Source organism: Microtus pennsylvanicus, chromosome 1 (genome assembly GCF_037038515.1).
Source record: "Microtus pennsylvanicus isolate mMicPen1 chromosome 1, mMicPen1.hap1, whole genome shotgun sequence".
NCBI classification, from domain to species: Eukaryota; Metazoa; Chordata; class Mammalia; order Rodentia; family Cricetidae; genus Microtus; species Microtus pennsylvanicus.
The window spans coordinates 158,190,564-158,478,921 of record NC_134579.1 but is presented as its reverse complement, the minus strand read 5'-3'; the positions used below and the strand labels follow the sequence as shown (position 1 = coordinate 158,478,921).

At 37.1% G+C, this 288,358-nt stretch overlaps 1 non-coding gene and 2 pseudogenes across 1 annotated transcript; all 3 read right to left on the bottom strand.

Annotated features, from left to right (window-relative positions):
- Positions 1-52,953: 52,953 nt before the first annotated feature.
- On the bottom strand, positions 52,954-54,534 carry LOC142842479 (glyceraldehyde-3-phosphate dehydrogenase-like; annotated as a pseudogene).
- Positions 54,535-76,443: 21,909 nt separating this feature from the next.
- Positions 76,444-212,695, bottom strand: LOC142842478 (small ribosomal subunit protein uS19 pseudogene; annotated as a pseudogene).
- Positions 212,696-232,622: 19,927 nt separating this feature from the next.
- Positions 232,623-232,810, bottom strand: LOC142842881 (U2 spliceosomal RNA). The gene has a single exon (XR_012909528.1). It is a non-coding gene; the product is annotated as a U2 spliceosomal RNA (small nuclear RNA).
- Between the last annotated feature and the right edge of the window lie 55,548 nt (positions 232,811-288,358).

Genomic DNA, 288,358 nt, shown 5'->3' with positions numbered 1-288,358 from the left:
CACACACACACACACACACACACACACACACGTGTGTGTGTGTATAGATATTTGTTTATGATGTTATACTCTGGACTTTTTGAAGGTCTACCACCCTTTTTTATAAATATCCACTTTAACTTGACTTGTTTCTTGCCTGTTTTTCTTAACTAATATTATTCTGTCTATGCCTTAACTCTGCTTTTTTCCCATTCTCTTACTTCTTTAAATTTATTTATTTATTTATTTAATCTATATTAGTGCTCTATCTGCATGTACTATTTTATTCCAGAAGAGGGCATCAGAGCCTACTACAGGGGGTTGTGAACCACCACAAAGTTGCTGGAAATTGAATTCAGGACCTCTGGAAGAGCAGCCACTGCTTTTAACTGCTGAGCCATCTCTGTAATCTACTTCTTTAAATGTTACTCTTCCTCTGTGGATTGCTGTGTAGCTGGGTGGCTGGCCCCTGATGCCCTTTTTCTTCTCTGGCTGTTCTTCAGAACCCCTTCTCCCAGTTTTCTCCTTCTATATATTCTCTCTACCTACCAGCCCTGCCTTTCCTTTCTCCTGCCTCACCATTGGTTGGTTCTTCAGATCCTTATTAGACCATCAGGTGTTCAAAACAGACAAAGTGTCACAGCTTAACAGAGTTAAACAAATGCAATATAAACACCTTAAAATAACATTTTCAACATTGATTATATATATTGAATATGTATGTAGTGAATATACATATATTCTATGTATAATATGTAATTTTGAGTAAAAATATAACAATGTGTTTCCCTGTGCCTTTTTAAACCATCCTTAGTATTATTTATCCTTTTTTTCCCTTTGTGTTGCCACAATCCTGCCCATAAACACAATCTTGGTGTGGGAGGTTCTTCTGCTTACATGTTGATTTTGTTGGTTAATGAATAAAAAAAACTGCCTTGGCCTGATAGGGTAGAACTTAGGTAGGCAGGGAAGACTAAGCTGAATGCTGGGAGGACTAAGGTGAGGAGGGAGACACCATAGAGCTGCCACGGGAGATAGATGTGCCAGAACTTTGATGGTAGGCCACGTCCTCGTGATACTATGCAGATTAATCGAAATGGGTTAAATTAAGATGTAAGAGTTAGTCAATAAGAAGTTAGAGCTAATGGGCACAGTGTTTTAATTAATACAGTATCTGTGTGATTATTTTGGGTCTAATCTAGCCAGGTGGCTGGGAACCAACAAGCTCTTTCTTGTTGATCTCCTAGCCTCAAGATACAGTTCTGAATTAAGCTCATATTAACTGCTAAGAACACAGACCAAGATTCATTCATGGAAAACATTCATGGAAAAAATGTGATGTGTGAAGTGCTCATTTACATTTCTAATTTAGTTGAGATGTCTACTGACTTCAGGAAGTCTTGTCCACTGTACTATTTGTTCTTAATACAGGGATTTTGTATGAAGAGAGCAATTTAGTGGCAGGCTTGTTCAATTCAATTGGATTTACTTATTTTGAATCCATTATAATGAAAAGGGATTCTATAGCCATTGAGAAATAGAATTACAGATTGTTCTAAGCTTTTTGAACTATAGACACAGCCAGTGAGTTCTCCGAGGTCTCCCCAAACTGTCTGAGTCTACCAATTTCCATGTTTCTATTTTTTCTTGTTCCTTTTATTTATTTATTTATTTATTTATTTATTTATTTATTTATTTTTTTGGCAAACAATGTTGACACTTAAACTGTGTAAAAGTTACACTACTTGTACTCTCCTTAGATACAAGCAAAGGTTATCTCATTATACCTTAAAATGCAAGTTTGAATGATTTGAGGCATACTCAAGCAAATGGTCAAAAATAGGTAGTAAAGATCAAAAAGCACTTGGCAACTGGAGGAAGTTGCATTATCAAAACTGTCACAGTATGGCAAGTTCAGAGGTTCTAACATCCAAAATAAAATTAATAGTTGAAGCATGCCTGTTTAGGTATACCACAATGAAGGAAACCTAGAGGAGAGCAATGGTGGTATAATCAAGACAAAACAGGTTACCTGTGATAATCCTATTCAGAAATTACTCAGTTTAGGTCCCTGATCCTAGGAATGCCGTGATTACCAGCCTGCTGACAGTACTTTGTAAGAGAACAGAGCACATTTTCTTGATAAATATGTACAATAGCAAAAGCTTTTCAATATGCACCCTGCATTGTTGTGGAACAATAGTTTTACCCTATAAAGATTTGTTTCTTGTACCTGTTTAATAGAATGTTGATTGGTCAGTAGCTAGGCAGGAAGTATAGGTGAGGTGACCAGGCAGGAAGTAGGGTGGGACAATGAGAGCAGGAGAATTCTGGGAAGAGGAAAGATTCAGTCTGTGACTGTCAACCAGACACAGAGCAAGCAAGATGAGAAGCCTCGCTTATGAAAGGTATGAAGCCACATGGGTAACACAAGCAAGGATTATGGCTAATATAAATTATAGGAGTTAACAAGAAAAGCCTGAGCTAATAGGTCAACCTGTTTATGATTAATGTAGACCTCTGTGTGATTCTTTGGGATTGAATGACTGTAAGACCAGGCAGGACTGACACCTCAGCCAGCACTGCATGTATATAGAATATTGTGTCTTAACATATTGCTTAAAGTATTTAAAACATTATGGAATAAATTTAGAGGGATGTCACAAAGTTTATACAAAAATAATTAAAATACTATTTTTAAATTAAAGAGTTAAACTCTGCAGTACTATTTACAATAAGAATTCTATATGGGTTTATATATTTTTAAAATGTATTCTCTCATATATTGCATCCCTATTACAAAAATGAGTTTGTATAATTTAAAAATATTTTAGATTTATTTATTTGTGTTTATGAGCATTTCACTTCTACGTATGTATAGTTGATGTAGAGGTCAGAAGAGGACACCCACCCCCCAGGAACTGGAATTATAAAGGGTTGTGATAGACCATGTGGGAACCAAACATGCATTTAACCCTTGAACTCCAGTTCCAAGTTTTTTATCATTTTTTTGAAGTATGGCTTAAACTTTGTTATTCAGCTATTTGAATCTGGTTTTATATTTATTTTATTTTAATACCAAGCTTTATTTGATACCATAGTTGAGAAAGTAACTCGAAGCATAGAGCTTCAAATAAAAGGTATCTTGCTGCTTATTCTTGCTAACGCATAACATTGCTCATCTTCAAATCTATCAATTAAACAATGTTTGTTGAAATTCACATAATAAATATCCATCTTCACAATACATTGTGCCAGCAAATGGGAGGGTCCTTTTATTTTTGACAAATGGGTTTCAAAATTCACTGAATTAATATAGTTTGCAGATTTCAAATACGTGAAGATACTTTATGATTTTTTTTTATTTTGTGGGTACATGGGGTTTGGTATTGAGGGGAGATATTTTATATAAGGTGTCAATTTCAGCCTTAAAGTTACACAGCAGTGGAAGGTTTTTTAAATAATTCATTTTTGAAAATGATTCTACTTACTGAGTTTTTCTTAGATGAGATTTACTTTCTCACTTTTTGTTTAGGTGTTCCATTTTTGAGAGGGAAATACTCAATTAATTATCATAGCATAATGTTGAAAATCTTTTTATTGATGATGAAGATATTTAGCAAATTCAAAATGTTTATCTCTTATAAATAAAAATGTGTACCTTTTAAATTTAACAACCATTCCAAAATGTCTTACCACAGGATAAATGGCAAACATCCACTGGAAGCAGGATTCCAAGGATATTCCATCACTCCCCAAAACATATATTTAAATGAAAATATTTTAGATTATATTTTTAGAAACAATTACCTCATGGCAATAAATGGCATGCGAACTACTTTCGTCAAGCAGTTTTGAGATATCAAAATCATGTAAGAGTGGCACTCCAACTTGTCTACGTCAAGACACTTCCCTTTCCCATCAGATTGCTTCAAAGTCACCTTTACCTTCTGATATGCCCATGAATTTGGATCCAGTGTTAATTCATATGGTTATTAGCAAAGCTTATCTTTATATATGAAAATATTCTGAAGATAAACTCCGATTATATTTTCTTTGCTCTCATTATGTACTGATTAATGCCTCATACAACAGGGAACATGGGCATTCCAAAACTACTGTAGCGTGCAAAATAGGCATTATTCTGTACAATCATTTTAGAGACCTGAGCAGAGGAACTGGAGAATAAAACCAAGGAGAACATATGAACAATGCTTCACCCAGGTTTTGAAGTGTAAAGAGTGCATAGCCTCCCGCATACACCAGACCAAGTCTATGACAGAAGTAAAAACTGGAAAAACCATCCTTATAGGAATTTAGAAGTCAATGAAGAAAGCAGACACCTCAGTTTGGCCTGTGGGTCAAACAACCTTACCATCCCCTCAAACCAGAGGGTTTTCTAAAGTTGACCACAAAATCATGATCTCGTTTCCTGAGAAGGATTTGGAAGGGAAAAGTGCACAATGGCCTGAACCATTTCCATTTTTCCAAATTCAACCCATAAATGAATGAAATCCTCACCATTCTCTCTCAGTAGTGAGTCTTTCTGGTCATTTCTTTCCTTTTCTTTAAGAATGAACATGCCCACTATGAGTTAAATGAATATATTCCACAAAGTACAAAACCTCCTAAGTGTGAAACTGAATATTCAAACAAAAAATTCTAAATCAACCCACACCACCATTGTCAACAACAAAAAACATAGCTAAACTAAAACTCCGAAAAAACAAATCCACGCTAATGGTAACTAGTGGGTTCAGAGAGAAGAGAATACATTCAGACAATTTCAAAGAAATTGGTTTTCAATTCCTAGCTTGGGTGGATATAGCTGTTCCACCCACAACCAGCTGTGCACACAGAAAACCTAGTGCCTATATTGGGTGGCACCTGGTCTGCCTAGAAAGTTTGAGGAACGGTTCTATTTCTGGCCATCGCAAAGCTCCCCAAGCACTCCTCCACAACATGCAATTTAAGAAGCAGCACTTTTGCTGGACCTCCTGTCTTCTCTTCATTCCTATTATATACTCTAAAGCTTCCATTAGAAACTCAAAGATTTCTCTTTAACTCCCACTTTTTTCTTTGCAAAAAACTAAATAAAACATGGATAGACAGACAGACACATACACAAGGGAGAGAGTATGTGTGTTTGTGTATGTGTATCTCTGATTTTCTCAGCCTGGAATAACTATTTCTAGAGAATGAATAGGATTTTCTAAAGTACTAAAGAGAAAGCCTCTTCCCCTTAGATGTCACTCCCTCACCCCCAGATTCCCAGTAGTATCCATTCCTGCTTTCTTCAGCCAGACAATTCTTCATCAAAAATGAAGCTTGGAGTCACTCCTTTCTACTGCAACAATGGGTGATTGTGTTGCATGGCATGAGTATTATTTAACAAATGAGATATTTAATCCCTAGAATTCTGACATGGATATAATGTTTGTTAAGCATCCTATGAAAGAAAAACATTGGAGATACTGCATTAAATTCTAGAATAAAAAGGAGAAATAAGTTCTTATATAAATACACAAAATTTAAAATAATATATTTTGGTTTTCTTTTCCTTTTACAAATATTCATGTAATATAGATTGATCATATCCAGTAATTCCTAACTGATTCTGGATGGTCTTTCTGTACTCTGTGAATATGTGTTGCTCTCATTGTTGATAAATAAAGATACTTTGGCTTACAGAAAGGCAAGATAGAGCAAGATGGGAAATAAAAACAGAGATACAGGAGAAGAATGGTGGAATCTGGGAGATGCCAGCCAGCCACTAAAGAAGCAAGACATATAGAAAATGAGGTAACAAGCTATGAATCATGTGGCAAAGCATAGATAATAATATTTGTTCATTTATACATAAAAACTAGCTAGTAATTAGCCTGAACCATTGGCCAAAATTTATAATTAATATAAGCCTCTGATTATTTGGGAAATAGCGGGAGAAAGAGAAACATTCATTTACACCTACTTCTCTCCAAAACTTCCTGGTGACCCCATCCTCTCTTGTTCCCACTTTCATGTTCTTATTTTTCTTGAAATATTTTTATATTTAAAATAGTTTAATGGATGAGTTTAAAATATTTTTATTTTAGATAGAATTCTGCACCATCTGGCCTTGGGCTTTTTTTTTAATGAAAAATTTCTGCCTCCTCCCCGCCTCCCTTTTCCCTCCCCCTCCCCCCACTCCCACCCTCCACTCCCTTCCCCCTCCCTCTCCAGTCCAAAGAGCACTCAGGGTTCCCTGCCCTGTGGGAAGTCCAAGGTCCTCCCCCCTCCATCCAGGTCTAGGAAGATGAGTATCCAAACAGGCTAGGCTCCCACAAAGCCAGTACATACAGTAGGATCAAAACCCAGTGCCACTGTCCTTGTTTGTTTGTTTATTTATTGCTATTACTGATAATCCTGATCTAAATTAGTGTGGGTCATATGCACATGGGTGTATGCCATCCTCTGGGCCATGTTCCCAAGGTTAAGTGACTCTCCCTTCATCAGTAACCATCAAGTTCCATAAAGCCTTAAGTACTTGAGAGGTCCTCCCCTCTATGTGCTAGAATTTCAATTGCTCAGTCTTGTGCAGGTAATGTGTAGGCTACCACAGATGCTTTGAGGTCATGTATATAACAGCTATGGCATGCACTGAGGGAAGCATTTGTACCTATCAGTTATTAAATTTTTTCTGCCATATCTTTCTGGAAGTTCCTTGAGCTTTGGATACTCTAGAGTAGCAGTCCTCAAACTTTAGTAGTAAAATTATGGTAGCTATGAAATAATTCTATGGTTGGGAAAATGGATTGCAGAATTAGGAAGGCTGAGAACCACTACTCTAGAGGCACCCAAAATGACAACGGTTGTTGCTATTGATCTTAGTGACCCTTAGTAACTAGGTAGTAAGACCCTTTTGTGGAAAAACACTCAATTTGCATGCAGGATATAGAGAAATCAATATCTTGCTGCAAACCTTCTCCCTGCTTGCTAGCTTACATACTATCAGAATGTGCAATATAGGTTGCTGAGAAAGAAAAGATATCAACTGTCTTGTCCAGCACTGGACTCTACATGCTCCCATATCAACCTGCTGGCAAATTGTACCACTGATATAATCATGGAATGGGAGTTATTAGTCATAACCAACCACTTTTTGATTGGGTGTGAGGCTTTCTCTACTGAAGGGATTTTGTGCCTGGTAGTATAACAGGACTAAAAGCCCATGACGTGTGCTGTTGTAGGCCCTGGAGTAGGACACCCACTCATTGCTGTTGTCTTACTAGACAGTCATGTTGTCAAACTGTATTCTAAATATTTGTGTTTAAATAACTAAATGTTTGTGCTGTTCACAACCTTGATTAGAGATGCTTATTGCAGTTGGCAGTGGTTAGTACAGAGACTCATGACTGGTCAAAGTGTTAAGTATATATAATTTGAGAGACTCTCTGACCAACAAAATTCATTGCCTGGCACTAATATTTTCATTTAAAACCCCATGCTTTTTTAGGAGTAGCATTGTCTACCCATAGAAAGTATTTCTGCTCCAACTACTCCTTTTTTTTATTTTATTTTTTAAAATATTTATTTATTATATATAAAAATATAGATCGACGACAGATAGATAGATAGATAGATAGATAGATAGATAGATGATAGATAGATAGATAGATGATATATTGATAGATGACAGATGATAGATAGATAGATAGATAGATGATAGATAGATAGATAGATAGATAGATAGATAGATAGATAGATAGATAGATAGATACATAGATACATAGATAGATACATAGATAGATACATAGATAGATACATAGATAGATAGATGATATATTGATAGATGACAGATAGATGATAGATAGATAGATAGATCGATAGATAGATAGATAGATAGATAGATAGATAGATAGATAGATAATATATGGATAGATAGATGAGCGATAAATGACAGGTAGGTAGGTAGGTAGACAGATAGATAGATAGATAGATAGATAGATAGATAGATAGATAGATAGATAGATAGATAGATAGATATGATATGATATATGGTTAGATAGATGAGAAATAAATGACAGGGAGAGAGAGAGAGAGAGAGAGAGAGAGAGAGAGAGAGAGAGAGAGAGAGAGAGAGAGAGAAAGAGGATATAATGGGTTTTTAATGAACTTTCAAACGTAAATTGCCATAAGGATTCTTCATGTATCACATTAATTTTGGCTGAGCACCCCTTACTGTCTCCTGTCCCCAAACCTCTATCATGTCATAAACTCTGAGCATGCTACCCCATCTCCTTTCATGTCAATTGTATTCTAGTGGTCCCTCTCATTAGATTTCTTTCTCGGCTTGAAATGTCATAGGTTTCTAAAAGTTTTGCCATGCATCCTCCCTTTTGGCAAAGTCTTCTGCCAACACTTTATTATCTGCTTTGTACCCAAAGATGTGGGTCTTGAGTGTCAGAAGTAAATATACACTTACTGTTTCATAATCTCTTCATGTTATTCCTTTCTACTCTGAAACATAAGAAAATACATGGTTTGTGAGAACAAACAACCTCTCTTCTAGGTTATGCAAAAACTATTATTCTGAAAGCAAAACCCAAGGTATTTCAGGGCCAACCTACCACTTCCTGTTGATGAATCACAACAAAAAGTTAATTGAGGATACCAATTAGCCAGTGTTGGTTTAGTTAGTCAAAATTACTATTTTCTGCAAGGCTTATGAAGCACCAATAGAAACTACTTAAACTATTGGATAGTTGGGCAGGGTCTTCCTGATTTTCACAAGTGGGCAGGCAAATAATTTAAGTATAAATCAAGGGCCAGCTAGTGCTTGGAGCTACCAGGAAGCTGCTGGTAATATTCCACCAACTGTAAGGAGAAAAATCAGAAGGGGCTTATGTAAAACTGTTTCCAGATGCTTCAAATGCTTGAAAATATATCTCATTTTATTAATATATAGCCAAGAAAAACCAAAAAAGAATCTCAGCAGCAGCTCAACACATAATAGTAGTCTCCTCCAATAAACTCCCAGATGTCCTTGTTTCATCACAGCTGGACAGCTGCATAAAGAACTGTAAGCAAATTTTTGGGCACACTGGTGGGTAAAGTGTGAGTCTGTTCTTGCTACTGCTGTCTTGATATATCAATGACAAGGATTCTTCCTTGCTCTGTCATCCTCAGAAAAGCTTTCTACTTAAACAGTTAGGAAGAAGTGCAGAGACCTACAAACAGACAATATACAGAGTGAGAGACATTTGAACCCTCAGCCCCAAAATGAAAGTCTCCATGATTTTCCTCTCCTCACTACTCAAGGAACCCTGCAGAAAAGGAGATAGGAAGAGTGCAAGGGCCAGAGGAGATATAGGATATCAAGAAAACAAACCCACCTAAATCAACATAAGCAATGCTCATATGACTACACAGAGACTGAGGAATCATGCACAGGGCCTTCCCACCCTGGTCTACCTGAGGTCCTTTGAGTATATATTGTGGCTTCCAGTTTAGTGATTTTATGGAATTCCTGAGTGTATGAATGAGTAAGTCTCTGTTTCTAGTGCCTTCTTTTACATAGTTTTCCTTCTGTTTGTTCATTCTGTCCCTATTGAGAAGCACTAATTTTTGTTTCTTCTTCCTCTTCTTCTTCTTCTTCTTCTTCTTCTTCTTCTTCTTCTTCTTCTTCTTCTTCTTCTTCTTCTTCTTCATCATCATCATATTATTATTATTATTATTATTATTATCCCATGGAAACATGTTTGTTTTCTAATGAGACACAGAAAGAGAATGAATTCAAACAGGAGCAGAGGTAGGGAGGAACTAGAAGGAGTAAAAGAACAGGAAACCATAATTAGAATATTTTATGTGAGAAAAATATCTATCTTCAATAAAAGGGGAAGAAGTAATATAGAGAAAAAGGCTTCTTTGTGCCCCACTGGTGAGGATGAGGTACTTGAGCAGACTTTAAAATAAACATTTATCATCCATGGCAGCACCCAGAAATGGTGTCAAGCACTGAGGTACAATGGAGATAGAATAAAAAGCACTTAACAGGAGCACAGCCCCTAACATCAGGGAAAACAATTCAAGCCAGAAAATCTACAAAGATGAACTAAAAACTGATAAGAGCAGAAGCAATCACATACTTATTCTGCAGAAGCAAACGAGGAAGATACTGGAATCTTAAAACATTATTTCTAAGTAATGTATGACCAAAGGAAGGAAATAGTGTGCATCTGAAATTAGAAAGTACTTAGATCACAATGATAATATACTTAAAACATGGGCTAAATATTGGCTAGCAGTCTTTGGTGCTTAGAAAGAAAACCTAAACAATAAAATTGAGGCAAAGGATATACCTATGTAGTTAAAAATGGATTGATCTCAAGGAAGTCTAATGAATAAAATAAATAACCAAACATTAAAGAATGAGCCTCTTAATTGGTTATCCAATTCCAAATGATAAGCCCTTAAATCATATACATACTAATAACACTAAACAGACTTAGCAGGTTGTATTTATATATTTATGCATTTATGCATATGTGTAATAATAACATATCAAGAAAATTAGGCTATGAATTTGAGAGAGACTGGAATGTGTCGGATGGAGGAAAGCAAGTGGAGAAAATAATAGAATTATATTTTAATTTAGAATAATATATACATGTATAACAGAACTAGAATAAAGGCAGGTCAGCCTATGTTCTCCCTGCTTAAAAAGATAAAATAGAATTAGCAAAGAAAAATATTGTTCTTTATAAAACATCTAAGAAAATAAATGAATTATATTACAAAACCAATCAAAGAAAATATTAGCAATAAGTCATATATGCAGATAAAACAGACGTGTAACTATATAACTTATATTAAAGAATGTGATTAGTCACTGTGTAATAAATATAAGATGGTTTTAAACTGTAAAGTTTTTTTAAAAAAATACTATAACTAAACCAAAATGAAGGGAGAAACATGAATAAAACTAATCTTTAAAAATAAATCAGTCATCAAAAATATTCCAGTTTTATGTCTGAGATAAACAGAAACCAGATTTCCCCATCTCCTGAACCACTGAGGAAATGAGATGGAGTGTGCTGAAGGAAGGCATTCCAGCCACTAAAGTCAGCTCTGTGCTTGATGTGACACATTGCTGAGTTCCCTAGGCACAGGCCAAAGAGGGGAAACTCAATCACAGTGCAGAGCTGGGAGGCCATGTCTGGGTGCTTAGACAGTTGACAGGAAGAAGAGAGAATTCTACATAGGCATCATCCCCAGGAAGCTTTATGGATAACTATGGAATATACAACTGAGTAGTGGTCATGGGTGTAAAGAACTAAGCAAGCCTCTGATATAACGTAGGGAGGGGAAACTTTCTAAGCAGATAAAAGAGGACTCATAAAAGAAAGCAGACACAAGTGGATTATTCATGAATTTTTACATGTATTTACATGTAAAAATGTATGAGAGCAACAGTAACGACAAGAGAAGTATACATGCAATGCTGCTGTGTCATTATATTGTACATCATCAAAAGGCATATGCTTCCTTAGTTATGTCATATTTCCACAGATACATAAACTCAAGGTCCTATAAATAATATAAGAAATGATGTTTATTAAATATATTTGTATCAAACAATATTGAGAGATAGAGTGTTATTCTTCCTTTGTCAAGAATAGCAATCACACATATGCCTTACTATGAAGCAAGCATAGGTTCCTGCCAGGCTTTGTAACTCAGGTTTTGAATCCCAGAACTTGGGAAAGAAAGACAGATAAATTTTTCTGAGATTAAGACCAGCATGGTTTACATAGTGAGTTCTAAATCATACACGGCTATAGAGTAAGATATCCAACTCATAAATGACCTAAGAAAAGAAAAACAGTAACACCCTCTAAAGTTCAGTATTTTTCCACTATAGTATAAACCTTTGACCATCATGCCTTCACCTGGTCCCTTTCTTGCTCATATGAGCCCCTGAAGGTCAAGAAAGCTGACACAAACACAAGAAGCTCATTTTTCTCTTTGTATTATGAGTTACAAATCCCTTTTCCTATAACCTAGGACTTTTGTGCCTCTTTATAACTTATGCGGGCTGGCAACATAATTATTTATTAGCTTCTAGGTAAAGTAGAATTCAAAACTTGGCAAAGAACACTTGAAATGATAACTATTGCTTGGTGTGTGTGTGGGGGGGGGGGGGCGTCCTCTTGCTTCTGCACCATTTGCCAAAAGAAGCTGTAGCATAGACATTGGTGTAGAAAAGAATTTTCTCCAAATCTTGCCTTGAGAAAAAATAGAAGAGAGACTAAACCTTTGGCATGTGACACTTACTGTTCTCTCATCCCCAAATATGATATCACATCATACCTACTTGGATATGTTTGCCACTCTAGATGGCATCATGAATCTGGCAAAGCAGAAGTCTGAACAACAGTCAACTTTACTCATATCATCAATTTAAAGAAAGTTGCCTGAGTAAAGTGGACAAAGACAAACCATATGTGGCAAAAAAAAAAAATGTTTTTCTACAGAGGCACATGAATAACAACAACTGAAATGAATTCCTATTTTGTATGCCTGGGAGGAACACACAAACCATTTCCAAGGACAATTCCATGTTCTGAAGAAAATGAGGTCACAAAACTCATGTCTTATTTATTTTCTTATATATTTATCTCAAGCACTCAGAATTCCCCTCACACAACTCCATTCTTGGACTATGTTCTGACAGGATAGCTCTCATCTTAGAAGTGAAGGGTAATTGAGACCAAGACATCCAGAGGTCAATCAGCAATATCTTCAGAGAATATTACCAACAAGTAAAGGAGTAAGTTTTCAGGACTAAAATAAAGTCATAGCTGAGCATGGAGTCTTTCACTGCAACCTCTCCTTAGAAGCTAAAGCAGAAGTTTCTAAGCTTAGGGCCAGCCAGAGCTTCACCGCAAGACCCTGCCTCAAAATTAACACTGAAAATAGTTACTTTGCTAACTTTTACAAAGGTAAGTAAAAGCAAGAGGTTGTAGAAAAATGATTCTCACACATAGCTATCTTATACTTCCTAAATGTGGTCTCACCTTGGTTCCTACTTATATTTTGCTTATGGTATATATTTTAGATACAGGAATATTTCAGGAAGTTTCATACCAAATCCCTGAAGATTGAGGTCTAAAAACAAACATAGAGTGTGGAATTAACCTATTCTTTCCTGACAAGAATGAAACTATTATAAAGATAAGCCCTGTGCCACTCCCTTTAGACGGCAAGTTATTGAGAAAATGGACCCCAGGGATTGAAGCTTCCTCAGAAATCTCACAGTGGAAGGTAAATACCATGATTGTAGGGGTGGAGGAAGCCCTAAATGAGTGAGATCTTTAATGAATGCATGCAGCAGGTATTGACTTAGCTACATCAAGAACCATACTCACAGATCCATTGTTATATGGAAGATCTTCTCTGCAATGTGGCTCAAAGGCATGGCAGATCCTTCTTCTGGGCCATGTGCAGATGCTGATAACAAGTGCAGAAAATGTTCACCATAGCTTTTTTCTCTCCCTCCCCTGGATACTTATGGCCTGAAGTTTGCTTTTCCTACAGAGACTGTTCCTATAAAGATTAGCCAGACATTTCTTGATCAGCTGTATATCATAAACCCTCCCTCTTTTTTTATCTGCATGTAATAATTATACAACCTTGTATAGTTGTTTTCAATAACCCCCATGACCCTGTTTAGCTATCTAACAAACATACTGAATTTCTGGCATGCTGTTATTTCTCCATCAAGAAGCCTAGTCCACCCAATCCTACCTCTTGTGTCTACGTACCTGTCATTTCCTCATCTCACCTATTGTGTCAAGGTATCTGTCACATAAGGATTCCTTTGCCTCCCTAATTAATTCCAACCCTGGAGCCATGCAAAGACATGACACTTGCTACCAGTCAGAGGAGGAGATTTGGAAAGAGATTTCAAACAGTTTTGAAAACTTGTCAAACCACTTTGCAGACAGACAAGAGGTTAGAAAACATTGGAAGAATGATGGTTGAAGCGAAACCATGACAAAGAATGCCAAGCTATGCATACTTCTTATTCTTTATCTAAACCTAAACCTCAGGCCAAGATCCCAAAGATGAACTTGGTGTAGAGGTGGCCTACTGGTCATCTTTATTTGTTCTGCTTGTCATCACTGCCTCTGAATAAATCCCCACTCTCTCTGCTTTTCATTATTACTTAACTCTTTACATGGCCTATTGGGGATTGATGATAAGCTACGCAGAGTTTAACAGACTTGGCAGAACCCAAGATTGTGCTCAAAGTCCAGTAGCATAACTAACTGTGATAAGCTAAAATGATTCAGGCAAATCCTAAAATAATAATGATTTATCGGTAATAAAATGATTTAAAGTTAATAAATAGAGCTAAAAGTAAATCAAACAAATAATTTAAATGAATAAAACAAGACAAAGGAAAAAGAAAAGTAGAACAAAGACATGAGGTAAATAATTAACACAGAAATTTAAGCCTATAAATGGTTATGTTTTATTTATTCAGTTATTTTTGGAGGGGGGCTGTAGGGTATGCATGTTCCACAATGAAGATATGTACTTCAGAGGACAATTTCCTGGAGTAAATTTTCTCTAGTAATAAGGATTCTTGGAATTAAACCCAGATCATTTGTCTTAGAAAAAAGCACCTCTACCTGTTGGTTCAACTCATTTGCTCAAATAACTTTTTCACATGTTGGCTAAACAAGCCAATTTAAACTTAGACCTTCCCAATTTGAAAATTGTAAGACACAATTTTGTTAGAGGGATCCGCTTGCTGGTTCCCAGCCATCCAGCTAGTATAGACTTGAAATAATCACACAGAAACTGTATTAATTAAATCACTGCTTGGCCAATTAGCTCTAGCTTCTTATTGGCTAACTCTTATTTCTTAATTTAACCTATATCCATTAGTCTGTGCATCACCATGAGATCATGGCCTACCAGCAAAATTTCAGAAGATCTGTGTCTGGCGGTAGCTCCATGGTGTCTCTCTAACTCTGCCTTCCTCCTCCCATACTATAGGTCAAGCCAGTTCTTTATTCATTAACCAATAAAAGCAACACATAGACAGAAGGACCTCCCACACCACAGCTCTATGCTGTTATAAAAGAAGCATATAAATATGCAAGCAACTTATTAATACAGGATGAGAAAAATTATGCTGCATAATCATTAATCAAAACCAATTGGAGCAGTTAGATATAGTAGATGTTGAACCAAGAATATAACCTATCATAGAAGGTCAGTTCATTCTAGTTAGTGTTTAGATTTGTCATAAAGAAATCATAACCTTATATGTTTATGAACTCAATGACAAAGATTTGATACACAGAAAACAGAAACTCACTTAATAAAAGCAAGGAAACATCCTTATTTTTGTTTGTTCATTAGTAGTACTTCTGCAAAATTGAACAGATGAAAATCAATAAAGACATAAAAGTCTGGAAAGGTAATATCAATCAATAACATCTAATTGACATATATGGAACATGTCACTCAGTAACTATATTCATCTTTTTTCAAATGTACATAGAATATTTAACAAAATGGACATTCTGGAACAGAAAAAAAAATCTTGATGGTTTTAAAAGAGCAAAGTCTACAAAGTTGCCTTTATGGCCACAATGGAATTTGAAAAATCTACAACAGAAGAATATCTAAGAAACTCCCAAATATTTAGACATAAAATAGTACATTTATAAATAGCCCCAAATTGAAAAAGAAATGAAAAAAATCAATGTACTTTAACTCAAAGAGAGTTAAAACAAAGTTTTCTCTAGAGAAGTCTATATCAGAGTTGAAAATGCAGAATAGTGATTTTTGCTTCTTCTGTAGAAATAAAGAAGAGCAAATTATATGCACAGTAGTAGTCTGAAGAGATGGCTCAGAGGTTAAGGGCACTGACTGCTTTTCCAAGGTACCCAGGATTGTTTCTCAGCACCACATAGTGGCTCACAACTGTTTGTTCCAGAGGATCCAGAGTCCTCTTCTGGCCTCCAGAGGCATGGTTTGCACATGGTTCACAAAATTCCATGCATACAAATACCCACAGAAAAAATAAAAAAAAATCTATGGTAAAACTTTAATGTAAAGTTGTGAGAAGGACCTACAAAGAATGAATAGGAATCAGATGACAGCACAGAAAAATCAGTAAAATAGCAAGCTAGCTTCTGAAAATTTTAATAAAATTTAGTTTTTTAAGCTGCCTAACTGCTAACTAAAATAAAAAAGAAATGAAGTATCATTATCATGCATTGCTTAGACATCATCAGAAAAGTTTTTTTTCTGTCATCTGGTGATGGATCGAGATAGAGACAGAGATCCAAATAAAAGCACCTGACTGAGCTCTTAAGATCCAAATGAGGAGCAGAAGGAGGGAGAACATGAGCAAGGAAGTCAGGACCACGAGAGGTGCACCCACCCACTGTGACAGTGGAACTAATCTAATGGGAGCTCACCAAGGCCAGCTGGACTGGGACTGAATAAGCATGGGATGAGACCGGACTCTCTGAACATGGCGGACAATGAATGCTGATGAGAAGCCAAGGACAATGGCACTAGGTTTCAATCCTAATACATGAACTGGCTTTGTGGGAGCCTAGCCTGTTTAGATGCTCACCCTCCTGGACCTGGATAGAAGTGGGAGGACCTTGCACTTCCCTCAGGACAGGGAATCTGAACTGCTCTTCATTCTTGAGAGGGAGGGGGAATAGAGTAGTGGGGGGGAGGAGAAGGGGAGGGGAGTGGGGGGAGAGGGCAATGTGTGGGAGGAGGGGGAGGGAAATGGGAAATGGGGAGGAGGCGGGATTTTTTTTTCAACAACTAAAAAAAAATAAAAATAAAAAGAAGGGTGGACAGTGCCCCTTCCATGGGGGAATAATGAGATTTTAGCGGTTGGGTGGCTCAATTATCTTCAGTGTGATGTAGAACACTACCAAACTTTCTGGAATCTTCCAGCTTCCTGGGATCCATCCCCTTTTAGTAACTCTATCTATTAACAGCTCCATAAGGTCTCAAAGAGTGCCCACTGATGCTGGCAGTTAAATATATTGGAGCAGCTTCGGAGGGGTTGCGAAAAAAAAAAAAGCTTGCTCATCAGGTGTGTGGTGCACTAGGTGAAAAAGCCACAGGACCATTATCAGACCTGAGAGTGAGAGTGAGAGCAGAATGAATTATATGAGATGTACAGCAGGTGAACATGACAGGAGATGTGGTAGGAAGAAGTTGTTTCCTTTAAAACATGGAGAAAGACTTGTGAAGACAGACAGCATAACTGGATGTCAACCTGTAGAAGAATAAAAATAGATCCATATTTATCACCATGAACAAAACTCAAGTACAAATGGATTAAAGACCTCAATATTAATCTGACCACACTGAACTTGATAGAAGAGAAAGTTGGAATGAGTCTGCAACACATGGGCACAGGAGACCACTTCCTGTGAAGAACCAAAGTAGCATAGACAGTAAAACCAACAAGGAATAAATGGGACCTGAAACTGAGAAGCTTCTGTTATGCAAAGGACACTGTCACTAAGACAAAAAGGCATCCTACTGAATGGGAAACGATCTTCACCATTCCCTATCATACAAAGGTCTGATCATCAAATATATAAAGAAATCAAGAAACTAGACATTATAACTCAAATTAATCCAATTAAAAATGGGGTACTGAACTGAACAGAGAATCCTTAACAGAAGAAGTTCAAATGGCCAAATGACACTTAAGGTCATGCACAACCTTTTTAGCAATCAGGGAAATGCAAATCAGAACAACTCTGCGATATCATCTTACACATGTCAGAATGGCTAAAATCAAAATCACCAATGATAGACTATGCTGAAGAGGATGTAAAGTAAGAGGAACACTCATCCCTTGTTGGCGGGAATGCAAATTTGTGCAATCACTTTGGAAATAAGTGTGGCAGTTTCTCAGGAAATTGGGAGTCAACCTACCTCAGAACCCAGCAATTCCACTCTTGGGAATATACCCAAGAGATGCCCAATCATACTACAAAAGCATTTGTCCAGTTATGTTCATTCTAGCACTATTTAATAGCCAGAACTGGGAAACAACCTAAGAGCCTGTCAATAAAGAATGGATAAAGAAAAAAAAAGTTTTTTTCTGCAACAAATCAGAACAAATATAGAAACCCACAGCCATACATTATACAGAAAAAGAGAAACCGTGGAACACTCAGCTATAAAAGAGACATCTCCATCAAACCCCACCCTTCAGAGCTTAGGAAATCCCATAGGAGGAGAAGCAGAAAGAATTCAATAGCCAGAAAGTATAGAGGACATCTAGAAAACAAGGCCCTCTAAATCAACATAAACAAAGCTTATATTAATTCACAGAGACTGAAATGTCATGAACAAGGTCTACATGAGTCTTTATACTCATAATTTATACCTAATATTGCACTAAAAGTCCTAGACAGATCTATCCTATAAAAGATGTTAAAGATCTCCATATTTGAAAGAAGTAAGTGAAGCTATGTTTGTTTGAAGAAGACATGATCTTAAACCCTCAGAACTCTCAACATAGTCAACTGACTTTCAGGACATGAGATCAGCTGTATTTTCACACACTGGTTAATAAACAATTTGAAAATGGAGTTAAGGAAACAATTCCATTTTCCAAGGCATCCAAAATGAGTAAAATATATTGAAATAAATTTAATCAATGAAGTACAAAATCTTTAAAAACTACAAAATGTTTTTAAAGAAATTATTTAATGAAAATTTAAAATATGTAAATAAATGGTTGACAACAGGTTCTTGACTTTGAAATATAAAGAAGTACCATTTCCAAAATTAACTTATCCCACATACCACATCAAGTTATCTACACATTCAAGTAAACCTTACCAAATTTCTAACTGCTTTTTTCATAAATATAGATAAGCTGATTCTAAAATTCCTGTGAATGAAAAAGATCACAAATTGCCAAAATAAAAACAAAAGGAAGAATTAAGTAAAAAATTTCACATTTCCCAAGCAAAAGTCTACAATAATGCAGCAGTAATCAAGGAGTTTGGGGCTATGAGAAGGACAGAAAAATGAAAGGAATGAAAGGCAAAGATTACATCATATAATACAGTATACTGATTTGGGATAATTAAACAGTAGAAAATTTTATTAAGTGTCCTGGATGACTAGCTGCAGAAAGGATGAAGTTAGTTCACTATATCAAATACAAAAAGAAAGTCAAAATGAACTATACAGAAGAGTTCACAGTATACAACCGTCTTGGTTAGTGTTTCTATTGCTATTCTATTCTATACATCATATCACAGTAACTCTCATAAAGGAAAACATTTAGTTGGGGTGGCTTACTTATAGTTCAAAAGTTTAGTGTATCTTCTTTATGGAGGGAAACAAGTCAACAAGTAGTCAGGCATGTTGCTGGAGTTGAGAGTCCTTGTATCTTGATTCCAAGTGAGTAGGAAGTAAACTGAGACACTGGGTTTAGCTTAAGCATATATGAGACCTCAAAACCTGTGTCCATAGTGACACACTTCCTCCAACAAGGTCACATCCACTCCAACCAAGCCACATCTCCTAATAGTGCCACTTCTTTTTGGGGCCATTTTTTTTCAAATCACCACATTCCACTCTTTGGCCCCCAAAAGCTTATACAAAATATCTAATACAAGAATGTATTTAGTTCAACTTCAAAAGTCCCCAAAGTCTGTCATAATCTCAACAATGTTTAAAAACCCAAAGTTCAACAGCTTTTTTGATATTCATCAATCTCTTAACTGTAGTCCCTATAAAATTAAAATAAAAAAGCAGACCATATACTTCTAATATGCAATGGCACAATATGCATCCTATATACATACATATCCAATATGTAGGGAAGGGAGCATAGTGAGGAAATATTGTACCAAAGCAAAACTGATCAGGTGAGCAAACTTCTAAATTCTGCATCTCCATGTCTATTGTCAAAATGTCATTCAGATATCCAACTCCTTCAGCCTTGTCGACTGCAAAATACTTCTTTCTCTTATGTTGGTTCTACTCCCTGTTAACAGTTCACCTTGGCAGGTATCCCACAGCTGTGGCATCTGCAACCACTTGGGGTCTCCAAGGCAATCCTGGAATAAGTTCAACAATTTCACACAATGGCCTCTCTAGGCATCCATCTGCAACACATTCCTGGCCTCAGAGGTTTTCCTTAGTTGTGGAGGGAGGTTATATAATGCCTTTCTTCTATACTTGACACCAAAACCAAAACCAAGAGGCCAAAGGTCCTAGTTCTGCTACTTCCTGGAGCAGGAGCATGGTCTTCTCATTCAATTACATCTTCACCTGATTTCTGGTTTCCATAATTTCCTTCACTGCCTGAGCTTAGTTGTTCTGAAATGTGCTCTGTAGATCAGGCCAGCATCTGTCTTCCAAGTGCCAGGATTAAGTGCAAACATCACCACATCTGGCTCTACGGTTTTCTTTAATTCCTTTTCATAAATTGGAAACTTAGCTGGTTTGGGTCTTGTCCTGAAGTTACCACTCCCTCTCTTCTACTTCTTAATATGCTTGTCTTCTTGAACACAGGATTTAATTCCATTTCACCTCCTGATGAGCCTTTGCTTCTTAAATTGTTCTACATCTTGTATTTTTTTTTGCTCAGCTTATTCTTTTTCATTATAAATCTTCATTAGAGTTACCACACATAGCCAAATGACAAAATATATACTAGACTGTTTTGAGATTTCCTCTGCCAATGGAATTAATCTAAAACTCTTTAGGCTTAGACAGATTTTAGGCTTAAACAAACTCTTCAGACAATAGCAAAAAGTAGCCACATTCTTCCCCAAAAATATCACAAGATGGGGTACCTAAGCCACATACTGAAAACTTCTGGTCCAGGCACCTACAATTCAAATCACACTCAGCACCACTGTCCTCCATGTTTTTACAAGGATTGCCCATTAAGCAGAACTTACAGAGTTCAAGTACTTTTCTAATTCATGGTCCTCGGGTCCATATTCCTTCAAACAAAAGCATGGTCAGACCTTTCATAGGAATACACCAGTTCGTGGTACCAACTTTGGTCTTAGTTATGATTTCTATTGCTGTGCAGAGGTACCATGTCCGCAGAAACTCTCATAAAGGAAAACTTTTAATTGAGGTGGTTCTTTTATAGTTCAGAGATTTAGTCCATTATTGTCAAGGCGAGATGCAAGGCAACATGCAGGCAGACGTGGTACTGTAGGTGAGAGTCCTTGCACCTTGATACAAAGACAACAGGAAGTGAACTGAGACATTGGGTGTGACTTGATTATATATAGGACCTCAAAGTCCATCTCTACAGTGACACACTTTCTCCAACAAGGCCATACTACTCCAACAAAGTCATACCTCCTAATTGAAACATTCCCTTTGAGGGACATTTTCTTTCAAACCACCACAACAACTCAGATAACTTTGTTTCAAAAACCATGGATTATACTCACACCCACAGCTAAAATCAATTCCTGTCTCCAAAAAAATTAATACAGTAATCTTTGAGTACCTCCATGTGTTAGAAGCAATAGCTATCTTTTTGGCTAGTCCTGCACTATATATGGAAAAAAGAAAATTATAACCCTGACTTTTGCTTATGCCAGAGACCTACTACTTGTTAGTGTCAAAAGCTAACAGGATAAGTAATGAATTCTAATTTTATTTAAAAGTCAATATTCTCTGAGTAAGAGTATTCTCAGACTAAAGGCAAACATATCCTCACAATTATCTTTGGTACTAAGAACTGAGTCTTTGGTAGATGATACACCTACTCATTCATTTCTAGTACAAAGAAAATTTGGGTTTAAGTAGATGTAAAATGATTTGTCAAGGTCACCCGTCAAGAATGGTATAAATATAAAAAAATTATAAATTTGTGTCCCTTGTTTGCATTTATGACTCTGGGTCACAAAATTATAAATATGAAAATTTTGTTACTATTAGTTTATACAAAGGACAGTTATATAAGGGATTAGGAAAAGAAGCACCTAGAGATCAATTAATATTTGTAAATATTTATAATCTAATGAAAAGGATACTAAATCTATACCTGATTTTCATTGTAAAGAACTGGCAAAAGATTACTGAACTAAATCAAGCAAGGCAGAGGGAAAACAATATAAATGTTTAGTAGAAATCAAAACAAATTTAAAAGGAATAGAGACAACCCAATGAAATGAATCATTATTTTTTAAAAGAGCTAAGTAAAATATCAATCTTAAGGAACACTAACAAAAACAAGTAGACGTAAATAACTAAAATAAGAAAGGAAAGCAGAAATATTACTAGCATTATACTCAGTAAAAAAAATATACTATAGAATTATTGAGGAAAATCAAAAACCTAGAAGAAAATAACAAATTCTTCAAAACACACACTTTCCTAATTTAAATCAAGAATTAGAAAATCTCAGAAAATAGATAAAATCTGCAAACAGACACCACCAAAAAATGTTAAGCACCAGATGGCACCTGTGCATTACACAAGACATTTAAAGAACAATGAACCCTTCATAAATGCTTCTAAACCTTTGAAATGAGGATTTTTTAATAAGTAATTCTAAGAAGTTATTTTTAATAATGCTAATGCCAAATAATAACTCTAATGCCAAAATCAAATGAAGATACCATCATGAAAGATTAGAAATACTATCTAATGACTGAGTATGTATGCAAAAATGCAACAAAATATTAGTCACTTGAATCAAACAGCATATCACCTGATTATTTACTATAACCAAGTAATAATTCTCTGAAATGCTAGGATGGCTTAATATCTCAAAGTTAATATATTCATCACAGTAAATAAAGGAAATAAAGAGTCACAGAAAATTCATTTGACAAAGTCATGAAACTATTCAAAAATTAGAAAACTAGATTGGGTGCATTAGAAAGCAGTTTCTGAGCTGGCTCCATCTTTTTATTTTTTGTATTGCTTTATTTTAGTTACATATGTACAATGCATACTAACCATTCTCTACCACCACTGCTCATTTATTCTGCTCCATCAAGTGTCTCGTGCATATGCAGGTCTATTTGTTTTGTTTTGTGACCCACTGACTTTAGCTAGGGTCATCTGTGTGATACTAGAGTTGGAACTATTTAGTGGAGCTTTTGGATCTCAGCAGTGGTCACTCAACTAAAAAAAAGTTACACTCTCTCAAAATCAATCAATAGGTTAATGATAAAGGGTAGAGGCCTGTGATCCCTATTCCTTCCATAGTTGGTTATTGATAGGATCACTCTTGTGTTCGTCCACTGCAGGTAACCATGATAGTGAATTAATACTCCTATTGAGTCTAGAAAATAGCGTTTCATAGCCCCTCACAAAATCTTCTGGATCCTACATATTTCTGATCTCCTTTTATTGAATGTTCTCTGAGACCTGAGAGGGTTGTATACATGTCTTGTTCAGGTTTAAACACACAACCATCACTTATTCATCATCTCAGAGAGCCATGAGCACCTAAATTCACTGCTGTTAATTAAAAGGAAGGAAAGACTTCCGTTACAAACTTGGAGCAACTTTTGTATATACGTAAAAGGCAGAATTTTAGGAGGTAGTTTGATGCTCTGTCAATTTAGTTTATCAATAGGAGTAAGTCTTCCACCTAGGCCTACAAGCTCATCAGTCCTTGGTTGCTAGCCAGATTTACAGTACCTGATGTGGGTTCCCCCTCCCCAAAGGTGTGTGCCTCAAATCCAATAAGAGACAGATGATTATTATCTCAACATTCAAAGTGCTCTTGCATAGATAGGTTTATCTTTCCTAGCAAGTTGGCCTTCTGGTTCATAGGGTTCGCAGACGGACAAGGCGAATGATGCATTTTCTCCACCAGCAGCCCACTCATTAGTTTTATAGTTTGAATCCTAGCCATTAGAAAGGAAGTTCCCAGGTACAGCCCATCCTGTTGTAACTAAGATGTATGGTATCTTTTAGAATGTGGTCTTATCATCTATTTTTTTTTTTTTGAATTTTTGAGACAGGGTTTCTCCGTACCTTTTTTGGTTCCTGTCCTGGAACTAGCTCTTGTAGACAAGGCTGGCCTCGACTTCACAGAGATCTGCCTGTCTCTGCCTCCCAAGGACTGACAAGAACTTGTTTGAGGTGCAACTTGGCCCTCTCTGACCCAATTCTGTGAAGGTATCTCATACCTTAAACTAGGAACTATTTAAGCAACCCATTGCTTTTAGAAACCACAACATCTAGTCATGGAGGATAACTCTCTTATAGAGTCTTATCTTTCATCTGGTATAAAACTCAACACTGAATGCATCAAGAACCTCAAGATAAGATGTAGTATTATGAATTTGTTAGAGAAAAATGTAGATTTTATTTCAAAATATAGGTATGGGTAGTAATGTTTTTTGAATAGGACTCTGGCTCGAGGAAAAATAATGGCAACAATTAAGAAATAGAATCTCACAAAATTAAATAATCTCTATACAACAAAACTAACAGTTGATTGAAGATGCAGCACATAGAGTGGAAGAAAATTATTGTCATCTATGTATTGACAGATAAGGTAGTGGAGTATACAGTGAACCAAGAAACTAAATAACAACTGTAGGCAGCCATAAAAGCCTCGAGAGAATGTGTAACGGATATTACAGAGAGAACAGACAAATTACTGAGTGAAAATGTATTGTTGACATGAATACAACCATGTTAAGGCAAAGATCTCAGACCTATGGCAAATTAACAAAGCTTCCCCCGTATGGGTCAGGCTTGGAAGGGCAAAATCTTTTTCAGGTCAAAATACGAATAATTAGGAATTATTGACCAGTGTGTACAAAAAGTAATGACTACTGCTTCGTTTTCACAAACGTTTACATCCTGATACTAATTGCCTACCTAGACCAGCTAACTCTCCTCCCCTGTGTTGCACCTACTATTAAGACTGAGGTTCTAGGCTGTTGTGGTAGTTAGTGCCATTCCATCAGAGGTCACACATCCCGCCTAACTCCAGATTTTCTGTACATGTGTCTGTGTGTCTATTCTTTCTTCATTCCCTAGTTGCTCCTAGTCAGCTTTCAGGACTTAAGCCACATAGTTCACAGTAACCAAGAAAACAAACAACCCATTTACAAAGTGAAACTAAACATACAGTTTTGAAAATAAATAATACAGTTGGCTTAAGAAATACTTTTAAAAGTGTGTAATCTTGTTGTGAAATAACCTTTTTGTACATTGCGAAGATGTGTCATTCTAATCAGTTTAATAAAAAGTTGAATGGTCAGTAGCTAGGCAGCATTTTCAGGCACACAGAATTTTGAGAACAATAGCTGTTTACTTGCCAGACAGAGGAAACATCATGGGAAGTTCAGAATAATGGTAATAAAGCCATGAAATAAAAAGTAGATTGATAGAAATAGGTTAATTTAAGTTCTAAGAGCTAGTTTAAAACAAGCCAAAGCTATCGGTCAAGCTTTTATAATTAACAAGTAGCCTCCATATAGTTATTAGAGAGCTGGCCTATAAAGTCTTTTTAACTATTTAGCTTCCCTTTGTTCTGTAATGAACAGGATTCCTTCCTAGAAAATGATACTGCTCACAATGGGTCAGGTCTTTCAATAATAATCAAATAATAATCAAAGCAATCTGCCAAACACATGCCCACAGACCAACCAACATGATAGATAATCTATCAATTGAGAGTCTCTTCCCAAATGAGGTTCTCTTCTTAAAATCAATCTGAAACCAAGCAGCAAGCTTCAAGTGTTCTGGCCAATTTTCAAAATAGTAGAAGTTACTATCCAAGCCTCTGGAGGAAAAAAGACATTAATGGTTTTACCTATCATGTAGCCTGACACCTACAAAACTGACCTGTCATTCAAGATGTGCCTAATGGTACAATAATGGCATGATTACAGTGGGGATAACTGCTTCCTTTTTGAACCTGAAGTCAGCTTCACAGAAAGGAATTCATGCCTAGGGCTGTTAACTTTGTTAAAAGTCCCTGCTTCTCAAGGTTATAGGGCCTTGTATTGTTATTTTGCTAAATAATTATGTTGCTAAAATACCTTTTAAATATTACTATTTTTTTTCTAGCTCTTGTAGACCAAGCTGGTCTCGAACTCACAGAGATCTGCCTGCCTCTGCCTCCCAAGTGCTGGGATTAAAGGCGTGTGCCACCATCGCCCAGCCTAAATATTATTTTTTATACTTAGATTTGTGTTTGACATTACTTCGGTCCAAGAAGTGTCTTCCTGAATTATGCAGTTGTTAATGGAGAGATTCACAACGCTAAGAATAAGTGACTGTGAATGCCCATCATGGAATGGGACATATGGATTTCCTTCTCACAAACCAGAGAGCACTGAGAAAAGAATTCTGAGACCTAGAGGATAGAGAGGAATGCTGGAAATACTCTCCTCTGTACCTAATAGAGCAGTAACACTCATGGACTCACAATAGCTCTGGCTGTCTTCACAAGACCAGCACAAGATCAAGCCTATTGAGATTTCAGCATAGATGGAGAAGAGGCTCATGAGTTTCTACCCATGCATCTGATAAGGCATTAATATCCCAAATCTATCAAGAACTCAAATAACTCAAAATAAAGAAACCATCCATCTTAAAAATGGAAAAGGGTTTTAATGGACTTTGCAAAATGGCTAACAGGTTTATAAAAACAATAGCAATATCTCTAAGCATGATGGAGTGTAAATCTAAACAAGATAGAACTTCTCATTTTATGATTTTATAGTGCCTATGATAAATATATTTGAAGAGGATATAAAGAATGAAAAAACTTCCTATATCCATGGTAAGAATGTAAAGTGGTTCAACCAGCAAGAAAAAAAATGTTAGAAGTAATCTTTAAAAACACTAAAACTAAAGACACTATATAACATAAATTTCCATTCTTTTTTGGAGACATGCATATACTACAGAATTGGAGGCAGAGATTTCAATAAATATTTATAGTACTCAAAGTGTAGAAAAACACTTATCCATTAGATGGATAAATGGGTAAATTAGTAGTAGCATAAACATTCAATGAAAATATCAGCTATATAAAAATAAAATTTGAAACTTGTCAGAGTGTAAGAGGTCTTTGAAAAAAATGTCCTTAGTTAAATAATTTAAACACAAAAGGATAAATAATGAAAACAAACAGGACTGATAATACTCAGAACCAAAATTAAGCAAATGTATAAACACAGAAAGTAAGATACAAGATATGGAGTTGAATGATACTCTTAATGGTTGCAGAAATTTTTATAAAGATGAATACTAATTTTGTTACATCAATAGTTAATGACTATACCACACTTGAATTTATTTAGTGTTTTGTGATGTAAATTTAACAAATCTAATATTTTGACACCATAAAAGCATTAAGACAACAAACATAAGGCCCTAAAATACTGAAAAAAATCCATAGATAAAATTTTTCTAAGCCACTATATAAATAATTAATGACCTATACACAAACCAAATAAACAAAGTATAAATTACTTAACATAGCTAATTAAAGACTTACTTTGAGTATAGAACTGATGTAATATTTCAAAATACCTAATCTATCAGTACAATAGGTTAAAAAGAAAAATTATACCATATTTTCTTCATCCAGTCATGTGCTGATAGATACTTAGGTTAATTTCTCTTCTTTGTCAGTATGAATAGTAATAAAACTGGCAGGTATCTCCTTGTCAAACCAATTTCCTTCTTTCCATATTTTGGAATATATGTATTACATAATTGTTCTGTTTCTACTTTGGAAGAGCCCCTGCACTGTTTAAAATAATAAATATCCTTATTTACATTTCTACCAACAATATATGTTCTTCTCCTCTTGGATTGCCAGAGTTTGATAAAATTTTTTGCTGATAATATGCATTGCAGTAGATGTGTTGCTTTGCCAATGTGGATTTGATTTTGCACAGCATTTCATTTCATATATTTGTTGGTAATTGCATATGTTTCTTAATTTGCAAAGTAAAATAATAATATGTTCAGATGGATTATGCAATGAATGTGTGCATACAGAAAGATGAAAGAAAAAACAAAAATTAGTTGAATCAGAAACATTATACAACCAATAACCTTATATATTGTTTAGTTAGAAAACGTAGTAGAGTCCCAGATCTGTTTCAGCTCTGCTTCTGAGCAGAAGAGAACTTTAGATCAACCAATTAATTCTATCATCCCTTTTTGAGTTGATATAAATTTTTTAGGCTCCACCAGCTTTCAAACAAAATTATGATTAAGAGATAGAGGGCCAGGAAATAAGGTAATGTTGATTGGTTGTATTAAGTTACAGTGAGATAGAAGCAAGAAATTTTGGTATGGTGTTCCTTAACAACATAGATACAGATAATAGTAACACACTCGACATTTTGTAAAGCAAGAGGAAAGAATTTTAAAACTCTTCAGCAGAAATTATGAATGTTTTAGGAGATAAATGTCTAAATTTTGCAGTATGTTCATACATACACAACGAAGTATATTACACCCATTGATGATCATTTATGATTTCACATATCAGTTAAAATATGTTCTAAATGAAATATTTTGGAAAAATCGGTTTATACTCATGGCATCCTCCTCTCTGATGTCATTAATTTGATGACATATGACATCATAATTTTGTGAGAAAAGAGTGTAGTATACAAAGACAGTCATAGAATCCAGATATGACTCAGTTTCCATAAGTAGAAAGTCACTGAAACTTACAACTCTGATAAGGAATGTAGTGATAGAAACAAATACCACCAACTAGAGAATTATAGATATGACCTCTTTGCCCACATAATAGCTCTGACTAAGGACTTGGCTTAGTCAGACTATTGAAAATTGAGTTTAAATGACAATTTCCCCTCTTTGTTCCCCTGTACTGACATCTGATTCAATTACACTTTTAATTTAATTGGTCCTGAGAAAGTTTTATGCCACAAAGTTAAAAATTTAGTAGAGGTAATAAGTGGGATCCATTTTGGCCATTAACTACCCCCTAAAGGTTTCCATTTGATGCTACCTCTTATTGAAGCTGGGATTAAGGTTGTATAAAATTCTTCTAAGAATAACTTGTAAGATTCTGTTTTTCTCCATTTCTGAAGAAATGTGGTTAAGGTAACACTGACAATGACAGGGAAAATCATTTCTCCCTAATTGCTATCATTATAAGCTTTAAATGAGAAACATGAGTAAGACATCATATTAAAAACAAGATTTTATAAGCTGTTACTTGAGGCTTTCAACCCCTGAGGGGTGCTTAGGCACAGAGTGAGTTTTCAGCAATCATTTAGAATAAAAAGTGCCAAAGCCATCACAAAAAACTGTATGCTAATGTAGAGCATGTACAGGCAGCGAGATGTCTCTGTTATTTCTAGAGTTTTGGACTTCGTGATTGTTAGGTAATATTATATCCTTCTGGAGTCTTTGATGGAGTTGAAGAATGGATAGATAGTTATAGTTTTCCTTAGTTATGATAAAAGATAAAGTAGATATAAATATTGTAACTGTAATTCTTACTTGATAACTGTTTTGTTATATGTAATTTTACTATGTTAAAGTTAAAGCCTTTCTTTTTTGTTTAAACAGAAAAAGGGGAAATGAGAGATGCAGGGCTGGTTCAACATACGAAAATCTATCAATGTAATCCACCATATAAATAAACTTAAAGAAAAAAAAGAATATGGGTATGCTGTGGAATATTAGTTGAAGATGTATTACATTTGTTTATGCTGTGGAATATTTGTTTAATGATGCAAAGATGTGCTGCATTCTTTTACAATGTATTTGTTTAACTCTGTGAAACTGTGTTACTTTGTGTGTCTAAACCACTTGATTGGTCTAATAAAGGCATGAAAGGCCAATAGCTAGGCAGAAGAAAGGGTAGCCATGGCTGGCTTGCAGATAGAATAAATAGGAGGAGAAAGCTGGGAAGAAAAGATCAAAGAGTGAGAAGAAAGGAAAGGAGGAAATCAAGGGTCAGGCACCCAGCTTACACAGCAAGCAACAGAGTAGGAAGTAAAGAAAGTTTTATGGAAAGGTAAAAGCCCAGGGTCAAAAGATAAACAGAATAATTTAAGAAAAGCTGGCTAGAAACAAGCCAAGCTAAGGCCAGACATTTATAAGAAAGAAAAAGTCTCTGGGAGCTGGGAGTTGGGCCCCCAAAAAAGTAAAGACCAAAACCAAAGAGTAAAACAAAACAAAACCCTACATTTGTGTTCTTTGCATATCATTTGACATTTTTGACAAAAGTTAAAGATCGAGGAAATTAACTAGGCAAATTGGTTACTAAGAAGCAACCACAGTTATTAGGCAGGATATGAAAAATTCAGATTTCTCTTACTTGTTATGGCCAAGAGGCAACTTTAATTTCTATTTGAATTATGTAAATGAGGATTAAGAGAGCCAGTATACATAGATAAAATGTTTCAAATACTCAATTTCATAAATAATGTGATCAAACTGGTAACAAACATCTCAAAATTTTTTACAAAGTTGGAAGAAACACATGGGCCAAGTCTGTATTGAATTTTTAGAAAGTATTCTAAATTATGTTTTTAAGACATTTTTCCTTTGTAAGGCACAATAAAGCCTGTTGAGATGTAAATGAATATCCCTGAGGCCTCAGTGCTCTGTTCTTCCTCCAGCTGCATAATCAGTCTCTCATTCTTCACATTGTGAAGTTTTACATGGGAACCAACCATGTCTGCTAAAAGTACACATAGTAAAAGTAGATGGCTGATATTTTGCACATAGACTTTATACTATTTAAAGTTCTGTATAGAATCCTAGCACAGAAATCAACAATGATTCTAAACTAGCTTTGAAGCATCGGAGAACAGCTCATGTATCATTTTTGTTATTTCATCTTCACAAATGAATCTGTAGAGATCATTCTATAAGTCATTTTGATTACTGAGAGCATATTTAAGCACTTGAAGACAACTAATTAATTAGCAAACTCAGTTAAGTTCTGGAAATGTCATATAAAACTTTTCTGTTTTGCTGTAAAGAGCATATGTCAGTTTTACTATGAATCTACTCTTACTTCTGGAATAATTCTAAGAAATTGCTGCCTAGGTAAGGGCATAGTTCTATTGAAGAGCACATGCCTAACATGTTAAAGACATTATGTTAACTTCTATAGTGAGAAAGAAAGGGAAGAATGAGATGGAGGAAGAAAGAGGGAGAGAAAGAAAAAGGAGGGATGAAGGAATATTGTGTAATGATTTTAAACTAACTACATAGGATATCGGGAACATGTCTACTACATACATATGCATTTAAGAAGTAGTGGTCTGGTACAAAAATATTCATTAAAAAATTAACAAGCGGCCACTCCACAAGCCAGGCCACCCATTCGACTCTACAACATACAAGTACCACTCCACACCCCAAACTCATGGAACCCATCATTCTCCACCAACCCAACCATCCCTCCAAATGGTATCAGTGGCCCCAAGGCTCAGGCACCACCTGCATGAATTGGAGGAAGAGGTGAGTGACTGATCTCCTGGCTAGACAGCCTGGATCTCTAGGCCTTAGGCCTTTATTTAGATCCTATGTCCCTACCCCTCTTATCACATCCCTGGCACTCAGTCTGTAAGTAAGATTTCTGCAGGCAGACCCCTCCACCACCCCTGCCATGCACTGAACTCTGCAAACTACAGATTCCACTCATATACCCAAACCCCACAGAACCAATCCCCCATCCTCCCCCTCCACAAACCACCCCTTCAGCATCAGCAGCCCCTGAGGTACAGTTACCACTTGCACTGATTGGAGGAAGATGGGCAGACAGCAATGTAAGAATATATTCAACAACATAAGGAGCAATATGACACCACCAGAACCTAGTGGTTCTATAAGAGGAAGACTTGAACATCCCAACACAGATGAAGGAGAAAAAAATTGCCTTGGAAATAACTTTATTAGTATGATAGAGGCCATTAAAGAGAAAATGGAAAAAAAATTCCTCTAAAGAAATTAAGGAAAGACAAACAAAAAATTGGGAGAAATCAATAAATCCCTTAAAGAAAGTCAAGAAAAAACAATCAAAGAGATGATAAAACAAAAGCTGTTCAAGACTTGAAAATTGAAATGAAGTCAATAAAGAAAACGCAACCTGGTGAAATACGGGAAATGGAAAATCTGGGTAAATAAACAGGAACTATAGACGCAAGCATAACCAACAGAATGCAAGAGATAGAAGAGTGAATATTAGGAGTTGAAGATACAATAGATTCATCATCGGTCAAAGAAAATGTTAAAACCAACAAAATCTTAGCACAAAACATTCAGGAAATATGGGGCACCATGAAAAGACCAAGCCTAAGAACAACAGGGATGCTGCCGTTTTGTCTTGTTGACCATGTCCTTTGTCTTATAGAAGCTTCTCAGTTTCAGGAAGTCCCATTTATTAACTGTTTCTCTTAGTGTCTGTGCTACTGGTGTCATAGTTAGGAAGTAGTCTCCTGTGCCAAGGCATTCAAATGTACTATCCACTTTCTCTTCTATGAGGTTCAGTGTGGCTGGATTTATGTTGAGGTCTTTGATCCATCTGGACTTGAGTTTTATGCATGGTGATAGATAGGGATGTATTTTCATTCTTCTACATGTTGATATCCAGTTATGCCAGCACCATTTGTTAAATATGCTTTCTTTTTTCCATATTACATTTTTTGCTTCTTTTCCAAAAATCAGGTGTTCGTAGGTGTGTAGATTAATATCTGGGTCTTTGATTAAATTCCATTGGTTCTGCTGTCTGTTTTTTATGCCAATACCAGGCTCTTTCAGTACTGTATCTCTGTATTAGAGTTTGAAGTCAGGGATTGTGATACCTCCAGAAGTTCCTTTACTGTGTAGAATTTTTTGGGCTATCCTGGGTTTTTGCCCTTCCATATGATGTTGAGTATTGTTCTTTTGAAGTTTATGAAGAATTTTCTGAAATTCTGATTGGCATTACATTGAATCTGTAGATTCTTTTGGTCAGACTGCCATATTTATTAGGTTAATTCCACCTACCCAAGAGTATGGGATATCTTTCTCTTTTCTGGTGTCCTTTTCAATTTCTTCCTTCAAAGATTTAAAGTTCATGTCATTCAGGTCTTCCTTGTATTTTCTTAGGTGTTATAGGTTTATTTAAATTGTTTATCTGGTCATGATTTAATTTTGGTATGTGGTACCTATCCAAAAATTTTTCATTTTTTTTAGATGTAAAACGAAGGATAACCATGCTAAAATCCACAGTCCCAGAGAAGCTAGCAGCAAGGAAGACTCTATGAGGGATGCATGGATTGCCCTAGGAAGGGGAAATAGATAAGATCTCCTAGGTAACCTGGTGCTAGGAAAATTTCAGGAATCCACAAGGATGAACCCAGATAAGACTTCTAGCAATAGTGGAAAGGCTGCCTGAACTGGCCTTCTCCTGTGATAATATTGATGACTACCTTAATTGTCATCATAGAATCATCCAGTAACTGATGGAAGCAGATCCAGAAATCCACAGTTAAGCACTGGGTCATGCTCCTGGGGTTCAGTCGAAGAGAGGGAGGAGGTATTATTATATGACCAAGGGAATCAAGATCATAAAGGGGAAACCCACAGAGACAACTGACCCAAGCTCATGAGAACTCATGGACTTTGGAAAGACAGCGGAGGAGCATGCATTGGACTGAACTAGAACTTCTGCATGTGGGTGACACTTGTGCGTGTTGGTCTGTTTGTGGGGCCCCTGGTAGTGGGACCAGAATCTATCACCGGTACATGAGCTGGCTTTTTAGAGCCTATTCTCTATGTTAGGATGCCATGCTCAGCCTTTATGTGGAGGGAGGGTCTTGGTCCTGCCACAACTTGATGTGGTAGGCTTTGTTGACTCCCATGGGACACCTAACCTTTTCTGAGTGGAAGGAGGTGGGGGATGTGGTGGTGAGAGCAAGAAGAGGAGAGAGAGGAGGAATTGTGTTTGGTATGTAAAATTAATAAAATAATAAAATAAAATATTAGCAAACTAGATCCCAGAGTAGGAGATCATTTTATGACCAAGAATACTCTTCAAGGGAGCATGGATGTTTCACATATATAAATACATAAATGCAATATACCACATCAACATGATGAAGTAAAATTTACAAATAATTTCATTAAATTCATGAAATATAAAAACAGCATTTAGTAAAATTTAACATTTGTCTTGATAAAAATTATAAATTCAGCACAAAGAAAATGTACTTCACCACTATAAAGACTACATATAATAAAGAAATGTTCAACATCACACTGGGAGCATTCTATTTAATACCTAGAAAAAGACAAGGATTTGTCACATTTATTCAACTTATTACTTGGGGTTAGCATGATGGCTCAGTAAGTGGAAGCACTTTAACTAACCCTGACAACTTCCGTTAGATCCCAGGTGCCCCTTCCCATTTGTCCTTTGTCTCCTAAATGGATCCTGTGACACACATGTTTCTACACATATAAATATGAGCACACAATCACAATCTTAATTACACAAACAATCAATTAACTAATAACATGTAATCATATATAATCCATGTCACTAAAAATCCTAGCCAGAATAAATTCAGCAATAGAAAGAGAGGATTCAAACTATAAAACTAAAAGCCAAATTGTTGCTATTTGTCAGGGACAGGATATTATTACCTATAGAAAACACTGTAGGTAATAGTGTTTGAGTGACTCTACCAAAAGGTTTTACAACTAATAAATAAATTTAACAAAGTTCTAGGACACATACTAAAATCGGTAGCATTATTGAATGTCAAAAGCACACATAAACTTGCACATGCAGATACATCATATAATTAAAAACAAACTAAGTCTTATAATTTAAAATGACAAGGCTAGCATTACAGCAAAATAAAAAGCTTCTGCACACTTGAGATCAGTTCTTTTATTGGTTACGTAATGCGGGGTGATCAGAACTGAAACCATATAGACACAAATACCAATGGACTCAGTAGGCTATATTTATTTATTTTTGCATATATATGTGTGTAAAAAATTTTGTTTCAAAGAGTACAATGATTTGAGAGTAGGGGAATGGAAGGGTTTAAAGGAAGGGGAAAAAAGGACTGGGGAAGGGAAGGAAAAGAACTAACTAAGGCAAGTATATATTAATTAAAATGTTAAAATCTATCTTATAAAAAGGCATCTGAAGATTGAAGCAAAAAACTGAGTGAAAATATTTGCAAGCTATAAGTACGGTACAAGTTGCTACCAAGACTTTAAGAGGAACTACAAATATCCAACAGCAAGACACAAATACCCAAACCAAAAAGAGCAATAGGAACAACTGATATGAAGAAAGAAAAAAGCAACTCAATATCACTAACATTAAACAAGTGCGCTTCAACAGTGCCACCTCCTTGCCATTAGAAAAGCTATTTCCAAAACCATAGATGATAGCAAGTGTCAGGGAGAATTAATGGGATGGGAATCTGGCACACCATTGGTAAGAATAGAAATTAATATACCTTTCACCACCAGCTATGTAAAATAATCTGGGGAATCCCATTACTATGTACACATGCAAAAAAAAAAAACCTACAGTGTTGCAAAGAGACCATCTGTACTGCTTTGTTCATCACAAAGCTACTCATAATAACATTACATGAATGCATGAATAAATTAGTGAATAAATAAGTAAAAGGAAACAAGAGAAGGTACCATATTGATAAAGAAGAAAACTTGATATGCATATTCAATGAAACACTGCTCAGACACAAAGGAATGATATTCTGCTATTTGAGACACCATGGGTGACCATTATGCTCTGTGAATTAGCCGGAAACATGGAAACAAGTAGTAAACTATTTCACTTTCTGCAAACAAACTAAGCTGATCTCAGAGCAGAGAAAGAAGCAGCTTTTAAGATACATATCTGTCAAAAAATAATAGACTGTTTTTAGATGTCAAAAATCATTATTTTGAGAATTCATAGCTGAGTAGTGATTTATGTCATTTCTGCCTCTCTTTCTCCTTTCTGACTCCTCCTATGCCCTCCTTTCTTTCTCCATAGTCACGTGGTTTAACTTTCTATGCCCTCTGCTCTCTCTTTAGAGTACAATCATTATGCAGCCCACACAGGCTTAATTCTTCATTCTCATAAACAGAAACAACAATATAATTTGTGGAGTCTAATACAAATGAAATTAGAAAAAAAAAACTTGTCTGAAATTTCTTGTGTAGTGAGTGACTCGTGAGCTTCAAACCACAGGCATAGCCATTCTCACAATAGGCGCTAGTGCAAATACACAGATTGTATGCCCAGAAAGTCAGCTTGGCTTCCAAGTGCAGAGTGCAGAAGCCTAACATGGTCTTAGTTTTAAGACAAAACAAGCCTCATTCTAGCACAGACAAAAAAAAAAAAAAAAAAAAAAAACACAGAAAATACTCTGCCTCTTTTGAGCTTCACAGATGAATGATTGGGGGTCCTAATAGACATTTCTGGTGTTCAGTATACTGGTTCCTGCTGAAACATTGTGGCCCACAGACTGTCCTGAAGTTTTCAGAAGGTGTTTTCCTTACTGAGGCCTCAATCTCTCTGCAACCTTGCATCAGAAACCTTGATCTGCAGCAGTCAATGCTTGCTGGTCTGAACTGCAAATTATTTTCTTTTTCCAGATAGTTTCTTAGTTTTTTTCTTCTATATATTTCTTTATTTAAAAGGACATTTACTGATGACTGAAATATTTTGTGATTTGATAGAATAAATGTTTGAACTTAAAAATAACAGCAAAATGTGAAATTACTCTCTAATATTTTTTAAGTGTATATATTTAGGGCTTGTGCGTGTAAAGGTGTATGAGTGCCTACCATGGAGCATGGGTGAAGACCAGAAGACAACACACAAAAGCAAGTTCTCTCCTTGCACCATGTGGGTGTTGGAGATCAAGGCCATGTCATCAGGCTTTGTGGCAGGAGACATTGTATGGGTCCTGGGAAAGTCTTTTTGACAATTGTGTCTTAAATGCTCTTCCTTCCTCTGCTCTTTGAGTTTGATTACAGGGATGAGATAATGGACTACCTGTCTTGATGTGTCTGCTAACTCACAGAGTATAATGGTCACCCATGGTGTCTCAAATAGCAGAATTCCATCCTTTTGTGTCTGAGCAGTGTCCCATTGAATATGCGCATCATGTTTCCTCGCTTCTGTTTCAGGTAATCATGGGTGGTTTTATAATGCGTAAAGAAGAGCAGTTAGTCTTTTTGCCTTACTGATTTCAGTTCCTTTGAATATGTACCTTTTTGTGTGTTAATTTAAAAATGTTTAAATTTTTCTCTTTTAAACAGTGGAGTCTTAGCATTTAGCCTTCTCTGGACTGCAAACTCACAGTAATCTGCCTGTCTATGCCTCCTGAGTGTTGAGATCAAAGATGTACTACCATACACGACATTGAATTTTTATACTTTTTTTGTTTATGTAATTATTTCGTTAGTTAGTGTTGAGGCAGGATCTTGCTATGTTTCCCAATTTGGCTGCAAATTTGAAATTCCTCTTCTCATGCCTCCTTATTGCAAGTGTCACGGTGTGTGATGCCATCCACTTTGGGGGGGGGGACTGAATTAAAAGCTCATTATCAATACTTAATTTTTCTCTCTTTGGCTTCACAATTTAATAAAAATTGCTATCAGATTAAAAATTTTAGAACACAAAATTATCCAGGCAAAGTGGCTGAAAAAAAAATCTTTGTAGAACTGTATATTTTAAAGCCAAGTAATAATTGAATCCCTGCAGACAAAACAATATCACTTAGCAGCCTGCACAACGTGAAAGACTAAAAGCTTTTAATTAGACTTTTACTCAATAGGGGAAGAAAAATAATTTAAAAGATGGAGGGCTAATTCTGAATTGTTAGTTTTAACTTTGAACACAATGAAGGAACAATTTGACTAAATTAGTTTGGCTGTGTATTCATTAGCCTTTAATAGAAACGTGAATGCAAACTGACTCCAGGTTATTGTAGTAAGAGCCAGCTTTTTAATTAGTGATTGGCAAAATGTTTATCTGGTTTGTTGTTGGAATGTTGAACCATTTACACAACAGGACTGTTGTAACCCTTTATGCAATCTTAATTGAATCTTTCAGGAGAACATGATTTTATGTAGATAAAATCAAAAAGTATAGTAATAAAATTAGCAATTTATGTCTAACCTGGTACTGAGAAGCAGAAAGTTATGCTACGTGGCTCTATAACATGGATAAATGATTAACAATCAGTGAAGAAACTAGGAGTGTTCAGTTGCTATTAGGCCCCCTGATCATTAATCACAGAAGCTCAAAAATGTGGAATTTTCTGTCACTGTAGCAGAATGTCATTTGGGTTGTGAATTTTGTTTCAACGGTTAGAATATTAGATATTTGTACTCTGAATTTAAAAGTAATGATGTTCTGAGCAACTTAAAGGAACCTTTCATTTACTTGGAAATTGAGATGGATACAATTTGCGGATGGTAAATATGCTTATTAACCTCCCTGAACCTGTTTTATTTTCATATTTAATCTACAAAGTGAGCTTTGCACAGTCATTGTCTCAAGAAAAACCTTGCCACAGGTACACAGAGCATAGAGATGGTCATTGTTGTTGTTGTTATCATTGTATTTTTGCTTCCGGACTGAGGTGCAATTAAGTAATGCCACCATGATTCCTCCACCATGAAGGATCCTATTCCTTAAACTATATTTATTTATTGGATTTTTCGAGACAGGGTTTCTCTGTAGCTTTTTTGGTTCCTGTCCTGGAACTAGCTCTTGTATACCAGGCTGGCCTCAAACTCACAGAGATCCGCCTGCCTCTGCCTCCCAAGTGCTGGGATTAAAGGCGTGCGCCACCACCGCCTGTCTCTCCCATTCCTTAAACTATAGTCCCAAATAAATGCTTCCTTCCCTAAATTTATTCTTGTCAAGTATTTGGGTTACACCAGTAAGAAAAGTAACACACAAGGTGTCGTTCTGCACTCTTTTCTTCCTGTAAGTTTCTAACTCTGTAAAAATAATAAAATCCCATTCATCAGGGCAATTTTAGCTGTATCATAGTGTAAATTCTATATTTTGAATTGGTGTTGTTATATAGGTATTCATTACTATTAAATATTTACTGTGTTTGTCGTAATAAGTGTTTTGTTCTACATTCAGTCTTACTAAACAACAAACTAGCACTTATTATTTGAAATACTCTAGAACCTTTCAGGTACACAGTCTATATGTGTGGTACTCTGGAACCCTTCAGGCACACACACACACACACGTGCTGTGTGTGTGGTATTCTGAAACCCTGTAGGCATACACATATTGTGTGTGTTGTACTTTGGAACCCTTTTGGAAACACACTCTATGTGTGGTACTTCTGGACTAGGGAAACATGATTACAATTAAACTGTAAGTGTGAGACTGAACTGGCAAGCTATTTGAAAGAAGTTAAATTAAGTGAAAAAAAAAATCGGAGCAGCATATCAGTATCTTAGTTCACAGTCATGTCAAGGGAAATAACATGTCCAAATGCTTCACAGTAAGGTATATACATTATTTTAGGAATGAATAATATCCAAAGAACAACAAAATTTTTTTTACAAAATAAAATAAGTGGTAAAATTTACCAACTTACTTTACATTAACATTTTATTTAGGTTTGGCCAATCACTTGTGATGCAGAGGCAGGTGGATTTCTGTGAGTTCATGGTCAGTCTGATCTCTACACAGCAAATCCCAAAATAGACAGAACTACATAGACAGACCCTGCATTTTAAGAAAAAAACAGAAAGGAATAGAAACAGACAAATACATAAATAACATTTCTTTAAGATGAGGACAAATATTATAAGCATCTCTTATATGTTTAAAACATTGTGGAAAAATATATCATAACCAAATCTAACAATATCTAAAAGTGGTTTTGCACCATTAAAAATGCAAAAATTTTTTAAGGAAAGTGAGGTGGCTTCAAAATTTGAAACTCATTCAATTTACTGAAACATGAAAACCAAATCACAGTTGTGAGAAAGCCTTTAACAGAATTTGATATCTGTTAGGAATAAATATGAGCTTCTTCAATCTAATAAGTGATACATACCAATAGAGTTAAAATAAAACTCAGTAGCTAAAGATTAAATCATTTTTCCCTGAAACCAGATACCCAAGGAAAATTATGCATAGAGTGTCTATTCTACATTGTGATGGATACCAGACCGTGAGCCAAAAAAAAGAAAGAAAGAAAGAAAGAAAGAAAGAAAGAAAGAAAGAAAGAAAGAAAAGAAAAGAAAAAAAACAAAGCAAAAGGCAGGGATAGAAAATGAAGATTAAAAAAACAAAGCATGTTTTACTGTGGGTCATAATGAGAAGCAATATCTGTGTGAAATGGTGAATACAATTACAAGAAGGAGGACTAACATGGCTATATAGCTGGGCAAAACAGCTAGTTTTCTCCCTGATTGCCTAAGAGCCTTGCTATACATACCTTTGAACCTCTTGCAAAGACAAAGTATGTGCTGCCTGAAAGATACCACCACTGCTAGCCCTGCTGCTGCAAATACCACAGCCACATGACCTACCCACAGGAATAGCACCAGGAGATTCATAGAGAAACAATTCAGGCTGTGGAAAGAAAACACAGAGAGTGGACTTGAGCAAAGTAGGAAGGAGAGTGCATAGCAGAAACATAACAACGAAGCTTAACATTAGCCAGGCAGCAGATAAAACACTTTCTCCCTACCCAGATGATGCTGGGGTTGAGAGAATCTACAGAGTCCAGCAGAGTGCTCTGTGAAGGTCCTCAGGTGGAAGATTCTACCACAGCCTTCAGAACCTTGGTTCATGGAAAACCCTGCAAGTTCACTAAATAATGCATTAGGGACAGGACTACATCTTCCTGGGAGTGGGGACATGGGATACATGCTAAACGAATTGTGACAGAAAGTAGTCTATGCTCATGTAACGCCTTCTCACCTGAAAAGATACACTGACTTACCATGGGTGAGTCACTGAGACCAGCATCACCCCTCACCCAACCTGTGGAAACTAATAAAAAAGAAAATGTTAAGTGAGCGAATAAATTACTGCCTTATCCCAGGGAGTAGAAATACTAAGGGCAAAATGACTATTTCATACTTCTGGCTGTTTTGATTTTTAACTTATTAATTATTTAGCTTTTCTACATTTTCATTATTGTTTAAAAGTCTACAACATAATTGTTAGGATGCTGTATTTAAACTTTTTATCATCGGTAAAGACTTAAAGAAACGATTCTGTTTCTTTCCTATAATAATACAACAATCTTTTTGTATTTCTTTATCTACAATTGTCCTGTTATTAGGTCTCACATCTCCAACCCATATAAATTTCTTCTCACATACATTTTAACCCCTCCTTCCTCATTTCCCCATTCTCTCTCATTTCATTGTTTAAATACTGATAAAGTTAGCTATAAAAAAATTCTACAAACTATATTTTCCCCAACTAGTATTTTATATCAATGTCTCAGAACCTTATCAAGCACACAATGAAGTTAAAATATTTTCCTACTACAAATCACTGCCAGGACATCTGATAAACCATCAGAAGGAACTGAAGACATCTTTCCTCTAAAAGCAATAAAAAATTATACTTACTAGTGAAGACAGGAGTCCAGGAGAGCTCACATAAAACTAAACACACAAATCATAAGACAAGGAAAAAGGAAAAATTAAAACTGGAAAACACATACATCACAGAAAATGAACAACCAACAAAAAATTCACAAAGTAAGACAATAACCCAAAGTGATACATTCAAAACCTAACAGCTTCCGCCAAACAAACAAACAAAAAAAATTGCACCAAAAACTAAAATTGCTGCAATGTAAGAGAGTGCATTCACAGTCTTACTTTTACAAAGGGTCAGTGACCATTTAGAGAAGTCAAATTAGCAGATGAACAAAGTAAGATCAATTTAAGACAAAAAATAAGGAATTTTCCAAAGAGAACAATACAGTCAGTAACTTGGGGGACAAATAAAAACTCAAAGAAGAAAAATTTGGCAGGAAATTGAAATATCAGAAAAAGAAAGAAACAAATTCTGAAATTGAAGCAATGAAAAGAACTCCCCCCTCAAAAAAGCATAAAGTGTCATCCATACAGAAGAACCAGTGTTAAAAGTGGAAGAAAAAGTCAAGATAACACAATAACACACTTAAACAGTACACTGAATTTTTTTATGGGCTCTGTTTCAGCACCTGCCCTGAGATCTAGCCTCAGTTTTCTCCAATGGTGAATTATAACCTGCAAGCTGACACACATCCTTTCTTCAGCAAGCTGGTTTGGGACAGTGCTTTATCATAGTAACAGAAAAGCAAACTAATACAGACATTGTTACCAGAGAGTGACATTTTCCTGTGACAGGCTTAACCATGCTATTGAGATGATTGTGGGGGCATTTGTAACTTTGCCTGGAAAAACAATACCGTACTCAGAGCTTTATGTGAGATTGTATGGGGGGCCTGGAAAATAATAATGCTGAGAAATTTCATAGGTGACCACTTGGGTTTGGATAATAAATAAGGGAGCTCATTCCTGAGAAAGACTGTTTTTTTTCTGCATGTACATAATAGAAACACTAAACATACTGAACAGATCATATTTATGTATTTATACAAATCTGTCACAGCAAAATTGCACTCTCTCATACAAGGTTTTATATTAATTTGCAGTAACTGAGACAGGGCTAATGAAAAATGCTTCACTTACTGTCTTATTAGACATGGCTTGCTCAACTTTATTTATAATACATCCCAGGCACATCTACCCATGGATGGTACCACCTACAATGGACTGGGCCTTCCCACATCAGTCAACAGTCAAAATATTCCTTACAGTTATGTCCCTAGGCCAATATTATGGAAACAATTCTTTAATGAGATTCCCTTTAACCAAATATGCATAGTTCTTGTCAAGCTGATAAAAACACAGTATAATACTGCTACTCTCAATTTTAGGTTAAGTCTTGAAAACTAGAAAAACATCAAATAAACTTGCAGAATTAAATTACACAATAAGTACACTGGAATTAAAAGTTGTCTTCAGAATAATCTATATCATATATGTGAACACAAATTCTTTCAGTGCTCATGGAACCATGTCTAAAATTGATTATATCATAGGTCCCAAAGCAAACTTTACCAAATGCAAAGTGACTTCAATAATGTCTTTACCTTATCAGGTCAGAGCGAAATAACTAAAAATTAATGTCAAGAAAAATCTCAGAAACCACATAAATATTTAGAGGCTAAATAACAAACATTAGAATGAACAGTGAGTAACTGAAGAAACCAGGGAGAAATATAAAAATTCCTATAATCAAATGAAAATGATAACACAACCTACTTGGGACACAGCCAAGGACATTCTAAAAGAAAAGCTATAGATATAAGTGCTTTTACATTAAAATATCAAATAGTGTGTCTCAAGATTTTACAAAACAAGCAGAAGCCAAGCACAAAGCCCACAAACAGAATGAAATAATAAAGATTTGAGCAAAAATTAGCTAAACAGAAGCTAAGAAAATATATAGACTCAATTAAAAATCTATTGCCTCTTTAAAACAATTAATACACTTGACAAACCCCTAGGTATATTAGTCAAAAGAGAGGGAAATAAACACACAGAAAGACAAAACTAAATTAATAAAATTAAAAATGAGAGTTATACAGCAGAAAACTATGAAATCCAATGATCATCCAGCAATGCTTGAAAACTTACATGCAGGCAGCTACAAAGCTGTAAAGTAACAGGTAAATTCCAAAAGTTATAGAGCCACCAAAATTAAATCCAGACGCTATCAATAATTTAAACAGACCTACAGAAAACAGTGAAGTTGAAGAAGTAATTAAAATCTCCCTACAAATGCCAAGGGCTGTTTATATACACTGCTGAATTTTATTGAATTTTTAAGAAAAATCTAGAACTAGTATTTCTAAAACTGTTCCACCAAATATAAAAACAAAAAAACACAGACAACTCATTCACTGAATCCATTATTACTTTGATACCAAAAGTGGATGACTTTGCAGCAGCAGAAAGAAAGCTACAGACAAATTTCTTAGAGAAACACACACACGAAATGACTTTCCTGTATACATACAAATGAAGCTCATGAACATATTGAGAGAATGTGTTTTAGTAAAGTTGGTTTTATCCTACGGATGCAAGGTTGATTCAACATGTAAATATTAAAAAAAAAAAAACCCATGAGTAGATTTAATAACAAAAATCACATGATCTCTCAGTAGATGAAGAAAAGGCATTTGACAAAGTTCAAAACACCTTCATCATAAAAGTTCTGAGGAAATAAAGAACTGAAAGAAAATAAATGTGGTTTGAATGTAAACGGCCTTCATAAACTCATGGAAATGTTTTTGGAAGGATTAGGTGTGGTCTTGGGAGGTGTGGTCTTGTTGAAGTTGGTGTGTCTTTGGGTGTGGATCTTGAGGTTTCAGAAGCCCCTGCCATTCCCAGTCCATTCTTTCTCTCTGTCCTCTACTTCTGGATAAGGAAAGAAGTTCTCAGCTATTGCTCCCGTGCCATATCTGCTTGCCTATTCCCATGTTCCCACCATGATGCTCTTAGATTCAACTTTTGAAACGGTAGGCCTCCAATAAACCCATTCTTCTATAAGTTTACTTGGTCACTCTATGCTGTTTCGTCACAGCATAAAAATGTAACTAAGTCAATACATTAATATAATATAGGAAGTTTACTACAAACCTATAACCACGATTATACTAAATAGGGAAAAAATGAAGAGTAGTTTCTTTAGACAATAGAATGCGACAAAGTTTCCCATTCCCTTCACAATCAATATAGTGTTCAGATTTGTAAAAAGACAGGTAAAACAAGAGAAAGAAACAAAAGGGATACAGAGAAGAAAGAAAAAAGTCAAATTATTCCTGTTGGCAGATAGCATAATTCCATACTTAAAAGTCTCTATACCCTCCCCAAAAAACATATCTGCTAAACACTTTCAATAAACTTGTTTGAGTTAAAGAGTTCCCTATTTACTGAAAATAATTGCCTAAAAGTATTTCTTCAGGGTCAGAAAACAAAATAGTGAGGCTGTGGTCAAGGTCACCAGACTCTTCTATATTGGCAATATCATCAAAATGCTGCCAGTTTTGAAGGCAGGGAGGGTGCAAGACTGAGGACAGGAATGGAAAGCAATTGAGGCAAGGCAATATGTGGAAGTGACAGAGTCCCTGCAGTAAGGCCACGAGGGGCTACTGTGTGAAGCTGAAGCTTCATCTTCAGTAGATGCCCCAAACTATTGGAGATGCCCACGGTGGGACATTTGATAAGGATAACTGGGCAGTGAGGTAGAGCTGGCCCAGGATAGAATCTCTGTATGCTATAGGTAACAGAGGTTGAGAGGTGAGGCTACCAATCGCATTACAGTCTGGCCAATTACTTTAGCTTACTGCCCCAAAGGTCCCACATGATCACAGGGCCTCCATGTACAAATATGCACATGTGGAGATATGTACATAAACATATAATACCCACATATTGGGATTCCATGTACAAATGTATATACACATGTACAGACACATGCATAAGCATATTAACACATACACTCACATCTAGAATGGTGTGACCTCCAACAATTCCCTTATTGTTTATGATTGTTTTAGCTATTCTGAGCTTTTTTTTAAAAAAAAAAATTGAGGCTGAGAATTGCCTTTTCAAGATCAGTGAAGAATTGTGTTGGAATTATGATGGGGATTGCACTAAATTTGTATATTGCTTTTGGTAGGATGACCATTTTTACTATGTTAATCCGGCTAACCCATGAGCATAAGAGATCTTCCCATTTTCTGATATCTTCTTTAATTTCCTTCTTTCTTTATTTATTTTTTATTAAAAATTTCTGCCTCCTCCCCGCCTCCCATTTCCCTCCCCTCCCCTCACTCCCCTCCCCCTCCCTCTCCAATCCAAAGAGCAGGCAGGGTTCCCTGCCCTGTGGGAAGTCCTAGGTCCTCCCCTCTCTATCCAGGTCTAGGAAGGTAAGCTTCCAAACAGGCTAGGCTCCCACAAAGCCAGTACATGCAGTAGGATCAAAACCCAGTGCCACTGTCCTTGGCTTCTTATCAGCCCTCATTGTCCGCCTTGTTCAGAGAGTCCGGTTTTATCCCATGCTTTTTTAGTCCCAGTCCAGCTGGCCTTGGTGAACTCCCAATAGATCAGCCCCACTGTCTCAGTGGGTGGGTGCACCCCTCGCGGTCGTGACTTCCTTGCTCATGTTCTCCCTCCTTCTGCGCCTCATTTGGACCTTGGGAGCTCAGTCCGGTGCTCCAGTGTGGGTCTCTGTCTCTATCTCCATCCACCGCCAGATGATTTGTTCAACTATGTTCATAGCAGCATTATTTGTAATAGCCAGAACCTGGAAACAACCTAGATGCCCTTCAATGGAAGAATGGATGAAAAAAGTGTGGAATATATACATATTAGAGTACTACTCAGCGGTAAAAAAAAAATAAATGACATTTTGAATTTTGCATGCAAATGGAAATAGAAAACCCTAACCTGAGTGAGGTAACCCAGACCCCAAAAGATGACCATGGGATGTACTCACTCGTAATTGCTTTCTAGGCATAAATAAAGGACAATGACCCTATAATTCGTGATCCTAGAGAAGCTAAATAAGAAGGTGAACCCAAAGGAAAACATATAGTTATCCTCCTGGATATTGGAAGTAGACAAGATTGCGGGGCAAAAATTGGGATCTTGGGGGTGGGGTGGGATGGGGGTAAAGGGAGATGGGGAGAGAAAAGTGAGGAGAGGAGGATGGGGAGAGCTTGGGGGAATGGAATGGTTGAGATAAAGGAAGGGTGGATATGGGAGCAGGGAAGTATATATCTTAATTAAGGGAGCCATTTTAGGGTTGGCAAGAGACTTGGCTCTAGAGGGGTTCACAGGGGTCCAGGGAGATGTCCCCAGCTAGTTCCTTGGGCAGCTGAGGAGAGGGAGCCTGAAATGGCCTGATCTTATAGCCATCCTTTAATTTTCTTCTTAAAACACTTGAAATTTCACCACACAAATCTTTCACTTGCTTGGTTAGATTTACCCCAAAATATTTTGTATTATGCTATGCTATTATGAAAGATGCTGCACCTGCCACTTCTCAAATAATCACTCTGAGACTTAATTGAATTATAAACTGTTTGGCCTATTGCTCAGCTTTATTACTATCTCTTCTAACTTAAATTAGCCCCTAATTCTTATCTATGTTTGACCACATGGCTTGGTACCTTTTCTCAGTAAGACATTCTCATCTTGCTTCCTTTGTTTCAGACTTATGACTATGCCTCTGCCTTTTCTCTTCCCAGAATTCTCCTAGTCTGGTTACCCTGCCTATACTTCATTATTGAGTCTTTATGTAGTTTGGGTATCAGGGAAATTGTGACCTCATAAAATGAATTTGGAAATTTCCTACTTTTCTATTTTAGGGATAATTTGAAAAGTATTGGAATTAAATCTTGTTTGAAGGAATGGTAGAATTCTAATGAATTCTAATGGAAGAATTTTAATGACTGTTTCTATTTCACTGCGGCTTATAGGTCTGTGTAAATTGCTTATCTGATCTTCATTTAACATTGATAAGAGGTATCTATTGAGAAAATTGTTCATTTTTTTTAGATCTTTCACTTTGTTGTAGTACAGGATTTTAAAATATATCCTTATGAGTCTCTGGATTTTTTGGTGTTTATTGTTATGTACCCTTTTTAATTTCTGGTTTTTATAAATTGCATATTACTTCTCATTTTAGTTAATTTGGTTAAGAGTTTATTGATCTTATTGATTTCTTCTTTCTTATTGATTTTTTAAAGGAACAAACTCTTATTTTATTGATCCCAGCCCCAACTTTGATTGTATCTTGTCATCTACTTCTTTTGGGTATGATTATTTTTTTGTTGTTGATGGTGATGTTGGTTTTTCAAAACAGGGCTTCTCTGGAGTTCTGGAGCCTGCCCTAGAACTAGCTTTTGTAGCCCAGGCTGTCCTCCAACTCACAGAGATATGCCTGCCTCTGCCTCCAAAGTGCTGGGATTAAAAGCATGCACCACCATCCAGATGTGATTACTTATTTTTTATGAGATCTCTCCAGTCTTTTGTTTTGTTAGGTTTTTGTTTGCTTATTTGTTTTTATACATACACTAGTACTCTGAACTTGCCTCTCAACACTTCTTTTATTGTATTCCATAAACTTTAGTGTATTGTGTATTGATTTTCATTCATTTCTAAAAGGTCTTTAATTTCATTCTTAATGAATTTATTTATTTTTATTTATTTATTTTTATTAATTTATGTTTCAACGATTTTTGTTCAGTAAGTAATTGTTCAGTTTCCATTACTTTGTAAGTTTTTGGAAGTTTCTGTTGTTGATATCCAGCTTTAATAATGGTGGTCTGACAGGATTCAAGGAATTATTTCAATTTTCTCATATCTACTGAGAATTGTGTTGTGTCTGGGAATGTGGTCAGTTTTGGAGAAAGTTGCATGAGAAGAACATATATTCATTTTTCTTTGGGTGAAATGTTCTGTAAATACCTGTTAATTCCATTTGATTTATGATATCACTTAGCTCCAGGATTTCTCTGTTTAGTTTGCGTCTGTATGACTTATCTATTGGTGAGAATGAGATATTGAACTCTCCCAATCTTAGTCTGCGAGTATCAATATGTGATTCAAACTGTAGTGGTGCTTCTTTTACACATGTGGGTGACCCTGTGTTTGGGGCAGAGATGTTAAGACTTGAAATAACTTCTTGGTCAATTCTCTCACTGGTGAGTATCTAATGTCCTTCTCTATCCCTTCCAGAATATTTTTCTTCACCCCTTTACCCAAAGACAATGTTTATTCTGAATGTTGAGGTGTATTTCTTGGATGCTGTTGAAGGATGGATTCTTTTTTCACATTCATTCCATTAGCCTGTGTCTTTTTTGGGGGGAATTGAAATCACTGATGAAAGATATAGATGACCAATGATATTCAATTCCTTTTACTCTGCTGTTGTTTTGTTGTTGTTGGTGGTGGTGGTAGTCATAAAATATGTGAGGGTGTGTGTCTGTGTGTGCTGGTGTGCTTCCCTTCTTTTGAATTTAGTGGTATGAGATTATTAATTACTTGTGTCTTCTTGATTATAGTTAATTTCCTTAGGTTGGATTTTTCCTTCTAGGACCTTTTATAAGGCTGGATTTCTAGATAAATATTGTTTAAATTTGGTTCGCCATGGCATATCTTATTTTTTTCATCTATGATGATTGAACATTTTATTGGATATAGTAATGTGTTGGTATCTGTGGTTTCTTAGAGTCTGCAGCAATCTGTCAGGACCTTAAGGCTTTGAGAATCTCCATTGAGAAGTCAGGTGTATTTCTGGTACGTGTACCTATGTTACTTGGTCTTTTCAACCCTTGCAGCTTTTACTATTCTTTCTTTTTCTGTACATTTAGTGTTTTAATTATTGCATGATGAAGGGAATTTCTTTTTTCCTCAACTAATGTATTTGTTGTCCTTTATGCTTCTTGTATGATTATAGACATCTCTTCCTTTAGTTTGGGAATTTTTTCTCATATTATTTTGTTTATTTAACATTTTGTTTGTCTGATATATCTATTTCTTCTATCACATTTTAAACACCTGAGATTCTTTTTTCTATCTCTTTTATTCTATGGTAGAAAATTGCCTTTGTTGTTTCTGTATAAATTCCTAAATGTTTTATTTAAAGATTTCCCTAATTTTGAGGGTTTTTTTTATTGATTCTCTTTCTATTTTCAGATCTAAAATCATTTAAATTATTTTTCCTTGTACTGTTTGTGTTTTTCTGTATTTCTTTAAGGAGTTATTCATTTTCTCTTATAGTTATTTATGCTTTTTTGGATTTCTTTAAGGGATTTTTTCATTTCCTTTTTAAGTAACTCTTAATTCATACAAGCTGTTTTCAGGTCTTTTTCTTGTGCTGCAACTATGTTAGAATATTTAGAGTCTGTTGTGGAAGGGTTGCTGGGCTCTAATGCAAACATATTGCTCTGGCTGTTATTTTTTTTCTCTTCTGATTTCTAGGCATCAGGTTTTGGAATAACTATAGTTCTTGGTGTTGGTATCTGGTTTTGTCTTTGTTGGGTGATTATTTTGTTCCCTGTTTTCTGTTTTTCTCTGTATTTTAGGAGAGTGTAATGGCTGCTTATTGCCTCATAGCAATTTTTTTGTGAACATATTTCCTTGATTTTCTCAACTGATGTGCTCCTAGGTAATGCCTATTGGTGTTAGAGGATGGAGTGATGGGATGAGTTGGAGGAAGGAACTTTTGAAAAGGAGTTTTATTTTTATGATCTATTGGAAATGAGGTCAGAGAGTAAAGGGAGACTACAGCAGGTGTTCTGCTACAGATCCCACATTGAGTGCAAGTGATTGGATCTGGGAAAGGAGGAGTGAAAATCTACACTCAGCCTGCCTGGTTACTTGACAGAAGTGACCTTTATGTTAGCAGAGGGTGCTTGCTGATATTGGGGGTTGGCAAAATGCAATAAATGGGTAGAGAGTGCTTAGGAGGGGAAGATATGTGAGATACACAGGAAATGGGGTTGGGATAGGGAAGGATGCCATAGGTGTTCTGTAGAACTAGGGATGAGATTAGGGGATTGGATCTGGGGGTAAAGTTGGAGAAGTGAAGATCTGCGGTCAGCCTACTTGATTCATTGTTTAATTTCAATGCAGCTCTTATGAGGAGACTCAGTGCTGAATTTTAAATATGAGCTATTGAATCAAAAACACTTAGCTTACACTAAACAGCATCTCTCCCCCCCCCCCCACATAATTGCAACATCCAGTATAATGGCAAACTTTAACTAGCACAATATAAGACATTTCCCCAAGATGTCTTTCTTTAGCACCTCTATGAAACATCTGAAATTTATATGGAGATACAGGAAGGACCCTCTTTATTCTCATGGAAAATGGGGCTATATAACCTACTTCCCCCCCCCCCATGTGTGTACATGTGTGTATTAGTTCCTTTTTTATTATATCCCCTGATTCTTGTTAGCACATCTACTGGTTCAGTCACTGTGAAAGTCAGTTTGGAGAATTCTCAAAAAGATAAAAGTAGATCTATGTTGGGGAGTAGTGGTGTTTCACCCATTTAATCCCAGCACTAGGAATGCAGAGACAGGTGAATCTCAAGGCCAGCCTAGTCTACAGAGTGAGTTCCAGGACAGGCAAGGATGTTACACAAAGAAACCCTGTCTTGAGAAAAACCAAAAAGAAAAAAAAAAGAAAGAAAGAAAAAAGTAGATCTACTATATGGTTCAGCTCTTTAACTCCCTGGCATATTTCCTAAGGATTCAACATCTTGTTCCACAGATACTTGCTTGGCCGTATTTATTTCCACTCTATTCATAATAGTTAGGAAATGGAAATAACCCAAATGTCTTTCAACAGATGAATGATAATAAAAAATCATACATGTACACTATGGGATACTATTAAGCTCTTAAGGAAGATGAAATTATACAATTTGCAGGTCTATTGATGGAACAGGAAAATAGAATAATGAGTGAGGTTATTCAGACCCAGATACACAAACACCTCATGGTTTTTTTTGTGTGTGTGTATGTGAATACTAGGTCTCAATCTTTAGATACAAGTATATAGCCTGGAGTAACCACAGGAAATAGAAAAATACCATAGGGTTATGGCACAAAAAAGCTCGGTAAATGTGGTTAGTAGGACACAGGTGTTATGAAAGGGGCATTGGAAAAATTACCAGTGGATCTTAACCCATGAGGAGTTAAGAGGGTACACAAAGGAAAGGGAAGACAGAGGGATAAATAACACTGAGGATGTTTTAAAAATTCTATAAATAATCATATACATACATATATACATACATACATATACACACATATATGTACAAATACATGAAGTTTATATATGGGATGATTATGTTCCCTCCAAGACTACTGAATACAAATTTAGTGAGAGTCATGGGAAATCTCCCATTATTACTGTGGATAGTCCAAGAAATTCCCAAAGCAATATAAGTTCTTGGCATCTGTCTTAGATGCATCCAAGAATTTGAAGAGAAGACTCTATGGTTCACAACATCACATAGTCTGAAAAGAAGTCTTGAAGGAATAGAGCTAGAACAGACTTGAAAGTCTCCTTCCTGAAAATTAACCTTCATAGTATCTAAAGGTGCAGAGCAAGATGCCAAAGGAAAGGAGCAATTACTAAACCTTTTTAGGTATAATGGCTCTGAACTACAACAATGACCAACCAGTCTGACATTTTTATCTTGGGGATAGCCAATAGCTTTCTAATTGAACTTAAGGCCCACTCAAAAATAGATAATTCATGCCTGTTACTGTAAATGTAGTCAAACACCTGCAGTTAGAGAAGTCATGAACCCCACAGAAAAGCCATCCCTATGTTTTTTTCCAAACCAGTGTAATTTCTAACTGTATTCTAAACATGCATCTTTATACCCTCATCAAAGTAGCCTCTTTTGAAGCAGATGAAGACTATTACAGAAATATAAAATTGATCAAAATGCAAGGAACAACTGAACATAAAATGCCCAACCCTACTATTATTTCCTCAATACACCATGTATACCAAAGGCTCAGGAAATATCATGGAAAATGGGCAGATATCATAGCAACCAGAGGACAAGGAATATGCTACTATATTGTATCTTCTAGGTATAACAGGAAATTTGCATGTAAAATATCTCAGAAATGAAACTGCCCAAGCTAGAATTACACAATGAAATACCAGTGATGTGCCAATGTAATTTAATTTAAAAATAATCTAATAGCTGACATAGAATTATTGAATGTATCTGCCTATGCTGTGCAAATAACTACAGTACTGTGTACAGAGATAAATAATAAATCTAAGAGGTCTTTTTTTAGAGGTGCGATGAGCTTTATTGATGGTATTCAAGAGAGTAGGGCTCCCTAAGCCCCCTCCTGCTATTCTGGGGGTCTGGGATGGAAACTGTGAGGGAGATGCTCAGTGTCAAGGGTTAGTTAGGACAGGGACTGCTCAGCAGCCGAGGACCTCTCTCTTGCTTTGTCCTTGCTGGGATGGGTGGTCCAGGGTGGGCTTCTTATTCTTTGGAGGCCATTTAGGCCATGAGGTCTACCACTTTGTTGCTGTAGCCGAATTCATTGTCGTACCAGGAAATGAGCTTTACAAAGTTGTCATTGAGAGCAATGCCAGCCCCAGCATCGAAGGTGGAAGAGTGGGAGTCACTGTTAAAGTCACAGGAGACAACCTGGTCCTCAGTGTAGCCCAGGATGCCCTTTAGTGGGCCTTCGGATGCCTGCTTCACCACCTTCTTGATGTCGTCATACATGGCAGCTTTCTCCAGGCGGCATGTCAGATCGACGACGGACACATTGGGGGTAGGAACGCGGAAGGCCATGCCCGTGAGCTTCCCGCTCAGCTCTGGGATGACTTTGCCCACAGCCTTGGCAACGCCAGTGGACGCAGAGATGATGTTTTGGGCAGGGCCGCGGCCGTCTCGCCACAGCTTCCCAGAGGGGCCATCCACAGTCTTCTGGATGGCCATGATGGCATGGACTGTGGTCATGAGTCCTTCCATGATGCCAAAATTGTCATGGATGACCTTGGCCAAGAGGGCTGAGCAATTGGTGGTGCAGGAAGTGTTGCTGACAATCTTGAGGGAATTGTCATACTTGTCATGGTTCACACCCATCACAAACATGGGGGCATCGGCAGAAGGGGCGGAGATGATGATCCTTTTGGCCCCACCCTTCAAGTGGGCCCCAGCTTTCTCCATGGTGGTGAAGACACCCGTCGACTCCACAGCATACTCGGCGCCCGCATCCCCCCATTTGATGTTGGCGGGATCTCACTCCTGGAATTTGGTGATGACCTTTCCGTTGATGACAAGCTTCCTTTTTTTTTTATTGAGAAAAGGAAGAAAAAAAAAACAAGTTTCCACCTCCTCCCAGCCTCCCATTTCCCTCCCCCTCCTCCCACCCTTCTCCCCCTCCTCCCACCCTTCTCCCCCTTCTCCCACTCCTCTCCCCCTCCCTCTCCAGTCCAAAGAGCAGTCAGGGTTCCCTGCCCTGTGGTAAGTCCTAGGTCCTCCCCCCTCTGTCCATATCTAGGAAGGCGAACATCCAAACTGGCTAGGCTCCCACAAAGCCAGCACATTGCGTAGGATCAAAACCCCATGCCATTGTCCTTGGCTTCTCATCAGCCCTCATTGTTCGCCATGTTCAGAGAGCTTCCTATTCTCAGCCTTAACTGTGCCTTTAAACTTGCCATGGGTGGAGTCATACTGGAACATGTAGACCATGTAGCTGAGGTTGACGAAAGGGTCATTGATGGCAACAACGTCTACTTTGCCAGAAGTGAAGGCAGCCCTGGTAACCAGGCGTCCAATACGGCCAAATCCGTTCACTCCGACCTTCACCATCGTGTCTCTGGAACGAGGCTGGCACTGCACGAAAAGAAGCGGCTGTCTCTAGAACAGGGAGGAGCAGAGAGCCTAAATTTAAGAGTTTTATGTTTTCTTTTTTTTCTTTTTTTTTTATTGAGAAAAAAAAAATTTCCGCCTCCTCCCAGCCTCCCACTCCCCCCCATCCTCTCCCCATCCCCCCACTCCTCTCCCTCTCCCCCCACTCCTCTCCCCCTCCCTCTCAAGTCTGAAGAGCAGTCAGGGTTCCCTGCCCTGTGGAAAGTCCAAAGTCCTCCCCCCTCCATCCTGGTCTAGGAAGGAGAACATCCAGACTGGCTAGGCTCCCACACAGCCAGAACATGAAGTAGGATCAAAACCCAGTGCCATTGTCCTTGGCTTCTCAGCAGCCCTCATTGTCCGCCTTATTCAGAGAGTCCGGTTTTATCCCCTGCTTTTTCAGTCACAGTCCAGCTGGCCTTGGTGAGCTCCCAATAAAACCGCCCCACTGTCTCCGTAGGTGGGTGCACCCCTCTTGGTCCTGACTTCCTTGCTCATCTTCTCCCTCCTTCTGTTCCTCATTGGGACTTTGGGAGCTCAGTCCAGTACTCCAGTGTGGGTCTCTGTCTCTATCTCCATCCATCGCCAGATGAAGGTTCTATGGTGATATGCAAAATATTCATCAGTATGGCTATAGGATAGGATCATTTCAGGTTCCCTATCTTCAGCTGCTCCAGGAACTAACTGGGGACCTCGCCTTGGGCACCTGGAAGCCCCTCTAGGTCCAAGTCTCTTGCCAACCCTAAGATGGCTCCCTTAATTAAGATATGTGCTTCCCTGCTCCCCTATCCAACCTTCCTTTATCCCAATCATCCCGTTGCCCCAAGTTCTCCTCATCCTACCCTTCTCACTTTTCTCTCCCCATCTCCCACTTTATGTTTTCTTTATAAAAAAATGAAATAGCACAAGTTAAAAATTATGTATGTTAAGAACTAATATACTAAATAAAGTATAATTTGGAGCTTTTTTCGTGATCTGATGGGGAACCTCAGACAATCACATTCTGTTTTGGGCGTGTTCCCCTTGGGCCAAAGAAAACGTATAAAACATCCATGTGCGTTTGTCTCCTCCTCTTTGTTTTCCTGCGCACCTGAATCGCTGGAACCCTGGTGTTGTAAGTTCCCCTTCTTCCCTTTATTAAAGCTGAATATTTTATATTAAAGCTAGTCTGGTTAATTCTAAGAGCCGATCGATTACGCCCCTTCAGTGATCTTCTTAGCTCATTGCTTAGACTTCATCAATAACTAGAGAGAGTACATTAGTTCAAGTAAGACAGACCCAGGCTTAAATCCCGCCATCCTTTATTCAGTTTCTTAGAAGATAGTTCTTTGGCATTGTACTTTCTTCTCTTTTGAAGTTGGGAATAAAATAACAATGGGAAAAGTGATGTTTCTCTTCATGAAGGAGAGGAATTATTGATGCTGGGCATATAGTTCAACCTTCACAGAAAAGTATCTTTTAAACTATTGCTTGATCTACAACTTAATGTTAAAGAGGAAGGATGAAAACTTATAGTTCTTCATGGCTAGCTCTGCCAATAAACAAGAGAAAGAATGTGTACCATATCCTCTTCAGTGAGTCTGGGTTGAATGTGAGATGGAAGTGTGGAATCCCTGCAAATAAATACCAAGTTAGATTTGGATCAGATTTCAAAGGCTTTTAATGTCAATATGTGGAAGTTGGAATTCATACAGCAACTAGTGAGTGGAAATAATTCTTGAACAAGAACATGATTGATCAGAGTATTCTTTTAAGAAGAATATTCTGATAATGATGAATAAAGCAACTGGAGCCTGACAAACCAATCATTTTTCAAGTATGCAGTAATTAATTCACTTATTATGAAACCTCAGATCTTGGCCACTACCAACTTCAAGAAGTGTCCTTATTTATGTACTATCACAAAAGAACCTGAAGTGATGCTAGTTAATATGTGACAAAATCTAAATACATTGAGGATTATAAGGCATGTGCCAGTTTCGGAGATGTTAAAGTTTTAACAAAGGTTCATTCTTGTTAGAATTGATGAAATATTCAACAGGACATGCAGTAAAAAGGACAAAGAAAACACAAGTTTTAATAAAATTTAATAACTGCATTGCAAAAGACTAAATTGGAAATGAAATAATCGAACATGCAACAAAGGTTTTTATTATTTTTTTCTTTACTTAAGTTTCAAAATAGTAGAAAATATTCAAAAGAACATGACTCAACTCTAATGTCATGAGAACTTCTGGGTATTGTCAAAGAGTGGGAAATGTGAATTACAGCTGGAAAATATGGTTGTTACTTGACAATGATACTTGAAATCACCTATTTGAGGTAATTGTTCAAATTATAGAGAAATATGTGCTGAGTCCATTACAAGTGTAAAGAAAGAAGACAGTAACATTAGAGATAAAACCGTATTTTTTGGACAATGGAATAAAGAAACCACATGTATAGAAATATAGATATACTATGACTGAGTCACAGTATCTCCAAGGTCAAAAATGAATTTAAAACTCAGGAAAATAAATGAAAAAAGAATAAAAAGAGATAAATAAACTAGTTCTGTTCCAACCAAAGTCAATTAAATGAAGTTAAGATTTTATATTCTGAAAAATATTCTCAAAGAAACACAGTGAACAGATTTTATGTTCTTTTCTTTTTTGAGAATTTTCCAACATTTATGAGAAACACATTTTATTTTAAAAGCTAGAATATAGGTGTTTAGAATCTGCCCCAAATTTATAAAAGCTAATGCATGCAATTTACCAGTAATCTTAAGCAAATCTGAAATATAACTGTCATAATAACTTCTCTAGTTCCCAGTACTGCAGATGGTGGTTAGAATTTTCCAAAGCAAAGTAGCATTCAGAGAAATAAAAACAATGAGCAGAACATTTAATTAGTTAACTAACTAAATAATAATCTGAAACATTTCACAAGTGCTTTCTAATAGGATGCAAATGACTGGTGCATAATTCTTAGGTCAAAGCCCCACTAGTCACAACTTCTTGAAAGGAGCAGAATGTCCTTGGAAGGAAATATTTAAACCCATCAGCTCTCATCTCGGTCTGCATAGCTATTCGAAACAGAACTTTACAACTCCACATATGAATGGACCTGTCTGTTCTCATGTCCACATTTTTCCAACTTCCATCGTGTTTTCCTGAGAAATTCTGAAGATTAATTCTGCTCCAAATCATGTCTGGGAAAAAGAATGGAGGTTAGGGTAAAAATAATTACTTTAGCCAAATAACTCCTCACTGTACACAATAAAAAGAAAATCGGGGAAACTTGGTGCAAAAAGTATAGGTTCAAGAAATAGGGAGAAATTTGGTTGAAGGAAGTTTCTCACAAGGTCCCACCCGGAGATGAGGAAATAGAAGAAATTTATGATGCCTAAGAGAAGGAGAATTAGTCTTGGGACAAGATCACACTAGGTAGTCATCCCTAAGCACACATACATATGAGCTATATGAATTAAATTCAGCATGTCTGTGTGTCTGTGTCTGTGTGTGTGTGTAATTGTATGAATTTGAGGAGTGAGAGAATTGTGAGAAATTAGAACAAAGAGAGGTAAGGGCTGAAATTATGCAAATTTAGTTAAAAATTTCATATTCATATATGAAATTTTCAAAAAATAAAATAAGGATATATACTAATAGCTAAGAATTAACTCTGAGTCAAATTTTCTGGTAGATGTCCTTGATGTATTATTTGACTTTATTCTGTAAAACACAAAGTAGACTGTACACCATTAGTCACATTTGAAACAGCAGTATTTTTATAGCTTTGTCAAGAATCATCATATAAAAATTGGGCTATCTTGCAAGAAAACCCATGTGATAGGTGTTATCATTCATGAAGGTAGGTGAACTGAGACTGGTAGCATGAGGGGCACCCGAGGCCCTGGTGGGTCCCCTTGGCAGAGATGGCAGGTGAGAGACAAATAGATATGCCATACAGAGAGAGCTGGGTGTGTGTGTGGGAGGTTATAGGCTGGGGTATGGAGCTTATTTAGTGGGCTATGGAGGGGGAGGGGGAAGGGAAGGAGGGAAGGAAAGAAGGAGGGGGAGAAAAGAGAGAGGCAGAAACTGCCTCTCCAGAAAAAAAGGAAAAGAGAGAGAGAGAGAGAGAGAGAGAGAGAGAGAGAGAGAGAGAGAGAGAGAGAGCGAGCAGATCCCCTTGCTTCCCCTCCTTGGAAGAGGAGAGGTTGGTAGTGGGTGGTGCTTGTCTCTTAAAGAGACAGGGTACCCAGGTGACAGATCAGGCCCACAGATTACAACAAAAGAAGCAAAATCAGCCCTTATTAAAATCCATTTGAAAGGCCTCTAGCATGTTATCTCTTATATTTTTGGTTCTGAGCCTAGCCTTTAACGGCTGACCCATCTCTCCAGCCCTGTTATAGCTATTTAAATAAGAGACCTGTTCTGTCTACTTATAGGCAGTTGTTATTTAAAGTAGTGTTGTGAAGAGTGGACAATATTTAAATACCAGAATAGACATTTAACATTCATGAACCTACAGAATCCACTTACTTCTCTAGGACTCAGTGTATCAGTCTGTATTCTAGGGAGAAAACATTTGGAATGATTTACATGAAGTTGCAAAAGATAACATAGTTTTGGCCTGCAACGTCATATGTACTGTCTAATCAAGTGTGTGCTTTGGTGATTAAGAAAGAAACACACAGAGCATCTAACACACTTCCTGTCAATACTCTGCCATATCCCCTCAGTTTTTCATGAAAGGTGCCGACTTTTCTCTACATTTTAAGACAAATGAAGACAGCCATAGGATACAAAAACAAAGTGTTGCAAATGATAGTCAGGCAACTTAAGAATTGAATATAAGTATGCATCATCTCATCCAAATAGGGGTTCAGATAAGGATCCAACTGAGCTGCTGATAGAGAACCCCTTCACCATCCCCATTTAAGGTCATGTGTGGTCTACAGACATACATGTTTCTTATAGAGATAATTCCTTGAGATGCAACAAAATTGCTCTGAACTCAAATTTTAAAGGCAAATATGTAAGAGAAACTTTTGCTGTTAATTTAAAATTTAAAATATTACTTAACATAAGTGAAAATTTAGAATGGTATGAAAGTACCAAGCACCATAAACTGTATCAATTTTATAAGATGAGAACACTTATTACAAAATGTACAAAAATGATCCCTAAGCTAGAATTGAAACATTGTATTTGTAATATATATACTAATTTATCTTATGCTACCCTCTCCAGATTCCTTTCTTTTAAACCTATTATTTATATTTCTTTAGAGTCCTTTGGACTTACTTATTCTCCATGAACAATGTATAGTACATACAAATGTATGTGTATTTGAGTGCATATATGTATATGTGAGTGTATGTATGTGTGAGCCTGTATGTATGTTTCTATATGTCTGTTTTGTACATGTGTTTCTACATATTTCCATATTGGGCATGTGTGTGCCTGTGTATATGTACATTTCTATGTGTGTGTATAGATGCATGCATGCATATATGCACATGTTTTTGCATGCACAAAATGTATGTATGTTTCTGTGTGTATATACAGGAACCACTTTCAAAATATTAACATGAATAGCAGGAGACATTCAAGTGTTAGGACCACGTCTACAAAAATGTAGCCATTGGTTAACTTAATTAAAATTCTAGGCTATGATGCCGAAAAGTAACTGAAGTTCAGTCTCAACTACATTCTCTCCTGATTAAAAAAAAAAATACTTATATGTGGTCATTAGTGGCTGATGTATTGGAAGAATCTGGTACAGAAACCAATAAATTATATCCTGTATATTAAGTTAAATATAACATAGTTCAATAATAATCCATTTTGTCTATTCTTAGCTTGACATTGGTATTATTATTTTACTTAAACAGCCCAATGGAAAAGAAATCTCTTCTTCCCTCTCTCTGTTTCCCCTCTCTCTTCCTCCTTCTCTGTATGTATGTTGCTATGTGTCCTTTCTCCCCTTATATTATACATCACTATGTGGACAACTCAGAAATATTTAACTGCAATTGGTACCCACTTCTGATAAAGAGAAAGTGATTGGCTGTGTTTTATTTGCAGTAGCAACATTGCAACCCATTGACTAGAGGAATCACAAAGTGAAATAAGAAAAGATTGTTTAGAGATAGTTGACAATAAAAAAGATACCTGAGTCACTGCTTTGTCTTTAGTTCCAAAGTGAATTGGATAAGATCTATGTAATTCTGGAAGTATTCATCCTTTGCAGAAACTATGCTGCACTTACACCTTAACAAATCTGGTTATGTTCATTCTTCTGATCAAATTTATAAGAATAATACAAAACAATTGCACAATGAATTCTCCTTCTGATATCTCAGCCAATGAAATGTAAAAGTGGCATATGGCGAGAGGCAGACTGCAGATGGCCCAACAACAGCAGTGCACATCTGGCACATAGCTGTTCAATTTTATATTTGCCAACTCACCAGATGACTCTTTCTGGAGAGATTCCCAATAAGAAAAATCCACTTGTCTCCTTTCTCCCACAGGCTCAGTGTTTTTCTTACTCTTCTCACCTTGCACATCTTAAAAACAATTACAGAATCTCAGTCCTTATAACACATATATATATATATATATTTGATCTTACAACATATATATATATATATATATATATATATATATATATATATATATATATGATTTTACAACTTGTGTAACTAACTTAAAGTTTTATCTTTGGAAACTACTTAGTCTATAAAATGAAAGAACATTTGGTGCACTGATTATGTAGGGATGTAGGATAAGAATAACTAATAGAAATTCAGGAATATCACTTTCCCTCCAAAAGCTTTTGGAGTTAGATATTAGAATCAAAATCAAGCTGTCAAGAAATTTTAAATCTTACCCAATTTGACACCAGCAGTCTGATTATAATAGAAATCACTATTTTTTGAAAACCATTTTGTGTGCTAGACTTTTATGTGCTTTGCCATATTTTCTTCCCACTAATAGAGTGACCTTGGAAGCTCAGGCCTACAAAGTGCTACTCTCACCTGGGTCTCAGGGTGATGATGATGCAAGGAGCTTTCTTTCCAACTCACTGCATACACTGACTGAGTAAAATACTTCCTGTTAAGTTCTCAGAGTTGGGAGGTAACTGTATTATTAAGCTATCATTATTGATACAAATTCAAATGTAAATGTCTTGAATATAATCATCTCAATTTAAATGTTGTGATAAAGAGTTATTTGAAAACTAGTAACAAGTAAAACAACCTTATCTATTGCTATCAAGGGATTGGTTTCTTACATAATGACTCTCCTTTCTTCCTCCTTGGCCTCAGAGATGACATTAGACAAACTATAAGACAAAATAATGTAGTGTTAGAATGAAACATTCAATATTTTCATTTTACTGGAAAAACTGAAGCTTAATAGTAGCCACAAATCAGAGAACATGGGAGTCAAGGATGTGTTTCCGATGCCAGAAAACATATATATATATGGAGAGTTTTTCAAATGAGTATTTTGGGAGACAGGGTAATTTTTAAATTCTAATCATTTCTCTCATAATGATAAAAATGAGAGATTGAAGTGGTGGCCTCTTACTGTAACTGACTCACACAGGGTGTGCCCAATTAAAGCTATCTTCTGTGTCTTGCTTTCAGTATGATGAAATGAAAAAAATCTTTCCTTTTCTTCTGCTGCGTTAATTCCCAGTAACAATATCAGCATCACTGTCACTTAAGACTCAGAACAAAAGATCTGTGACAATGCTTAGCCTTTTTCATTTCTCTCTCCACTTGGTCTTTTCAATCCCATGTCTAGGTTTTCCCTCTCCTCTTTGTAATGCTCTGTTCTGTCTCTTTAAAAGACAAGCCACACCCATTCACACCTCCTCCATCTGCTGAGGCAGGCTGATCTTCAGCTTCCAGCCTGAGTTCTTCCCTTTTCTGTCTTAGCTCCCCCCCATCTCTCTCTCTCTCTCTCTCTCTCTCTCTCTCTCTCTCTCTCTCTCTCTCTCTGTCTCCTCTTTCTTCCCCTTCCCTTCCATAATAAATAAAATCCAACCTCATTCTGCATGGCTTGCCTATCCATTTGTCTCTTGCTTGCAGTGTGGTTCCCTGCCCAGGACCAGCCACCCTCAGAGACCTGCAGCCATTTGTCTTTCCTCTTGACCTGCTGCAGCCACTTGGGGAACTGTGCCATCCCTGCCTGGGACTGGCTGCTCTCGGGACGCACTGCCTGCTGCCTGCCACCACATGGCCAACTGTTGTTGCTTAGGGACCTGCAACATTTCTGCTGCTGTAGCTGCCAGGGATCCACAGCATTTTAATTAATCTATTACATTCTCACTATTATTTCTTCAGTTTGAGATCAATATTATGCCACATTTCACTGGGATCTTGCTATAGCCAGTTAATTTTTCCTTGCATTCAGACTTGTCTCTCACCTTCTGGTTACAATGTTAACTTTTATTTGTTTGGTTCTTCTTTTTCACATCATGGTATACCTTAATATATAATTTTGCAATGATATCCTATGTATTAATTGTCTTTTGTTCCTTTATTCATACACACACATCTTAATATTGTGGCAATTTCCATTATTGCACATTGCGATAATAATGTTCAAGCTCTGAGAGAATGAAAAAAGTTGGTGTTATGATTTCAGCCACAATAAGGCTGACACTTCTGGGTTCCAAGGCCATGCATTTGTGGATAAACCCTCAGGCAGAAGTGCCTAATGGCCCCGGGGATTTTAAAGGGCCTTGTGTGACCCACATGCAGTGTGGTTGCATAATCTACCTATGACTAAGCTAAGTCATTGCATGCATGCGAGAGCCCCTGTCATCTGCATATGATGTAGTCATGTCAACCCCCTGTGCACATGCAGTAGGCAGCTTTTAAAAGCTGGATGCTCTCTCTCTCTCTCTCTCTCTCTCTCTCCTCTCTCTCTCTCTCTCCTCTCTCTGCACACTGACTTCCTCAGGCCTGCACATGCCTTATCTAATAAATTCCTAAGTGGGTTTGTTGCATGTTCTGTTTCCTTCTCACTCTTGCCAGGTAATTTCATTGGTGCTGTGACTTGCCCAGGATGTGACCAGTACCCAGCTTTTCTCAGGATCTCCCCCCAAAGATGATGCCCACAAATAAGCAGGAAACAGTATTGAGAATCTGCCACCCCAATTCCTTTAACCTGTTGTGTCTAACCTCCTGCCATTTTATTATAAAAAAGAGATGGGAATCTAATCGTCTGTCCTGTCCCTTTAAGGGACAGGTCCTATCCACCACTGAGGCAGGCAGATCTTCTTTCCCCTTCTGGTCAGAGCTCTTCCTCTCAGTCTCCTCCCAACGAGGTATCTGCTGCTGTGGCTCCTCTCCCCCCCTCTGCTTTTTTCTCATCTCCCCTTCTCCCCTTTTCGCTTCCCCCTCCATAACCCACTAAATAAATATACAACCTCACCCTGATTGGCATGCCTATCCATGTCTCTGTCTCTCACCTACCACGTGGCTCCCTGCCCACTGCCTGCTGCTGCTTAGGGACTTGCGGTGTAGTCTCATGACCTACTGCCCACTGCCACCACTAGAGGACCTGCAACGTTTCTGCTCCTGTGCTTCTCAGGAAACTGCAGCATTTTATTTAAAACATGCATTCTGTATGTAATACATATTGGGCATGTGACTTCTGTAAAGGAACTACCAACAATTTTGGTATCTCTAACACTTTGAGTTTGTTCACTTACATAAAAAAAAACTCTACATGTTTATCTTTAAAAAAATAGTGTTTCCTGATCTAAGAGCCATCTAACTTCATGGTGTCTACTCCTTATTTACCCCTCCTTTTCCTTGTACCTCCAGCAAACCAACATAGACTAATATATGTGTCCCTGTGTTGCCACACAATGGCGTCATTCTAATTCCAAACACTACTCATTTAATGAAGACTTTGATTCATTCTTTGTTTTGTCCATTCTTGAAAATTGTTTCATCTCTTCTCTATTTTTTCACAGTGTTCTGAGTATGACATTTCTTTTTCATTAAAAGAAATATATTTATTTTGACAGACCATGTTTATTTGATTTGTATTACGATTTTAATTATATAATTTCAATTGAATTTCTATATACTATGTTATGATTATGGTTTTCTACTCCCAAACTTCTCTCAGATATTCTATACCTCCCTACCCACCTAAATTTGTTTTCTCTTTCTCTTCCAAAAATCAAAAGAGCAAAAATGTGGAAAACAAAAACAAAATAAAATTAAAAAATGAACCAAAAATCCAAAAACCTTAAAAATGAAAATGAAAACATATAAGCAAAAGACTAATAAAATGAAAAATTGCCTAAGCTAAGCAACATAAAACAGTATGTGTTAGGAACATTGCTATGTCCCCTTAGCAGGTAATAATATTAGTTTTTTTTTCCTTAGGCTCACAGTCTAGCCTGATTTCTTCTGTGATTATAATTTATTTTGAAAATACGGTTACAACTGATTAAACACAGGGTTGTAAAGCCCAGTCACAACTAATATATCTACAACACTGCTCCTGCACCTAAGGAACAGGGATCATTGTGAAAGAGGGAGCAGAGCCAAATGAAGAAGGAGTTTACTATGAGATTGTTTTCTAGAAATGTCATATAAGTTATACCCATTAAGTCATATTAGTTTATTCATAAACTGAACAAGGGCAAGACTAATGCCATGTCATCCTGGAACAGGGAAAGCTTATGAGGAATCACCCCAGACCCCCCCCAAAAAAAACAAAAAAAAACAACCAACAAAAACAAAAAAAAACTACAGGTAGGTAAAGAATCCTGTGAGCAGAAGAAATAATATTCCCCACAGAAAGACATATCAATTAGTTACCTCAATATCAAACAGTCAGTCTTGAAAATATGTATATACAGGTAACATTATATGGACTGTGGAGGTTGTATTTGTGCATTTAGGAACATGCACACACAAACACACACTGTAATTAGCTCTTTAAAAAGAGGTCATTTGTTTGATAGAGTTGTACTTGGTACACAGAGGAAAGTGAAAGGAGGAAAATATATGATTATACTATAATCTCAAAATTTTAAAAAAGCACACTCCACTGAGTAGGTATCTATATTCCAAGTCCCTCTTCTTTTTTTTCCTATGCTGGAGAGGATGTGGAGTAAGGGGAATACTCATCCATTGCTGGTGGGAATGCAAACTTGTGCAACCACTTTGGAAATCAGTGTGGTGGTTTCTCAGGAAACTGGGAGTCAATCTACCTCAGGATCCAGAAATACCACTCTTGGAAATATATTCAAGAGATGCCCAATCATACTACAAAAGCATTTGTTCAACTATGTTCATAGCAGAACTATTTGTAATAGCCAGAACCTAGAAACAACCTACATGCCCCTCAACTGAAAAAATGGATAAAGAAAGTGTGGCACATATACACATTAGAGTACTACTCAGCAATAAAAAACAATGACGTCTTGAATTTTGCATGCAAATGGATGGAAATTGAAAACAGTATCCTGAGTGAGATAAACCAAGTCCCTCTTCTTAGAAGTACACTGGTCATACTGAATCAGGGACAAGTTCAGCAATATTTTTATAATGTGGATATGTCTTTAAATATTATCTGAGAAGACAGTCATGTGGTTAGGACATAAATATATGAGTTTTGGTCACAAGTGAAGAGTTAACTATATCATGAACACATTATTCAAGATTGTTTGGCTCCCTGTGTATTTCTACTTCCTAGCAGAATCTCAAACATGAAACCTAGAGAAAAATCTCAAAGTCTTTTCTTTAAAAAAAATCTATGCAGAAACAAAAGTTGGAAATAGGTCCTTTTTTATAGCAAATGTCTGAGTGAACATTAGTGTACAGGATTGAGTCAATGGCTAATATTCTTTCTCATTCCTCTTTATATGCAGGCAAGGCTTATGAACAGAATCAAGGTGGTTACTGAAGGATCTATTTTCTCTGGAGGTAAACAAGTTTGCTCAAAACTTTTGTGAAGCTAAGGCACATAATAAGAAAATGTGACTACAGAAAAATATAATAATAAATCTTAGATTAATTGTTGATGTCAACATTTTAATAATTTTGATCTATAATCGGAAACTTTTGCTACATGATGTTGTATACAAATGATCCCAAATTCACTAGTGTAAAATTGATAACCATATATTCATCTGCAAATGAATGCACAAATAAAATCTGTAGGTTAAAAATATAAATAATATCACAAATTTGGGTAGATAGGAAAGCAGTAGATCTGAAGGGAGGGAAGGAGGGGAAATGGAAATTGATCAAAATACATAGAATTAATTTTAATACTTTAAATAATTATAAAAGGCAACCCAGACATCTGAGTTCAGTTGGAGATTGCTGAACTACTCTGCGTTAGGTTTCTGTAGTCCTCAGGCTTACTGTCTCCTTGTGGCTGGGATTCAATTCAGCTTCAGGTGTGAGTGGGAAACTTTTCTAATGGTTAAAACAGACCACAATGAAGGCCACATAGAAGATGGGGAGTCACTGCATCTTTAGTAGAAAGAGAAGGAATAACAATGAGACAAAAAGTCATAAATTTGAGGAGAGGTGGCTAAGTGCAGTAATTCATTATAATCCAGTATTGTCAAACAATACACAAGGAAGTTGATCATTCACTAATAAACAATTGTTCCTCCACTTTTCCTCCTCCCCAGTGCAATACTTTATTCCTCTCTTTATCTTTTCCCGTATACAATCCAATATAGATAACACTGTCTACATTAGGCATGCCACTCTGCTCACAGTATTTTAAAGTTCCCTGGTACTTGAAAATCCCTTCTCACTTGACTATAATGATGACAAGGTCTGTAACTATATTATTAATTGCTGTATCTGGAACAGAGAAGTTGATGCATGGTACTTACCAAAAAAAAAAAAATGAGCATTAACATTTAATGAAAAGGAATGATGTCCTTGGCTTAGTGACAAGCTTCTCAGAATTAAGTGATGAGGCTAATCCTGGAAAACCAATGAGAATAATGTGATGCTGGATTCAGAAATTTTGATGGCAGAATATTGCTGGATCATGAAGTGCAAGTAACTTGCACACCACATTTCAGTTAACAAGTCCCTTAAAGGATGAAATATAAAGTTCCTGCATACAAAATGAACACAGTGGCTAAGCCTATTTTAGACCCACCCTTGAGTTCCTTTGGTCTGAAACTAAAACCCTTTTTTCTTCATATTAAAAGATAAGTACTCTTTTAGAGTTACTTATTTTCTGTAAATCACTGAGATGCCCCTCTATATACATATAAATACACATATATGTTAAACTCATTGTAGAGGTCAAAGGAATGTCTAAATTCGCTGCATGCATCTTGGTAATGACAAGAATTTTATCTCAGGTCTATGCCTACAGTGACTAAAAGCCTCAGATACACCTTCCTTGTGCCCATGAACAAGAGAAGCTGTGGTCAGGCAATTTCTATGACTCTGTAAAGGGATGTTAAAAGGCAAGACACCATGCCTAGGTCAGATTTCTAAGTTTCAACGAAAACAGCTAAGACATTGGACCCCTGAAAGGGCATCAGGATTCTGATGAAGGATTCTGGGAATGGAGTATAGCTAGTCTCCAGATTCACCACTGGCTACTCAAATAGGTTAATGAAAGCACAAATTTATTTTAGACCAAATACTAAAGCAATAAAATTATAGTATTTTCCTCCCCCAAAATACCCATAAAGTGTTTGCTTAGAGAAAGTTTTCCATTTGAACTATTTCTGAGGTAGTCAAGTGGCAATGCTAATTAGGTAGCTGAATAAAAGCCAACCTGACTCATTACAGAGCCTTCCAGTTTCATGATCTACTGACCCTCCTGGCCATTTCTCATCTGGGTCAGTGCAGGCCCAGGCACACTAATCCTGGTTCTGAACCTGTGAAACTTAAGTAGAACAAGTTTCTACTTCTGTTTTTCTTGAAAGACCTTGTGGTGATTTCTTTTTACTCAGATCCCTGCTCAAAAGCCATCTGTGTAGACAGGCTCTTTTCCCCTATTCAATAGTTAATAGTTAGTGGTCTCTGTTTTAGGCACCTTTGTTTGTCCATTTGTTTCTTTCTTTAGAGTACTTAGCAGTCTGAAGTTATCTCATTGATATTATCATGCTAAGAAGAATCTTCAGTGAGAACAAGCAATTCATGCTCTTGAATGTATATGTTCATGATCAAACAAATAAACAATAGCAAGGACATCTCCTTGAATAGGAAAATATATGCTGAACTTGAGACTACTATAGGTATCCAAATATGGAAAAGCACCAAATATTTGTATGGAAATGATTCCAATATTTGGTATGGTTTAAATGAGAATAATCATAAACATAGTATAACATATTGGTACTAAATATGAACCTACATATAAAAAGTATATGAATGACCAGATTATGATGCTCATTATAGGAGTTATTCTTTTCATCTTCAAATAACATGGTGAGATATGAAACCATTTTATTGCCATATTATAGGTAATAAAATTGATATAACAATAGCTATGCAATATAGCCAATGAAGTCCTTTGATTTTTTTAAAGTTATAACAACATGTGTCTATATGGTTACATTACAAATTTACTTTTTTTGTTTTTTTGTGTCCTCTTTCCCTCAGGCAAAAGAGGACTTGAAATCCTGAATAGGCCATTTTTCAGCAAGCCATCTCATCTTGGGACATTATGACCTTAAGGACCCTTGAGGACAAAACAGATGTCTTCTTATGGTTCCTAAGCCCTTTACTGTTGGTGGACACTGCTCATTCATTTCTTGGCCACTCAGACCTGAAATAACCACTCTGAAACTAGATTAATTACAACACTGCTTGGCCTATTAGCTCATGCTTCTTATTGACTAGCTTTTATATCTTAAATTAACCCATTTCTATTATTTTATATTTTACCACGAGGTTTATGGCTTACCAGCAAGGTTCCAAGTGATGGCTTGCATCTTTCTCCTCTGGCAGCTACATGGCTTCTCCCTGACTCTGCCATCTTTCTCCCAGCCTTCAGTTTAGTTTTCCTCACCTAGCTCTAGTCTGTGCTATCACAAGCCAAAACAGCTTCTTTATTCATTAATCAATAAAAGGAACACATATACAGAAGAACTTCCCACATCACTTTATTATCCATATTTTGTTTGTTTGTTGGTAATCTTACTTTTAATACCAACTCCTCATCTTCTGTCTTATTATAGATAACTGCACTTCTGAGTCCATATATATCTAGCTAATTGTATTATCTCTTCAGTACATAAAATTAAGTTATCCATACAAAGATTGGAAATGCTTTTCTAGTAGCCAATGTAGACTCACATTGTACTATGAAGATCTGAATATTCCTGTCAGAATTAGTCATAATAAATTGCATCATGGATAATATGCTTTGTTTCCTCCTGCCTATTTTATTAAGACCATTTCAGACAGGAAAACACATTTCTAAAGTAACCTCCAAATCTGATTTTCTGTTTTGGTTCCTATGCACAGCATATGTAGACATTTATAGCCTTGTAGTCTATATAAAGCAAGTGTATTTGTGGTTATAGACCTTGACACTAGATGGGTTCTTTTTATCTTTGCATTACAAAAAAACATAAGTATGATAAAGAAAAACACAGACACATTATCTAACTGAAATGAGAGTTAAACTTAAAATCCATAGTTGCAGTGTTTGGGACAATACTAGAAAACTGAAGATTTTTATGTTTTGGGGGGGTTTGTTGTTGTTGTTGTTCTGTTATTTTTGATACTGTATTCCTAAGAACTGTTATACATGACCTTGGGAGAAAGGACCATAAGGTAGGGTTTCTTTTCAAGATTTTATTTCCAATGTAACTTCCTTTATAATCCTTTTACATTTAAAAAAAACAGAAATGTACCATTTCCTAGTAAAGATCATAAGATTCAGCTCAATTTTTGAAAGTTATTTGAAAATTGGTCAGTTATTCTGATAGAAGGTTAGATAAATATTAACTCCAGTCTATGTACTCTTTCTTTTTACAGCTCTAAATGTGAGCAATTTTTTTACATATTTCAAGTGGTTTCTTTCCTTTATAGTTTTACATATGACTGGTTGAATATAAAATGGCATAAAAATCAAAGTTAAATAAATAATAATCACAGAGGCAAAGCAAAAATAGCTCACACAAATAAAGTTTCATAAGGAGTGGATGTAGTTGCAACTGAGATATGTATTGAAAAACAGTTGCTAAAACCAACGTCTCTCTGGAAATAGGCATCTACATTCTAATCAGATTTGATCTTAATAGGAAATGTCATGCAGGAAATACCCTTGTGTTAAGAGCTATAAGGTCATGGGTCTGGGATTAATCCTATACTAAATCTGAATATCAAACTCCATGAACTTTAGATGAAGCTGGGAAAGACAATTTCAGAACCTGTGAGTAGATAATTTATGATGCACCATGAAATAAAGACTTTCTATACCTGAAAAACACAAAGGGATAAATTTACCGTTGTAAATTACCTTTATATAACAACAAGGTCAGCCTCTGCCCCCAATTACTCAGGTGTAGAAACAGAACATGTAGCAAGAAAATCAACAAAATTGCCAAGTTACGGAAGAAAAATCTGAAAGTGGGCTGATCAAGTAACACTGGTTGTTCCATCCTCTCTTGACGGGTACCAGAAACATTCTGAGACTTATAAAGTCGAGAAATTTGTAGACAAACATTTCAATATTTTCATTCTAAATAATGCCCTGGTCTCTATAAATTTGAGGAAGGTGCAGCATGGAGAGGAAATGAAGTGTGTTTGCACTGTGTACTCAAGTCTTTTTTTTTTGTTTGTTTTTCTCCTGGTGACTTAACAAGACAGGGATTCTGGATATTAAAGTACCTCATGTATCTGGAAATTCTAAGTAGAAGGGAAAGCTTTCACACAAAAGTTCAAAAAGGCAGACCATTTTGCTATATATAGAACATGTCACTTACACTAAAGAATCCAAGACAAAAGATAGAATCATAGACCTGGAAAACTACAGGCCCTGCCTTCACTCCATCTTCATAGCTCACTTTCTATACATATTGGGAGTACAGCCAGGGATCGCGAATCACATCTTCTAAACTCTACATCAGTTGTTTTCAATTGTGTTCCAGCAGCTAGTGTGTTTCCTATTACTTCATTCTATTTTGGAATTTTCAGTGTCATTAGATGCATATAATCAGGATTCCAGGTTGTTTAAATAACTAGCAGGGCTAGTTAGCTACACATTTTGAAGATCACAAGTCAGAGCTCAAATATATCTTTACTCTTCACTTATACACTTGAACTTCTCTTGGACAGATAGAAAAAAATACAGGCCTGAGAAGAGAAACAGGTAATATTACATAAAATACAGTTTTTAACAAGATAAATTATGCATGGGGGAGAGATAATTCTGCTCTTTTTCTCTGTGGAGCTTCTCCTTCATTCACCCCAGATAAGATGGCATTTAGGAGCTGGGGAGTATAGCACTTTCTGGTGAGGTTTATGCAAATCAGATCATAAGAAAAAACAGGAGAGCCTGAGAGGGGCACTTTGTCCTGTATTTGACAGAAACTTGATTTACATTTTATTCCAACTATTCTCTCTCCTTATGGGATAAACAGAATCACAACCATGGATTTAAAACAATGAAAAAGAAGATTGTTTTTGTTTCTCTTCCTTCGGCGTTTAATGGAAAAGATATAATGGCGGTGAAAAAAAAAATGTCCATGAAACTCTTTTGAAGTTTAGCTTAGATTTGACAAAAATGAGAACTGCCTTGGCTGTATCTCATGGGTGACAGTAGCAGCAGTAGCGTGAGACTCACTTGAATGTCATGATCTGTTGGGTCTTTCACTATAAGAGACACAATTAATAGACCAGTCTAATAGGCAAGGAACTGGAGTTTATGGAAATATATTACACTCTCAAAATACTCCAGAGCGAGTAGAGAGCTAATGTGTTAATATAAGTTAACAGACTGCAGTAGATATTTATATAATTTTTTTAACTATAGAAGATTAGTTCAAAGCAAAACAAATAAACAAAACACCCCAGTGTAAGAACTGCTCTGAGGCAGACTTTTACAGATGTATTAAGGATCCAGATCCATTAGTCTTAAAGTGGGAAGACTTATATTGCATATAGAATCTAACCTATTCACACAACCCCCTAACTGTGGATCTAGGGATCATTGACAGAAAAGCCAAAGATAATTCAAATCACTTTGGCTGGCCAGAAGATGGAGGCAATATGAAAAACAATGTGACGTGACTGTCTTTAAGAGTTTTTATGTTCTTTTTTATTAAAAATGGACTATTTTCTTATATAGTGTATCCTTATTACAGTTTTTCCTCCCTCTATTTTGGAAGATCCTCTCCACGTCCCCTAAATCTAGATCCACTCTCTTTCTGTCTCTAATAAGAAAAGAACAAGCTTCAAATCTAAGAGATAACAACAAAACAAAATAGAACATGATAAAAAAAGAAAATCATGTAGAGTTGGATGAGATAAATCAACAGAAGAAAGAAATCCCAAGAGATGGCAAAAGAATCAGAACATTCCTTCTCAGGAGTCCCTTGAAAATTAAACTGGAATCTGAGTTTATGTAAGTTTATATAAGCAGAGGACCTTATAAATACCAAGCCATATAGTCCCTGGTCTTGCTACTTCAGTCTGTGAGTTCATATGAATATTGTTCAGTTGATTTAGAGGATCTTTTTCTTTTGGTGTCTTCCATCAACTCTGACTTTCACACTCATTCTATCTCATCTTCTGTATGGTTCTCTAAGCTCTAAGAGGAAAGATTTGATAGAACAACCTATTTGGAGCCATGCATACCAAGGTCTCTCTTTCTCTTCATAATATCTGGCTAAGGGTCTCTGTATTTGTCCCCATCTATTGCAAGAGGAAGCCTCTCTGATAATGGCTGAATAAGGCTCTGGTCTTTTATTATAGCAGAATGTCATTAGGAGGCATTCTATCACCACATTTAAAAAATATCTCAGTAGTATTTGGTTTCACCTAGGTCTTTGGATTGTCTCACTGTTTGGTCACCAAACAGTGTCAGGTATAAATTTGATCTCGTGGTGTGGGAACCCTTACTCTGGCACATCCCTGACTGACTATAGGTCAAAAGTTGTGTGGCTGGGTTGGTGTACCAATTTCTCCACTGGAAGACTTGCCTGGTCATAGACATGGCCAGTTTGGCTACATATTCATTATTGCTAAGACTTTTATTTGGGATCATGTTTACTTGCTCAGATATGCTCATAGCGCCTTTATTAATAATAGTGAGGACACGGAAATGACTTAGATGCCCCTCAACCAAAGAACGGATAAAGCAAATGTGATACATTTACACGATGCAGAATTACTCAGCTGTTAAAAACTGTAATTGAAATTACATGGCACAAGTGAGAAGGAAACACAGAACATGCAACAAACACTCTTAGGAGTTTATGAGGGGGGGTGCAGGCCTGGTGAAGGTCAGTGTGCAGAGAGAGAAAGAGGTGAAGATGGCGTTTCTAGCTTTTAAAGGCTGCCTAGGGGATGTGGGTGCGTCATACGCAGATGATGGAGCTCACACATGCATGTAAGGGCTCTCACGTCATATGTAGGTGATGCAACCTGCCACACATGGGTCACGTCTCAGGGCTTTTCTGCACATGCGTGGCCCGGGAGCCCAGAAGTATCACCCATATTGTAGCTGAATCATAGCAGTAACATCATGAAATTAGAAAGCAAATGGATGGAACTAGTAAAAAATATCATTCTGAGTGATGGACCCATATATGACATGTACTCGCTCATAAGTGGATGTTAGTTATAAAGTAATGGACAATCATACTACAATATCAGACCAAGAGAGGCTAGGTGACAAGGAGGTCTCAAGAGGGACACTTGGATCTCCCTAGAAAGGGGAAATAAAAAGGTATCATAGGTGGACTGGAGGTGGGTGTGGATGAAAAATAAGGGATCAGGTTGGGATGAGAAGAATACAGAAAAACCCTCTGGAAAGGGGATCATTTCAGGGTCATTTAGAAACCTGATGCAACAATGTTATTTTTTAATAGATAAATAGTACTCCATAGTGTAAATACTCCATACCCTATTTTCTTTATCCATTCTTCTATTGAGGAGTATTTAGGTTGTTTTCAATTTCTGGCTATTATAAATAGAGCAACAAGTAAAATGGTTGAGTAAGTGTCCTAATGGTAAGATGACTCTTTTCTTGGGTACATGCACAAGGGTGGTATAGATATATCTTGAGTTGGATTGATTTCCAAATTTTTGAGTAACTGTCATACTGATTTCTACAGTGGGTGTACAAGTTTGCACTCCTATTAGCAATGTGTGAGTGTTCCCCTTGCTCAACATCCTCTCCAGCAAGAGCTGTTACTTTTGTTATTGATCTTGACAATGCTGAAATGTGTAAGATGGAATCTCAGACTTGTTTTGATTTTTATTTCCTTGATAGATAAGAATTTTGAACAATTCAGTGTTTCTCAGACATTTGAGTTTCTTCTACTTTATTTATTCTACTGAGACTATTCTGTTTAGATCTGCATCCCTTTTTTTAATTGGGTTATTTGTCTTCTTAAGTTATTTATATATTTTGAATATTAGTCCTCTATTAGATGCATAATTGGTAAAAATATTTTTCTATTCTGTATGCTACCACTTTGTCTGATTGACTATGTCCTTTGCCTTACAGAATATTTTCTGCTTGATGAGATACAATTTGTTCATTTTTGATCTAAGTGCTGTGATACTGGTGTTCTGTTCATAAAGTCTTCTCCTATCCAAATGAATTCAAAGTTATCTACCACTTTCTTCTCTTAGGCTCAGTGCATCTGTATTTATGTTGAGCTTCTGTTTTACCAAACCAAAACAAAAAATAAAAGACTACCACAATCAAATTCCCTCCCTACTACTTCCTACACATCTCTCTATACCTTTTCCAGACTCCCTCTTAATCTATGAGGGATAGATATAAAGATATTTACTTTCTGTCAACTAACTGCTGGTTCCACCTCCTGACTGAAAGCTGATTTTATATAATTAAGGTAAATGAAAACTAGGAGTTCACAGTATGGCCAAATATCTCCCAACACTGTTTTTTTCAAATCTGTAAAGAATTGTGTCAGAATTACAATTCTAATTTTATTGAATCTGTAGACTGCTTTTGGTAGAATGAGCATCTTTAGTCTGTGCATTCTACCAGTCCAGAAGCACTGGAGATCTTTCCATTGTCTGATACCTTCTTCAAATTCCTTCTTCAATGACTTGAAGTTTTCATCATACAAGTCTTTCACTGCTTGGTTAGAGTTACCCCAAGATATTTTATATTATTTGAGGCTTTTGTGAAAGATGTTGCTTCTCTGATTGTTTTTCACTCTATTTGTCATTTTTCTGTAGGAGGGCTAATGATTTCAGTGAGTTAATTTTGTATCCAGCCATTCTTGCTGAAAGTGTTTATCAATCATAGGAGCTTTCTGGTAAAATTTTTAGGATAATTCATGTACACAATTATATTATCCTTAACTTAAGATAATTTGATTTTTTCTTTTTCAATTTGTATTCCCTTGATCTTGTTCAGTTGTCTTATTGGTCTAGCAAGAACTTCAAACTTTATTGAATAAATATAGAGAGGATGGACAACATTGTCTTATTTCTGACTTTAGTGGAATTACATTGAGTTTCTCTGCATTTAGGATGATGTTGAATATGTTCAAACTGCCTTTATTATGTTTAGATATTCCACTTATATCCCTTATATCTCTAAGGCTTTTTTAAAATTATGAATTGGTGTTTGATTTTGTGAAAAGCCGTTTATTGCAACTAATGAAATTATCATGTGGATTTTTGTTTGTTTAGACAGTGGATTTATTGATTTTGTATGTTTTTTTTAACTTGAGTCTTTATTGGCCACAGCTACTTGAGGGGGATGAAGCGGGAGGAGTGGGTGGCACTGATGTCAGGCCGGCCGTGCTTCACAGGCTTGTAGGTGATGGAGAACTCGCCCAGGTAGTGGCCAATCATCTCTGACTTGATCTCCACCTGGTTGAAGGTCTTACCATTGTACACGCCCACCATGCTCCCCACCATCTCGAGCAGGACGATTATGTCCCGCAGGTGGGTCTTCACTACCTAGGGCTTCTCCATGGGCGGCGCCTCCTTCTTGGCCTTTCTCAGGCACTTGAGCAGCGAGTGCTGCTTCCTCCGCAGGCCGCGGTTGAGGCATCGCCTCTGCCGGGCACTGTAGAGCTGCATCAGCTGCTCATAGGACATGTCCAGCAGCTGGTCCAGGTCCACGCCGCGGTAGGTGAACTTGCAGAAGGTCCGCTTCTTCTTCTGCTCCACTTCGGCCATCTTGGTGGCGACTCGGAAAAGCCATGGTAATTCTTATAAAGGAAAACATTTAAATGAAATGACTTACCATTTCAGAAGCTTAGTCCATCATCATCTGATGGGACAAGGCAGTGTGCAGGTAGACATTGTGCTAGAGAAGGAGCTGAGAGTTTTACATTTTGATTCTCAGACAACAAAAAGTGAACTGTCCCACTGGATTTGTCTTGAGCATGTATGAGACCTCAAAGCTCACCCACACAGTGATACACTTCTTCTAAACAGGCCATGATTAATCCAATAAGACCACACACCCTAATAGTGCCCCTCTCTATGGGACCATTTTATTTCAAATTACCACAAGTTGTATCTGCATCTCTAGGGTGACACATACTTGATTACAGTAGCTTTATGTTGTTTTCTTGTATTAAGTTTGCAAGTACTTTATTGAGTACTTTTGCATCTATATTCATGAGGGAAATTGGTCTGTAATTCTGTTTCTTTCTTTTGGAAATATTTATGTGGTTTGTTTATTCATTAGGATAATTGTGGCTTCATAAAATGAATTTGAAAATGCTTCTTCTGTTTCTATTTTGTGGGAATTTGAGGAGTATTGGAACTATCTTTTCTTTCAAAGAATGGTAGAATCCCATGTTAAAACTGTCTGCCCCTGTGCTTTTTATGGGGAGGGAGAGAGACTTTTAAGAACTGTTCCTATTTCACTAGGGCTTGTAGTTCTTTAAATGTTTGATTAGTAAAGAAGTGGAATGCTTTAAGCACTGCTTAATGGGGTGGAGCATACTGCTAGGAGACTAGAATACAATGGTGATGATAATGATTTTAAGTGTAAGGAGTTGGCTCAGAGGTTTCAGAGAATTTTAGATGTTGCTGAGAAATGATTTTGTGATATTTTTGTTAAGAGGGTGGCTGTCTTTTGTCCTTGTATGAAAAGTATGCCTGGGGCTAAAGTAAAGAGTTTCAGATTAATTTCATAGGCAGAAGAAATATCAAAACAGCATGGTATGGACTCTGTCACATGGATATTAGTGGCAACTCTAATGAAGATTTACAATGAAGAGGAACAAACTGAGCAAGGAAAAATATTTGAGGAGAAAAGGACACCAGAAAGCAGAATGGAGCTAAATTCTGTGTGTGTTCAAGGAGATAAACAGTCTAAGAAATGGAATAAAGTGAGTGGTTACCTCAGGGCAATATCCCACCCAGCTAAATTTTCAATTTGTGAAAAGGAACTAAAGAGAAGTTTAGAGCTGCATGTGGTAGTGTATGCCTTTAATCCCAACACTGGAAAGAGAGACTGGCAGATTTCTGTGGTGTGGGAGGTCCTTCTGTCTATGTGTTGCTTTTATTGGTTGATAAATAAAGAAACTGCCTTGGCCCGTTGATATGGTAAAATTTAGGTAGGCAGGGAAAACTGGATTGAATGCTGTGAGAAGGAAGGTGGAGAGAGAGACAGCATGGAGCCGCCGATAGAGATGGACATGCTGAAACTTTGCTGGTAGGCCATGACCTCATGGTAATGCACAGATAATGGAAATGGGTTAAATTAACATAGAACAGATTACCCAATAAGAAGTCAGAGCTAATGGACCAAGCAGTGATTTAATTAATACAGCTTCTGTGTCATTATTTTGGTTCTGGGCGGCTGGGATGAACAGGTAATGCTCCTTACAACAAAATGATGCCCAAAGTGAGTTTGAGGCCACTCTGGTCTAAAGAGAACATTTCAGAACAGCCCAACTTTGGCAGTGAAAGGCATAGTGCTGCTGAAGATGTAAGCAAATTAGGAGAGAATGCTTCAGCTCCAGTAAGCAGCAGAACATGGCAGGTTTAGCCTTATGGTTCTGAATTTAGAGTTAAGGATAGAAGAAAAGAGTTATGGAATAAAACTGTTGATTCCAGGTATGTGTCAAGGGTGTCCCTGAGTGGAGGCCTAATAGAGAGGCCATTGAGTGAAGTTGTGCATGTGAAGCCTGGATCACCTTGGAGAACCCAAGATATTAGAGATGCCAGAGTAGTGGGATAACTGCCGAGGACAGCTACTAACAGGGAGTGGAACCAGACCAAGAAAAAGAAGTTTGTTCCACTCAAAGGAATTGGGGGGGGGGAGGTCTAAAAAGTATTTCAATACCAGACATGAACATGCAGAATAGGAGTTTGCCCAGCTGGTTTTCAGTATTGTTTAGATCCAATATTTCCTGTCTATGCTCCTTTTGCACAATTTTTGAAATGGTGATGTATATCCTGTGCCATTATATGTTGGAGGTATGTGATCTGCTTTTTTATTTTAATTTTACAGGGGATTACTGTAATGGTCTGTCCTGTTCCTTAAGAGACAAGCTGTGCCCACACCTCTCCCCCACTGATGCAAGTAGATCTTCCTTCTGCTTCCAGCCTGAGCTCCTTGTTTTCTATCTTTCTCCTGAGGAGGTAACTGCTGCTATGGCTCCTCCCCTCCCCTGCCCCTCTCTCTTTCTCTCTGTTTCTCTTTTTTTCTCTCTCTCTGCCTCTCTCTCCTTGTCCCTTTTTCCCTCCCTCCCCTTTTACCTTCTTTTCCATAACCCACTAAATAAATATGCAACCTCACTCTGCATGGCATGCCTATGCATCTCTGTCTCTCACTCACCACATGGCCATGGCTCCCTGCCTAGGACCTGCTGACCCTCGTGGCCTGCTGCTGTACCCCTTGGGAATCAGCAGCATTTTATCTAAACCATAACAATTACACTTAAAGAAAATGCATGAGTCTCAGAAGAGACTTTGGACTTTGAAACAAGTTTGGGACTGTTATAGACTATGGGAATTTTGAAGTTAGACTCAATGCATTTTGGCATCATGGTTTTGTGATATGATATGGCTTTAGGGCTAAGGAGAGGAATATGTCGGTTTGAACGAAAATAGGCACCCTAGGGAGTGGCATTATTAGGAAATGTGGCCTTGTGAGAATACTTGTCATCATTTTGGAGGAAGTGTGTAACTGTGGAAGCAGGCTTTGAGGTTTCGTTTCTCGAACTTCATTCAGTGAGATAGTCACTCAACTTCTTGTTGCCTTCAAGATGTAGGACTCATAGCTACTCTAGCACCACGTCTGCCTGCATTCTGCCATGCTCCCTATCATGATATTAATAGATTGAATCTCTGAAACTGTAAGCCATCATTTCAATTAAATGTTTTCTTTATAAGAGTTGCTATAGTCACCGCTTTGTAGACCTTGCTATCTCCTGTCACCACTTGTTGCAGCCATGTTCTTCAACATCTAGGCAATGGAGAGCCCTTAGGCCACATCTCCTTTGAGCTATTTGCAGACAAAATTCTAAAAACAGCAAAATACTTTTGCATCTGAGCACTGGAGAGAAGGGATTTGGGTATAAGTGTTTGTTCTTTTACAGAATTATTCCAGGATTCATGTGCCAGGATAGTGATTTCACATGCCATAATGGCACTGGCATCAGATCCAAATCTATGGAGAGAAAAAAAATGAAAGAGAGAACTTTATTCTGAGGCATACAAGTCCCGGCATCTTGTCCAAAGCAAATGCTGGACCAAACACAAATGATTTCCAGTTTTTTACCTGCACTTCTAAGACTAAATGTCTAGATAACAAACTTGTGGTCTTTGGGAAGGTTAAAAAAGTCATAAACATCATGGAAGTCATGGAACATTTTGGGTCCAGAAATAGCAAGAGAAACAAGATCACCATTTCTGACTGTGGACAACTCTAATTCTTTGACTTTCGGGTTTCTTACTCACAAGACCATTCCTTCTGTAGCTCAGAAGAGCACCCCTACACCATCTGCTCCCAATATCCTGTAATCTCTGCTCTCACTGAAGTTCTTTGGGCCCCACATTCTTCTCATTCCCCTCCAAGTCTAACAGGATTGCAGGGTTAATAATATGATTACAAATAAACACTAAGGAAGAAGAAAAAAAGAATTGCATGGTCATGGAGTCTCTTCACAGCAATAAAAACTAAGACAACCTGGACTTCTTCTCTATGGTAACTTGAATGTAATTGGTTCAAATAATCTCACAGGAAGTGATCCTATTAGGAGCAATGACTTGGTTGGAGTGGGTATGGTACCGTTGGAGGACGTTTGTCACTGTGTAGTGGGATATGAAGTTTCCTATGCTCATATACTTCCCAGTGAGTCTGTACACTTCCTTTGCTTGCAATATGTAGGACTCTCAGCTATTTCTGCAGTATCACATCTTTTCTCATGCTGCTATGCTCCCGGCCATTATGATAATGGACTGAACCTCTGAAACTCTAAGCAATGTGCCTCAGTTCAATTTTTCCTTATAAAAGTTGCACGGTCATGGTGTCTTTTCACAGCAATAAAACCCCTAAGTCATTCTCATTTCTCTATTCCCATCATACTTAGAGTCAGTTGTTTCATATTGTTCAAGATTTCTTGATGTTTTGTGTCAGAAGTTTGTTAATTTAATATTTCCTTTGATTACTTTTTCTGTATTTTCAGTGCCTGAGATTATGTTTTTCATTTCTTGTATTCTGTTGGTGAAGCTTGCCTTTGTAGTTCTTGTTCAAATTCCTAAAATTTTCATTTCCAGGATTCCCTCAATTTAGGTCGTCTTTATTGATCCTTTTACCAAATTCAGACCTTAAACGTTCTGGTCATATTCATTTCTTTGCACTCTTCATTTGTGTTTTCTGGATGTCTTTATGGGCTTTCTTCATTTCCTCTTTAAGGACCTCTATCATATTCATAAAGACTGTTTGAAGGTCTTTTTCTTTTTATTTATTTATTAAAGATTTCTGTCTCTTCCCCGCCACCACCTCCCATTTCCCTCCCCCTCCCCCAATCAAGTCCCTCTCCCTGGTCAGCCCAAAGAGCAATCAGGGTTCCCTGCTCTGTGGGAAGTCCAAGGACCACCCACCTCCAGCCTTAAACTCTTAATGATTTATTTAACTTTTATTTTATGTACATTGGTGTGGAACTGCATTTTCAGACAGTTGTGAGCTGCCATGTGGGTGCTGGGAATTGAGCCCGGGTCCTCTGGAAGAACAATCAGTGCTTTTAACCGCTGAGCCATATCTCCAGCCCCCTGAAGGTCTTTTTCTTGTATTTCACCTATGTTAAAATATTCAGTGCCTGTTGCGGTAAGATTGCCAAGCTCTAGTGGAGACATATTGTCATGGCTGTTATTGGTCTTGTTTTTGTGCTAGTATTAAGGTATCTGGGATTGGGAAGATTATAGTTTCAGATGCTTATATATGATTTTGCCTTTTTTGGTTGGGGTTTTCTTCCTAGGCTTCTGTTTTCTCTCTGGAATTTAGGAACATGTGGTGGCTGTGTATTGCCTGGCAGGAATTTTTCTGTGGATCTGGTAGTTGTGCCCACTTAAGGATGCAGTTAAAATGTGTTTCTGAGTATTGGGAACTGACACTTAAGAATAAGGACACACTGGGTGTCTGAAGGCATTCTCAGAAGGGAGGAGAACAGTGTTTAACCACGATCATCTTATTTCATCTCTTTGGAATTTGGGCTGAGAGTAAAGAGAACTAATCCCAGAAGGTATGTCATAAAGCTGGGAATGAGCCTGGGATAGTGGATCTGGAGGAACAGAAGGAGAGTGGAAGATTTTCCATCAAACTACCTGTTTCACTGGCAGGAGTAGCCTTGGAGTTATAAGAAAGTGCCTGCTGGAGTTTGGATTGAGATAAAGCATTGGGTGGGAGGAGGGAGGTTAGGAGAGGAAGGTCTGTGGGTTCTACAAGTGCTTTGGTGGGGGTAGACTAGAACAGGTGTTCTGCAATAGAGCTCTGGATGAGACTGTGGAATTGGAATTGGAGAAATGGAGGAGTGATGAATTTCTTCACTTAGATTATCTGTTTCTCTGGCTGGCTCAGGTAGTATGTTCTTAGGGATTGCCTGCTGGCATTGGAAGCTGGCCTTATGGAATGATTTAGGGGAAGAAAAGTTGAAGGAGAATATCTTTGTGATCAGTAGGAAACGGGGTCAGAGAGAAAAGAGTCAGCTGTAGGAGTTGTGGTATAGACTTGGAGTTGAAACTGGGGAACTGGATCTGGAGAAGCAGAAGAAGAGGTACAATTCTGCAGTTGGCCTACCTGCTTCTTTGACAGGAGTGTTGTTTTAGGAGTTGGGAGTGATCACCCCTCATAGAAAACACACACACACAAAAAAAAAAACAGGTTCCTCAGATCGACAAGCTCAAGCAACTGGATTCTGACAACAATGACCTGAAAAGGGATCTTTGCTTGAAATTTCCAGAGAGGAATTGATTTAGTTATTGCCTTGACTTCAGATTTGTCAGCTAAGTCATGGAGTCTGTATAATTTGTTACAATATTGAGGATCAACAGGCAGTGGTAGTACATGCCTTTAATAGCAGCACTGGGAGAGAGAGGCAGGCAGATCTCTGAGTTTCAGGCCAGCTTTATCCATAGAATGAGTTCCAGGATAGCCAGGGCTACATAGAGAAATTCTGTCTTGAAAACTAACAAGCAACAACAGAAGAGCAGAGATTTACTATATAATCTAACACTGCGCTTAACAATATTTCTTAATTTTAAATACTAAAATATGATTTGAAAGTATAAACAGGCTAGGGTGCAAGGGAGGGAGAAAGGAAACAAGAGAGCAAAGGGAGGTGGATACGATCAAAATACATTTCTATGTGTGTGAACTTGTTAAAATAAAGCTAATTTTTTATATGTTTATATGCTAATATAAAAAGAAATTCTTATGGTATACCTGAAGGGCAAGTTAAGGTTTTACAAAAAACAGAACCAAAACAAACGTATTGCATTATTGTGGTGGTTTCAATAAGAATGGCTCCTATAAATCCATATGTTTGAATGTTTGGTTACTAAGGAATGGCAGAATTTGAAAGGAGTTGAAGATGTGGCTTTGTTAGGGGAAGTGTGTCACTGGAGTTGGGCTTTGAGGTTTCAAAGCCCCACACAAATCCAAGGTCTCTTTCTCTGTCTTTCTGCCTGTTAATCATAATTTAGCTCCCAGTTGGAGCTAAATCATAATTTAGTTCCAATGCCTGACTCCATGCCATCATGATTTCTGCCATAATGATAATGAACTAAGCTTCTGAAACTAAGCAAATCCTCAACTAAATGCTTTCTTTTATAATACCTGGCTTGGTTATGGTGTTTCTCTACAACAAAAGAATCATGACTAAAACATTCATGTTATTTCTATTAAGTCCTTAGGAAGGTCTCAAATATAGTAGTAGAAAAAGAAATCTGGGTGGAGAAGAAGATAAGAACTGGGGAGATGTGATTAAAGGGATCTAAATTAGCAAATATATAAATGAACAGGTTTAGAGAGCTAATATGCAATATGAAGAATAAATGAACCTGCATTATGTCATTAAATAAGTAGATTTTAGCTTTTCTATCTGAAAGGTGAAACTATATGTGATGATGGATATTTTGATCTGCTTCAGTATTGTAACTATTTTACTATCTATATGTATTCTATATCATCATGCACTAGACTCCAGATAAAATAAATTTGTTTAAAAATATTCTATGACACATATTCAAGTCATATTTGTATGATGATAGTGATTTAGGTAGATAGCATAGGAAGATAAAAAATACTTTGAAAGAAAGGAGATGGATTTTTAGAAAGCACAATGGAAAAAGATTAAAGTAAGAAGTCATGACATTTGATTCATCTCTATAAAACAATTTGATTGTTAAGCCTAAGGTTAATAGAAAATTATTAACATCTAACATGTAAAGTAAATGTTTTTAAATAAGTTTCTTAGCTTAAAACAAAGAAAGATGAAATTAATACCATTTTATAAGTCATTGCATGCTAATACAGTTTAGGAGAAACTGTAGATAAGGCTTATGTAAGAACTTGGCTATGTGCTGACTTCACAGTTGAAAGCCTTCATTAGGATTGTATCTCAAAGGATTAGTGATTAACTACATTTTCTTAATTGTGAAAAAAAGAGAACTTCAACTGAACTACAGTAACTACACAGAAGTCATAACTGTCTGACAGGTATCCATCCATGGTTAGGTTAGCAATATCACCTATAAACCATTACATTTCCATAACTAGAAATAATCTGAGCAAAAGCAGGTGTGCTATCTATATCAATGTTAGGTAAGTTGATGACCATGAGGGGCTTTGACACCGGCTTAATTCCATGGTCCCAACAGAAAAACACCCTAACTGCCTAGATCAGAATTTGCCTATAATAGAAAAAAAAATTAAACAGCTACTCTCAGGGTCTAAACCATGGCAACATTTAAAAGACATGGTCATTTGTCAGTATGACACTGGGAGACTTTAAGGAAGCCTAAATATCATCTAGCACATTAGAATTCTGGAAGAGAAAAGTGAAAATCACCCTGCTGCTTAGTGCAACTGAAGGCTAGAAAAATTAGACTTCCTCATGATTAATGTTAGTACTGTCATCTTCCACTCTGTCACCTACTTCTATGGAAACTGAGTTTGCATCATGGGCAGGAAGAAGCAGTTAAAGTAAGCATCAAGGCAAAAACAGAACCGATGTATAAAGCAAGATTGCTTTAACTCTTTCAAAAAAAAACAACCCTCCCCCTCACATATATCTTGTCTCTTTCTGTGCCCGGCTTGATCAGTGAGGATAATTAGACTGAATCTCTGGTGGCAAGGCAGGTGGCAGCTGAATGGCTAGAAAATTACATACTTTGCTTCTCCACTGCCAAAAGTTACACTTTCCTGTTTCGGATTTTTTGTTATTGAAAAAGAAGATTTTTCCCAAAAGAGAAAATTTAGGTAGAGTTTCTTTCAGAAATATTTATAAGTCATCTATTATTATGGAAAGGCAGTCTGTAACTACTGGGTCTTATTGAATGTAATGTTAATACTAAGTAGAGTAGGAAAGAGCACAATGATGTAAATTCACATAAATCATTACAAATACATATAAAATCTAATCATGTTTATCTGTCTCATAAGTTGAAGATGAGATCTTGATCCTTAAACACTCCAGTAGACTCTCATGAATTAATTGAAAATATGAATCCTCTTCTTAGGAAGAATTATATGCAAACATTTATTGTAAAATATTACCACTTATGGAATTCTATAAACATTAGTTTCAAACATTTCTGTTAGGATTTTATACTTGCTGCATTAAACGACTTTAAAACTCTGTAATTATAAGACATAACTGTAACTATAAAGGACAGTCTTTTTTCAAAAGGTACTGAAGCATGTTGCCATATAAATCAAGGAACAACTTCTTTTAATGTAGATTTCAAATAGCAAGGTGTTTGAAATATGGATCAGAGATGCCCACCAGACCTATTCCTTTGTTGTGGTTTGAATGAGAATGGCCCTAATGTGTTCATATGTTTGAATGCTTGGTGTCTGGTTGATAGAACTATTTGGGAAGGATTAGAAAGTGTGGCATTTAGGAGGGTGTGTGTCACTTAGGGTGGGCTTTGAGATTTCAAAATCCCACAGTAGGCCCATTATCCTTCTCTTTTTGCCTCTTGCTTGCACACTGGGTTGAAAGCTCTGTTCTGACAACATGCCAGCTGCCATACTTTCTGCCTTGATAGTCATAGAACAACTTTCTGAAACTGTAAGAAAGCCCCAAGTTAAATGCTTTATTTTATAAGCTATCTCGGTAATGGTGTCTGTCCACAGCAAGAGAACAGAAACTAAAACCCTTTCGACTGAACTACTGGCTACTAATAAAATCTAGGGAAAAAGGAAATCATTGTCTTCCAATGCACACCCACCAATGAGCCTCCAAGGTCCTAATGAATAATTCTAAACTCGTGGTCACATGGATATCCCAGACTAAACTCTATGGGTCAGAAACAGAATAAATATATGAATGTGTGAAAGAAACTAGTAGGGGGAAATTAAAGGGGGCAGAGTAGTGATAAGAGACAATTTGGGAGTGAAAATGATCAGAGTACATATATTCCTGAACAAAACTGTCAAAAAACAAATTTAATAAAGGGTTTTTAAGTGGTTGACAAAGAGTAGCAAATTCTTCTAAGAAAAGGAAAGAGTGGGAGGAGAATTGGACAAGGTTCTAGTGGATGAAGTAAGCAAACAGAGGGGATGGTTGTCTGGACGGAGTCAAAGGAAAGGACAATGGATATATAAAGACACATTGAACACTGAGAAAGTACTCCATAGCTAGAAAAAGAATCTGTTGCAAAGAGCAACAGATGGGCATGTGAAAACTAGAAAGGGTGAGGAGCATTTTCAACACAATTTCAGAAGGAAAAAAGGAGAGTCTGAACAAATGAAGTTGCTGAGAAAGAAACCTTATTTGGTATCCAGATATAAGACTGGGGGCTCTAGAAATGAGTAGCAGAAGATGGCGAGCCACTTCTTGATTCCTCTCAAACATGTAGCATCTTCAAAGGTTGCTAGAATTAATGCCTCCATAAATACTCCTTCATACTGATGACTTACACTTTTTAGTTTTGGAACATCAAACACACTGCCTTGTGCATGCTAGACCAACAGTTTGGCACTGAGGTACACCTTCCGTCCCTTAAAATGTTGTTAGTGCTCTCTTTTCATTCTCTACAGGCATCCTTGCATTGCATGAACACAGACATTTGTATTTGCCTTAAAACCCTTAACTTCTCTTCACAGCCTATAAGCTTGTCTGGTTGTAATTAAGATTCAGTAATCTGTAACCTTTCTGATTCTAGCTTCTGTCTCTCTCTCTCTCTTATATTTGCATTTGTTTCCTGGTATGTCATGGCATGGACATACTAGAAGGAAAACAACTGTCTTGTTAACACAAACTAGATACGTCTCATCCTGTCTGCCTTACCTGTTTCTTTTGCCTTGTTAAGACAACTCTACTTAGTTCTGACAATACCAATTTTACCATTGCTCCACTTTTTATTTAAGTCAATATGACCAAGTTTCATAAATACTTACTTTACAAATATGCCTTAAATCTGGTGCCTTTTTCACATGACTACTACAATTCAGTTTAATATTTATTATCTATCTAAACTCCCCCAATAACAACATTGTTGAACTCATTGCTGCTAGGATGATTCTCCTCCAAACACCTTTTTCAGTGTACAGGTATCAATTTTCAAAACTAAACACATGGGGAGTCATAGTACTCTTTTGCCTGAAAGAATTCATCACTTCCATTCTTCAGCAGCAAGAAATCAAGATTTGCAATCAGAACAAGAGCCTTCAGAACCTTGCACAGCTAATCTTTCCAGGTTGGCCTCCCATTTTCAACAAGACCAGTGCTCTCAAATATAGGCAGTGCTATACTCCCCTAGAGAAAAACTATGCTCCCCAGAGAATGCTGTGCTTGCCTGGATAGTACTGTGCTCTCTAGAGAGTTCTGTGCTCCCCTGGAGAGTGCTGTGCTACCCTAGAGAAAGCTGTGCTCCCCTGGAGAGTTCTGTGCTCGCCTGGAGAGTGGTGCTGTGCTCCCCTAGAGAGCTGCGCTCCCCTAGAGAGAGCTGTGCTCCCAAAAGAGTGCTGTGCTCTACTGGAGGGTACTATGCTACCCCAGAGAGTGCTGTGTTCCTATGGAGATTGCCATGCTTCCCTAGCCTGACAGAGAAAACCATACCCATTTTTTTCACACCTCAAATATCAATTTTTACAATCTTCTGTTCTCTCTAGTAATAGCTGTGATTTCCACCATTGCACTTCTAAAACATTCTCTATTCCCAAATACTCCATTGTCTACTTTAACCCTATCTCTCCCAAGTATTTGGGTGCACAGAGGAAAACTGATGACGTAATTACCTCTACTAATTCTGTCTGTTGTTTCTCATCTCTGAATACACATGTCCAAATTACTACAAATGCTACAATCTCAGATTTCCAATTCAACACAATCTCTGCCTAGCATACACTGACTGTTTTCTCCATTTCACAATCAGATTAAAAAGTCAAAATAGGATATGTATGGACTTGCTGCCAGGTACTTAGAAATAGGAAAGGAATTGCAAGCATACATAATTGGTTTTGTCACATTTTTTAAGGCTGGATGTACAACTATAAAAATCTAAATATAACATGGTGTGCATTTAAAAGTATAAATTTGCATGTATTAAATGTATGATTATTAAAGTTTAATTAAAGCACATTAAGAAAATAATCAAAGCTTGTTGAAAGAAAATGATATTTTTTCCAATAATTGAAAACTATAAACTTAATAAGTATAAACATACTCTGGCTCACAAGAATTAGTCATATATTCTGTTATACTCATAGATCAGTGCCTAGCCCAATAATACTCATAGAGGTTTCCTCCCTCAGCTTATGGGACCCAATGCAGAGACCCACAGCCAAACATTAGACAGAGAGGCCAAATTGGCCTCTATGGGGTTCCTTCCCTGAGAGCAGTGACAATCTTGAGGAAGGGGGGGGGGGAGAATTCTATGAGCCAGAGGATCAAAGACATTAGAAAAACATGGTCCACAGACATCAACTAAGCAGGTCTCCCAAGGGCTCTCAGAGAATGAAGTGGCAATTACAGAGCCTGCATGAGTCTGCACTAGGCTCTCTGCAAATCTGTTATGATAGTTAGCTTGGTGTTTTCACAGAACTCCTAACAGTGAGAGAAGGTGGGTCTCTGACTCTTTCACCCACTCTTGAGTTTCTTTCCTTGTACTGGGTTGTCTTGCCTAGCCTTAATATGAGTTTCTGCCTTGTCTTATTGTAATTTGCTATGCTGTTTTTAGTTGGTATATCTGGGAGGCCTGCTATTTTCTAAAGGGAGAAGGAGGAGAAATGAATCTGGGGGAAAAGGGTAAATCAAGGGAGATGGGAGGAGTAAGGAATAGGAAACTGTGATTAAGATGCATTGTATGAGAGAATAAAAAAGAATTGATCATAACTGAATCAATGTTCATGCTAACAATATGTAAAGAGCATGTAACCCAAGAGAAAGATACAGCGTAGCAGCAAGAAGAAAGATTGTTACAGAAGGCAGCATCTTCACTGAGAAGAAAAGACCACTGATAAAGAAAGAACCTTTTAGTTAGACAAAGACATAGCACTGATCTGGACAGAATGTTTCTACTCTGGAGTTGCATTTAACAAGCTCGCCAACATGCATGCTATCACATATTGTCACTATTCAACAGTAAATCTTATTCTAATCACCCTAATTCCCAACCCAAGTACTTTATACAGATAGACAATCAGGCAGGGCAAGCAATGAGAAATACCAAACTCTTCTAACAGTTATATTTCTCTTTTCAAATTATCTACTTTCTTGTTTTATATGTTGGTTTTTGTGTGTTCTGTTAACATGATTCAACATATCTGTTTGCCATCTTTTTGGAACACAGTTGAGATTAAGTTTCTGCCTCTACAAGAATGATAGCTAGACATGCTATTCACCTCTAACACTATTCTATAGAGTTATACTTTTTCCAAATACAGATTTACCCCAATAAAAATATGAACTACAGAGAAATTGATACTAGTCACAAGAAAACAATTTTCTGGCATAATTAAGATTCATAAAAGCACAGACATTGGGACAAAGTCAAACCACACATCCAAAATAAATAATAAGATTTGGGAGGAGGCTCTGTCCTGCATTTTCAAGTGTGACTTCAAGGAGGAAAAATAAACAAAAGCATGATGAACTACAAAAGGATGAGTCATGGAATCATATACTTAGAATTGCTAATTAGGACATACTTTTAATGGAACAGAAACTAGAATACTGAGTTCAAGGTGAAAGCAGTAGAATTTGGTAATGAAATAATTATTTTAATGTACAAGGAGAGCATGATATAGATTCACACAAATAAAACATTTTTTTCCTCTCATATCTACAAGAAACCAATTCTTGAGTTAAGGAGAACTCTCACGGTTAAAAATACTGGCTGTTTTCCAGAGGACCAGGGTTCAGTTTCCAGCCCCCATCTGTAGCTCTAGGTTCAGGTGAGCTTATGCCCCCTTCTGGGCCTTATGGGCATCCATCATACATGTGATTCATATACATACATAAATGCATTCACACATACATACACATGCAAACAAAATATTTATATGTATGAAGTTAAAAAAATAAAAGCATTCTGATCATGGAACATAGAGGTGACAATGAATAAATTTTAGAAAACAGTAGCCAAAATGACTGATGATAATAAAAAAAAAAAAAGGAAGAGGAAAACAAGGAGGCAGCAAAGGGGAAAGAGGAGGAAGGCTTAGTCATCAATGTCAGTTATATGAAGATTAAAATGTCTCCTCAATTCCTGATTTCCTTATTAAACCAACCTCATGAGGAAAAACTGACCAAAGCTTCAGTGATGACATAGACAATACAACATCAGTGCAGGCACCAAAACTAGCCTCCTTCCAGCACAACCAAGATTATCATCACACCTGCCTTAGTGCTCCAAGTTACAGATTGTGACACCAATTACAGCACTGAAAGGAGACTCTCAAGTCCAATTTCACAAAGTCAAGAAGCTTTCATTTCACTGTAAATTCATGTGGATTCCTCTTACACAGAGAAAATGCTCACTATTTTTGAAATGGAAATGAAAAGAGGATCAGTAACATATACTTGGCAGAGATAATCTAAGTCAGTGCTTAGATTTTCCAGTTTGTCGAGTCAATAATTCTTAGAATATTTTATATTATGATTTTAATATGTAATGGATATAAGCTCAATTATTTGCTCTCTGAAGTGGCTTCTTAAAGCAAGTGATGACTTGAAATTTGAATATTTTAAAGTTTCTAAAGTCAAACTGAAAATTACATATAAGACCACTGAAAATGTAATTTTTTGTTGGACACAGGACCAGGTCAGCAAACAGGCCTTTTTCTACCTTTTATTTCCTCAAAATTAGTAAAATTCTAAGTCCTCTCAACCTCTATGGGGTTGGACAATCATGACAGTAAGTTTTTTAAACTCCAAGGAAGCCGCTCGTAAAGCAAGGCTCTGTGCACTAACACTTTATGGTAGCTGAGTGAACCTCAAGTTTTGGAGCAATTACTTAATATTATACAGAGTTCATGTTTTTATTTAGTACTTCAGAAAGTTAGAAAGGTAAAAAGGGAAGACATGGACATATGTAATGAAGATAAACTATATTTAATTGAATTCTTACAAATGTCAATCAATAAATTGCACACTTAATTTTCAAAACAGAGAAAATTGAAAACTATATGTCAAATAATTGTTAATCTATTTACTTAATTATTTATCCATAAAACATACTTGGGTGAAGTGCCAAAGGGAAAATACCATACATTCACATGTATTACACATACACACATCTGAGTGCGTCAAGGGATTTCATTGACTTCAGAGACACTTTGAAGTAAGAACAGTGTCGATTCTGACAACTTCCCAAACCCTGTCACGATAATTTTTCATGTTTTACTCATTTACAAGTCAGCATTTTAATTTTACTATTAATCTTACTCATCAGTAAATACTTCCAAAAATAAGATTACATTTATTTTCCCTCTGTAAAAAATGTCTGCACTTAAAGCAGAGCAGATGTATTGCCTTCTTTCATTTTTGAATGATAATTCACTCCAACTGCTATTGTGGAGGTTTAACTGGGGCTTGTGTCACCCAAATAAGCTAATCCTTGACTATCAAGGGTGTATAAAATATAAACATAATGCAATTCTAATTTTCCAGAGATAAAATTTTGACTTAAGAGTTCAATAATTTGTGAAAAAGTTAAGTTCCATAAAATGATTGGGTACAATGATGAAATGCTAAATAACATCTGTTTAAATCAATAAAATAGAAAATATTACCAATAAAATATAGTGGTGTCAAGCTGAAGCAACAGGAGTTCTCACATATAATTGATGGGATTATGAAGTACTAAAGAAAATTTTTAAAAAGTTTTAGGGAGTTTATTTTATAGTTAATCTGTGCCTAAACCAGGATCCAGTAACTTCACATTTAGGTATTTATTCATGAGAAACAGAAATATGTGTTCATACAAAGCCTTGGTGAAAATGTTAAAACAGCTTTATTTACAATGATCAAAAAGTGGTAAACAAGCTATATATTTATTATCAGGAAAGGGAATAAGTTATGCATAGTGTAATTATTAAGAAGAACACTGTACCAAAGAAGAAAATGTTAATAATTAAATCCTTCAAACGCTATATTGGATGAAATAAGTCTATATGGAAGCTAATGCCATATATGCCAATTTATATTAAGACCAGGATCAGCCAGGGGTGAAAAGATCATTTTCTCTGGAATAGGAATAAACAAAAGGAGGTCAATGGGAGCTTTTGAGAATATTAAAAAGTATCAAATCTTGAATATGGTGTTGGTTCAATTAGTATGTATTTATTGAAAATTCATTAGAAGGTATATTTAAGATCAATGCATTTTCACTTTATAGATTATATCTCTATTCAGACATTTTGAAATTTTAGTGTAGATTTTGAGTTTACCTCGAATTCAAGAGAAACAATAAGAAAGATGAAAAGACCTAGTGAAAATAGAGAGAAATCTGGGGAAGGAAGAACCTGGGGACCATTCTATATCACAGGAACATTGCACTGGCTAGGTTTGCATCAGCATGGCACAAGATTAAGTCATTAGGTGAAAAGGAAGCTCACTTGAGAAATTGCCACTATCAGACTAGCCTATGAAGAAGATGATCTTTTGACTGATGATTATGTAGGAGGTCCAGATCACTGTGGGTAGTGCCACTCCTATGGTAATGGTTCTGGGTACTATAAGTGAGTAAGTTAAGCGAGACAGAAAGGACAAGTCAGAAAACAGCACTCTTTTAGGAGCTTCCTGCCTCGGGGTTCCCATCTTGAGTTCAAGGCCTGACTTCTCTCAGTGGAGGACTGATAAACTATTTCCTCCCCAACCATCTTTTGGTTACAGTTTATCACAGCAATAGAAACCCTAAGACAGATACAATCCAAATGTGGAACTCTATAATATAGACCATCTACTTCCTATCTTTTAAAGTCAAAATGATTTTTAGCATTTTCATTTTTGAATTTAGTTCCTGACTCTTGGTTCACATAGAATATAACAAGCTTACTCTCTATGACATAGCATGAAAAATACTTCCTTAGAGCCATTATACCTAATTACATGTATCTTATTTAGTGTACTAGTGCCAACTTCTTCTTTCTTTGTATCTACATCAATGAGAATAAGAATTAATCAATAAAGAAATTTTTACTGACATTAAAAGTATATCTGAACAAATATTTTATTTAAGTTCTAGTAGGTCTAAGTATGAGAAATGGAAAATAAGAGTATTACCTTCATAATTCCTATTTTACTGTGCCTAATATACTATAAATATAATTATCTATGGATTAGTTTCATAGACTCTACTAGATTGGTTGATATTATTCTAGAAATGATTTAACAGGGTGAATAACAGACACATCAAAACTCCAACTCTGGAGTGACAACATCATAGACAGAGTACAGAGAGAAGAATGAAATGACAGGATCCACAAAATTTAGTATCTACCCAAGGTGAAAGATGAGGGAAGAAACAAAGATTACTTTCTTAATTTTCAACCCTCAAAATGTAGGAGTAGAATTCTTAGAAAAGGATTTGGCTTAATAAAATTCTTGTTTTCTTTGGGACAAGCTAATTTTACCATGATACATGACTAAATGATACATGATTAATAAAACCTCAGAGTCAGAAATTGGAGTTCAACCTGAAGATCCAAAAAGCAAAACAGTCACTGGCTCTTACCTTGACCTCCGTCTGAAATGGCAATCCTGCCTCCTGGAATCCCTGAAAGAGACTGCATGTCTGAGAGCTGTTTTATAATTATCTGTAACACTGGGATTAAAGGTGTACACTGACATCACTAAAGGCATGTACCACCCAGTTTCTATGGCCACAAGTGTGGCTATTGAGATTAAAGGTATGTGTTACCATAATCTGGTCTATAAGGCTAACCAGTGGAACTGCTTTACTCTCAGATCTTCAAGCAGTCTTTATTTATTAAAATACAGTTAAAATCGACTACACAATAATGTTAAAATACTAACTGGAAATACAGCATAGAAATTGTGTGGTTATTTTAGGGCTAAACTAGATGGGCAGCCAGGAACCAACAAGCAGCCCCCTCCTCTTACACACTGCTTAGTATTTTAAGAAGTGCTCCTGGTAGAAAAGGATTACAGATACACAATAAAGACAGATTCAGACAGCCTTCTGAATGGGTAACAGTGTTGGATAAATGTACATGACCTTAGGAGAGAGAGAAGAAAGAGTACTGACAGAGATTACAGGAGTAAAGATAATGAAATGAATATTTTCAAAATCAAAGAGAGCCATGTAAAAATGGAAAATAAACAGAGAGTTTAAGTTATGTATATTATTGTGTTTTCTTTAAATCTTTTTCTATGAATGAGCTAACTACAGAGAGACATTTCATTCTACAGTCTGCTAAGATAAACCCACATATATATTTTAAAGATATCTTGACTTCAAAATTTGAGTCTAAAGATATGTTACTTTGGAAAAGCGGTTCTGCTTTTGTTTCCATAGAAGATGAGAATCTATGGATTCCTTCCAGGCTAATATGGTTTAATGGAATAAGACCCCCTGAAAAGTCTCCATGTATGCTAAGAATACTTTGCCCAACAATCAACAGGAAGTATTTTAGAGAACTATGCCCAAATTCACAAATATTGTTTATAAATGTTTATTTTCATTTTAAAATTTTCATTATAAATGGTTAATGGTAACAATCAATTTTCAAAAAAGGAATATGATATAGAGATGAATATTTTGTATTGGTATGGATCTTGATATATTGATACAAATTCAAGGTCAGTTTTGTTACATTGTGCATATGTATCTCAGCTCTTAAGGTATTATATTTGTGCAGCTCATTTAATATGTATTATATAATTACAAATTACAGACCAATAGATAGTCATTTATAATAGTCAAACTTGTAGTCAGTTAGGTTTTCTATATATACAGATACATTTTTCAGTTAGATAAATAATCCAATGGGGATGTTCTATCGGGAACTCACCAAGGCCAGCTGGCCTGGGTCTGAAAAAGCATGGGATAAATCCGGACTAGCTGAACATAGAGGACAATGAGGAATACTGAGAACTCAAGAACAATCGCAGTGGGTTTTTGATCCTACTGCACGTACTGGCTTTGGGGGAGCCTAGGCAGTTTGGATGCTCACCTTAGGAGACCTGGATAGAGATGGGCGGTCCTTGGGCTTCCCACAGGTCAGGGAACCCTTTTTGCTCTTCGAGCAGATGAGGGAGGGTGACTTGATTGGGGGAGGGGGAGGGAAATGGGAGGCGGTTGCGGGGAGGAGGCAGAAATCCTTAATAAATAAATAAATTAAAAAAAATAAAATAAAACACATGCAAAAAAATAATCTCTAACACTGAACACTTACAGAATATGGCATTTATAAGGTTTTAAGAACTTAGACTTTTCTTGATAAAGAGGCATGTCTGCTTTTGGTAGCATCATCTATTTGAAGAGGACGATGGGCATTGAAGAGGCTGGAGTTTCCTGGCCATTTGGGCAAGAAACTGCTTTTGCCTGCACTGCTTTGTGGTATGCTGTATGAACTGGAATGCAGGATCCACAGAAAAATGACTGCTGAACTTGTCTAAAGGTAAAACAGTCCTTCAGGGTTTCTGCTTCATGAAAGTATCTGCAGGAAACAGAAGAAAGTGAATGACAAACTTCCAATATAGTCAAAAAAGCTTTTCAAATTTTCTGCTTCATGGAAATGTCTGCCAGATACTATGGACCTGTAGGCTGAAGATGGGTGCCCCAACATTAAAAAAGAACTGGGAATGAATACCCAGGTAGCAAGATATCTCTGTCAGTTCTAAAGTTTTGGATTTTGCTTATGATGCATTTTCTGTTTCCTTAGGTAATATTATATCCTTTTGAGGTCTTTGATGGAGTTGAAGAATAGGTTATCATAATTTTCCTTAGTTATAATAGAGGATAAATTAGATATAACATTTATTATAGGTGTAATTTTTGACTGATACCTGTTTTGTTGTATGTAATTTTACTATGCTAAATTTAAAATCTTTCGTTTTAATTAGACAGAAAAGGGGAGATGATGTGGGATGTTCTTCTGTATATGTGCTGCTCTTATTTGTTAATGAATAAAGCTACTTTGGCCCATAGAAGGGCAGAATATAGCCAGTCTGAAAGAGATAGAGATAGAGAGAGTAGGTGGTTTAAATTAAGAAATAGAAACTAGCCAATAAGAATCCTAAGTTAATAGGCTAACCAGTGTTGAAATTAATATAGTTTCTCTGTGACAATTCAGATATGAGCATCCAGGAAATGAATGAGCAACCTTTGCTTACAGTTTCTATGTGATAATAACAAAATAAAATATAATGTAATAAAATGTAATAAGATAAAACAAGAAATAACACATTGTAATTGAACAAAACACACAAACAGAAGGAAAGGACCCAAGAGAAATTACATACCAATTCATTACACACTCAGAAATCCCATAAAAACACTTAACTAGAAGTTATAATATATGCTGAGAGGCCTTGGTGCAGACTTACACAGGCCGTGTGCATGCTGATTCAGTTTCTGAAAATTGATGTAAGCCTTATTCATAGTTTAGATGGCCTTGTTCTCCTGTTGTCCTCCATCTCCTCTGGCTCTTACAGCTCCTGTTCCACAGGGTTCCCATGGTTGATTTGATAAAGACATCCCATTTAAAACTCCGTGTTCCATAATCTGTTAGTTACTCATAATGTCTTCTTGTGGATCTCTGTATTTCTTCCTATATGCTGTAAAAAAAAAAAGCTTCTGTCATGATGGCTGAGGAAGTTACTGACATTAAGTATAGCAAAATATCATTAGGAGTCATTTTATCAATATTTTTTCTTTTAAAATACTATAAGAACAGTAATATTTAGTTTTACCATAGAACCTGGGCTATATAGTCTCAGGTTCTTGGTTTTCCAAGCTTGGTCAGTTATAAGTTCCATCTTATGGGGCAGGTCTTGAGTCAAATCAGATACTAGTTGAGTACCCTACCAAAGTTGTTCCACCATCCCCCTAACATATCCTATGAACAGGATACCCTTGTAGATCAAAGGATTTATAAATGGCATGCTGTTTATATTTCTTTGTTGGTATCCTATAGAGTTTCTTCCAGTACCAAAGACGTTGGAGAGTAAATATTTAGGTTCTAGGTAGGCACAGCTTGACTTCTCCATATCCAATGAGTTGTATAGGTGTTGTGTTCAGCAATGGGGTATTTCTGTTAGTTTGTGGAGAACAACCTATAGCTTTGGCAACTGCCAAGGTTGTTTGGATTTTCTTATGGGACAACTTTTTGCCAACAACTCAATAAGGTGAAACACAGTCATAGTAATTAATAGAAGCTTCATTTGATGACAAGAGATAACCAGTTGAGACTGTGACTGTCCCATTACTTGGTGATTTGATTTAGATTTCTTTCATATATATATATATATATATATATATATATATATATATATATATATATATATATATATTAGGATATTTCTACTACAATATGTTCCCATACTACCACCTTGCTGTAGGAAGTCTTCCAGCGGGGGTTTCCTGCCCACTATATATGCTGATGTAGAGCTTGCATCTGGCCTCTTTTATGGCTGCTCTTTCTGGTTGCTAGATTCAGTTTCTGTTCTCCACTCAAGCAGAGGATTCTGATTCATGAGTTTACCCCTAAATAAATAACCATCTATTTCTCAATTCTGAGCTAGTGTGGGATTTCTTTTAAGCACCTTTCCATACCACATCTCAAATGATCCTTATTTTTAGCTGCCTCTCCCTGTATTTCCTCCCTTATCACCTTCTCCAGTTGCCCACCCACTTGATACTCCTGTTCCAGGCATCATAATCCCTAATCCATCCTTAACTCTATGTTCTATTACCCTTTCCTAACTCGATCTATCCGTCCCATCTAGTCCCTTACTCTATACCTAACTTCTGTGCTTCTAGGGAATGTAGCTTGGTTATCAATGATTTTGTAGTTAATATATACATGTAAACAAATATTTGTCTTTATGGGTCTAGAATACCTCAATTGAGATTATTTGTTTTCCGGTTCTATCCATTTACCTATGACTTGTGATATTTTTTGGATAGCTCTATTGTATAAATGTACCACATTTAAAATATATGCTTCTGTTGGACAGAACCTAGGTTGTTTAAATTTCTGGCTACTATGAATAGGGCAACAATGAACATAGCTGATCAAGGGTCTATGTGATAGGGTGAATTGTGTTGAATGAGTTTCCTGAACTGCCTGGTTTCTGTCCTCCCACCAGAGGACATTCAGCCCCAAAGAAAAATCACACAGAGAGTCTACATTAGTTATAATCCTTTTATATATTTACTGATTGACCAGTAGCCAGGCAGGAAGTATAGGTGGGAAAACTAGACAGGAATTAGAGGTGAGTCAATGAGAACAGGAGAATTCTGGGAAGGGTGGAAGCCCATTCCTCCCCAGTCCTTTATAAAGAAGAAAGAAGATGTGACCTGCCCCGCTGAAAAAGGTACTGAGCCATGTGGTTAACATATACTAGAATAATGGGCTAATATAAGTTATAAGAGTTAATAAGAAACATGAGCTAATGGGCCAATCAGTTTATAACTAATGTAGACTCTCTGTGTAAATATGTTATTTGTTTTCTTAATATCTAGTTTCTTGAGTTCTTTATATATTCAGGATAGTATCCCTCTATCAGATGTGTACATGGTTAAAAAAATTTTTCTCCTTTCTGTAGGTTTCTAATTTCTTCAAATGAGAGTGTCCATTGTCTTATAGGAGATTTTCAGTTTCATGAAGTTCCATTTACTAATTGTTTATCTTGCTACCTGTGGTAATAATGTTCTATTCAGAAAGTATTTCCTGTGACAATAAATTTAAGTCTATTCCCCACTTTCTCTTCTATTAGGTTTGGTATTGTGTTTTGTGGTCAATTAGGTAAGTACATATCTATTTAACTTCTTCTACATGTAGTCATCCAGTTTGACCAGCACCATTTGTTGAAAATGCTGTCTGTCTTTTTTTCTTGCCTGTTTATCAAAAAACAAAACAACAACAAAAAAAACAGGTGGCCATAAGTATGTAGATTTATGTCTGAGTCTTCAATTTGATTTAATAGGTCCATGCATCTATTTCTGGGTCAATACCATGTTGTTTTATAATTATATATCTGTAGTAGAGTTTGAAATAAGGGGTGCTGATACCCATGAAGTTCTTTTATTGTACGTGATTGTTTTAGCTATCCTAAATTATTAATTTTTATTTTACATACAAATTTGAATATCGTTCTTTCAAGGTCAGTAAACAATTGTGTTGAAATTTTTGATGGGGATTGCACTGAAACTGTACTGTAAGTTGTTTTTGATATGATGTTCATTTTTACTATGTTAAAATAAACTTTTTACTGTTCCATGACCATGGGAGATCTTTCCATTGTCTGATATCTTCTCCTGTTTCTTGATCTTTTTGATGTGTTTTCAGATTTGACTTGCCAGTATTTTATTTTTTTTTTTGCATTGATATTTATGAGGTAAATTGGTCTCTAATCCTCTTTTCTTGTTGGATCTTTGTGTGGTTTGCATATCAGGGTAAGTGTGGCCTCATGAAATGAATTGGGAAATGTTCCTTCTGTTTCAATTTTGTGGACCAATTTGAGGAGTATTAATTCTTCTTTGAAAGTCTGGTAAGAATTCTGCACTGAAATCACTTTATTTGTTGTTGGTGGAAGACTTTTACTGACTGCTTCTATTTCCTTAGGGGTTATAGAGATATTAATTAGTTTATGTGATCTCAATTTAATATATGTATGTGGTATCTATTTAGAAATTTGACCTCTTCTTTTAGATTTTCCAGTTTTGGGAAGAACAGGTTTGTGAAGTATGACTTCATGATTCTCGGGATTTCTTTTTGGTATATTTTATGTCCCAATTTTGTTTCTAATTTTGTTAACTTTGATATTTTCTCTCTGCCTTTTAGTTAGTAGAATTTTCTCAAAGAAGTAATTATCTATTTCTTTGATGCTTTATGTTGTTCTCTTTGTTTCTAGTTTATTATTGATTTTAGTACTCAGTTTGATTGTTTCTACTCCTCTTGGGTATATTTGCTCCTTTTGTGCTATAGCTTTAAGGTGTGCTGTTAAGTCACTAGTATAAGATTTCCCCAAACTCTTTATGCAGGCACTTTGTGTCTCAGCACTGCTTTCATTGTGTCTTCTCAGTACTGCTTTCATTGGCGAGAAGCCCATTTTGTTAGCCTGTATCTTTTTTATTGGTAAATGGAGCCCTTTGATATTGAGAGATTTTAATGACCAGTGATTGTTAATTCATGTTATTCTTGGTGTTATTGATGATGGTGTTAGTGTGTGTGTGTGTATGCGTGCGTGCGTGTGTGTGTGTGTGTGTGTACTTCTCTGCTTTGTCTTTGCTGGGGACTTATTTTCTGATCAAGTCTCTTTGATGTATTCTAAGCTTCTTGTACCTTTATAATCATGTCCTGTTTTAGGTTGGGAAAATTTTCTTCTATGATTTTGTTGAATGTATTTTTTTTGGCCTCTGAGTTGAGATTCTTCTTCTTCAACTCCTTTTATTCTTAGATATGATATTTTCCTGGATGTTTTATTTTATGAATTTTTATATTTAATATGTTTTGGGTTAAGAATTTTTAGATTTAATATTTTCATTACTTGATGAATCTATTTCCTCTATTGTATCTTCAATGCCTGAGATCCTTCTCTCTTTCATCTCTTGTATTCTGTTGGTGATGCTTGCATTTGTAATTCCTGTTCAATTACTCAGATTCTCCATTTTTATAATTTCCTCAGTTTGTGCTTTCCTTATTGCTTCTTTTTCATTTTCATGTCTTGAACCATTTTATTCGCCTGTTTGTTTTTATTGGCTTTAAGGGATTTATTGATTTCCTCTAATTTTTTGTTTCTCTCTTTCTAAATTTCAAAGGATATTTTTCATTTTCTCCTTAAGAACTTCTTCATTGTCATAAAGTTATTTTTAAGGTAGTTTCTTTGATGTAATGTTTATATCTTGCTGTCATAGGATAACTGGGTTCTTGTTGTGCCTTATTGTCCTTTCTATTATTGATTGCGTTTTTATACTGTTATTACAAATTTGGATTTGTGATAAGTATGGGTCTAAATGGTGATTCCTGAGTTGGTCTTTGTTGGATGAGTGTTTTTTTTCTTTTGGTTTTAATTTATTCTCTGATCTTTGTACCTAATTGTCAAAGGTTTCTGATGACTGGCAAGATTTCATGTCCATTATGATGTGTCTGCTGGCATTTGGGGGCCGTGGATCCCAAGATCTGTCCTGGTCTTTAGTAAAACTAAAGTCTTCTTCCAAAGTCATAGAACAGAATATGTTGCCCAGGGGAGAGAGAACAGTCTGTGTTTGTTGGATGGACTTTAAAAAGTATGAATGGGTAGTAGACAGTGTCTTACTTACTAGAACCAGCTTGAGCTGACTTTGGTATGGAGCCCATGGGAGTGGTGTGGTCTGGGGTTGTTGGATGGATTTTAAGGAGTATTTACAGGAGGTGGGTGGGCCAAGATCTTTGTCTTTGGTTCCCTATATCTGTCTTGACCTCTGGTAAAGCTTATGGAGCCATGAGAAAGGGGGAGCATATGATACGCCCTAGAGATCTGGGTTTGGTGAATGGGGCAGCTCAGCTAGGAAGCAGGTCACCCACCTGCTCTTCAGACTGGTCTGCACTCTAGACCTATAGAGTCACCAGAGTTTTAGGAAGGGCTTGCTGCAAGGAAGATGAAGATGTGCTTCAACACTTGAGACATCAAGCCACTGTTTTCTGAGTTAAGCATTTTGAGTTTTAAGCAGGACATGCAGCTACTACACTTAGACTAAGCATCCTGTAGGCAGCTACTTCCTGGGTTTCAGCTCTCTGGCTTTTAGTCAAGGTGGAACAGACCCACTACTGTGGGCCCCTACACCTAGTGCTCTTAGATTTGGTCTTTTCATAGTCCTAGTGTGTTCTAAAATTATCCCTAATTTCCTGAATCCTTTGTGTCAGGATTTTTTTTTTTAGATTTAACATTTTCTTTGGCAAATGACTCATTTCTTCTATTGTGCCTTCAATATCTGAGATTCTCTCTTCCATCTCTTATATTCTATTCGTGGACCTGCCTCTAAGATTCCTTTTTAGTTCCTAAAATTTTCATTCCAGATTTTCCTGAGTTTGGGTTTTATTTATTGATTCTATTTTCACTTTCAAGTCTTAAAATGTTTTAATCATTTCCTTCTACTGTTGGTTGTGTTTTTACAGATTTTTCTGAAGTGATTTATCCATTTATTCTTAAAGGGCCTCTATAATGTTCATAAAGGATAGTTTATAGTCTTTTTTCTTGTTATTCAGTTATATTGCAATATTGGTGGCCTGCTGTGGTAGGGGTTTTGGCTTCTCATGAAGATACATTGTCCTGCTTGTTAGTGATTGTGTTTTGACACTGGCATCTAGGTATCTAGACTTGCGACGACTGTAATTTGAAGTGCTGATATCTCGTCTTTATTTATTGGTGTGTATTTCGGTTTTGGTTTCTGTTGCCCTCTCTAGTTCCAAAAAATAATATGGTGGTTGTATGTTTCCGGGTAGAAGATTCTTCTGGGATTTTGAGAGTTATAGTAACTGGGGCTTTCAGAACAAATATGTTTCTAGACATTGTGACCTGACACTTAAAAGTGGGTATGACCTGGGGTGATGTGGAATTTCCCTCTGTATGCTGTGAATACCATTAATGAATAGAGATACTGCTTTAGATCTACAGCAAGGCAGAACATAGGTTGGTAGAGAAAACTAAACTGAATGCTTCGAGAAAGAAGGGAGGACTCAGAGAGAAGCTATGGAGCCGCCAGAGACAGACACCAGTTGGAATCTTGCTGGTAAGCCACAAGCACATGGCAATACACATATTAATAGAAATTGGTTAAATTAATTTGTAAGAGTTAGCCAGTAAGCAGCTAGAGCTAATGGGCCAAGCAGTGTTTTAAATATTATGTTTTCTGTGTGATTATTTCGGGTCTCAGCATCCAGGAACAAACAAGTGGCCACCTCCAACACTGGGAAAGAGGGATGAGTAGGTTCACAAGAGTGAGGAAAGAAGGGTGTTCTATCAGGATCTCCTTAGTTCCCTGGGAATGGGGGCAGGGAGTGAAAATAGGCCACAGCAGAAGATCTGGGACTGGGGGACTAGATTTTGAAGAGTTGAAATGGAGTTGAAGGTTTGCAGTTTAGCCTACCTTCTTTCCTGGCTGGAGCAGAATAATGTTTCCAGGTTGTTCTTCCTGTAGTTGGAGCCAAGAATAAAGCAATGATTCAGATGAGGGAGTTTAGTAGAAGAAGATATATAGGAGATGAGGCTGGGTTAAGGAGGGTGGTTGCAGCAGGTAGTGTGCTACACAGCTGGGGATAAGGGTTGTTTTTAGTGAGCTGAAGGGGAAGTAAAGATCTGCAGTTGTCTTCCTTCTCTGGCTAGTGTTTGGTTTGTTACTTTTTGAGAGACAATTTCTAACTATATAGTAAGGCCTTGCCTAGATTTTACTATAAAGCTCAGCTCACCTTAATTTCTTTATCCTTCTGCCTTAGCCTTCTGGGTGCTGTGTAGTGATAATTTGTTTGCGTTTTAACAAATAAAGCTTGCCTGAAGATCAGAGTGCAGAGCTAAGCCTCTAGAGCCCAGGCAGTGGTGGCACACACATTTTATCATAGAACTTAGGAGAGGCAGACAAATCTCTGTTAGTTCAAAGCCACCCTGGGCTACGTGAAATTGATCCAGTCTAAAAGAGAAACAGAGTTCAAATAAAGATGATCTTAGCACTTGGGGTCACATGCCTTTAATTCCAGCACAAGTTAAAAGTAGTTTTAGGTGGGAATGTTTTATAGAAGCAATTTCCCAAGCCTCTTCCCAACTCTAGTTTTAGTGTCATCAAGCTGAAAGCCTAAATAATTTATGTTAGCAGAAGTGCTTACAACTCTAAATCAGTTTAACTCGTGCAAAACACAGAGTGAACATTTGTAACCTTTTGTTTTATGAACCACTACCAATTGGTTTCTATGGCAAGCTAGTGTGGCTACTGGGATTAAAGGTGTGTGTCATGTGGTTACTGGGATTAAAGGTGTATGTCTTTGTTGTCTGATCAGTAAGGCTGGCCAGTGTGGCTGTTTTACTTTACCAGGATGTACAATCACCTAAAGGACAAACTTCTGGGAATTCCAGTGAAATATCACTGAGGTGGAAAACCATACCCTGTATATAGGCACACCACTCTGTGGGCTAGGGCTCCACTCTGAGTAAAAAGGAGGAAAGGAGCTAAGAACTGGCTTTCATCTTCCACTTCTTAACCTATAATGTGACCGGCTGCCTCGTGTCTTTGACACTGACTTCCCTGCCGTGATGGACAGCACCCTGGAACTGTGAGGCACAGTGAACCTTCCCTCCATAAGTTGCTTTTGTAAGTGTATTTGCTTTGCAGTGCAAACAAACTTGAAACCTTTTTGTCTTCAGTACTCAAAGTTTTTACTACCCGTGAAACAAAAAGTCAGTTGTTCTTTTTCTTAATTCCCTGACAATCCTATTTTTTTCTGAGTTTGACTATTCCAGAAAGGCACACAATGGATTCAAACAGTGTTTGTCGTTTCTTCCCTAGCTTATTCTCTCAGCATTTGACATCATTAATCATCAGTCGGTAACCTCTGCCAAAATATAGGTTTAGGGATGAATGATAATCTTGTGTGCATGAGCATGGTACCATTTGCACACTCGTGCCTCCATGGACACTCAAGTTGCTTCCACCTTTTGGGCTTGTGAATCATACTATTGTGAATGTGAATGTGCTCAAGAAATTTCAAGTTGCTTTTCCTTATGGGTTATGAATGACATCTATATTGAAAGTTTTTAAAACTATAAACCAATAAATTAAACATTATGATCTTGGCAATAGACTAACACAAGTTTCTACATAAAGTTAAAACAGTCAATTTAGCACTTTTTATCAAGTTCAGCATAAAATACTATGTACTTGCCAAATATATAATTAGTAGGATCTTTTCGAGAATGAAAATAATATGCTTCAATTTTACATACATTATATATGTAAACTTTTTAAATGCTACTGAATTTATTGAATAATTAAAAACTAAACATACATAACACCATTGACTTAAATTTTTTAATGTGTTTCAAGAATATATTTGTTAACTTCGTTATGGTAAAAAAAAACTCACATAATAAATGGTCTGAATTAGTAAAAGTGATGTTAAAAAGTACCCTGTAGGATATTTAAACATCAGAGTCTAACGGTTTTAATAAACTATATGTTGGATGAGAAAAACAACCTAAACATATGGCTACTTCTACAGTTATGTTGTAGCAGATGGTTAATACTATGCTTAAAAACTGAAACAGAATTTCTTAGCATCTTAATACACTGTGTGATCTCATTTACCTGCTCAATGAATGCTACATCTTTCTATAAAAACCATTGCTTATTCTTGGCTGTAAGAGCCAACACCAAAGGAAATTCCAATTAGAAAATCAGGAAGCAAAAAAAACCACAAAAAATTACCCTGACAGTCCCTTACCTGATTTGCTCCTAAGTCTCAAACAAAAGTACAGTAATAATACTCAGTGCACCAACCATGTGACAAGTTTTGCTACACTCTCACCTGTCCAAGCATGTACAACACAAGAAGTTGCTAGTGACAGAATTAATGTTAATTCTTCGAGGCTCTAAATCCAAGGACTGATAATCTCTAGCATAATGAAATACTCAAGAAAATAAATCCAGTACTAGACCATCTCAAATGTTTAGCAGAAATTTACCAAACTGAATATTGTAGTACAGACAGAAAAATGTTTTAAAATTTAGCCATCTGCAGTCCAGATAGTTATCTGTGCATAAAGAGATAATTATTTTTATTGTTACTACACCAAACGCAATCAAGATTTTGCAAAAAAAAAAATAATTACATTATTCAGGTGAAGAATTACCTAGTGAATATAAAGAGGATTACTTACTGAAAAGACAGCCCAGTTTGTCGAGATAAATAACCTGATAAATATGTTTTGTTTGTCATCACTATTTCCAGCAGTTATATTCTAGAGGACCCTGTACTATTACAGGAAATTTAAGATTAGGTTCTTGTGATGATGAGAATTACAACATTTTCAGAAATTATAATACCATTTGCATTCTATAGCCTCCTGTGCCACTCCCCTACTTAACTAGTTACTCAAATCAGGACTGAAACCCTATTCTTTCTTGTGACCTTTCTCTTGTGTAACACATTACAGGTATTTCCCCCTTAATAAAAATAGATTCTTTTCTCATATGAAATATCCTTATTAGAGTTTCTTTTCACTTTGCTCCTCCCAGTTCCTCCCCACCTTCCCTCCCATCCAGACCCACTCCCTTTTTGTCTCTCATTAGAAAAGAACAGGCCCCAAACTATTGGGACCATAGTGGACCACAATCAACCAGGAGCTGCCAGCTGTACTCAGGCCTCAATCAGCAATGGACATAGATGTCATGTCAATGGAGACTGCTCATTTGTTTTCTGACCACCCAGATCCGAATAATCACACAGAAACTATATTAATTACAACATGGTTTGGGCAATGGTTCATGCATATTTCTAGCTAGCTCTTACATCTTGAATTAATCCATTTCTATTAATCTATATATCACTATGAGGCTGTGGCTTATGAGTAAGGATCCAGCATCTTTCTCCTTCAGCAGCTACATGGTGTCTCCTTGACTACACCTATTCTCTCTGTCTCTCTCTTTGTGTCTCTCTGTCTCTGTCTGTCTGTCTGTCTCTCTCTCTCTATATATATATATATATGTGTGTGTGTGTGTGTGTGTGTGTGTGTGTTCAGATTTTTCACCTGCCTTTACTCTGCTAAGTCATTGAACAAAACAGTTTTATTCATCAACAAATAAAGTAACACATATGCAGAAAGACTTCCTACATCATCTCCCATTTTTTGTCTAATTAAAAAGGAAAGTTATGACTTTAACATAGTAAAATTACATATACAAAATAGTTATCAAGAAAAATTATAGATACAATATTTAGTCCATTTACATTTGGCAAATTTAGGAAAATACCATACCAACTATCGTATCTTTGTGAGTCTAAAGATTTACATCTAATTTATCCTTTATCATAACTAAGTGATACTGTAATTATAACCATCTATTCTTCAACTACAATAATGACCCCAGAAGGATATAATATTACCTAAGTAAACACAACATGTGTAGGGTTAAGCAAGCCCCTTTAGGAGGCGGGTTTGCCTCGGGCGAATGTATACTGATAAATCAGGCGCGCTGAAGGTGGCTCGTCCCTTTTCCTGACTCCTGTGCTACGAAGGAACCTCGGTTCTGTAAGTTTATTTAACCATTAAAGCTGTACATATTCTTTAATATCTGCCTTGCATTTATTTACGCCACTACAAACATGCATTGTAAGAAACTTCCAAATTTCTAGAAGTGACAGAGACTACTTGCTGCCTGGACAGTCACCCAAATTTCTTCTATAATGTTGGGACATCCATCTTCAGGCTACTGGTCCATAGTATCTGGCAAACTTTTCCATTAAACAGGAATTTTGAAAGATTGTTTTGTCTATATTGGCCATTAATCAGTCACTTTCTTCTGTGTCCTGTAGAAGGTCTGGCATTTTCCTCTTTTAAGTAGAAATTCTGAATGACCATTCATCTTTTGAAAAGTTCAGCAGTCACTTTCCTGTGGGTTCTTCATGTCCAGTTCATACAGCATACAGTCAAGCAGTCCAGACAAGAGCAGTTTCTTGCCCAAATGGCTAGCCTTGTCTCATTGAAGGAAAATTTCATAACAAGTTTCTTCAGTGCCCATCAACCTCCTTGAAGTAATTGGTGCTGTGAGAGCAGGCATGTCTCACTGTCAAGAAAAGTCTAAGTTCTTAAAACATTTTACATGTCATATTCTGTAGGTCTTTGAAAGGTTTGAAGAATACCTATTCATCTGAAATATATCTCTATTTATCTAGAAAACCTAACATAATGTAAAGTTTCACTATTATAGATGACTATCCATTAATCTATATTTCTTAACAATATATATTACATTGTTAAATGAACTGCACAAATACAATACCTTAAAAATAGCAGAAATACATATATACAGTGTTAGAAAATCAACTCTAAATTTGTATCAATACACCAAGATCCATACCAATGGAAAGTATTCATCTCTATATCATATCTCCTTTTAAATGAAAGCAAACATTTGCAAAAAATCATTTTGGGAATTTGGGCATAGTTTTCTCCAAACTTATTTCTGCTATTTGTTGGGCAAAGCATTTTTAGGGTTCACAGAGACATTTGGGGGTTCTTGTTTCATCAAGCCACATTAGCCTGAAAGAAATCCACATGTTCTCATCTTCTGTGGAAACAAAAGCAGAACCTCTTTTCCAAAATAACGTATCTTTAAACTCTTAATCTTGAAGTCAAGATAACTTTATGTTGGTTTAGTTTAGCAGCTTTACAATGAAATGTCTTGCTGTACTTAGCTCATTCACAGTCAAAAATTCCAAAGAATATACAATAGTATATATAATCCTCTCATTATTATGTATCTATAATCATTTTTTGTCCAGGAGCACCTTTTTCTTTTTTAAATGCTAAGTGGGCATGGCTAGGACCAACTCCATGGCTCTGCCTGTTTGCTCTACCCAGTCAACATGGAGGAGGTATGTTCTCTGCCTCTGCAAGACATGTTCACTACCCCAGCTACCTGGACACAGCGGGTCTATGTTACCATTAAGCAATTTGTAACACGCTATTCACAGACCCCATTTAAGTGCTCTGTAATAGGGTCAGCACAAACCATAGAAGTCAGCTCTGAAAGGAGCCACACAGCTTTTGTTGCTAATGCTAAGTCAGGAAACCTTTCCTTAAAGGAATCATGCCTCTTCTCACTGCCAGGAAAACAGAAATCTCTTTTCTATCTGAAAAAAAAAATTTGGCTACCAAAAAGCTGTGCTTGGCTCCTGGTTTAGGAAGTCCTTCTGTATATGTGCTGCTTTTATTGATTAATCAATATCAATAAAGAAACTGTTTCAGCCAGTGGCTTAGCAGAATAGAGCTAGGCAGGGGAAAACTAAACTGACTGCTGGGAGAAAAAAAGGCAGAGTCAGGAGATGCCATGTAACTGCAAGAGGGGAAAGATGTGAGTTGCCAGCTAGAACCATGCCAGTAGGCCACAAGCCTCATAGTAAAATAAAAATAATATAAATGGGTTAATTTAAGAAATAAGAGTGAGCTAGAAATATGTATAAGCTAATAGGCCAAGCAGTGTTGCAATTAATAGTTTCTATGTGGTTATTTCAGGGTGGAACAGCTGGGAAGAAACAAGCAGCTTCCTACTACAGACTTCCCTTTTTGTGGGTCTAGAAGCTGTCTTTTTGTTCCTAAACTTTTTTATGTCTTATGTGGATCCATGCCCCAGATGGTAGACACCATTTTGTAACTGGAGACAGATGCAGAACCTTGCTGGTAAGCCACAACCACGTGGTGATACACAGATGAAAGGAAATAGGTTAAATTAAGATGTAAGAGGTAGCCAATAAGAAGTTAGAGCTAATGTACCAAGCCGTGATTTAAATAAGATAGTTTCTGTGTGATTATTTGGGGCTGAGCTGCTAAGTGGCTGGGAACTAACCAAGCAGCCTCCTCCCACTACACTAACTTGTGGGTCACAATGAAAGCAGTGCTGAGAGGAAAGTTCATAGCACTAAGTGCCTTCATGAAGAATTTGGAGAAATCCTGTGCCATGACTTAACAGATTAGCTGACAGTTCTAGAACAAAAAAACAATGCAGGCATTCCCTAAAAGGAAGAAATGGCAGGAAATAATCAGTAAAATATAAACAAAGAGAAAATTAGAAAGAATGAATGAAACTAAGAGCTGGTTCTTCAAGAAAATCAACAAGATAGATAAACCCTTATCCAAACAAACTAAAAGAGGGAGTGAAAATACCCAAATCACCAAAATCAGAAATGAAAGGCATGACAACAGACTGTGGGAAAAAGCATAGAAACATTGTATTATACTTCAAAGCCCTGTAGTCTACAAAATTGGAAAATCTATAAGAAATGTACAAATTTCTTGATAAATACCAGTTATGTAAGTTAAATCAATATCAGATAAAGAATTTAAATAGACTGAAAACACCTGTGGAAATAGAAGCAGTCTTTAAAATCCCTATCCTAAGGCCAGATGATTTTATTGCAGAATTCTACCAGACTTTCAAATGAGAGCTAATACCAATGCTGTTCAAATTATTCCACAAAATAGAAACAGAAGGAGCATTGCCGGTTTTTTTCTACGAGGCCACAAACCACACAAAGACAAAAAAAGATAGAATTACAGATCAGTTTTCCTCATGATCATTGATGCAAAAATACCTAATAAGATACTGGAAAGCTGAATCTAAGAACACATCAAAAAAGATCATCCACCGTGGTGAAGACCTAGGAAAACCTTCTTAGCCTCTCAGACTCCATTCTGAATATGCATGTCTATCTACCACCATCTGGTGACAGGGGGTTGAACTTGTTCCAGAAGAAAAGAAAACCACAGAGTGTATTGTGGTGGCAAATTTGAGGAAATACCCCTAGATAGAGTCAATTAGAAGACAAGGCAATAGAATTTAATGAGGTCCAAATGTTTCTGAAGACATCATGTTGGCAGTTCACTGGCTCTTGTAGATATAACAATAGACACAGAGGAAATCAAGACAATCAAAGGGACATACTTTAAAAGCCTTTACTCCACCAAACTGTAAAAATTTAAGGAAGGGGATAATTTTCTATATGGGTACCACTTACCAAAGTTAAATTTAAATCAGATAAACAATTTAAAGCCCCATAAACCCTAGTGAAATAGAAACAGTTATTAAAAGTCTTCAAAAAAAAAAAAGCAAAAAGCCAAGTCTTTTACCAAAACATTCTACTAAATTTTCAAAGAATATCAATAAAAATATTCCTCAAATTATTTCATGGAATAGAAAGAGAAGGAATAATTCATTTTATGTGGTCACAGTCATCCTATGACCGAATGGCATAAGGACCCAAGAAAGAAGAGGATTACAGACCAATTTCCCTTATGAACATAAAAGCAAAAGTATGTAATAAAGCACTTGCAAACCAACTCTTTGTTTCTTTGATTTTTTTGTGCTGTTTCCTCTTTCCATTTTAATGGTTTTGACATTGAGTTTGATTATTCCTTGTTGCCTACTCATTTGGGGTATGATTGCTTCTTTTTGTTCCAGAGTTCATAATAGTCAGAACTTAGAAACAACCTAGATAGAATAGAAGAAAAGAAGAATGGATAAAGAAAACATGGTACATTTATACAATGGAACATCAGTTGGCTGTTTAAAAAATGACATCATAAATTTTGTAGGCAAATTGATGGAACTAGGAAAAAATCATCCTGAATTAGATAACCCAGAAGCAGAAAGGTAGAGTATGCAAAATACGTAAAGGAATTAAGTCTGATTGGTTTTAAAGGTCCAAAAGAGATGCCAATGCCATAAAAAAATTGAAGTATAGATTCAATAGAATACAAATTAAATCATAATAGGGTTTATTTTAGAAATTTGAAAGATAAATTCTAATTATAACTGTTAGGAGATAGATAAGGTAACAACCATTAAGGCCATAGAACAAGCAAGACAACTTTATTAAAAAAAACAAAGTTGTAAGAGTCACTACTAATTTCAAGGATGACTATGAAACCATGACATTCAAGCCAGTATAACTTTGAGTAAGAATAAAGAAACAGTTTAATGAAAGAGAATAAGAGCACCAGAAATAGACGAATACCTGTTTATATAAAGCACAAAACTGATTTTGAACAGTAGTTCAGAGGCAGGCAACTGGGAAATGGATCACCATTTGGCAACAGGGGCCAGATTAAATCAATCCCAGGTACAACATTCTGAGTTTGTCCACAACACCAATTGCTCCAGTAGACACATCTGATTGGCATATACTAAAATGCAAGGTCTAGAACAAACATAAACCATCTTTGTGACTGAGTTACTGCAAATACGGCTTAGCGAAGAGCCTCACAAACCTGATTGAATATTTTCAGGAAGAAAATTTTTACTGTTTGAAGAATGACTTATGAGGCTGCAAAAACAGAAACAAGTCAAGGGGAAAGTATTTAAAAGCCATTTATCGAATAGTAATTTGTATCTATAATATAGAAAGGTCATTAAAAACTAAACGAGGAAATTGCCCATTCTTAAAAATCAGTTATATATTAGAATATACATTAACAAAGATATACAGAGACAAACAAGTATAAGTAAATATGACTAATAATATATGAATTATCTAATCAATTAACTAAAATTAAAAAATATTTATATACCAAGTGCTAGCAGTGTAATGAAGGGAAATCACTCATATAAACTGCTGGTGAAAATGTAAAACAGTAATCACTTTAGAGAATATTTGGAACTTTATTAACTTAAAATTCACCTATTATATGAAATAGTCATTCCATTAAATATTTCCTGAAAAATAGTGAAATCGGGTATTACTACAAAGTCTGTATTTCAACATCCAAAGCAACATTATTTTCAATAATCCTAAATTTGTTATGATCCTATTCAAAAATAAACCAATAGATAACAGGTTGCTTGTGGTATACTTGCATAGTAGAACAAAACTAAAACTAAACTCTCTACTTTTTGGTGTCTTCTTCAATTTCTTTCTTCAAAGATTTAAGGTTCTTCCAGATAGATTCCAAATAGAATAGGAACCCAAAAAGCCAGTGCATGTAGTAGAGACAAATCCCAGTGCCGTTATCATTGGCTTCTCCGTCTGCCCCAATTGTCAGTCACATTCAGAGGGTCCAGTTTGATCCCATGCTCAGTCCCAGTACAGCTGAATTTAGTGAGCTCCCATTAGCTCCTATTTGTCTGCATACTTTTCTAAGCCTGGATGGAGGGGGGAGGGCCTTGGACTTCCCACAGTGCAGAGTACCCTGCCCTCTCTTAGAACTGGAGGGGGGAGGGAAGTAGGAGGAGAGGAGGAAGTGGAAATTTTGATTGGTATTATTTATATAGCAATAAAAAATATGGAAAAGAGAGACTTAAAGTTCTTGTCATACAAGTCTTACACTTGTTAGGTTAGAGTTACTCCATGATATTATATGCTATTTGTGGCTATTATGAAGGGTGTTGTTTCTCTGATTTTATCCCCAGCCCTTTTATCATCTGTGTATAGGAAGGCTACTGAATTTTTTGAATTACTCTTGTATTCTGCTACATTACTGAAAGTATTTATGAGTTGTAGAAGTTCCTTGGTAGACTTTTTGGGGTCGCTTATGTAAACTATCATATCATCAGCAAACAGTGAGAGTTTGACTTCTTTTCCAATTTGTATCCCCTTGATCTCCTTTTGGTGTATTATTATTCTAGTTATGACCTCAAGAACTAAATTGAATAGATAAAAGAAAGTGGACAATCTTGTCTTGTTCCTGATTTCAGTGGAATCGCTGGGAGTTTCTATCCATTTGGTTTGATATTGACTGTTGGCTTGCTGAATATTGCCCTTATTATGTTCCTTGTATCCCTGCTCTCTCCAAGACCTTTATCATGAAGGGATGTTTGTCATAGCCAGAACCTGGAAACAACCTAAATGCCCCTAAACCAAAAACTGGATAATGAAAATGTGGTACATTTTCACAATGGAGTACTACACAGCAGAAAAAAATATCAACATCTTGAGTTTTGCAGGAAAATGGATAGAGCTAGAAAATAATCTTTTGAGTGAGGTAACTCAGACACAGAAAGACAATTACCACATGTACTCACTCATAAGTGGTGTTTAAACATAAAGCAAAGAAAACTAGCCTACAAATCACAACCCCAAATAACTTAGACAACAATGAGGACACTAAGAGAGATTTACATAGATCTAATCTACATGGAAAGGAGAAAAATACAAGATCTCCTGAGTAAATTGTGAGCATGGGACCTTGGGGGATGGTTGAAGGAGGGAGGGAAGAGGCAGGGAGGGGAGCAGTAAAAAAATCTAAAACTAATCTATAGTGACTAAATTCAGAATAGTGGTTTCCTGAAACCAGAAAAAAGACAAGACAGAAAAAAGTGATTACAAATTCTCTGGACATGACATACATTTTTGCTGAGTACATAAATAGGTCAACATAAACCAAATTTTACAATTTAATGATGTGAAGCTATGGTACATAATAAATTAATAAATAATTTTTAAAATATAGCATGATCAAGACACTGGCAATTACCAAAGTAGCACTTTGGCTATAGTTGGGTCTGGAGTTAGGTCTATGCCCAGCCTTTTTAAATTAAGATGAGTGAACTTACTCTTTGGGACAATTATTTTAGCTTAGATTTATATCATTTACTGAAATAAAAATATGTTAAGTGATTTTTAATGTGACACTCTGATATAAAGTTTTAATCATTCAAATTTTTCAGATTATACTAACAAGTTGAGATTTATTGTACTTGGCAGCATACTTTCAAGACTCCCAAAGCTCTCATTATCACTCAGTTTTATTCATGGAAACCACTGGCTGTACTAACAGTAACTACATTCCTGTGCACGCATTGATCTAGTTGTATCTGCTAGTGAGAAACTAGCTTCCTTCACACTAGATCCATCTAAGGCTGGTAAGTTTAGCAAGTTGATATCTACATGCTGAATGGGCACCCTTAGAATGAAGCATTAGTTGTTGTTTATCTGAAATTCAAGTGTAGCTAAGAATGTTTTAGTTTATCTGGCAATGCTTAGTGAGATAAACAGCCCCAGTTCCTTTTCTTTGACAGTTCATATCTTGCAAACATTTTAGTTACTAATCAGATCCCACTTTAGTATGTCAAGCCAACTGGAATTGAATAAAGAAAGCTCTGCACTTCAAAATATTCTAGAGTAGAAAGACGGCCTCTTGTCCTTCAAAATTATCACTAGACTTCAGTGAAATCTGATTAAGTCAGGAACCACTGACAATCAGTTAACAGTGATGGCCTATCTAGTAACCATAACATAATGTATAGGAGACACTCCAGGAAATTCTAGTCTTTACAGTAGATTGACATTATTCCATATGTCTGTTGAGGACATATGTATGCAAATGATCATATAAACTTACTTATGAAGACCAAAATTGTTGAGAATTCAAATATCCATCATGATTCCAACAGGTAATAAAACACAGCATAGTCTCCAAAAGACTGTTAGACTGGAGCTAAAAAGAATAAGATACCATCACTTGGAACAATGTGGATAAGTCTTACTGACATGATACTAAGTGAGAGAAGTCACACACAAGTGAATATATAGATGTGTCCTTTAATGGAAATGAATATCATATTTAAACAATGGTAATCTGCAATGCTAAAAGTTGGACTACGGATACATCTAATAATGGATGATGGATATGTTTGACACCCGACATGGAGAAAACTTCTCATGTGCTAAAAAGTATTCTGTACTATTTTAGGGTGTCAGTTGCACAAACCTATACACATGCAAATATTTGCAAGCTGTAGATGTAATACTAGTGTACTTTAGAAGAAAAGTACAGTATCTCAATATCAAGGACTTTAATACTTTCTAAGGCCACACAACTAGCTACCTACCCTTACTTGTGGAAAAACAACATTCCTTGCTGTCCTCACAACTCTCAAATCTCATCAGTTTTCTCTTTTTAGTGAAACTAACACCACCATAGTAATGATCCTAGAAAATTCCATTTTCAGTGCAAAAGAGAACAATGTATAAAAAAGTAGGAGCCAAAGCTGAGGATTAGAGATTTCCAGGTAAACAGAAAATGAAGAATATTTTAGAATATGTAATTTTAACATTACAATTCTTTTGAATAGCTCTTTGGAACTGCTTGACAAAAGTCAAGCAGGATTTCTTGGTAGGACCATTTTCTTGGGTGGTGTTTGCTAGAGACAAGCAGAGGTACATCTCTTTTAAGAGAAGCTTCCTGATGCAGTGTTAGTGGTAAAAACCTTGTGGCTTTTTTAAGAGACCCTGCTACCAGACACTTAAATAATGTTTATGAGAAGTCAGCAGCATGATTCTCAGTAGTAGCATGGATCTAGAAACTCTGTAGAATTGTGGTAATAAATGTGGCTCCTACCTTACCTAAGTCATAAAGTTAAACTCTTAAGAAGTAAAGGAATGGGGCAGAGCAGCCACCAAAGTGACTGCTTTAATCCTAGTCATTCTACTTAACAGATTAAAGACTTATTTGGTCAGAAAATGATAGATACACAATAAAGACAGATTCAGTAGGAAAAAAAGACCTCTAAACATTTTATGGTGTGTTTAAAAAACATACATAGAATTGGAAGAGAAAAGTGAACAGAAAGAGAAAGTTCTTAAAAAAAATAAAGTAATAATAAAAAAGGCATGTTAAAAATGGAAAATACACAGAATGTCTGGACACTCTATGTTATTATATTATCTTTGAATTGTTTGACTTCTGAGGAAGGAGCAAAAGCTGCTAAAAATATTTGATTATAAATGCTGCTAAATTAAACCAACATATATATTTTTTAAATGTCTTCACTTGAAAATTTAAGTCAAAAGCTATGTTACTTTGGGGAAGAGTTTCAACTTTTATTTCCACAGGAAATAAGAGGCTATGGATTCATTCTGAGTTAAGAAAAATCAGGTTTGTCTCTCTTCCTATCCCATCCAGCTTACATCCAGATCCCCCCACCCTCTGTTTCTCTTCCCCCTCCCTTCCCTGGTGGCAGAGAGCCTCCCTGCTCTGCCTGCTTGGGCGCTGGGTCCTAACCCCAAGCGTAGGGTAAAGGGGAGCTCGGGGGCTCCTTTGTCCCCATAGCCCGCCTGCAGCAAGCAGGGTGGGCCCTTTGTCTGCGAGCGAACCAAGCAGCACGGAGTTTCAATCAGGGCACCTAGTGAGACATCATTGTGGTGAGTGAGGGCTGCGGCACCCGGGAACAGCCCGCCTACACTTCCTGATCAACCTACAGGGCTACACTGCCCGGTACCTCCTCTCTCTTCCTATCCCATCCAGCTTACATCCAGATCCCCCCACCCTCTGTTTCTCTTCCCCCTCCCTTCCCTGGTGGCAGAGAGCCTCCCTGCTCTGCCTGCTTGGGCGCTGGGTCCTAACCCCAAGCGTAGGGTAAAGGGGAGCTCGGGGGCTTCTTTGTCCCCATAGCCCGCCTGCAGCAAGCAGGGTGGGCCCTTTGTCTGCGAGCGAACCAAGCAGCACGGAGTTTCGATCAGGGCACCTAGTGAGACATCATTGTGGTGAGTGAGGGCTGCGGCACCCGGGAACAGCCCGCCTACACATCCTGATCAACCTACAGGGCTACACTGCCCGGTACCTCCTCTCTCTTCCTATCCCATCCAGCTTACATCCAGATCCCCCCACCCTCTGTTTCTCTTCCCCCTCCCTTCCCTGGTGGCAGAGAGCCTCCCTGCTCTGCCTGCTTGGGCGCTGGGTCCTAACCCCAAGCGTAGGGTAAAGGGGAGCTCGGGGGCTTCTTTGTCCCCATAGCCCGCCTGCAGCAAGCAGGGTGGGCCCTTTGTCTGCGAGCGAACCAAGCAGCACGGAGTTTCGATCAGGGCACCTAGTGAGACATCATTGTGGTGAGTGAGGGCTGCGGCACCCGGGAACAGCCCGCCTACACATCCTGATCAACCTACAGGGCTACACTGCCCGGTACCTCCTCTCTCTTCCTATCCCATCCAGCTTACATCCAGATCCCCCTACCCCCTGTCTCCCTCCATCCCTCCCTTCTTGGAGCAGAGTGCCTCCCTGTTCAGCCTGCCTGGGCGCTGGGACTGAACCCGAAGGTGAGTGCAAAGGGGAAGGTGGTAGCTCCTTTGTCTCCATAACCTGCCTGCAGCAAGCAGGGTGGGCCTTTGTTTGCAAGCTAACCAAGCAGCAAGGAGATCGGAACTGGACTCCAGGAGAAACATCACCGGGGAGTGACATCACTTGGAAGGTACATCAGTTGGCAAGAAGACCTGATCCTGTAAAAGAAGATCCATAGGAGAATATTGGAAGGAAGAGATGGGGAGACGCCAATGCAAGAATTCACCCAACAATCTGAAGAACAACACGAAACCACCAGAAGCCAGCGACCTCACAACAGGAGGACATGAACACCTTAATCATGAAGAAGGAGAAAAAACTGACTTCATGACAATGATTGACACCCTTAAACAGCATATAAAAAACGCCCTTATAGAAATGGATGAGAAGTATAACAGAAAGTTCGAGGAATTGAGTAAATCAGTGAATGATACCCTAGGAAAGCAAGGAAAAACAATCAAGCAGATAATGGAAACAGTTCATGACTTGAAAAATGAAATGGAGGCAAAGAAGAAAACACAAACAGAGGGCCGGCTGGACATGGAAAATCTAGGTAAACGAATAGAGACTACAGAAACAAGCATAACCAGCAGAATACAAGAGATAGAAGAAAGAATCTCAGAGTCTGAGGATAACATAGAGAAAATAAACGCACTGATCAAAGAAAACAGCAAGTCCAACAAACTCTCATCACAAAACATTCAGGAAATATGGGACACAATAAAAAGACCAAACCTAAGAATAATTGGAGTAGAAGAAGGAGAAGAAGTGCAGCTCAACGGTCCAGAAAATATACTTAACAAAATTATAGAAGAAAACTTTCCCAACCTGAAGAAGGATGTACCTATGAAGGTTCAAGAGGCATACAGAACCCCAAATAGGCTGGATCAAAAAAAAAACATCCCCCCGCCATATAATAATCAAAACACAAAATATACAGAATAAAGAAAGAATATTAAGAGCCGCAAAGGAAAAAGGCCAACTTACTTATAAAGGTAAACCTATCAGACTTACACCTGACTTCTCTATGGAAACCATGAAAGCCAGAAGGTCCTGGATAGATGTACTGCAAAAACTAAGAGACCATGGATGCAAGCCCAGACTACTATATCCAGCCAAGCTTTCGTTCACCATAAATGGAGAAAACAAAATTTTCCAGGATAAAAACAAATTTAAGCAATACGTAGCCACAAATCCAGCCTTACAGAAAATAATAGAAGGAAAATCACTAACCAAGGAGTCCAACAAAGACCTCAATAACTCAGACATCTAGAGACCCTTCACCAGCGCAACTCAAAGAAGGGAAACACACAAACCCTACTACTTAAAAAGTGACCGGAGTTAACAACCACTGGTCATTAATATCACTTAATGTCAATGGGCTCAACTCACCTATAAAAAGGCACAGGCTAAGAGACTGGATACGAAAACAGGATCCAACATTCTGCTGTCTACAAGAAACACACCTCAGCCACAAAGACAGGCACCTACTCAGAGTAAAGGGCTGGGAAAAGGCTTATCAAGCAAATGGACCTAAGAAACAAGCAGGTGTGGCCATACTAATTTCTAATAAAGTTGACTTCAAACTTAAATCAATCAGAAGAGATGGAAAGGGACATTTTATACTCATAACAGGAAAAATTAATCAGGAAGAAGTCTCAATCCTGAATATCTATGCCCCTAATATAAAAGCACCCACGTATGTAAAAGAAACATTGCTAAAATTCAAGGCAGCCATCAAACCGCACACACTAATAGTAGGAGACTTCAACACTCCTCTTTCACCAATGGACAGGTCAATCAGACAGAAACCTAACAGAGAAATTAGAGAATTAATGGAGGTAATGAAGCAAATGGACTTAACAGACATCTATAGAATATTCCACCCAAATAGGAAAGAATATACCTTTTTCTCTGCAGCTCATGGAACCTTCTCGAAAATTGACCACATACTTGGTAACAAAGCTAACTTGCACAGCTACAAAAAAATATTACTAACCACCTGTGTCTTATCAGACCACCATGGATTAAAGTTAGAATTCAACAACAATGCTACCCCCAGAAAGCCTACAAACTCATGGAAACTGAACAGTCAACTACTGAACCATACCTGGATTAAGGAGGAAATAAAGACAGAAATTAAAGTCTTCCTTGAATTCAATGAAAATAAAGAAACAACATACTCGAACTTATGGGACACTATGAAAGCAGTCCTGAGAGGAAAGTTCATAGCACTAAGTGCCCACTTAACGAAAACAGAGAAAGCACATATTGGAGACTTAACAGCCCACCTGAAAGCTCTAGAAAAAAAAGAAGCAGACTCACCTAGGAGGAGTAGAAGACTGGAAATAATCAAACTGAGGGCTGAAATCAACAAAATAGAAACACAAAAAACAATCCAAAGAATCAATGAATCAAGAAGCTGGTTCCTGGAAAAAATCAACAAGATTGACAAACCCCTATCCAAACTAATCAAACGGCAGAGAGAAAATTTGCAAATTAATAAGATCAGAAATGAAAAGGGGGACATAACCACAAACACAGAGGAAATTCAGAGAGTCATTAGATCTTACTACAAAAGCTTGTATGCCACTAAACTGGAAAATGTAAAAGAAATGGACACTTTCTTAGATAAATACGATTTACCAAAATTAAATCAGGACCAGGTGAACAAGCTAAACAGACCTGTCAGTCGCGAAGAACTAGAAGCTGTTATCAAAAACCTCCCTACCAAAAAAAGCCCAGGGCCAGATGGTTTCAATGCGGAATTCTACCAGAACTTCCAAGAAGACCTAATACCTATACTCCTCAATGTATTCCACAATATAGAAACAGAAGGGTCATTACCAAATTCCTTTTATGAAGCTACAGTTACTCTGATACCAAAACCACACAAAGACTCAACCAGGAAAGAGAATTACAGGCCGATCTCACTCATGAATATCGACGCAAAAATCCTCAACAAAATACTGGCAAACCGAATCCAAGAACACATCCGAAAAATTATCCATTATGATCAAGTAGGCTTCATTCCTGAGATGCAGGGCTGGTTCAACATACGAAAATCTATCAATGTAATCCATCATATAAATAAACTGAAAGAAAAAAACCATATGATCATTTCATTAGATGCTGAAAAAGCATTTGACAAAATTCAACATCCATTTATGTTAAAAGTCTTGGAGAGATTAGGGATACAAGGGTCATACCTAAATATAATAAAAGCTATATACAGCAAGCCGACAGCTAACATCAAATTAAATGGAGAGAAACTCAAAGCCATCCCGCTTAACTCAGGAACGCGACAAGGCTGCCCACTTTCGCCATACCTCTTCAATATAGTGCTGGAAGTTCTAGCAATAGCAATAAGACAGCATAATGGGATCAAGGGGATTCGAATTGGAAATGAAGAAGTTAAACTTTCGTTATTCGCAGATGATATGATAGTGTACATAAGCGACCCCCAAAATTCCACCAAAGAACTTTTACAGCTGATAAACAGCTTTAGTAATGTGGCAGGATACAAGATCAACTCCAAAAAATCAGTCGCCCTCCTATACTCAAAGGATATGAAAGCAGAGAGGGAAATCAGAGAAGCTTCTCCATTCACGATAGCCACAAACAGCATAAAATATCTTGGGGTAAATCTAACCAAGGAAGTGAAAGATCTATTTGACAAGAACTTTAAGGCATTGAAGAAAGAAATTGAAGAGGATACCAAAAAATGGATGGACATCCCTTGCTCTTGGATTGGGAGGATCAACATAGTAAAAATGGCAATTCTACCAAAGGCAATTTATAGATTCAATGCAATCCCCATCAAGATCCCATCAAAATTCTTCACAGACCTGGAGAGGACAATAATCAACTTTATATGGAAAAACAAAAAACCCAGGATAGCCAAAACAATCCTATACAATAAAGGATCTTCTGGAGGCATTACCATCCCTGACTTCAAACTCTATTACAGAGCTACAGTAATGAAAACAGGGTGGTACTGGCATAAAAACAGAGAAGTCGACCAATGGAATCGTATAGAAGACCCGGACTTTATCCCACAAACCTATGAACACCTCATTTTCGATAAAGGAGCTAAAAGTTTACATTGGAAGAAAGAAAGCATCTTCAACAAATGGTGCTGGCACAACTGGATGTCAACCTGTAGAAGAATGAAAATAGACCCATATCTATCACCGTGCACAAAACTCAAGTCCAAATGGATTAAAGACCTCAATATCAGCCCGAAAACACTGAACCTGATAGAAGAGAAAGTGGGCAATACCCTACAACAGATGGGCACAGGCGATCACTTCTTAGGTATAACCCCAGAAGCACAGACATTAAGGGCAACATTGAATAAATGGGACCTACTAAAACTGAGAAGCTTCTGTAAAGCAAAGGACACTGTCACTAAGACACAAAGGCAACCTACTGACTGGGAGAAGATCTTCACCAACCCCGCAACAGACAAAGGTCTGATCTCCAAAATATATAGAGAACTCAAGAAACTAGACTTTAAAATGCTAATTAACCCAATTAAAAAATGGGGCGCTGAACTGAACAGAGAATTCTCAACAGAAGAAGTTCAAATGACCAAAAGACACTTAAGGTCATGCTCAACCTCCTTAGCGATCAGGGAAATGCAAATCAAAACAACTTTGAGATATCATCTTACACCGTAAGATTGGCTAAAGTCAAAAACACCAAGGATAGCCTTTGCTGGAGAGGCTGTGGAGGAAGGGGTACCCTCATCCATTGCTGGTGGGAATGCAATCTTGTGCAACCACTGTGGAAGTCAGTGTTTCGGTTTCTCCGGAAATTCGGGATCAACCTACCCCTGGACCCAGCAATACCACTCTTGGGAATTTACCCAAGAGATGCTCTATCACATGTCAAAAGCATTTGTTCAACTATGTTCATAGCAGTATTATTTGTAATAGCCAGAACCTGGAAACAACCTAGATGCCCTTCAATGGAAGAATGGATGAAGAAAGTATGGAATATATACACACTAGAGTACTACGCTGCGGTAAAAAACAATGACTTCTCGAATTTTGCATGCAAATGGATGGAAATAGAAAACACTATCCTGAGTGAGGTATCCCAGGCCCAAAAAGACGAACATGGGATGTACTCACTCATAATTGGTTTCTAGCCATAAATAGGGTTCACGGAGTCTACAATAGGCGAATCTAAAGAAGCTAAGTAAGAAGGTGAACCCAAGGAAAAACATATAGTTATCCTCTTGGATAAGGGAAGTAGACAAAATTGCCGGGGGGAAAAGTGGGATCTTGGGGGTGGGGTGGGATGGGGGTTAGGGGAGATGGGGAGAGAAAAGGTAGAAGGGAAGGAGGGTGGACTTGGGGAAACAGGAGGATCGGGATAAAGGAAGGTTGGATAGGGGAGCACGGAACCACAATTCTTAGTTAAGGGACCCACTTTAGGGTGGGCAGGAGACTTGACCCTAGAGGGGCTCCCAGGTGCCCAAGCTGAGGTCCCCAGTTAGTTCCCTGGGCAGCTGAGGATAGGGAACCTGAAATGACCCTACCCTAGAGCAATACTGACGAATATATTGCATACCATCCTAGAACTTGCATCTGGCGATGGATGGAGATAGAGACAGAGACCCACACTGGAGCACTGGACTGAGCTCCCAAGGTCCCAATGAGGAGCAGAAGGAGTGAGAACATGAGCAAAGATGTCGGGACCACGAGGAGTGCACCCACCCACTGAGACAGTGGAGATGATCTACTGCGAGCTCACCAAGGCCAGCTGGACTGTTACCAGAAAAAGCATGGGATAAAACTGGACTCTCGGAACATGGCGAACAATGAGGGCTGATGAGACGCCAAGGACAATGGCACGCGGTTTTGATCCTATGCAATGTGCTGGCTTGGTGGGAGCCTAGCCAGTCTGGATGTTCACCTTCCTAGATATGGATGGAGGGGGGAGGACCTAGGACGTACCACAGGGCAGGGAACCCTGACAGCTCTTTGGACTGGAAAGGGAGGGGGAGAGGAGTGGGGGGAAGGGGAGAGGGGTGGGAGGAGGGGGAGAAGAGTGGGAGGAGGGGGAGGGAAATGGGAGGCTGGTGGGAGGAGGTGGAAATTTGTTTTTTTTTTCTTTTCTTTATCCTCCTTTTATCAATAAAAAAATTAAAAAAAAAAAAAAAAAAAAGAAAAATCAGGTTTGAAAAATCTCCAATAAGAACAGATGGCCCGAATGATCCAATGTCTCAGAGCACCTCTGTTGGAGTTTCCTCTGGGTTCTACATTGAGAAAAGACTCAAGGTGACTCATTGTGGTGGCTGGTCCAGCCTCACAGAATACTCCAGTCAGTATTTCACCATAATTCTAAATTTTCTCAGGGTCCCCCAAAGATAACCAGTGCCCTCAATCAGCAGGTAATAGCCTAGCAAACTATGCCCACATTCCCAATGAATGGATTATGGATGTTTGTCTTTGTTTAGAGTGTTGGTTTCAAGTTGCTATGGTATTGGTCAAAGGAAAAAAAAAACTATACAAAAGAGATTAGATTTAGGGTTCTTGTTTTGAAAAGAAAAAGAAAGGAAAATGCTGTGGAATAATGTTGTACACTGTAAAGACTTGTCAATTGTATTGGTTTAATATAATGCTGATTGGTCAGTAGCCAGGCAGGAAAAGTATGGGAAGTGGAAAGGCAGAGATGCAGTTGCAAGCCAGATTCAGAGGAAGCAAGATAAGAGTAACTTACTGAGAAAAGGTACCAAGTCATATGACTAAACCTAAAAAAGCATTATGGGTTAATTTTAGTTATAAGAGCTAGTAAGTAACAAACTTGAGCAATAGAAATAGGCCAAATAGTTTATAATTAATATAAGCCTTTGTGTGTTTATTTGGGACTGAATGGCTGTGAGACTGAGTGGGGAAGAAATTTTGTCTGTAAATACCTAAACTTACCTAAATTGAAACTAAGGAGAGTTTGTAGTAAATATTTTAACTCAAAGCAATAATAGGAAAACAACACAAGGTTAATTGGTAGACTACTAAAATTACACTGTTAACATTTAAATATTTTTAAAAATAGGAGAACAACAATCTTAGACTATACTTTCATTAGAACAAAGCACAAGCTTTTATTTTTTATTTTTTTTAGGATAAACTGATAAACTGATAACATTGTTTATTTATTAGAGAGCAAGGATTAGCAAACCCTCGGGAGACCTTTCCCTGCTCTTCCATAGGTTTCAGTAATGTGTGCTGAAATTATTTCTCTTTTCCTTACGTGGCTAAATAGCTATGTGTAGCCTTTTACTAGGTTCCATTTAGTTCTGTCTTAGTCCATGCAGGTTGCTAAAATAAAATATAAAAAAATTAGAACGGGTCACTGTAAACATAAAATTACTTCTCATAGTTCTAAGGGTTGAGAAGTTCAAGGTGAAAGTGCCACCAGCATTTTTTGTTTGTAACAAAATTTTACTTAAATGGCAGATATCATAAGGGAAAATGCATACAATGTTCTTACTTTAATCCAAAGTATAAAAAATACACATACAAGACTGACATTTAAAAATTCCCTTGTTTTATTGTCTTTGCTAAAAAAACAAAACAAAATGTTACCCTGTTTAATTTCAATTTTTTTCAAACCACTTTTATGATTTTGTTCAAGCTAGGTCATTTTAGTACAGAGGAAAAATATTTTGTAATATAAAGTATATTGGTATCAATGATTTACTTTCAGGGTTTCTGCAAATTAAAATATTTGTAATTATGCATGCTGCAAGTCAATAGCTCAAAGTTTTGTCACATTGTGTAACAACCACAAATATATTCTATTACAGAGAATAAGAGTTGTATAGTGTATACAAAGTGTATTAAAATATCCATTTGAAATTTGATGGCTACTTTTCTTAATGTTCTCCAATACTCACCTTATTGATATTGCATGTCAGGCATCTTTTATAACCCTCTTGCTTCTTTCTAAGACATATCATGTGTCAAACAGTGCCCACCTGTCTCCTTCTCATTTGGAGGTGCCCAATTGTAGTTTAGCTTGCAATAAAAAGAACATAGTTCTTTATGAGAAGCAATAGGGACCACCTACATGAGAAACACATGATTTTTTTAATACCTGTCATCTTGTCTTTTCCCACCTCCATGGTACGTAGGCAGACTAGGTTCATTCAGATGTATTGTCCTCATACACCTCAGGAAAGTCCTTAGAGGAACCCCCACCTTCTTCATAGCATATTTTGTCATTTTCAGTTCACTGATAATTCTCTTCTGATTCATGAAACACTACTGTGCTGCAAGGTGTCAATCAGTAACAGTTCTCAAGAATATTTGCAATGAGACTATGGGGAAAGGTATCATGAAAAGGACATTCTTTCTTCCCATTCTCATTTTGATAAGATAATCAGTGCCTTATTTCAATAATGCAGATATCTGATACTTTTTTTTTTTTTGGTTTTTCGAGACAGGGTTTCTTGTGGCTTTGGAGCCTGTCCTGGAACTAGCTCTGTAGATCAGGCTGGTCTCGAACTCACAGAGATCCGCCTGCCTCTGCCTCCCGAGTGCTGCGATTAAAGGCGTGCGCCACCATCGCCCGGCCTATCTGATACATTTTATGCATCACTGAAGAGTTTTGAGGTTTTAAGATCATCTTCAAATATTTCTTAGATATCACCATGCTAACTCTCACACTCAAGATAATTGTAACTTTATCCAAGCTTTTAAGTCTTCTTCTTTTAAAATTTTACCTAACATTTGGAATGCTTTTGCTGGTTTGCTGTCTTTCTTCAAACATTTATTGTGTGAATGCACACACATCTGTTGACAACTTTCAGTTCTTGAATCCCTCCTTCTACAATTGGTTCTAAAGATAAAATCATGTTGACAAACGTGCACAGCAAGTGTTTTTTACAGGCAGGACTCTCTTTCCCCCTGCTTGTTTTATTGCTTTAGTGACTCCTAAACTCATTTTAAAACAGCCTCCTATTTCTCCCCACACTCATCTAAACCTGACTATATTCCCTGATGCTACTGACCATACTTTTCTGGATGTTTTAGGATGTCAAGTAACACCTGCATCTTGTTTGTTTGTTTTTTTCTCCCTACCCAAAGTATGTGCTGTTCTCTTTCAATGTTTATGTTTTAATAAATATTCTGACCATTTCTATCTGTGCTTGCAAAAATCTCATGATACAATTAAGAGTATAAACAAGGCAAGAAGTCTCAGACGAGTTCCAGAGTATGAATTGCCACTTCAAACTCAGGTAAATCATTGACCCACTGTGGTCTCACTTTTTTTTAATCCATGAGAGGCCTGCTGGGTGCTATCTTATGTAACTTCCAGTACAAAAAATTATGTAATTCCACAATCTAGGGACTCTAGCTTGCTGCTGTCTGTAGTGATATGTCATTTGTATCTTAGTAAATAAATCTCGCCTGAAGAGCAGAGAGTAAAATAGCCCCACTGGTCAATCTTACACACCAGGCAGTGGGGACACCTTTAATCCCAGTAGCCACACTAGTTTGCCATAGGAACCAGGTGGTAGTGGTGTATGCCTTTAATCCCAGCCCTGGAGAGGAATGTAAAACAGGAGTAGACAGCTCTCAGACACAGTCTCATTTCTGAGATTATTGGAGGCAGGATTACCATTTCAGACTGAGGTAGAGGTAAGAGCTAGTGACTGGCTGTTTTGCTTTTCTGACACACAGATTTAAACCTTTTTGTGGGGTTTTATTAATGTGCTACACCTGTTTATCATGAACCTACTTATTTACATGCCTTCTGATCATTTGCCTTCACTTGGTTTTTGAGACTAAAACATATTCAACATTTTTCCTCTCCTTTCCAGTGACAAATTATTCCATATTATAGCACTTGGTATGCTTATTTACTTGGGCCTTATTTATTTTGGTGAATCATTCAGATTTCTATATGTACTTCAGAGAAAATAAAATGTATAGCTTTTAAATGGCCTGCTCTGTTAATTTCAAAACTTATACTTGATATGCTACCCCATTCATAAACATGTGCTCATATATACACACATACAGAAACACATACACATATAGACACACATATATAGACAAATACACACCGAGACACATATATAGATCCACAACGTAAATACAGATACACATACATTTTGCTGCCTTTGAATAGTACTAATGGACATTCACTCTAGCTATTTATGCTTATGAATAAATTCCTTTCTTGGCCAACCTTACTTGTCTCACACACATTTTGAATGAGAATAACACCATGGGTTTATATATTTATATTCTTAGGAAGCAGCACTGTTTGAAAGGATTAGGTACTGTGGCCTTCTTGGAGGAGATGTATGACTGTAGGTGTGTTTTGAAATTGCAGAAGCATAAGCTGGACCCAACGACTCACTCTTTTGCTGCCTATGGATCTCAACTCCTTCTCCAGGACCATGTCTGCATGTATGCTGCCATCCTTCCTACCATGCTGATAATGGACTAAACCTCTGAAACTGTATGTAAATAAGCCCCAAGTAGATGTTTTCCTCTTGGTGTTTCTTCACAGCAATAGAACAATGAGTAAAATATATCATATATAATAATGAAGCTATTCACATATCAGAGCTCTGTTTTCATGATACCATGGGACAATCAATGCATGATGTTCAATACAATGCTGAAACAAACTCTTTAGTAACTGGAAAGCTCTTCTTTCTCATCATTAATATTATTCCAAATGTAACAAAGTTTCTTAAAATGAATCTTCATTCTTCATCCTCCAGCAGGGTATAAATGCAACCTGGTAAAAAAAGAGTTCCATAGATCCCCAGATCTACTTTTAATAACCTCTAGAAGAGTTTTTATTTGAAAAATATCTGGAGATGATAAGGAATTTATTGTCAATACCTGAATCTACACTCCATAAAGAAAAATGAAGAAAGTTTATTATATGATGTGAATGTCAGCTGGGATTCACATCTCCAGTGTGAAAGTACTTTGTCTCTTAGCCAATATAATCAATGCTGCCGCTGTATACATTTTTGTCCTGCAGGAACATCTCCAGGTTTTGTTTCATGCAGAATCACACTTCTTTGTCCACATAGGGTCAACCTTGTCTTTACAAACCAATTCAGTGTGATTCCCTACTTTCTAAAGTCCACTTTCTGCTGTAATGGAAGACAAACCCTGATACTCCTGCTTTTCAGTCCTGTTATTTTTTTGGGACTCCACATTCTATGACTGCTTACTCACCTTATGTTCTGGCTGACTTTTTGACAACTTCACACAAGCTAGATGAGGGAGCCTCAATTGAGAAAATATCTCCATAATATATGTTTGTAGGGCCTTTTCTTGATTACTGCTTGATCAGGATGGCCCAGAATATTGTGAGTATGGCCACCCCTGGGCTGTTGGCCTTCGGTTGTATAAGAAATTAGGCTATTGCTTTACAGAAGCTTCTCAGTCTCAGGAGGTCCCATTTATTCAATGAGGTCCTTAATGTCTGTGCTGCTGGGGTTATACGTAAGAAGTGGTCTCCTGTGCCCATGTGTTGTAGAGTACTTCCCATTTTCTCTTCTATCAGGTTCACTGTGTTCAAACTGATATTGAGGTCTTTAATCCCTTTGGACTTGAGTTTTGTGCATGGTGATAGATATGGATCTATTTTCATTCTTCTACAGGTTGACATCCAGTTTTGCCAGCACAATTTGTTGAAGATGCTCTCTTTTTTCCATTGTATACTTTTAGCTCCTTTATCGAAAATCAGGTGTTCATAGGTTTGTGGGTTAATGTCAGGGTCTTCTATTCGATTCCATTGGTCGACTTCTCTGTTTTTATGCCAATACCAAGCTGTTTTCAATACTGTAGCTCTGTAGTAGAGTTTGAAGTCAGGGATGGTAATGCCTCCAGACGATCCTTTGTTGTATAAGATTGTTTTGAAGGCAACCCACCAACTGGGAGAAGATCTTCACCAACCCCGCAACTGACAAAGGTCTGATCTCCAAAATATATAAAGAACTCAAGAAACTAGACCGTAAAAGGCTAATCAACCCAATTATAAAATGGGGCATTGAGCTGAACAGAGAATTCTCAACAGAAGAACTTCAAATGGCCAAAAGACACTTAAGGTCATGCTCAACTTCCTTAGCGATCAGGGAAATGCAAATCAAGACAACTTTAAGATACCATCTTACACCTGTCAGAATGGCTAAAATCAAAAATACCAATGATAGCCTTTGTTGGAGAGGTTGTGGAGAAAGGGGTACACTCATCCATTGCTGGTGGGAATGCAAACTTGTGCAACCACTTTGGAAGGCAGTATGGCGGTTTCTCAGGAAATTCGGGATCAACTTACCCTTGGACCCAGCAATACCACTCTTGGGAATATACCCAAGAGAGGCCTTATCATACAACAAAAGTATATGCTCTACAATGTTCATAGCAGCATTGTTTGTGATAGCCAGAACCTGGAAACAACCTAGATGCCCTTCAATGGAAGAATGGATGAAGAAAGTATGGAATTTATACATATTAGAGTACTACTCAGCAATAAAAAACAAGGACTTCATGAATTTTGCATACAAATGGATGGAAATAGAAAACACTATCCTGAGTGAGGTAAGCCAGACCCAAAAAGAGGAACATGGGATGTACTCACTCATATTTGGTTTCTAGCCATAAACCAAGGACATTGAGCTTATAATTAGTGATCCTAGAGAAGCTAAATAAGGAGAACCCAAAGAAAAACATATAGGCATCCTCCTGAATATTAACCTTCAGCAAGCGATGAAAGGAGACAGAGACAGAGACCCAAATTGGAGCACAGGACTGAAATCTCAAGGTCCAAATCAGGAGCAGAAGGAGAGAGAGTATGAGCATGGAACTCAGGACCGCGAGGGGTGCACCCACACACTGAAACAATGGGGATGTTCTATTGGGAACTCACCAAGGCCAGCTGGCCTGGGTCTGGAAAAGCCTGGGATAAAACCGGACTCTCTGAACATAGCGGACAATGAGGACTACTGAGAACTCAAGAACAATGGCAATGGGTTTCTGATCCTACTGTACGCACTGGCTTTGTGGGAGCCTAGGCAGGTTGGATGCTCAACTTACTAGACCTGGATGGAGGTGGGGGTTCCCTGGACTTCCCACAGGACAGGGAACCCTGATTGCTTTTCGGGCTGGGGGGAGACTTAATTGGGGGAGGGGGAGGGAAATGGGAGGCGGTGGCGGGGAAGAGACAGAAATCTTTAATAAATAAATAAATTAAAAAAAAAAGAAATTAGGCTAAGCAAGTCATGAGAAGCGAGCCAGTAAGCACCACTCCTCCATAGCCTCTATATCAGATCCTGTTTCTAAGTTCCTGGCATGCTTCAGTTACTGTCCTGACTGACTTCTGTGATGAACAGTATTGTGGAAGCAAAAGCCAAATGAATCCCTTCATCCCCAAGTTATTTTTTGTTGTAATGTTTTATCATAACAATAGAAACCCTAAGATAACTTCTTTGGGATTTATGCTCATGGCCATCCCTGTCAATCATGCATTGCTGATCTCTCTTTCCTATCATGTTATTCAAGCTGCCACTAACGTATTCGAGATTCTACTATCTTTTAAATATAAACATTCTCCCTCAAATCTGAACCTCCTTAGATTCACAAGAAATTTTCTTAAGCACCTGCCCTCTTGGTCTTCCCTTCTCCCCTTCCATTCATTCTTCAGGATTTTTCCACTTTAGAGTCATACTACTCACCAATAGGTCATTATGGCCTTTTTAATGCCATTTCTGCTTTGCTGGACTTTCCTGCCTTGATTTTTGCTAACTGAGCACTTTTAACTTAGCATGCTTTTTACTTTACTTCTCTCCAATCACATATTTATAATTCTCCACCATCTCCCATGTATGACTACCCTCCTTTCTGATGTCTTAAGATATGTCTTAGTCAGTTTGGGCCACTATAGAAACTCACCATAAACAGAAATTTAATTCTCACAATCCTGGATACAAAATTAGGATCAGGTCGTGAACACGATCAGACACTGATGATGTTATTATTTGTCAGTCAGTCAATCTGTTGTAGCTACACATGGATGAAAGGAGTTCTTGGTTCCATTTATAAAGTCATTAAACCTGTTCATAATGGCTCCATTCTCAGGACCTAATTGCCTACCAGTGACCCTCCAAATAACAAACAGAACATAGAAGCTAGTATTTTACCCTATGAACTTAAGGTCAGGGAGAGAGACAAACCTAGGTGATACAACTGGAAAGCTAAGTCCTGAGAAGTTCATTTCTAATCATATGCACCTTCTCTGTGTGTAATGCCTTTAGCTCAACAAATACAATTGCTGGTTTTGAATTATTATAAAATCTTATATCTTACATATCCTGCTTCTACTTGACAACTCTACCTAGATTTCCAATAGGTATCTCATGCTTGGCATGCTATAAATGAGTTTTTTAATACATGGACATCAGTTCTGCAGTCTTTCTGATTTCACTAAATAACACAATCATCCTTTCCCTAGCTCAAAAAACAAAAGAAACTTAAACAAAACAAAGAAAAAGAAGAAAAAACTTTACTTTGGTAAGACTTGCTGTCACTTTATAAAATGAAATGTTTTCAAAATATCCACAACATTCTGTCATGATGAATCCTCTGTCTCTGTGTTTCTCTCTCTCCCTCCCTCCCTCCCTCCCTCTCTCCCTCCCCCCTCTCTTTCTTTCTCTCTCCTCCCTCTTTCTCTCCCCCTTCTTCATGGTTAATGGACATGGTGGATGGAAAAGGGATTAAATCATAAGGTCTAGATGTTCTTACTGTTCTTCAGCTCTAGCTTTTCAAGAAGAAAGTTTTAATGGTTAGGACAAGGATGAAATGTTTAGACCCATGCTATTAAAGGGACACAAACATGAGAAGAACATGAGCTACAACTAGACAAACAAGTTGTCAAATATACTCCTTTTAAGAGCTCACTGGGAGGTATCGATAATATAAAAAATATTATAAATTAGAAATGATCCTATTATTTAAACATATTAATTCAAAAGTGATTTTAAAATACACCAATTCTACTTCATTTGAATATGGTAATTTTGAAGGTTTTTAAAAAGATCAACATCTTTGCCTTTCCAATATGCTGTGGTAATGAGAGTTAAAGTACCCTGTGACAGAAAGTATATTACGTGTGAAGTTGGAACTTAAATCTCATTTACTCCTACATCCTCCTTTCACTCCCCTCTTAATTCTTCATTAGTGCAGCAAACAGTATTTGAGACTGTGCTTTGTAAGCCTTTCATGTGCTAGAGTAACAAGCTGCTGATGCATTAAGTGCATGCCTTGTTTTAGCTCTTTGCTATTATATGCATTTGCAAGTAGCTCTTTGTCCTCCTTTGTTACTATTCCATTTTTCCCCCTTTGGTCATTTCACTCTGTGCAAGAGGCTCCTGATCTATTTGTTTTTCTCAGATTCTTTTCCTACACTTCCTTTACTTGCACCCAAGGGTATAAGTGATGAAGCTCAGCAATGGGCATTTAATTCTCTCTCAGGAACACAGCTCAGAAAGCTTCAGCCATTCGTTTCCTCAGAGTTTTAAAAGTAAAATTTGTCTTTGCTTTTCTCCTTATCAATTTCCTTTCCCTAACAACTGCAGATCATTGCCTATTTCTCTTGCCTCCCAGCTTCAAAAGGATTTTTGTTTAGCTTCTCCTTTCAATACCTTTCTGCCAATCAGAATTTGAAGGCTACCCTACTTCGTGTCTTGTTTTGTTTGTTTGTTTAGATAGGAACTCACTATGCAGTCCTGGCTGGCATGAAACTCATAGAGACCTACCTGCCTCTGCCTCGCAAGTGCTGGAATTGAAGGCCTGTGCCAATGTGCCTAATTCGTGGCCTGTTCTTACTTCAGTGTCATTAAGATGATTTTTGTTGTGTTCAGCAACACTAAACTAAGAACACATTCTCTTCAAGAATTTCTTTGAACTTCCTCTCATTCTACTGTCATTTAGGCTTAGCATATTTCTACTTGAAGTTTCTACCCTATTCTCTTTGACTTTTGATGCATATGCCATAATGGCACCACTGCCACAGCCGCCCTTAATTCTGTTTTGCCCCTCACTTTTATTTTACTTTCTGGAATTCTTTAATTTTGTCTCATTCAGATTAACTAAAAACACAAGCAAAGATCGTGGTCACAATTTCCTAACGTTGAATTCACCTTTCCCCCAGCCCAATCTGAAGCTTGTAAGAAATCCATTATTGCCAAGAATTTTAATTATCTCAAATATGCCTCTTGCTGTTCTTGCCATCAATCTGAGTTTCTCATCAGTGTTCCCTGGTTGAACGATTTTTCTGAGACCCCTGTGTCATCTTCTATTGAAGGTATCTTTACAAGTCTCAGTCCTTGCAGACTAAACAAGCCCTTTCACATTTCCTGGGAAGCCCTTTCTTCAACTTGTCCTGATAAACACAACAGCTAAGTTAGCTGGACTCATTTACCTTCTTTCTCATACCATTGTTGCTTTGTCTTCCAAATACTAACTCAGCTTGTTTGTGCAAGTACACATTTGCAGCTGGCCTGGACAGTGACAGTGGGTTTGTTGAGAGGCATCACTGACCTGTAATTTCCAGTGGCCAGCTCTACTGTAGTCAATCTTCCCTTTTTAAGGAGAAGCCTGAGCATATACTATGTCCTTCCTTCCCTTGACCCTTCCAGTAGCTAAACTACCTGAGCCTTCTGCCTGGAATTGAAGAACACAACTCTTCTAAGGGTTCTAGACCATTTTCTCTCGATACCATTTCTACATTAAGCCTGTTCTGTTTCTTTACTTCTTTGCTCTTTTTTTTTACCTCACATTCAAGGGTAGTCATGCTGTCTCATCATAACTACAAGCCTCCTACACAGGTAAAAGAAGATCCAGAAACTAAATTTAGAAGGAACTTTATTTAACCTATATTTGCTGCAGAATATGTAATTATTTCTAACCTGAAAATTACAGGGGTCTGCTGTGATCTACTGAGGTATGGTATCACAATCATAGAAACTGTCAAACAAAATTAAATAAAATTACTTATAATCTGCACTTAACTCTTAAGAAAACACAAAAGAAATAGTGAAATGCAGTTAAGACTCTACTTAGTGATTACAAATTCTTCACGCAGTTAAGAGCTTCATGAAAACCAAGCTCATCAGTGTGTTTATTTTTTCTCTTCTGTATTTTATTTTTTGTATCAAGGGTTAAATGTAGTAGTACTTCAGCTCACCAGTGAAGCAAATCTTAAGTATATGCTACTTTCCAGTTTTCTATCCTTCATGTTCATGTCAGGACATCATCTGTTCCTGGCCTTCTCTAGAAACTCAAATGCTCCAATCTTGAATAATTGTTTACACAGAACGAAGATGGAGAAAAATTCACTTCTCTCCCATCATCACATCCCCAGACTCTGGACAATGAAGGAAAGCTCAGACACTGACCAAGTATTCACACCTAGTAACTGACCAGGTATTCCCACCCAGTAACTGACCAATTGTTCCCAGCCAGTCACTGACCAAGTATTCCCACTTAGGAACTGAGCAACTACTCCCACCTAGTTTTACCATCAGGGTATGTGTTAATTGATCTTCATTATCAGCTTGATTGTAAATTAAATCACCAGGAAACATCTCTGGATGTGTTTATGCTAGTGTTTATTGAAAGAAAGTTTTAATTGAGGTGAAAAGACAACTCTGAGTATGAGTGCACCATCCCACATGCTGTGGGTTCTAAACTGAATAATAGGGAGTGTTATAAAATATTTGTTTACACTGTGAAGATGTGTCTTTGTCAAGGAATTTTCTGATTGTTTTAATAAAGAACAGAATGGCCAAGAGCTAGCCCCAAAGAGGTTAGTGGGACTTTGGACAGAGAAAGAGACAGAGAGACAGAGACTGGGAGGAGGAATCTAGGCATGCAGATTACACCAGCAGACTCAGAGCAGTCAGATGTGCCACACTAAGAAAAGTTAACAGAGTCTTGTGATAGAACATAGATTAAAAATATATGGGAATTAAGTTATAAGAGCTAGTTGGGAAAAATCCTAAACCAAGGCCAAGCTTTTGTAATGAATAAGTGTCCTATTTTTATTTGTGAGTCAGTGGTCAACTAAAAAGCTAGCTACATTTGGTTCCCAACATGTATCATGTAAATCCACAATAGTGCCTGATAAAACTGAAATAAAAAAGTTCTGAGTAGGCTCAGTGCATGCTGGGTACAGAGGCGCCTCTCTCTTATTAGGCTATGCTACCAAGCACTTTAATAGGGATTATAATCAGCAGGGGATGTGGCATTTGAAGGTGGGAGAGTAGGTAGAAGCACCTATCATAACTGGAGAAATTGCCAGCTCCAGACCAGGGCATGAGGCTCCATTCTCATTGACATGAAGGGGGAAGCTAGTTATTAAATAACTGCTTGGCCCATTAGCTCTATATTTAACTCTTTCATATTAATTTAACCCATTTCTATTAATCTGTTTATTACCACATGGCTGTGACTTACCAGATAAAGTCCCGGCGTCTGTCTCCAGCAGGACTACTTGGTTTCTTTCTAACTCCTTCTTCTTTCTCTCAGCATTTAGTTTAGTTTTCTCTGCTTACCTCTATTACCTGTGCAGGCCCAAGTCAGTTTCTTTATTAACTAATGGTATCTACAGCATACAGAGATAGTCACTAGGCAAGAAACTGCTCTTGCCTCAGCTGCTGATATTATGCTGTCCAAATTGGACAAGCATGGCACAAAACAAAGTGACTGCCAAACTTTGCATGAAAAGATGTAACAATCCTTCAAAATTCCTCCTTCTAAGTATTCTAGGCCTGTAGGCTAAAGATGGATACTCTAGAATTGCAACAGATGGATACTCTAGAATTGCAACAGATGGATACTCTAGAATTGCAACAAAACCTGGGATGACTGTCCAGGTAGCCTGCTGTTTCTGTGATTGCTACAGTTTTGCTTTTTGTTAGTTATGTACTTCCTGTTTATTCAGATAACATTATATTCATCTTAGAACTTTGATGAGATGGAAGACTTGATAGTTATAATTACAGTTTTCTTTGTTACTAAATTCAGAAAAGAATCTTACATAAAATGTGTTAAGTTTATAAGATTGAGAAACATAGAAGCTTAAGTTGTTTGTCTAAGAAGATGTTTTAAGGTCTAAAAAGATTTTTTGGGATGGTAATACAAGTTATGATAAAAAATGGTTTAGGGATAAAACTTTGAACTCAATAAGACATGATAGATAATGCTGTGGTATAATGCTCTTGTACACTGTAAATATTTGTTCCTCATATTGGTTTAATAAAATGCTGATTGGCAAGTAGCCAGGCAGGAAGTATAGGCATGGTGACCAGATGAGGACAGTTCTGGGAAGAGGAAAGGCAGAGATGCAGTCAAATCTAGAAGTAGAAGAAACAAGATGAGAATGCTACACTGAGAAAAGGTACCAAGACACATGGATAAACATAGATAAGAATTATGGGGTAATATAAGTATTAAGAGCTATTTAGTCATAAGCCTGAGCAATAGACAAAACAGTTTGTGGTTAATATAAGTTTCTGTTTGATTATTTGGGACTTAAAGGCTGTTCAACCAGGTGGGACAGAAATTTGTGTCTATAAATAGAGCCCAATATTTGGTAAATACAACCATATAAAACCTGAAGAAACCTTGGAGAAGAATTTTAGACAAAAAAAGAATAGTCAAGTAGAGCTCCTTAAAAGCAGCATTTTCTCATTTGGACTTTGTTTGCTAGAGGAAAGCAGAAGCACAGCTTTTTTAAAAGAGGCTTCCTGACTTAGAGTTAGCAGCAAAAACCTTGTGACTCTTTTAAGAGGTCCTGCTACCAAACACTTAAAATATATTAATGAGCATCCAGCAACATGCTTCTTGGTGGTGGCATGGACTTAGAAACTCTGAAGAATTGTGGCAATAAATGTGGCTCCTGCCAGTACCTACACCATAAGCTAGACTCTGACAGTGGAGTCCACTGCCAAAGCCATACTGCTTAGTATATTAAAGACTCATGTGGTCAAAAAAAATGATAGAAATACACAATAAAGACAGATTCAGTTGAAAAAAAGTCTAAATGACTTACAGTGTGTTTAAAAACATACATAGACTTGGGAGAGAAAAAAATAATACAGAAAGTCCTAAAAAAAGAAAGAGAGTAATTTTTTTAAAAATCCATGTAAGGATGGAAAATACACAGAGAATCTTAATACTATATGTTGTTGCATTGTCTTTGAATTGTTTGACTGCTAAGGGAAAAACAACAGCTGCTAAAAGATATTTGATTATAAATGCTTCTAGATTAAACCAACCTATACATTTAAACAATATTTTTACTTCAAAATTTAAGCCAAAACATGTTATTTTGGTAAAGAGGTTCTATTTTTATTTCCACAGGAAATGAGAGAATGTTGATTCAGTCTGAGTTAAGAAAAATCAGGTTGAATCGAGGAAGAGCTCCTGAAAAATCTCCAAAAGGAGCAGAAGGCCCAAATGATCCAATGTCTTAGAGAACCTCTTTTGGAATTTCCTCTGATAGCTACATTGAGAAGAACTTCAAGGTGATTGGTTCAGCCTCACAGAACACTCTGGTCAATATTTTACCATAATCCAAGATTTTCTCAGTCCCCCCAATGATGACCAGTGCCCCCATTCAGCAAGAACTAGCCTAGAAAACTATGCCCATATTCCCAAACAATGGATTGTTTTTGTTTAGAGTGTTGGTTGCAAGTTGTTATGGATAATGTTCAGAAGAAAAGTTAAAAAAAAAAAAAAGGAGATCAGTTTCAAAGTTCTTGTTTTGAAAAGAAAAAAAAGAGAAATGCTATGGGATATTGCTCATATACACTATAGAGATTTGCCATCCATATTGGTTTAATAAAATGCTTATTGGCCAATATCCAGTCAGGAAATATAGGTGGGGTGATCAGATAAGAATTCTCGGAAGTTGAACACCAGGGATGCAGTTGCAAGCCAGATGTAGAGGCATCAAGATGAGAATGCCTTACTGAGAAAAGGTCCTAAGCCACATGGCTTAACATAGATAAGAATTTTGGGTTAATTTAAATTGTAAGACCTAGTTGGTAGTAAGCCTGGGCAACAGTCAATCAGTTTATAATTACTATACTCCTCTACATGTTTATTTGGGACTAAATGTCTATGGGATGAGATGGGACAAAAACTTCCATCTATAAGATATTATAGTACTTTTCCAAATTTGCCAAATAGAAATGGATTGGACATTGCTAATGTAATTCTTACTTGATAACTGCTCTTATTATATATAGTTTTACTGTGATAGAGTTAAATAATGATCCACATTTTTTATAAAAAGGGGAATATTGCAATGGTTTTTTTTACCCTCTAAAGAAGTGTCTTTCCCAAGGCATCTTCTTATTGGTTTAATAAAGATCCGAATAACCAGGCAGAAAGAGGTTAGCCAGGATTTCCCAAGACACAGAGGACTCTGGGAAGAAAAAAACGAGAGTCATCATCCAGACACAAAAAAGTGACAGGAGGTTCAAGAAAGATGAGAAGATATGACATATGACAGAATATAAATTGATATATATTGATTAATTTAAGTTATAAGAGATAGTTGAGACAAGCCTAAGGAAAGGCCAAACTTTCATTAACAGTAAGTCTCCATGCCATTATTCGTGGGCTGACAGTCCAAAGAGAGTCCATACATTGTTGCTTGTATTTTACTATTTTGAGAGCCTACCACCCAGCTACCAATTAAGTCACACACATGGAGACATGGAGGCATATTCTTTTATTCTTTCTGTTTTTCTCTTTTCTTTCTTTCTTTCTTTCTTTCTTTCTTTCTTTCTTTCTTTCTTTCTTTTTTATGAATGCCTGGTCTTAGCTGGGCTTGTTTCTAGCCAGTTTTTCTTAACTTAAATTGTACTATTTACCTTTTGCTTCTGGACTTTTTCCTTTCTATATTTCTGTATACCTTTCATTACTTCTTTCTCCATGGCTTGCCATTTAGTGGAGTGGCTGATCCCCCTCTCCTTGTTCTCTCTTTCTCCTCCATTTCAGATTTTTCCTTTTATTTAAACTCTCTGCCTACCAGTCCCACCTATCCTTTCTCTTGCCTTGCTATTGGTCATTCAGCTCTTTATTAGACCATCAGGTATTTTAAACAGGCCAAGAATCACAGTTTGACAGAGTTAAACAAATGCAATGTAAATAAAATCAACACATCTTCATGTCGTTAAACAAATGTTCCAGAGCATAAAAAAAAAATGTAACATACCTTAAGAGAATATTCTACAACACCGACAAGAAAGCTTGCTTCAAAAGAGGAGGAAGGCAGAACACCATCTCTGCCTCTGCTTTCTGCCTGCATATGTGGGGTGCTACCATTCATTTCTTCCACAATACACTGTATTTCCCAGAACTGGGAGCCTAATAGGCTCTTCCTCACTTAATTGGCTGATTGTTGGATACTGAGTTACAGAAATGAGAAAAAGAACTAATACAAAGAAAGGAAACCTAAGAATTTAGGGATATGCATTAAATTTTCTTATTAAAGTTAAAATTTATTTTAATTGATTACCTTTAAGAAACTAAACAAAAAAAGTAGAAGAGAAATTTAATGGCTCCTTATTTTATTGTATGATTTGTTTAATGTACCTTGTTACATAAGGGTCTGAAGCTAATAAACTTCAAGTCCCATGGATGTAGTACAGTTCTGGAAGGTAGTAATGAAAGCCCTCTTGTCACTACTGTAGTAACATTAGCAAGTCATTTTCTGTCTTAGTTTGGGTTTCTCAGAAGCACACATTAATTTAAATATTTCAGTACAATGAGATGGCTTAGAACGGGATTTCCAAATACTGGTAGCTGAGTAGAAACAAATGAAAGAAATGTATAACAAATCAGTTATGAACCAAGATATCCTGGTAGACAGCTGGGGCTTAAACTCGTGAAATGAAAGAGAAGTTTGGTTCTAAAGATTAGTAAGGCATGGGATTTAATTTCTATCAAAAGATAAAGAGCATAGTGGCATTTCATATATGCCAGGATGAAGGAGTGATCCACCTGACTTTCCTGCAGGCAGGGAAGCATCTTTCGGGCAGCAAAAGTTTACAACTGAAGAGCCACAAGTTCTATCAATTGGAAAAGAGTTAAGATTTAAGAAAACACTAAACTAAGGCTCTAGGGTGGATGTCTTGCTATTTTCTCCTGGAACAACTCACAATTACTCACATTGTGTGAGAGTCACTCCCTCCTATTACATATTCGCAACTACTTTTTGAAAAATGCAACAGAAGTGTGAGTGGAATAAACTTGAGCGCATCAGTTGAGACTGAAACCAGAAATGGCATGCATTAACTCTGCCCTTTGTCACTTCTTGTGTCTCTTTCTCAAAGCACCCTCAGCTCCTGCTGCTCCGTCTCCAGCCACTTACTTGGCATAGAGACCCACACTCCCATTCCTGAGCTTTCATATTCCTATGTACTATGTCTTGGTCAGGTTGAACTTCTTCAGTGTCCATTCACAATTATCATGAGGTATGAGGAATGGAATCTGGAAAAATTCCATGAATGCTAAATGTTTATCCTTGTATTTATGTGTAACAAAAACTTCCTCTCCTCTTAATAGCCAGGACCAGAATGATAACTTTGAGTGAGAATAACTTGTTTCTTTGGCTGCTTATCTGTGAAATCACAAACTGGCTATGTGCAAACCATAGCTATGATTAAATGAAACACTTATCATATCCATAGGCAGAAGCCTTGCTTCCTGTTTTTGAGATCAGTTGTAATTTGAATTCAACATGTCCTCAAAGACTCATATGTAAAAGGGGTAACCCACAGCTTGGCAGTATAGGTAGTAAAAACTTTAAGACCTAATGTGCTGTGAAGGTAAGTGATGAAGAACTTGTTCTCAGAGGTACTGTAGGATCCTGGTCACTTCCTCTTTCTTCTTGCTGGTCACAAAATGAGCAATCTGCTCTTTCAGGCTCTTCTATTATTTGATTCATTGGCACAGACTCAAGCCAACAGGACCAATGACTATGTTTGAAAACTTCTGAAATCTTGACACAAAATAATTATTTTCTTTTTACATGTTGGTTATATTAGATGTGTTAGAGTATGGCGTGTGACCTATCATCCAGAAATTTTAAAGCTGTGTGCACAGGAACCACAAAAACTAGCAAACTGATACTGATTTATGTAGTTCTTACATGTCTCAGTTCTCTTTCCATCTACAGCATCATATAATGGCTCTCCCTTTTCAAAACTCAGTTACCAAGCTAGTGACACATAGTTAACAAAGTGGTACAGTATATCACAAAGCCAAGTACTTCAGGTATGTACACAATAGTAGAATTAATAGGCCCTCAGACCATGTTTTTGTCATGCTGGTGGCCTCCTTGTACCACACATCACCATGTGAAATTTCATTAGGATAAGTCAGGCACTCCATGGGCTATGATTGTGATTAGGAAGGTACATACATGCTCACATTCACTGGCAGTTTGAAAGTAAGCTAGCGTAAAAATGAAAGAGGCACAGGTGGGCATTGGCAGTATCTACTGCAGAGCATGAATCTCAATTTTCTCATGTATTATTTGGACCAATAAAAATGCATCAGAAATGATTAGTATGTTATTGATATTTTATGGTTATAATGTTTTGTGAAAGAAGCTAAAAAATTTACCTCAACTTCTAGAAAGGAAAATATATCTTAAAATCTTGAGGTTTATTTCATTTTCTATTTTACATAGCTACCTATGGACAATTTAGACCTAAGAAATTAAAATTAGTTCACCTTAAAATATCTATAAATGAACAACAGAAAATTTATTTAATAAATTTCCAAAACATTATTCTTATTTATAACATATCAAACTAGATAAAATTAATTTATTATATAATATAATTAATTGAAACAGAACACAATTGAGAAGTTTAGAGACAGGAGACAAAGATCATGATTCTGCATGTTTGAGTAATATTTTTATCTAATACATTAAATCAAAATAATTTTGTTTGTGATTATGATTTCTTAACAATACCCTTAATTCCAAAGATTGCTAAAAGCAGTCCTTACATTTAAACTACCACTTTTTAAACTTTCAGAATTAATTTTCATATCTCACTTGCATTTTCACTTCCAGTGAAAATCAGCTTTAAGCATTTTACTTTCAGTAAGTACATATCTGTTTCTGATCAAAATACAGTTTTTATTAAGTTGTGTGAATATTGGTTGACATTGTGGGGAGAAAATGCTGGTGCTACCTTTATTGAGGAGGTCACAGTGTAAAGTCAAGTCAAGTAGAAAGAAAAAGACTACTCGGAAAAGGTGTGACAGGAACGTGAGTCTCCTCTGAAACTCTAAGAGCAAAAAGGACATCCATCTGCAGGGAGAGAACACTTTTGGAGTCCCGTTGTTTGAAGAGGGACAGCAGAGGTCTACTTGCACATGAGTGGTGTGAAATTGCAGAACTCTCTCTCAGAAGAATAAGAGTGTCCTTTGCCTTTGACAGATTGGTTTATAGTTAATTCCATCTTTGAAAGAATTGTTCTTCCTCTTTTCTAGCATAGACAGTTTCCAGTTCTATAAATTTTCCATATTTGTCTTTTTATCATTATGGCCAACTATAATCATTTTAATTAAATATGCATGCAAATATATATATGTGTGTGAGTGTATTGTTTTAAGCAAATTTTAGTAATTTTATACCAAGTCAGTATAAAATCTAATTGTACACTCTGAAGGCTGTTTAACTATGTACCTCTAACTAAGAAATGCCTAGTATATTGTCTCTCCCAGTGCCAACAACGTAAAAGTGAACACAAAACTGGAGACACATCTGAAGTCCAACTGAACATACCTCAAACCTCAAAGCAGTAAGAAAAATAATGGGCAAAGTCACACTTGGATAAAACATGTAGGAAGATCCTTCATGTCCCTTTCAAAGGGCAATGATGAAAAGGAAAAAGTCATTAGTGACAACAAACACCTGTCACAAGGCTTAAGGTTTGACAAACCAGGACTTATGACTCTACCAGCATTCAAGATTAATGTTCTTTTTTATTTTTTTGCTCACATGGAGAACTTTGGGCATGATCTGTTTTTCTGTCATACTCTCATGCTCTGCCCATAAACAAAGATATTTTTTTCTCATCACCATTAGAAAAGGCTATTCCATATTCCTGTCTTCACATTCAAAAAAAATGTTACTTAAAGGGAAACTGACCTTAGGTATCTCACTACAGACACACACACACACAAGTACACACTCAAAGAGAGAGAGAGATTGCATGCACAATATGTTTACATTCTTAATTACTTCACTTATAAATGCCTTTTTCCTATTACCAGAGATGTAATAGGAAAATAAATATGCTTTTATTCATATTCCAGAGAAAATACTTAGAAAGCAGTGTTTCAGAGTAAATGGCACTTTGAGGAGTGTCTATGTTAAAGTACTTTGTTTTTTTTCTACTCATATTTCCAGCCACTTTGGAGGACACCGTGCTGAGTAAATGAAGACATGCATTGATAAACACTTCATAATCTCATTTGTATGTGGAATCTCAGAAACCTGAGCTTGTCAATGCCAAGAGTGTATTTTACATTTTGATAGGACATTGTAATTAACTCACTTCCAAACAAATATGAACACAATAGATAGCTGTCTTTCTGCTATACGTATAACAAGAAGGGAGTGTGAATTCTTCAGACTCTTTACTTTCCAGTAATAATTTCAGAGGACCCTGTTGTCTCAGTTTGCATGCCCAGTATGCAAAGTTCCATAACTACTTACTGACTATAGGGACAGAAGCAATGTATTTGTCTATCGTGTTACTAGAATGCAAAATTCATTTGTTATGGAAGCTGACACTAGTCTTACAAATACAGTCTCAAGCACAGCATGCTCCTAAGATAACTCCATTTGTCCAATCTTACTCGTCTCAGCACACAGAGCATCAACCACTGTACTTCGAAGGCAAAACCTTGGTGTTACCAATAGCAACTTGCATTTATAAAGTTCAGAACAACTAATGGCAACTCCTTGCCTAAATCCCTGCATCTGTTTGTCAGTGAACTGAGATAAAATTCCAAATTTCTTACTGTTATCCTACTCTGACTATGAAACACTCTTGTTGCTGCAGACTTAATCCTTACAGCCCAACTCTCCTGGCTGCCTTTCAGCTCATAGACACCAAACTTCTTCTTCTTGGCCCAAACTCTGAATTCCCATTTTTTTGATCTGGTTAATTCAGGACTCAATTCAAATACTTGTTTAGTATGGTATTTACAACCTCACTGTATGACTCAGGCCCCTATTTCTCTCTCATTATTTTTCCTCTATAATAGCTTTTATTTAATTTTGCCAGTTTTCACATGCATACAATGAATGTAATCACACTTATATCTTATGACTCTTTCTTGCCCTCTTCTGCTTTGTTTTTTTTACTTATTTGTAGTGGTGAGGATTGAACCCAGGGTCTTGTGTATTTATGGGCACTCAGTTGCTGAGCTGTATCATAGTCCTATAGTACTTACTATATTTAGAAATACTTATGTATTTTCCTTCTCTAACTCAATGCCTAAGCATCTGCTAAGCAGCTTTCCATACAAGTAGCAGGAGACAAAGGTAGTATACATACAGCAACATTCATTATTAAAACATTGTCATGGGGCTGGAGAGATGGATCAGTGGTTAAGAGCATTGTCTGCTCTTCCAAAGGTCCTGAGTTCAATTCCCAGCAACCACATGGTGGCTCACAACCATCTGCAATGAGGTCTGGTGCCCTCTTCTGGCCTGCAGACATACACACAGACAGAATATTGTAAGCATAATAAATAAATAAATATTAAAAAAATAAAACATTGTCATGTATTTCTTTTATCTTATCCTGTTTCTATTTATACTTACATTGGTTTTTAATATACTTCATGTAATATTAGAATACTATATGCATGTGATTTATAAATCAACGCATATATGTCAGCTGGACATGCTAGCATACACCTGTGATTCTAGCACTAGAAGGTAGAAGCAAAGGGATTAGAAATTCAAGGTCAGCCCCAGCTACATAGCAAATTTGAAGTCAGCCTTGGCTACATGAAACCCAGTCTTGAAAAGTCTACAAAGTATACAGACAAATATGGTAAATTTTCAAACATATTTAATAACGGTGTTAAGCAAATAAAGATTTAAACTACTATAATAAATTGAAAAAACCCTGCACAGTAAAAAGGATGATGTCTGGCTCTAATCCATGTATGGGTCTTTTTACATTCCTCAACAAATACTTATTTAGCAGTTGAATGACTAATAAGCATAGGCAATTCACTGTCCTTAATTAGTTGAAATTATTTTATGTATGCAAGAGTAACTAAAACTATATTTATAAAAACAAATTAGTCTAGGCTTGCATTACTAGACAAAAATCAATTCATATATAATAGCATCTATTTGCATATAAACAATGTTATAAAGAGTTCTAAAATTATGTTGTCTCTTTTAAACGGCCTCCTCCATCTTCTTTAAGCTATTCATCAATTCAGTGAAAACTTTCCAGATAATGCAAAAAGAAATGTCAGCCAGCAAACAATCACAAATTCCAAATTAAGTAGAATCTGAATTAAAAAGGGCTTCATCTTATCTGCAAACCAACAAAAATCACTTACAACGTTTAAGGTCACTAATTTCATTTTTAATGATAAATTTGACTTTTAAGCAAATTTATTTTCATCAGTGATTCTCAAAGCTTGATGGTACATCATAGCTTGGAAGTTATTAAAATAATAATTGTTATTAAAAGTAGTAGTTTTACTATAGTAGACATTTTGATAATCTTCAGATTGTAGTTGCTTTCTTGTTACCATTATTCAATCCTTCCTAGACAGATTAAAAATAGAAATCCATTTTCCTACTTCGAATAAAATATTTCATATACAATAAATAAGATACAATATTTTATTTAAACAAATTCTAATTTTCTATCCTACTGACATTTTTTTCATTTCCTCACTTCTTTATAAACAGTAAAAAAATGTCACATCCTTCAGTAAGAAGCTATTAGAAGAAACTGAGAGAAGCTTAGAGGCCACCAATCTCTGTTATCTCCCGTTCATTTCTTGGCAAACAGAGCAGGTAGGACAAGATGAGGAATAAAATTCAGTAGCTGGAAGCAGTTACTAGTAAGAGCCAGTCAAAAGTCAGTGTTTGATCACACATTTATACAAAATGTTATAAATTTAGGAGGAAACAGGCTTCACACCCATCTCCATGTAGTTCAAGGACGAATATGGAAAAGAGATTTTATACCTGTGAACATGTGAATTTACCCTTGAAAATATATTAAATGATAAAATTTCAAAGCATAGGTATTTTAGTCATACTTTAGCCACAAATTAATATCTTAATAAGCAACAAATAAAAATACATTAACTTTAACAATACCAATTCAGTTCTGTATTTCCAAACTGGATAAGGGTGAGCAAAAGCCTCACACTTCACTAACTGGAACACATGAGGCCTGTGTGACTCCTGCCAGCCTTGAGCTCTGCGCTCTTGAATCTTTTGTGGCTATTCTACATTTAAAACAAAACAAAACAAAGCAAAAAAGCACACACACACACAAACAGTTATGCAGGACAAGGTAGAGAATGACCATTAAAAAAAGTTAAAATTTAAGATTTTATTGCATGTGTAAATACTGAGATCCTTATTGTTGTGAAAATTTAAGTTTTTATTACCTGTATAAATACTGAGATCCTTATTGTAACGCACACCTAGAACATTAAGACTTTATATGTAAACATTATACGAAGAACAAAAAAATGTAGATGGTGCAATCAAAATTTACATAGAATATGCATATATATGTATTAGTTTACACACACATAACATAGTCAACTGCAGTCAGGACAGTTCAAACTAAAATGATTTCTTAATACCACAGAGTTAAAATATCTGAAAAATCCAACATATTCTTAATATGCACATATTCCAGGCCAAAATAGCATTTTTAGTTGTGTGTGTACCAATTTATTTAACATAATATAAAGAGCAGTATCTGTTCAGTTTCTCTTGTTAAATATACTAATTATCTTTTATTCCGGCTTCCAGAACAATTATCAGTTCACATCTAGAGGACAAATGAGAGCACAGTTTAATAATTACCGTCAGCCTAGAAAGTGTCACATAGTAATTCACCCAGGAGATGCTCAGAAGGAAGGCATGCTTCTGTTTTTCTTTCTACTTTCATTTTAGTGAATATTCTTAATAATATTATTATTATAGAAAGCAGAGTATATGCTTACACAAAAATGCAGAGAAACTGGTACTGGTGGTACAGGCTTGAATTTCAACCTCTGAGGCTTAGGTAGAAAGATCCCAAGTTCAAGACCAGCATAGAAAGTCTTTAAGGGTCCTGTCTCAGAAAGTATAAAAAAGGGCTAGGGTCACATTTAGTGGTAGACAACTTACCTCACATGCAAGAGGATTTGTTAATCAGCACCACATACAGACAAATAATAGACATACTGACAAATTATTTCTAAATACTAGAAATTAGCCTTCTGAGGGAGAGGCTGGCAGGTCATATTTAGGTGCACTTTTACTGTAGTGATTATTTACTTGCCTAATAGCATTATAGGATTATTTTGGTTCTTCAGCTTTTTCTAGAGATTTTATTACCCTTTAATTCAGTTTTCTCATGGTTTACACATTGTTACATGCTTGAAACTTTCATTCCAGACCACAGGAATATAGCCAAGTATTGTGCCAAAATAGGTCATGTGCTGGCTTTTGACTAGAGCATATAAATTTCATATTTCTAGCATATTACAATCTAATAGGTGTGTTATTTACAGTCCCTGTTGTGGTTTCAATATGTAATGTGGCCTACAAGGCCATGTATCAAATGCCTATTCCCAGAAGGTGATCCTTTTCTCATGGGCTTAGGAAGTGGAAGCTGTTTTGGCAGAGAGAAATCACTCAGATGAGCCTCTGCTTCTCTGCTTCCAAGTACTGGACCAAGTATTTTAACAAATATCTCCATCACAGATTTCTGCTGTCTTTAGCACAATAATTGAACCAAAAACTCTAAACCCAAGTAAGTCTTTTCCTCTTAAATTGTTCCTGTGAGGTATCTTTTGCCATAGAAAGAAACTTTATACCCTTACACAACACACACACACACAAAGTCCCTAAACATGCTAGGGAGCATCTGAGCTCAGTCACCCACATAAATGTTCCTTTCTTGGTATAATTAATAAAGAAAGTGATTGCTGAAAGCTAAAAGTCAGGAGTTTTGTAAAAACAAAAATGGAAGATGTCATGCCAATGGAACTTTCTGGGATGAAAAATTTCTTCCTTTTATGCACAATGCACACTATCACTTCTTTGAGAAGCAGAGTCAATCCTCCCCAACCTTGACACTGCTTTGCCAATGAAGTTTATGTGAAATTCTAACACCCCTGTAACCCGTTTCAGCAATGTTCATGGCATCTTTACTAGGGGATAGCTGTATTTCACTTACCCATTCGAACTCCTCATTTGTTATAATTTTACCATGGGATTATAGCAATCCCAATACAACTTTGGGTTCCATTTCTACATTGAAACTCTATATAGGTAGCCCCCATCACCAACTGTCTAATCAAGAATGCCTGCATGCCTTGCTATAGGTTTTACCTCAAAACACATATTTCACCATGGATTTGGGGAGATGACTTGTCATTTAACCTCGTAAATTAACCTCGATCAGCTTCAAGCATTTTAGCTTCACTGTTTTCATCTCCCTTACATTTTGTAAGGGTCAAGGCTTTGTTTTAAAGTCGACTTTGGTTTAAGGGGTGGTAGCAGTTTTGCTCTTCTGTCCAGACTGTGAAAACCCTTTCCACATCAGCAACAGGGTACCTCACTTATTTGTCTATGGGCTCATTGTAGTAGCCCTTTTAATTTCTTTTAAAACATGACTTTTTAATTTACAAATATATAACTGTTTATCACAAAGCCTATCTCAGCTTTCAACATCCCTTCCTCACTATGCTTAATTATTTAGTTTTTATTTAATCTAAAGGGCATGGGGCTCTTTTACTTGAACAATTCAGGGCCACTGCAGGGTTACTATTTAACATACTTTCAAAAGCATTGTTCCTGAGGCAATAGGGAGGCTGACCAGGTAACTGGTCAGCGAAGTATCTAAAACACACACAACATTTATCAGTTAAGTTCACTATCTTATACTGACACCATTAAATGGCACCTTACAAATGATTACAATAGTAACATGAGAGATTATATGTCACAGATCATCATGCAAAATAATGAAGTTTGAAATATTGAGAGAAATTCAAAACAGTGACATGAACACAAAAAAGTGAGATCATGTTATTAGGCAAATGGCACTAGTCATTTTGCTTGAATCAAAACTACCATTTACCTTCAACTCTTAAAAAAATATCTACATGAAGTGGTGTGGGAGGTCCTTCTGTCTATGCACATCTTTCATTGGTTAATGAATAAAGAAACTGCCCTGGACTATTGATAGGGCAGATCTTAGGTAGGCAGGAAAGACAGAACTGAATGCTGGGAGGAAGAAAGGCAGAGTCAGAAGGAATGCCATGGAACCACCAGAGACAGACGGTGGGAATTTTACCCTGTAAGCCACTGCCGTGTGGCAATGTACAGATTAATAGAAATGAGTTAAATTAATATAAGAGTTAGCCAATCAGAAGCTAGAGCTAATGGGCCAAGCAGTGATTTAATTAATGCAGTTTCTGTGTGATTATTTGGGGTATAAGATAGCCGGGCAGCCAGGATGAACAAGCAGGCCCTCCTCCTACAATGAAACACACATAAGCAGAATGTAATAACAGTGACTTATAAATAGTTTTAAGTGAGTAAAGGCAAGAGACAAAATTCTATTCTACTGACAAGTCAAGTGAGTCACAAGTCTGAGCTTCTCTGGCTTACACAATTCTTTCAGCTGATGCTAGTTGCAGTGTTAATGATGACTGTGATGATGATTTGGCAACTTAGAAAGCCCCCAGGTCTAAGTTTTATGAGGCTTCCTATGAGACACAAAACCAAGAGTGAACACTCTGAGACTAGGAAGTTTGGGAGTACAGACAATCAATACTGAGGAATTCAGCTTAAGAAAACAGAAAACACAGGACTCCTCACACTGTAAAAAGCTCTAGTGCCAGGTTGAAACATAAAATGGCAGAAGAGACAATGCATAGAGGATTTTAGTCAATATGGTATTGAAAGTATATAAAAAGAAACTTCTCCGTAAAAAGAGCTTAGTGTGTGTAAAGTACTAAATGAGATCAAGTAGACACCTAGGACTAGTGCAGAATAGAGTTATTTTTTTTCAGGCAGTTCTTCACAGCCAATTGCTTAGATCTTCATCAGATTCATTTCTTATACCTCCTTTTACTTTAGAAATGCCTTAAGGTGACAGTATCTGCAAAACAGAAAAGCACATAAAAATTTAAATAGAAAAGTAAGAGGAAAAATGAATACTAAAACGGGGGAGGTTAATTTTTTAAATACATGCTTTAAAATGTTATCTATTAGCTGGACAAGGACTATAAATTTCAACTTCCTAGCATCCAGCCAAGTACAAACAGGAGCATTAGTTATACTTAACTGGTATTGTATATACTATAAAACTTGTTTCTAGGAAGAAATACAAATAAGTACTTGTTTGTGATTCTCTTTGGGGATTTCTCCATAAGTTCTCTCAGAGAACGAATTATTACTCTAGACAACGGTCTTATAATGTGTATGGCAATATATATCATTGTCTTGCTCCATGCAAGACCTTTCCCACATGTCTTAATATGGCTATGTCATAGGGCAGCTAATACAAAATCAATAGAGAAAGGGACAATAAAATTCAATCTGCATGAGAACTCCCCTAATGTACTGGGTTTGTTGTTAAGGCCCATAGAAATGGTTCTACTCCAATTTGAAATAAGGCCAGAGAGTTTGAGCCTTTTATTGACTCTACAAGGTCAAACAACAGGATGTTTGGCCTAAGGTAAAATTGCTGTAAATATTGCCTAGATATTGTGACATTTGGCCTAAGGCATTAACTTAGACCATAATTAATAGATGTTTTTAGTATTAAAAAAGTAATCATTCTTGTGTCATGATAAAAAACAGTCTTTTGCCCTCCCCTTTGGCTGGGTATGTAAATGGCTATAAAAAATAAACTCAGGGTGGATTCAGTATTCACTGGAAAGCCCTCCCAACTCTATCTTCAGTCTCTGGTCTACTTTTTCCTCAACACACACTCCACACCTCAGGAATGTATGGACATTTCATCCCATCCTGAGACTACTTAAAGGAGAACAAAAACCATATTTTAATCATTTTTTTCTTCCTTTTCTTTCACAAGAGTTTGGGGAATAATGAGTAAGACTTTCTTGAATGTCCCACGAGTGCAGAAGTATTTTAATTGTGAACAAACTGAAACTCCTAATAATTATATGCAAACTTCGATAAGTACTTTGTTGGATCACAGTCTAAGAATGAAATTGTGTGAGAATTCCGAGTGTTCATGATAAAATAAGACATGAGTCTTGTGACCTCTGTTTATGCAGAACAGTGAATTGTCTTGGAATGCGTTTTTGTGTTTCTCCCAGGTGTAGTGGAAAGAAGTGCATTTCCTTAGCTATTGCTTTTCATATGCCTCTTGAAAAACATGCTTTTGCCACATTTGGCTGGTCCTTGTGATTGCACACTTTACTCAGGTGACTTAATCCACAGTTTATAAAATGTCTGGTGCTCAATATAAAGTTGGCAATTGCATGAGACATTAACATACCTCACTTTAGGTCCTGCTCTCCCAGTTTCACTCTGCCCACTAAATCAGTAAACAAAGTGGCACCAGGGACCCGAAGTTGACTGTGGGATTAGAGAGTAGGGACCCTCACATAAGTAGATGAGTGAGCATAGTGGGTCAGAAATCAGAGAAGGCTTTGCCTTATGTTGAGCATGTTTATCATTTCTTAAAGAAGGGTGGAATACATGTGTCAAAATCACAATCACTAGATTGCTTGTAGGGTGAAAAAGGCCATTGAAAAATAATCCTGCCCCTGGCTAGATCCTGGATATGGACCAAGAATAAACATCCTGACCTTGACTTGACCTGAGGATGAGGGTTTGAAATCTCACCAATACCTGAGTTTGCCCCACACACAGCCTGCATAATCCTACCAAACCCTAAACACAAAATCCCACTAATCCCTTTGTTTGCTCCAGAATCGGACCAAAAAAAAAACTCACCAATCCAAAGACACCCTGGAAAGCTACCCCCTTTCCCAAGAAACCCTATATATACTCTGTACCCTGTTCAGTTTGCTACTGCTTCTCACCACAGAGACAGCCACTGTACTGGATTTTTCCTTCCCAATAAATCTCTGGAGTGGGGTGTGTTGTGCCCTGTGTGACTTTCTCCAGAGCAGAGCCTAGCAACAGCAATTTAAGCAAAACAGAACTGTAACACTTTTGCCAAAAGCTTTCCCCAAGAGGAACAAGGTTTTATACTCCAGGGGGCTTGAGGGGAGCTCTAACAGTTTTTCTAGGGAAACCCTCCCCTAGGGAAGCAGAGTTGTTACTTTTACATTAGGGAAACTTTTCTCTTCAGCAGAGCTAATCATAAACTGCTCTGCTTGCAGTGACTCTGTGGTATTCCGTGGCTCCCGAATGCCAGGATAACTTTCTATCCAAGCTGTAATGTTTATATTGCTTGCAAGTTGTTTATGATTATAATCCCTGGTTTCCAGACGATGGAACTTTGGAAGAAGAAGTATAGGGTATAATGTAAAACAACACTGAATAGGAAGAGCCACATTGAATTTGGGTCACTTGGACATTAATTCAAACTGTTATTAAAATACTGAAAGAAGATAAGAAGGATATTAATCATGACAAAGAGATGGATAATTCCTTGACTAAATATAAACTGGTGATCAAACTTTAGAACTGATAAAACAGTCATAAAAGGATTTTTCTTGTGCAGGCAGAATCAAAAGTGAAAATATGCTACCTAAGCTCCATTACTGAAGCCTCTTTTAAATATGTATCCTCTATTGCCTGAAGATGACCCTGAAGTGTCGGGTGAGGAATATGATCATCTAATCTTGAGTTCTCTCCAATTTTTGATGAGGATTTAAGAGAGCCTTTGAAAATTCTAACTTTACAGCCTAGACAAGCTAAGACACAGCTTCAAAAAGTTAAAAGGAATGTGTTTACCAATTCTTCCCCAATGTCAGGAGTTCCAGCCTGATTTCAGCAAAATCAAAATGTTTATTTACTGTTAAGGTTCGAGAGAAGCCTCCAAAGAAGACCAACAGCCATATATGTAGTAAAAAGAGCACTTTATTAACTGAAACGTTGAAGTGGCACTTGGTGACCCTCAAAGTAGGTCACAAGCTCCTTTTAAAAGGAGTTAGGGGGATTCCAGGTAGGAGGAATTAATCTGGGGCTTAATGGTAGGAGGTCCTAGTGGTTAGGGACTTTCCAGCATCAGGGTAGAGAAAGCTATCTTTAGTTATCAGGAGATTGTGATTGCCTGCTGAGCAAGCAAAGGGGCTTTGGGAACCTGCTGAGTCAGCAGAAGGGGTCCTGGGGTGCCTGCTGAGTTAGCAGAAGGCTATGGGACACCTGCTGATTGGTTGTTCCTAAGTTGTGGTTTTCCTTGAAACTGTCTGTTTAGCTCTGTTCCATTTTAATGAATCAAAACTAAGGCCTAGTCTCTATTAGGACTACTACGAGAGCCTGTCTGAGCTTTAGTCTGCCCACCCTCCATGTCCTTTCAACTATTATAGTAGCATGTGTGCACATGAGAAAAGACTTACTTTACCATTACCACTTTTTATAATATATATCCTATGATTATTCAAGATTCTCTAGAGCAGTGCTTCTCAATCTTCTTGATGCTGTGACCTTTCCTCATGTGTAGTGACCCCCAACCATAAAATTATTTTTTGCTGCTACTTTACAAGTATGATTTGGCTACTGTTATGAAAAGTAATGTAAATATCTGTATTTTCTGATGTTCTTGTGACCCCTGTGGTCATGACCCACAGGTTGAACATCACTGCTTAGAGGAACAGAACTATTGAGGGAGCTGTGGGCTGCATTCCTGCCACCCAGTTCCCGGCCACCTGGCTAGCTTATGCCCCGAAATAACAACACACAAATTGTATTCTTTTAAACACTGTTTGGCCCATTAGTTCTAGCCTCTTAATGGCTAATTCTCACAATCTTGCCTAACCCATATTTAGTAATCTGTGTAGCACCAGTCTTACTGGGAAAGATTCAGCATGTCTGACCTGGCGGCTGGCTGCATCGCATCTTCCCTGGAGAGGAGTGTGTGTCTGCCTCACTTCCTCTTCCTTCCAGCATTTTGTTCTGTTTACTCTGCCGACCTAATTTTCTGTCCTATCAGGGCCAAGGCAGTTTCTTTATTTAACCAATGACCTTCCTTCACAGAATCAAGAGAAAGGAATGTGTTTTTAAAGAAGGTGTATTAGTTTGATTTTAAGAAATACTATCACAGTGGTTCAACCATGCCTGTTTTTACACAGGCTGAAAACCTCAAACTGTGCAGTGTATAAACCTGGATGCCTCAACAGTATCAGTCTGGCACTGAAAGCATTAAGGAGAGCTGAGTTCCTTCTGTCTACACTGAAAGCTCAATGAAAGTGGACACTAATATCTGCAAAGGAGTAATAGGAGCAGCAGTGGCAAGCAAAGTTGACCAACTTTTAGCAATAACCAAAGGTGTAATAGGAGGCCACTTCACACATAAACCATATTATTTGCAAAACGGTTTGGCCGATAGTTTAAGTGTATTTCTAGCTAACTCGTATCTTAAATTAACCCATCTCCATTAATCTGTATATCATCACAAGGCTGTGACCTACCAGGTAAAGTTGCTGCATCTGTCTCCAGTGGGGCTACATCAATTCTTCTTGACTCTGCCTCCTTTCTCCCAGCATTCAGTTTAGTTTTCCACACCTAGCTCTGCTCTACCCTATCACAGGCCCAAAACAGCTTTTTTATTAACCAATGGTATTCACAGCATACAGAGGGGAAGCCCACATCACTTCCCATTTTCTGTTTAAATGTAAAGAAAGGTTTTAACTTTAACATAGTAAAATTACATGTAACAAAACAGTTATCAAGTAAGAATTAGTTACAATATTTATATCTACTTTATCTTTTGTCATAATTAAGGAAAACTATAACTATTACTACATATCCTTCAATTCCATCAAAGACTCCAGAAGGATGTAATATTACCTAAGTAAACAGGAAGTGCATTATGAGCAAATTCCAAAATTCTAGAATTGACAGACACATCTCACTACGTGGACAGTCACCCAAAATTCCTCTCTATCATAGGGACATCCAATCTTTAGCCCACAAGCCCATACTATCCAGCAGACTTTACTATGAAATAGGAAATTTCAAAGACAATTCCACTTATATTGGCAGTTTGTCAGTCACTTTCTTCTGTGTCTTACAGAATGCCTAGTGACTCTTTCATGAAGCAGGAACCCTGAAGGACCATCTCACTTTTAGACAAGTTCAGCAGTCAAGTCTCTGTGGGTCCTGCATGTCCAGTTCATACAGCATAGCATCAAGCAGCCCAGAAAAGAGAAGCTTCTTGCTCAAATGGCTAGCAAACTCCATGAGGAGACTCTTTGATGCCCGTCATCTTCTTGAAGTTGATTGGTGTTGCTAGAAGCAGATGTGTCTCATTGTCAATAAAAGTCTTAAGCTCTTAAATCATTTAAATGCCATATTCTGAAGGTCTCTGAAAGATTTGAAGAATACCTATCTAACTGAAATATATCTCTATATATGTAGAAAACCTAACTTATGTCTATAAACTTGATTACTATAGATGACTCTCTATTAATTTGCATTGCTTAATTATAAATTACATTTTTAAATGAACTGGACAAATGAAATACCTTAATCAATATCAGAAATCAAAATATATATATATATATATATATATATATATATATATATATATATATATATATTTCTGATATTGATTAAGGTATAACAAAAATTGACCTTAAATTTGTAGCAATAAACCAAGATCCATACTAATGCAAATCTCTATAACATATCACCCTTTAAATGAAAAAAAAATTACAAACACTATTTAGGAATATGGGCATAGTTCTCTCCAAACTGCTTTCTGCTTTTTGTTGGGTGAAGTAATTTTTGGTAGTGTTTACAGCAGCCTTTTGGAGAGTCTTGGTCCATCAAACCATGCTAGTCTGCAAGGATTCCACAGGTTCTCATTTTCTGTGGAAACAAAAGAAGAACCGCTTTTCCAAAGCAACATATCCTTAGACCCAAAATTAGACAAGATACCTTTAAAGTATATATGTTGGTCACTTAGCTCCTTCACAATCAAAAAATTCAAAGAAAGCACAGTAAAATGCATAATCCAAACTTTGTGTATTTATGTGACTTAGTTTTCTTACTCTATTACTTTTTACTCCTTTAATCTATGATGGTCTGTAGTCTGTCTCTTTAAAGACTTTTTTTTATAAACCATTTACTTCTTTTTCTAACTATACTCATTTTCTCTCCCAAGGCTATGTACATTTATCCAAAACTCTGACCCATTTAGATGTCTTTTTTTTATCAAAATTTGTCTTTATTGCATGTCTGTAATCCTTTTCTGACCAGAAGTGCTTCTTAAAAAGTTAAGCAGCATTACTATGGCTAAGGCCACTTTGCCTTTTGGCTCCACCCAGTCCAGCATGTTGGAGGTCTGTTCATTGCTTCTGAGAGCCATTCTCTGCAAGCCAAATACAGGGTTGGGGCACAGCAAGTCTATGTTGCCAATAAGCAAGTTGTAACACTCTGCTCACAAACCCTATTTAAATGCTCCATAGCTGGACCTCTACAAAGAGTCAGAGTGCTGGCAGCATGGCCTAAGAAGCTGCCAGTTTCAAAACCATGTGGCATTTTTTTCTGCTACCACTTAATCAGAAAGACCTCTCCTAAAGGAGCTGCAGTGGGCCACCAGCAAGCAAAGCTAATTCAGAAAAAAAAATGTGGCTAAACTTTGTTTTTTACTGTCTAGAATTCCTTTTTAAGCCCTCTCGGGTTTTATGTGGATTTAGCTAGCACATGTTCCGTGCCAATTTGTAGTAGGAGGCCAATTGTTTGTTCACTCATCCCCAAAATAATCACACAGAAACCATTTTATTTGCAATCTATTTAGCCAATACCTTATGCGTATTTTTGGCTTACTCTTATCTTAAATTAACCCATCTCCGTTAATCTGCATATCACCACAAGGCTGTGGCTTACAGGATAAAATTCCAGTGCCTGTCTCTGGCAGGGCTACATGGCTTCTCCTTGACTCCACCTTTTTTTCCCCAGCCTTCAGTTTAGTTTTCCCCATCTTGCTCTGCTCTACCGTATCTCAGGCCCAAAATAGCTTCTTTATTAACCAATGGTATTCAGAGCGTACAGAGGGGAATCCCACATCATGAAGGCAAGTGAACAAGCAGGCAAAAATCAGAAAGCTTTCCCTTTAACACCCTTTTATCTGTGCTGCCAGTGGAGGGGGATGCCATATTTAAGAGGGTCTTCCCACCACAGTTAGCCTGATAGAGGATGCCCAGACAATTTACAATTAAAATGAGCAAGCATACATAGTAAAACTAAATATTGTAATTAAATATATATTACCTTAAAATTTTATGCTAATATGAATATTAGTAATTGTATTCATGAGAAAAGAAGATTTCTGTAATTATGATTGAATTAAAATTTTTGTATTTTGTTCAAGATACCAAACTAAATTCAGCTGTTTTCATTTACTTATGCTCAATAACAAAAAATCAAAATGTTAGCTTTCTTGAGCACTAAATAAAAATGTATTATCTATGATATAATATATATAAATAACAAGCAAACTATATAGATGCATATATGTATACATATATGTATATTTATTTGTGCTTATCCTGGGGCATAAATTAACCCACGATATCCTTGGGATAGTGATAATATGTTTCCTCTCACATCTTTAGCTAAAATTAGATAAGGATAAATATTCCTGAGACAGATGGAGAACAGAGGCCTGAGGCTTTAGGAAAGACCTTGGGAAAGCTCTTGTGAGTCTTCAAGAAGACTCCTATTCCTTGAATTAGAAATATTTGAGTGTTTCCAATATGTCTGACAACACTCCTAGAGTCATTATGGTGTCAATACCAAATAACTAAAATATACCTTCATGGACTTTAAGACGGCTTGTCAAAATGTTGCATGACTGGGAGACAGGTAAAAGAGGAAATGAAAAGTTGAAGATTGTTATGAGTTGTGGAATTCCAGAATCAAATAAGTTAGTGGAGTGTACCTAGACACTCAAAATATCCATGAGAATTATGGTAGGAGTCCTGACTTATGGCAGGAGTCATTCCTCACTTGGGGTGCAAAAACGAGATCCACTTCATAGGCACAAAAGATCACATCATTTTAAAAGCCAACAAGTCCTTCCCTCTGATGGAGGAAGGTCATTGGCTAATAAAGGAACTGCCTTGGCCCATTTTATTGGTTAGAACATAGGTAGGTGGAGTAAACAGAACAGAACACTGGGGGAAGAGGAAGTGAGCTCAGACTCCACAGCTCTCCTCTCGGGAGCAGACGCCTCAGAGAGATGCCATGCCCCAGCTCCAACCCAGGATGGACTTAGGCTAGAATCTTCCTGGTAAGACCGGTGCTCACAGATTATTAGAGATGGGTTGATCGGGATATCAGAATTAGCCAATAAGGGCTAAAGCTAAAGGGCCAAGCAGTGTTTAAAAGAATACAGTTTGTGTGTTGTTATTTCAGGGCATAAGCTAGCTGAGCAGGCGGCCGGGGTGCTGGGAACACAGCCCCGTCGCCCTTATTACTACAAATGGTGCCCAATGTGATGGATTAAATCCACTTAAAAACCTGAGAAGGCTTAAAAATAAGGGAGAGATAGTTTAACACAGATTTTTGGTGTTTGTTGATGACATGCTGTAGAGAGATTTCCTGATTTGGCAACAGCAGCAGAAAAAAACGCCGTGTCAATTTAAAGAGCAGCTTCTTGGGGCTGTGCTGCCAGCATGAACTCTGGCTTTAAAACATTTCAATGGATTTTATGGGACTGGATGTTTATGTTCCTGCTTGGGATCGAAAGGAGAGTGCTCTGAGACCATGACTATAACTCAGAGCTCCCCGCCTGCTCCTGGGCAGAAGGCAGAATCAGGCTTAGGCAGGAGGAAGAGCATGGCGGATTCCTGCCGCCATACAGAGACGTGTTTTCAGACTGTGCAGTGCTCTGCGTGTCAGATTTGGATGTAACTTGGATGAAAAGAATTTCTGTGCTGCACGCTCAGTCTCAGAATTAAATTGCTGAGTGCCGCTCCTACCTGGTGGCTCCAGAGCTAGCACAAAATGGTACGTCCTCCATTTTGAAATTTTCCTGACTCAGCAGCAGGAACAAACTTGTATTGTTTTAAAATGCCTGCTTTCTGGGCCATCCTGCCAGGACAAACTCTGACTGTTGGAGGCAGGAGGGCCAGCAACAGAGAGAGGACTTGAGTGTTGTCTGTTGCAGCTTGTTTGATGGCAAGGGCATTGAAACACTAGACTTGTGGCACTGAACATGGCTACAGCCAGTACCTCAGCCATGAGGCTGAAAAGTTAAGGAATGGGCTGGATCCAGCCGTCAAATCCATGCCTTTAGTCCTACTGAGATTGCTTGGTAAATTAAAGACTCATGTGGTCAGAAAAAGAGAGATAAACAGTAAAGAGAGATTCAAAGACAGAGAAAATTTCTGAATGGTTTAAAGTGTGTTAAAAATATATGCAGACTGAAAGTTGAAGTTCTTAAAGCAAAAAACAAAAAAAAAGGAAGAGAGTTGTTGTGTGTGGTAGTACACACCTTTAATCCCAACACTTGGGAGGCAGAGGGAGATAGACCTCTGTGACTTCAAGGTGTGGTAGCACACGCCTTTAATCCCAGTGCCTAAAAGGCAGAGACAAACAGATCTCTGTGAGTTCAAGGTGTAGTAGCAAACACCTTTAATCCCAATGCCTGGGAGGCAGAGACAGGCGGATCTCTGAGAGTTCAAAGACAGCCTGGTCTACAGAGTTATTCCAGGTCAAAGATATATACGCTCAAAAAGCAAAACATTAACATAGGAATGTCACAGCTTAGATTCTTAAGCGCCTAGTGATTTAAAGGCACAAATCAAAAGTGCTCCTGGATAGTAAAAAATTGCAGATTCACAATAGGACAGATTCAGACCATTAAATGAGTCACACTATTGGATGAATGTACATAGGCTGGGAGAGAGAAGAAAAATAATATAGAGAATAAGGTTAATGGTTTAAAAAAAAAGGTAAAGTCTTTAAAGAGAGTACAGATAGTTAAGAGATTAAAAGAAATAAAGAAAAATAAGCCACGTAAAAATGGAAAATTCACAGAGAGTCTGGATTATGTACATTGTGTTTTCTTTAAAATTTTTGACTGTGAAGGAGCTAAGTACAGAGAGACATTTCATTATATGGGCTGCCAAGTGGAACCAAAACGGATATCATGAGGGTATGATTTCAGAATTTGGATCTAAGGATATGATGCTTTGGAGAGGGTCTTCTTTTGTTTTCACAGAGGACCAGACCCTGTGGACTGCATCTATCCCGATATGGTATGATAGACCACGACCTCCCGAAAGGTTCCTGTGAACGCCCTCAAAAAATTACTTCACTCAACTGCCAACTGAGATAAACCTGGCACACAGGTTACACCCTAAATGATCTGATTAACAGCGCCCCCATTCAGCAGGAAGCAGTTTGGAGAGAAATAACTGTGCCCATGTTCCCAAATATGGTTTATAAACGTTCTTTTACATTTAAAGGGGGATATGATATAGGTATGAATAATTTGCATTAGTATAGATTTTGCTTTATTGATAGAGATTTAAGGTCAATTTTGTTATATGTATAAGTGTTTCTGATTTTGTTTAAGGTATTGTGATTGTATAGTTCATTTAAATATGTACTGTATAATTAAGAAATATAGGTTGTTAGTGGATAATCATCGATAATAGTAAAGCTTGTAGTCATGTTAGTTAGATTTTCTAGATATATAGAGATATATTTTAGATAGACATTCTTCATGTCTTTCAAAGATTACAGAATAGGACATTTAATGTTTTAATAACTGAGGACTTTTCATGACAATGAGACACTCTGCTCCTGGCAGCACCAATCTACTTCAAGAGGAAGATGGGCATCGAAGAGGCTTGTTATGGAGTTTGATAGCCATTTGGGCAAGAAACTGCTCTTGCCTGGACTATTGCATAAACTGGACACAGAGAACCCGCAGAGAGAGGACTACTGAACTTGCCTAAGGTGAGATGATCTTTCGGGGTTCCTGATTCATGAAAGAGTCTGCGAGACATTCTGCAGGACACAACAGATAGTGACTGAACTGACTTTGAATTTTCCTGCTTTATGGAAATGTCTGCTGGATACCATGGGCCTGAAGGCTGAAGATGGATGCCCCAACGGTACAGAGGAACTTTGGGTGACTGTCCAGGCAGTGAGATGTCTCTGTCATTTCTAGAGTTTTAAAAGTTGCTTTTTTCTTGTTTGCTTATGTAGTATTGTATCTTTCTGGAGTCTTTGATGGAGTTAAGAATAGTTAGTTATAGTTTTCCTTAGTTATGATAAAGATTATTGTAATTTTTACTTGATAACTGTTTTGTTATATGTAATTTTGCTATGTTAAAGTTAAAGCCTTCCTTTTTTTTGTTTAAACCGAAAAAGGGGAAATGATGGAGGAAGGTCATTGGCTAATAAAGGAACTGCCTTGGCCCATTTTATTGGCTAGAACATAGGCGGGTGGAGTAAACAGAACAGAACGCTGGGAGGAAAAGGAAGTGAGCTCAGACTCCACAGCTCTCCTCTCCGGACCAGATGCCTCAGAGATACGCCATGCCCCAGCTCCGACCCAGGATGGACTTAGGCTAGAATCTTCCTGGTAAGACCGGTGCTCACAGATTCTGATCTGGATATCAGAATTAGCCAGTAAGGGCTAAAGCTAAAGGGCCAAGCAGTGTTTAAATGAATACAGTGTCCGTGTAATTATTTCTGGTAAAGCTAGCCATGGGGGTGGCCAGGTGCCGGGGACGCAGTCCCGCCGCTCCTATTACTACATCCCTCTCCACCAGAGAGTTGGTGCCAACATACTTTTTTTGGTATTTTGTTGACAGCCTATCAGTGGATAAACTAAGGAATGTGCTACGTCTACTGCTACATACAATGTTCCCACTCCCTCCCTGTCCTTTCCCTGTTTTTGGTATTTGAGCTGAGAACATCTCCTTGCCCTCAGTGTATAAAACCAACTGTATTTCGCTTGTCCCTTTGTCTTCAAGCAATATAAATTAGCCTGGTACCCCAATAAACAAGATGACCCAGATGCAGACTCCTGGTTCTTTGTTCCTACTTACTCACAGCCATGGAACACCTTAACCTGGATTCTCCCCTGTCTCCTAATACTTCCTGTACTCCATGCATGGAGTCTTGGGGACATCATCAATGAGTTTCAAACACAGAGCATCTGCCAGTGGTTCAGTGATGGGGTTGAAAATTCATCAGCTGAGTGAATCTGGAGAGCTCACTCTGAATTGGTAGAGAAATAGATTCTCTACCAAATTGTATATTATAGTGTTTATAGTGTTAGTCACAACTCTTAAGGAATCAATTATGAGTTTATGGAATTAATGCTTTTCTCTTACAGCAGATCTGGAACATGTGAACGTCTCCAAATCCCCATATTCTTACTCCAGGTCTCCTAGTCTTGGAACAACTTGTGATGTGTACCAAGTTTATATCAGCAGAATCCCAGGCATAATAGTGGCCACTGGTTTTTTAACTAATTTTTATTTGCTTACAATTAAGTTTCATTATGATTTTTTAAAACAAAGATCCCTATGGTTTATTCCCTGTCACTGGCTTCCTCATACCTTTCTGTCCCTAATAGATTCCTTTGCATGTTCATGGAGACTACTCTGTTTTCTTGACAAAATGATTGATATTGTGCACACCTAAGAAGGAAGCTCGCTGTGGTGCACACATTTCAGACTCTGGACCCCTATGCATGTTGTCATGTCTATTGCTGTCTTTTCACCCAGTCCTATCTGGTGAATTTCTGCGTGTCTTCTATTCCTATCAGAGTTAAATATCACATTTATCCTCTGCACCTGCTGAGCATCTCTGCAGATAGATGTCCTCCTTCTGTCGATTGCTTGTTGCTCATTAGAAAAACCTGCTTCGGAACACACCTTAACCCACCTTTCCACACCAGGGAGACTTCTCAGAGAAACACCAAGGGGCATGTATAATTTTACAAATGGCAAGCTAGTTTTTATAAAAAGAAAATTTTATTACCTATTATACTTTCTGAAACAGCTTATTAAATGTTTTGAATACACAAACCAATGAATGACAAAGAAAATCAGTCTGCCTTTATCCTTACTAATTGTATGTCTTTATTATATTCATTAAATGATACTGTTGTAAGTTTGTATATATGCATATATGTATGTATATTCTTCATAATATTTTACTACCATTGTGATATTACTATTCCCTAACCTATGATATTCTACAGTTTGAATTTAAATAGTTTTTTAATAGACACAGCAAATTTGTATGCTGAATACATTTTATTAAAAAGTGTTTTGACCTGGAATTCACATTTCCTTTTTGTGGTCAATGATAACTAGACTAAGATGTCCTAAATTAAATCTTACAAGACTCCAAATTGATTGAAGCAAGCTTATGAGGTTGTTTAAAATTCTGACTGCTTTTAATTTTCCCATATAATTACAACAAGAAAATGGAAGAAGCACTTTTATCCACTGTTAGGCAGGCATGAACTTTCAACCCTGAAAGTTCATAATTTTCATAAGTGCCAAATGGATGTTACTAGTCATCCACCACTGTCGTAGGTTATAGAGCAATTAAGACCTTTCCAAGTGTTCATAATGATCATTTTTTCATGGGAATACTATTGCAAGAAACAAATGACATTCTGATATGTTTAAGTCATTTTAATGATTTGATTGAATCACATTAATCATTAGAAGAAAAAATATGCAGGGCATTAAATGACCCAGCCGTGACAAGCTCAAAAGATGCCCAAGTCTCAGTTTACCCTAAGGCAATACCTGGTTTCAAGAAAGAACACAATCAGAAACCACCCAGGCACCACCCTAGAACAGACCATCCAAAGAAAATTTCTAAAGTTCCAACCATTGTTGCTCCTCCACTCTGAGCCTGCAATACAGTAACAAGGAAAAGAAAACAAAGCAGAACAGCCAAAAACAATTGGACTTGGTTTATATGAACATTCTATAATTTAAGATTTACAAAAGTGTGGCTGGAGAGATGGCTCAGCATTTAAGAGCACTGACTGCTCTTCCAGAGGTCCTGAGTTCAACTCCCAGCAATCACATGATTGTCCACAGCCATCTATAATGAGATCTTGTGCCCCCTTCTGGCAGGCAGGCATACATAGAAGGAATGCTATATATATAATAAATAACTCTTTTAAAAAAGATTTATAAAAGCCTAGCAGTGGTGGTGCCACAGGCCTTTATTCCCAGCACTCAGGAAGCTGAGTGAGGTGAATATCTGTGAGTTTGAGACTAGCTGGTTTATAAGAGCTAGTTCCAGGACAGGCTCCAAAGCTACAGAAAAATCCTATCTCAAAATAGGTAAGTAAGTAAGTAAATAAACAAACAAATAAAAAAATTATAAATTTATTTTGCCAGATATGGCTTCAAATCTGGTTATATAAAAGGTTAAATGACCCTATCCTATAGCAATACTGACGAATATCTTGCATATCACCATAGAACCTTCATCTGGTGATGGATGGAGATAGAGACAGAGACCCACACTGGAGCACTGGACTGAGCTCCCAAGGTCCCAGTGAGGAGCAGAAGGAGGGAGAACATAAGCAAAGAAGTCGGGACCACGAGGGGTGCACCCACCCACTGAGACAGTGCAGCTGAGCTATTGGGAGCTCAACAAGGCCAACTGGACTGTAACTGAAAAAGCATGGGATAAAGCCGGACTCTTTGAACATGGCGAACAATGAAGGCTGATGAGAAGCCAAGGACAATGGCACGGGGTTTTGATCCTACTTAATGTGCAGGCTTTGTGGGAGCCTAGCCAGTTTGGATGTTCACCTTCCTAGATCTGGACGGAGGGGGTGGGGGCTAGGACTTACCACAGGGCAGGAAACCCTGACTGCTCTTAAGACTGGAGAGGGAGGGAGAGAAGAGTGGAGGGAGGGGGAGAAGGGTGGGAGGAAGAGGAGAAGGGTGGGAGGAGGGGGAGGGAAATGGGAGGCTGGGAGGAGGCAGAAACTTGTTTTTTTTCCTTTTCTCAATGAAAAAAATAAAATAAAAAATAAAAAAAGGTTAGAACTATTAACACTGAAAATTAATAATTAAAATCTATATATGGGCAATTTTAAAGAAATCATATAACATAAATCCAATTTGGATTGCCACCAGTTTTCAGTCAGTCACATGACTGGTTGCCATTTTGCTGGAGTTAAAAAAAAGTATGTCACAGGATTTCACCACCATCATGATTGGAGATGATCATATAAAATGGGCCTGACTAGATAGTCTCCAAGATAATTTTGTCTCCAAGATAATTTTGATTGAGAAAGATTTTATATAATAATTCATGTCCTGACCTAAAAATAAGTTTTATAAAAAATAATATTTAAAATATTAAAGTTGTACCTCATTGATTTTATACTCAAGAGTTTACCTTGCTCTGCCAGTTAAACTTTATAATTTAAAAGTCACCCTGGTGATAATGTTTTTAAAGACATGAGGGGATCCTAGGGAATAGCTGAGGTTTGCAAATGTATGGCAGAACTAGAGTTCCAAAGAGTGTAGAGTTACAAGGATGAACCATAACTGGTATGGTAGGTCCTTCTGTCTATGTGTTGTTTTTATTGGTTAATAAGTAAAGAACTGGCTTGACCTTAAGCATGGGAGGAGGGCAGAGTCATAGAGAAGCCATGTAACTCCTGGAGACAGACCTGAGAACTTTAGCAGGTAAGTCACAGCCACATGGCGATACACAGATTAATAGAAATGGGTTAAATTAATACGTAAGAGTTAGACAATAAGAAGCTAGAGCTAAGGAGCCAAGCAATGTTTTAATTAATATAGTTTCTGTGTGGTTATTTTGGTTCTGGGCAGCCGGGAAAAACAAGTGGCTCTCCTCCAACATGCAACAGTTCTAGAAATGCCAGTACCAGATGATAATCACCAGAAGCACTAGCTACAATAAAATGAGACAGACTAAACTCTAAAAGGCAAGCTATATATATGCTGTTGAAAGTAGGGACAAAGAGAAATCCAAGCCTCTTACAAAGAGAGGGGGGTAAGGGGTGAGAAAGGTACTTTATTTTTGATATTGCAGGGAGACATATAAGAGATTAATTTAAAAAATGTTTTTTAATATTTAAATTTATAAGGCTATGGGACATTTGTGCTTAAAAATGTTTTATATTGTTAATATTTGGGCTTAAAAGAAGGCTAATAACTAGGTCATAGCCATAAACACCAAATGCTAGCCAGAAACTGTGATGTTCATTTCTTATGATGTAGCAAGACAATAACCTAAGCAGTCTGACAAAGGGTTTAGAGCAGTTTCTTAGACCATTGAGTCTTGACCCTTTGTAGGTTACAACACCTTTTTACAGGGGTAGCCTATGACCACCTGCATGACAGATGTTTGTATTATGATTTATGATAATGACAAAACTGCAGCTGTAAAATAGCAATATGAAAATTTTGTTTGTGATGGGGGGGTCACCAAAACAAGGAAACTATATTAAAAGGTCAAAGCTGTTAACCTATTGTGGAATGTTAAGAAACACAAATTAATAACTATCCTTAGAAATGGTCAAGTTCATTAATTATAGCCATGCTAAGTGATACTGATATAATTAAATACAGGGATAAAATTTACTTAGGCCCCAATATGTGATTTTAAAATTTAATCGTAAAGCAAGAAACAAAGTTAAATATTCAGATATACCTGGACAGCCTTCAAATACTTCAGAGATCAGCAGAATACTGCATTTAAAATGTTTATTAAAAGCTTATTTTATCAGACAGACACTCCCAGATCCTGAGAGTGACTCAAGGTCTCCTAAGAAGATGCCACCACTTGGATTTGACAATGCTGACTATTGGGCAAGATGCCCCAATCCAACATCTGCTGCCAGGACCCAGCTCAAACTATGGACAAGCAACAGGACACTGGAGAATAGATCACACCTCTTTTGCCTAGACAAAATAAGGTCTTTCTTACCCATGTTCCTCCACTGAAAAGACTGTCACCTTATGGGCCTGCTGAAGACTGCTATTCTGATATTTCTGCCTTCAAAGCTATGGAGACCTGGGTATGGCTAACTGGGTATGAACTGGTCCCTGTCATTTTTAGTAGATCTGGAAGCTGCTTGGTCTACACTCAGGTATAATTTATCCTTCTTGGATCTCTGATAGTATTGATGGCTGGGCTAGCTATAACTTTGTCAGGTTAGCAGTAGGCAACCAGGTTCTTTAAAGCCAGATTTTTAGTTCATTTTATATGCAAAATCAAGCCTTGATATGGGTCTTTAAAAAAGGGTCTAATGATATAAAAGCTTATAAACTTTGAGGGCACCAAAATGATTTGCACTGTAAATGCAAGTTATAAAATGCAAATAAATACCTTGAGATATAAAACATGTTTTATATTGATTTCCTCTTCTATGTTCAGAGTTTAGCATTTAATAGAGTTCTGATAAAACTAGTAAAGCAGTGACTACTGATTGCTCAGTCAAATGTGCAAGATTTTGGATTTATTTTGGTTACCAAATAAATATAAACTTAAAGTGCTTCTTATCAGGCCAAAGATATCGCTGTACAATCTATACATGGATCTCAGAATAAAAGAAAAATGCACATGCTTCTAACCCAAATCTGTAGTTTTGGCTAGAACTCAAATATATGAGTCTATTTCTGCTGTTTTACAGATACCAATTACCTGCTTTTTACAATATAGATTTCAGTACACATTGGTGATACTAACATATTTAAAACTTTTGTGTCTTTTCTAAAATAAAAATTCATATAGGCTTCAGAAAAAAAAATTGCATCCATTTCTCACAGGTCAAAAGATTCCAGATGAGTACAACTTTGTCAGGAGCCATTTCAGGCTTCTCCTTTCTCACAGGGCCTTGAAGTAAAAACTTTGAGACAGAAAACTTAAAGTTAACCAAAACATTACATGCTAACCTTGGAGACTCAAGCTCTGGAAAGCACCACAGAGTGTCTTCATGGCTTGCTGCTTATCACTAACAGCAGGTGTTCTAGCCACGACCTTGCAACTGCCCAGCTTAGCTGCCTAGCTGCTGAATCCCTTCCCCCTTCCTCCTTCCCCAGTTCCTCCTGCCAGAGTTCCTCACTGAGGAGTATATAAGACAAAAAGCTTGCTTCAATAAATGAAGACCTTGAGAAATTGAGAACAGAATTCTGTTTGGCTTGCTTGGTCTTCTTCCCCTCTCTGGCCCCTGATCTTTCAGATAGTGCCCCTTCAGACCCTGGAATAACTGGACCTGCTGGGCAAATTACACAACCTAAGATTTCCCCATCTGTCTATTCCAGAGGATGATAATTTCTTTCCTTTAGTCTTGGCACTCCTTCCCTTCCCACTTACTAAGACTATGGACCTGAAAGTTTCAAATGTAATATTTTCCTTTAAGTTCATAAATTTTAACTTCTGTTCTAAGTTTAAATATGTCTCAACAGGTTTCTACTTGGCTAACTACAATCTGTTCCAAATGATAACAAGCCCTGGACTTGATAAAAGTTTATGTAGACCATTGTGGTCTAGGTAAATGTTCCTTGTTTCTTCAGTGCAGCCAGCAAACTAAATGCTTCTGATAAATGCCCCATTGATGATTCAGGTGTTTGTGGGCTTTCTGGAATTAGTCTTGCTGTTGACTTCTAATTTTAAACCATGATGATCTGATAAGATACATGAGATTATTGCAATTTTTTTGTATTTGTTGAGGTTTGATTTGTTGCCAAGTATGTGGTCAATTTTTGAGAAGGTTCCATGAGGTGCTGAGAAGAAGGTATATTCTTTTCTGTTTGGATGGAATATTCAATATATATCTAAGGTCCATTTGAGTCATAACATCTGTTAGCTCCTTTATTGATTTTATTGATTTTAGGTTGAATTCTATTTTGTTAGATATTAGGATAGCTACATCCACTTGTTTCTTATGTCCATTTGACTGGAATATTTTCCCAACCCTTTACTCTTAGACAATGTCTGTCTTTGAGGTTGAGATATGTTTCTTGTATGTAGTAGAAGGATGGATTCTGGCTTTGTACCCAACCTGTTAGCCTGTGTCTTTTTATAGGTGAGTTTAGTCATTTATATTAAGTGATTGCTATCACCTGTGACTTTAGTCGTTGGTGATGTTAATTTGTGCATTTTTCCCTTCTTTGGGATTTGCTGCTATGAGACCATCAATTGTCTGTGTTTTCATTGGTGCAGTCAATTTCCTTGGGTTCGAGTTTTCCTTCTAGTATTGTGTAGGGCTTGGTTTGTGGCTAGGTATTGGTTAAATCTGGTTTTGTCATGTAATATCTTGTATTGTTCTATGGTGGTTGAAAGTTTTGCTGGGTATGTAATCTGGACTGGCATCCATGGTCTCTTACTGTCTGCATAACACTTCATCAAGACCTTCTAGCTTTCTTTGTCTCCAATGAAAAGTCAGATGTATTTCTGATAGGTCTGCCTTTATATGTTACTTGGCTTTTTTCTTTTGCAGCTCATAATATTCTTTCTTTACTCTGTGTGTTTAGTGTTTTGATTATTATGTGGCAAGGGAACTTTTTTTTGTTCCAGTCTATTTGGTGTTCTGTAACTTTCTTGTATCTTTATAGGCATATCTTTCTTTACATTGGGAAAGTTTTCTTCTATGATTTTGTTAAATATATTTTCTGTGTTTTAGAGTTTAACTCTTTTTCCCTCTTTACCTATTATTCTAAGATTTGGCTTTTTCATGGTGTCCCATATTCCATGTATATTTTGGGTTAAGCTCTTTTTAGATTTAATGTTTTCTTTGACTGATGAGTCTATTTATTCTATTGTATCTTCAGGGCTTGAGATTCTCTCTTCCATCTCTTGTTTTCTGCTGTTCATGCTTGCATTTGTGGCTCCTGATCATTTTCTCACGATTTCTGTTTCTATAATTCTTTCAGCTTGTGTTTTCTTTATTGTTTCTATTTCAGTTTTCAAGTCTTGAATAGTTTCTTTCATATTTCATTGTTTTTTCTTGGTTTTCTTTAAGGGATTTACTGATGTCTTCCAATCTTTTGTTTATCTTTTCCTCCATTTCTTTGGGGGAATTTTTTTTTTCTCTTTAAGAGTTTCAAACATTCTCCTGAAGTTATTTTTTAGGTCATTTTCATCTGCTTCATCTGTCTTTGGTTGTTCAAGTCTTGCTGTTGTAGGGTCTTTAGGTTTTACTGTTGTTTTTTGCTCTTTGTGGCACCATATGTGTTCTCACCTTTTCTCCTCATATTTTTCTCTAATAGTTGTGGTTGTGGCTGTCTGTGATTCTGTTGATTAATCTTCTAGGTTCCAGTGAATCCAAGGCTCAGATGGTTGTTCCTCATGGTACAGTCAGTGCCATAGTTGTAGTTACCTCATTGGTCACTCTGTGTTCCTGGAGATTTCTCAGCACTCCTGGCCTTTGCCCTGCTCCTTTGGAGTTTGCTGTCTCATGCCTGCTCTGGCCGAGTTTTTCTGCTCAGACATGTTTCATTAAATGGTTCTGGTCTGGATCCGTTCCTGCAGAGGTGTTTAATTTGGGGTTGATCTTGCAAAGGTCTCTGGCTCCGGTCTACTTCCTTGGAGTTTCCAGGCTCGGGTGTGCCCAGACCTGTAAAGGACCTGGCTCAGGCTTACTCCCTTGGGATCCCAGACCAATGCCTGGACTCACAGAGGTCATAGCTAAGGCCTGTTCCCTCTGAGGTTCCAGACTCACACCTGGACTTGTAAAAGGAGCTGGGAGCTGCGTTCCTGCCACCTGGCTCCCGGCTGCCTGGCTAGCTTATGCTCTGAAATAATAACACACAAATTGTATTAATTTAAACTCTGCCTGGCCCATTAGCTCTAGCCTCTTACTGGTTATTTCTTAGATCTTGGTTAACCCATTTCTCTTAATGTGTGTAGCACCACAAAGTGGTGTCTTATCAGGAAAGATTCAGCATGTCTGACCTGCGTCCACCTTGGGCCGGAGCTTCATGGCGTTTGCCCTGGAGAAGCACACATGGCTCTGCCTAACTTCCCTTCTTCCCAGCATTCTGTCCTGTTTAATCCACCCACCTGTGTTCTAACCTATCATGCCAAGCAGTTTCTTTATTAATTAACCAATGAAATGAACAGATTGATATATGACACTCCCACATCATGGACTGGCATAGATCTCTGGTTCCTGCCTCCTCTCTAAGAGGTACCAGATTCATGCCCAGACCCTCAGGGGTCCTGGCTTAGGACTATTCTTTTCAAGGTCACAGATTAATGTTCAGACCCTCAGCAGTCTCTGGCTCTGGTTCACTTGCTCAGCAGTTACTCCCCTGTACCTATTCTGGTGGAGTTTGCTGTCTCAGGACTGCTCTGTACCAGTTCGCTGGCTCAGTCCTGATCCACCAGTGTCCTGGAAGGAATGGGCTCTCAGATCCCACTCCCATGGTTTTTCCTGGGTGTTTATTTTTAATGTAGATTGCTAAACTATTTTGAAGAAGAGAAGAAAATAGAAAATCCTCCACAAGTAACATTTAATATTTGTAATGATCATGTGAAAAATTTTAAATTTCTAATGACTATGTTTCAAATTTATCACTTTAAAATGGCATTTATGGTAGATTAAAAATATATATCATACTAGAAGTTGGGATAAGCTGTGTGGCTGCTCATTGTAGACATTTGTAATATTCTTAAAGATAAAATTAATATCACTATACACCTACGAACATCAAAACCTGAAACAAAATCTTACAAAGTTTTGGGTTCTTATACTTTCTGCTTTATTTTGTTTCCATGTGTGAAAAGAAAGAGGTCTAAAATGAAGATGTCATTCTGTTCAGCTGAGGAAAGATTTCAAAGAATTGGTATTTTACTAGTGTTCTTAAAAACTGACATTTATTCTGTCTTTCCAATTCATTCCATAAACAGTTTCTGCAAAAAATACCACGTTTCAGGATGGCACATCACACTAATAAATAAAAATAACACTGCATAATTTCTCCTCTCCAACATCCTTAGGCACCAAGAATACTGTACAATGTGGTTTTAAAAAGAAATAACTGTCTGACAGGTAGAAGAACTTTTAAATATATAAAAGCATTATTTCATTGTCATGTTTAAAAATTTGGAGCTTATTGACTCTCTTTAAAGTGAGAGCAGCATAGGAAAGGCAAAGGCCGACAGCTGGGATCACATGCCACATTTACTTGGATGAATGAAACATGAATTGCAGACAAAAGACATGGCTTCTACTTCTACTCACAGATGCAACTATGAAATACATTGTGTTTTAAACTGGTGATCTTCCTTTCTTTCCTAAGGTGAGGGGTTGTGGGATATTTGTACATTCTATGAAGCTCTATTACTGTGAGTGGTTTCATAAAGAGCAGAATGGCCCACAGCTAGGCAGGAGGAGTAGGCAAGACTTCTGGGCAAAGAGAATGGAAGTGGGAGATGAATCTAGTTGTGCAGGAGACACCAATGAGACATGGAGAAAGTTGAACATACAGAATCAAAAAAGGTAAAAAAAAAAGCCACAAGGCAAATGTAGATTTATATATTGGGTTAAGTTATAAGAGCCAGTGGGACAAGCCTAAGCTAAACCTAAGAAGTCATTATTTGTGAGATGATGGCCAACAACAAGGCTTGCTACTGTGAGGGTTTCTAAGTATTAAGCTATAAATAATGAAAAAAAAAAGATTTAAATCCAATGTTGTCTGAATTCTGCTGTTCAAAACATTGTTTAAAAGCTGCAAGTAGGGATAAAGTAATCAGAATCTCTCCTACTAAAAACATTCTTTAAATACTTTACAAGCATTTTCCCAAAATAGAAACATTGCTGACTGAAAATAAATCCTGAGAGATCAGTCATCCATCTGCCCATGAAAATGAGCCATGAGATCTTCTGTTTTAATAGGTGCCTTATGAGCCAGAAACTGAACATGTTGCTTTGGAAATGTAAAGTGTCTAGATTTGTTTATGGAATGTTGTTTCTATTTGTCTTTAACAAGATTGATTCTATACAGAGAACTTTTTACAAAGCCAATTAGAGTAAAATTTTGGCACTTTCATTACCTAAACGCACACATCCATAAATGACAGCATTGTATCTATTTGGAAATAAAGACAAAACTTTAAACACATTTTTTTCTTTCATTCATCTCTCTAAACACAGCACATTATCTGAGTGATCTAGTAATTACATAGGACACCTACTCTAGGTGGTTCAATTAGCTTATGAACTTTTCATATTAATGAAACAAATCAAACTCATAGATAAACCAAAATAGTTTATAGCACCCACTGTTACTATCTCCAGCTCCAAAGTCCATTAAATATTTTTTGAAAAGTATAATTCTGTCACTTCATATAAGAAAGCACATATAGCAACTGAGAATATATTCCTAGAGCCGGACTGCCCCAGAGATTGATTTCCAGCCTCATTGTTGTATTACCCTGTGACCTGGAGTAAGTTGCCTCATCTGCCTGCGACTTTGTTTCTTTGAACAGAGAACTAGAGACACCAGTAACAACCATTAGTGAGGCTGTGGAAATGAACTGCTTGATGCACATGAAATGACAGAAGGAGGGTCCAGCACATAAGTAGCAGCCAGTACAGCTGACACCAACATAATGGCATACTACAACCTAATTTCTAAACAAAATTACAAAATCTCAAGGGAAAGATTGAACCAAAATATTTAAAGGACCGGTATTTGCTGTTAGAATATATCATGGAGAAAAATACATCTACAACTTGTGTTTAATTATTTCTTCTATTTTTCATATTATACTTAGATCATCTGTAGTTGCTTCTGCTTGAAGATTAACAAAAGGATTTTAACAGCAAGAAGGGATGAAAGTAACCACATAAATTCTCTTTTAAACATGATTTAACTGGCAACTATAAAGCACTAAATAATGAGAAGCTATGAGAGAATTCAAAGACTGCACTCAATGTAAATCTGTACTAAGCAATGAGCCAAACCTGTAATGTCCCCTCAGCGGCTTCAGAGAGCAGAACCTTAGGAGTGAAATGACAGCTTCCTCCATAATGAACTACCTTTCAGAAAGAAAGGCTGTACAGACTCCAGGCCAAGGGATTCAGCTGCCAAACATTGTAGGTAATCTCCAACACCACAGCAATTGAGAAAAAGTCTCACAAGAAATGCCTTAGCACAGTTAGTTGAAAGAGAGTGAAAATTCATAGTATTTAACAGATATTATACTGAGCTCCAACCTTTTCTTTCAAATATTAGCTTTAAATGTACATATTTGTTAGCTTCATGTTGCATAATATTTAATGGTGTCCATAAAATCTATTTTCCATCCTCTTTCTAAGCCCATCTATAATATACCATAAAGTGTGTTCTGTAGCTTATATCTGTTTCTTTAACAACTATCCACCCCTACTTCTGGTGACCCACTTGCAGCATTTGCAAACTTAATATGTAAGATCTGGAAGTTAAGAACCTTGGGTCTAGTAGTAGAGGTGGTTACCTGTTCTGTTGGAAAACATTAATATTTCTATTGAATTAAACCACATGAAGACTGCATGATCATTTGTGTTTGTCATGTCATTGGGAAAGTAGGGATAAATAAAAACAAATTATAGGAGTTAAGAGAACCCTGTTTACAAGGCAGGTTGAGCTTATAACTGGGCGATGAGTGTTTATAAACGTCAAGAATTCACAGGACTCTCTTCTTGTTGACTTGTGCAGGACAATCGTGAGTAGATAAACATCTGCCTTGTTCCAATAAAGCTAGTGCAATTAAGGATGCTGATACCTTATTGAGAACAATTCTTCCAGTTAAAATACCTTGAAAAACACACCTTCAAATATGTTAGAAGCATTAACATCACCAGAGGGGATTGCCATTGACTTAGAGACTTACCTGTCCGAAGGTTGTATGTGGCTGTCATCTTAAAGAAAGAGCTATTGCCTGATAGGGTGCCCTTCCTTTCTCAGGGATAAGATGAAGGACTTATTTCTTAAAATCTGGAAGTCCCACACTGAGGTATGTAAGTGGGTGCATCTGAAAGGTGCAAGAAGTGGCTTATAATAGAAACAACTTGTGTCTTCCCAGATTTGCATAGCCCTATCTGCTTTGTGGTCCCTCTATTGCTGAGAAAACCTTGGAAACACCTTACTTTAGAGCACTATCAGCTACATGCTGCTCCCAGTATCAGGCTGGGCTATGCTTCAGACTCTAAGCCAAGATTGTCCTTTTTTCATCCCTCCCAGTCTTGAAGTTTATTGCTTTTACTCTTTTAACTCTTTATTCTTTGATCTTTTGGAAGACCACCACCCAGCCCCCAAACAAATACAAGGGGGGCTTATCCTTACTTATACATGCCTGATCTTAGCCTGGCTTAATTCTAGCCAGCTTTGCTTAATTATCCCTCTACCTTTTCCTCTGGGCTTTTTCCTTTTCATATTTCTGTATGCATTTTCTTGCAGCATACTCCATGGTTGCTGTAAAGTGGTGTGGCTAGGTGACTGGTCGCTGAAGTCCTCATGCTTCTTTTCTTGTCCCATCTCTATTTTCCCCAGATCTCTTCTATTTACTTTCTCTGCCTGCCTACCCCACCCATCCTTTCTTCTGCCTTGCTGTTGGTCATTCAGCAAGTTATTTTACCAATCAGGTAGTTTAGACAGCAAAGTAGCACAGCTTCACAACATTAAACAAATGCAACATAAAAGAATACAATTCATCTTTACATCATTAAAACACATGTTCCACAGAATAAACAAATGTAACATATCAATTAATATTCTACAACACAATCTCAGTGAAATGCCATGCTGCATGTATTCAATGGATTCCTAAGGGGTTGTTTAAATGGGAAAAGTGACAAGTCCCAGAAGTATGAGACTGTGGTGAGAGATAATATCCCCCCATCTATCTCATATTCTAATAGACTGTTCAAAGTGGGCTAGTTCTCTGAACCTACTTTAATTCCATGGTGAAATACAAGCAGTTGCTCTTCTTTGTTGTAGCCATGCCAGTTTAATAATGAGCCACCTTATAGTCACTGTTCCTCCTTCTCTGCTTCTTCCTTTTCCCTCATTATTGACTGTATCCTAATAAGGCATTGCCTGTGAGTTTTGCTTCTGGCTGTTTCCAGAAAGTTCTGGATAAGACTAACTATTTTGAATCAGTCTTTTCAGAAGTTCTTTGTAAACTGAACTCCAATCCATGGTTTTAGCTAAGGATAGCAGGAAGGGATTACACCACCACCTCAAGATTCGACTTCAATAGTCACATTTTGAACCAGCAATAAAATGAAATGCTAGTGCTCATCCAATACTCTGTCCTGTCATAACTCGCAGGTAAGCATTCCACCAAAGTTCTGCCTATGTGTACTTGAAAGTCTCTTTCCTCCAGCTATTTACTTCACTAAGCATCTTTTCATAACTTTTGAATTGATGTGTTGTTTAAGGTAGAAATATTTGCACACTTTAGGAAAGCTCTGATGGCATATTGCTACAATAAAATACACTTTAAAATATTACTCTCTATAAAACAGAGATTTAGAAGGAAGCAGTTGCTCTTAAAATTTGCTGAGCAGGATTACATGTAGGAACAGGATGCTTAATGGTTTTTCAAATACAACTCTATCTAAAATGAAGATATGAAATTTATGTTTTGGGAACAAAACCAAAAATGTATAAAAGATATTGAAATTCTGTTCTGTCACCTTTAGATCACAGGGTAGAGAAGAGGTCACATTTCAGAAAAAGAAAATTAATCCATTAGCACAAAAGATTGACATATAATATCAGATTGTAAATTGCTAATTTATAAGAAGAGTTCTGAAGGTTTTGTTGCCATTGGCTCAGTTGAAACTTGCAGATATATTTAGTTATTAAATATAATGTCACTGACATACTGTAAATTAAGTTGGCTTTTAGTAACAAGATGCCCAGTGGATGTCAAGAGACTAAGTAGGCTCTAAAAGAGATGATTGCAGACATTCAGTCTTCACTTGCAGTCAAGGTGGCCAAGCAGCAGGAGCTTGTCATACATGGATTGTTACAGCTAAGCAGAGGAAATCAATCCACAGTGGCACAGAATCCAAAAAAGGATCATATTAACTTCTGATTTTAAAAATTCATTCTGTTTTTTTAAGTCGTCTTCTTTAAGATATGTCAAAAATTTAGGAAATGTTTTCCTTAAATAGATCTCAACACAACAAAAGGAAATGCACAATAGAAGTCTCAGCACAGAGGTGGTGATGTCTTACCAGTAACAAATTACAGAACTAAGACAGAGGGAGCAGATGTCTGTTGCCTCAGGGAAGGAACACCACATCCATCTTGGTTTTCTCTTTGGAAAGTTGAGTGGGTTATGCAACATGCTCTCCTCCTCAGGTCTGACAAACTGTCTTTGAGAAAGTCATCAAAGCTCTGAGACCATCAATTTTCCTTTTCACTTTGGCCTCCAATTAACTGTTCTCAATGGAATCTGAGGTATATCATAGATTTTTTTGTTTGTCTGTTTGTTTGTTTGTTTTGGTTCTTTGAGACAAGGTTTCTCTGTCTAACAGTCCTACCTGTTTTGGAACTCACTTTGTAGACCAGGCTAGCCTCAAACATAGATCTTTCTTCCTCTGCCTCCCAAGTGCTGGGGTTTAGAGACCTGTGCCACCACTGCCTAGCTGAGATGTTTACTGAATGAATAAATGACTGTCCATCTCTACAGTAATAATACAAAGTAATAAAAAGGGTAAATAAGCATGATAGATGAATACAAAAAAGTTAGCACACAATATTATTCTGTCTAGTCACCACATACTGCTCAAAAGTAGTACAATTCAAGATAGTACCTGTGTTCTATCTATGCCTCTACCATTCAAATTTTATAAGATCCCTAACAGATACCTAACTGATGATGACAAGAAAATGGTTCTTTGTATTATTATTAAATTACTGCTGAAACATAACATTGTTTCTTAAAATGCTTCATTATCTTCTGAAAGATTGCTATGGTAGACTAGTATACCCACCCCTTACCTATGTCTCCCTCCTACTCCATATATCACTGATGAATCCAGAACTTCCTCCTTTGTCCCTGTCTTATCTATATGCAGCTCAATTTGACCCCTAAATCAGAGACATGCCTCTGCACATTCACATTTGCTTTATTTACTTGTTCAGCTCACCAATTCATTGCACTCATTTGATTGTGGAATAGCTTGTGGATGTATTCTAGACACAGTTTATGTTTATAATTAAGAAAAATACTTGCTTGAATATCAATCTGTTGAGATAAATCTTTCTCATCTACCACAAAATGTATTCAGTGGCTATTTGTTTTGCAAGTTTTTATGTCCCTGAAGACCAATACAAAAGAAAACACAGGGTAAGTCATTATTTAAAGTACTGCCACACTTTAAATTGAGTGTTTAAGTGACCTTGTGATTTCTGTTTTCTCTAAGTAACCTTACACTGAGTCTATTGTTTAAAGTACCAGCAAGGGATTTGCAGGGATAACAGCATAAAGAACTACTGACACTGCTAGGCACTCCCTAAAAAGAATCCTTAAAGCAATTGTGCCTCTCCAAGGAAAACATGTCAATCAGCACATAAAGGAGTATCTCGACTCCCCTTCTCCCCTGCTTCTAAGCTCTGAACTGGTCAACATGAATTTATATCTAATCCTTCAGACTCAAAATAATCACAAAGAACTATATTATTTCAAACACTGCTTGGCCAATACCTTAAGCATATATCTAACTAGCTCCTACATCTTAAATGAACACATTTCTATTATTTTATATTTTACCATGAGGCTTATGACCTACCAGCAAAGTTCCAGCACATCTGACTGTAGTGGTGGCTACATGGATTTTCCCTAACTCTGCCTTCTTTCTCCCAGCATTCAGTTTAGAATTCCCTGCATAGCTCTATTCTGCCCTATCACAGGCCAAAGCAGTTTCTTTATTCATTAAACAATAAAAGCAACACATATACAGAAGGACTTCCCACATCATCTCCACTTTTCTATGTAAATAAAAAGGAAGATTTAACTTTAACATAGTAAAACTGCATTTAAAAAAAGCAGGTATCAAGCAAGAATTATAGTTACAATTTATATCTACTTTATCTTTTATCATAACTAAGGAAAACTAAAACTACCTATTCTTCAACTTTATAAAAGACTTCAGAAGGATGTAATAATACTAAGTTAACAGGAAGTATAGTGTAAGCAACTTCCAAAACTCTAGAATTGGCAGAAACATTTCATTGCCTGGACAGTCACCCAAAGTTCTTCTGTAACATGGGGGTACCCATGTTTAGCCTACTGGACCATAACATCCAGCAGACTTTTCATAAAGCAGGAAATTTCAAAGATAATTCTACCTATATTGGCAGTTTGTCAGTCACTTTCTTCTGTGTCCTGCAGAATGTCTGGTAGACTCTTTCATGAAGCAGGAAACATCTCACTTTCTTATAAATTCAGCATTTAGTTTTCTGTGGGCTCAGCATGTCCAGTTCATACAGCATAACATCAAGCAATCTAGCCAAGAGCAGTATTTTGCTCAAATGACTAGCAAACTCCATAAGGGGGCTCTTAGATGCCCAGCATCCTCTTGAAGTAATTGGTGCTGTCAGAAGCAAATATATCGCCTTGTCATGAAATGTCCTTAATTCTTAAAACATTTTAAATACCATATTCTGTTAGTCTTTGAAAAATTTGAAGAATATCTTTCCATCTTAAATATATCTCTCTACATCTAGAAAACCTAATATGACTACAAGCTTAACTATTATAGATGATTATCTATTAACCTGTATTTCTTCATTATATATTACATTTTTAAATGAGCTGCACAAAATATAATACCTTAAGCAAAGCAGAAATACACATATAACAAAATTGTCCTTAAATTTGTATCAATAGACCAAGATTCATGCCAATGCAAAGCATTCATCAATATAGCATATCCTTCTATAATGTAAAAAACATTCATAAATACTATTTGGGAACTTGGAAATAGTTCTATCCAAGCTGCTTCCTGATTTTTGTTGGGTGAAGTAATTTTGGGGGGTTTAGAAAGACCTTTTGAGTGGGTTTTGTTCCATCAAACTACATTAGTCTGGAAGGAATCTACAGGTTCCCATACTCTGTGGAAACAAAAGCAGAACCTCTTTTTCAAAGCAGCAAATCCTTACCCAAGTTTTGAAGTCAAGATACCTTTAAAATATATATTGTGGTTTATCTTAGTAGCCCATACAATGAAATGTCTCTTTATACTTAGCTCCTTCATAGTCAAAAAAAAAGTAAAGAAAACACAATAGTATACATAATCCAGACTCTCTGTGTATATTCCATCTTTATGTGACTTATTTTTCTTTATTCCTTTAATATATAACTGTCTGTACTCTGTCTCTTTAAAGACTTTGTTTTATTTTTTTCAAAACTGTTTCCTTTTAAAACTGTCTATACTCATTTTCTTCTCGCTCCCAAGCCTATGTACAATTATCCAACACCATGACCAATTTAGGGATCTTTTATCTGAATCTTTCTTTATTGAGTATCTATAACAATTTTCTGACCAGGAGCACTTTTAAAATGGTAAGCAGCTTGGTGGCAGTGGCCCTGGAGCTGACTTGCCTCTCTTAGGCTTTTAATATGGCAGAGGTAGATCACTGCAAGCTCGGGAACTGTTGGGTGGGAGTTGTCCTCACCACCTCAACTCTGGGTTGCACAGTGCAGCATATAAACCCGTTTTATCTGAGTAAATGATAATGTGTCATTGTGCGTCCTGAAAATATCTGTGTATGGCAGTGGGAATCTGCTAAGATCTCTTGCCTGTGCTTTCCTTGCAGACCTGATCCTGCCACCTGCTGAGCTTCAGGCAAGGTCTCAGCTACTTTCTAAGCATCCAGACCTAAGTGGGTGCCAGGCATCAACTCTCAAAAAGAGCCAGAGCCGTTCATGTAACTAGCACAAATGAGGAAGCCTTCCGTTAAGGAAATCTTGCAGTTCTTGCCAATAAAGCGGAGTCAGGAAACCTCTTAAAGGAGTCACGTCTCTGCTTGCTCCCAGCAAATAGAGCAAGAAGCTGTCTTAAATTGTTTCTGTGTGTGTGTCTATAATTCCTTCCCAAATGCTCTCAGGTTTTAAGTAGACTTAGTTGGCCATGTTGGTGCCAATTTGTTGGCAGAGGGTGTTAGTTCATTCCCAGCTTCTCAGACCCAAAATAATCACACAGAACATATATTATTTAAAAGCCGATAGCTTAAGCATATATCTAGCTAGCTCTTACATCTTAAAATTATCCCATTTCTATTATTTTGTATTTTACCAAGAGGTTCATGACCTACTGGCAAGGTTCAAGCTTACCTGTCTCCAGTGGCAGCTATATGGCTTATGCCTGACTCCACGTTCTTTCTCCCAGTATTCAGTTTAGTACCTGCCTAGCTCCATTCTGCCCTAATACAGCTTCTTTATTCATTGACCAATAAAAGCAACACATATACAGAAGGGATCCCCACATCATAATTCTGTAACTCTTATTTCTGACCATGCCTGCTCTCCTGTTAATGGGTCTAATGCTGTGTTTTAGAAAAACACTTTCATAAGAAAGGTTCTTTTATTTTGACCTATTGCCAGAATCCTAGATGAGTACATTCACCTAGTTTATCTCTATAATCAGTAAGAAAAGAATTCATATGTGTCTGTGTATTTAGTTGTCATTGAATGTTTCATACAAAAGCACACATCATGTGTAATTCAGACTTCTTTTTCATTTTATGAGCTTTATTATTATATTTTATTTTTATTTTTGAGATCAAATAAATTACATTTCTCCCTTCCCTTTTCTCCCTCCAAACCCTTCCGTATAATATCCCTTTCAATTTTCCTTCAAGTTCATGACATTTTGTTATTAATTGTTATTGTATTATATATACACATATATGCAATATATATATTTTATGCTCTATAAATATATTATTCTTAAATATCACCTACTCAGTCAATAAAATATTACTTCTATATACTTGTATGTATGTTTTTAGGGCTGACCATTTGGCACTGGTCAAGCAACTTGTGATATCTTCCTATGGATATAAAACATCCTCACATCTAAAGCTATAGGTACATTTAGGAAGAGTGAACAAAAAAAAATGTAAGAGCCAGAGAATACGGGAGTTTTCTTTGTGATTGTGTCTCTTAGTAATGTCAGAAGCTATAGTCATGACTCACCAACATGAATGTCCAAAGTCCAAATGTGAGCTGAAGAAGAATGAAATATAGTGGATATGCCAAAATGGATGGGGAGAACCTCACAAGGCCACAACCCTAACAACAGACCTTCTTAATGTTGACATTTATCTCTCCAATAGTTTCCTCTCAAATTTAGCCAGTGTTCTTACTGAAGCACCACTACTATAAAACATGTGGACACATCTTTCAACATCCCAGCCTACTTCACTGATTTTAGATTACCAGACATCAGCTTACCAGTGCCCCTGACAATAGGCAACCATCCTCTCTTAGCTTTATCCTGTTCCTAACATTCCCCTTGCTTCATTTATACAAGCCCAGCCTCTTTGCTCTATTGACACCTGTTTACATCTTCACGGAAAAACTTTCACCAAAGTGAATTTCCAATTCCAGTAAAGTCATTATGAAATCAATCTCGATTACATAGTGCAGGCCATTGTTGATCAATCATAAAATCTGCATAATTATGAGGAAATAACTTCCAGGAGAGACCTCTGTAGGAATTTCTCTATATTCTCTCCATTAAATGGTTCTATATTCTGGCTTCAGTCTTCAGTCTTTCAGAGTGTGAGAAGCTCACTTTACTGGTTATTTTTTTTAATTTTTGTTTTTATTTTATTTGAATTGGTTTTTTTGTCTGAATGTATGTCTATGTGAAGCTGTCAGATCTTGGAATTACAGACAGTTGTAAGATGTCAGGTGGGTGCTGAATTTGAAAACAGGTCCACTGTAAGAAGAACCAATGGTCTTAACTGCCGAGTCATCTACCCAGCCCCTTTACTGGTCATTTTTATGCCAACTGGATACAAGTTAGAGTCAATAAAGAGGAAGGAGACTCAATTGAGAAAACAATCAGGCTGTAGGAAAGCCAGAAGGGCATTTTCTTAATTAGTGACTGATGTGGAAGGGGCCAGCCCATTGTTGGTGATGCCACCCCTGCAATGGTGGCCTTGGGTTTCAAAAGAAATCAGATTGAGTGGACGCACCCCTCACGGTCCTGACTTCCTTGCTCATGTTCTCCCTCCTTCTGCCCTTCATATGGACCTTGGGATCTCAGTCCAGTGCTCCAATGTGGGTCTCTGTTTCTATCTCCATCCATTGCCAGATGAAGGTTCTATGGTGATATGCAAGATATTCATCACTGTAGCTATAGGATAGGGCCAGTTCAGGCACCCTATCCTCTGCTGCCCAAGGAACAAGCTGGGGACATCTCCTTGGACACCTGGGAACCCATCCAGAGTCAAGTCTCTTGCCAACCTTAAAATGGCTCCCTTAATTAAGATATCTACTTCCCTGCTCCCTCATCCACCCCTCCTCCATCCCAACCATCACATTCCCTCAAGCTTTCCCCATCCTCCCCATCTCCCTTCTTTCTTCCCATCTCCCCTTATCCCCACCCTACCCCCAGCCCCGGGCTTCCAACCCCTGTCTGTAAAATCTTGTCCACTTCCAATATCCAGGAGGATAACTATATGTTATTCTTTGGGACCATGAGGGGTAAGTCCACCCACTGAGACAGCGGGAATGATCTAATGGGAGATCGCCAAGACAGGTTGGACTGGAACTGATGGAGCATGTGATCAAACTGTGATGGAGGAAGGTCATTGGTTAAATAAAAAGAAACTGCTTGGCCCTCATTGGTTAGAAGATAGGTGGGAGAAGTAAACAGAACAGAATGCTGGGAGGAAGAGGAAGTGAGCTCAGACTCCACAGCTCTTCTCTTGGGAGCAGACGCCTCAGAGAGATGCCATCCTCCCAGCTCCCAGGCAGACGCACATGATGAAGCTCCGACCCAGGATGGACATAGGCTAGAATCTTCCCGGTAAGCGCACCTAGGGGGGCTACACAGATGATTAGAAATGGGCTAAATTAATATGTGAGAATTAGCCTAGAAGAGGATAGATAGAAATGGGCCAAGCAGTGATTAAAAGAATACAGCGTTTGTGCAATTATTTCAGGTAAAGCTAGCCATGCAGGCAGTGGGGTGCTGGGGATGCAGCCCCGCCGCCCTTATTACTACAAAACTGGACTCTCTGAATGTGGCTGATGGTGGAGGCTGATGGAGAAGCCAAGGAAAATGGCGCTGGGTTTTGATTCTACTGCATGGACGGACTTTGTGGGAGCCTAGTCTGTTTGGATGCTCACCTTCCTGGACCTGGGGGGAGCAGGGAGGACCTTGGACTTCCTATAAAGTAGGGAACCCTGACTGCTCCTTGGACTAGAGATGGAGGGAGAGGAGGAGTGAAGGGAGGAGAGGGAAGTGGGAGGAGGGAAGGAGGTGGAAATTTTCAATAAAAAATAAATTAATTAAAAACAAAAAACAAAAAAAAACAAAGAAAGGAAATCAGATTGAGAAAGACATGAATGAATCAGGAAGCAGCATTTATCTACAACATCTGCATCAGATCTTCTATTCAGGTTCCTGCCTTGAGGTTCTACCCTGACTTCTGTAGGTGATGGACTGTGATCTGAGGATTGTAAGCTGAAATACACTTTATTCCTCTCTGAACTACTTGTGTTCATGGTGTTTTATAACAGTAAATGACCCCTAACTGAGATACCCACATAACTAAATTCCCCACAAAACACAGGTGAATGACAGTCTCTTCTATGTGTGACATCATCAGATCTATCAAGTATTCCATTAACCACATGTCAATGCAAAACAACTCAATGAAATAGGTAAAACATTATCCCAGGGTGGACATCAGTTGAAGTAATCTCATTAAACTATTTTTTTTCTTGGAAAACATGTTTTTAATTATTTGAGTGTAAATTAATAAGAAACAAATGCTTCACATTTGGTTTTTTTATTTAGTTCCCTGACCTGTGGGAAGTCCAAGGACCACCCACCTCCATCCAGGTCTAGTAAGGTGAGCATCCAAACTGCCTAGGCTCCCCTAAAGCCAGTACGTGCAGTAGGATCAAAAACCCATTGCCATTGTTCTTGAGTTCTCAGTAGTCCTCATATTCCTCTATGTTCAGCAAGTCCGGTTTTATCCCACGCTTTTTCAGACCCAGGCCAGCTGGCCTTAGTGGGCTCCCGATAGAACATCCCCATTGATGGAAATAGAAAACACTATCCTGAGTGAGGTAAGCCAGACCCAAAAAGAGGAACATGGGATGTACTCACTCATATTTGGTTTCTAGCCATAAATAAAGGACATTGAGCCTATAATTCGTTATCCTAGAGAAGCTAAATAAGAAGGTGAATCCAAAGACAAACATATAGGCATCCTCCTGAATATTAACCTTCATCAGGCGATGAAAGGAGACAGAGACAGAGACGCACATTAGAGCACCGGACTGAAATCTCAAGGTCCAAATCAGGAGCAGAAGGAGAGAGAGCACGCGCAAGGAACTCAGGACCGCGAGGGGTGCACTCATTAAACTATTGATTGACCTCTAAAATTATTTCAAAAAAGCAAAGTGTGCAATGAAATTAAACAAAATCTGGAAATATTATTTATCTATTTATATGTTACTAACTGATCAAATATGCTCTTTAACTAAAAAACAACTTTTCAGATTTGGCCTTTATATCATAGATCACCTAGTATTTCTCATTATAAAAATAGGGATAGAAAGAACTAAAAACTTTGATTGGTCAAAGTGATTAAAAGAGAATAAAATGCCCCAGTCTAAGAAGTAATAATTATAAAAGTAATAGTGAGTAAAACTGAAATTAAAATTCATTTTTAAAATAGACACATTATCAATTTTAAATTTTGTAAAAAGAAATATATAACCCATTGGTTTTCACACCAGCCCTGGAATGAAGATTCCATGGCCTTGTAATTGTCCCTCCTGAGTGGAAAGTATGCTACCCCTGAGAGGTCCTATTCTAAAGCCACTCTTCCACAAAGTTTCATACAATGGTGGGAACTAAAATTGTCCTTCCTCAATTGTGTCTGACACAGAAGGAAATGTCTACTGCTAATTAAAAATAATGTTGTGATAAAGAACAGAATGGAACATTCATTTAATCAAATTCCTCAAGCCATTTATAGACATAAAGAATAGGAAACGACCTGTTAAAGGAAGGTGTAATCCATAAATCCAGATCATAAACTCCCAAACTGTGGGACTTTCTTAAACATATTTTCACAGGATATTTTTAATATTCTGAAAACAATTACAGAATAGAAGTTACTGAAAAAGTTTAACAGCCTGATGTAATGAGTGAATCTTGTTTTGTTCATTTTTCCAACACAGCTGAAGACATATTTTTCAGATAATTAGATGGAAGTTGAATATAGACTGTCTATTAAATGATATTAAAGAATGGTAGTTCATTAGTTAGGTGTTACAGTGAGATGACAGTTTTGTAAAAAAAAAAAAAAAAATTCTTTTCAGCCAAAGATACACATTAAGTGAAATAGCATGGGAGTTTCTGTAAAGTACTTAAGGAAGAAAGGAAGGGAGGGATAGGATTTGAAATAAAATGAACAAAGCAGCAGTAATTGTGGCTACTTACAGTTCTGAAGTGGTTCATTTAACATTGTCTCCTTCTGTGTTTCTTTGAAATTTTACATTAAAAAGTTTTAAAATGATTAAAGATTACAGAGGAAAGAAAGCTTTGGACATCTTGATATCTAGTGGTGAATAAGAGCCCTGTGGAGAGAGAAGAATTATTAAATGTTTTTTCAGTTAACTACTAGATTAAAATTAAGGGTCAAGAACAAACAAGCATGCCTTACAACACTGTGTGATCCATCCCAACTAAGAGACCTAGGTAACTCTTAATTGTGAAAGGAACAAGAGACATGATTTGAAATGAAAATTTAAACATTTTTTTTTTGTGAATGATATTAATATTTACATGAGAGGAAGGGTAGAAAATGAAGGAAGAAAAGGGAAGAACTAAAGGATGAGAAGGAAGGAAAGAGGGAAAGCACAATTGGGGCATTAATTACACATAAAACAAAATTTTGAATGAGATAATGCAGGAATATCTGGTAAACAATATAAATAAATAGCCCTTCTGTTTTAAAAAGTACACATTAATAGTATGAGGATGATAGCTATCTCTGACTAATCAGTACGGTTTTCTGATCGAATCAGAATTCTAGTTCAATTTTGATTTAATCGATAATCATACTATCAATTTTTGTGGGAGAATAAAATTATATAAATGACATTATTTGTGGTACCAGGAGTTTAAAGAATATGATTGGGTCTCTTAGAAAAGTCAATGAAATCAGAATGAATTTGCTATGAGATAATCTGCAGCTTTGTACTGTGGATAGCACTGTTAGTCTAGAATGGTCCTAAACTCACTGCAACACCCTGAAGTACTGGGATTAGATGTGTAAACCACCACACTCTGTAGTAATGGGATTATAGTAAACTACTACTCCTAGCTATTCCATGACCCCCTGAAACAAGAATATGTTGTATGCACAATATGGGAGGTCCAAATGCACAGTGCTGGTAGAAAAGGTAAGAAACAATGAGATCTATAGCTCAGTGTTACATGATGCAATCACTATTTTGATGAATGTATATTGAACTTGTGCAAATAAATGGCTACACTCTGAACACCATGATATTTGTCTAGTGTAAACATAGAGTGAAAATGGGTACTAGGGAGAGAAAGCACAAAGGAGACAGAGAGCTACAGGGAGAGACAGAAAGAAAGAACAGAAGATTATGTATAAATCAAACATGGTAATCAGTTGAAGAATAGCTGCCCAATTGACTCAGCCCATTACATCTGAGTCCTATTAAAAGTTGGTAACTAAGAGGGAAACAGTGATTAATCTGTGGAAGTTCTGTTTTTGATTGACTATAGATTTAGTGACATAAAATTACATTTTTCTCCATGGATAAAATAATTCTTCCTGGATCTATATTATATTAGTCTTCCAACTCAAAAACTAAGATATGACAAGTAGGATATTAAAAGAGCACATATGCATTAGTTTGTGATATCTGCTGGTCAGCTGTTTGAATAGAGATTACTCTGTCCTCTGCTCAGGATTAAACAATGTTAGAGCCTAGTTTTCAACATGACTGCATTCTCATCTGGAGACAGGACTGAAGAATTCACTTCTTGGCTCATTTTCATTTTGATAGAATTAATCCTGTGTGATTTTAAGACTGAGGATTGTATTTTCTTTGAGGGACTATGGACTAAAGCCAGACTTTAATGTATATAAACACATGCTCAACCACTGACCTATATTTGCAGTCCCCCTATTTTCCTGGCAGATATCAGACAGAGAGACTGCATGTACACACACACACACACACACACACACACACACATACACATGCACACATGCACATACAATTATAATGTAATGGACAACATTCCACCACCTTTGTCATACCCTAGTCATAAAATCGAAATCAAATCTTCTACCTACACTCAGGGTAAGGACATAAACAAGGGAGCTTTTTGATGTGAATCTGCATAAAATATTTATATTATCCTACTTCCATGAAGGCTATGTATTAGCTTTCCGATTTTAGAATCAAACTCTAGAGTTAACAATAGTTGTTACATTGTTGGAAATAGCAAGAGAGATAGGAACGCTAAAAGAAATATTTTAAATAGATAAATAAGCAAATAGTGTATAATTTATAGTCATACAAGTAACCACTGACTCCTCCTCTGCAAAAGACATAACATCAAAAATTAAGTATCAATTTTGTAACATAAAATGTAACATTGCTTGATGAAAATTCCTGGAAAAGTAAGAACCAGGATATATCAGTGTTTGCTTATGGGACAAGACTGATAGCAAAGAGCAGGGAAAAAAATAACTTTTTGATTTTTATTTAAAATTTTCTGTTATAATTCATTTGTTTTTACTATAGTATAATTTGAATATTACTTTTAACCTTGTATAAAAAGGAAGCCATATTAGTAATTTGGTGACAATATTTATATCTTTGGATATGTTGGATGAAAACAAAGGTTATATGTATCTCCATTATTTTGAATATAAAATATCCTCCACAACTTCTCATGTTTGAACATTTGGTTCCCATTAGGGGAGCTGTTTGGGGGTGAGTTTGTGAATACTTTGGATGTGGTTTCTACCTTACGTAAGTACTTCACTGGGAACAAACTTTGAAGATGATTTCTGCTTGTAGGTCTAGCTTGAACTCTGCTTCCTCATATGTCAAGGTACAAGAAGCTATCCATAGCTCTACCACCAGAGATCAAACAACTTCAGCTATCATTCAATCCTTACCATATAGGCTGAACCCTCTAGCACTGGGAGTCAAAAGAAATCCTTCCTGGCTACAGGAGCTTCTGTCAATTTGTGGTCAAGGAAACTAATATAATCACCTTCATGTTTATAGCCATCAAAATTAAATAAAAAACTGGATCAGCAAATTGATTTTAGGTAGATCCATGATAAAACATTGGTTTTTTTTTTAATGTAAGCACATTCTGCCATTCCTGTAGAACATGTGTATTCCTTAGTTAGGGTTGTTATTTCTGTGAAGAGACACCATGATCATGACAATTCTTATAAAAGAAAACATTTAATTGGGACTGGCTTACAGTTCAGAGGTTTAGTTCATTATTGTCATGGCAGGAAGCATGACAGCATTCAGACATGGTGCTGGAGAAATAGTTGAGATCTAGATCAGTAGGCAGTAGGAAGAGAGTGATACACTGGTCCTGGCTTGAGAAGCTGAGACCTCAAAGCCCACCCCTAGTGACACACTTCCTCTAACAAAGCCACACCTACTCCAACAAGGCCACATTGCTGTTGAAGGAAGGACCACTTGTTCATCCTGGCCGCCCAGAACCAAAGTAATCACACAGAAACTTATTTAAGTCACTCCTTGGCCCATTAACTCTAGCTTCTTATTTGTTAACTCTTACATCTTAATTTAACCCATCTCCATTAATCTATGAATCACAGGGTCGTGGCCTACCAGTGAACTTTTATCACATCTATCTCTGGTGGCAGCCCCATAGCTTCTCCCTACCTCCTTCTTTCTCCCAGCATTCAGTTTAGTTTTCCCAGCCTACCTCTATGCTACCCTATTAACAGGTCAAGGAAGTTACTTTATTAACCAAGGGAATTTACAGCATACAGAGGGGAATCCCACATCATATTGCCTAATAATGTCACTCACTATGGGCCTATAGGAGGCATTTTCATTCAAACCGCAAATTCTACTCCCTAGCCCTACAGTCTTGTAGTCATATCACAATACAAAATATATTCAGCCCAACTTCAAAAATCCCCAGAGTCTATAACAATCTCAAATTTGTTTAAAAGACCAAAGTCTCTTCCAAGACTCTCAGTCTCTTAACTGTAACCCCCTATAATTGAAAACAAAATAAAAAATTAGACCACATACTTTCCAGATACAATGACACAGGATATACATTATTGCTCCAAAAGTGAGGAAAGGGAGCATAGTGAGGAAATACTGGACCAAAGTAAGACCTAAACTAGCTGGGCAGGCTCCAAACTATGCATCTCCATGTCTAATGACAAAGTACTCCAGGTCTCCAATTCCTTTCAGCATTATTGACTGCAACAAACTGCTTACTGTTCCACTCCCTGTTAACAGCTCCCCTTGGCAGGTATCCCACACTCTGGTATCTCCAACATCTTGAAGTTCTTCAAGGCAATCCTTCATTCAATGGCTTTTCAGAGGCTCCATACAGGAACACCCCCAGCACAAGCCTGGCTTTTCTTAGTCATGAAAATAGATTGCATAACCCTTTCTTGAATCCTTGATTCTAAAGTCAAAACCACGTGGCCAAAATTGTCAAGTTCTACTACTTGCTGGGTCTAAACCATGGCTCCTTTGTTCAAATACATTTTTACCAGCTTTCTGTTTTCAATGGTTTCCTTCACAGTCTGTTTGGTTGTCTTGAAATTCAATCTGTGGATTAAGTTGGTCTGAAACTCAGAGATCTACAACCTCTGCCTTCTGTGCTCTGAGATTAAAGGTGTACACCACCAGTCTTACCCTGAGCTTTTCTTTAATTTATCTTAATTTTTCTATAATTCCTCTTCACAAATTTGAAGCTTTGATAGATGAGGTATCTCTTTGAGGACACCTTTATTCCACTTGGCACCAGGTTCTTTTATAATCTGTTTTATATTTCTTTTTCTTCTCCAACTGTATGTTTTGTATTTTTTTCTTGTTCAGCTCATTCTTTTTCACTGTGGCTCTGAGTAAGACTGGCCACTTTTAGCCACACAACACAGTCACTGCTAGGTTGTTTGAAAATACCCTCTTCCAAATTTGTTAATCTAAAACTCTTCAATTTAGCCTCAGCAGATTATTTTAGATGAGGGCAGAAAGGAGCCACATTCTCACCAAACATTACAAGAATGATCTGTAGGCCACATAATAGTATTCTTCTACTCTGAAACCCCTTGAACTGGCACCCACAGTTCAAACAATCCTCTCCACTACTCTTTCCATGATCCTATTAGTATGCCTATTAAGATCCGATTAAAGTGTCCAGTTGCTTTTCTCGTACAAAGTCCCAAAGTGTTCCATATTCCTCCAAACAAAAGCATGGTCCAGCCTATCACAGCAGTACCCCAGACCCTGGTATCAACTTCTCTCTTAGTTAGGGTTTTTATTGCTGTGAAGTGACACCATGACCATGGCAATTCTTAAAAATGAAAGCGTTTAATTGGGACTGGCCTACATTTCAGAAGTTTTGTTCATTATTGTCATGGCAGGAAGCATGGCAACATGCAGGCAGGCATGGTGCTGAGATCTAGACCACCAGGCGGAAATAAGAAAGTGAGACACTAAGCCTGGCTTGAGCATCTGAGACCTTAGTGACACACTTCATCCAACAAGGTCACACCACCTAACAGTGCCACTCCCAATGGGCCTATGGGAGCAGTGTGTGTGTGTGTGTGTGTGTGTGTGTGTGTGTGTGTGTGTGTGTGTGTTACTGAAAGGAAGACAAATAGATTTCTGAGTTTCAGTTTAGGATCTGCCAGCAGTGTGCTTTGGTCAATTCATTAACTGAACTTTACTTTCCTCATGTATCACTCATTGTTAGACACAGGAATGTGGTTTTCAACTCTTTTAAGTATCATATATTTATGTTTCAAATGAAATTTTGCAGTATTAAATTTATCTAAAGATCAAAATAAAAGAAAAATAAACCACACTGCATTTCTCTTGCGAAAAAGGTCACGGTGAACACTTCAGGCTCTTCTCAGCCCTGATGTACCGTTTGAGATGAGAAGTTTTTGGTATACATACATACATGTAAGCCACTACTAGAATCTGACTAAAGGGCTCTGACACAGGCCAAAGTTGCACTAATAAGCCCCAGGGAGATGTTCATTAGCTTGTTCACCTCCTTAAGGAAAGTTCATTGATGATAACAATTCTCTTTCTAATGATTGGATTTTTACTTTCCTACCCTCAACTAAGTTTTTTTGGGTTTTTTTTTTGTTGTTGTTGTTTGTTTGTTTGTTTTTGTAACCTACTGACAATGAGACCAAACAGGAAGAACCCTACTGGATACAAAATTAACAGCTAAATTGCTGACAGAAACAATCCTAATCTGTGTTACTTTATCAGTGCACAGCCTCTGGGTTTGATGAACTGGATTCAAGGTTCAATCTTGCCACCGACTAGTTAAATGGTTCTGGTATTTAACTTCATCTCTGTGAGTACCAGGTTTCTCATCTGTAAAATGGGAATAATGGAAGTGGCTGCCTTCCAGGTTGTTGTGAAGGTTGTGATCCTATATCAGCACTCAGCATGGTGCCAATCTTCAGAAGCCTTAGTCAGTAGAAAAGCATAAAGGTAGTTTAAAAATTGCATATAAAATTTTAGCTCTATTATGAAATTATCTATCGCTACAGAATTATATACACTCGTTGGTAGACCTAAAGTAAACTTATTACTCATAGAGAAAGAGCAGAAAGGGTTGGGCAGCAGATTGCAGCAACAGCTTCCACCAGGGCCTTAGTATTTATAGCTAATTAGACAGTGTCAAATCACTGAGTTATCCAGTGTGTTGCCAGAATGGATGGTTTCTTCTAATGTGTCTTTGTGAGATCAGGTTATAAATAAAATACAGAGCAAGAACAGATTTTTTTTCAAAGTTATAATTAATTAAGTCTTTCCTGAAACGTTGATTGCAACTCCTTAGCTTTTTTTGTCATTTTTTTCTTACAAAATTCTATCAGATTAAGAAAAAATGTATATGTAGTTTGAAAACTGAAAGAGCAGATCACAGCAAGTTCAAAGCTCTCTTTAATACACCTTGGCACAGTGTCTAAACAGGAAAGGGAGGGAGGGAGGGAGGGAGGGAGGGAGGGAGGGAGGGAGGAAGGAAGGAAGGAAGGAAGGAAGGAAGGAAGGAAGGAAGGAAGGAAGGGGAGAGAGGAACAGAGTGAAAGAGGGAGAAAGGGAAAGGAAACATATACCATATTGTTTTTCTTTTTTTGTTGTTTTTTGGTTTTGGCTTTGGTTTTTTAGGTTTGTTGTTATTGTTGTTTGTAGAGACAGGGTTTCTCTGTAGCTTTAGAGCCTGTCCTGGAACTAGCTCTTGTAGACCAGGCTGGTCTTGAACTCACAGAGATCCGCCTGCCTCTACCTCCCAAGTGCAAGGATTAAAGGCATGTGCCACCGCCGCCCGGCAGAAACATACCACATTTTATAGACATCCTTAAACCAGTATTAGCATTCTGTCTTTTATAATCAAACTATTCACTAATTCACCACACATAAATTATAGCAAAATAATTTTTCAAGTATATTACGCTAGGTGAGTTTTAGACCTGAGCAGAGTTATTAGAAACATAACTAGGAATATTCTGGCCATATCTGAGGCCTTACAAAGCAATGCTCTTCCATGATACTGTGTGTGGTTTACCATGAGGCAGTCAAGGAAGTCAATGGCTTGGGCTTGGGCATGAAACAACTCTGGGGATAACATTGTGTGAAGTTAAACTATCACAAGGTTTTTTCACTTAAGTATAGAATAACATTAATGTTTCAGACAACCAAGCATACTTTCAGAAAAGCTTACTTGTGAATAAACAGCTAATTGAGAAACTAATAAAAAATTTAATTGTATTAGAATTTGAAACAAACAACAATAAAATAACTCTAAAATTTTGCTGTATGGCTATTGACTAAACGTCACACATATTTTTTAAACACATGATGGATTTATTAGGACTGCATGTGGCAGAGGGTATCATTGCAGGTAAGAGGGAAATTTACTAAGCCTTACTGGGTTTCCCAGACAGTAACCAATGAAAGGGTATCACCCACATATTCAATAAAGTGCTTTATTTTCCATGCCCAAGAAGCCATGTACATCATGCTGTATTCTTTAGATTAAAAGCCATGTAAGTTTACCCTCCCAAATTTTAGTCCTAATAAATCATGTGAGCTTGGGCAAAACATGGAGGCTTCCTCACTTAGATAGTCTTTTAATAAAGAAATTGCCACATCAAATTTTAAAATAAGCTAAGAAGATTTTATGTTTGCTCTAAATTGTGATAGCAACAAAATAAGTAAGCTGCCAAAGAGAGGACATGTGTATTGCAAACACAGTGAGCATCTTTCCTGTAAGAAGCAAACCTGGATTTCAGTGTATTTTGAGTCATGAATTAACATTTAGGCAGCTATGAAGCCTTGAACTGATCAGAATCATTTCTACTCTAAAGAATAGCTCTTTTGTAATTGTAGGATATTTCTTTTGATTCCCCCAAATCTCGGTATCCTATACATTATAAGCATTGAGTAAATGCTTGTGGAACAAAATAAAACCCTACCTAAAGAGAAAACGCAGCAAAGGGGGTAGTTTCTTCTCATGAAATTCTTCTACCCACTTAGTATACTTCTGTCTCTTGTGCTGATGCCCAGTGTCCATCACACCAGAGCAGTGTGCACTTGTCTTTAGTTCTCAGCCTGGAAACCCCCTACTGTCCAGCCACCTGCTTCCTGATAGAGTTAAGCAGCATGTACCTCCCATACCAGATGGCTCCCTTCTCCCGCCTTTGCTTGGCAAGAATTTACAAACATATTTCTGCATGTCCAGTCTGAGATGCATCCAAGAGGCCAGGCTCTGTGTGGGCATCAGAGACAGCCCACAAAGGCCAAATGAATCTTGGAGAGCTGAACTTCTATACTGTAGGATGGTTTCTTTTGTTTATACTATAGGTTTTTTTTTTTTGTCTGTTTCTTTGTTTATATTGTTGTAGGAGGCTGCTTGTTGGTTCCTGGTTGCTCCGCAGCTCAGACCTGAAATAATCACACAGAAACTATATTATTTAAATCACTGTTTGGCTCATTAGTTCTAGATTCTTATTGGCTAACTCTTACATCTTAATTTAACCGAGCTCCATTAATCTGTGCATTTCCATGAGGTCATGGCCTACCAGCAAAGTTTCAACATGTTTGTCTCCAGCAGTGGCTTCATGACTTCTCCCTGACTCTGCTTCTTTTCTCCCAGCATTCAGTTTAGTTTTCCCCACCTACCTAAGTTCTGCCCTATCAGTAGGACAAGGCAATTTTTTTATTCACCAGTAGTATTAACAGTATATATAGGGGAATTTCACATCACCTCCCCTTTTCTGTTTAATGAAAAGGAAGATTTTAACTTTAACATATTAAAATCATATATAACAAAGAAGTTATCATGCAAAAATTAGAGTTAAAATATTTATATTTAATTTATTTTTATCATAACTAAGGAAAATGATAACTATAAATTGTTCAACTCCATCAAAGACTCCAGAAGGATATAATATTACCTAAGTAAATAGGAAGTACCAACTTCCCAAACTCTAGAATTAACAGAGACATCATGCTGCCTGGACAGTCATCCAAAGTTCTTTTGCACCGTTGGGGCATCCATCTTCAGTCTACAGGCCCATAGTATCCAACAGACTTTTCCATGAAGCAGGAAATTTAAAAGACAGTTCTGTCTATCTTGGCAGTTTGTCAGTCACTTTTTTTCTGTGACCTGCAGAATGTCTTGAGGACTCTTTCATGAAGCAGCAACCAAGAAGGACCATCTCACCTTTAGGCAAGTTCAGCAGTCATTTCTCCATGGGTCCTGCATGTCCAGTTCATCAAGCCGTCCAGTCAAGAGCAGTCTCCCATTCATATGGCCAGCAAACTCTATAAGGAGCCTCTTCAATGTGCATCTTCCTCTTGAAGTAATTGTTACTCCCAGGAGCATATGAGTCTCATTGTCATAAAAAGTCCTAAGTTTTTAAAACATTTTAAATGATGTATTATGTAGTCTTTGAAAGGATTGAAGAATGCCTATCCATCTGAAATGCATCTCTGTACATCTAGAAAATCTAAGTAACATGACTACAAGCTTGACTATTAAAGATGACTATCTATTACCTGTATTTCTTAATTAAAGGAACTACACAATCACAATACCTTAATCAAGGGCAGAAATATATATATATATATATGTATGTATATATATATATATATATACATATATGTATGTATATATATATACACAGTATAACAAAATGGACCTTATATTTGTATCAAGAAACCAAGATCCATACCAATGCAAATCTCTATGTCATATCCCCCATTTATTTATTTATTTATTTATTTATTTATTTATTTTGGTTTTTCGAGACAGGGTTTCTCTGTGGTTTTGGAGCCTGTCCTGGAACTAGCTCTTTTAGACCAGGCTGGTCTCGAACTCACAGAGATCTGCCTGCCTCTGCCTCCCGAGTGCTGGGATTAAAGGCATGCGCCACCATTGCCCGGCTTATATCCCCCCTTTAAAAGTAAACATTTATAAGCAATATTTGAAAATATGGGCATAGTTCTCTAGACTACTTCCTGCTGAATGGGGGAACTATTAATCAGGTCTTTCATGGTATATCCTGTGTGCTAGTTTCATCTCAGTCAGCAGTTGGATAAAGTAATTTTGGGGGAATTTTTATGGCAACTTTTCCGGGGGTTTTGGTTCATCAAACCACATTAGCCTGGAATGAATCCACAGGTTCTTATCTTCTGTGGAAACAAAAGAAGAACCACTTTTCCAAAGCAACATATCCTTATACCCAAATTGAAGACAAATTACCTTTAAAGTATATATGTTGGTTATTTAGCTCCTTTACAGTCTAAAAATTTCAAAGAAAACACAATAATATACATAATCCAGGCTCTCTTGTATAGTCCATCTTTATGTGGCTTATTCTTTCTTTACTCCTTTTAATCTATGACTGTCTGTACTCTGTCTCTTTCAAGACTTTACATTTTTTAAAACCATGTAATTATTTGTATAACTGTCTATATTCTTTTTCTTCTCTCTTTTAAGCTTACATACATTTATACAACATTGTGACCCATTTAGAGTCTGAATCTGTCCTACTGTGCATCTGTAATTATTTGCTGTCCAGGAGCACTTCTTAGAATGCTAAGTACTTCTTAGAAATTTAATCTGCAGCATTACTAGAGTATATACAGCACATCCTACTTGTCCTGCCAAGCTCATCATGGTGGAAGAGGTCCATTCATTGCCTCTGAGCCACACATACCACCCCAGTGCTAAGTATCAATGGATCTATGTCGTGCCATTAAGCAGTTTGTAATGTGCTGCTTACCACATTTAAAAAAAAAAAACATTTGAATGCTCAGCCTCCTGAAAGAGCCAGAAGTCACACTGGCAGCATGGCCCAGAAAACTGGCATTTTAAAATGGCGTGGCTTTTTTCTGCTACAACCGAGTCAGGAAAACCTTTCTTAAAGGAGCTGCAGCATGCTGCCAGCAAACAGCAAGAAGCTGTGTTAAACTTTGTATTTTTGTGTCTAGAATTCCTTTTCAATCTCTCAGGCTTTAAGTGGATTTTAGTCATCCACATTGGTGCCAATTTGTTGGAAAGAGGTCACTTGTTGGTTCCCAGCTGCTCAACAGCTCAGACCTGAAATAATCATATAGAAACTATATTCTTTAAATCACTGCTTGGCCCATTAGCTCTAGTTTCTTATTGGCTAACTCTTGCATCTTAATTTAACCCAGCTCCATTAATCTGTGCATTCGTACGAGGTCATGGTCTACCAGATAATTTCCAGCATATCTGTCTCTGGCAACAGCTCAATGGCTTCTCTCTGACTCTGCCTCCTTTCTCCCAGCATTCAGTTTAGTTTTCCCCACCTACCTAAGTTCTGCCCTATCAGCAGGCCAAGGCAGTTTCTTTATTCACCAATGATATTCATAGCATACAGAGGGAATCTCACATCATATTTAGGAATGCATTGTTTATTTCCTTCAAATTTCTGAATTCTTCACAGTTTTCCAAGGTCCACCCAACTAGGCCTCCCCACATCTTCTTTATGTCACCCAATCATCAATCCCAGTGCCACACTGATAATATGATTAAACTGTAAGTTTTGAGGTAAAAAGATATGTAGGAGATAGCCAGACCATAAGAGCTACTTGGAAACCAAATTGGTAGATGATCCATGTAAGCTGTAAGCAAGAGTCAGGTCTCAGGCATAGGCTGTGCAGACAAAGAGGTAGAGATAATGGAGGACTTTAAGCTAACAATATCTCCAGATACAACAGGACTGATACACATATAAACTCACAGATACTGGCAGCACACATAAGACATGCACAGGTTCAAAGCAGACAGGATCCCAGCACTGAATGGGGAAAATGGACATGTGGTTCTACCCCTTACCAAGAAGCTATTTGAAATTGATACCCACTAGCAAACGGAAAATCATTTTGCTTCATTGGATTCTTATATATAAACCAGGCTCAAGGTAAGATCTCATACCCAAGAATAAGTAACTAACACACAAAAAAAAGTTTATGGTTGTTTGTTTTGTATTGTTTCATTTTGTTTTGTTTGAGCTTTTTGTCTTATTTGGGTTTTTTTATTTGTTTGTTGGGTTTCCCTTTTTATGTTTTTGGGGTTATTTTTTGAATTTGGTTTGTATGGGGTTTTTTTTCCTTTTTTAAAGACAAAGAACATTAAAATTGGGTGTGGAAGGAGGTGAGGAAGACCTGGAAGCATTTGTGGGAGAGAAAATCATGATCAAAATATATTGTAGGGAAAAATTAAAAGAAAACAAATTTTGTTATTTCAGAAATACCTATCCTATTCTAACCTCAGAAGTAAACACAGCTCTTGACAATGAAAGAATTAACATTCTAGAGTTTAAATCCAGGGCAATGCATCCTTGTAATCCACCTATCATAATGGGAAGAATCACATTTTTCTTCCACATCAACCCATCTCAGCCCACTTCACAAGTTAATGCACAAAAGCATACGCTAGGTAGAAAACGGTACTCTCATAAACAAACAATAGAGACAAGAATTTAACATTATTTCTCTTCACAATCACCACCTCTTTTCACTGAGAAGCTGTGTACCAGGGCCAAATGGTTTAAGTGGTTAGAACCATCAAAGCTAACTGAGAAAAAGAGGCAATCCTTAATGTGTCTTCCAAACACTGGTACTGCATTATGGAAAAGGTTAGCAAGGAAACTTCAGAGTAAACTGGTAAGTTGCCCATTAGTTTCTACCAGGCTTTTGCTCTTAACTTTTACTTACCATCCTTAAACCTGTCCCCTCTACTGAGGGACATCTCTTGGTCAGGTAAGGTAATATGCTAATGACCAAAGTGACTTCAGATGAACTGGTATCTCGTGACATCACTAGGGCTATAGTACATAAACTCAGTAAATAAGAAAACATTTATTTACACATTCTTAAAGCCCAAAAAATCTTCCTCCACCCACTTAGAAAAGGAGAAAATTCAAGAGAAACGATAGTCTTGAACCACTTCTTTTTTTTTATTGAGAAGAGGAAAAAAAAAAACAAGTTTCCGTCTCCTCCCAGCCTCCCATTTCCCTCCCCCTCCTCCCACCCTTCTCCCCTCCTCCCACCCTTCTCCCCCTCCCCCTACTCCTCTCCCCCTCCCTCTCCAGTCCAAAGAGCAGTCGGGGTTCCCTGCCCTGTGGAAAGTCCAAGGTCCTCCCCCCTCTGTCCATATCTAGGAAGGTGAACATCCAAACTGGCTAGGCTCGCACAAAGCCAGTACATTAAGGAGGATCAAAACCCAGTGCCATTGTCCTTGGCTTCTCAGCAGCCCTCATTGTTCCCCATGTTCAGAGAGTCCGGTTTTATCCCTTGCTTTTTCAGTCACAGTCCAGCTGGCCTTGGTAAGCTCCCAATAGGTCAGCTCCACTGTCTCAGTGGGTGGGTGCACCCATCGCGGTCCCGACTTCTTTGCTCATGTTCTCCCTCCTTCTGCTCCTCATTGGGACCTTGGGAGCTCATTCCAGGGCTCCAGTGTGGGTCTCTGTCTCTATCTCCATCCATCGCCAGATGAAGGTTCTATGGTGATATGCAAGATATTCGTTAGTATTGCTATAGGATAGGGTCATTTCAGGTTCCCTATCCTCAGCTGCCCAAGGAACTAACTGGGGACCTCAGCTTGGGCACCTGGGAGCCACTCTAGGTTCAAGTCTCTTGCCAACCCTAAGGTGCCTCCCTTAACTAAGAATTGTGGTTCCGTGCTCCCCTATCCAACCTTCCTTTATCCCAATCCTCCTTTTTCCCCAAGTTCCCCCATCCTACCCTTCTCCCTTTACTCTCCCCATCTCCCCTTACCCCCATCCCACCCCACCCCCAAGATCGCAATTTTCTCCCCGGCAATTTTGTCTACTTCCCATAGCCAAGAGGATAACTATATGTTTTTCTCTGGGTTCACCTTCTTACTTAGCTTCTTTAGGTTCACCAATTGTAGACTCCGTGACCCTTATTTATGGCTAGAAACCAATTATGAGTGAGTACATCCCATGTTCATCTTTTTGGGTCTGGGTTACCTCACTCAGTATAGTGTTTTCTATTTCCATCCATTTGTATGCAAAATTCGAGAAGTCATTGTTTTTTACCGCAGCCTAGTACTCTAATGTGTAGATATTCCACACTTTCTTCATCCATTCTTCCATTGATGGGCATCTAGGTTGTTTCGAGGATCTGGCTATTACAAATAATACTGCTATGAACATAGTTGAACAAATGAGTTTCAGCAATGTTTCTTTTATGTACGTGGGTGCTTTTATATTAGGGGCATAGATGTTCAGGATTGAGACTTCATCCTGATGAACTGTTCCTGTTATGAGTATAAAATGCCCCTCTCCATCTCTTCTGATTGATTTAAGTTTGAAGTCAACTTTGTTAGAGATTAGTATGGCCACACCTGCTTGTTTCTTAGGTCCATTTGCTTGATAAGCCTTTTCCCAGCCCTTTACTCTGAGTAGGTGCCTGTCTTTGTGGTTGAGGTGTGTTTCTTGTAAACAGCAGAATGTTGGATCCTGTTTTCTTATCCAATCTCTTAGCCTGTGCCTTTTTATAGGTGAGTTGAGTCCATTGACATTAAGTGATATTAATGACCAGTGGTTGTTAACTCCGGTCACTTTTTTAGTCGTAGAGTTTGTGTGTTTCCCTTTTTTGAGTTGTGTTGGTGAAGGGTCTCTAGATGTCTGAGTTATTGTGGTCATTGATGGACGTCCTTGGTTATTGATTTTCCTTCTAATACTTTCTGTAAAGCTGGATTTGTGGCTGTGTATTGTTTAAATTTGTTTTTATCCTGGAAAATTTTGTTTTCTCCATTTATAGTGAACGAAAGCTTGGCTTGCATCCATGGTCTCTCAGTTTCTGCAGTACATCTATCCAGGACCTTCTGGCTTTTATGGTTTCCATGGAGAAGTCAGGTGTAAGTCTTATAGGTTTACCTTTATAAGTGACTTGCCCTTTTTCCTTTGCAGCTCTTAAAATTCTTGCCTTATTCTGTATGCTTTGTGTTTTGATTATTATATGGCAAGGGGATGTTTTTTTTTTTTTTGATCCAGCCTATTCGGTGTTCTGTATGCTTCTTGAACCTTCATAGGTATATCTTTCTTTAGGTTGGGAAGGTTTTCTTCTATAATTTTATTAAATATATTTTCTGGACCATTGAGCTGCACTTCTTCTCCTTCTTCTACTCCAATTATTCTTAGGTTTGTTCTTTTTATTGTGTCTCAGATTTCTGAATGTTTTGTGATGAGAGTTTGTTGGACTTGCTGTTTTCTTTGATCAGTGTGTGTATTTTCTCTATGGTATCTTCAGAATCTGAGATTCTTTCTTCAAACTCTTGTATTCTGTTGGTTATGGTTGTTTCTGTAGACTCTGTATGTTTACTTAAATTTTCCATGTCCAGCCGGCCCTCTGTTTGTGTTTTCTTCTTTGCCTCCATTTCAGTTTTCAAGTCTTGAACTGTTTCCATTATCTGTTTGATTGTTTTTCGTTGGTTTTCTAGGGTATCATTCACTGATTTATTCAATTCTTCAAACTTTCTGTTATATTTCTCATCCATTTCTATAAGGGCGTTCTTTACATGCAGTTTAAGGGCGTCAATCACTTTCATGAAGTCAATCTTTTCTACTTCTTCTTGATTAAGGTGTTCATGTCCTCCCGTTGTGAGGTCGCTGGTTTCTGGTGGCTTCATGTTGTTTTTTAGATTGTTGGGTGAATTCTTGCATTGGCGTCTGCCTATCTCTTCTTCCAAATGCTCCCTTATGGATCTTCTTTTACCGGATCAGGTCTCCTTGCCTACTGATGTACCTTCACAGTGATGGCTCTCCCCAGTGATGGCTCTCCTGGTGCCTAGATCAGATCTCCGTACCCAATGATGACTCTCCCCAATGCTGGCTCTCCTGGCACCCAGATCAGGTCTCCGTGCTGGTTGGAGCACCTACCTTGCTTGGTGCAGGCAGGTTATAGAAACAAAGGAACTCCAGCCCGCTTGGGTGCCCCGAGGACATGGACCCAGTGCCCAGACAGGCTGGGCTGGGTGATGTTATGTGCCGAAAGAGGGCGGTGGGGCCAAAGTGGGGAGGGTTCTGGATGCAAGCTGGGTGGGATAGGAAGAAAAAGGCAGTATGCAGGGAGTAGAGGCCCTGCAGAGAGCCCAAGAAGGATAGGGGGCTGAGGAACCCCTGAGTTCCCTGTCCCTGGCTGGCACCGCGGGTTCAGAAACTCACCCCAATGTTGGCTCTCCTGGCGCTGAGAGATCAGGTCTCCGTACTGGTTGGGCAGCTTGCAAACAAAGCGCCTACCCTGCATGGTGCAGGCAGGCCATAGAAACAAAGGAACTCCCGCCCGCTTGGGTGCCCTGAGGATTCGGACCCAGTGTCCAGACAGGCTGGGCTGGGTGATGTTATGTGTCGAAAGCTTGAACCACTTTTATACACATTTTTCTCCCAAAGTGACAACTGTGGCAAATCTTTAAAAAGCAATCAGTTTTACCACTGGGGGAAAAGGAAATATTGTGTAACCTTCATTTTCTTAAATACATTTCTTTGGTTAGAGGCCTTCCTTCTACTGAGGATAATGCAAGATCATAGGCGATGCAAAGGGTTAGGAATATATGCAGATGCTTTATTGTTTTCCACCAATTTTGTCTACTGCTCTGATTCCTCACTGGAATGAGCAAGGACAATGCTCTTCCTGGGGGACTGAAGACACAGAGTGCTAATGTCTTGAAGGAACACAAATTAATGACTACAAACATCATTTTGTTTGTTTCCAAGAACACTGATTGATTCATTTTCATTACTTTTCTTATTGATAGTTTGTAGAAATTGATCTCTAGAAATAGCTCAGGAAAGGATGAAACATGCCAGATGTGCTGGACAGTTTTGTGTCAACTTAACACAAGCTAGAGTTAACAGTTAGGAGGAAGCCTCAGTTGAGGAAGTGCCTCAGTGAGATCCAGCTGTAAGGCATTTTTTTTTCAATTAGCAATCAGTGGGGGAAGGCCTATTCCATTGTGGGTGGGTCCATTCCTGGGTTGGTGGTCCAGGGGTTTTTAAGAAAGCAGGCTGAGCAAGCAAGGGTAACCAAGCAAGTAAGCAGCTACCTGAGCTCTATATCCATTCCTACGTCCAAGTTCCTGCCCTGTTCAGTTCCTGTCTAGAGTTTCTTCAATGATAAATAACAAAGTGGAATTATAAGCTGAATAAGCCCCTTCCTCCCCAACTTGCTTTTTTTGTCATGGTGTTACATTACAATAATAGAAACCCTAACTAAGATATCATGGAAACTGTACCCATGAAATCTGAAGAGGGTGGCTGTCTAAAGAAGACCTAAATAATAACAACACTAGGTGGCATAAAAAGTACTTAAAATACTTGATGAAGAGCTAGTCAGTTAACAACTGCTAAGAGCAAATGTTAGTCTTGCCAAAGATGGGGCTCCTAATTGGTTATCTAATGCAATGTGGTCAATGCTAAAAACAGATACTTACATGATGTGGGAAGGACATTTGTCAATCTGTTGTTTCATTGGTAATCAATAAAGAAAACTGCTTGGTCTGATAGGTCAGAAAATTAGGTAGGTGGAGTAGACAGAACAGAATGCTGGGAAGAAAAGAAGTGATCCAGACACCATGCCTCTCCTCTCCAGGTCAGATGTGATGAAGCTCCAGCCCAAGATGGAAGTACACTAGAATCTTCCTGATAAGACAGCACCTCGTGGTGCTACACAGATTACTAAATATGGGTTAAGCAAGATATGAGAGTTAGCCAAGAAGAGGCTAGAGCTAATGGGCCAAGCAGTGTTTAAATGAATATAGTTTCCAAGTAATTATTTCAGAGTATAAGCTGGCGGCCAGGACCCGGGCAGCAGGAATGTGGCCCGCAGCTCCTTCCACATTTACAAGCAGCTTTAAGTGGATTCAGAAGATTGCATTATATGTTAATTTATTTAGATATTATATACATTCCATATATATGTAACAATAATTTTGAGAGGGAAAAGTAGGAAAGAAGACAGGGGAGAATTGTTACAATTTTATTTTCATTTAAAGTAAGTTATAAAAGAGAAGTCAGCAAATGAGAAGAAGAGAGGGAAAAGAGAAATAATGGAGGAGAATGACGAGAAGTAAAGAAAGGATGGGCGCGGGAAGGATGGCAGGGAGTTAAAAGGTGTCTCCCTGAGTAGGTAATATGTTCTACTTGAAAATACCATCCGTCTTATCAGTTCACTAATGTGTAAACTGTCAAAAACATGCTTGCATGAATATTAAAATATAATCAGAACTGATGAAGCCTTAAATAAATGTTTTGTGTGATTAACAACAATAGATTTTGAGAGAATAAATGGAAAAAGAACATGAGGATAGTTTTCAAAGGGAGTTTTAGTTAACAAGAAGTAGACTGGCCCACTGTTAGCTTGCATTCAGTTTATTTTTCTTCTCTCCAGAGCAACTATCTGTGGACATTGGTCTTGTGAGGGTTGCTTGATGCCCAGGCCCCACCACCTGCAATATGTACAAACTTGGATGTCTCATGTGACAACTTTCAGACAATTTTTCATCTGCAAAGTGACTATAATAACAATGTGCATGTGTGTGAAGACTAATGACATCTGCACACAAAAAGATTTCTTAGTTCAGTGCTTGCCAAATTGAAAGCTACAGAAGTATTTCTCATTATGATTTCAAATGGGAATACTAAACTAAAACAGATACTATAAGGAAACTGGATAATAAAATGATTGTTTCATAGAAACTTACTCCCATGCAAGATTAATATCCCCTATAACTCAGATCAACGATCAATCACAGTTTACAAATCAGGAATAATAATTGCCATCTTTTATTGAGCAACTAGTAAGTAAAAAGCAATTCACCATTTTCTACAGCTAATCACATTTAATCTAAGAACAGTACCTTCGAGACAAGCTAGTTTTTCTAAGTCATAATATTGCTATTGTTTATATTAATTCTAAGAAAATAAAATGCTCTTTTTACATAGCAATTTAAACTCTTAAAATTTCTTCAAGGAAGAAAAATCCTTTCTATGCACAGAAAATCATTTTATAAAAAAAAGCAACATCATCCATCACTGTCAAACAAGAAGAAAACCTGAATTTTGAGAGTGACCAACCAAAGACTGGTCCAGCCTGAGACACATGCCACCAGACACCATCTGTCTTGAGTCTCAGAACCGAGAGGCTGAACAGCCCAGAGACCTAGGATAGATGTAAACACAACTGGAGAACAAAGTCAGTGTAATAATTCGTAATGATATTCAGATCAGTGCCTCTCTCAGATGTCATCAGAGAGGCTACATCTAGCAATTGATGGAAACAGATGCAGACTCACAGCCAAACATTAGGCAGAGCTTGGTGAATTTTGCAGAGAAGGGAGAAGAAGGATTGTGGGAGCCAGAGGATTCAAGGACACCACAAGAAAAAACATGGAATCAACTAACCTGGACTCAGGGGCTGACAGAGACTGAACTGACAACCAGGGAGCCTACATAGGACTCACCTAGGCCCTCTGCATATATGTTACAGTTGTGTAGTTCATTATTCTTATGGAACTCCTAACAGTGGTAATCGGGGCTTTCTCTGATTTTTTGGGCCAGTTTTTGTGATTCTTTCCTCATACTGTGTTGTCTTTCTTGTTCAGCCTTAATGTGAGGGGAGGTGCCCAGTCTTATTGCAATTTGATAAGCCATATTTAATCTATATCTATGGGAGACCTGCCCTTTTCTGAATAGAAAGAGAAGAGGAATGGTTGAGGGTGGGGTCAGAGAATATGTAGTGTGAACTTGGATTAAAGGAGGGAGGGGAAACTGTGGTTAGAATGTAAAAGAATAATAATAATGATGATGATGATAATGGTAAAAATAGTGATAATAAAATCATTTTTAAAAAGAAGTGCTTCTAAGTATCATTAATTTTCTCATTATTTTATCTTTTCTAATTTCCTCAAGATTTATGTGATGATTATATACCGATCTTTTAAATTAATGTAAGAAAGATAGAGGGAAATAGAGGCATATAAGGCAGAAGCAAAGGGGAACAGGAGGGAGTGAAAAGGGGAAAGAAAGGGGGCTGAAGGAAGGGAGAAGAAAGATAGTAACGGAGGAAGGGAGGAAGGGTGGAAGGGAGGGAGAAACATCCTGGCCACATCAATTGTTAAAACACTCTATGAACTTCAATAGAATTGGACATTTATAGAGACCCAAATGGAAAATTTACAAAGTAAATGAGCAAAGGTTTTAAAGTAAGGTAAGAGCAGAACCTGGTCAAGCTCCCTGCACAGGACAGAGGACACCAGCTCCTCTTGTATGGTCAGGCATGCACCTATATAAGCTGCCTGAGGTGTGCACATGGACAGCCCCCATGATGTTACCCCATACTCTGTGTAGAATCCCATATGACCAGTTCCTTTTTGAGGTTCACAGTAACAGGAACTCTTACTTCTCTGAAGAATAGTGCCCATGTTATTGTGCAGCAGAGTCAGAAATGAATGTGGGCTCTGAGTCAAAGTGTTCACTTCATACATTCTTTTGCAACTTTCATAATCTTGGCTACTTACTCTCTATGGAAAATAAAATTTATAGAAATAATGACTTCATGTGCTTCAGCAAGAACTAAATGAGCTACTGCATACGTCTCAGAAGTCATGGATTAATACGAACTGTTCTTACTTTTGCCATTAGCTAACGAAGCTTATGTGACAATGTTTTCTTATTGTTAGTTTGAAGGCCATCTTAAGCAAAACTCTGTATTCAATTACCAACTCACCTTTCATGAACAGTGTTTGCCTTCCCAGCTTCCCCTGGATTGCACTTTTCAACTTCTGTTTAGACCTTATAGTACATTTAACATTTATCACAAAGTGACTCAAATAATTTTCTGAAGGAGGTTATTCTATTTTTAAAGATCTCAACTCCATTTCTTTTTCTAGCTACCACCCCATCTCACTTCCTCTGTACTCTAACCTCTCCTAAGTGTCTTCTTGGCTTGCTGCTTTCATCCCTGGCTCTTCAGGCTTTACCTTGAACATTTTGTTCAACTGGGGTCTTTATGAATACCACCAGTGTCACCCAAAAGCTAACCCTGAGGAGGGTATCCTGTGGGCCTCTTGGGGATATACTCAGTAGTTAGTCACCAAGACACATCACTGTGACTCGCTTTTGAAACTTCTTTCCTTTTCTCCTAAGATGCCCCTCTGTCAATTATCTTTGGCTCTATATTCTCCATTGTCTGTACTGCCAGTACTAATTTTTAACTTGCCAATACTGTCATCCACCCAGTATCCAGTTCTAGACCTGAGTATTCATCTCAAGTATATACTTAGGCAAAACAATTTAATCACTTCTCTGGAGGCCTGCCCCTTTTAGAACAGGGATGGAGGAGGTATGAAAGAGGGGGAGGGGGGGTAAGAAGGGAGGTTGGGAGAGGGAAAAGAAGGAGAGGAGGAAGGTGAAACTGTATTCTGTATGTAAAATAAATTTTAAAAAATGAAAAAGAGAAATTCATTGTTTTCTACCTAATTGTTGAATAGCTTCAAGAATCAATAAATGTCCTCAATTATGCCTTGCCTGTAATTTGAACTAGGTTACCAGTGTTCCGCATAATTTTCTTCTCTGTCATGTCCTTCAAGCAAATTATTTCTACCTATTGTGACCTCATCTTTGAGCTATTGTACCAGAATTCTTACCTCCCCAGCTCAAATTTTCCTGTCTTTATATAATTTTCCATATAGCCTTTACTATGATCTGTTTAAATTACACACTAATCTCTCTCCTATTTTAAAGTCATTGCTGTTAGATTAAAATAGGCTTAATCTGACATACATTACCTTAAAAGATCTTTCCCATTTTTGTGGCCCTAGAACTTCAGGTTTCTTCATATATGTTATCTCTACTGTGCTTCACTGTTTCCCTCTGTTGCTTGACCTAACACCAGGATCTCACCCCAAGGACTTTCTAATTATTTTAATTTTTAAAGAGGATTTATTTTATTTTGAAATTGTAATATAATTATATCATCTCCATATCTATATTTTTATCTATAAATATATCTATAGGTATATAAGTATATGTTTGCACCTCATATTTATATATAATTTATATATAGATACATCTATAGATATAGGTAGATAGGATATAGAGATAGATACAGAGATAGAGATAGATTAATCTGTATCTATAGAGAGAGATACAGAAATAGATAGATATAGGAATAGATATGGATGGATAGATAGATAGATGATAGATAGATAGATAGATAGATAGATAGATAGATAGATAGATGATAGATAGATAGATAGATAGATAGATAGATAGATAGATAGATAGATAAGAAAAATGACTGCAGTCCTAGAATGAATAAAAGAAAAAAGCAAGCTGAGCACCAGAACTCTGACTGCAGACACAATGTAAACAGCCACTCTATGTTCTTGCTTCTACACACACACACACACACACACACACACACACACACACACACACACACACACATTCTCATATTGCTCTCTGTGCTCTCTTTTTTTAGTAATTGTTTTCACATGCATATCTACGTATGCATATATATTCCTAAATGCATACATATACTACATATACTCTGCTCAGTCTATATATTTTTTGTGTGTTTTAAGACTAACCATTTGGTATTAACTAACCAATTGGTGTGCTCTTCCCTGGGAAAAGCATACAGTATATTTTGATAATATTATTTCCCATCCCCAACTTCTCCCAGATCATCCATCTGACTAGAATGTTATTCATTAGCCTTATCATACATATCTTTCCTAACCTCATTTCTCATCAAATGTTCTTTCACCACTCACATAGAACCGGGTCTGGTTATCTCACCCATCTAGTCCACTCTGTGTTTATAATTACATAAACGAGTGTTCTAGTAACTTTCCCATATCTTAAGAGTCTTTAGAAGGCAAAGGACAACTTGACTTTTACTCACCAATATTAAATCAAAGCCTCACGGAGTACATGGTCTCCAGTACATACTGAGTGGATAATCTGTTTCAATCATCCTTCATTTCCATCCCCATTACTCTTCCAACTCAATCATGTACTGACTTTTCTAGGCTGCTTCAATAGTCAGGTAACTATAATCCTGTTCCCATTGATTTCTCTCATTAGTACAGCTTTACAGGTTAATATCTCAGAGGCAGAGCTGTGATGGTTTCACTCATGGCTCAAGAACCTTAAATGGTTTTCCATTGTCCACACAATAAATCCAACCTCCTCTTGGCCTCCAGCTAACCTTTCTCTTTTTTAAAAAAAAATTGATTTTATTGAGCTATACATTTTTCTCTGCTCCCCTCCCTTTGCTCCCCCCTTCAACACTTTCCCGTGGACCCCACACTCTCAATTTACTCAGGAGGTCTTGTCTTTTTCTACTTCCCATGTATATTAGATCCATGTATGTTTTTTCTTAGGGTCCTCATTATTGTCTAGGTTTTCTCAGATTGTCAACTGTAGGCTGGTATTCTTTGCTTTATGACTAAAAGCCACTTATGAGTGAGTACATATGATATTTGTTTTTCTGGGTCTGGATTACTTCACTCTATATGATGTTTTCTAGATACCCAATTGCCTGCAAATTTCAAGATGTCATTGTTTTTTTCTTCTGTGTAGTACTCCACTAGGTAAAGGTATCACATTTATATTTTCCTTGTCTATTCTTCGGTTGAGGGGCATTTAGGTTGTTTCCAGGTTCTAGCTGTGATAAACAATGCTGCTATGAACATAGTTGAACACACGCCTTTGTGGTATGATTGAGCATCCTTTGGATATATACCCAAAAGTGGTATTGCTGGGTTCTAAGGAAGGTTGTTTTCTAATTTTCTGAGAAATAGCCATACTGATACCCAAAGGGGATGAACCAATATGCACTCCCACCAACAATTCAGGAGTGTTCCCTTTGTTCCACATCCTCTCCAGCATAAGTTGTCATCAATGTTTTGGATTTTGTCCATTCTTACCAGTGTAACATGGAATCTCAAGTCCAAATGTATCAAAGATCTCAATGTAAAGCCACCCACACTGCCTTTCTCATAGAAGAGAAAGTGGGAAGTACACTTGAACTCATTGGCACAGGAGATAACTTCCTAAATATAACACCAGCAGCAAAGACACTGAGAGAAACAATTAATAAATGGGACTCCCTAAAACTGAAAAGCTTCTGTAAAGCAATGGACATGGTCAACAACACAAAACAGCAGTCTACAGATTGGGAAAAGATCTTCACCACATCAGACAGAGGTCTGATCTCCAAAATATACAAAGAACTCAAGAAATTGGTCATCAAAAGAACAAATAATCCAATAAAAAATGGAGTACAGACCCAGAGAACTCTCAACAGATGAATTGAAAATGGCTGAAAAACACTTAAGGAAATGCTCAACATCCTTAACCATCAGACAAATGCAAATCAGCTAACCTTTCTAATCTTTGTTTTTACAAACTTTCGTTTGATCATACTGAACATGTATTGTTCATATCCATATTTTGAAATCTGCATGTTTTTTCAAGTCTAACCAAAAGTTAATTCCTCTACAAAACTCTTTGTTTTCCTCCGAATGGAAATCACCTCTCCTGATTCTTTGATCTGCCATACTTTCTTGCTTGCTCTTCCTCAATAAAGATTATAAATTCCTATAGTTCATAATAGATGCTTATTCTGTATAGGCCCCACTAGCCTGAAAACCCTCTGAAGACGAGACTGGAAAATCCCACTAGCATCACACACACTGGAAGGACTTCATAAATATCCACTGATGTTCTACCTATGTGAAGTATTTTAGCAAGATGCCCCAATAAGGATAATTTCATAATTAGAAATACATGAAAATCCATCTACATCACTTCTCCTTTGAGGATGTATGTTGTTTTTCACAGAATCAGAAGGTAATTTTCTTTGTATACTCACCTAAGTTCTTCTAATCACTAAAGTGGAAAAAAATTATACAAGAGAAAATCATGCTATGGCCATTTTCCTCTTCTTTGAAGGCAATTTATAAAAATTCTGTTGTTGCAGATCCTTGTGACAAAACATAAATATAGTCTATAGTATTTTATCTGTTTCTTTTTAATTCCTTTTAGGGGTTCATACTGGCAATTGAAATTCTCAGGTTTGTTTTTTTGCTGTTGGTGTTTGTTTGTTTGTTTTTCTTGAATGACTATTGCAGTGGACTTGGACAGCTCATGCTGTGGATTCAAGTCACCCCTCTCTATAAGCTGCTGCCTCCTCTTTTTTTTTTTTGTATGTTTGCCTTGGAGACAAGGTCTGGCTATGTAGTTCTGGCTGTTGTGGAATTCAGAGATCTACCAGCTTCTGCCTTCTCTTTTGAAGTGAGAGAACAAACTAACAAGAGGGAGAGCATGCCTCTCCTTGACAAATGTCAAGGATTAAGAAGGAGGAAATTGAGCAATCAGTAGAGGAAGGTAGACCACTGTCATAATTTTCCTTGAAAATTCTGTCAAATAAACTCTAAGGAAATTGATTGAGAGGCCTCAGAATTATGCCTTTAATTTGCTTTTTACTCTTAGTGTTTAATTTGAATATGTCATGAATGAAAATTAGATATGATGTATATCTCCAAATCATATATAATAGTAAACCATGCCTGAATGTTGTATATGCTGTTTGCGATTTAGAATTGTTAGGAAAGATCTATAACTTCATGTCTATGTCTCAGGCAACATCTTATGTAAACAATACCACAACAGAAGTCAGAAAATTCTGTATTCCGGTTCCAGTCTACAATAAATAATCATGAATTACTGAGGAAAATGAATATCTACCTGAGTTACAGAATTATTCTTTCTAAAATTAAAAAAAAATCTAAAGCATCTGTCCTTGGGTATTTGTGAGAATCAAATGAGAACAAATGAAATAATTATATAAAAACCTATTCTAAACTGAAATTGTGTGGTTTTTACTGAGATGTTTTGAAATGGGTTAATACATGATAAAAAGTCAATACCAAAAGTATTTAACAGGAACTGAATTTTAACTTTTCCACCTTACAAAAGAACTGTCTAACTGTACATTGAATATATAATGAGTGTGCTTTCTCCTTTCGTTTTCAAATACTTTATTTCTTTAGGTGAGGAGAGCATACTTTGCTGAGCCTTTCCCAAGGCCAATAGCTTCAAAACTGAAATAAGTGCTCCTGTTTTCAATGCTTTTTCCAAATTATCAGGATAAACTGATTGAACAAATGTCTATCAGTTTGTGGTTGAGCTTAATACAGTGTTTCACACATTCCCTTATGCCATATTCTGACATGCAGTTGCTCTTGTTGTCATCACTTTACTAAGCACCTATCTTGTGGCAGGCAGCAGATATTCACTGTGAAGAACACAAAGCTGTGCATGATGCTGGCTTTCCGGTGGATCTTGTAAAGGAATAAACAATCTGGAAATATTTTCAGGAAATGGTTTAGTGTAAACGAGGAAGAAAAAAATGGTTTTATCCATGGAAGCTTTATTCTTGCTAAGATCTTAGCTGGAATCCACCAAGATGTGACTTGGAAATATACTTTTCCTGTCCCAAAGGACACACACATGCTTAGATGCTGAAAGTCCCAAGCTAACATGTTTTTTTTTTTACTTTTTTGTTATATGATCAGAGAGTCCTTTGAGTCTAGAAGATACTCCGCAGGCAGTGTTTTTGATTTATAACCAGACCAAGACAGTGATGTTTTTACAGCATCAAAAAGCTCGATATCATTAACACCAAATTAAACTATATTTTAATATAAAATGATAAAGTAAAATGGGATTTTAGAAACATGACTCAATCTCTTCTTTCATCAACCTATAGAGTTAAAGCTCAGATTCAGAAAGTAACATATGATTCTACAACTAATTAATAACACATTTGTGCTTTCTTTCCTCTCAAGTTAATATCCATAGTAAAGGAAAATAGTGTCAACCTGGAAACCCAACCCTCAGGCTGTTAAAGCAGGAGGAGGACCTTGAGTTTGAGGCCAGCCTGGGAAACAGAGTGAAAACCTGAATAAAAAAAGAATAAAAACTTTTTATTTTAAACTGAAATTTCTTTCAAAGGCTATTCTAAACTGCTTTTTTTCCATCAAGTTTTTAGTAGATTTCTTAGAATGACGGTTAATGTTATGAATTGGTTTCCGGTATCTACTCTAACAACTGGATATTTAATTTTCCTTTCCACACTCCAAATATATCAAGTAACAGCTCAGAGAACTAGGAACTAACTATAATCATGAATTAATCCAATTTTAACTCAATTCATGTGTAATTAAAGCTGAATATTTTAAGAAAATTTTATTGACTCATCCAAAATTATAATATGCTTGGTTTACATTTATTTTTATATTTGTTTTAGGATTAGATTTTTTCTTTTGTCTGGATTGTAAATAATTTCCTAGTAGCTATGCATGTGTTGAATACTACAATGATTCTAAAAATAAAATATTCTAACATCAGCTTTCTAAACATGAATTTTGCTAAGTAAATAAATTAACTGATTACAAAAATCATCTATGTTAATAACATGAAATCATGAAATAAGTATGATTTGATCAATTCTAAGACATTATACATTAATATTCTATGAAATTAATATATTTCTTTGTTGTAAAAATTTAGTACCTACTGTATGAATACACATTACATACATAAACTTTTATCTTTTAGTCATATATCACCATTACTAACTTGGAAATTTTGCTTTCATTCAATTCCTGGTTTTTCTATCAAACCCATCATAGATAAAGATTTCAAGTGTAATGTCAATTGCTTCATTTTTAGCAATCTGCAGAAGTCATTTTATTGTCCCTTTGAAGAAGCTTCTTTCAAGAAAATGGATACTGTCCAATAGAAAAACAGAAGGAAGTGGAAACCACATTTGAAAGTGTTTGTTAATTAACACAACTATAAGATTAAAGCTAGGTGTGGAAGTGCATTCTGGGAGTCTGCATCAGAGAAACCAAAGCAGAGGATATGTGAGGCCAGGAATTGCAGACTAGCCTGAACAATACAGTGAGTTCTTGTCTCGATTTTTTCAAGATTCTTTATGTGTATTCACACAAATAGAGTCTTCAAAAATTGTAACTTTATAAACTCAGAAAACTGCAGGCTTTTCAGTATCATAATCACATCAGGGTTAGCACACATATTGGTATGAACAAGATTAAGAATAGAGATTTCTCTCTTTCTGTAAAGACAGAACATAGTATGCTAATCACAGTCTAACTAATAAGAATATTTTAGAGCAATGGCATTCTGTCCATATCTCTGTTAACTTCATATTTATTTCCATGTTAAGCAAATTACTTAAATTTTCTGAGTATCATTTTATTACTGTGCCATGAGAAATATAACATCCATCCTCTTTTTTATGACCTTGTAATTATGAGTACCTGCTAATTATGTACAATTTTTTTCATGTAGTCTATGAGTAACAAGATGCAGCACCATTCAGAAATGAAATAAATGTACAAAATTTATAAATACATTTTAGTTTTTAAATAAAACTAGTAAAGAAAAATGATATTATCGGTCTAGTGGTTGAATGGTAAGTTTTTAAAAAAACAGTCAAGATGTTCATTCTCTTAATGTGTTGAAGATCATATAAAACAATAACTAAATGTTAAACAGTAGGCATATGATTTTTTTTAACAGTTGAACAAAAGTTTGTGGATGAAGCTAAATGATACCTGTATTGGTGAGGGTGTTAAATAAATGACACCACCCACTAAAGAACACACCAGACCCCCCCCCCCAACTGCTGTAGGAATTCTTACTGCCAGTAGCCTTTAAGTTACCCACCCACTTGGGCATGGTCTCTTATAGTATATATGCTGATATGTGAGCATGTGTCCTCTTTTCCTATGAAATTCAGTTGCTGTTTCCTACTCCAGCAGAGGATTGTGATCTGTGAGTCCACTGCTAAATAAATAACTTTATTATACTCAAAAATAATAATATATCCTCTGAGAAAGGCAAAAATAGGAGGACTCAGTCTTCACGTAGATGTAGAAGGTATGGCAAAGGCTGACATTGGACCAATGAATGCAGATCAACAAAAGACAGACAAGGCAATCCAATATCATTGGGAAACTCCTTGTGGGGCCTCTTAGAGACTCCCAAGTCAAAAGTGGTCCAGACATTCCCAGTCACTGTTGAGGACATTAGTCACCAGGAAAATTAAATAATCTAGAGTTTTCTGTAAAAAACCATACTGTTCTAGATGATGGAATAAACATGGAGGATAAAAAATTCCAATAGGAGATAGAAAATGTATATTCTGGCAGACTTCTATAAATGATCAAAGACCAAAGCTAAGAGTGTGTATAAATGGCATTGTAATTGTGGGTTTGATAGATATAGTTGCAGATGTGAGTATCGTTATTCCAGAATCTTGGCATGCAAATTGGCCTCTTCAAGATGAAGATGTTCAATTATTAGGAATTGGAACCCTATCTCAGGTTAAACAAAGCACAAGATGTGTTGAATGCATAGGTCCAAAAGGACAGAGAGGAAAGCTGAGGCCACATGTGGCTAATATTGCAGTGAATTTATAGGGTCGTGGCTTGCTGCAACAATAGAATACCTAGAATAAAATTCCTGCAGTCCCAGAAACTCGTAATTCTGGAAAGGATATTATAAGATACTATAAACAAAGGTCACCAGCCATTCAGGCTGGCCAAGAACACAAAACAACTAGCAAACCTTTAGAGGTACCAACAGCCCTAGCTTTAAAATGGTTAACTGAGAAACCATTTTGGGTTAAACAGTGGTTGTTAACAGAAGACAAACTTCAGTCTTTAGAATAGCTGGAACAGGAGCAACTAGATGCTCACCACATTGAAAAATCAACCAGCCCTTGGAATTCTCCTGTATTTGTTATTAAAAAAGAAATCTGGTAAATGGAAAATACATATCTAAAAGCTGTCAGCAAGATAATTCAACCTATGGGCCCTCTACAACCTATAATTTCTCTGCCTTTTTTTTATTTTGGTAATAACCAAAAGGATGACCTCTTATAGCTATTGATTTAAACAATTGTTTCTTCACTAGACCTTTACAAGAAAAGGATCAAGAAAAATTGCCTTCACAGTGCCTACTTATAATAATTCTCAGCCTATTAGGAGATACCAATAGACCATCCTTCCACAGGGCTTGCTCAATAGCCCTACCCTATGCCAATACTCTGTAAGTCAGACATTGGAAATAATACATAAGCAATTTCCTAAGTCTATAATTTACTATTACATGGATGACATTTTGCTATCTGATTCAAACATAGATACTTTAGAAAGAATGTTTGAAGCAAAGAAAGTTTTGCCAAAATGGGGATTACAAATTGCTCCTGAAAAAATACAAAGAGGAAATTGTGTCAATTACCTACCTTATAAAATAGGTTTACAGAAAATTAGGACACAAAAGGCACAAATTAGGAGAGACTGGTTAAAGACTCTTGATGACTTTCAAGGATTGTTAGGAGACATTTCCAGTCTATGATCAGCTGTTGGGATAACACCTGATCTAATAATTCATTTAAACAAAACCTTAGATGGTGATAAACACTTGAATAGTCCCAGAGATTTAACAGCTAAAGCAGAAAAAGAATTAAAAATTATTGAGGAGAAATTATAGGAGGCACATGTGGATAGAGTGATTCCAAAGTCATATTGCCTTCTAGAATTTCCTATATAGAAATTTAAATGCAAAGAAAAGATATTATCTTATAATGGATATTTTTACCACATAAACCAAGTAAAAACTTAAAAACTTATGTGTAAAAAGTCTCTGAATTAATTACAAAAGGTAAATTGAAACTTCGTCAATTATCAGGTATAGACCCAGCAGATATTATAGTGTCTTTTACTACTGATGAAATAAAAACGTTATGAGAAGACAATGAACCATGGCAAAGAGCTTGTGCTAATTTGGGGGGAGACATTGATAGCAATTATCCCAAAAGCAATAGACTTAACCTTATAAAGAGAACTTTGTGTGTTCTTCCCCAAATTGTACATGATGTTCCAATAACTGGAGCCTGAACATTTTATACTGATGCAAATAATTCAGGGAATGCGGGTTACAAATAAGAAGAATTAAGTAAGCTAGAACAAATCCCTTATAATTCTGTCCAAAAGGAAGAATTTTATGTGATTCTCAGGGCGCTAAGGGATTTTAAAGAACCTCTTAATATAGTTGTTACTGATTTACAATATATAGAAAGAGTTGTTTTGTATATTGAAACCACTGAATTTATACCAGATGATACAGAATTGACTTCATTATTCATACAGTTTCAAGATATAGTCAGGTAAGGCTTTGTCCCATATACATCACACAATACAATCCCTTATGGGTCTACTAGGTTTTCTAGCACAAGGTAATGCAGAAAGTGGTTCATTACTGATTGGAAGTATGTTGAAGGCCTCAGAATTCCATAAGAAACATCATGTCAATAGCAAAGGTTTAGAGAAAGTTTTCTATTGTATGGCAACAAGCCAAGGAGATTATAAAGAGATGTCCTACTTTCTCTTTCTATAACCAAACACTGCTACCTGAAGGGACTAACCCAAAGGGTACTCAAAGGAATGAAGTCTGGCAGATGGATGTGTTCCACTTCACAGAATTTGGAAAATTAAAATGTGTACACCACACCATTGACACCTATTCAGATTTTCAGTGGGCAACTGCTTTAAGCTCAGAAAGGACTAATTGAGTAATGACACATTTATTAGAAATTATGGCTATTATGGGTAAACCTGCACAAATAAAGACAGGTAATGGTCCAACATATGTCTCTAAAAAAATGAAACAATTTTTTTGCTTATTATAATATTAAGCATAATAGAGGTATATCACACAATCCTACAGGTCAGGCAGTTGTAGAAAGATCAAATTGAACTATAAAGGATATGTTAAACAAATAGAAAAGGATGGAAAATACCCCAGAAATAGATTACATAATACTTTATTAACCTTAAATTTTCTTAACGCTAATGAGAAAGGGACAACAGCACCAGAGAGACACTAGATAATAGAAAAGTCTTTTGAATTAAATCAGCCAGTGTATTTCAAGGATGTGTCGACTTTACAATGGAAGCTAGGATTTTGCTATGTTGGTTTGTGGGTTAAAGTCAGGGTCTTCTATTCGATTGCATTGGTCTACTTCTCTGTTTTTATGCCAATACCAAGCTGTGTTCAATACTGTAGCTCTGTAATAGAGTTTGAAGTCAGGGATGGTAATGCCTCCAGAAGTTCCTTTACTGTATAAGACTGTTTTGGCTATCCTGGGTTTTTTGTTTTTCCATATAAAGTTGATTACTGTCTTCTCCAGATCTGTGAAGAATTTTGATGGGGATTTCATTGAATCTATAGATTGCTTTTGGTAGAATTGCCATTTTTACTATGTTGATCCTCCCAATCCAAGAGCAAGGGAGATCCTTCCATTTTCTGGTGTCCTCTTCAATTTCCTTCTTCAAAGAGTTAAAGTTCTTGTCAAATAGATCTTTCACTTCCTTGGTCAGAGTTACCCCAAGATATTTTATGCTATTTGTGGCTATCGTGAAAAGTGAGGTTTCTCTGATTTCCCTCTCTGCTTCCTTATCCTTAGTGTATAGGAAGGCAACTGCTATTTTGGAGTTGATCTTGTATCCTGCCACATTACCAAAGGTGTTTATCAGCTGTAGGAGTTCTTTGGTAGAGTTTTTGGGGTCACTTATGGATACTATCATATCATCTGCAAATAACGAAAGCTTAACTTCTTCCTTTCCAATATGAATCCCCTTGATCCCCTTATATTATGTGCTATGTTGGGAAAGGGGTTTTGATCTTGTTTTCACAGGAGAAGAAAAACTATGGATACCATCAAAATTAATAAAGATTCACTTTGAAAAAGAGAAATCTCTTTAGAAAGAGAAATGGCAGATCATTCACAATGGTGAAAACCATACAGGTTGTAAGGAAACCATATACGTTTGGGGCAGAGTTCTTCTCTTGTCTTTACAGGAAAATATATATCTTCAAAAGATCCTGGACGTTTGGATGCTGACAGAAGGAAAAATTACTATTCAATAAGGATCATCAAGAAAAAGGAATGTGACTTATAAGAACAGGTGATTAAAACATGTACATATATATATATGTGTGTGTGTGTGTGTGTGTGTGTGTGTGTGTGTGTGTGTGTGTGTTTGTGACTATATAGAGCTGGCCTTGGAATTGGACAACAGTACTGTCCTTCTCTAAATCCAAGCATGTTGTTAAAATAAAAATTCAGAGTTTCTGTCTCATGTTAAGAGCTATCTGGTATGGGACAGAAAGAAGAAAGAATTTAGAAAATAAATTTACTTTTCTTCATATCTATTTTTTTCTCTATCACACCTTTCACTGAATGTATATGTCTGTATATGTCTATATAAATAATGTTTAAATTTTCCACAACAAACAATGAATTTTCCTGCAGTAATCTTTGACATTTCCAGGAAGAAGATGGGGCCCACAACAACAACTCCACCTGGTTGATATGACATCATGATGCTGATAGTGCTACTATAAAACCTATTTTGGGTTCCAGCAGACCAAGATGTTTCCAACTTGGTTAGCTAAAATGGCATACCTTTTTTACAACATTCTGGCCAGAACTCCAAATAGGAACCTGAGAAAAACCCTACCAAATACTCAGAGACTATTTACAATTATACCAGAGAGTAATCTTGAAACATAACCATTATTGTACTTTCACAGGATCCCATAGAAAGAACATTGCCCCCATGACAGCTGGAAGTAATTCTAGAAGGCAACATTCCCCCTCCCAACAAAGTTTGTCTTCAGGGTTAGGGACATCATTTAGGAGTTGATTATAATTGGTATAGGGTTGGGGATTGGGGGGGGGAATTATGTAAAATCAGGGATCTCCTTAAAAAGAAGGGAGTGAAATTCATGGAATAGATTAGTGTAAGCTTACTCACACTAATGTAATAGTGAGAAATAGAGTAAATATTTGTGAGCTATTATTTATAAGCAATTTACATTGATATAGATTCTTATATATTGATACAAGCTTAAATTATATTGAATATGTTCCTATTTTCATCTGCAATATTTGTATACCTAGGCAAAGTTCTTTTGTCTTATTGTTTGCATGCATGTTTCTACCTCTGCTTAAGACATTTTTTATATTGATACAATTTTAGGATATATTTATTATATTGCAATATACATTTATACCTGTGATCAAGATACTTATACATTGTTTACATTTTGTGATTGTTGTCCTCAATTGTTGCATAGTTGTTTAAAGATGTTTAATATTCTAATATGAAGCCTTAGTCTTTAAGTTATATTGGTAGTAAGAACTATAAGTCAATAGTCATCCATGTTTGTCATACTTATAGTTAGACTAATCAGGTTCTTTAGATGAATAGAGATTGTATTCTGCATAGATAGGTAATCTTCAACCACTTCAAAGATCTGTAGAATATGGCATTTAAATAACTTAGGGTTTTGTTGAAGTGAGACATGATTGCTCTTGGGAGCACCAATCTATTCCCAAGAGAATGTTGAGCACTGAAGATGCTCCACTTGGAGCTTGATTTCTTCTTGGTGAAACCAGCCTTTGGGCAAGGAATTGCTCATGCATCAATCACTGAAAACATGCAAGATGTCCAGACAGGACAAGCAGAATACAGGAAAAACAATTGTCAAATCTTGCCAGTGTAAGATGGCTTTGAAAAATCTCCTATCTCTGAAAGTGGCCTGTCAGTTACTCTAGGCCTTAACCAAAGTTGGTTGCTTTAACATTTGCAAATGAGACTTTGAGTGATTTCCCAGGTAGCCAGTTGCCTCTGTCATTTGTTGCATATTTTGGAAGTTGCTTGATTGTACTTCCTGCTTACTCTAGTTATATTATTTCCCTTCTCAGATCTTCAATGAGTTTGAAGACTAGATATCTGTAGTTACTTTCCTCTCATGACTTGACCAAGTTAAATATACAGAACTTAACTCATTATGATAGGATAATCATTGAAACATTTATCGCATGTTTCTTGATTGATATTGTTTATGCTGGTTGTAATTCTAATTTTTATACCTAATATTTGTTCTTATTGTATATAAGTTTGTATAGGTTTAGAACTTTTCTTATTTAAATAAAAAGAGTTGGTGCTGTAGGAATTCCTACTACCAGTAGTCTTTAAGTTACCCACATATTTGGGCGTGGCCTTTTGTACTATGTATGGAGATGTGAATCATGCATCTTGCCTCTTTTTCTGGCTGTGGGATTCAGTTGTTGTTCCCTTTTCTAGCAGAGGATTGTGATTTGTGAGCCTACCCCTAAATAAATAAATTACCTTTTATTATGCTTAATTCTGAGCTAGTATGGTATTTCTTTTTTTAGTGTCCTTCTGTACCCAACAATGAAAATGATGAGTGAGAATTTTCTTCTTCTGTTTGAGGAAATCAATGGTTACAGTTCCCTATCATTCACTATTCACACAGGACTCTACTTTATCATCTGGCCCAAACTCTTTGATGTCACTAATTGCACAATACTAACTATGATCACATTATGAGTAATCAGCAATATCTGAATTTATATACTGTAAACTGAACAATGAATGTGACACATCATAAAACATTTAGAAATATGTCATCTATTTTCTTGGGACAAAATCAGAAAGATGATAAAATGATGATAATTTATTCTAAGAACTCTATCCAGAAGATATGTAATTTGACCTCAACATTTGAATTGTGAAAATACTCATAATTCATTTCACTTCTACAGCAAACTTTAAGGGAATTTTTAATTTCATGATTATTCTTAGAGCACTTAAGTGCCAGAAGCAAAGACCTATATTTTGAGACCTGTATTTTGTTTATGCCATCTTAAGTTCACAAGTTAAGTAAAATATTCACCTCTATCACCTCTGCAGGGTAAATTCCAGGTCTAAGAAATTAACCTGGTATCTTATCTCCTAGTGAGACCTGCAGGCTCCAGGCTTTAGAAGCAATTAGCATTTCGTTTGATAGTTAATATCTCTTTCTCTCAGCCAGAGACCTTCCAGACCTGAATTCCAACAGACCCAGACTTTCCTGGCACCCTCCCCTCCCCCTGCCTGTTTGTTATATAACAGCTATTTAGGAATAATAAAGGGGGCAGCTTGATCAGAAAGCCTGTCTTGCTATCATTTCTTGTGTTTCTTGCCCTTCCATTTCTCCCCTCCAGGTTTATCAGAAACCCCCGTTTGGTCCCGCTGGATAGGATACTTAAGCAAGTTTAGTTTTCAGTAGAGGAGTTGAACAGGTTAGATGTCAAAACTTGCCCCAGAGGCCAAATTGACTGACTCTTATAAAATAGACTATGATACATTTCGTGTATCTCCTCTTCAGTCATCTAATAAATTACTATGGATCAAATCTTACTATAAAAATTATGTGCTTGTAGTTGGGTGGCTCTGATTTGAAAAAGATCCCAACCAGCTAAATTTCCAACTTGTGTAAAGGAACTTAAAAAAAAAAAAGCTTAGAGTCAGGTGTGGTGGTATACCCCTTTAATACAAGTATTTGGAAGGCAGAGGCTAGTGGATCTCTGAATTTGAGATCAGCCTGATCTGCAGAGCAAGTTCAAGAACAGCCAAGCTTGGGAAGTGAAAAAAACCATGAAAAACAGAAAGCTGGTGAAGATATTAATTTAGCAAGGGATACTGTTTCACCCCAAGAAAACAGCAGAACTTAATAGCTTTGACCATGTGGTTCTGGCTTTAGAGTTAAGGATAGAAGAATGGGGTTATGGAACTTTCCTCTGTAAATAAGAAAAGCTACTGTGGCCAGGCATGTTTCAGGAGTGTCCCTGAATGGAGACCTAGAAAGGCCATTGTGTGAAGCTGTGAAGTTGAAGCCTGGATTTCCATGGGGACCTCAAGTTGTTGGACATGTCAGAATAAAGGGATACCTGCTGAGGAAAGCTGCTAACAGGGATGGAAACAGTACAAGAGAAAGATGTGTGCTATGGGCTAGATCACTGCTTCCCAGAATTCAGGACAGAGCATGAATAGAACTCCAAGATTTTATTTTAAATAGTAGTGACATGCACAGATAAAATACAGTAAATATTTTTTTCTCTTTTATGTTATCTTACTGTCCAAAGTCCAGTAATTAATCCCTATAACACACAAAAACACAGATTAGAGGATTTTAGAAATGAAATAGACAGTCTGTCTATTGTTTAATTCACCAGTTCATACAATTATTATTAAATAAGAACTGGAAGAATATTTAATATGCAAAGTATGTAGAATAAACAACACATAACTGAAGCGTTAAGAACAACTTGAGGTAACTTACAATAAAGTTGATAGTTTCAACATTTTACCTTGGAAATAAAGAAGTAAGAATATCTTTTTTTTACTATCTATTCAACACTATATTGGAAATCCAATGCAGTAACCAAGAAAGAAAAAGAAATAAACAGCATCTTTTAAAAAAGACCAAAACAAATTCTCAGTATTTTCAGACATCTTGATCTCATGTACTGAAAACTCAAACCTTCACCAAAAGTTAAACAATGACAAACTATTAGAACTGAAAAAGTTATAAAAGCTTCAGATTAGTAAATCAATACACAAATTCAGTAGCATTATTACTCAGATATAAAAGATCACCTAGAATCAAAATAGAGAAAGCAATCTCATTTGCTACCACTAAAATAATTTACCTAGAATAGTAGCTGGTAACAACTCTCTACAGTTAAAATGGTATATACCATTGGTAAAATACCAATGGTCAAATTTGAGATAGCTACTCCCATGCAAACAGAGAGATGTCCTATGTTCATGTACTGGAAGTATCAACACTATTTAAATGCCAACAATATCCAAATTTATATATTATTATATATGAAGTCAGGTAGTAGAATGCCTCCTTTGTTCTTTTTGGAAAGATACATTTATTACAGTTTTAACAAAATATGAAATAGGTTAAAAATATAGACAAATAGAATGGAATAGAGCATTCAGAAACATACCCATGTTTCTATGATCAACTGATTTTGATGAAGATGGTAAAAAATATACTGTATGACTATGTTTTAATAAATACTTTTATGGAAAGTGCGTTCACACAGAGAAAAAAACCAGATTCCTGTTTCTTACAAGCTGTAAAAAATAGCTGAAAATATATTAAGAATGTTTAAAAGCATGAACCAAAAGAAAAAAATAGTCAGGACAATAGAAAAGATGAAAGCTTTTATTAACAAGAACCCCAAAGCCCCAAAAAGACAAGTGAAAATAGGCAAAGAAGGTTAATCAAACTAAAAGGCATTTCTTCAACAGAGTAAATGACTGATCAAACAAAGAAACAACTTACAGACAAGATATTTGTAAACTACTTATCATGGTAAACACTATTTGGTAAAGAATACAAAACGAATCCCCAAACTCAATTAATAATAACAATAAAGCCTGGGAGAAAATAGAGTAAAGACATAAGAAGACATTTCTCAGGAAGAAATACCAAATGGCCTGCAGATAAATGAGAAAATATGTGCCATTACTAGTCATCAAGAAACACAAAGCGGGATCACAGTTAGCCATACCTTGCCTCAGCAAGAATGGCTATTAACAAAAGAGCATGCAGGGATGTGGAAAAGGGAGTTCTGGCATGCTGTTCTTGAGAATGAAAATTACAACAATCATTATGGAAACAAATTAAAGAGTCCTTCAAAGGAACATGAAATCACCAAGTCAAATTGACCCTGTATTCTCATACTCATTGTAACACTACTGAAAACAGACAAGAAACACCTCAAAGGTTGACTAGCTGACAAATGATTAAGTGTGCATAAATGAAATAGAATACCATTCACTCTTGAAAAAGAATGAAATCTTGCAATATATATGAAACTGGTGATTATATTAAGTGAAGAGCCAGATAAAACTTTATCCTGGCACCTCCTAGGCTGTCAGCTACATCAAGATGAAGTTGAGTATCTAGTTTCCACCCACCAGCTGTCAGAAATTACTTTAACTGTATGATAAATTCAAACTTTACACTTTCTATAAGAAGTAGCTGTTAATGCTCTCGGAGTAATGTGCATTATGTTGTTAAAATCAGTTATAGAATAAACAAACAAAGTTTTCCAATGAGCCACAGTAGGATGTGACTCCTGTGTCATAAGAGCATTATGACTTCATAAGAATCATTCTTGTTCTAGACCAAGGGAAATTGGTAAAAGAAAGGGATATGAGATTGACCTCTGTATGCTGTAATTACAACCGGTTAATAAAGAATTTGTCTTGGACCTGGCAGGGCAGAATAGAGGTAGGCGGGGAAAACAAACTGAATGCTGGGAGAAAGAAGGTAGAGTAAGGAGATGCAATGTAGCCACTACCAAATACAGACACCTTTTAAGTTTGCCGGTAGGCCACTAGCCTTGTGGCATATATAAAATAATAGAAATGAGCTAAACTAAGATGTAAAAATTAGCCAATAAGAAGCTAGAGCTAATAGGCCAAGCAGTGATTTAATTAATACAATTTCTGTGTGATTATTTCAGGGCTGAGCAGTGAGGAACAAACAAGTAGCCTTTACAACAAGGAAGAATTACCAAATGCATTGTGGATGCCGATTTTAGTGTTCTTAACTTGGTGTGGGGGGATGGACAGAGGGAGGGAGGGAGGGAGGAGAGAGAGAGAGAGAGAGAGAGAGAGAGAGAGAGAGAGAGAGAGAGAAGGGGATATTCCTGGAATGATGTCATGCCTTGGTGGTTGGGACCCAAAAGAAACAGCAAAACCTGAAAACATTTCAATCTGTCCAAAGATGATGATAAGATGATGTCTTCCAATACATTGTCAGAAACCCCTTACATAAAGAAGGCAAGAAGCCCAGGAATTCAAGGAACCCAAGAATTCATCATCTTGTCACTCCATGTGTCCTGAAATACAAATGCTGACTGATTGCTCTCAATATTATAGTAAGGAAACACAATATGAAAAATAAGGAAGAGGCTGCAGAATATGCTAAACTTTTGGTCAAAAGAATGAAGAAAGCCAAAGCAAAGTAGCAGGAACAGACTGTCAAGAGATGTAGGCAGTCCTACTGAGTCCTACTTCTTCTGAGTTTTACTCCTGTCAAAAATAAGTCTTTAAGAGTAAAAAAAAAAATGAATGATATGACCTTGTAACAGGAGTCACAGACACAGAAAGACAAATACCAAATTATGTTATGTATATGTAAACACTAAAAAGTTGACCTCAAGGAAATTGAGACTAGAGTGGTGGTTACCAAAGGCCAGGGTGAATAAAAGTTAATGGGAAAGAATTTATAGTTAGTGAGAAGCACAGTAGGCTGAGTACTATAAGCAGTAGTTTTAGAAAGTTGGGAGAGAGGACTGCTTTCACTACAAAGAAATTATCTTTGAGGTTTTGGGTATGTTGAACCTGATTTATAAGATGTAAACAGTAGTGCATATATGGTAAACAGTGGTAAATGTATATGCTCTTATGTTTTGTATATCATTTGTCTTTATTTATTAAGGTGTCCTTATACCTTTATAGAATCCACCAAATAATTATAATAGTTTACCAAATAATAATCCACCAAATAGTCAATGTATACAAATACAAATATACTTTACATTAAAGAATAGAATGAGGAACCAGCATCTCAATTTTCAGGTGAGAAAAAAAATTAACATCCTCAATAATCTCCACTGAGCCATTGCATTCTCACAAGAATGATCTGAAACCCTGCCCTGCTTTTCACTTGTCTCTTTCAATCACTCCAGTAAGGTCTTCCTGAAAGTGAGAGTGTAAGCTATTCTTTTTGACTATAGGAATTCTTTGTTAAAACATTCTTGGCAAAAAGAAACTCAGTATATATAAATTTAGCAACTCTAGTGAAAATAGACATGTTGGATTTCTAGTAAGTGTTTTGAATGGAGAGTCTGATGATCAGATAAATCTGAATTCAAGAAGGAATACTTTTGTTTGCCCCCCCCCCTTCCACAAATGCTCACAGAACTATGGATTCAGTCAGTGCCTCATCCAATCAGTTGTCTGGTTCTTATCCTTTGGTCTAGAAGAACAACGTGGTCTTTATTTAGAAATACCAGATTCCTCAACATGGACCAGCTTTCAGTTATGAGTTCACGTTGTACTTCACAGAGAAGGAATACAAAGCTTGCCTCTGCAAGTTACACATACTGAAGAACTTAATTGAATGACAGGCACAGTGAGATCCCAGAGAGGCTTCTTCTTCAGTAGAATGACCTTTAATGACCTTAGCTGCCTGAGGACAGACCTGAAACAGCATATGATTCTTTTTGTGACAAGCTACCGAGAGAGAATAGCTGACTGGAACCTTCGGTTTTTATCTAACCTGGAGAGTAATCACACTGTCTGTGGTGCTACAATGACACCAAAAGCAGGATTTTGCTTCTCTTGCTGAGTTCAAAATGTCTGAAATAAAAAGGAAATATGTACAGAGATACTGTAAGACATGAAATGGGGAATTATTTTTAAATTAATTATCAAGGAGAAAAACTAGACAATGCCATTTCTAAATACTCTGTGCAAGAATAAATTAAAAGGTAAAATAATGCCTACCATATGCAAGCATAAATACCTTAGAAAAAAATAAATCATTGAAATGATTTAGTACACACTAGAGAATGAGCCTACTGAGAAGGGAGCAGGGACTCAGCTGACATTTCTATCTAGTGTTTGAGCTTCACTAAATCCTCTTTTCTGTGGGTTTTCATCAAATACTTGCCTCAAAGGACCAATTCTACAACATTCTGTGAAAACAAGAAATGGGAAGAGTGAATGACCAGAGCTAATGATAATAAGTGTGTAAACAGAGCAAGCATTTAGAAATAGCAAATTCTTCCAGAACAGAACTCATTTCTAAAGGTGTAAATCCATCATTTTCATCATTCTTTTGAAACAGAGAATACATTGAAACCTGAATATTGGCTATTGATCTTTCACCAGAAATATTTGGTCTGTATCTTTAATTCCCCCAAAAAAGAGCTTAATTCCAAATGAAACAAAAATAGAAATTTACAGGTATTGGTAACAGAACCCAAAGTATCTTATCTGTGGTAGCTATGATGCAAAATAAATGCAAAGTCACACTCCTCTAAATACAATGTCAGGGTGATGGTGTGCTGCTAGTGTTTTTGACTTCACAGTGGTCTGCACTCATGGTCTCTGCCTTTGTCTGAGATCCCTACCTCTGTCATCATACATCTTCCGTATGTGAGAACATAGGAGTTATTGATTGAATTCAGTACCACCAAATTCATATGTTTAGGTCTTAAACCCTGTACTTAAAGTATGATCTTATTTGTATATAGAGCCTATGTAGACATAGCTACTCATAGGGGGTCTACTTCGGTTAGAAAGGCCCTACATCCAGCATGACTGAGATCCTTAACAAAGGTATACTTCAATGTTGATGCTCATACAAAAAAAGAATACTAGTGAAGACTCTAAGTCTGCTGTTTCAAGCCTGGGAACCAGGAACCAAGAAAACAGCCTGGATCATATCTTTTCTTGGTTCCTTTCAGAGAACATTACCAACCGATAACTTTATTGTAGGCTTACAGCTCCAGAAGTGAGTTGATACAGTTTGGTTATTTAAATCAATCACTTTGCAGTATTGGGAACTCACAGAATGGGATTGTGTACAGGATAGATTGGTGACTCGCAGCTTTGCATCCTTCCTTTGTCATTTATGTGAACCAAGTCAGTCATCTGAGGATGATTAGACTCACTTTACAACAAAACCTATCAATGACAAAATGTTCAATGGCAACACCATTCAAGACCAAATTAATTGTTATATTGAAATAGTATTAAGAGATACAGTTTTGTAAAGTCCTGAAGTACTCTAAAGACATGCAAAAATAAATACCAAAATAACTTTAATAACTACTGGGTCTTACCATTGCAGAGGTATAGCATTACCACAGATTATAAGGACCCGGAATACCATATATCCACTTTTTTGGTTAAATCTGAGAATCCTGTGGGACTGTAATTATAATCCTGAGATACAGCATAATACAGCAAAGAACACCCACTACTGAGATCAGAGGTGTCAACAAACAACAACTTCATATGCTGCTATGTTAACAGTCCCTTAATAAATATTGTCTTCTAAGTATGAATGTTGCTAGCATTAAAGACAACAGGAAATTAAATCCCATGAATTGCATGTTCCAGATGTCTTTTATTCTCAAGACAATACTTAGCAAATTAAAAAGTAAAGCCAATCAGTGGCGGCACACACCTTAATCTCAGCATTTGGGAGGCACAGACAGGAGGATCTCAATGAGTTTGAAGCCATCTCAGTCTACAGACAGAATTCCAGGACAGCCATGGAGATACAAAGAAATCCTGTCTCAAAAAACTAAAATGAGTGAGAAGATAGAATGTTTGTGTTATTAAATATTAAACTGATAAGAACAAATACTATACTTGATCTTAGTCAAAAGATAGAAAATGATGAGATGTGTGTGATCTATGCCACCAATTCTACTTTTAAATAATTTCTTAAACCAAAGACTATTGTTTTTTCAGTTCTGTTTGTTGATATAAAATGTACATATATAGTACATTTAACATTTTAAAGGTACAATTCTATTATTAGTGTGATTGGTCATGAAAGTGAATATAATTGTATCACCTACATAAAAAAATCTATGTCCTATCATCAGGAAATCTGCTCATGCCTGTGTTAGATTTCTTCCTCTCCTATAACCTGACAACACTGATTTGATATGGCCTGTTGTATTGTTTTTATAAGAGTTATATATAAATAAATCATATAATACATAGCAATTTCAAACTAGCTTCTTTCACTCAACATGATTACTGTCTTAGATTTATGCACATTACTCCATGCATCTGTGTTGCAGGAGGTCCTCCCGCTCCTCCAACCTATAGCTGCTGAGATACGAGCCCATTGGGGCGTGGTCTCTCTCCCTTTAAAAAAAAGCGGCCACTTCCCTCTTCTCGCTCTCTTCACTTCCTGCTCCGCCGGCGACTAGACTCCTTTCCTGGTTGCATAGAGGGCTGTTGCCTGGGACAGTGATCTGTAAGTTTTTTCCCCTTTAAATAAATACCACCCTATTAATCATAATCCCAAATTGGTGTGGCATTGTTTGTGACTTACGCCTTCACATCTGTAGTCCACCTCCCTGTATGCCTTATGGATATACTGCAGTTTGGAAATCCATTTTCCAGATGAAGAACATTTTGGTTCTTTTGGTCCAATTTGGACTATTACAAACAAAGCTACTATAGTTATTACTAAATGCTTTCTGATGCTTTTTTTTATATTGCCTAAAAGTTGGAGTGCTGGGAATATAGCAAACATTCATTCCACCTCATGAACAATGCCCTAGTGATTTTTTTTTTACAGTGATTGTAGCATTTTGAATCTCTGATCAGTAGTGTATGGGAGTTCAAACTGCAGGGATAAAGATGTAGCTCACAGCATGTTGTGCTTTGATTCAATATACAGCACCCACATGAAAAAAGTCTCAACTGTTTTATTCTGGGGAATATTTAGTATTGCCACATTTCTTGTTTGCATTTGAATCATTCTGGTGACCATTTATGGGCACTTTCTTCTAGGCTTCCATTATATTAATATAAATTAAAAGAAATTTAATTATTTCATTTTATTTTCCATCAATATCTCTTTGGGTGAAATATATATATTCATCTACATTATCATGTTTGAAATAAACTGTTTTACCTGTTTTTACTATTGGCTTCAATAGTTCTTTTTATAGTCTAGATACTACTATTTTAAAAGACTGATTTGAAAGTATTTTTGCCCTTTCCAGTGATCATCATTTGATTGGAAATTTCATATGGACATAGATGAAAGCAAGAAGCGTCTAGAACCCATGCTTTTAGGATAACCACACAGGATTCATGGGTGCTTTGCCCCCTCATTGCTAGAGCCTACAGCAAAGAGTCAGGAAAATAATTAGCATTAATGTGAGAAGACCTTGATGGAAATGGTGGATTTTTATCTTTATAAGTTCTAGGATTTGGGGCTTGAGCCATTTCATAAATGTGGAACCTAATTATTTATTTGGATGCAAAGCTTTATTACACATAATTTTAGGATGCAAAATATTTAAAATGTTAGCTAATGACTTGTTGACAACTAGAAGCCAAGATCCATCACTGGTTATTATTTAAATATTTGTGGATAATATAATATCTAGTATATATGAATGTAAATATTCATATATACTGGAACACTGAAAACAGCAAACTGTTGAAATTAATGTACTGAGCATTAAATAAACCTAATCCCCAATAGTAATGATGGCCTTCTAAACGGTTGCTTGAATTCAATTATTTGTCAATGAAGTGTTCTATATAGAGTAAAGGTAAAATTCAAAGTAGATTCCTTATGGGTAATACTGCATTAGGAAAATACAAGAATACATGAAGACAAAATGAAAAACTAAAAGAATATCTTCCAAGAGCCGATCTTGCAAACATGGAGGGAGCTGGGGAATAGAATGTGCCCCATGCTGTAAAGCCATCAAGAAAGGCTTTAAAGTGCACAGAGAGTAGCTTGGTTGATGCACAAGGCACCAGCCTGTCTTAAAATGAAAAGAAGGATCAGACAGAAGCATAACTTAAGTGCTTTCTGATTGCATATTTTGTGAATAGGATCAAGAAACACAGCAGAGAGGAATGCACGAGGCAAAGTGAGCAATGGAGATTGGTATGACCAGTGAGGAGTACACACAAAGAAATGAGAGGGGGAGCAGGTCAAAACGTTTTGTGAAAGGTTTCAAGGAAAATCAATGTACCCCTAATTTAAAAAAAAAGAAAGCAATGCTTCTAGAACTGAAGCAAAAAACAAAGAAACAAAGTCTCATGTCAGGGAAAATAAAGTGGCTTAATACTACTGCTTCAGAAAAAAAAATATCCTAGCTTTGATTAGGGCTATAGTTCAGTGGTAGTTAGCTGACCTAACTTAAGGGACACCAACAACTAAAAACAAGTTGAAATTGTAGAGAAAAAGCCCAAATGTAATCTGCAAATCACTGCATAATGTTACTAGTTTCTGGCACGAGCATCTCAAAATATTGTATCAATTTCATTTATGGATTTTAAAGGCGGAATACTCAAGGATGGCCACTTATTCACAATACAATTATTTAAACATTGTGACAATAAATAATATAAAGAGAAAAGAGAAAAAGTAACATTCATCAAATGTCTGTCATACTCCTGGTCATCTCACTTAACCTTCCCATGACTTTTAAATCAATATTGTTATTCAATTTTAAAAATAAGAAATTAGGAAAGAGTTTTATAATTGGTTCTATAATACAGGCAGAAAAAAGGGCCTGTAAGGCCCATATGCCTTACTCTTCTACTATAACAAAATATATAATGTAAGGCCGGGCGATGGTGGCGCACGCCTTTAATCCCAGCACTCGGGAGGCAGAGGCAGGCGGATCTCTGTGAGTTCGAGACCAGCCTGGTCTACAGAGCTAGTTCCAGGACAGGCTCCAAAGCCACAGAGAAACCCTGTCTCGAAAAACCAAAAAAAAAAAAATACAAAAAAATATATATAATGTACATATTATGAATGTGATAATGTTAATTATAGAAATCAAACTAGGAATAAGGACCTCCTTTTCAAATTCATAATATTTAATGCAAGTTTGAAGTTTTTCAAGATAACATGTTGCTATGTGAAGGTGGGGAAAAACAGACAATTTAAAACAGCAAATCAAGAAAAAATGATAGGGTTAACAGTGGTCACCACTCCACTTGTAGTATGAAATTCTGAAAGATCCATTTAATAATTTCATATGAATTTGTCTTTTGTCTACATGTATATATGTGTACCATGTGCATGCTTGATTCCCAAGGAGGTCAGAAGAAGGCATCAGATCACCAGGAACTAAAGTTATAGACAGTTGTAAGTCACTATGTGGGTAATAAAAACTGAACCTGGATCCTCGACAAGAACAAGTGTTAAGTGTTAAGCCATCTCAAAGTCTCATTTAAGAAGAAAGTTAGAGCCAGCAAGATTGCTAAGTGAGAAAGCAGTCTTGCCTCCAAGTCTGTTGATGAGAGTTTAATTCCTAGAACCCAAATATAGAAAATAAAACTGAAATTTTCCTTTGACCTCTTCACTAGCACACTTGTGAACACATGCATGCACACACACTATACATACATACACACACACAAATAAATAAATAACAGATAAATAAATAAAGCAAGCTAATTTAAAGAACTCTTTGGCATGGAAAATATTAATTCTTAAATTTGACTTAAATCATTTAAATGAATAAACATACCATGCTTATTTCATTATCTTGGTGTCTTAAAAATTATCCCAGGACCCTACAACAATGAGATAAGGAATAGCTAATCTTTCACACAGCTACAGTGTAATAATGAACACAATGATTTCTCTTTTCCACTGCCCATAGCCTGCATAGCCTGCCATGGTCACTACTATACACATAACAAGGCTCTGAATCTTTTTAGCAATCCAGTCTTGGGATCATATTATGTGGTTGACATCAACAGTCTGACTCCAGAATATTCAGTCTGAGCCTTTGTACTACACTGGTTTGCTGAGGTAGATGGACTTTTAACATATAAACTTGAAAGAGATATATATTCAATCTGTAAGGATTTCTAGGTTGTGGAAATAGAGATGGCTCAGCAGTGCACAGCACTTGCTACTTTTGCAAAATAAACTGAATTTTGTTCTCAGCTCCCAACCTTAGCAGTTCACAACCACATACAACTCTAGTCCCAGAGTGTTCAATGTCCTCTTCCCTCCCCTGAAGGTACCCGACGAGCACCTGATTCACACAGATACATGCAAGTACAAGAAATGTAAAAATTTTAAAAATCTTTTTTAAAAAAAGAAATTTCTAATTTAGTGCTAATATTTTCAATAAAAACATGCCCTAGAATAAAGCATAGAGTGAGGCCATTAGGACAAAGGTAAGGTATGCTCCAAGCATTATGTATTTCACTGGGTTTGTCCTTTCAGGGGTTTTTAATTGCATTCCTCTGTATGGCTATCTAACATGATATTTTCTGCAAGGAAAGAAATCTGCCATAGTATGATGCAAGTGAACCAAGTACCTTTGATGACACAGTAGAAGGGTCCAGGGGGTTCTTTCTTGAACTCGGAGAGCCAAATCAAGTCACACAATTGGCGATCAGTCAGTTGAGTACTCCTGTTAGGGACTGGAGTCTAGAGTGGAGGCCCAGACCAGAGTTCTGTCAGCTCCAGGGAAGATGCACTGGGAGGTCTCCAGCAGAGTTCTGGCAGGCTATTGACCTAAGCCATGACCTGCTTTGTTTCCCACTGAGACTGACCTCCCTTGTCGCCACTTCTAGACTTAGTGTTTCTAGTAATTATGTAAGCTGTCATCCAATGGACTCATTTTCATACTAAATTGATTTAGCCTTGATGCTTGTGATTGGAAATCCCAACAAATGAAAAGTGAACTGAAGAATTATGCTGCAGTGTGGAAAGTAAGGTACAGAAGGCCACACTCTGACAACTTAGTCAGGGCCTGTGGGTGCTGCTCCTTCCAGAGACCTTAAACAAGTTAATGACACGCATGCATGATTTGATGCTTATTTAACAGACAAATATGCAGAGGCTGTCTCTGAGAACAACGACCCGTGTAACTCTTCAGACCAGTACTCTTGTGGCACAATTCCAAATGAAGGGTCTGGGCGAGAAATTTGTTAAAATATATCCATTGATGTTTACAGTTTCACCAACTCCTTTTACCTAAATATTACTAATGAAGAAAGACTGGACAATAATTATTACTAAAAATAACTAAAATACTTCGAAGGACACAAAGTACTCTGTAGTAAAGTTTTTTCCTCTATTGCTTATACTCCTTCCTTGCCTGGTGAATCATCTTACAAGAGGATATCCATGTTCAAGCTCCACCACCCTCTGCCTCTGTTCAGTATGCTTGGAAGGTCAAGTACATCCTTAAATGATTTCATGTGCTGTCATGAGCAGCTAGAAAGAATTAGAATTGTTTACTCAGCTGATTATTAAAAACCTGGACTCAGAGACAGAAAACACGAAAGTGAAAGTAATATGCCAAAAGTCTTAGGATTTCTCCTAGTAAATCCCAATGGATATACATTCAAAACTTTAATGGCTAAATAGTGCAGATAATGGCAGCATCCTTTCCACTGTTAGGATTTTAGTCTGAGTCACCAGCATGGTTTGACAGCATTGTTGCATAACCTTCTATCTAGTTCATGGAATGACACTCTTCTTACCGCCCTATCTATCTCCTTCCACATGGATTATGACTAGATATATAGAATACGTAGATCTTATAAAAATCTTAGGCAAAACTTTGCAACTCCTCTCAGTTTCACACTGAATAAAACCTATCTAAAAGCCCATAGACCCTTGCATGCTACAACTTCCAGTTAGCCTGCTGACCCTCTTCTGTGCCTTGTACTTATTCAATTCATTCTGCATAAGACACTAATCTCCCCTTTGGTATCTGAACTTGTGCGGTGCACCCTGCCTTGAGGCTTTGCACTCACTGCTCTCTCTGTCTGGTTTCGTGAGTTCTGGATATTTGCATAGTTCTTTCTTGAACCTTTTCCAAGTCTTTTCCCATCCATAAAGTTTAGCCTGATCTTTTTATTTAATTCTGCAAGCTAACCCCTTCTTTCCACCTGGCACTCTCACCTGCTCTTGCCAATTTCTACAGTTTTGTTTTAATCAATACATCTTTGATGAATAGTTTAAATGACTGACAATTTTATACAATTGTAAGCATTTTCACCCCTGTTAACCCTCACTCATCTCCCTCCCTTTCCTGGAGCTCCTTCTTTCCTTTCCAGTTAGTCCTCTTCCTACTTCCATGCCTTATTATTTTGTTCAGGTAGACAAAGCTTCTGCATACTCTTAAGTATATCAGCCATGTTCTATCCAGAAGACACCATTTTATAGAACTTCTACTTAACCCCTGATTTTTACAATCTTTACATTGTCTTTTCTATGATGTTTCTTGAATCTTAGAAGGGGTAATATAGGTGTCTCCTTTATATCTGAGCACTCAACAGTCACTGGAATCTCCAAATTTTGACTAGTTAGACTAGTTATAAGTTTACTTTTTTTCTGTTATACTAATTTCTGGAAGTCAGTGAAACTGTTTTTGGCACTTGCTACCAAACCTGAGTTCAACCCCTGGAACTCATATGGTAGAAGGTGAAAACCAATGCCTGCAAGCTGTTTTAGGATCTCCATGTATACTATGTCAGAGTGAAAGAGTGAGCGAGCGAGAAAGAGAGAGAGAGAATATTAAAATCTGACATTTAATAAAATAAACCCAGTCTTCCATGTGATATATTTCCCTTAGTATTAGTATGCTCACCATTCAATCTGTTCCCCTGGGGTTGTTGCCTCTCCCACCAGCTCGTGGCTGCCTGTTTGACCTCATTTCCCATCAGGGCCCTCCTTGTTCATTTTTTATCTAAGAGGTGCTGATCCTCCTGAAAAGAGCTGGTGAGCTAAGCATTGCATCTTGCAGCCTTGCTCTATCTACAATAACCCTGAAAATCTCAAAGTTTCCCAAAATATCATATAATTATCCTAAGATATTATTCTATTAATTGAAGTGAAAAGATCTTTTACTAAATACCAACCTTAAAGCTACAAGGAGTTAATGTCACTTTCAAATAGACTAGACATAATCAGGCCATGCCTTTGGGGTAAGGAATGAAATTGAGTTTTGTTCAATTTGCTTTTAAATGTTTGCTTTCTGTAGTTTTCCTTTAATTTCTAAAAATATTAATATATTCACTTGAAAACTCAAAGGGGTTGAAAAATACAAATGTTTCTAAAGTTAATCTATCTTATTGCAATTATTTTCTGTAACCATTCCCTCATCTTTCCTTCTCTCTTTTATGCCTGCTGGAACCACTTTTCAGTATTTCAGCTGCAGTCATAGATGAACTGGCTGTATCTAGTGCTTCAAAGTCTGTTTCTGTATTTCACCCAACAATAAGGTATTTGTTCTTGAGTATGTCCTGAGGCAATCTTGAAACAGAAATGCAAAGTAATTACAGATACCTGAATCTTTGATTAAAACTTACAGTGATAGCCTTGAGGTAAAGGTGGCACAGAAATTATGGGAGTGGCCAATCAATGAAAAGTCCAGCCTGAGACCCAGGCCACAAGGGGTAGGCCACCTGTGATGGGTAGCCAACTTGAGCCCCGGAATTCAGAGGCTGGATAACTCAGAGACCTGGATAGCCTCAGCAACATAAGTATTTTTACACACCACCATGTCAAAGTGCATTTCCTAGCCTCAGAATGGAAAATGAATCCATATAATACTGCAAATATATCCTTAAATATATTGTAAGAGATGGCAACTATTCAGCTGAGCTGTGTTCTAAGCAAGTTATAAACATCACATTAGATCCTAACACCGCCGGATTATGTTGTGTTATTATCCCCATTTCACAGTGGAAAGACTGAAACTTGGAATCAGATAGCTGTGGCAGCAGTGGCATATACACAGAGCTCTTTCCAACTCCAAATCTTCATTGTCATATGGATCTTTATAAGTGGTAGGATTGAGAAAAAAAGAAATGTGCCTACTCCCAAAAAAGAATTACACTTTTTCTTGTTATGATTTTCTGGAAGCACCAACTCATTTCAGAAGAGAGTGAACATATTCAGTTCAGGAGAGGAATGCAATACACTCCTGTCATCAGATGGACTCAGAGATGGTATCACAGAAATGCTGTCTTTTTTTCATGATAGTAATGTCTACATATAATAACTTAAAAGTTCATGGGGAAAATACTTGTTTTATATGATGAAAAATTAAATAATATAGGTTTATGCATGCATGATATCAGTTCTATGCTTATATTAAGTAAGCAGTAGGAGATATATTTCAGGGTTTAAGAACGCGTGTTCAATGCTTAAAAAAAGACTTTCTTAATTAATAAAATATGCAATGTCCCTACAACTCTTATTATCAATTATTTTGGCTGAGGAAATTAAGACAAGTTTAGAATTTGCCCAAGACAACTAGTATCAGAGTTGGTCACTAAAACCAATGTTCATCTACCAAAATAGCCCTAAACACCATAAACACTGGTAATGTTCTCCTGAACTATGATACAGCTTTGAAATGTTCCCCAATCCTTGTGCAAAGTCACATACTAGGAAAATAATTATAATTCTTACTTGTATTGTGGGGCGGACTATGAAACAACATGGGATGCATAAAACACAAAATGAAGTTCTGTGTTCAGTATCAGATATTTTCCAAACCTGTTACCAGGAGGGCCTAGCAAGCTGGGACATGCAGCCATTGCTGCTGCCAAGACCATGTGAGAGCATCTCAACGTATATCCCTAACCCAAAAGAGACCAAATTTTGACATTAGAAGTTGGGATTCTTAACTTTGCATCGTGGTATAAAGTGTTTAATAATAAAACCTAAGTCAATTGATCAAACTCTGACAATCTATAGTTCATTTAAATGTTTTTTATACAGGTATCTAGGCCCTACCTTCCTGTTTAAAGAGACTACAGAAAGGCAGGGATACTTTAAGCATTAGACAAGTTATGCTTTTGGTTTTTTTAATGACTTTTTATTGATTCTTTGGGAAGTTCACATTATGCATCCAAATCCCACTCATTTCCCAGTCCCTCCATATCTGTGCTTCACCCTTGCAGCATTTGGGGCTGAGCATCCCATGGTCACTTATTGTCTGCATTTTGACTAGTTAAAGATTTACTCACACAATGAGGGCAGAGGAGAAATAGCAGTAGAAAGATTATAAGAGTCAAAGGGTACCTGGACAAAACAATGATACAGACACTGTACATTTCAAATACCAACATTATGTCATCTAAACAATGCATGCTCACTAATGACAATACAGCTGATGAGCTGTCACTGAGTGGGGGAAATTTTGTAAGGGCCTCACCTCTACATGAAAGCTTTAGGCAATCAATGGCAGCTGAGAGAGGGAAAATCAATTTTCTCTAGTGATGAGCTCTCAGAGAAGTTAGACAAACTCTAGCTCTAAACACATGTGTATAGGAGGTAGACTCAGTACTTTGTGCGTACACTCACACAAAACAACATTAAATAAAAAGGTCATGAATTCCAGAAAAAGTAGGGACATAGAAGGAGATGGAATTGGGGAGGAAATGAACGGAAGCAATTCAGCACAGACACTCAGTCTGGTGTAGCCCATGCTCACAATATAACCTGCAAAGTAGTATCCTTTTCCTTATGATTCTTCAACAAAATAGTTCATACCGAATTTTAATAGTAAATAGTTTACTAATAAATACCATCTTTTATAGACTCCCGAGAGTAGGAAATGCCTTTTATTAACCACCATAGCAGAAAAATAATGTTTAGTGATTAGTTGTTTATGAAAACATTTATATGAATAAATTCACTGAAACATTTTTATCCATTACCAACAGTTTAATTACCACTCTTATTTGCTTATGTGCAGACAGAAAAAAAATCCTAATGCATGCAGAGAATATTGGGTAATTAGAGCAGCACAGACAGAACAACCAATTTGCAGGATGGGATTATTCAGAGTGGCTGCCTTCGGCGCTCTAATGGCATATAATAGCTCTGTTCCTGTCTGCATCGACTTGTCTGTGTGGACTTTGTCTTCAACGACAAAGTGGGCTGTTTGAGGCAATGCAAGCAAAAGATGGACTCTTTGGAGAGAAACAGAGGGATCCAGGGAGCAGATGGGCACATTAGAGAAAGGACAGTGGCACTAGGGCAGTAGCTGCACCTGTCAACATTTGGCTCCAAAGTCTGTTCCCAGTTGATCTGATTCTAGAATTAACAGGAGGATCCATGAAATACTGATCCTGACACTTTAAAATCATGGATTTTACGGTTTGCTGCTGCTCCTGCTGGGCTGCCTGATCCATTCAGCTATGCTTAATCTACATACCTGGAAATGGCATCTCTTGTCAGAGGAAGGACAATGCCCACAAAGGCCAATTAAATTCAAGGAGACCCAAGACTGACGGTGAGCACACACAGTATTATAAGCTTTGGAAAATATCAGAGGAGTATGATGGAAGAAGAATATAGCAGCAGCCTAGTAAACAGTAAACTGACAAATCGTTAAAAATAACTGCTTTTGTATGAACGTTGAACAGTAAAATTTAGGTCAAATGGACTCTGTGATACGGTATGGGGTTTGAGCTTCTATTAAAAATTAGATTTAAATACTGTGGTTCCTATCATAGTGGAATCTTGTGATAAGGTCTCTAAATGCAGAAAAGAAAGCAAAAGGACTGGGATAATCTATAAATAGAGTAGTATTCCTGGACCCTGGTTATCTCCATCAGCAGCTCAGTTTCCACTCTTTCCGTATCCTACTCCTATGTGGTTGAGTGTTCTGAACAATTTGGATCAGGGCTCTCTAGTAGTTATTATTTTGCCAGCTCACTTTCCACCAATCTGGTGAGCTAAATAAATACCCAGGAAAATAAAGAAAGAAAACATTGGATCAAATATTTTTAAAGCTGTAAATTAATCTATGAATTGACAAGAAAAGAAATAATGATGAATGAATGCCAAGGTTTCTAGTAGCCTTAAAATCAGCTTATCCAAACACTGATCCATCTTGACTTCTATTTTTGTGACTGTAGAATCAGGTGTAATGAATGGACCCATAAAGTGCCCGATCTTTTACAATATAAAAAGACCTTCACTCACAAAGCTATAAAATCCCAAAGGACTACATTTTATTTAGAAAGATAAGAATAAAATTGAAACAATCTTACTCAAACACCTATCCCTTGAGAAAGAACTATTCAGAAATAGGCCTGGAAAGTGAATTGCTGTAACTTCGGGGAGGGAAATACCCTTAAGAATGCGTAACTGTAATGTAGGCTTGTCACGGGTTGCAATACTTTAAAGTGCTTCTTATCTGGGTGTGTGTCTCACTGACAGAGAACGTGTTTAGAATGTTTGAGGTACTGGATTCAATATCTAGCACTTAGACAAGCACAAAACACACACACAAACACACACACACACAAACACACACACACACACACACACACACACCGATTACACACACTATATACCACATTTAACACCACTCATACATAATGCCTCCAAAAAAATTCATACCATATATGACATGCGGACACACACACATATCACATATCACACCTCCCCATAGACACACACTAAACCCAAACACATCACATACCACACATCACAGCACACACATAACACCTCCACACAGACTCACAACACAATGATTTTAAATGCTTTTAGAATAGAACTGGTAGAAAAACTGGCCAATAGATAAAGAATAATAGACTACAGAGTTCTCAACCATAAATGGAACATATATACCACAAGCCTTCCTCCTAAGACATAAGAATCACTATGAAAGTGTGTCTGAAAGAAGGTAAGAGTCAGAAATGGTGGATGAGTACAAGAAGAAAAGGTTTTCTGGACACAGCAAGACAACTACACATATGAACTCACAGTGATTGTGCTAGCATGCACAATAACTGTGCAAGCCCAACCCAGACAAAATTCAAGCATGGAGAGGGAATATTGGAAGAAAGTCCATTCTGTTCCAATTCTTTTGGCAATGTTAGACACTGGGATAGTTTTCTCTACATGCAACACCTGGCAAGCTGACTGTGCCCCAGTGAGAAACAACATATCTGAGAATGTTTGGGTAGCAAACTGTATCTTCATGGGAAAAGTAAAAAAGAAAAGAATGTGCAAGTAGAAAAGTGAGGGTAGCTCTGGGAAGAGCTGGGAGAAGGGTGGTGGATAGTCTCAAAGGACTAAGAATAGAAAAGATGAGCAAATAAATTGCTGGCAAGAAATTTTCAACAATAATAAGGCAGTTGATAAACAAATCACTTCTGTCTTTTTTTCAAATAAAATGATAGATATTTAAAAAGGGTTGTGAAGGAAATGCACTTTAAATACATCAACTTTTGACTATAGACTTTAGTTATATATGAACATAATGGGGGAAGAAGAGAAAAACATGTACAGGGGTACCTGGGTTCATTCTGCTTGTTAGAATTGGGCCATTTAACAAGCAAGCCTCAGCGACTTTCAGACTTAGATGGATTTCAGCCTTTAAATTCCCTCAGATGAGATAAGAATAGTACAGAAAATAATGCATTAGGACAAAGTTGAGACGTTGAGAAATGTACCAAAAACCTTACAGTGAACTTGGGGGTTGGGAAAGGAGAGATAATGGGCAGAAATACCAGAAATGTTTAGCCAATGCCCTTCCAACATCCCCCAACTTTCTGCCCTCCTTTGACAAAAATTTCCAAGTTTAGATTGAGAAAAGTATTCTCTTTTCTCTTTCAATTGTTATTCAACACAGATATGAGTTGGTTCTGAAAACTCAACATGATGAAGTTACTACTAATTAATAAGTAACTCAGCTGTGCCAAGTAATAATTCACTGATAATGTAAAAATTGAATGGATAAATGAAATAAAGTGCCAACCCCTAATTTACAAAGTAGAGACTATACTAAAGAACGTGCAAGTGTAATAATCTTCTTCACTGATAAGAAAAGCATCCATTTTGATGCTTCATGGCTTGGCCCAGCTCTTCAGGAAAACCCTCTAGTTCATCAGATCTTCATCCTGACACCATGAACAGACAATCACAATTCTTCATAATATGGAGCTATTGGGTTTTGTTTGATTATTACTAACTAAACAGTTACTACAATGTTTCTTTTATAACTACATCCATGCATAAACATATAACAGATTGTCAGTAAATGCCCTTGATTACTTGAGAAGCAAAGGCAGGAAGATTGTCATGGCTTCTAAGCAAGACTGGGCTACAAAATTTTTAGTCAACCTGGGACACAAAGTGAGGCTCTTTCTCAGAAAACATTATATATACTCTAATTACATGGATATCACTCGACACCAAGATGGATCTATAAAAAATGACATGATGTCCCATGATGTATGCATCCCTTCATAGAAACGTCAGCACAAATAGTTATTAAAGAAAAGAACAAACAATATTCAATCCATTATTAAAATAAAGAAACATGTCCAACAATACTAACTTAAGTAAGAAATTTGCCCTTTGGCAGGCTTTGCATCAGTTCCAAATAGAACTTCAAGTAATGCCACTGATGTGTAATGCAGATGCCTCATGCCAGAAGAAGTATTTGAAAAAACAAAAAGTGGGTTCTGTCATTCTCCTTCAATTGTAAGCACAGATACCCTCTAAGTGCTGAGCTTTCCACATACCTCTTCTTGTCTACATTATCTCATCTCCTCCAAACATTTCAAACATTTGATTTAATAATGTAATATGATGTAATACCATTTCTTCAAACAATACAAGTACATATGTGAGGACAAAATACAATAAAGGGGTTCCTGTAGCTATTTTAGCCTAGATTCCTTAACTCTGAAGCATATATAACATGTACCAAATTTAGTTGTCTTGTGTGTTTTTTCTCAAATTTTGTGAGGTCAGACATATAACAAGTTTATAAAATTATACTTTTTCTTATTAAAAATAAAAGATGGGGTAACCGGAGGAGCACCCTGTAGCACGAAAAAGGAAGCACACGGCCAGGCAGCAAGAAGTTGTGGCTCCTAATGAAAAGCCATCTCCATCCCTTCCCCGCCATGTTTTAGAAAAAACACTGGCAAATAGCTAATTCAATTCTTTTTTTTAAAATGAAGCACGTCACACAACAGTATTTTCTGATGACCATGTCTAATTGTATGGGGTTGGGAGACTGTGGCGGGGTTGGCACTACTTCCCCAATCCCTCCTGTGCTGTGAACTCCTCTAACAAAGCTACCAACCAGCAGTCAGTCAAAATACATGTGCTGAACACCTACTACATGGTGGGCATGCATAGGTACTGGGATAACAACAAGCAAAACAAAATGGAGCCGGGCATCAAATCTATTACACATGCAGGAAGGCAGCTGGTTGTAAACAGAAGTAGGAAGAAAGACCTGCCAAGAGAAGAGCCAACCTGGAATCAGCCTGGTGCTGTCAGAGGTCCTGATCACGTCTAGCCAATGAGGAGCGACCATGCGATGCTGCCTGAGAGCCTAGCAACAGGCTCTGTCAGAGGTCCTGATTGTGCCTAGCCAATGAGGGGCGACCACGCGACTCAACGGATGGAATACCTGGGTATAGGGAGTTTTTTTTTTTTAAGAATCTCCCCGTTGCTAAATAAATAAGTCTGCTGTTGTTCCCCCTTAGGAAAAAAAAAAGAATATTTTGGTATGAAATTTGATGTCTTTCTGAATTTTCCTATTTTTAAACAAATAAATTAAGAGAGCTGTGTTGTGAGAGCATATGATTTCCTGATAAATTCTAAAGACTTAATATTGAATTTATTTTAAAATAATGAAGTGACTCATTCCTGTAGTGATGCAGAGTATCAAATCCAAATTCAAGAGAAAAATATATAGCCTCCAAGTCAAAAGTGATAAAAAAAAAAGACAAGTCTACCAACAACACATGCCTTTTCTACTCCATCCTACAAACATGTCTTCAGTGCTGGAAATATGATCAGATATGGATCACTGTTAGAATCTAGTGCTCTTACTCCACACTTACTCAACAAACTGTGCAAATCCAATGGAAACTCTTAGCCCAACAGGAGCTTACTCATGCATGCATTTGTCCTTAGTGACATGACTTTTCTCATGCATTTAGTGACATGCATTTGTCCTTACTCACATGATCTCAATAGGTCTTTGTCCTTAGTCATTGTTATTAGAATTCACCCCAATCTCTACCATACTCAGGTAGCTAGAAGGAAATAACTTCAAAGTCGCTGTCATGGATACCTGAACTTGTGGTAAAGAAACCTAATGATCTCTGTGAGAGGCTCATTGTAGAGCTAGAGAAATCAGAACTTTATCATTTTGATCATCATCTGAGCCTCCTTTAGGTCATTATTATATGTCTAAAGTCAGAATATGCCCTCTGCTCTCGAATAACACATGTTAAGAAATAATGTGATTTTGCGCAAGGACATTAAAGAAAATGGTCTATGGGAGGGCTTTAGTGAAATACAGGGTGTCAGTATAGACACAGAAACCAAGGTTGGGTACAAATGTTTCGTGTTTCAAGACCTCAGCTTTTTAACTCACAGCACTTACCTGTGGCATTATTCAATGATCAAACTGAATCAAGTATGGAAAACTTTTGGTTAGCTGGAGAAATGACTCCGTGCATTGGAGGGCTAGGTGTGCAAGCATGAGGACTTGAGTTTCACACCCTAGGGCCATTTAAAACCCCAGGCACGGTTCTTTGTGCCTCTAACTGAGCCATGGGAACCAGAAAGAGGTTTCTGAAAACTCACTGGCTGGCCACCCTAGCAGAAACACTGAGTTTCTGGTTCACTGAGAGAATGAGGCAGGGCGATTGGAAGGGGAACATCCTACTCAGCTCCACATATGCAGGCTCCGGGATGTGTGTACTTGCATGTCATGTTCACATTAATGTCCCAACCACACATATATTACACACTCTTCACACACACACACACACAGAGAGAGAGAGGGGGGGCGCTCGGATGGGGGAGGAAGAGAGGAAAAAGAAAGATTGATTTCCTCCAGACACAGCAATATGAGAAACTGTCAGAACAAAGAGCTAGTGTTATACTGAGAAACAGTAAGTAGTTAGCCCATGCTAAGAACATAAAATACACAACAATCTTTCAAATGGAACATTTCCCCCCAAATGTATACAGTAAAGAATTTTATTTTGTTAAATTTTCTACTTACTTCTTTCTATGTTTTAATCCTATATTTTTCTTAATTTTAAAGTATTTGCTCTTCTTTCAGAGATATGACTGAATCTTCCTCTTCAGGCTCTTGGTCACTACCCTTACTCCAGAAATTAATCTGGAATTGTCAGGTGAGTGTTGAGAGAAGGGGGACTAAGCAAACTTGGATAACATAAATACTTTATTTTCTAGAGTCATAATTTTTGTAGATTTTGCAAGTGAATAGGAGAGGCATAAATAATTTGAGTCAAGTCTCACAGTAGCAAGATGACACTGAGTAGTCCCTGCTAAGACAAGATTAATTGTTGGTTGCTTTAAGTAAATAAAAATATAATAGATCTACTCTAGTTCTTTGACGCTTTGTTCTGACAGGCTCAATTTCCATAAAATTTAGCACTGTTAATTTTATTTTGGCTGTATTTTTAATAATGAATTTATTTTCATTTCTAATAGTCTATTTGACTATCCTCCTATCATAGAAACATAAAATTCCTGCATATTAAAAGTAAGCATGCTGCATTAATGATTTCAAACTGTCCCTTGAATGTCCTCTGATCTCTGCTTTGAAAACCAGGGGTAAACACTGTAATTACTGCATGAATTAAAACTTTGTCACATCAGTGTTCATATGATAAAGTAGGTTGGCAGTGTACATTTCAGAATATGGTGACAGAAATGCTTAATCTCTGACTAGAACAATAAAATTCAAAAACACAGCATTCCTTTGGGGGGTGGGAGGAGCTGATTTGAATGTGCTTCATTAAAAAAAAATAGCTGATTACTCCAAACACAGTGAAAACCAGACATAGCCAGAAGGAATGTGTAAAAGGCTTTCTGATGGCTTGGATTACAGACAACTATTCCCACAATGCCTATCAGAGATAAATGAAATAAATGGAAGGAAGATGCGAACCAGTCTTTGTTCCAATAACTGCAGAATGTCATATTGGGATTCTCAACACAAAACCAAATGGCTGGCAAGATCATCTGTATGCAAATAGAGAGGAAATGACCCCTCCCCTGACCTCAAGCTATTCTGAGATCATTGATGTAGTTCCTTTCAATAACCATGTTGCCTTAAATTTTTCATATGAATATTTTATGCCTAAAATATTCTACTCTCACAGTTCACATGTTTCCAGCTTCTTCACTGTGTAGCATCTGAAACTCCCTATGTAGTGAAAGACAAGGATTTTTCTCCAAACATCTAAGGGCATCAGAGCCACCTCTAGCTGTCACCCACCTGCTGGGCAGGTAACTAAGGCTTGGACCATCCTGTCAGGTAGATGAAATTGTTCACAAGTGACAGAAAAAAAATGGGAAAAATTGGGAATGCATTCCAAGAAGCATCTTTGTGGTGCTAGTGTGGCATGGTGGCAGCAGGTTCTTCCCAGGTTTTTCCCTTGTTGTGACCTTGACTGTAGTCCTCACTGCCTGCCTTCCTGTCAGTCTTCGTATCCCTCAGCCTCTCAAGAAACCAGAGAGCTTTCTGAAACAGTGCCAGCAGATCCATCTTTCCAGGAGTTAATGAGAATCAGCCTGTGACAACTGCAACAAAGCCTGGACTGAGACCTGGAGGATTTCCTTACTGTAAGGGGCTCCCAGCGCTGCCCCTACAATTTCCTTTTATGCCTTAAAGTAACACTTGACAGGAATTTACTCACTCTTCCATGGCTTTACTTGTATAGCAGAAATCCTCATGGTTTTTAAGTATTTGCCAGTTAGAAATACAGTTTTAGAGACAGATTAGGATAGAAGAAAACACTAAAGATTTTTATTCTGGTTGGGTTATGCTATATAATAAGCACAACAAAGGTTTTGTGGACAGACTCTAGTCACTAAAAAAAATAACAAAGCAGACTTTTTACTATTAAAGGCAAGATTTCTTCATAAAGCATAAGCACTGAGATAAAAATTTCCACATGTCCAAGTTCATGTAAGTGAGAAAAAAAAATGTGTACCTCCGCAGAGACTTTGAGAGGCACTAAAGCATGATTCCTGAGCCCATGGCTCTAGAGGTCAGTTCACATTGGCTGCTGAGCAGCAAGTGAGTTTTAACCATCCTGCCTTGGCCTTACGGTATGTGTATGCAGCTGGCATTTTGTTCCCAGGGGTAATGTGAGATGAGCTGGAGTCAGGGAAGCTGTGTGTGCGTAAGGTGCATGAATGACAGGCCCATCTGCCACTCAGCCCCACACAGCAGTGTGTGCTCTGCCTTTGTACACCCACAGCCTTCCCACAACCCTCTTTCTCTTATGCTCCCACATAACCTTTATTGAAAATTGTGTTGGGAAGGTCAGCGCAGCAGTAAGCATATCTCTCTCTCTTGGTCCCTTGAGCATTCTTCTAAAGGTAACTATGAGGTCCCTGTGCCTCATGCCCCCAGGAGAGTCCATCTGTTGTGCTGCTGACAATGTTGGTCTCTATCGTTTGTCATGTCTAATGAGAGGAAAGGAACCCTCATCTCATCACCTTTGTTCTTGGAAGAGCAGTAAGTTTGCAGCAGAGTGAAAATGCCTTAGGGTTGATACAGTGAGGGCAGCTGTTGGGGAAAGGCTCTTAGATTCTTGCCTGCCCTTTCAAGATTTGGCTCCCATCCTTCCTCTTCGACCACCAACTTCCCTTCTATAATAAAATGACTGATAAAACATCAAACTGTTGAAGAAATGATCTCAAACCTTTCCCCCAGTGACCTGGTCTGATTCATCGCCATCATCCCTCAGCTCACTGCTCCTTCTTTCTAACAGATGGCTTTACTCTCCATTCTGGCCCCTGCTTGCTTTCAGGGAACATTCTGGGCAATCTGTTTAAAAGACAAATCAAATCGCTTTAAATCATTCCTTAAAAACTCCCAGTCATTCACCTTTGCACTTAGAAAAAAAGAAAAACCTAAGCCCTGAACTTGTAACCTGTAAGATTTCTACATTTGTAGATTAAAACTCTCACCTCTCCTCACTTCAAGCCTCTGTCCTCTCCCATATGTGCTGACCTATTCTTTTTAGTTCCCTTCTGTGAACAAGTCTTCTGAAGTAGGACCTGGGGGTCAAGTTTCTCTCTTTACGAATTGTCTTTGTCCTCCCATCAACTCTGTTATCTCCTACCAGCTAAGTGTGGGTCTAGATGTACATCCTATCCTTCTGTTTTAGTCTCTATCAAGTCTGAATTTTAGTCTCCTTATTTATTTCAGTCTCTTCTATCTCATAGCAGAGATTCTTCAACGAGAACAGGATTGCCTTTGTTTACCACAGTGTTCCCAGCACGTCAAGCTGCACCTGAGATATGGTGACTGTGCAATAAATACTTGTACAGATTGGTTAAGTAAGTGGATCTTTTGAAAGTTAAAGGGAAATTATCTTCACTCCACACCCCCAACTCCCTTTCTCTGAAAATGCTTTTTGAATGAATATATTCTTGCTGGGAAAAAAGAAAAAACAGCTTCCTATCCACCAGCAACTTCTAGTTCTGATAGTAAAAGGGGCTTCTACTTTTGCCCATTACCAGTTGCCCAAATCACTACTAGAGTGCTTTTTTGCTGGCAGAGTCCCTCTTTTTTGGACTAAGAAAGTTTTCATGGCTGTGCCCAAGAATAAACCATATTGACACTACATTTGCACTTAGACCAGGGAAATCACCTACCACACATCAAGGTGATAGAGGTGACTAAATGTAATTTAACACCAGGCTTCCAACTCCCCAGAACTGAGAGGAAGGAGACCTCTCATTAGTGAAGTTTGAATTTAGGAGTACAATGTTATATTTTTGCAGGAGGAAGTAGATGTTTTCTGCAAAGAATTTCAGTCTGAGTTCATGCTCAGCCTTTAATTTCCCCCCAAAAGCTAAATAATCAGCTTCATAGAATATATCCATAAGAAGCTCTGTTTAACCCTAAGCTATTTAACACTTCAGTGGTTTTATAAGCACCAGAGTCTCATTAAACCTTATGTGTGTGTCTTTGTTTGGGTAAGGCAAAGGGTGGCCCCAGGGTGAAGACTGCCACGCTGAACAATCACACTGACTAAGCTTAGGACTGAAATTAGAAGGCAAGCAACAGTGACATCTAGTGTGGGTAAGAAATGCTAATGTGGATAAACTCCAGATCCTCCCCGAACAAAAGAAAAGCTACAGTGCAGAGATGAACATAAATTAGGGTTAAAAAACCAATAATAAATGCAGATGTAAAACCAGAAAGCTGCTGCAGCAATGGCTCCTGAGGAGTCCACTCAGAGGTCTTTGTCTTCAGATGTTCTCCCAAATATAAATTATTATGTACTGTATCATCTACAAGGTGCCTAAACTTCCCTCCCAGGTTCCACAAACCACACCCACCCCTGCCTTTTAGAATTTCTCTGCAAAATCAGCAAACTTCCCTTTCCCTCTGCTTGGAATATTTTAAAGGGTATGTGGATGCCACCTGCCCTAGACTTCCTTTGAGGAAAAGCTCTTTTGTTTGAACATTTCCCCTGCATACCCACCCTGCTTGCCTGCCATAGGAAAACACACTGCTGAGGATGCTTTAAAAGACTCTTCCTCTACCAACCAGACATGTCTTTCTAGCCCCATATTTGCTGAAGTCATATTTCAAACACTTGCTCATTCAAAATCATTTGTGAAACATTTTATCTACAGAATCACAGTTCCCTAGGAACCATGATCAACTTCAACCTTTCATTTCAACAGCTTTCAGATGGCCAACGGCGGTTTCAAGTTCAATGTAGCCACCTACTCTCATGATCCTCATTTTTCCATCTTTGTCTCAAATTCCCCTCCCCCAACCTGTTCCTCTAGCTACAGAAATCTTCAATTTCTAATTATTGGCTTCACCCTCTATAGGTCCTGCTTTTGCTCACAGACTTCCCTATGCAGTCCCTACTCAAACCAACCATTTTCATTGCTTTACTAATGAACTCCCTTCTCTGACTCCATTTTACTAGTCCTGGGGATAGGTTAGCCTATTAACACCTATGTTTAAGCAGAAAATCACTCAACCAACCTGATACTTTTCGTGTGACATTTGTGGCAATGAGCCATGAGTAGGTCTCACTACTAACTGTAATTCTCTGCCAGTATTACTTTGTAACTTACCATGGACTATTTTACACATACTTTCTCCTCACTTGAGTAAGAAAGTCTCACCACATTACCCAGACAATAAGAAAATCAATGATCTGCTTTATATTCTCTGCCCTAAACTCACAAAACTTTGCTTATCTGAATTCATTTCCTCTCTTCCTCTCTCAAAGTTCAATTCATCCTTATGAGCTCATTTCCCATCATCAACACTCAACTCAAGGACTTCAGGCAATTTCTTCCCCCTTTGCTCAGCCATTTTTTCCCTCTATACTGTAATACTCCTGTCTTGTACAAACTCATCATGGCACATTGGAAATTAAAAAAAGTAATCAATTCCCAAATTTTCTGCTCACACTTGCATAGCTGAATTATATTTATTTATTTATTTATTTTGGAGAAGAAAACAAACCATCTATTTGTCATTATACATACCCAATCCAAGTTCTCACTTTATTCCCACCTCCCATTCTCTCCATACACCCTCCCACCCCACCCCCCAACCACTCCTCAGAGAGGTTAAGGCACATTGCTCTGGGGAAGGTCCAATGCCCTCCCTACTATACCTAGGTGGAACAAGGTATCCATCCAAAGAGAATAGGTTTCCAAAAAGCCAGTAAATGCAATAGGGATAAATCTTGTTGCCACTGGCAGTGTCCCCCCAATCTGCCCCAGTGATGCAACTGTCAACCACATTCAGAGGTACTAGTTTCATTCTATGCTTGTTCCTTCCCATTCTGGCTGATGTTGGTGAGCTCCTATTAACTCAGGTAGACTGCTTCAGTGGTGTCCTGTCATTGTCTTGACTTCTTTGCTCATATTCTCACTCTGTCCACCCTTCAACTGGACATTGGTATCTCAGTCCAGTGCTCTGATACAGATCTCTGCTTCTGTTTCCATCAGTTGCTGGATGAAGGTTTTATGGTGATATTTAAGATAGTCATCAGTCTGACTACAGGGGAAGGCCAGTTCAGACACCCTCTCCTCTATTGCTTAGGGTCTTACCTGGGGTCATCCTTGTGGACTTCTGGGAATTTCTCTATTGCCAGGTTTCTTGCTAACCCCATAATGTTTCCCTCAATCAAGATATCTCTTTCCCTGCTCTCATCTCTGTCTTTCCTCCATCTCGACTATCCCATTCCCTCAAGTTCTCCTCCCCACTCCCCTTCTCTCCTCCACTTCCCCTTCTACCCTCCCTTCTACCCCCATCCCCATGCTCCCAATTTTGTCAGGTGATTTTGTCTATTCCGACTTTCTAGGTGGATTTTCTTAGATTTTACCTTATTATGTAGCTTCTATAGGATCAGGAACTATAGGCTCAATATCCTTTGTTTATAGCTAGTATCCACCTATAAGCAAATACATACCATATTCATCTTTTTTGGTCTGGGTTACCTCACTCAGGATGGTGTTTTCTAGTGTCATATATTTGCATGAAAAATTCAAGATGTCGTTGTTTTTTGCCCCTGAATAGTACTCTAATGTGTAAATGTGTCACATTTTCTTTATCCATTCTTCAGTTAAGTGGCATCTAGGTTGTTTCCAGGTTCTGGCTATTACAAATAATGCTTCTATGATAGAAGAAACATTGTCAAACTCTTTTTATGAGGCTACATTTACCCTAATACCAAAACCACACAAAGACTAAACCAAGAAAGAGAATTATAGATTAATCTCACTCATGAACATAGATGCAAAAATAGTCAATCAAATACTGGCAAACCAAATCCAAGAACATATAAAAAATATCATCTACCATGATCAAGTTGGTTTCATCTTAGAGATGAAGGGATGGTTCAACATTCAAAAATCTATCAATGTAATCCATCATATAAATAAACTGAAAAAAATATGATTATCACATTAGATGTTGAAAAAGAATTCAACAAAATCCAGCACCCCTTCATGATAAATGTCTTGGAGAGATCAGGGATACAAGGACCATTATCTAAATATAATAAAAGCAATATACAACAAGCTGACAGCTAACATCAAATTAAATGGAGAGAAACTCAAAGCCATTCCATTAAATTCAGGAATAAGACAAGGCTGTCCACTCTCTATATATCTCTTCAACATAGTTCTTGAAGTTCTGGCTATAGAGATAAGACAACAAAAGGAGATCAAGGGGATTCAAATTGGAAAGGAAGATATCAAACTTTCATTATTTACAGATTATAAGATAGTATATATAAGTGACCCCCAAAACTCAGCCAAAGATCTCCTACAGCTGATAAATACCTTCAGTAATGTGGCAGGATACAAGATCAGCTCAAAAAAATCAGTAGCTCTCCTATATACAAATGATAAAGGGGCTGAGAAAGAAATCAGAGAAACATCACCTTTCACAATAGCCACAAATAACATAAAATATCTTGGGGTAACACTAACCAAAGAATTGAAAGACCTATCCTACAGCAACTTTAAGTCTTTGAAGAAAGAAATTGAAGAGGATACCAGAAAATAGAAAGATCTCCCTGTTCTTGGTTAGGGAAGATCAACATGTTAAAAATGGCAATCCTACCAAAAGCAATCTGTAGATTCAATGCAGTCCCCATCAAAATTCTAACACAATTCTTCACAGACCTTGAAAGAACAATAATTAACTTCATATGAAAAAACAAAAAACCTAGAATAGCCAAAACAATCCTATACAATAGAAGAACTTCCAGAGACATCACCTTCCCTAACATCACGCTCTGTTACACAGCTACAGTAAAGAAAACAGCTTGGTATTGGCATAAAAGCAGAGAGGTTGACCAATGGAATCTAATTGAAGACCCAGATATTAACCCACACACCTTTGGACACCTGATTTTTGACAAAGAAGCTAAAAAGTATACAATGGAAAAAAAGCATCTTCAGCAAATGGTGCTGGCATAACTGTATGTCAACATGTAGAAGAATGAATACTAGGATCTCTGTGTGTGAAGACAGTTGTGTAGCTTAGTCTGTTTGAGGGACCTCTGACAGTGCGACCAGGATCTACCTCTGGTTCATGAGCTGGCTCTTTGGAACCCATTCTTATGGTAGGATCCTTGCTCAATCTTGATGCATGAGGGAGGGGCTTAGTCTTGCCTCAATTGAATGTGGCAGGCTTTGTTGACTTCCCATAGGAGGAGTAAATGGGGGTGGGTCTGGGAGAGTCAGAGGAAAGGAGAGAGGGGGAACTGTGGTTGTTATGTAAAATGAATATGAAATTTCAAATAAAAAAGAATTAAAAAATAAAACTATCCAACACACACTCACACACACATACATACAAATAGAAGATAGATCACAGGAGAGGGCAGTGATTAGAAGATATATAAGCATGAGGATGGAAGCTATTCTTTGACGGGGCTTTAATTCTTCTCTCCAAAGCCATTTCTTAGACCACTGCTGTCCTTGAACTTGGTTTTACTCTTGCAGAAGGCCCTTCGTTCCTATCCTTCATCAACCTAGCCATGTCTAAAATGCTCAATGGAGCAAATGTTCCATGTCTTTAGCAATAGGCCTGCTTTCTATCAAGATATTTGGGAATCTAAAGATTATTTTCTGTCTCAAAAAGTCACAAATGTGCTTAGTTCAGACTAATTCAACCCAAACATGTTTATTTTTGTTTGTGGGGGGGATCACACAACTCTGTAAAAGTTCACATCCCAATTTGTTCATTACTCTTAAGACAAGTATCACCCCCTGTTTCCTCTCTTACTTTTTCTTAACCTACTCCCCCACACGTGATTACAATTTAAAATATATGTTCCATGATATGAGCAACTGTCAGTTAAATTTTAATGATGCACCTAGAATAGAAAGCTCTGTCAAGGGTCAGTGTCCACGTCAGTAGATGCTCTGCTCAGGGCACAGCTGTTAAATGGGTAAACAAGTGAAAGCTTATTGGAAAGTTGATGATGTGTGTCTTAGCTCCCAATTTCTTCCTCCCTTGGTTAGTTTATTATTCTTCCTTCCGCATATACGTGTGTGTGTGTGTGTGTGTGTGTGTGTGTGTGTGTGTGTGTATCCCAAATATAGCAGCTTCTAATCCTAATTTCCTATTTCCTTCCATATAAATCTCATATCCTTATTTAAGTATAGCCTAGACCTGGGAAAGCTAAAATATTCTAACTGTACCTTCAGATTTTTCTTAAAATATCTTTTAGAATTCTAAAGTAGTAATTTTTGATTTTGGCTGTTCATCACAATTAGCCGGACAACTTTGAAATCCAGTTTCCTAGTCACACACTAAACAATTAAATTTAACACCCTGGATGTGGGACCCAGGAATCCCTCCTTTATAGAGCTCATCAGGGGATCCCAGTGTGTAGATGGGGGGGGGGGGGGACTGCTCCAGGCAAAGCTGCTTCTCATTCTCCTTCTTCCCTCTGAGTCCTGGAATTTGGTCCAGATTACTCAACCTGTGGCTCTGCCACCATCCCCAGCAACAAATCAACAAGTATTGAATTCCTAAGTGCTCACATCTGGAACTGATTCTACTTCCTCCTCCTCCCCCTCCCACAGCTGCATCACTCTTTCTCTCTCTGTATTTGTGTCACCAACATTTTAAGTTACTTTTCAGATCTGATCTTATGTCATCTCAATGCTGAAATTACTCAAGATTTCAGTAAATATGCTGTTTTCTCATCTGGCACATGTGCTCATTCTCTCGCTTCCGCTCATCGGCATCTGTCTTCATTTTTGTCCCAGCTACTGGCATACCATGTATAAAGACTATTAGAAACCCAGCATATCTCCACTGTGTGCTCTGACTCCCAAGCTCCCTGACTCTGGATTACTTGCCTGGCATTACCAATCAGCACATCCAAGGACAGATATCTCCTCACTGTGACTCTACATTGTTATTTATTGTTTTGACATCTGAAAAATGATTCTATTAAATACAGAACACTATTCCATAAATTTTTGCAGAGCTTTAGTGATTAATAGAAAGGATTTTAAAAGAAAATAAAAACCAAATATTTGAAGGCCCATAATTTTAAAGTACTTGTACGTGAACACACAAAAAGGGATGGTAAAGAATGCAATGCCCTTTAACATGTCAGAACATTTCTTTGACATGTCAGTTGATTCTTAGTGTGTCTATAGAATCAAATTTTTACAAGACTTGATGTTGTCATTAGACTATACTGTCTTAGGTTATCTGGCATATGAATTTCCTTTGATATTATACATGGAACACAGCTGGCTACCAGAAGCATGGATGGGAAATGAGCTTCGGGTCAAGGATTTGGTTTGGTCAAGTCATGGCTTCATGCAGTTGTTTGAGTTCAATGCAGACTCAACTGGAGGCCAATGGCAAGGAATGGAAATTATGATCAGAGAGAGAAATGTATGACTCATAAAAGAAAATGCTTACTGACTTCCTCAGCTGCCCCAGGCCTAGTGCCAAGCTGAGGGATTTTAAAAACTAAGAACAAGTGCATATGATAGATACAGAAAAATAATAATACCCGATAGAACATCCCCATGTTCTCAGTGTGTGCACCCCTCGCGGTCCTGAGTTCCTTGCTCGTGCTCTCTCTCCTTCTGCTCCTGATTTGGACCTTGAGATTTCTGTCCGGTGCTCCAATATGGGTCTCTCACCAAGGCCAGCTGGCCTGGATCTGAAAAAGCCTGGGATATTACCGGACTTGCTGAACATAGCGGACAATGAGGACTACTGAGAACTCAAGATCAATGGCAATGGGTTTTTGATCCTACTGCATGTACTGGCTTTGTGGGAGCCTAGGCAGTTTGGCTGCTTACCTTACTAGACCTGGATGGAGGTGGGTGGTCCTTGGACTTCACACAGGGCAGGGAACCATAATTGCTCTTTGGGCTGATGAGGGAGGGGGACTTGACTGGGGGAGGGGGAGGGAAATGGGAAGCGGTGGTGGGGAAGAGACAGAAATCTTTAATAAATAAATTTAAAAAAATAAAATAAAATATGTAAAAAAAGAAAAAAGAAAAATAATAATACATACATTCAGGTTGAGGTGCACATTCAGTAGGACTATAATTTCAAGAAGGAAAGGTTTCATCAGGAGTGGTGGTGCATACCTTTAATCCCAACACTCAGGAAACAAATGGGGGAAGGTGACTGTGAGATTGAGGCCAGTCAATTCTACAAAGCCAGTTCCAGAATAGTCAGGACCGTTACACAGAGAAACCTTGTTTGGAGAAAAACAAACAACAACAACAGAACAAAATAATCTTAAAAAGAGGTGCGCAGATAGAGACCACTACATTGATGATTAATGGATTGACTGACTGATTAATTGATTAAAAAGGAAGATGTGGTGGGCTGTTCATATCTAACAGAGATGCTGAAGAGATCCTCTTCACCAGAAGATGAAAACAATACTCTCTCTCTCTCTCTCTCTCTCTCTCTCTCTCTCTCTCTCTCTCTCCCTCAGGTTCAGAATAGAGAGTCCAAAAAAAGTCTTGGGAACACTAAGGGAGACTCTCACCACCAATGAAACTAGTGAAATGAAATGGACAGTTTCACCCACATCTTTCCAAATGAACAATCTCAAACTAGCTTGAAGTTCCTCCTGCTGAGGTGAGGGGCCACCATACTAACTCACGGGATCTTTAGAGCTACAGCCATTTCTGCATCACACACAGCCAACCTGCATCACACAACAGCACAGTCACCTCCTGCTTTTGCCAAAGAGCCGTGTCCTGCTTTTACTCCACTTCTTTCACTGGGATGTACCCTCAATAAAGCTCTCAAATATTCCCTTTCAATATACAGAAAGCTTTTCTAAAAATGTCTTTAATTGTATTTTAAATTTGTATTCTACTCTATTTATTATTGTTTTGGACATTGTGGTCACAAAACACAAATCCTACAGCATTCTGTAAACACTTATGAAAAAGATGTTAAAGATTTCTCAGCTTCACTTCTTGCTGGCAAATATGCCACAGACGAGTATTTTCAAAATTAATATGAACAGTTTTAGATGAGAGCTCCTTTAATATCAAGGCAGATTAGTCATGCAAGGATCATTAAGGGCATGAGAGGTAGATTTGAACATCTCAACCAAGACATACATCGTCACTGAAGATTGTTACTCTCATAGATGCCAGGATAGGCTCTGCTGGTAATGATTATTAATGTAACTGAAATATTAAATGGCTCATTTTTCTTCATATACAACCTTTCCAAAATATTCAAAAATAGAAACATTTTTTTTCCACATGAAACCTTTGGAGTGGCAAGGAAAATAAAGTAAATAATATGTTACAAATTTCAAGATAGGTGGATTTAAATGGAATTATCTTCTACTAATATTTAGCAATAAGCTAATGCTTCTATTTATAAACACGAAATCTAATTCTTCTAGTTAAACCTTAGTTCCTTAGGAAAACACAAATATCTACTGATGTGGAAGGGTCTTCTGGTTTGTGTTGATTTCATTGGTTAATAAGGAAACTGCCTTGGCCCTTTGATAGGACAGAAAATTAGGTAGGCAGAGTAAACAAAACAGAATGCTGGGAGGAAGTGAGGTAATCACCCTGCCTCTCCTCTCTGGGTCAGATGCCATGGATCCAACCACCAGTTCAGACATGTTGAATCTTTCCCAGTAAGACACCACCTTGTGGTGTTACACAGATTATTAGAAATGGGTTAAGCAAGATATGAGAGGTAATTCTCCCATACCACTTGGAAGTAGCCTGGAATACTGTGCACACATTCCCAAAAAATGGACTATGGATATTTTCCTTTTTATTTTTTAAAGAGGGGGAAGTGGTGCGGGAGAATTATCTGTATTCTGTCAATCATGTTTTAAATAAACACTGATTGGTTAGGCAGGAAGTATAGGTGGGAAAACCAGACAGGAAGTAGAAATGATGAAATGAGAACAGGAGAATTCTGGGAAGGAGGAAGTTGATTCCTCCCACTCCTGCCCAGACCACCAAAGCAGCAGGATGTGACCTGCCCCATTGAAAAAGGTACTGAGCCACATGGCTAACATAGATCAGAATATTGGGTTAATATGAGCTACAAGAGCTAATAATTAGCCTGAGCTAATGGGCCAATCAGCTTTATAACTTATAGAGATCTCTGTGTGATCTTCTTTGGGGTTTGCCGGCTATGAGCTACTGGGTGGGATGGAAACCCTAAGCAGCAAACCCCTCATGTTATATAAAGGCACTTGCCACCAAATCTGAGGACTTGAGTTCAAGTCCCAGAATTCATATGGGGGAAGGAAAGACAACTTCCACAAATTGTTATCTAATCTCCACATATGTGCATGGCATACAGGCATCCAAATACATTCACACATACATAGACACACACACACACACAAAATGAAACATTTTAAAGACATGAATATATGATACAGTTAAGTGCAACATAGGCCATATCAAACAGTGAAGTGTGAAAGTCAAAATAACTGATAATTAAAACAAGCAGACTTTTTTTAAAAAAAAATCTAGAATTTGAATTGAGCCCATGAGCACAGAAAATGAGAATGTAGGCATGTACAGCAATATGATAATCTGAAAACCAAGAAGCCAGCTGCATTTGGGCCTAAAAATATTACAGGCAAAATAAGGGAACAGATAAATAGGAATGATATAAGAATAAAAGACCTAGAATCTGAAGAGATGGCTCAGTGGTTAAGAGTGCTTGCTGATCTTGTAAAGGACCTGAATTCAATTCCCAGCACCCACCCTGGGCATCTCACAACTGCCTGTATCTCTGGATCTAGAGGACCTGAGAACCACAGATGCATGTGTACACTTAGAGAGACACACAAATATAAGACTTGGTATCACTTATACCCATTACCTTGAGGAAGGAAGCCAAGCTTCTTGTACAGAAGCCTTTAAGTTACATCCATCAGCACTAGGAATATAGCCCTAACTTAGCATCCTTCCCAACTGGTTCATACATCAATTCTGGGAAATAATAGTATATACAAATGTATATATAGGGTATCATTCATGAGAGTACCCTGAAAACCAGCAAAATAAACATAATGTCCTTTAATAGGAAGCCTCTGTAATATAAGTGATTCATCCCCAGGAATTGAATACCATGAGCAAATATATCAAATATATTCTATATCTAAATAATGCCTGAATATTCATTCCCATTATTATTATAATCATATAATAATATTAAAGTTGTATGTTTTAATTAAAAGAAATACAAAAGCAGTCACATTTATATTGTGTTTTAATCAATCTGAAATCACTGAAATAAATTTGAAAATATAATAAATTAACAGTGACAGAGTTATGGGGGATATTTTGTTTTGCTTATATGCATTTTATATATTTTCTAAAGTAATAATCTCTTAATCGTATGATTAGAAAAATAAAAAAAATTGGTAGGAAAGTGCTGCTTTCACACAGCCTAATGACCAGGGTTCAATCCCTGATTCCTGCAAGGAAGCAGGAGACAACTAACAAAGAGAGTTACCCTCTAACACTAAATAATCAAATGTTTTTAAAACAAAATTTTCTATTGGCCTCAGAAATGAAGGAGAAAAAGTAAATTGGGACAAAGGGTTTAAGTGAAAATGCTGAAATTACTTCTGGGTTCTATCTTAAAGATGGTTTATTCCAGTATGGCAGATTGTTAAAGGACTTTTAAAAAGTAACTGTGTCTTGAAGCATCATTATTCATAGGGACTGTGTCAGATGTGTTATACAGTAGAATACAGGTAAGGTGGTGGCAGAACCAAGCAGATTCTAATTACAGAACCCATCAGAGCCTGCAAGGTAATAGTTTTTCTCACTGATCTACAAGATGACAACATATTACGCATTGTTCCTACATATATTTGCTTCTTTTCTCACAGAATATCTGATATTTAATAGCAATCATTTGGAAAAATATTGCATTAGACCATTGTAGTGCACATTTTGAAGTGATTGCAATAACATCAATGTAAAATAAGCTCAATTAAAATAAATTACCTTAGCTCAATTTTTTCTTGCCCTTAGCACTACTGATATTGTGGTCACATAATGTGCTTATTTGGGGAATTCCCAGTGCAACACTGACTGTCTAGCCTCCAACCACAGATGCCTGTAGTGCCCACCATCAACATAAAAACTAAAATTGTCTAAGACCTTGCTTATGTCGCAAACATTACTTTAAGGAACGCTTATTTCAGAAACTTGAATGATTAACTCCAGCGTGGGTCAGAATCCTCAGCTCCACCTTCCCAGTCTTCAGCATACGCTGCCTTAACACATTGGGGAATGTCTGTATGCTTCAGCTACTGCATAATGTCATCATGTTGCTTTTCTAAACATTGTGTCAAACACAGCCATCTGCTGAAATGCTGCACAGCACACTTATCTTTTTATCTCTGCCACATCTTGGTGAATTTTCATTGAAAGAAAGAAAAAAAAAGATGTGGCTTAAAAACAAATTAAAATGCCATTCGTTTTATATTAAGAGTTGCAAATAAGTATTATTTAGGGTGAATCATTTGCACAGGCCCTAGGTGCATAGAGATGTGTATACACACACACAGAGTCAGCCCTAGACCACTGGCCATTATGATTTCTAGAATCTCTCTTAACCCTAATAATCAGTAAATATCACAAACATGTACTTTTAGTTTCTGTTCATTATATAAAATATTTTATATATCCAACTTACTTTCTAGCTTTTATAAAACTATCTGTTGGAGAAACACTGATCTAATTGTGAAATTCATATGGTAAGATGGATTCAGGACTTAAAACCATTTTTTATGAAATCCCATTGTACAATAAGAGAATTAGACAGTTTATTTTTAAAAATCAAGAAAATAAATGTATATAACATATGAAATAATAAACTATAACATCAGTTGCTAATAAGCCTTTTAAAACTATAATAAAATACTAAGATAGCATTAAAATAAGAATTGTTGATGAAAAGAACGTTTAAGAAAAAAATAAAATAAGTGAACAAATCTTTGCAGACCATCCCTATGCTACTTCAGGATGATAGAGGGGAACCATATTAAGACATACATAACTAAAGTGATTATCTCACTAATTTCAAAATTTCTAAATCAGAGACACCATCATGTCTACAATTATTGAAGCAAAATTTACAATACCATGTTACACAATCAGCCTAGGAGTCAATTAATAGATAAATGGGTAAAAAAAAACTCACCATGAAAATCAACACATGGAAGTTCATTCAGTCATAAGAACATGACATTGCCACAAAAAAAAAACCCACTGGAACTGTAAGCCATGTTAACCAAAATAAGTATGATTCAGTCATGTGTGACGATGACAATTATAATGATAATAAAAGCAGGACTATTTGAAAGAAGATGGAAACTATCAGAAAGAGAGAAATAGTACAAAAAAGTAATAAACTTAAGAATATTCAAAGCACATGGTAAACTGTAATTAAATGTCATTATGATTTTTGTCATTTATACAATGACTTCTTTACTCCTCAGTAAAACAGTATATCTCATCTTGAAACAAATAAAAAAAAAGTAAGGGCCTGAAGTTATTAACTCTATACATCCATCCACTCATTAAACAAATGTTACCCCTACAATGTTAATGATAACTTTCAGTAGTTGGAATGTATCAGCTAATAATTAATAATGGTAAATATTAATACTTTATGCCACAGAAGTAAGACAAATATTGATGTATAAAATCATTACAGCTCAAGCCAGAAACTTTTGAGTGATCAAGGACAAGAAAGACTAGAGTAGGATTAGAGATCATGAGTGATATCAGTGGGCAGATAGCAATTTTAAGCAAAAGGTAAAAAATAAACTTGTGTTGAGTTGCTAGCAGTTTCACAAAGCAAAGATAAAATGGAGTGAGCCTTGCGTACACTTTGAGCAGTAACACTCTAAGGAAAGGATACAGCGAGAAACAAGGCATCAAGGGCAGATTGTACCTGGAGAGTTCAAAGAACAGCCAAGAGCCTGGTGGATAGAGAAAGTTGTAGGGAGAAGAAAAAAGGTGGCTTAAAGAAGTCACGTGACTAGATCTTTTCAGAGGTTACAAAGGCTTTAGCTTTTACTCTGTGTAAAATGGAAACACATCAAGGGATTGAGCAGAGCAATAACTTATGTAGTCCACATTTTAAAAGAATTGCTCTGGCTACTGTGTTGAGAGGTAATAGGTTACAGTGGGAAAGGTGAGATAATGAAGGAAAGGAGACCAATGTATTACAGGCAACTAAGTTGCTTAGATTTTTCTGAGCAGCATAATAGTGTGGCAGTAAAGAGGACTTGCTGGGGTCTGAATCCAGATTAAGAGGCTATATGATAGAGATAGTGGTGAATGGTTTCCCAAGGATAGCTTTGTGATTTTTCCAACTGAAAGAAAGAAGTTGCCTCAACTCTAATTAAGAAAGCTGCAAGTAATTAAAACAAATATGGATGAGATACATTAAGAAGTATTCTGACCTCCTGCCTGAAGGCTGGCTGCAGATCTTTCCTCTGCTTCCATTCCTCCAGATTCATTATCACAGTCTCATTCACAGTGTTATAGCAGACTCTCTGTGGTTACCTCTCTTCACTGCCTCCAACATTCCAAGGACACTCAGTGAGCAAATCCAAGTTGTAGACCCTGTCCTCCTTCCTCCTGTGAAACACCTCAGAAACCTAGCCGCCTATCACCTCTCCTACATGTCTATTCCCAATACCCAGAAATACATATTACCTTGAACCCTCAGTGGCCACATGTACTAAGTCCACAGGAAATTTCCAACTAGGCAACATAAAACTGTGACAATTTTCTAAATCCTAGAGAGGAAACAGAAACCAAGGAGCAAAACACCCACCCAATAACAACAACAAGAACAATATCAGCAACTGTAAATATAATCATCTCACTCTCACATTCCTGGATGCTGCATAAAAACAAAATCAATACAAACCAGGAAAAGGTATCTACACTAGAGTCCAGTAACCCTACCATAGCAGGCCCTGAATACTGCAACCTAGCTGAAGCACAAGAAAAGAGACCTTAAATCAGACTTTATAAATATGATAGAGGTCCTTAAGAGGAAATAAATATATCCCTTAAAGAAATCCAGAAACAGTGCAAGAATGTAGTAGGAGAGGCAGTGGGCTTTGTCCCACCACCCAGCTAGCTTAGCCCCTGAAATAACCACACAGAAATTGTATTAATTAAATTACTGCCTGGCCCATTAGCTCTAGCTTCCTATTGGCCAACTCTCACATCTTGATTAACCCAACTCTAATAATCAGTGGATCACCATGTGACTGTGGCTTACCGGCAAGATTCTAACCTAAGTCCATCAGAGGCCAGAGATTCATGGCATCTGCCGACTCTGCACTTCTTCCCAGCCTTATCTTCTGTCTTTCCCGTCTACCTGAGGACTGCCCTATTAAAAGGCCAAGGCAGTATCTTTAGTCAACCAATGAAAGCAACATAAATACAGAAGGACCTCCTACACCACAAGAAAATGAGTAAAAGGTCCAAAACATGAAAATGGAAGTATATTCAATGACAAAACTGAATGAACTCAGAAATGCAAACTGAGGGACTTCTGAAAATGAAAAATTTAGGAATTCAAACAGAAACTACAGAGGCAAGCTTCATCAACATACAAGAGATAGAAGAGAGACTCCTAGGCATTGAAGACACAATAGAAAAAAATGGGTCAGTCGATCAAAGAAAATGTTGACCTAATAACTCCTGGTATAAAATATCCAGAAATCTGGGACATTATGAAAATACCAAATCTAAGAATGATAGGAATAGAGCAAAGAGAAGAAACCCAGGTCAAAGATATAAAAAAATATTTTAAACAAAATTACAGCTCTTTAAGTCTTATCTAGAGCCATAGACAACTGAAGAAGATCAAGGGGATATGAATTAGAAAAAAAATAAGTAAAATTATTTTTCTTTGCAGTTGATATGGTAGCACATAAGTGACTCTAAACTTTCTACCAGGAAGCTTTCACCAATGTATCTAGACACCAAACTAACTCACAAAAATATGTAGCCCTCCTATATACAGATGACAAATGGACTGAGAAAGAAATCATGGAAATAATACCCTTAACAATAGCCTCAAATAATACAAAATATCTTGGGTTAACTCTAGCCAAGAAAGTGGAGAACTTTTATGATAAAAACTTCAAGTCACTTAAGAAAGAAATTAAAGAAGATATCAGATGAAATGATCTCCCATTCTCATGGATTACTAGGATAAACATAATAAAATGGCCATCCTACTAAATGTAGTCTATAGATTCAATGAAATCCTTGTCAAAATTCCAACACAATTCTTCACAGAACCTGAAAAGAAATTTCTCAGCTTCATATAAAAATGACGAAACAACAACAAAAACAACAGCAACAACAAACCTAAGACAATCCTGAACTATAAAAGAACTTGCAAAAGTATCACCAACCTAACCTTAAATTCTCCTGTAGAGCTATAGAAATAAGAACAGCATGGGACTAGCATAAAAACAGAACACATTTATCAATGGAATCAAATTGAAGCCCCAGACATAAATGCATATGTTAAGAGGAGGCTGCTTGTTGGTTCCCAGCTGCCCACCTAGCTTAGATCCAAAATAATCACACAAAACTGTATTAATTAAATCACTGATTGGCCCAATTACTCCAATTTCTTATTGTCTAACTTTTACATCTTAATTTAACCTATTTTTATTAATCTATATCCATGGGGCTATGGCTTACCTGCTAAAGTTCCCAGCATCTGTCTCCTGCAGCTTCATGGCTTCTCTCTGACTCCACCTTCATCCTCCCATGCTATAGGTTGATGTGGGATTTCTGTCTGTATTCATGAATACCATTAATGAATAAAGAAACCGTCTTGGCCTGTTGATAGGGCAGAACTTAGGTAGGTGGGAAACACTAAATGTGATGCTGGGAGAAAGGAGGCAGAGTCACGGTGATGCCCTGGAGCCACCAGGGATAGACATGCTGAATCTTTGTCAATATAGAACTGACATATGGCGCTATACAGATTAATAGAAATGGGTTAAATTAATATATAAGTGTTAGCCAATAAGAAGATAGAGCTAATGGACCAAGCAGTGATTTAATGAATACAGTTTCTGTGTGGTTATTTTAGGACTAAGTTAGCAGGGTGGCCAAGAACTGGGCAGCAGGACAAAAAAGCAGGCCTTATTCCTACAAATTGGCACCAACATGGCCAACTAAATCCCCTTAAAACCTGAGAGGACTTGAAAAGAAATTCTATACAAAAAAAATACAGAGTTTAACACAGCTTCTTGTTGTTTGCTGGTGGCTTGCCACAGCTCTTTTAAGAGAGATTTTCCTGATTCAGCCATAACAGGAAAAAAGCTATGGCTATTTTAAAATGCTGGCTTTCTGGGCAATGTTCCCAGCATGACCTCTGGCTTTTCCAGGAGACAGAATATTTGGATGGGGGTTTGTGAACAGTGTACTGTGGCTTGCTTGATGGCAACTTGGACCAACTGTGTACCTGGAACTGGAGTGGTGTGCATGACTCAGAGATGCAAGTTTCTCCGCCATGCCAGACTGTGCAGAGTAAGCAGGAAATACCACATACATCATAGTAATAGTGCAGCTTAAGTTTTAGACTGGGCAGGCAAACATGAAGTACCATATTAACCCTCACAATGATGCAGCTGAAGTTTTTAAGAAGCACTTAACATTTTAAAAAGTGCTCCTGGACAGTAAAGAATTATAGATATGCAATAAAGATAAATCCAGATGACTCATAGTGTTGGATAAATGTATATAGGCTTAGAAGAGAGAAGAAAAGGAGTATAGAATAAAATAAAATTGATACTTTAAAATAAGGGTAAAGTCTTTAAGGAGACAGAGTACAGATAGTCATGGGTTAAAAGGAGTGAAGAAGAATGAGTCGCATAAAAATGGAAAATTCAAGCCGGGCGGTGGTGGCGCACGCCTTTAATCCCAGCACTCGGGAGGCAGAGGCAGGTGGATCTCTGTGAGTTCGAGGCCAGCCTGGTCTACAAGAGCTAGTTCCAGGACAGGAACCAAAACCACAGAGAAACCCTGTCTCGAAAAACCAAAAAAAAAATGGAAAATTCACAGAGAGTCTGGATTATGTATATTATTGTGTTTTCTTTGAATTTTTTGACTGTGAAGGAACTAAAGAGAGACATTTTATTGTTTGGGCTGCTAACTTAAACCGGCATGTATATTATAAATATATCTTGACTTCAGAATTTGGGTCTAAGGATACGTTGCTTTGGAAAAGAGGTTCTTCTTTTGTTTTCACAGAAGATGAGAACCTGTGGATTGCTTCCAGACCAATATGATTTGATAGACCACATCCCCCTGAAAGGTTGTTGTGATTACCCTCAAAAATTACTTTACCCAACTGCTGACTTAGATGAACCTAGATACCATGAAAGACCTGAATAACAGTACCCCCAAACAGTAGGAAGAAGTATGGATAGAACTACACCCATATTCCCAAATATTGTCTATAAATGCTTGTTTACATTTAAAGGGGGATATGATATAGATATGAATAACCTGCATTGGTATTTATCTTGGTTTATTGATACAAATTTAAGGTTAATTTTGTTATATGTATATTTCTGCTCTTGATTAAGGTAGTGTGATTGTGTAGTTAATTTAAAAATGTAATGTATAATTAAGAAGTATGAGTTAATAGATAATCATCTATAATAATCAATCTTGTAGTCATGTTAGATTCTCTAGATATATAGAGATATATTTCAGTTATATAGGTATTATTCAAATCTTTCAGAGACTTTCAGAATATAGCATTTAAAATACTTTAATAACTTAGGACTTTTCATGACAATGAGACACATCTGCTTCTGGAAGCATCAATTACTTTGAAAGGAATTGGGCATTGGAGGCTCCTAAGGCAGTTTGCTAGTCATTTGGGCAAAAAACTGCTCTTGCATGGACTGCTTAACTGAACATTCAGAACCCACAGAGAAATGACTGCTGAATTTGCCTAGGTGAGATGATCCTTCAGGGTTTCTGCTTTATGAAAGAGTCTGCTAGACATTCTGCAGGACACAGAAAAAAAGTGACTGACAAACTACCAATATAGGTGGAACTGTCTTAGAAATTTCCCTCTTCATAGAAAAGTCTACTGGACACTATGGGCCTGTAGGCTGAAGGTGGATGCCCCAACAGTACAAAAGAACTTTGGTGACTGTATTGGCAGTGAGATGCCTCCTCAGTTCTAGAGTTTTGGAAGTTGCTTACAATGCAGTTCCTGTTTACTTAGGTAATATCATATCCTACTGGATTATTTGATGGAGTTGAAGAATTTATAGTTATAGTTTCCCTTAGTTATCATAAAAGATAAAGCAGATATAAATATTGTAACTGTAATTCTTGTTTCCCTTCGTTATCATAAAAGATAAAGCAGATATAAATATTGTAACTGTAATTCTTGCTTGATAACCATTTTGTTATATGTGATTTTACTGTGTTAAATTAAAGCCTTTTTTTTATTTAAACAGAAAAAGGAGATGATGTGGAATTTCCCTCTGAATGCTTGAATACCATTAATGAATAAAGAATCTGCTTTGGCCTATTGATAGGGCAGAACTTGGGTAGGCAGGGAAAACTAAATGGAATGCTTGGAGAAAGGAGGGAGAGTCAGGGTGATGTCATGGAGCTGCTAGGGATAGACGGGCTGAATCAATACCCATAAGCCACTACCACATGGCACCATACAGATGAATAGAAATGGGTTAAATTAATATGTAAGAGTTAGCCAATAAGAAGATATAGCTAATGGGCCAAGCAGTGATTTAATGAATATGGTTTCTGTGTGGTTATTTTAGGACTGAGCTAGCAGGGCATCCAGGAACTGGGCAACAGAACAAACAAGTGGGACTTTCTCCTACAATAGGCCAAGCCAGTTCTTTATTCATTAACCAATAAAAGCAACACATAGACATAAAGACCTCCCACACAATCCATATACCTATAAACACCTGAATTTTGATTTAAAAATTATAAATAAACACTGGAAAAAAGACAATATCTTCAATCAATAGTACTACTCAACACTAGCTGCATGTAGAAGAATGCAAATACATACCATTCTGCAAATACTCACCTCCAAATGGACTAAAGACCTTAACCAAAGGGTAGCTACACTAAACCTTATAGAAGAGAAAGTAGAGAAAAGCCTTAAACTCATTGACACATGAGAAGACTTTCTGAACAGAACACTATTAGTGCAGGCTCTAACATCAATAATTAATAAATGGGACCTCATGAAACTGTAAGACAAAAGATACCATCATCTAGACAAAGCAGTAGCTTACAGACTAGAACAAGATTTTACCAATTCCACACTTGGTCAATCAATAATATCCAAAATATATAAAGAAATCAAGACACTAAACATCATAAAATCAAATAATTCTGTTTTAAAATAGGGCACATGTCTAAACATAGAATTCTCAATAGAGAAACCCAAATAGCCAAAAAAAAAAAAAACACTTAAAGAGTTGTTCAACATACTTAGCCATCATAAAAATACAAATCAAAATACTCTGAGATTTCATATTACAACTGTCAGAATTGCTAAGATTAATAAAATAAGTATTAGATCATGCTGTCAATGATATGAAATAAGGGAAAGACTTCTCCATTGATGGTGGAAAACAGTATGGTGGTTCTTCACAAAGAGGAATCAATTTACTTCAAACTCCAGCTATACCATCTTCTGCATATGTATAAAGATGTTTCATTCTACCACAAGAACACTTACTCATCCATGTTCATTGCTGCTTTATTCATAATAGCTAGAAACTGGAAACAACCTAGATATCCCTCAACAGAATGGATACATGAATTTATTTTGTTTACAAAATAGAGTATTACTCCACCATTAAAAAAATGACATCATGAAATTAGCAGATAAATGGATGGAACTAGAAAAATAATCATCAGTTAGGTAACCTAGACCAACAAAGATAAATACGGTGTGTATTCACTTATATGTGAATATTAGCTGTTCAATAAATGATGACCAATATACAATCCATAGACCCAGAGAGGCTAGGTACAGAGGGACAGATGGACACAGGCATCTTCCTGGAAGGAGAAAATAGAATAGATTATATGAGTGGAAAAGGAGCAGATTGCGAAGTGGAACTAGAGGATCAGGTAAGAAAGAAGAGAGGATATGGGTTTGAGGGAGGAAATGCAGAGAGAAACAGCTTGAATTGAAGGGAAATTCAGTGGTGATATGGAAACCTAGTGAAGTGGAAACTTCCCAAAATATATGAACTTGATTCTAATGAAATCTCCAAATAATGAGGGAGGCAAGAGTCTCCCCTGATCATCTTTTGCCACCAAACAAAGCTTCCAGTACTGGAACTGGGTTACATCCAATTAAGTTGTTGGCCACAGTGGTACCATTGAAATCCCTAAACAACCCAAAATGTTGCCAAAACAATAGTTTGCTTATTCAGTGATGATTAGAAAGGTTTCTTCTTTCTGCAGATGAGACAAAATACAGAGACTCACAGCCAGATATTATGAAGAGAAAGAGACCTTGGAACACAGTACTCTAAATGAGTGCCTCCCATTACCTCCTTCCACTTGGAGCTCAACAAAATCCTCAGGAAGAAGAGGCAGAAAGAGTGGGAGAAATAAGAGCAGTCAGAGAAGACCAGAAGAACAAGGCCCTCTACATCAACTGAGCAAGGCTCATATAAACTCATAGAAACTGGAGCAGCAATCACAGGGCCTACATGGGTCTGCACCAGGTACTCTAGCTATATATTACAGTTTTCAGTTTAGTACTTTCATTGGACTCCTGAATGTATGGATGAATGGATCCCTGATTTTTGTGTCTTCTCTTTCATTTTTCTATTGGCTTGACTTGTCCAACTTCAATGTGATGGGGTTTGTTTCATCATATCATATTTTGATGTTATCACTTAGAAACCTGTTCTTTTCTAATGAGAGAAAAAAAAGGTAGTGGATCCAGATGGGAGAAGAGGTGAGGAACAACTGGAAGGAGTAGAGGAATGGAAAAGTGTAATTATATATAGGTATGAGAAGATAATCTATTTTCAATAAGAGGGGGAAAAAAGAAAGATTTTGAAATGCTTTATGTATGAAGAATGGTATTTAATATATATATATATATATATATATATATATATATATATATATATATATATATAATACATTTAGAGCTTGTAATGGTTTTGAGATAAAATACATTCCTAAAGCAGTGGTTCTTAAACTATGGGTCATGACCCCTTTGGGTCAAACAACCCTATCAAGAAGGGTCATCTAGACCCTTGTGGAAAAACGCAGGTATTTACATTATATTTCATAACAGGAGCAAAATTACAGTTATGAAGTAGAAAGAAAAATAATTTTATGTTGGGGATTACCCACCACATGTCAAAATGCACTAAAGGGCTGCAGTATTAGGAAGGTTGGGAAATGCTGTCTTAGAGTCAAATGTGCTGAATGAAGATTTTTCTTTCCGAGTTGATGGATTAAAACTGTTCAAGACCTGAAAATAGAAAAAGAATCAATAAAGAAAACACAAACTGAGGAAATTCTGAAAATGAACAATTGAGGTAAGCTAACAGACATTATGAACCAAATGGACCTAAAAGATATTTATAGAACATTTTACCTCAAACTCAAACGAACGTACCTACTTCTCAGCACCTGACAGAACTTTCTTCAAAATTGACCACATAGTCACAAAGCAGGTCTGAGTAGATACAATAAAATTGAAATAACCCCTGCATTCTAAGAGACTACAGCAGATTTAAGCTGAACTGCAACAACAAAAGAGCAGAAATCCTAAAAACTCATGGAAACTGAACAATTCTCTATGGAATGCCTTCTGGGTCAAGACAGAAGTAAAGAAATTATAGTCTTCCTAGAATTCTAGAAATTCTAGGAATATACCAAAACTTGAGGGACACAATGAAAGTGGTGCTAAGAGAAAAGTTCATAGCATTAAGTGCTTACATTAAAAAAAAAAATGGAGTGATCTCACATTATAAACTTAACAGAACACCTGCAAGATCTGGAAGAAGTAGATGCCAGGAGATAATCTGAGGACTGAAATCAATAAAATAGAAACAAGGAGTAAAATATAAAAATCAATGAAACAAATAATTAGTTGTTTGAGAAAATCAACAAGAGAGGCAAATTCGTATCTAAACTAAGTAAAAAACAGGGAAGGAGGGAATATCCAAATTAACAAAATCAGAAATGAAAAGGGGAACATAACAACAGATATTTAAGAAATCCTATTAGCCATAATTTTAAAACCAGTACTCTACAAAATTAGAAAACCTAAAAGAAATTGAAATTTTTCTCAACAGCCACTTCTTACCAAAATTAAATCAAGATCAGATAAATGCTTTAAATAGACCTATAGCCCTCAAGAAAACAGAGGTAGGCTGAGACTCTTAATCTCAGGGTCATGGGTTCGAGCCCCACATTGGGCACCATTTGTTTTCCTGGTTTCTGTCCTGCCCGGTTCCCACAGTTGTTAAGTCCCAAAGAAATCACACAGAGCTCTACATTAACTATAAACTGAAAGGCTATCTCAAGCTTCTTATTAACTCCCATAACTTATATTGGCCCATTATTCTTGTCTATGTTAGCCATGTGGCTTGATACCATTTTTGGCGAGGCAGTTACATCTTGCTTGCTCTGTGGCTGGGTCAGGAATGCAGAATGGGACCTAACAATTTCAGGAATGGACAGGAAAGACTCTCCAACAAAAGTAGTCAATAAAAGCCTCACAACACAAAAAAGGCAAGGGCCACACAATTTGAAATGCAGAATTCTACGAGACTTTCAAAAAGGAACTAATACCAATCCTCCTCAAAGTATTCCACAACATAGAAACAGAAGAAACATAGCAAAATTCATTTTATAATGCCTAGTCACCCTAATACTCCAATCACACAATGATTCAACAAAAGAAATAAAATTCCAGACCAATTACTCTTATGACCATAGATGCAAAAATACCCAATAAAGTGTGCTCAAACTGAATCCAAGAACACATCAAAAGTACTATGATCAAGTAGGCTTCATCACAGAGATGCAGGACGTTAGTATGAAGAAGAATGCAAATAGATCCATATTTATTACCCCGTATAAACTCAAGTTCAAGTGAATCAAAGATTTCGACATAAAGCCAGATATACTGTATTTGATTAAAGAGAGCCTTGAATGCATTGACACAGGTGACAACTTCCTGAAAAGAACATCCATACTACAGACACTAAGACCAACAATTAAATGGGACCTCATGAAATTAAAAAGATTCTGTAACACAAAGGACAATGTCAATAGGACAAAAGATCAGTCTACAGAATGGGAAAAGATTTTCAACAATTTCATGTCTGGCAGAAGTCTAATGTCCAAAATATATAAGAATTCAAGAAGCCAGACATCAACAAACCAAATAATACAATTTTAAAACAGGGTATTGATCTAAACAGAGAATTCTTAATATAGGACTCTCAAATATTGAAGAAATACTTAAAGAAATGTTCAGAATCCTTAGCCATTGTGAAAGATGCAAGATGGAATCTCAAAATAGTTTTATTTTGCATTTTTTTGATGGCTAAGGATTCTGGAGATGATGTAGACCAAGAAGATACTCTTCTATAGCATGATTTCTAATAAAAATCCAGAGTCAGATAATATGGGGTGAAAGCTGAAAGATCAGAGAAGCAAAGTAGCCAGCCACTAGTTCTTACCTCTAGGAAAATGTTAGACTGAATGGGTAGCCTGTCTCTACAAGTCCTCAAGCTGAATATCTTGAGTTCCTGTCTTCTCCCATCTTATATTCATTTCTCTGCCCAGTGACATCCCTTCTTCTCTCCATATCCCTAGTGTTGGGATTAAAGGCATATGATTCTCAAGTACTGGGATTAAAGGTGTGTGCAACCACTGCCTGGCTTCTATGGCTAACTTGTGGCTAACTCCACATTCTGATCACCAGGCAGGTTTTATTTATTAAAGCACAAACAGAATATCACCACACTCTTCCTTTGCTGGTGGGAGTGCAAACTTGTATAGACATTTTGGAACTCAGTGTGGCAAATCTTCAGAAAACTGGGAATCAATCTACCTCAAGACCCATCTATACCAAACTTGGACATATACCCAAAGGATGCTCAAGCATACCACTAGGGCACTTGCTCAACTATATTCATAGCAGCTTTATTTGTAACAGCCAGAACTTTGAAACAATCTAGATGTCCCTAATCAGAGGAATGGATAATGAAAATGTAGTACCTTTATACACTGTCAAAAACAAGGACACCAAGAAATTTGAAGGCAAATGGTTGTAACTAGAAAAAAATAATCCTGAGTGAAGTAACCCAGACCAATAAAGACAAACATGGTATGCACACACAGCTAATAAGTAGATATTAGCTGTAAAATAAAGGATAACTATGCTATAATTCATAGACCCAGAGAGAGTAGGTAACAAGGAGGGTTTGTGGCAGAATACCCAGATCTCCCCAGAAAGAGGAAATAGAAGAGATTTTGGAAGTGGACCGAGGGCAGGTAAGGAAAGGAGCATGAGTGGTCAGATTTTAGGGAACACTAAGAGGGAGAGTGCTGTGGGGAACTGGTGGAGGGTGGCATTTTGGGGTTGGATGGAAGCATGGTGCAGGGGAATCTCCCAGGAGCCTATGGGAAGGACCACCACGTAGACTCTTAACAAAAGTGGATAAGTAGCCTGAATTAGCCATCTCCTGTGATCAGATTGGTACCTGGACCAATTGCCATCAGAAAGACATCATCAATCAACTGATGGAAGCAGATGCAGAGAGTCTCAGCCACACATTACGGGGAGTTAGGGAATCCTGTGGAGGGGGAGGAGAAAGGAGTGTAGGAGCCAGCAGTGTCAAAAATGCCACAGGAAGGCTCACAAAATGGTGTAATAAAAGCTCCCAGATTCTATGAGGGTGTGCCCTAGCTAAGACACCTAGCAATAGAGAATACAAGCATGAACAATCCATCACCTTTAACCAGGAAAGGTTTCCAGTGGAGGGATTGGGATGCCAACCCAATCAACCCAGTCAAAAAACTTTTGACCTATAATCTATCCTGCCTGTAAAATGCAGGAATAAAGGTGGTGCAGAATTGTATATGAAGGCTGCTTGTTGGATCCCAGCCACTTAGCACCAAAATAATCACATAGAAACTGTATTAATTAAATCACTGCTTGGCCCATTAGCTCTAGCTTTTTACTGGATAACTCTTACATATTCATTTAACCCATCTCTATTAATCTCTGCATCACTACGAGATTGTGGCCTACTAGCAAAGTTTCAGCATGAAAGTCTCTGGCAGAAGCTCCATGGCTTCTGACTCCATTCTTCTTTCTCACAGCATTCAGCTAAGCTTTTACTGCCTGGCTCTGTTCCCCTATATCTCTGCTATAGTCTCAAAGCAGTTCTTTATTTATAGCATACAGATGGGAATCTCTCATCACAGACCTTGTGGGAGTGGCCAATCCATGACTAATCTTATTTGATACCAATGCCACAAGAGGTATCCCAAGTCTGACACTGCAAGGATGGCTAGGAACCAGAGACTGGACATCCAGAGAACCAAGACAGAACCAAGCACAACTGGCAAAAAAAAAAGTCAATGAAATGATTCTTAATGATGTTCTGCTATATTTGTAGAGCAGAGTCTAGCATAATCATTATCAGAGAGGTTGCATTCATTAGCTGATAGGAGCAGAAGCAGATGCCAGCAGCAAACACTAGGTGGGGGTTCAGGGATTCCTCTGCAAAAGGTGGGGAAAGATTGTGAAAGCCAGGAGTCAAGGACACCACAAAAAAAACACAATACAAAAAATCAACTAACCAGGGCTGAGGGGCTCAAAGTGATTGAATTGACCATCAGAGAGCATGTATAGGTCATACCCAGGTCTTCTGCATATATGCTATGTTTGTGTAGCTTGGTGTTCTTATGGGACTCCTAATGGTGGGAGTGGATCTGTCTCTGACTCTTTTGCCTACTTTTGGTACCCATTTCATCTGATTGGGTTGCCTGTCTCCAAAAAAATTCAAAAAGAAGAAGGAGGAGGAGGAGGAGGAGGAGGAGGAGGAGGAGGAGGAGGAGGAGGAGGAGGAGGAGGGGAAGGTAGTGGAGGGGAAGAAAGAGGAGGAGGAGCAGAAGAAGAGGAGGAGGAGGAGGAGGAGAAGGAAGTCGCATGATCATATCAATAGGCAGAGGAAAAGTGACTGGCAATATTAAAATTCTGACATGGTAAAGCCTCTGAAGCAACTGTAAGGAGAAGGGACATGCTAAGTATAACAAAGGCTATATACAGCTAATCCATTGGCACCATTGTAGTAAATGGGGTAAAAGTCTAAAAACAGGAGTGGCACAAAAATGTCCACTATTTAGACTCATTGAAAATGCTACTTAAAATCTCAGCCACAGCAAAAGGTCAAGGGGAAGAAATAAAAAGGATCCAAATAGAAAAAGAAGAATTCAGATAATTCCTGTCTACAGATGCCATGATCCTAAAGACTCTATAATGATGAACATAGCAGAGTAGCAGAAGGAAAAATCAACAAACAGCAATCAGCAACTTTTCTATATAGTAATAATATATTTGATGAATAAAAAATCAGGTGGAGGGGAAATACCTGTTACAATAGCTTCAAAAAAGAGTAAACTTCAGAATACACTTAACCAAAAAGATGAAATACAGGAAAAAGTTTAAAATACTAAAGAAAGAAATTCAGAAGTCTAAAAGATAGAAAGACAACTTTTACTCATGCACTGGAAAAATTAATATAGTGAAAATTTCTATATTTTCAAACTCAGTCTATAGAAGTAACACAATATTAACTTTCCAATGACAGTCTTCCAAAGACTATAAAAATCAATCCTAAAACTCATGTGGAAGAAAAAAGACTTGGAGTAGCCAAATTAAACCTAATGATAAATAACACAGAATCTGGTCTCAAATTACAGTACAAAAAATAGGAACAAAAATACCATGGCACCAGCACAAAACCAGACAGTTAAAACATCAGAATAAAAAAGAGGACCCAGAAATAAAGCCATATAGTTACTGTCTCCTATGTTTTGTCACTGGTAACAAATATATACAACGATGAAAAAATAGTTTTTTTTAATTATTGGTGTTCCTAAAATGCATCTGTGTATCTCCATTTTAAAAGAATGAAACTATATTCTTATTGTATCTTGTCTAAAAATCAACTAAAAATGTATCAAAGGTCTAAATATAAAACCTGAAAAAATGCTTCCTGGTATAGGAATAAGGAAGAACTTTGTTAAAATGGCTCCAGTAGCTAAGGTGTAGGTGTGTGTGTGTGTGTGTGTGTGTGTGTGTGTGTGTGTGTGTGTGTGTGTGTGGTGTGGTGTGTGTAAAAGACACTGAAAAAAAAGATTATAAAAGGAAAGAAAAAGACAAAAAGACAGGAGGTGTAGAGTGAGAGAGAATAGCAGAGGTTAAGAAAATCATGTAAAAATGGGAACTGCTTTAAGAGTAGAAAGGAACAGCAAGGAAGAATACACATTTATGAAAATGTAATGATGATCCCTGTTGTTCTGCATGCTTACTAAGACATGACATTTAAATACATCATATTGAAAATATTGAATAGTCACACAATAATGAATGCAGCAAACACAAATATCAAACAAAAATGAATTTAAATCATAAGACCTGAAACTATAAAATATCAAAAATAGTTTAGTGGGAAGCATAAGACGAGAGTTCCATTTTAGTCTATGTAGCATCTTTGTAGATATCTGCCCAAAACCAAGGCAAGAAAAACAAAAACAGACATATGGGGTTCTATCAAAGCAAAATGTTCTACACAGTATGGATAACAGCCAAAGGAATGGATAAACAACTTACAAAATGGGAGAAAATATTTGCAAACCATACACCTAATTAGATGTTAATATCCAAAACATACAAAACTCCAGAAACATTCTGTAGGAATCAAGTGAGGTATTGAAAGAATGTGTGCTGTTTACATGTGCACAAGATGTCAAAGAATAAGACCTCAGACTCAAAGATTGACAATGCAGAAAATATCTACTATAGCTTTTTCTTCCCCCATTGGTTATGTCTTGAAGACTTCTCCCCTCAAGAGGCTGCTGTGCATACATCAATTAAATCTGCCTCCTTGCACAGATGTAATTGATAACTTTGCCTCCTTGTTTATCTAAATATCATAAATCCTACCTACTTGTCAGTTGTATACAATAACCAAGCCTAATAAAGACACTGAGCTTCTTGGCTACTGTGACTAACCTACCCAAAAGCTCAATCAACTCTATTACAACTTTGCTGTGTATGGTGTGCCTGTCATTCCTATAGTGTCTATTCTTTTATTCATTTGCTCCCCTCCAGTTAGGTCAATCCCTAAAGCATGATGAATCTAACTAAAGTCCATGAAGAATTGGCATGATAAATTACATAATCACCTGGAAACTTTTAAAAGATTTAACTTCATCAATAATTCTTTAATCCATCAAATGAATTTTGTTAAATTGAAGAAACCCAATATTGAACCAATTAATAAATAGTCTATAAAATTAATGGGGTTGTGAGCAAATTTCTAAATCACTGTTATTTTAGCCTGTATTGTGCTCATTGATGCTATTACTTTTTCATACAAATGCCACAAATACTTGATATGTTTCAGTTTAAAAGTCAATGTTATTTGTTTAAAGAGAAGAGAGAGAGAGAGAGAGAGAGAGAGAGAGAGAGAGAGAGAGAGAGAGAAAGAAAAGGGAAGGAAGCAAGGAAGAAAGGAAGGAAGGAAAGATCACCTCAATCTATTAGAATGGTAATTATCAAAAGATACAAAGCAATATTACACACACACACACATACATAGATAGATAGATGATAGATAGATAGATATAGATAGATAGAGAGAGAGAGAGAGAGAGAGAGAGAGAGAAAGAGAGAGAGAGAGATAGATAGATAGAGGCAGACAAACAGACAGACAGACAGACAGATAGAAAACAAGTATTGGAGCAGATAAAAGAAGGGGAAACTGTGAAGTTTTCGTAAAATTATAACTCCGCACAGTGATATGGAGCTAAATATAAACTTGCTGATATCAAATCAAGGTCAGAAAACTACATCACTGAATAATGTCCAAAAGGATCCATTGACTTCCGCAAGGATTCAGTATCATAATGTTTGTAAATGCTACAGACAAAATTCTATAAGTTCTACATCTAAATTGTTTCTCTTTTACACATTGCATATTTTTAAAAATATAAGTTTCAAAGTAAATCACGAAAAGAAATCTACATTTAATGTTGATCAGTAGACAAATTTTATTGAATTTTAGAAACTCTCATGCACCCATTCTTTAATTTAATATTAACCTAACCTGAATCATGTTACCAAAAATGTAGCTGAGTCTACAGCCAGACTAATTGTATGGTATAGAGGGCACAGGCTGTCGTAATGCTTGTTCATTCTAGTACTCATTAGCATTTGACCACATTCTGAATCTCAACTGTTCTACTTGGAGTTCAAGATATCCCATATCTGGATTCTATTCTACTGATCTTGTTTTACTTAACAATTTATACTGCCTTCTCTTGCTATACCAATACCTTTGCTGATCAATGACTTTGAAGTTTAATTCCATACTTGTTTTTGAGTCACACTGTTCCTTCCCCAGCAAATTCCCTCACCAACATTTACACTTCAGTTTCCATATTTCAATGGTTTGCTTCCTTGTAAACTCTGCTCAGTCTACTATTATTTCAGACTAGTCAATGAACCTCCATACCTCAAAAAGCACAGAGAACTCATAGGTTGTCTTCCTTGAAGGTCATGATAATATTCTCAACAAACTAATATTTTCAAATTTATGACCATAGAAACTTGTTCATCTCCAATTGCATTCAGAGGAAAGAAAACTCTAATTCTTCTGTATTCAGTCTGCTCTTACATTATCAGCAGCCACTAAACTCTCAATACATTTACCATTGAGGATATTATAAACTATGCCTTTAAATTATTTCTAGGAATCTTATTATTTAATATTGCTTCAGGTAAAATAATTTGGCTCTCTTTGAGAAGCATTTCTTCATGCAAGTCCTCAAAGAAAAATGAGCCAAGACAATTAACCAAGTATCCCATGTATATACATGGTTATTTTAATATGAAATATTGTTTTAGGGTAAAATTACAATATAAGCCCACAAAATAACAAGGCATTAAAAAATTTGTAGGGAAATTTTTAAATGAAAAATCTTAGATACTTTAACATTGCTATATTATAGGCTAAGAGTACCCCAAAGCATAGTAGATAGATGAGGCATGAAAAATAACTTATGATTCTTGGAAAAAAGTCAACTTTATATTTTCCTTTGCTTTATTTCTGACTAATTTGCTTGAATAATGGAATCATTTGAATTTAATGAGTGTTGCAAACTGAACAATTTCTTCTGACTGCTGTAACCAAAGACCATTTTTAATTAAGTATGGAGAAGTATACCTGTACTGTATAAGAAATATATGAGAAAGCTTTACATGTGGGAGAATAGTCACTAACATTTGAGAACATGAAAGATATGCTCCAAAAATCACTAGATATGTACCAGAAAGACTCACCTCCCAAGACAGAAATTAATTACATTATATCTGTGCATATGTGTATGTGAACTTCTTCAAAGGATTGATTTTCATACCTGTAAAATGATTCCCCTAAAACTTTCCGTGAGAAAAGAAGAAGCATGCATGAATTTATTATATATTGTAATTTATGGGAATGCATTTTATTTAATATATATGCTTGTTTTCTCAAAATATTTTACTTATAAATATAAAATAATGCATATTAAAAATGCAATTCAAAAAGGTAAAAATAATTTCAAATTGCTAACAATTCTATTGTCTAGAAATAATCATTATGATTGCAAGGTTCCACTTTCTAATTTCTACTTTTCATAGTTCTATATACCGTAACACATATTTTTAAAAACCTCTTTCTTATGTTACACTTGTTCCTTTAAAAGTTGCACTCTTTATGTAACAATATACAACTTCAATTTAATTCAACATGACTTATGAGTGAGAGTAAATTTACTTCTTAAAAGACCATTAACACCAGCATTTGGGTGCTCAGGCAAATAAAGAGTAAGCATCTGTAGTAAGAGGCAATGTGAATAAGGCCATCTCTCTCTGGAAACTTTTATCAAAAAAAATACAGAGATCTCTCAAAATTGTGGTCTCCTCTCTTTGACATCAAGAAATAGTTTGACTTCTTCCCTATCTTTTTATAAACCAAAGCAGCTCAACTACCAGTTCTGAAATCAAATGGAGGGTTCATAGGTCATCATAACACTCTATCTGGATCCTGTCTTTATTTGGGAGGTACCCCACCTTTAGCCACAGGTATCTGCTTCTGTTTCACATCTGTTTACTAATTCATCTCCCTTACCCAGGACCTGTGGTGCTCAGAAGTAGGCTCCAGTAGATGACAGGCAAAGGCAGAAACGACAACTTGACATTACTACAGGTTAAATCACATACTGACCCTCACACACTGGTAGGGGGAGACTTCAATAACCCACTCTAATAGACAGGTCATGCAGACAAAACTATCAACAGAAAATGCTGGATCTAGCTGACATTATAAATGAAAAGGACCTAACAGAACATTTTACCCAGAGAGATTTGAAGAAAATGGCTCCCAAAGGCCCACGGGCACTACTAGGAGGTGTGACATTGACGAAGTTAGGTGTGTCTTTGTTGGAGGAAGTGTGTCACCAGTGTAGACTTTGAGGATTTTAGAAGCTCAAGCCAGTCCCAGTGTTGGTCTCTATTCCTACTGCCTACAGATCAAGATATAGAACTCTCAGCAACTACTTCAAGTATGCCTTCATGTCGCCATGCTTCCCACCATGATGATAATGGACTAAACCGAGTCTGAATTGTAAGCCAGTCTCAATTAAATGTTTTCTTTATAAGAGTTGTCATGGTCATAGGATCATGTCATAGCAATAGAAGCCCGAAGATGATTCCTGATTTATTATTATTATCAAATATTATTATTAGCATTGCTTCCAGATTTTTTTCAATTTAGGATAATATAGGCTGTGGAGTTGTTATACATACATTTACTATGTTGAAGTAGGTTCCCTCCAGTCGAACGCTCTCTAGAACTTTTATCATCTAATCATGTTTCCATGTTCATTTCTGATTATGCTGATTTGAGTCATTTCTTTCTTTAGCTAACTAAGCCAAAGGTTGATGGAGGAAGGTCATTGGCTAATAAAGGAACTGCCTTGGCCCATTTTATTGGTTAGGACGTAGGTAGGTGGAGTAAACAGAACAGAATGCCAGGAGGAAGAGGAAGTGAGCTCAGACTCCACAGCTCTCCTCTCGGGAGCAGACGCCTGAGAGAGACGCCATGCCCTGCTCCCAGGCAGACACATGCGATGAAGCTCCAACCTAGAATCTTCCCGGTAAGACCGGTGCTCACAGATTATTAGAGATGGGTTGATCGGTATATCAGAATTAGCCAGTAAGGGCTAAAGCTAAAGGGCCAAGCAGTGTTTAAATGAATACAGTGTCCATGTAATTGTTTCAGGGCATAAGCTAGCCAAGCAGGCGGCTGGGGTGTTGGGGACACAGCGCCGCCGCCACTCCCTTATTACTACAAATGGCGCCCATGTGGACAACTGAATCCACAGAAAGCCTGAAAAAGCTTGGGAATGAGTAAAGCATGTTTTCTGGATAGCAACAATTTCTCGGATCTACTCTGCTTGCTAGAGGCAAGCAAGCGTCTCATCTAAGAGAGGCTTCCTGACTCAGCTTTAGCTGCAGAACCCTGCAGCTCAGTAAGAGGTCCTGCCACGAAACACTTAAATGGTGTTGACGAAAAGTTGAATGCATGTTTTTCGGTTTTCAGCGGTAGCAGGAAAAAAGCTGCGCCATTTAAAAATGCCGGCTTTCTGGGCCATCCTGCCAGGGCTAACTCTGACTGTTTGAGGCAGGAGGGCCAGCTACTGAGAAAGGACTTGAGTGTTGTCTGCTGTAGCTCGCTTGCTGGCAGGGACCTTGAAATGCCATAGAGTTGTGGCCATAAACATGGCTACAGCCAGTACCTCAGCCATGAGGCTGGAAAGCTAAGGAATGGACTGGATCTAGCAGGCAAAGCCACAGCTTTAGTCCTACTGAGATTGCTTGGTAAATTAAAGACTTATGTGGTCAGAAAAAGAGAGATATACAGTAAAGAGAGATTCAAAGACAGAAAATTTCTGAATGGTTTACTGTGTGTTAAAAATATATGCAAGCTAAAAGTTGAAATTCTTAAAGTAAAAAAAAAGGAAGAGAGTTGTTGTGTGTGGTAGTACACACCTTTAATCCCAACACTTGGGAGGCAGAGGGAGATAGACCTCTGTGACTTCAAGGTGTGGTAGCACACGCCTTTAATCCCAATGCCTGGGAGGCAGAGACAGGCGGATCTCTGAGAGTTAAAAGACAGTCTGGTCTACAGAGTTATTCCAGGTCAAAGATATATGCCCAAAAAGCAAAAAGTTAACCTAGGAATGTCACAGATTAGATTCTTAAGCGCCTAGTGATTTAAAAGCGCAAATCAAAAGTGCTCCTGGATAGTAAAAAATTACAGATTCACAATAGGACAGATTCAGACCACTAAATGAGTCACACTGTTGGATGAATGTACGTAGGCTTGGGAGAGAGAAGAAAAAGAATATAGAAAATAAAATTAATGGTTAAAAAAAAGATAAAGTCTTTAAAGAGACAGAGTACAGATAGTTATAGATTAAGAGAAATAAAGTAAAAATAAGCCACATAAAAATGGAAAATTCACAGAGAGTCTGGATTATGTACATTGTGTTTTCTTTAAATTTTTTGACTGTGAAGGAGCTAAGTACAGAGAGACATTTCATTACATGGGCTGCCAAGCTAAACCAGAATGGATATAAGGGTATTATGATTTCAAAATTTGGGTCTAAGGACATGATGCTTTGGAAAGGAGTTTCTTATTTTGTTTTCACAGAGGATGAGACCCTGTTCATTTCTTCTATTCCGATTTGGTATGATGGACCCCGTCCTCCTGAAGGGTTGCTGTGAACATCTTCAGAAAATTGCTTCGCTCAACTGCCAACTGAGATGAAACTAGCATACAGGTTGTACCATGAAAGACCTAATTAACGATGCCCCCATTCAGCAGGAAGCAGTTTGGAGAGAAAAAACTGAGCCCATGTTCCCAAAATATTGTTTATAAATGTTCGTTTACATTTAAAGGGGGATATGATATAGATATGAACAATTTGCATTGATATGGATTTTAAGGTAAATTTTGTTATATGTATATGCATTTCTGATCTTTCTTAAGGTATTGTGATTGTGTAGTTAATTTTTAAAATGTAATGTATAATTAAGAAATATAGGTTAATGGATAATCATCAGTAATAGTCAAGCTTGTAGTCATGTTGGTTAGATTTTCTAGATATATAGAGATATATTTCAGATAGGCATTCTTCATATCTTTCAAAGACTGCAGAATATAGCCTTTAATGTTTCAATAACTTAGGACTTTTCATGACAATGAGACATGTCTGCTCCTGGCAGCACCAATCTACTTCAAGAAGAAGATGGGCATCGAAGAGGATCCTTATGGAGTTTGATAGCCATTTGGGCAAGAAACTGTTCTTGCCTGGACTGTTGCATAAACTGGACAAAGAGAAACCTCAGAGAGAGGACTGCTGAACTTGCCTAAAGGTGAGATGGTCTTTTTGGGGTTCCTGACTCATGAAAGTGTCTGCGAGACATTCTGCAGGACACATCAGAAAGTGACTGAACTGTCTTTGGAATTTCCTGCTTGATGAAAATGTCTGCTGGATACTATGGGCCTGAAGGCTGAAGATGGATGCCCCAACAGTACAAAGGAACTTTGGGTGACTGTCCAGGCAGCGAGATGTCTCTGTCATTTCTAGAGTTTTAAAAGTTGCTTTTTTCTTGTTTGCTTATGTAGTATTGTATCTTTCTGGAGTCTTTGATGGAGTTAAGAATAAATAGTTATAGTTATAGATTTCCTTAGTTATGATAAAGATTATTGTAACTTTTACTTGATAACTGTTTCGTTATATGTAATTT